At 45.0% G+C, this 288,358-nt stretch overlaps 2 protein-coding genes and 1 long non-coding RNA gene across 4 annotated transcripts; 2 read left to right on the top strand and 1 right to left on the bottom strand.

Moving 5' to 3' along the window:
• Positions 1-62,193: 62,193 nt before the first annotated feature.
• LOC143987095 (uncharacterized) lies at positions 62,194-74,671 on the bottom strand. 2 transcript variants are annotated; one of them, XR_013276596.1, is made up of 2 exons: positions 74,372-74,671; positions 62,194-62,562 (listed from the first exon to the last, which is right to left on the bottom strand). It is a non-coding gene; the product is annotated as an uncharacterized LOC143987095 (long non-coding RNA). The 2 variants fall into 2 exon arrangements; XR_013276597.1 differs by having other exon boundaries at positions 74,463-74,671.
• Positions 72,363-87,394, top strand: EPCAM (epithelial cell adhesion molecule). The gene is made up of 9 exons (XM_077485624.1): positions 72,363-72,749; positions 79,603-79,704; positions 80,298-80,541; positions 81,929-81,991; positions 82,083-82,146; positions 83,576-83,677; positions 83,936-84,124; positions 85,306-85,347; positions 87,104-87,394. Exons 1-9 carry the CDS (start codon positions 72,674-72,676, stop codon positions 87,143-87,145), a joined length of 924 nt encoding a protein of 307 aa, XP_077341750.1. The 5' UTR covers positions 72,363-72,673; the 3' UTR covers positions 87,146-87,394.
• A 6,399-nt stretch (positions 87,395-93,793) lies between these two features.
• MSH2 (mutS homolog 2) lies at positions 93,794-279,124 on the top strand. The gene is made up of 16 exons (XM_077485623.1): positions 93,794-94,050; positions 98,468-98,616; positions 106,677-106,955; positions 107,860-108,006; positions 109,108-109,257; positions 123,681-123,814; positions 161,121-161,320; positions 175,823-175,932; positions 202,471-202,594; positions 208,126-208,276; positions 223,614-223,711; positions 234,060-234,305; positions 242,771-242,975; positions 255,062-255,309; positions 270,841-271,013; positions 278,816-279,124. Exons 1-16 carry the CDS (start codon positions 93,843-93,845, stop codon positions 278,984-278,986), a joined length of 2,793 nt encoding a protein of 930 aa, XP_077341749.1. The 5' UTR covers positions 93,794-93,842; the 3' UTR covers positions 278,987-279,124.
• The last annotated feature ends 9,234 nt before the right edge of the window (positions 279,125-288,358 follow it).

Below are 288,358 nucleotides of genomic sequence, written 5' to 3'. Positions count from 1 at the left end.
AAGTGATGGAGAAACACTGAGGGAGAAGAGAAACATTAGAATACTAGTCAGTACCACTGTGCAAAAATGTATTGGATTTGGAAGAATAAATCACCTCTAATGCCACGTACACACGATCGGAATTCTGGCCAGAAAAAGACCAATGAGAGCTTTTCATCGGAAAATGTGACCGTGTGTATGCTCCATCGGAATTTAGCTGTCCGAATTTCCACCAGCCAAAAATTGATATCATGTTCTCAATTTTCCAGATGGAAAAACGTTCTATCAGTAATTCCAATCGTGCGTATGCAATTCCGACATGCCAAAATCACGCATGCTCAAATTCAACTACAAGACAGAAGCTATTGGCTACTGGCTATTGAACTTCCTTTTTCTAGTCACGTCGTACGTGTTGTACGTAGGGTGCCCACGTGTCCCGGATTGCCCGGGATTGTCCCGCAATTCGCATTTGTGCCCCAGGCACCTTCATTCCGGGACAATACAGTGTCCCGGAATGAAATGAGGACAGATAGTCACCCTAATAGAAGATTGCTAAACTGGTCTCAGAGCAAGGCCGAGGGGAGCAAGACCTTTACCCAGTGCTGCCCTTACAAGGTGAGCAAATGGAACCTGATTGGAGCAGGTCAGATGACAAGTCAGGGCACTGGGGCTGGGGACAGTACAGTAATAAATGAGGCTGACAAAGTGGAGCCCTGCCCTGGGGGGGCCAATAAAAAATGAGGCTGACAAGTGGGGACAATAAAAAATGAAGCTGACAGGTGGGGGCAATAAAATGAGGCTGACAAGTGGGGGCAGTACAAAGTATATATGTAGAGAATGTATACCATCTGTCTAAACTGGTGACCACTGTTTGCTTTTGTCTTTCCAAAAATTGTCAAAAAAAAGGATCAAAAATCAGCTTTTTTTCGGCTGGCATGAGGACGGGTGCGCTGGGGGGGGGGGGGGGGGGCTGTCCCTGAATGGCAGTTTAGAAATGTGGTCACCCTAGTTGTACGTCACCGCATTATAAATGTTCGGAATTTGATGTGACCGTGTGTAGGCAAGACAGCTTGAGCCGAATTCCATCGGAATTCCGTCGGGAAAACCATCAGAGCTTTTTCTGATGAGAATTCCGATCATGTGTACGCGGCATAAGGCTGGGTTCACATGCATTTTTAGTGCTTTTTGCATTTTGCAGATTTGCACTACAGTCCATTTAACATGGTTTCCTATGGAACATGTTCTGTAGTGCAAATCTATAAAATGCAAAAAGCACTAAAAATGCACAGGTGTGAATCCAGCTTAAAGTGGTTGTAAACTCATTTTTTTAACTTTTACCCACAGGAAAGCCTATAATAAGGCTTACCTGTAGGTAAAAAAATATCTCCTAAACCTGTACGGATTAGGAGACATTCCCCTCGGTATGCGCCGCTGACTGCAGCGGCGCATGCGCACAAGGGGATTCTCGCCCTGAAAATCCGGCAGTGGCCGACCGCGCGCATGCGTGGGAGTGACGATATCGCGGCTCCGGCCACTCACAGCGCCGGAGCCGCGATACCCGGAAGAAACACAGAGGGAGCATGTCAGCTCCCTCGGCGTGGATCGGGCCAGATGTCGGGGCCTCGTTCTAAGGCAAGTATTTCATAATGAGCTAGTATGCGGTGCATACTAGCTCATTATGCCTTTTGCTTTACAGATGTTAAAAAAAAAAAAAATAGCGGGTTTACTACCGCTTTAACACTGGGTGTCCTACATGAATGGATGTTGATGTATTATGTGAATCTATTTTTACATTTTGGAATGGGGTGCCCAGAGACTGTCCATAATTTTAGAGGGTGTCTTGAGATTGTCCAAAATTTTAGAGGGAGCCTTGATTTAAAAAAAAGTTGAGAAACACAGGCTTATGGAGTATTTTATTAGTGAATAAAATGTCTGAGCAAAAAATGTGCACTGTATTGTAATAATCAAAATCAGCCACTAGAGGTCATAAGAGTAAAGAGAATGGATTGTAACTCACTGGCCTGCAAGTCAGCACAGGTTGTATAGCAAAAGTGTATCTTATAGAAACATAAATCAAGAGATAAAAGAATTGTTAGATGAAGATTTTAAAAGGTTTAATAATGGTGTCAATACAACAGCAATGATGACGGGCAAAGAGAAGTACCTTTCAGCAATGCAACGTGTAGCATTTTTTTGCAGCAACGCACCCTCATATGTAACAATACACAGGATCAGACAATTTACAGGCTTATGGAGACTTTTCCTGATTGCTTTTGTTATCCAATACAAACATCATTCTCCCTCCTATTAGGTGATCCTCCCCTCTCCTTCTATATTGACGTGTACCTAAACCCAAGACATAGATGTGATGGCTTCATTGGTTTTCTTTTCCCACGCTTTTTTCTTTATTTTAAGCTAACAATTCTGCCATTAATACACTCCCTGTTGTAGGGTGACAACATTTAGTTCAAGTAGTATTAACCACTTGACCTCTGGAAGATTTACCCCCCCCCCCTTCATGACCAGGCCATTTTTTGCAATACGGCACTGCGTTACTTTAACTGACAATTGCGCGGTCTTGCGATGCTGTACACAAGTAAAATTGATGTCCTTTTTTTCCCACAAATAGAGCTTTCTTTTTATTTTTTGCGCTATAAACCAAAAAAAAAAAACTGACAATTTTGAAAAAAAAAATTTTTTTAACTTTCTGCTATACAACACATCCAATAATTATTTTTTTTTTTGTTTAAATCAAATTTCTTCATAAATTTAAGCCAGTATGTATACTGCTACATATTTCTGGTTAAAAAAACAAAAAAAACAATAAAAATGGACTCTATGGGAAACCTCACTTTTGGTATAATATTCACTACTGTTATTTTACTTGAGCACACCTACAGATCCTTCCCCGGAAATGTTATATAGTCTTATAATCGAATGTGTGTATCTTCTCATATGGTATGTCATTACTCAGTTATAATGTATTATCTAAATGAATCTTTCACTTGTACATCTTCTACTACTGTCAAAATCTTGTATTATGACCTTACCCATAATAAAAAACGCTTGTAAATGGGAAAAAAAAACAATAAGCGTATTTTGATTGGTTTGTGTAAAAGTTATTGTGTCCAGAAACTATGGGATATTTTTATAGAATTTTAATTTACTTATTTATTTTTACTATTAATGGCGATTATCAGCGGCTTATGGCGGGACTGTAATATTGTGGCTGACAATCTGACATTAACTGACACTTTTGACACTTTTTTGGGAACCAATGACACTAATATGGTGATCAGTGCTAAAAATATACACTGTCACTGTACTAATGACACTGGCAGGGACGGGATCAACCACTTGCTTACTGGGCATTTTATTAAAATAAATTTGATAAAAATAAAAAAATAAAATAGATTTAAATAAAAAAAAATCCAATTTAAATTACAAAAAAATGTTTTTTTTTATTCTCTTTAAAAAGTGTGTGCTGCTTTTGAAAAGCAATTTGCTTTGCAGAAAAACAAAAAACAGCACTTTGCTGCTGTCAGAAGAGAGCCCTGTGTTTGTTTACACAGGGCTCTCTTTGGTGATCTCTGGAGCTGATCGATGATTGAATTGCAGCACAGCCAGGGCGGCGGTGATGCGCGGGCACATTCCCTAGCCCGGCACGCAGATCACGTACTAGGTACGTCATGCTGTGCAGGAGAGCCACCTTGCCGCCATGTATGTACTGTATATGGTCGGCAAGCAGTTAACCACTTATGGTCCACCCTATAGCAGTTTTACTGCTACAGGGCGGCAACTATGTGCCTGATCATGTATTATACACGTAATCCGACTCTTCTGAGTAGGGGGCGGGCATAAGTGTCGCTAGAAGCCCGCTTATACACAGCAGAAGGCAATTGGTGGGTGCACGGTACCTGATGTCCTCCAGCACCCACCGATCATTGGGTAGAGAGACAGGGCAGTGATTTATGTAAACAAGGCAGATCGCCGTTCTAACGGGAGGGAAGGTATGGAGTTTGTATTCCTACAAAGTAGGGAATACATTCTATCTCTTCTCCTAGTAGGGGTACTTTCACACTGAGGCGCTTCTAAACTGCCAGTAAAATACTGAGCATTTTTCGGGCACTTTTGAGGCATTTTCCATTCATTTTTTTAGCACTCCAAATATGCTTCAAAGATGCTGCTTGCAGGAGTTTTCTCACTGCCCCGCCAGCGCACCGCCCCAGTGTGAAAGCATTCATTGACTTTAATGAAAATAGGTTTTCGTGAGTTTTCCAGGTGTTTTTTTTTCTTAGCGCAAAAGTGTGTTATACGGCGGCAGGTCGGCTCTCCGGCGCAAATCGTCATAGCTGCAGACGTGATAGTACTGACATATACTCACACACATTATTATTATTATTATTATTATTATTCAGGATTTATATAGCGCCAGCAATTTACGCATAGGTTGGACTTGATGGACTTGTGTCTTCTTTCAACCTCACCTACTATGTAACTATGATAGCGGATGCCATGCGCTCAAGTCCGCTGCATGCTGCGTGAGCATGCCCACGGGTCGGGCAGACTCGATCTCTGCCGGCGGCCCCACGGTGGCCTACTACAGAGGCAGAACGGGGAACTGTCTTTGTGAACAAGGCGATTCCCCGTTCTGTAGGGGACATGTCAGACATCTACTGTTCCCCATGATCGGGAGCAGTGATCTGTGTCATGTCCCTGGTGGCCCCCCCCCCACAGTTAGAACACACCCAGGGAATACATTTACCCCTTGATCACTCCCTAGTGTTAACCCCTTCCCTGCTAGTGACACTTATACAGTAATCAGTGGCTATTTATAGCACTGATCTCTGTATAAATGTCATTGGTCCCAAAAAATTGTTGAAAGTGTCCGATCTGTCCACTGCAATGTCACGGTCCAGCTAAAAATTGCAGATCACCGTTATTACTAATAAAAAAATAAAAAAATAATAAAAGTGCCATAAATCTATCCTCTTTTTTTTGTAGACTGCGCAAACCAATCAATATACGCCTATTGCGATTTTTACCAAAAATATGTAGAAGAATATATATTGGCCTAAACTGATGAAGAAATTATTTTAAACATATATATATATATATATATATATTTGGGATATTTATTATAGCAAAAAGTAAAAAAAAAAATTCTAAATTGTCGCTCTTTTTTTTGTTTATAGTGCAAAAAATAGAAACCAAAGAGGTGATCAAATACCACCAAAAGAAAGCTCTATTTGTGGGAAAACAAGGACATCAGTTTTGTTTTGGGTACAACGTCCTGCAACCGCTCAATTGTGAGTTAAAGCGACTAAGTGCCATATTGCAAAAAATTGGCCTGTCATCAAGGGGACAAATCCTTCTGGGGCTGAAGTGGTTGAAGCATCTCACACAGTACACATATACACTGGTTAGGCACACAGTTAACCCCTTGCTCACCCCTCATGTTAACCCCTTCCCAGCCAGTGTCATTAGTACAGTGACAGTGTATATTTTTTTTAGCACTGATCATTGTATTGGTGTCATTGGTCCCCAAAAAGTGTAATTTAGTGTCACAATATCGCAGTCCCACTATAAGTCGCTGATCGCTATCATTACAAGAAAAAAGAAAGAAAGAAAAAGAGAGAAAAATATCCCATAGTTTGTAGATGAGATAACTTTTGCTCAAACCAATCAATATACACTTACTGGGATTTTTTTCTTTTACCAAAAAATATGTAGCAGAATACATATTGGCCTAAATTTATGTAGAAATTTTACTTTTCCATTTTTTTTTTGGATATGTTTTATAGCAGAAAGTAAAACGTATTGGGGTATATTTACTAAAGGCAAATTCACTTTGCACTACAAGTGCACTTGGAAGTGCAGTCGCTGTAGATCTGAGGGGAAGATCTGAAATGAGGGGAAGCTCTGCTGATTTTATCATACAATCATGTACAAGCAAATCTGCTGTTTTTATTTTCCTTGCATGTCCCCCTCAGATCTACAGCGACTGCACTTGCAGTGCAAAGTGGAGTTGCCTTTAGTAAATAAACCCTGTTGTTTTTTTTTTTTTCAAAACTGTTGCTTTTGATTTTTGTTGATAGCGCAAAAAGTAAACACCGTAGCGGTGATCAAATACCACTAAAAGAAAGCTCTATTTGTTGGCAAAAAAGGACGTCAATTTGATTTGAGTACAGCATCGCACGACCGCGCAATTGTCAGCTAAAGTAACGCAGTGCCGTATCGCAAAAAATGGCCTGGTCGTGAAGGGGGTAAAACCTTCCGGGTGGTTAATGTGGCTATTAGTTATTTATTTATTTGTGCTTTAAGAGCAGTCACATACAAGCAGACGTACTGTAATATACTATATGTATATAGAATACTAGATGGTCACATAGATTTTTTTCCCCACCTCTGCAACAACATGTAGCTGCCAAACATGTGCGTGAGCATGTGAAATATGTGTGCTTGTTGAAACAAATCCCTCCGATTTTCCTTGTTTTATCTCCCCTGATCTGAAATAGCCCTCCAGCATGTACAAACACATTGGAAATACAAAGCAGAGGGGTTGTCCTTTGAAGAGTGGATGTGTTCAGCGCTCATTCATGGGAACTTGAAGCAAAGCCAGCCTCAAACCAGCGACCATTGTTGGTGGTTCAGTCAACATGCAACAGTCACCGATAACAGGGTTGACAACCTTCCGCGGCATTTTTTACTGACAAAACATGGAAAATTTACTGGCGGAGCACATTTTTTACTGGCAACCTGAGAGATTACAGATTTCTATTGAAAACGAACACAGTAAATATTTAAACAGTATAAACATGATATGGAAACACTGACAATACCTATAACAAAGTCATTTGCTTTATTTACACTTAAAAAGTCAACACAGCAAGAAATGATCATCTCCTGATATTTACTGGTAGTTGTAAAAAAATCACAGATTTTTACAAACTGTCAGTAAATTTACTGGCGATTGGCAACCCTGACCGGTGACCGACCGTGCAGCTGTCCGCAGTCCCCGATTTCCAGGAACAGCCCCCCTGTTGTACGTTTTTTGTCCATTGACAGATTTTCTCCTTTGATCAATTCTGCAATAATATCACACAATCAGTGCCAGGACAGGGTTTTCTGGCACCCAAGGTGAGGATGCCCAACCGTGCCCCTCCCCTGAGATTGTTCATTTCGGCACTACAAAAAAAAGCAAAGGAATGGAATGAACGAGTGAATAAAAATGATAAAGCTTAAAGCGGAGCTCCACCCAAAAATGGAATGTCTGCTTTTTGGGAATCCTCTCCCAGCCTCCGGTGTCACATTTGACACCTTTCAGGGGGGAGGGGAGAGCAGATACCTGTATAATCCAGGCATTTGCTCCCACTTCCGGGCATAGATATCTGTGGATACTGCGGCGATCTATGCCATATCCGGCGCCTCCTCCGACCCCCCCCCCCCCCCACTGTCTTCTGGGAGACACACAGGTCACAGAAGACAGCAGGGACCAGTGGGATCGAAAATAGCAGTAAGGGAATCAGCTCGAGAGCCGAGGGACAAATCGGCTTCGGGTGACGACATCGCTGGCTCCCTGGACAGGTAAGTATCCGTATTTTAAAAGTCAGCAGCTGCAGTATTTGTAGCTGCTGACTTAAGAAAAAAAAAAATGGCGTAACTCAGCTTTAAAGTGTTACTAAACCCACAACAGTAAAATCAGTCTGTATATGCAATAAAGGATGCTTGTTATACTCACTGTGGAACCGAAGGGGTTAATCATCTGCATTGGGTAAAAAGGCTGTTTGATCCTGTCTTTTCTCATCCTCCCCTTTTTCCACAGTCCCCAATCCATCTGCTGATAGTACAGAGCATTGGGGGCACTCTGCACATGCTCAGTTTGGTGTGTATTGCTAGAGTTTTTTTCTTTTTTTTTCTTGGGAGAGTGCATGTGACCAGCACGGGACCAATCAGCACTTTCTAGACAGAGGGTCAGGGGGTTTCCGGCCTCATAGGACAATTAGAGGAGACTCAAAATTCCTCCTACAAACTTTAACCAGACACAGGTAGAAATCACAAGACTGCTATATACTGCTGATGAGAAATGGTATTTAGCAGTTTATATTTACTAAAATCAACTTTACTTCAGCAGGAACGCAGTTCTGGAACCTCCAGCACTGACTGTATGTGATGGCAAGGGGCGTTGGAGTGTGCTGCCTGCTGCAGGGTCTATTGATGATGGCTGCTGGAGGGATCTATTCTAGCTGGAGGGGATCTATACTAGCTGGAGGGGATCTATTTTTGCAGGAGGGTCTATTGTTGCTGAGGATGTCTATTGTTGCTGGGCCCAGTCCACGACCTCTGATATTGAGGAAGAGCATACCTCCCAACATTTTGAGATGGGAATGAGGGACACCTACTAGCAAATGTATGTAGGCATAGGACACGCCCCCTGCCACACCCCACTTAAAAGGAGAATTAACCCCAAAAAAAGGTTAATTAAATCCACAAGGATTTTTTTTTACCACTACTATTCCTTTATATTGGCTTTTAAAATGTACAAATGCAGCAATTTAGAAATAGAATGAAAGGTTTAGCACTGGGAAACACTTTCTGAGAGATAAAAAATGCATTTTATATACAACTATATAGATCATACCAAAATGAGGGACAAATGAGGAGCAATGAGTGACAGAGGGACATTGCTCCAAATTGGGAACAGTCCCTCAAAATCAGGGACAGTTGGGAGGTGTGGGAAGAGCATAACACCATTGACTTACTATGACTTCCGAAGCACCCCCGCCCCTTTGTTAAATGTAGCTGCAATGCAAGGGATCTCTCACCCACAGTTTATTGGGCTGGTGGGGATGCGATCATGTGCCAGTTTCCCATTGGATTCGGCAAACTTGGCTCATACCCAATATAGGTCCGAAACCAGCTCATCCATAGGACAGGAAGTGTTGCAGAACTACAGAACACCCTCCCCTCTGCTCATATTTATAACATGGGGTGGTTGCGTTCTGTAGTCTACATTGGAAACTCAGGGCTGATAGCCAACAATGCTGCACTAAAAGCTCAAACATTGCTAACTACAGGCATTCCCCACTTTTAAGTACACAATGGGGTTTATTTTCTAAAGCTGGAAAGTGCAAAATCAGGCTCACTTCTGCATAGAAACCAATGAGCTTCTGACCTCATCTTGTTCAATTAAGATTTGATAATAAAACCTAGAAGCTCATTGGTTTCTATGCAGAAATGAGCCTGATTTCGCACTTTCCAGCTTTAGTAAATAAACCCCATTGTGTACTGTGGGATATGCCTGTACAATAACTTTGGAGCTCACTGGATTTCTGTCAGGAGCAGCAGGTATTTTTTGCAACACCAAAACTCTTTTAATGGTATACACAACAGACAAAAAAAGGAGCAAATAAGAGAAGTTCACTGTCAGGTGAAACAAGGCTTGGTGCATTTATTTCTCATAAAGTGGGTAAGTATTGGCATAGATATAAGCCATAAATAATAATTAACCCATAAAGATATATTCAGTCAGCAAAAAGGAAACATTAAGTTTCACTCTGACAATCACAGTGACAGTTTTATTGTTTATTGCTTATTATTGTATAGGATTGCTATAACTACAAAACCAAGCGATAGGAATGGGACTGAAAGCTGAACTCTGAGATCAGCAAATACTGTCTAAATGCAAAAGTCGTGGGTATTCATGTATCTTGGTGTGATTTGTGTATTTATTCCCGATTTTTGCAGTAATCCAGTGTGAGACGTTCCCTCTTTGTAGGATCTTCCTGTAATAAAGACCGCTCACTGCTGCTCTCCCTCCTTGCGCAGGGAGACTGGTCTTGTCTCCGCCCCCCTCCTTTAGTTTCCTGCAGGCAGCCTGTAGTAGGTGGAGTCTGATAGGTCCCTCCCTGAGCTCTGATTCTTGTACAGGCCCTGTACAGCACAGTAATGAAAAGGGTAATATCTGGGTTATATGCTTTACGACTATTAAGATATACAATATATTTAAATAAAAGTTGTGCCCGGAGTTCTGCTGTGAAGCTAGGTTCATACAAATGGTAAAATGCAACATTTCTCTGTGCAGGTTAGTGTCAGGAATCAGCAGCAAAGATGGCCAGATCTGTGTGGCTACACTTAGAAACTGAGACCAGACCATATATGTGTTAAAGTAGATTTAGTAATAGAAATCCATCCAAACACCAGCAAACAGCTAACATAAAGAGTGGACAATTAACCAAATGCAGTGGCGGCTGTTGTTGTTTTTTGTGGGCGGGGGGGCAGCAAACAACCCCCCCCCAGTCAGTTTGCCGGTCAGTCCTGCACTTACCCCATCTAGCTGCGTAGCAAGCGGCGGGCAGCTTGCGGCTCCTCCTCTCCTCCTAGGCATTCAATAGGATCGCCTGTCCTTTCAGCCAATCAGGTGATGGGTATATAAAATTGCTTCCTAATTGGCCCGGGAGGAGGGTCAGTGTTATGTAGCGGCTCCCCCCTGAGGGCTGCTAATAGACTCTGTACCCCACTGATTACCTTGACTATGCAAATCCTCCATTACCTCTGACACCCTGGCTTCAGTCATCTTACCAACTGTTTTAATAATTAGAGACTCACACAGTATTAAAGAAACAGTTCAAATATGTTTACTGTATTAGTGAGAACACAAAAAATAGGTATATCTCAACACTTTAAGATGATAAAAAGGCACTCGTACAAATACTTTATCTATATTTATGAAAAAGGCAATATAGTGATACGAAGTTCCTTTAACTTTAAAGTCGTTGTAAACCCTTACAACACACTTTGACCTACAGGTAAGCCTAGATTAAGGCTTACCTGTAGGTCCAAGAAATATCTCCTAAACCTACACGGTTTAGGAGATATTTACCGAAAGACAGGCACCGCTGTCTACAGACGCACTGAGCGCGCCGCCATCAACGGCGATATGCACGGGAGCCGACACGCGCGGGAGTGACGTCATCGCGGCTTCGTCAAATGACAGCGGCGGAGCTGCAATACCCACCGAGAAGATGGAGGCTCCGGACTACAGAGGACAGCGGTGACTTCGCTGGCTCCTGTGTCAGGTAAGTGACACATAATGGACTACTATGCGATGCACAGTAGTCCATTATGCTTTGCCTTTGCAGGGAATGAAAGAGGAAGTAAACCCATCAGGGTTTACTTCCTCTTTAAATGAACACAGATATTAACCCAATCACAGACACCTATGTGAACAGGTCAGCAGGAGGGTAGATATCTGGCACTATATCTTCGGTGTCAGGCTCCTCCCTTCTGGCTCCTCAACCCATAGACCATTAAAACTTGCACAACATAAAGAAAACAATATTTCAAATTGGCTGGCTCCCTTTAGAGGAAGTCCAATGCAATTAAAGCAGATGATGGAAAAGGATAGCAAAAGGTAAAAGGGTCTTCCTTGAAATCCAGATGTCTTCAGCTAGCCTTGTTGTATTGTAACTAAGGTCATCCTTGATAATAGGGTATAGCAAATTTGGCAGAACTTTAAGGTATCCTTGTTGTATTGTAACTTCTTCCTCTGATATGATCCCAATGGTGTTATCCAGTATAGCTACAAGACTCAATAATGTGAACTGTGCACAGATGTCAGATTTCAGTGTTTGTTCTAAAATAAGAACTGACTTCCGGTGGAACTACAAGTACCACCAAGCTGAACTGTGTGAAGGATGTCTGAAAGCAGTGTCTTTAAGAACAAGATGGGCTATGCCCGCTCACCACTCTGGAACTCAGATACAGCTGGCAACGATGTAGGTAACGAAGAAGACTTTATCATGAACTCTCTCTGTATTCTGGCTCTGGGAAATGGCACCCGCCACGCCACTCTGCAGCCCACTTGGATATGAAGTGCAGGCATCTCTGCATGACCTGGAAAACCCTTCAGTCCGCTGCAGGGAAGAAGAAATACTGTCTGCAGAGGTCCCTCTGGGAATAGCTGAATGACTCCCCGCTGTGCAAGCCACAAATCAACAGCAGCTCACTGTCACACAGACCTCTTGCTGCCAAAGTCAAACAGTGTCCCAAGAGCCCGATCTAGGCCGCGCCAGCCCTTTTTATATCCTTTCCCAGCAGTCTGTTCTGTCCACTCAGCATTCTGTTAATTGTAATTGTAATTCAGATCAGTCCTTCTGGCATTCAAACTTCAGCATTCTGAACTACACATCCCACAATGCTTTGCTCTGAATCTTATCACAAGAAAAGAAAATGACACATAGAATCCAGCAAACACTAGATGGAGCAAACCCCACATTAATAACAGCAAAGATGTCTTTGGGTTGCAGGCATAATGACCAGCTCCTGGCTACAGTTACAATAGCAAATATTCATTAGTTGTTGAAACACACCTAGGTGGGCTCCGAGGGCATTCTCTGCCCCCGAGCCCATCCTATTTTGAAACCTATTAGAGCCTCTGGCTCTAATAAGGTGCTTAAAAAAAGCACCTATGTAATTCATGTGTCCGGCGTTCTGAAAGGGGTCAGATGCATGGATAGGGGAAGGTGGCGATGGATGGGGGGGGGGGGGGGGGGGGTGGCGCCTGTGTGCTCTTAATGGATGGATCGCCCCTGACCAAATGACAGAATACCTATCCACCTAACTATAATACAAGTGAATACTAGAGATGCAAGGGTGGGGAACCAGGACTGGCATCAGGAACGAGGGGAGCAGATATAAGGCAGCTGTTTGCAGGATAGGGTACAGGATGCTGGGCAAGAGCAAGATCAGGAGCAGGATAATGTTAAGCAGCATCTGACTTAGCACAGCTAAGCAAAACACTGAGGCAAAGTATAGTAGCAGAGGAGTGACTAAATCCCAGCAACCAGCATCAGGTGGAGACTGGAAACTGCTGACTGCTGGAGGACACCAAATGTTCTGCTTTGGGAAGCACAGTGCCACCAGGAGGTGACCCAGGTCCTGACAGTCAGTGTGGGCTCAGGCAGGAAACAGTCAAATAAATTTTTTTATTGTCACACATGTCACTGCACAGCAATTGTTTTCTATGTGTCTTATTGGTGACCTATCCAGCGGGAGAAATGCTGGAGACTGCACACAGTGTGAATGAGCCCTAAGGAAAGCTGCTGTGAAAACATGGTCATTTGATAACTTGTAGCTGAGATTAAGGCTTGCGATATTTTTAGGCTGCATTCACATTAAGGTACCATGTGAACACGCAAAATATTTGAGCTCATTTGTTCTATTTGCAAAGAGTAACAACACAGCAAAATGCACAAAAACATGCTACATAGTGTGAATGGGGGCTTATGAAGTAGGCTTTATTCATCATTTTCTCCACATTTACAAGAAGATCAAACTGTGCAGAAAATGTGACAGTGCAAGGGGATAGAATGAACTATAAGGGCTCATTCACATGTGTGGCTATACTGCCACCCCCTGAAAAGCAATTTGCAGTGGCGTTTTACAGGCGACGGGGTGGTGCCTGTTTTAACCGTCAAAAATGCTTACCCACTACATTGCATGCCAATGCAGTTTGGTTGCATTGTGGCCCCTTTCACTTGAATGGGGTGCTTTGGGCTGCAGCATTGCTTATATCAGACATGCTGCTTAAGTTTTCTTCTGTGGCCACGATGCTTTGCTTGTGGACAACCCTAAGTGGCTGCATGCCCTAGTTTAGGTGGATGGTCAGGGGGGGTGGTAAAACTGCTGCTCAACCACCTACTTATACCACCCCACCCCCCTTCCACCACGCTTGTCACTTTCTGTGCACATGGTTCAGATCTTTTCCTACAACTGCTCTAGCAGCCCTGGCAATGTCAATCATTGATATCAAGCAGATTACATGTATAGGATTATGTGGGTTTATAAATGCCGCTTTTACAGGCATTTGGAAGTCTGCTTTCTGCCTGCAAACTTCTATGTTAGCCTATGTTTCCGTACACACATAGGCATTTATAGGCATAGTAAAAGAGGAGTGTTTAACAGCTTCAGCCCCGGAAGATTTTACCTCCTTCCTGACCAGAGCACTTTTTGGGATTCTGACAATTGTGCGATGTGGCATTGACGTCCTTTTTTTCCCACAAATATAACTCTCTTTTGGTGGTATTTGATCACCCCTGCGGTTTTTATTTTTTGCGCTATAAACAAAAAAAGAGCATCAATTTGGAAAAAAACGCATTATGTTTTACATTTTGCTATAATAAATATCCCCCAAAAATATCTAAAAAAAACATTTTTTTCCTAAGTTTAGGCCGATACGTATTCTTCTACATATTTTTGGTAGAAAAAAAAATTGCAATAAGCGTTTATTGATTGGGTTGCGCAGTTATAGCGTTTACAAAATAGGGGATAGTTTTATGGCATTTTTATTAATATATATATATATATATATATATTTTTACTAGTAATGGCGGCGATCTGCAATTTTTATTGTGACTGCGACATTATAGCGGACACGTCGGACATTTTTGACACATTTTTGGGACAATTGTCATTTATACAGCAATCAGTGCTGTACAAATACACTGATTCCTGTGTAAATGACACTGGCAGTGAAGGAGTTAACCACTAGGGGGCATGGTAAGGGTTAAGTGTGTCCTGGGGCGTGTTTCTAACTGTGGGGGGCGTGGCTACATGTGACACGTCACTGATCTCTGTTCCCGATCACAGTGAGCAGAGATCATTGACACTGTCACTAGGCAGAACGGGGAGATGCTTGTTTACATTAGCATCTCCCCGTTCCTCCTCTCCGTGAGGTGATCGCGGGTATCACCGTGGCGATCACCGCGGCAATCGAGTCCACGGGACCCACAAGCCGACTGACGGAGGTCCCGGATTGCGCGCGCGATGGCATGGTGGCAACTTTAAAGGGACGTACCTGTACACCCATTTGCGTGTCCATGCCATTCTGCTGAAGTACATCGGCGTGCGCCGGTCGGGAACCGGTTGAAGGCAGAAAAAAAAATCACCAGTGCGATCAGGAGAGGAGCTTTCGGGCAGAAAAATGCTTGACGTGTCTAAATGCATCTAAACGCTACTAAACACTGGGCGCCTTTAGCGCATGAGCAGTCATTTATTCTACTGGCCAGACTAAACTCATATTCTGGCCAATAGCATACCCCCCCCCCCCCCCCCCCCCACCCAACCTTCTGAGATGAGGATGAGGGACACCTATTAGCAAAAGTATGCAGGCATAGGACACACACCCTGCCACGCCCCCTCAAAGGAGAATTGTACAAAAAAAAGGTAATTGGTTAAAACCATAATTGTTTTTTATCACTAGTATTCCTTTATATTGGATTTTGGAATTTACAAATGCTACAATCTAGAAATTGGATGAAAGATTTAGCACTGTGAAACACTATTTGGAGGATATAGATCAGACCAAAATGAGGGACAAATGAGGAGGAAAGAGGGACATTGCTCCAAATCAGGGACAGTCCCAGAAATCAGGGATAGTTGGGAGTTATGCAATAGAATCCATAAAGGCTCAAACGCCTGGCATGCTTAAACGAATGTGCAATAGGCAGTTTCAGGCGTGCCATGCAAACAGCTGCTTTTTCCTGCCAGGAGTAAAAGTCATTCAGAGGAGAAATACAAATGCCCGTTCTGCATGAGCCCCTAATAAAATGAAATGTATTGTAATATCTGAGCGCAATCTGCAAGGCAGTTTTTTAAAAAAAATTGCAGTTTTGCCATTTTTCAGGGAAATTGGGATTTGCAATGCCAAAGAAACTTGCTCTAATGCAACCTGTGAGCAAGCTGCCTGTCAGAGTTCTTCCACAAATTTTAATATTTGCTGAATATGCTGAATCAACATCAGAGATCTAATCAACTCTATTAAATACATCTTATTATATCATTTATTTTTTTTAAATGCAGTTATTTTTAGACACTTGCACCCCATTAATGAGGGATATTCAGGAACTCCCATTGCTAATCTCCTCCTAAAATTGCCGGTTACCTGGCTGTTATGCTGACACATCGGCTTTATTCCCTTCTGTGTCACCGACCCAGAGCCTGTATACAGATCACTTGAGTCAGAGGAAAGTCCTTATCTCCAGCCTTGTATTTTGTCAGTGACTCAATGTATGACCAGTCAAAGTATTGAAACACGAAGGTCAGCAGCAGGCACCTCGCCTATTGGGCAATTCATGTTAACAATGGCAGCCTCCATGTATCCATCATAACATGCTTCCTTATCAGTGGCAGCTGGTGCTCAGAATTTTGGGATTTTTGGGGGGGCACAAACAAACTGAAAAATACTGAACCCCCCTCCCCCATCAATTGCAGCCTCACTGTGCCAATCAAATGCAGCCACTGTGCCCATCAATTGAAGCCATTGTGACCATCAATTGAAGCCATTTTACCCATCAAACGCAGCCACTGTGCCCATCATATGCAGCCATTGTGCCCATAATATGCAGCCACTGTGCCCATCATATGCAGCCACTGGGCCCATCAAATACAGCCACTTGTGCCCATCATATGCAGCCACCTGTGCCCATCATATGCAGCCACTGTGCCCATCATATGAAGCCACTTGTGCCCATCATATGCAGCCACCTGTGCCCATCATATGCAGCCACTGAGTCAATCAAATGCAGTCACTGTGCCCACCGACACCTCTCCCCCCACTCATGGGGTTTGTGCCTCTGGCAGCATCCCCGCCACCCCCCCTCTACAAGGGGATCTCAGTTCTGACACCCCTTGTGCACAGCTCTGACAGAGCCGAGGGGACTTACCACATCACTGCAGCAGCTCCTCTAAGAGCGGCAGCGACCTTGTCTCCTCGCTCCTCTTCTTAGGCGCCAGGCATCCAATAGGGTGGCCTGGTGCTTTGGCCAATCAGGAAGCAGGTCTTACGTAATGCATTCTGATTGGCGGGGAGGAAGGTTAGTGTGAAAATAATGAAAATTAATTCACTATCGTCACACAATTGGGTGGGCTCAGGGAGCACACTCTGCGCCCTGAGCCCACCCTAATTTGAAGCCTATTAGAGTCTCTGGCTCTAATCAGGTACTTCTAAAAATACCCCCCCCTCCCACCCCCACCATAGGAATCCATGCGTCCGGTGTCCTGAAAGGGGCCGGGTGCATGGATGGGGGGGGTGGCACCTGTGCACCCACAGTGCATGGGTCGCCACTGTTCCTTATGGACTATAGTGTGAGTCCTGTGTGATTTTAGTCCCATAGACTTCTATGTTAACTTACAGATGTCACATCGGCATTAGTTAAGAAGCCATTTCTATGCAACTCAATCAAACCAGTTATTTCTTTTTTTTAAACTCACCTCCTAGGTCATCCTTGCTACCTAAACACTCTAGTCCCAAGCATATTCCATTCATACCCGAACGCAGCGGATATGTGCGTTTCTGCTCGAGTTTTTTTTTCAATCGAAAACATGCGTCACTCATAGGACAGTCCATTCACTTGAATGTGCTTCCCTACACACGACAAACACCCCAAAATAGCTCAAGCACATTTTCGGGCATAGATCGTTGTGCTCTTTTTTTAGCACGCGTTTTGGTATGATTGTAGCATATTTTGTAGCATGCCAAAACAAGCGTATGCTAACTGTATTGGCTGGAATTGTATTGCAGAGTATTGGCAGGTATTGCAGAGTATTGGCTGGTATTGCAGAGTATTGGCGGGTATTGGCAGAGTATTGGCTGGTATTGCATCATTTGACGGAGCGATCACGTGGTAAACGGCCGCAATAAGCGGCCGTTTACCATGATGCACCGGGTCCTGTGGACCCTGCGGTCACGGATGCTCTCGAGTGCGCGCCCAAGGGAGAGCGGAATTCTGGGAGGACGTCATATGACGGCTTCCCAGAGTTAAGAAACCGCCCTGTCATTCAGCTATGGGGCGGTTGTTAAAGTGGAAGTAAACTCCCCTATCGTTTTCAGCCAAGGAAGCTGCCATCTTTGCCTCTGTTTAATCTTCAACTGCTATGGTGCTGCACATGGGATTTGTTATGACACCAGCCATTGGATGGTTTGATAGTTTGGCTGAGAGCACAGCCAATGTGCAGTTAGCATTCCCGGCATGCCTCTTTTTTTTTTAACTGTTTAAATCCATGGATTTACTTCCACCTTAAGTGGTTAAAGGAAACAAAGTTCAAAGAAAATAACAGCAATGTCCCTTGCAGGGGGTTCCCATATTACTGTATAGTTCCAACCTTCAGCCTCCTGGCTTTTTCCTTTAGCACCGCTCCTTCAGACCTCACCCCTAGGCCTTTGGGTTGCTCCTTAGAGTTTATGCTCATGCTGCCAGCTGCAGCCTCCTTCTCCTAGGGAACATGGGTGTCCTCCTGACACTCATACACAGACGTCGTGTCTGTAGGGCTGAGTCCTCCTGACTCCTCGGCCAGACTTCCTGTCTGCCTGGGTGGAGCTGTCACCACGTGGGAGCCCTGATCTCTATCCCTGGGATGCATATGAACCCAGCCCATAGGTTTGTAATTAGCATTGCTTGCTTCTGTCACAATCAGGCGTATATTGGTGATCCACAGCGTGAACTGGGGTCGCCTCTCCACACAGTATACAGTGTAAAATTTACCAAATGCTCCGAATAACAAAACAAAATTTGTCCGCATTTCCGAAATTCAAATTGAAATTCGAATCCAATTTTACATCGAAACTCCAATTAAATTCTAACTGTAAACATATTTCTGAAATCAAAAACAGTGGGGGTTATTTACTAAAGGAAAATCCACTTTGCACTGCAAGTGCACTTGGAAGTAAAGTCACTGTAGATCCCTGAGGGGACATGCAAGGAAAATAAAAAACAGCATTTTAGCTTGCACATGATTGGATGATAAAATCAGCAGAGCTTCCCCTCATTTCAGATCTTCCCCTTAGATTTAGAGCGACTGCACTTCCAAGTGCACTTTCAGTGCAAAGTGGATTTGCCTTTCATAAATAACCCCCAGTTTGTGTTATTAAAGTACCATTTCAAAATAATGCTGTTTTTGTTAAAGGGTAACTCCACTTTCGTGGGGAAAAAAATAGCAAATAAAGAAAAAATAATATAGCACATATTATTGTGACACAAGTCAGATTGTAATTGAATGTTATTAAAAATTACCTTTGCTTTTCAATCTGCAGCCGCTATAATTTTCTGAGAATGCATTGCAGAGTGTGTACTGACCACTCCCCAGAAACATCATTTTCCGCTTGTGTGATTGGCTCACCAATTTTCCCAGAAGTCTGACTAAGATACAAGTCAGATTTCAGGCATCCCCTGCAACCAAAATGTCATTACTTTCAATAGGAGCAAGTCTAAAGGGATGCAGGCCCAGCAGATTTCCTCATTAGTGCCCTGCAGCTGCACACCTGACTGATAATTATGAAACCCCTCCCATTAGACCCACTCAGTACAGAGGCACAGACAAACACACAGGGATTTCTTCAGAATAACAAAAGGTAGGAATCTGCTACAAAGGTTGTTATAATCCTTGCAATGTACATAGATCACCCAAAGCGGATTTTTTTTTCTCAACAAAAGTGGAGTTACACTTTAAGCCAAAGGTGATTTAACCGCTTCCCAACCGGCTCCTGTATATATACGATGGCAGAATGGCTCTGCTGCATGAATCGCGGTATGTATACTGCTGCTGCTTTAAGAGCCGTAGCAGGCGCGCGCATGCGCTCAGTGCACGGCAGGGGACATGATGTGCGTGGCCGGCGGTTGCGATCGCCGCTAGCCACCTGCAATTGTGGGCACGAGAGCAGGAACGGGGATTTGTGTGTGTAAACACAAATCCCTGTCTTGTCAGGGAAGGAGAAACAGATTGTGTGTTCCTAATAAGTAGGAACAACATCTGTCTTCTCTCCCAGTCAGTCCAATCCCCTCACAGTTAGAACACACACAGAGAACACACACTTAACCCCTTGATTGCCCCCTAGTGTTAACTCCTTCCCTGCTAGTGACATTTATATAGTAATCAGTGGCTATTTTTAACTCTGGTCGCTGTATAAATGTTAGTGGTCTCAAAAGTGTTCGATTTGTCCTCCGCAATGTCGCAGTACCAATAAAAAAAAAAATCGCTGATCGCAGCCATTACTAGTAAAAAATAAATAATAAAAATGCCTAAAATCTATCCACTATTTTGCAGATGCTATTACTTTTGCGCAAGCCATTCAATATACACTTATTACATAGTTACATAGTAGGTGAGGTTGAAAAAAGACACAAGTCCATCAAGTCCAACCTATGTGTGTGATTATATGTCAGTATTACATTGTATATCCCTGTATGTTGCGGTCGTTCAGGTGTTTATCTAATAGTTTCTTGAAACTATCAATGCCCCTCGCTGAGACCACCGCCTGTGGAAGGGAATTCCACATCCTTGCCGCTCTTACAGTAAAGAACCCTCTACGTAGTTTAACGTTAACACTCTTTTCTTCTAATTGTAATGAGTGGCCATGAGTTTTGTTAAACTCACTTTTGCAAAAAAGTTTTATTGCGATTTTTTTTTTTAATCAAAAATATATAGAAAATTGTTTTGTTTTTTTACATTTGGGATAATTTGTAAAATATTGTGTTTTTTTCAAAATTGTTGCTCTTCTTTTGTTTATAGCACAAAAAATAAAGACCGCAGAGGTGATCAAATACCACCAAAAGAAAGCCAAATGACCTAAATTTTATTTGGGTACAGCGCCGCACAATTGTCAGTTAAAGCGGCGCAGTGCCGTATAGCAAAAAATGGCTTTGTCAGGAAGGGGGTAAATTCTTCCGGAGCTGAAGTGGTTAAAGAGTCATTGTAATCATTTGATATAGATTTTTTTTTGTTTGCTCACTTTGCCCCATTAGAATTAAAAAATAATCTAAAGTTTGATTAGACCGATGCAAAATATATTGATTCGAACGTATGGAATCGAAAAAAAACAAAATGGTAAATTCTAAGAAATCTCGAAAAAGACATAAAACAAATTCTGAAAACGAATTACGGATCTGAATTGAAGGAATCAACCGAATTTAACAAAACAAAATAACTAGATTAACAAATCTAAACGAAACAAAACGATTTTTTTGTCATGCACCTGTGGAGGGGGCGGGGAGCGGCCAGCACAGTCTCTCAGTGGCTCGCTGAGAGGCTGAGCCGGGTGCCAGTCCAGGCATGTGGGTGGATCCTGACTCCATTGTCACGATCTTGCCGCTACCTGGACTGACTCTGTGATGTCAGCCAAAGGGATCTGGGGGCCCCCTTCTTTAAGAGGAGCTTCCAGATTCCGATAAGCCCCCCCCCCTGCTAGGGTTGTCCAGAAGAGGCCCTTGTCCTCATCAACTTTCAGTGCGATTTCAAGTGCACTTTGCACTTGTAGTTTGCACTTGTAGTGCAAAGTGGATTTGCCTTTCGTAAATAACCCCCATTTTCTGTGCAGGTTGCTGCACCTTCAGAAATGTGCTTGTGAGAATGCAGCCTAATTGTTAATGAGATTCCAATTGCGGTAAGCATGCCATTACGGCGAAGTAAGCGCAATGCACATTTGCAATGTGTTCCGAAACGCATGACACAGTGTGCGTTTTCTGTGCAGGTTGCTGTGTGTGCGAAAATTTGCAGATGTGAATGCAGCCTAATCGTTAATGAGATTCCAGTCGTGGTTAGCATGCCATTACGGTGACCTAAGTGTGATACGTGTTTGTAACGTGTTGCTGAAACGCGTGGCAAAGCGCACATTTAGGGCAGGTTCACACTGCAGGCGATGCGAGGCGACACCGACTTGCCTCGCCGCGACCTGCCGCGACCTCAGCGGCAACTTGCAGATGACTTCTGTATAGAAGTCAATGCAAGTCGCCCCGAGGTCGCCCGAAAGTAGTACAGGAACCTTTTTTCTGAGTCGAAGCGACTCGAGTCGCTCCTCTCAGAACGGTTCCATTGTACAGAACGGGGGCGACTTGTCAGATCGAGGCGAGGCAAGTCGTGTCGCCTCGCATCGCCCGCAGTGTGAACCGGCTCTTACTGTGCAGGTGGCCGTGCATTCGGAAATGCACTACTACTCCTGCACTGTAAAGGGAGGACACTCACGCATTGCAGGGAAAAGGTGAGTTCCAGTTGTAGATAGAGGGAGGGATAAATTGAATAAAATGGTAACCTAGACATAAAACAGCATTTAACCCTTGCAGTGCATGGGGATCCCCCTACCAGGGAAGTTTTGAAGTTTCCTTAGAGTCCAGCTTTAACCATTTCAGCCCCGGAAGAATTTACCCCCTTCCTGACCAGAGCACTTTTTGCGATTCGGCACTGCGTCGCTTTAACTGACAATTGTGCGGCCGTGCGACGTGGCTCCCAAACAAAATTGACGTCCTTTTTTTCCTGTTTTCTTTTGGTGGTATTTGATCACCTCTGCGCTTTTTATTTTTTGCGCTATAGACAAAAAAAGAGCGTAAATTTTGAAAAAAAGCGCATTATTTTTACTTTTTGCTATAATAAATATCCCCCAAAAAATAAATAAAACAAAATTTTTTTCCCTCAGTTTAGGCCGATATGTATTCTTCTACATATTTTTGGTTAAAAAAAAAAAAACATTGAAAAAAGCATTTATTAATTGGTTTGCGCAAAAGTTATAGCGTCTACAAAATAGGGGATAGTTTTATGGCATTTTTATTAATCTTTTTTTTTTACTAGTAATGGTGGCGATCAGCGATTTTTATCGTGACTGCGACATTATGGCGGGCATATTGGACAATTTTTACACATTTTTGGGACCATTGGCATTAATACGGCGATCAATGCTATAAAATTGCATTGCTTACTGTAAAAATGTCACTGGCAGTGAAAGGGTTAACCACTGGGGGGCGATCAAGGGGTTAAATGTGTCCTAGGGGAGTGTTTCTAACTGTCTGGAGGATGGGCTGTGTGTGTCATGGACACTGATCGCTGCTCCCGATGACACGGAGCAGACAATCAGTGTCCTGTCATTAGGCAGAATGGGGAGATGCTGTTTACATCACCATCTCCCCGTTCTTCAGCGGGTATCCCCACGGCGATTGAGTCCATGGGTCCCGTGGGTCCCGCGGGCACGGAGCTCGTGGCAGACGCGCGCGCACACGGCGGGAAATTCAGATTAACGTATGCATTAAAAAGGGGATCAACTCCAGAGATAAAACAATAATTCTCCCGCTCTACAAGACTCTGGTCCGGCCGCACCTAGAGTATGCTGTCCAGTTCTGGGCTCTAGTCCTCAGGAAGGATGTACTGGAAATGGAGCGAGTACAAAGAAGGGCAACAAAGCTAATAAAAGGTCAGGAGGATATTAGTTATGAGGAAAGGTTTGGGAGCTCTGAACTTATTCTCTCTGGAGAAGAGACACTTGAGAGCGGATATGATTTCAATATACAAATACCATACTGGTGACCCCACAATAGGGATACAACTTTTTCGCAAAAGGGAATTTAACAAGACACGTGGGCACTCATTAAAATTAGAAGAAAAGAGGTTTAACCTTAAACTACGTAGAGGGTTCTTTACTGTAAGAGTGACAAGGATGTGGAATTCCCTTCCACAGGTGGTGGTCTCAGTGTGGAGCATCCATAGTTTCAAGAAACTATTAGATAAGCACCTGAATGACCACGACATACAGGGATATACAATGTAATACTAACATATAATCACACACATAGGTTGGACTTGATGGACTTGTGTCTTTTTTCAACCTCACCTGCTATGTAGCTATGTAACTATGTATGGGTACATTACTTTGCCCAGTCGTGCCATTCTGCTGACGTATATTTGCCGCCAAGTGGTTAAAGAGGAGCTCCAGTCTCCCCCCAAAAAACAAAGTCAGGAGCTACAAATACAATAGCTGCTAACTTTTAATATAAGGACACTTACCTGTCCACGAATCCAGCGATCTCCTCACCAGAACCGATTCTTCAATCTGCTTTGGTTGCAGGCACCGACATCTCTAGTAAGGGAAACAGGAAGTGAGGGCGGCTTCACAGCCGGTTCCCTTCTGCACCTGCGCCAGCCATACTGCGCCTTGTGAATGGTCCCCGTAGTCTTCTGGGACCTGTGATGTTTCTCAGAAGACTGTGAGGGGGGGGGGGGGGGTGGCTGCAGCGATCTGAGCCGGAAGTGGGAGTGGGCACCTGTCAAAACCAGGTACCTGCTCCCCCACCAAAAAGTGCCAAATGTGGCAGTGGAGGCAAGCAGCAGAACTTTCCCTTTTGGATAGAACTTTGCTTTAATAGGTGTTTTTAAAACTGTATATATGAGGCAAATGAATACAAAATATAGCAAAACAGCAAATAAAAACAAATGATGTCACAGCTCTGCACACTCCCCTTAGACTCGCTAGGAATAGTTCACATTTTTGTTACAACGCCCTATTATTTAGCCCCAGGCACTGGCTTGCACTAATTTTACCTGTGAATAGTTTTTGCAGTTGACTAATGTAGTTAGTCTTATATGCAGGAAGTTTACAGCGAGGTGAACTAAAGGGGCACATAGATGTTAGATGACTGTTCCAAATCAGACAGATTCGTCTGTCTAAAGCTGACAATATACACGTTTTTCTTGTTCAGTCAGTGTACTAATAAAGAAAATCTCAGATTCCTCCATCCACACTATACAGCATGGATGGATGGATCTCCAACTGTGACTATCGTATTCTGAGTTACGTTGGTACGCAAGCAGGGGCACAGCTTGTCAAGATGGCTGCCTGACCCGTGAGCTCCACACCCGTATCAGCAAAAATCCACTGACCACGATCATCCAAAGTGGATCCAGGGATGCCTCAAAGGTGGAGAGGGCACCTATTAATTGGGCAGCATTGACATATGTCAGAAGACATCGTGAGGCACACAGGATCATGGGCACCACTGCCCATATGGACCACTTCTGGGGTTTCTGACCCAGACACACAAAGACAGGAGGTAATGTACATGAATAATCTCTGTGAACACCAGTGGTGGATGGTGGTATATTTGGGAGGGGGGTGGCTTCCCCCCCATGCGGCTGGCGGTCGTCGGTCAGTTCTGCACACAGCCACCCACCCCCACCCCATGAGCCATTTGGATCAGGTAACCCCATGCCGGTTGGTCACTGAGCCCCGCACTTACCCGAGGCAATGCTTCCCGGCAGCTTCATCCCCTGCGTCTCCTCCGGAGGCCTCCACGTCAACCTCCCTCCTCCTCTCTCCTTGTCGTGGTCCAATAGGATTGCGTGTCGTTTTGGCCAATCAGGAAACAGGTCTCAGGACGCGCTTCCTAATTGACGGGGGGGGGGGGAGATTCAGTGTGATAGTAGCGAATAATCATTTGCTATGATCACACAACTGGGTGGGCCCAGAGCACAATGCTCTGCGCCCTGAGATCACCCTTTTTTGAGGCCTATTAGAGCCTCAGGCTCTAATCACTTGCTTCAAACCCCCCCCCCCCCCATTGGAATCAATGCATCTGGCACCCCGAATGTAAATTAGGGGGCCGGACACATGGATAGTGGGGCTGTGCCCCTAATGGACGGGCCACCCCTGGTGAACACACAGCCCCTTAGTAGAGTGCAGCAGAACTCTACAGAATATTGAAAAATCAATAAATAAAGAATTGTCTCGATCATTATGGTAACATAGCAGTGTTAATTTCATAGACAAAATTTTTTCGTCAGCTGCATGTTTTCAGTGATGAAAAATAAACAAAAATAAAATTGGAACGAGTTATATTGACAAAAACTATGACAAAAATCAATTCCAATTTGTTAAAGCCCCAGCCCCCATGACTCTATCGGCAAGCTGTATTGGCTGAGAGATGCAGGCTCCCATCAATCCCCCTTCCCCTTTCCTATGCAGTTCCGCACATTATGTTCATTCACCCTATCCCTTTGGCTCCCTCTGCTGGCAATACAATACAATACCGTCTCCAGCCTATAATAATAGCACATTAAAACGGGTGTATACCCTTTTAGGTTTACGGTTTAGGAAATATTCACTTTGCATGCAGCCCTCAGCGGCGCATGCGCTGTGAAGGCCTGGCTGAAGATCCGGCAGACGCTGCCGGACCTTGCCGGAAAAGATACTCCCGCGCACATGCGTGGGAGTGACGTTATTGAGGCTCTGGCCACTCACAGCACCGGAGCCATGAACCCGGAAGAAACGCCAAGGGCTAAATGTCCGCTCCCTCGGCGGGGACTGGGGCGCGATACGGGGACCTCGTTCTAAGGTGAGTATTTCATAATGAGCTAGTATACCGTGCATACTAGCTCATTAGGCCTTTGCCTTACAGGGTTTTTTTGTGTGTGTTTTTTATTTTTTACATGTGCGGGTATACAACCGCTTTAAAATTAAAACATGTATTGCACTGCCACATAAGAATAGGTAGGGGGCACCTACTAAGCTGCTGAAAGAAAAAAAATGAAGAAAAAGGCTGTTCTTATTTTTTTTTCTTAATATTCAATGTTGTTAATACATTGAAGGTAATATCTGCAATGGCATTATCGCCAATAGTTTACAGTTTTTTTTTTTTCGTTTTTTTTTTATATTTTAACGTTGCACTTCTGTTTGTCAAAAAGGAATATTTTTGTTTGTTTCTGAAATTTGGTTTTATTTATAAAGACATTATATATATATATATATATATCGCAAACGCTAAATCTGTGTCTGTAATGCATGTCTAAGCCTTCACACCAGAAATAAAAACATGTTATTAGATCTTTACTCCAGGAGTATATAATGAGTTTGGGAATTCTAAACAAAGGCTCCGTTTCCACTAGTGCGACTTGTCATGTGACTTTGGACACAAGTCACATGACAAGTCACAGCCCATTGATTTCAATGGCACCGGTTCCAATCTATTCAACTTAAAGTTGCAGCAACTTTGAAGAGGTGCCTACAGGGGCGGACTGACCATTCGGGCTCTCGGGCACTGCCCGAGGGCCCCATGCCACTAAGGCAGTGTTTCTCAATTCCAGTCCTCATGGCCCACTAACAGGTCATGTTTTCAGGCTTTCCATTATTTTGCACAGGTGATTTGATCAGTTTCACTGCCTTAGTAATTACCCCAGCTGTTTCATCTGAGGGAAATCCTGAAAACATGACCTGTTAGTGGGCCATGAGGACTGGAATTGAGAAACACTGCACTAAGCGGACCCATCAGGGTTGCCACCCTCAATAAAACCAGGGACAGTATGACAAAATCTGTGTTTTTAAAAAAAAATACCTAGATTACCAAACCAAAAAATCTGTGTTTTTAAAATAAATACCAAGATTATAGCTGCCCCGCCTCTCCAGTACCTTTTCAGTGTGTGTATGTGTATTTTGTGTATGTATATTGTGTGTCTGTGTGTGTATACTGTATGTGTGTGTGTGTGTGTATACTGTGTGGCTCCATAATCTATTGCCTGGGGGCCCCATAATCTCCTATTGCCTGGGGGCCCCATAATCTCCTATTGCCTGGGGGCCCCATAATCTCCTATTGCCCGGGGGCCCCATGAGTTGTCAGTCCGCCCCCGGGTGCCTACACTACTTTGATGTAAATTTTGATGCGCCTTTGATCCCGATAGTGTAAAGTTGGATCAAAGTTGCACTTGAAGTCACGTCAAAGTCGCACTCTAAATGGCAGGACTTTGGAGTCGCACTAGTGGAAACGGAGCTTAAATAATGCATTACTATTTAACTAAACCCATTTGACTTTAGTCAACTTAAGATAACTTTGGCATTGGGTTGCAGGAATTATTAGCTGAGTTTCATTGTGTTTCCTTGTATCCTTTTAACTACTTGCCGCCCTCCCACAGTAGTTTTACTGCAGACAAGCAGCATAGCCAGGCCTCATGACATACTGGTATGTCACCTGCCACATGCATAGTGGCGCGATCCTGTGACCTCTGTGTCCGGTGTTTTCCATTCATGACTACTTGCATTCTGTTGACGTGTTGTGATTGGCCCACAGCTATCACATGGTACCTGACACCCTGTACCATGTGATTAGCTGTAGTCAATCACAGCATGTTAACAGACAGCAAGTTGTCATGAATGGAGAGCCATGCATGACAGTTACAGTAACTTATTACTAGGGGTGCCCGACCTTTTGAAGAGTGAGGGCCACTTAAGCGACTTAGTAACCAGTCGCGGGCCACAATGAGTGGAGTGTATGTAACAGCATTGTAAAAAAAAAAAGTGTAAAACAAAATTGGAAAATGAAAGATTATTTATTTGCAAAAAACTTTTTTTTTTTTTAAATATTCAGTATATTTTAGTTTATATAGCGAAATAAATAAAACAGTGGTGATTAAATACTACCAAAATAAATGTCTATTTCTGTGAATAAAATAAAATAAATTTGATTTATGTACAATGTTGCATGACCGCACAATTACCAGTTAAAGTAGCACAGTTTTGAGTAGCAAATAATGCCCTGGTCTTAAAGAGGGAGTAAAACCTTCCGGAGGTCAAGTGGTGAACCTGGTGTGTCAAAGGGGCAGAGGCTGTTGAGGGGGTAAAGGCTAAGAACAGAGGGCCCATTTTGACCAGCGGCTAATTCAGAAGTAGTATACAGATGTAGTCTGTATACTATATATATTATGTATATATAGTCTTTACAAGAGTTTTTGTGCATTGAAAGTAACATAAATGATTGCTTGAACTGGTTATCAAATAATCCATCCGGTTTCTATAAGCACAGGAAATATTTACCATTAGAAAATGATCACAAAGACTGTTATCCCATTTACAGCAGCAATTAATAAAGATAAAAGAGTCTGACTTTCTGTTGACAAAGTTCACACATTTTTTCTTTCTTTGTTTCTTTGTTCATGGACTGGAATCAATTCATTGGGGTTCATTTACCAAAGGCAAATCGGCTGTTCACTGTGCAAGGGAAGTTTCCCCAGAGCTTACTGATTGTGGTGGAATTTCACTTAATAATACCCAATCACAGACGAGGACTATTAAAACAGCATTTTGCTTGCACATGATTGGACGAAGGAAGTCAGTAGAGCTTCACCTCATTCACTAAGCTATGGGGCAAATTTTCATGCAAAGTGCAGCTTCCCTTGCAAAATGAACAGCCTATTTGCCTTTAGTAAATCAACCCAATAAATGAATATTTGATTCCAAGGAGTGATCACTTTGTGGTATACAACAGCAGTCATGGGCCGTTTATTTAGGGGGCCCCCTGTTTTGGATGTGAGTAGTAGGCTCCATTTCTCACCCATCTGAGAACCAAGACAACCTATGGAGTAAGACTAAAGCCACGTACACGCAATCTGACTTTCCGACAACAAAACCGTGGATTTTTGTTCGACGGTTGTTGGCTCCAACTTGTCTTACATACACATGGTCACACAAATGTTGGCCTACAATTACAAACGTAGGAACGTGGTGACGTACAAGACGTATGTCAAGCCAATGAAAAGCAAGTTCAATAGTCATGTGATATCCAGGGGTGGACTGACAACTCATGGGGCCCCCGGACAATAGGAGATTATGGAGCCCCCAGGCAATCCGAGTTTATGGGGCCACACAGTATACACACACAGTATACAATCACACAGTATACACATACAGTGGTGTGAAAAAGTGTTTGCCCCCTTCCTCATTTCCTGTTCCTTTGCATGTTTGTCACACTTAAGTGTTTCGGAACATCAAACCAATTTAAACAATAGTCAAGGAAAACACAAGTAAACACAAAATGCAATTTGTAAATGAAGGTGTTTATTATTAAAGGTGAAAAAAAATCCAAACCATCATGGCCCTGTGTGAAAAAGTGATTGCCCCCTAAACCTAATAACTGGTTGGGCCACCCTTAGCAGAAACAACTGCAACCAAGCGTTTGCGATAACGTGCAATGAGGCTTTTACAGCGTCCTGGAGGAATTTTGGCCCACTCATCTTTGCAGAATTGTCCTAATTCAGTTACATTAGAGGGTTTTCGAGCATGAACGGCCTTTTTAAGGTCATACCACAACATCTCAATAGGATTCAGGTCAGGACTTTGGCTAGGCCACTCCAAAGTCTTCATTTTGTTTTTCTTCAGCCATTCGGTGGTGGACTTGCTGGTGTGTTTAGGATCATTGTCCTGCTGCAGAACCCAAGTTCGTTTCAGCTTGAGTACACGAACAGATGGTCGGACATTCTCCTTCAGGATCTCTTGGTAGACAGCAGAATTCATAGTTCCTTTTATCACGGCAAGTCTTCCAGGTCCTGAAGCAGCAAAACAGCCCCAGACCATCACACTACCACCACCATATTTTACTGTTGGTATAATGTTCTTTTTCTGAAATGCAGTGTTCCTTCTACGCCAGATATACTTGGACACACACCTTCCAAAGAGTTCCACTTTTGTCTCATCGGTCCACAGAATGTTGTCCCAAAAGTCTTGGGGATCATCAAGATGTGTTGTGGAGAAATTGAGACGAGCTTTGATGTTCTTTTTGCTCAGCAGTGGTTTTCTCCTTGGAACTCTGCCATGCAGGCCATTTTTGCCCAGTCTTTTCCTGATGGTGGAGGCATGAACGCTGACCTTAACTGAGGCAAGTGAGGCCTGCAGTTCCTTGGACGTTGTTGTGGGGTCTTTTGTGACCTCTTGGATGAGTCGTCGCTGTGCTCTTGGGGTAATTTTGGGCGGCCGGCCACTCCTGGGAAGGTTCACCACTGTTCCATGTCTTCGCCATTTGTGGATAATGGCTCTCACTGTGGTTCGCTGGATTCCCAAAGCTTTGGAAATGGCTTTATAACCCTTTCCAGACTGATAGATCTCAATTACTTTCTTTTTTATTTTTTTTTTTTTTTTTTTTTTTTTTTTTTTTTTTAAATATTTTTTTATTGTAAATAAGAACACAAATAACAGATTTACATACAGTCAAAGTCACGTATGTTGGAAACTGCATATGAAGAAGAAAAATAAAACAAAATCTCCACCTTAAAGCAAATAAGGTAAACGGAATGTATTAGCTTGTAAGCGTCCCATGTTATCTGTAACAGGAGTATTAGGATCCGTGTGTTATTGCATAGATAACCGTTTACATTACACAATATTCTTGTAACCAAGAGTTGAGCATGGAGGAGTGGTAAGGAAAAGTGGGGGGGACGGAAGGGAAGGGGAGTGTAAGAAGAGCAAGGAAAGGAGAGGATGGGAGAAGGAAAAAGGAGTGGATGGAGGGGGGGGGGAGGGTAGAGAGAGAAGTGGGAGGGAGGTGAGAGTGAAGTACTGGAAGCAGCTGAAGGAATCTTCAGTAGGAATCAATAAAATATAACATCTCAACTATCAAAAGATCAATTAAGAGTCTAAATACAGTGTGCAGGTCTTAGGGACAAAAGAACTGTAGGGGGGGGTTCAGCAAATCTTGCAATAATGACTACAAAAAGATCAGTAATACATTGCCTATACAGGTTATAATCAAATCTAGCAGGTTATAGGGTGACAGCAATAAAAAAAGAAACATACCACCAGTTTAACTACATTTGGGAAACCTAGAGACAATGTTAGCTATTAAGTTAAGGATTGATAAAAATAAGCTTAAAATCTGATGTGGTCTCGAATGCTTTCCAGCAAGCCCATTTCTGGGTGAATTTATGCGGGGTGTCATTCGAAATGTGTATAAGTTCCTCCATATCAGCTATTGCCTGGACTCTCAACGCCCATTCTTTGATGGACGGGCTAGTTTGGGACTTCCAGTGTCTGGGAATACAAAGTTTAGCAGCATTAATTAAATGAATAAGCAGGGATTTTCGGTAAGTTAAAGTGCCTAAATTAGTATGGTGTAACAAAAATTGTGCTGGGGAAAAGGGTATGGTGTAAGTGGTGACCTTCTGAATGATTTCATGAACCGATTTCCAAAAGGGCTGAATTCGGGGACATTCCCACCAAACGTGTAAAAATGAACCTTTCTCTTTCTGGCAACGCCAGCAGGTATCAGGAGTACTCGGGCTCCACTTGTGCAAGAGGTCCGGAGTTCTATACCAATGTGTGAAAAGTTTATAACCATTTTCTTGAGTACATACATTAAGCGAACCCTTGTGTATGTGGAGAAGTAAAGTTTCCCATTCCCCTGATGACAAAGTGATGTCTAATTCCTTCTCCCAATTTATACATGTTCTAAGGGATTTGGGTGTAATATTATGGAAGAGGAGAGAGTGAGTTTGAGAAATGAGATGTGATTGAGCTGTGGACGACGAACACAAAGATTCGAAGGGAGTCAGCCCTCTAGAGCAATCTTTCATTTTAGCGACAGAGCGTAAGTAATGCTTGATTTGCTGGAAAGTCCAACTTGGTATAGGAGGCATGTTATGTAACGTCGCTAATTGATCAGCTGTGAGTATTTGACCTTTGGAATAGAAATGTTGTAACAGGGTTAAATCGAAAGACCAATGTTCACGGAGAAAATGTCCATACATACCGGGAGGGAAGTCTGGATTAAGCTTCAGGGGAGTGAGTGGGCCCGGGACCGAAGAGATCAAATGTTTCTCGCAAATAGCACGGAAGCATCTCAGTGTAGGGGCGATGAGGGGGTGTGAATCTACGTCAGCTTTATAATGTGCATGATTTAGCCATGGTAAAGAGCGTATAGGGAGTTTCGTGGCAGAGGACTCTAGATATACCCAATCTTTTTTTTGTGCATGAATGTTCCAGTCTACTATTCTGGTCAGATGGGTTGCGGCATAATAGTTGTATACGTCAGGAAGACCGATCCCCCCCAAGTGTTTGGGGAGGGTGAGTTGTGTATAATTGACCCTAGGTCTGTGTGGGCCCCAAAGGAATTTAATGCATGCGGATTTATACGCCTTAAAGAAAGCTGGAGGAAGACCTATTGGGATGGCTTGAAACACATATAAAATGCGAGGTAGGACGTTCATCTTAATTATTGCAGCTCTTCCGAACCAGGAAACAGGTAGATTACTCCACTTCTTTAAATCATCGTTAATCTTTTTGAGAATAGCCGGATAATTATCATTATAGAGATTGGTTAGGTCGCTCGGGAGCTTACTCCCTAAATATGTAATATTGTTTGAATTCCACTGGAAGGGAAAGTTTGTTTTACACTGTGCTATCACATCCGATTTGAGGGAGACATTCAGAGCATATGATTTACCAAAATTGATTTTGAAGTTAGAAAATAGGGCAAATCTACGGAATTCTCCTAGGAGGATCGGGAGGGTAACATGTGGGTCAGAAAGAAATAGCAGTATATCGTCAGCATATGCGGCTAGCTTGCTAATTTTGTCTCCTGTATGTACACCCTTAATATCCGGATTTCGGTTAATGCTATTGAGTAAAGGTTCTAAGGTTAGTATAAATAAAATAGGGGATAATGGGCAGCCTTGTCTGGTCCCATTGCGGATGGAGAAGGCACTCGACAGGGTTCCGTTAACTCTGATTTTCGCAGTGGGATTTTCATAAAGAGATAGAATGAAATTGATCAGTCTTGGGCCCAGACCAACATGCTGAAGTACCGCGTGCATATAGTCCCAAGCCACCCTGTCGAATGCCTTCTCCGCATCCAGAGACAAAAAGAAACTTTGTTGTTTGGAGGTCCTAATTATATGATGGATATTAATGGCTTTAATAGTGTTGTCCCGGGCTTCCCTGCCCGGAACAAAACCAACTTGATCTAAGGAGATAATGTTAGGGACAATATTCAACAATCTGTTTGCTAGAATTTTGGAAAAGATTTTAATGTCCACATTAAGCAGCGAAATTGGCCTATAATTGGCAGTTTGTGTGGGGTCTTTATCTCCTTTGGGGATCACGACAATATGAGCTTCTAACATATCGGGGGTCATGTGTGTAGGGTTAGTCAGGGAGTTAAATGCTTTGATAAAAGGAGTTTTTAAAGTGTCCGAGAACGTTTTATAGTATGCTGCTGGGAGCCCATCCGGGCCTGGGGACTTTCCTACTTTGGTTTGTTTAAGGGCTGCATCCCACTCAAGCAGACTAATAGGTCCCTCTAAGCTGTCTCTAAGGTTTGTGTCGGCCAATTTTGGGCAATTTTGTTCGAGAAATTGCTGCATCAATCGTGTGCGTGTATCATGGGATTGAGACAATTCAGTGGATCCATGTATATTGTATAATTTGGAATAAAAGCTTTCGAATTCTGCCGCTATGTCTTTGTTGGAGGTCAGCTTGGTCCCCGTGGGGGAGTGCAAACAATGTACATTTATTTTGGATTTATGTGATTGTAGGGCCCTAGCCAGAAGACGACCGCTTTTATTACCAAATTCATAGAACTGTTTTTTTGTCAGGAGATATCTTCTTTTTGTACGTTTGTGTAATTCTGTCTGGATAGAGGACCGAACCTCTTGCAACTCTGTGAGGGTGCGAGAGGCCAATGTAAGTTTGTGGGACGATTCTAATTGTTTAAGTTTAGCATAAAGTCCTGAAAGGAATGCACTTTTGTCCTTTGCTATTTTTGCCGAAATGGAAATCAATTTACCCCTCACCACACATTTGTGTGCGGCCCATTGTGTCATGTGGGTAGTGTCAGGGGTCTCATTGAGTTGGAAGTATTCTGTGAGGCAACGCTGAACTTCAGTTGTATATAAAGAATTAGTCAGAATTTGGGAGTTCATGGACCATATCTGAGTACGTTCTTGCACATCTGGCATCGTCAGTGTGATAGAAACTGGGTGATGATCAGATAGGGTCATGGACTCAATTTTAGATGCAGATAAGAGGGGAAGGTCTGTTTGTGAGATAAAAATGTAATCTAGTCTGGAATAACGATTCCGAGGGAAGGAGAAAAACGTGAAGTCCTTCTCGGTGGGATTTATGGTGCGCCATGCATCATGCAACATAAGAGACTGTAAAGATAATCTTATCTGTCGTATGGCTCTGTACGGCAGATGAGAGGTACCAGTCGAGGTATCAAGAAGAGGTTCCAATGGAACATTGAAATCTCCGCCCAACAGTATCATACCTGATTGAAATGCAGCCAATTGGGCAGTTACCTCCCGGAAGAAAGTAACCTGACCGGAGTTCGGGCTGTAGATGTTGGCAAGGGTGATAGGTCTATCTTGCCAAGTGCCCTTTAGGAAAAGGAATCTGCCTTGTGTGTCAATCATTGAGTCAATGATTTTAATGGGGACATGTTTAGATAGTAGGATGGATACCCCTTTTGTTTTAGAGTCTGGTGATGTTGCATGATAACATGTCGGGTAGTAATGGTTTGAGAGTTTTGGTATAGCTTGTGATTTAAAATGGGTCTCCTGTAGGAAAATTACATCTGCTCGCATCCCCTTCAAATTGTGCAATATATTGGATCGCTTCTCAGGTATATTCAGACCTTTCGCGTTTAAAGAAATGAGTTTTAACTTACTGGGCGTAAGTGTGGCCTTGGGGGATGTCATTACGGCTAATTATCTATCGTCCCAGGAGAGGAATAGAAAAGAGATACCCCGATCTGGAGCTTTTTATGAAAGTGATGTGCGGAACTGAACTTCACTCGTTGAGGGGGGATAGGAGATGAGGAAAGAAGTGCGGGAGAGGGGAATAAGGCGGCAGGGAGGGTAGGGTAAGGTACGGGAGGGATAAGCGTGTTAGACGGTTATCGGTTTTATCTGCGGGGTACCCTCCGTGCAATAGGGAGGGTACTCCTGAGAGGGATGGGGAACAATTGGGGTCGGCGACGACTAATAAGTCTCACCGAGATTAATGACCCAATACGTGTCAGGAATACTCAGCCGAGATTCCTGTGTGTGGGGGTGATTGGCGAGCAAGGAAGAGAGGGTGTCTGTCTAGTAATGAGTTAAAGATCCCGTAAGGTCTTGGGAGCTAAAAATTTGGCTGGCTGTAAACAGTATTAAGCGGTATGTAAGAAGATGGGGCGATTGTACAAGCAGTGTAGCTCAGATTCGTCAGGAATCAACCGCATGCCTTGGATGTAAGCATATATGAGGGAGAGAGTCTGTACAAGCTAGAGATTTTAAGGAAAACAGTCTTAAACCTTTAGAACTACTCAAAATGAGAAACAAACTGTGCAATAGTGTAGCTCCTATAATGGTAAAGCTATAACAATAGAGCCTAGCTATCACAACAGTACTGATATCATTGTTACCGACCTTTATGCATTAAACACGGACAAAGCAAAATTGCAGAATAGCTATGTCTGACTGACTTAACTAGCTACCATGCAATTCTGGATAGCGACAAACAAAGGTCAGTTAGAGCTAATGGCCGTTGTAAACAACTCCCAATCCTGTTTGTGGTAAAACATGTTGAAACAATGGGGAACATGAATGACTCCCAGCAGGGATCTCATTGAACTTTGCAAAACAGATAGACCATTGAACCGGAGATGAGGTCCCAAAATGACAAAGCTATATTACTCCTGAGATGGCGATACACAGTGTCAAAGAAGTAGAACTAAATCTCTGTGTAGAGGAGCTCAGGCCAGCAATTGCCAAAAAGCAGGTAGTAGAGGTGAAACGTCAAGGCACTTCACATTTTCGTGCAGCCGGATGAGCCTGATCGAGTGGGAGGTGAAGGGGATAAAAAGTAGACATAGTTGGGCATGGATAACAGGCCAAAAATAAATCAGAGTCAGACTGTGGGAAAAGGGGGTACAGCAAAAACTGAGCATTAGGCCGGTTCATGTATCTGCGACGTAATCCTGAGGCATGTCAGAACCTGTATAATCGAACAGGAAGATGGAAGTAGATCTTGAAGAGATGTGCCACAAAACAAAAATTGGTGGTTAAGAACAGCAACCAACTAGGGCACTTCAAAAAACCTTTTGAAAACAGGGGTCATCAGGTTCCATTCTAAGAGCGTCTTTGTCTCCTGTGGACTGGGGATGCAGTGGGGCTCGAGTTTCTCGGCAGCCCCGGTGGTCTTTGCGGGGATGACGGTCGAGCCTGTCTACGGCGGCGACCCACACTATAGTTGCCCGCTTCAGCAATTCCCTCCATTGAATCCGACCTGTGCAGGGGGGATATACGAAAGTCACTGTACCAATCCGGTACTTCTACCACTGGGATGTGGAGGGAGCTACAGAAGTGTTCCAAATCTTCAGGAACTTTTAGATGATAGGTGTGCCCATTGGCCATAGCAGCTAGGCAGAATGGGAATTTCCAGCGATACGGAATCGCTCTGGCCCGCAGGACATCCAGCAGGGGCTTTAGCTCTCTCCTCCGTTGGAGCGTGATGGCAGAGAGATCTTGGAAGATTTTAACTTCTGAGCCGCGGTATGAAAGTCTCTCAGTATTTCTGGCCTTCCGCATTATTTCCTCCTTGAGGATAAAGTCAGAGAGGCAACATATAACGTCTCTGGGAGGGTCAGTCTCTCTGCCTCTGGGCCGCAGGGCCCGGTGGATGCGTTCCATTTGAATGACTGTATCAGGGGGACGGTCTAGCAAATCATTAAATATGGTAGTGACTTCTCTTGCAAGTTGTGGGGTATCTATGACTTCGGGGAGACCTCTCACTCTTAAATTACGCCTCCTTCCCCTGTTATCAAGGTCCTCTAAGTGGCGGTTCATGTCTCTGAGGTGGATGGCATGGGACTCAGATAGCTGCTGTACATGACACAGGGCCGCATCATGGCGGGCCTGTGTCTCCTCCACCTCCTCCACTCTAATGGCCATGCTGTGGAAATCCTCACGGAGCTCCGAGATGGCTGCCGACATAGCTGATTTAATGTCAGCAGCCACAGCACGCAAGTCAGCCAGACTTAGGGATTGTTGTGCTTCAGCAGCAGGCGGAGGGTGTTGAGGACTACGGCTCCGGGAGCGGGGCGCCGCTCTGCTCTGTGAAGAGGCCTCGTGGAGCGCGGCCTGCGCCTCCTGAGACATACCTCGGGTTCGGGAGCGGAAAATCTCCGGAATGTGTTGCGTCGGAGGTTGATCCACGTCCCGCTGAGATCCGGGTCGGATCGTCGAGCTCGACTGAGAAGCGCTGCTCATCTTCGGGTGTAGGAAAGCCGCCAGGCGGATGATAGCTAGACCGTTGGGATCGGGAGCTCTGGGTTAGGCGTCCATCTTCCCGCAGCCTACTTTCTTTCTCAATTGTTCCTGAATTTCTTTGGGTCTCGGCATGATGTGTAGCTTTTAGGCTGGGTTCACACTGCTGCGGGGGGGAGATCCGGATGTGATTCGCACCGCAAATCACATCCGATCTCCGTAGCGATGCGAGTTCAGCCATACAGATAGTATGGCTGAATTCGCATCGCTCCCGCAGCAAACTCGCACGGGACCCTTTTTTTGGTCCGCAACAGAATCGGATCACATGGGGGTTCACAGATCGCACTGCGATATGCGGACGGATCTGGGGGTGTCATTAACATATCATTGACACTCCCAGCCGTCCGCATAGGGCAGTGTGAACTGCCGGCGGGAGTAATGCGATGCGGGAAAACGCCGCGGATTCGCGGCATTCCCGCATCGCAGCGGTGTGAACCCGGCCTAAAGGATCTTCTGGTGGACCTTACTGTGTCAAGCAGCTCCTATTTAAGTGATGCCTTGATTGTGAACAGGTGTGGCAATAATCAGGCCTGGGTGTGGCTAGAGAAATTGAACTCAGGTGTGGACAACCACAGTTATAGTATGTTTTAACAAGGGGGGCAATCACTTTTTCACACAGGGCCATGATGGTTTGGATTTTTTTTCACCTTTAATAATAAACAGCTTCATTTACAAATTGCATTTTGTGTTTACTTGTGTTGTCCTTGACTATTGTTTAAATTGGTTTGATGTTCCGAAACACTTAAGTGTGACAAACATGCAAAGGAACAGGAAATGAGGAAGGGGGCAAACACTTTTTCACACCACTGTACATGTACACACAGTATACACAGACATGTTTCTATTGGCTGCGAAGGTACTGGCGAGGTGGGGCAGCTATAATCTTGGGATTTTTAGACCAAAAGGATGTTGGTAAGGGACATTTCAGGGACAGATGTAAAAAAAACACAGATTTTTACATACTGTCCCTGGTTTTACTGAGGCTGGCAACCCTGAAGGGGCCCCCTAGTGGCTCGGGCCCTTGGGCAGTGCCCGAGTGGCCCAATGGTCAGTCCGCCCCTGGTGATATCTCCATTACGAATGCTAGTAAATTGGAGAAAGATGAAAGATTTTCTATGTAAAACAGCATTTTGCTTGCACATGATTGGACAAAGGAAGTCAGTAGAGCTTCACCTCATTCACTAAGCTATGGGGCAAATGTTCATGCAAAGTGCAGCTTCCCTTGTAAAACGAAGGAAGTTCAATAGTCATGTGAGATCTCCATTACGAATGCTAGTAAATCGGAGAAAGATGTAAAAATTTTATTTTTCTTAATAAAAATTCTTTTTTCTCTTTTGAGGAAAAATCATATTTATTGTAATGCACATGTGAATCCTGAAACAGAGCATAACAATCAAAACATTGGCATGGGTTTCCATACAAAAATGTGTCCAGTCCATAATGGTAATGACCTTTTAAAGGATTTTTATGAATTTCCATACAAACGTTCAAATGAAATGCTACTGGTCTATGGCCAGCGCTACACTCCCTGAAACCTCATAGTACAATACAATGTAGCTGAGCAATACAGCCAGGACATGTACTGTATTGTGATTGGACAATAAAGGAGCAGAGGCATACTGATCAAATTGCCACTCTACTCCTATTAGGATTTTAGTATTAGAAGGAAAGCATTGAAGCCTGACTGGCTTCAGGCTGGGTTCACACTATTGCAAATTGGATGCGCTTTCCCCACATCCAATTCGCAATAGCAGGAGATTGAGACCGGCTCTCTATGGAGCCGGTTCACACATCTCCGGAGCGGCTCCGGTGCGAATTTGCATGTCTTTTGGTCCATTTCAGGTCCGAATTCAGCACAAAATTCTGGCTGAAAACAGACCTGAAGCAGTAAACGGGGACGCACCAGACCCCTGCTGTGAGCCGGTCCGCTGTGCAGTGTGAACCCCCTAAGAGGTTCGTCTTTCTCCCACACTTTTCTCTACAGAGCATTAGAGGAGACTATCAACAGGGATTCAGGCACTTTTGGCATTTGTATGTTCAAAATCATTTTTTCAATTTTTAAATCCTCTGCTTTTACATTGCTGGTAGTTTTCTCAATCCCTCCTTGACATCATTGAAGCCCCTCTTAAACATTTATTCCCACCATATCCAGGTAAGTAACCTCATATCTCCTGATTCCATATGTTAATCCTATATCTCCTTGCTTCCACTTTTCACCTAGTCATGTCTACCCTTTTCCTTTTGGGGAAGGGGGGGGGGGGCTTTGTCTATCTCAATGGCAGCTGAAGAGATCCACTGTGTCCCCATACCAAATCCAGCAAGCAATCTATACAAGCATGGCAGCCACCCCAATTTATAACTAGCTTTTGAAGTAAGATACTTGTGACAGGGAATTGCACAGTACAAACAAGCAGAAGGTTTCCCCGAACACTTACCAACTAGCCTGCAAAAACAAAAAGTATAAATAATTGGCACTGTCTTACAATTACAGTATAGTCTTCTAGAATTTGACCTTCTGGAAGGTTAGGACTTTTTCCAGGTAATCAAATTTACAGCGATCGATCTCTTTTAGCAGATAAGATATTTAAAGCATCAGCTGTGAATTAGTCTACATTATCAGAAAGCTACGCAAGGAATATTTTTCCATCCGTAGAGATGAATGATGAAACATTTAGCCACTTATCAGTTTAGAGGTAAATTCGTTTTTGCTAACTTGTCTTCCATTTGATTTAAAGCGACTGTAAACCTGTGTTTTTCTTGTTTTTGAAAAAAAAAACACGCCATTTGTACCTGCTCTGTGCAATAGTTTTGCACAGAGCAGCCCAAATCTTCCTCTTCTCAGATCCCCCGCTGGCACTCTTGGCTCCTGCAGGCTCAATCCCAAGCCACACTCTGTGTGTCCACAGACACATAGGGGTTGATTTACTAAAGGCAAATAGTCTGCGCACTTTGCAAAGTGCAGTTGCTTCAAAGCTCAGTAAACAAGTAGAAGCTCTCCTGACTTCCATCATCCAATCACGTGCAAGCAAAAATGCTGTTTTTTTTTTTTTTTTTTTCCTTGCATATGATTGAGTATTCTCTACAAAGTGAAGCTTACCTCATTTACTAAGCTCTGAAGCCACTTTGCAAAGTGCACTGCCTACTGTATTTGCCTTTAGTAAATCAACCTGTAGCGGCCACAACCCTTGCTGGGCGGCCTTGACTTATTGGGCTTACCAGTTACCTTCTCTTGGCCTGCTCTTCCACGTCTAGGGGTTCCCAGGGTAGATACCCAACGACTTGAACATTGACACAAATAAAGTCCTTTAACAAAGGTTTTATTTTGCAGTAGTAACATCCAGTAACACAGTCTCTTAGGGAACAGAGGGCACGGGTGAAGAACTCAGGCACCTTGAACTGCAGGTCTAGCAAAGTCTCTAATTCCACCCAGAGAGTAGCCACTCACAGCTGGGCACTTCAAGGTTGAACAGATCTCTAGCCAGAGATCATGGCAGTCAGCACATTGGCTCAAAACTTGAAGCAATCCTATGAACGTGTACAAGTTGAAACTAAAGGTGAACAGGAACCTTTTCCCTCAGTACCTGGAACATTTCCCGTCTCCTCAATGGTACTGGAAAAACGTGAATTCGTCAATGTCCTTCCCAACTCAGTAACCAGGCACTTCCCAGGATGCCACTTGCTGGCCCTTCTCTGAAGAGTCCTCCCCCGGTCACTTCCACAAGCTGCGGTGCCTCTCCAAGCCGAGAGCACACCCGGACACCTTGAATCCTCCCTCAGTTACTGTGCCTCAGGCCAGCAGGTTCCGAGACTCGGGAACAGACGGATCCCTACCCCAGACCACACAGGTCTATCAAGGGCCTCCAACAGGAACATGTTGCGGGGTGTCGAACACCCTGTGACCGGGACCCCTCACGGGGCTACTCTGGTCCTGGAACCAGAACAGACCACACCGTTCCCACAAACTCCTCTCCTGGAAAATGTGACCAACACCTCTTAAGTACCCCTTCCCAGACTCCCCAGCTGGCCTGGCACTCCCACTGATTGGCTCCGAGAAGGCCGATACCTATACATCCAACCAGGCCTGGTTCTGGCCTGTCATATGCACCTCACCATACACATGACCAGGCAGAACTTCCAAACATAGCCTGGCCAGACTGATGTTAAGACTAATGTTAAGGCCAACCTATGTAATCAACCCTCAGAACCCCTACTGTTCTGAGGCAAAAACTAAATTTACATTTGTCCAAAATGTCATCCGCTACAAACCCCATAGTGAGGGTGAATGCCTTAGTGTTGGCACACAGACAGCAATGGAACCCTAACAAGGATTTTAACACTTCCACACTCTATCCAAAAGTTTTGCTTTAGATAAGCTTTAACCACTTGCTGACCGCTACATGCCGATATATACGTCAACACAGGGCAAAAGGCGTACCTGTACGTCCCCTTTGAGAGGCGGGGATAGCACACGCTGCTGCGTACAGCGTGACCATGCCTGCAGGACCGGCGGACTTAGTTAGTAAGGTTGAATAAAGACCCCAGTCCATCCAGTTCAACCTGAGTGTGGGAGGAAACCGGAGTACCTGGGGAAAACCCACGCAGGCACAGGGAGAACATGCAAACTCCAGGCAGGTAGTGTCATGGTTGGGATTTGAACCAGCGACCCTTCTTACTGCTAGGTGAGAGTGCAAGGAATGTACACATCCCTTGTGATAGTAATAGGTGGTGACAGGCTCTTTTTATAGAGGGATCAGGGGGTCCAAATCCATCCTTTGCACTTAAAAGTATTCTGCGATTTTGAATACTGTCATTTTTTTTAAAATAAGCACCATTGGCAGCCGAGTAAACCGGAAGTGACGATGCTTCCATGTTTTTACATAGGAGATGGAACAAAGACATTTACGGCTTTGTTCCAGTCTCAGCCTAGCCGGCGGAAGTTTGGACGAGGAAAAAAGCCACGTGGCTTTTAGCTGCATCAGTTGTTATCACTAAAAAGCTGACCGCAGCTGCAGGCATCAACCCGGTATAACCCCTTCAAGGCTGCATATGCACGTATGGTCGACGCTAAGGGGTAAAGTGGTTGCAAACCCTCTCATATACCTAGTGAAATGACTGGTCTCAAGTGATACACAAAGATGAAACAAATCCTCCTACTTAAGTTGTACCTGTTTATCTGTACCCATATTTCCCCTACAGCCATTCAAAGTACAGAATTTACACAGGATCTCTCAGCTCTGAAAATCAGGGGGCGGAGAACTGAAGTTACACCAGTGAGGAGAGCTCTGAGAGTTTATTGGAGGGGAGGGACACCCTCACACCCCACCCTTTACACAGTGCACAGGAACAAAGCTGAGGCTGTCAATCAGCTGGAGATCCCTCCCCTGTCACCTTTTTTCTCTCTGTGTCAGGAAAACCTGATTAATGCTGTTAGCAGAGGAACGAAGCAGCAGACAGAAATTGGGATATGCTTTGTTCATATTTCATTTCTGAGGTTTACAATCAGAAACAAACAAAGAAAAAAAGAAATTAATATACAAAATACTTTCACTAAATGTATTGACCAGCTTGTTAATACCAAATAATTTAGTTCAGATACTGTAAGGGGGTTGATGAAGGGCCTGTTCACACAAAAATGTGCATTAAAATGCATGAAGATGCTCAAAAAAATGGATGTGCATTGACCAGCGTTTTTAACGCGCGTTGACATGCGCTTTTATGCACATTAACCACTTCGCAACCTGCGCACGCCGATGTACGTCGGCAGAATGGCACGGGCAGGCATATTGGCGTACAGGTACGTCCATTTCTATATGCCGCCCTGCTATCGCGTGCGTGCCGCCGCCGGCGTGCTCGCATGCCGGTCGGGATCCCCGTGAGTCTGGTCACGGGTCCCGCGAACTCGATCGCCGCGGGGATACCCGCGATTGTCTCACGGGGAGGCTGAACGAGGAAATGCTGTTGTAAACAGTATCTCCCCATTCTGCCTAGCAACAAGTGACACTGATCTCTGCTCCCTGTGATTGGAAATGCTCCTAATGTTGCTCTTGATGAGACAGCAACGTCGTCGCAAATTTTGTGAGAGGTCCAGAGTCAGAGCTCATCGATATTGGCCCCATCCGTTGATGGGACAGCGAATGTCCGTTGGATATTTCACAAACATGTATGTGCAGCTGCGTACCTACCCCGACAAGTTTTTTAATTTTACCTGGATGTCCATTGTCACATCTGATCTGCTCTTAGAAAAAGTACGACCTGGTCTGACATTCGTGGACACCAATATGAGAAACAGTGTGTCACCAGAGGAACGTCTGTTGGTAACGATCAGGTATGTGTATATATTTATAAAATATATTTATCTATAGATGTACAGATGAATTTTTTTCTCTGTTCTTTATTTTTTTTTTAAATAATGTCTATTTATAGCAAATTATCCAATTTTTTAAAATATCTAAAATTTTCTTGTGCCAATTTTTAACATGTTTTCATTATTTCTAATATAAAACAATATTAAAATAGTTAATTATTTATTTTTTAATCTTAATATATGTTTTTATTCATTTTTTCTAGTTTCAAATTGTTTTATTTAAAAGCAAATCTATGTTAATTAGATTTTTTATAATTGTTTTAAATTTATTTGGCCAATTTTTTAATATATTTTTATCGTGAAATATGTATTGATTAATATATTTTAATTCTTTGCTGCTGTATATGGTAGTATAATATTTTTTAATTCCTTATTAAAATATCCAGAATCCTAACCCTAACCATTCATCCTAACCCTAACACTAACCACTAACCCAAACCTCTAACACTAACCCTACCCCTAACAGCTAACCCTAAACAACCCTAACCCTAATCCAACCCTTAATCCTAAACAATAACCCTAACGGATAACCACTTACCATAACACCCAACCCTAATGACCAAATTACATTGCCGCAGATGGTCACAGTTGACTTTGAGGCCATGTATCTCTGATGCAGAAAAGTTCATGACATTTTGTGACCCGATTTTGGGGCCCCCTGTCTCGGGGTCACTTGGTGATAGGAACCCCAAATTTGGATATGTTGTAGTGCTAGATCCACAGTGCCTGCATACCGAATGTAGGGTTCTTGACAATAATTGGCACCAAGATATGCCCCCCAAAGTCGGGTCCCAAAATGTCATTCTCTGATGCAGAAAAGTGCATGACATTTTGTGACCCTAGTTTGGGTCCCCTATCTCCGGGTCACTTGGTGATAATAACCCCAAATATGGATATGTTGTAGTCCTATATCCACAGTGTCTGCATACCAAATTTGGGGTTACTGGCAATAAGTGGCCCCAAGATATGGGCCCCCAAAATTGGGTCACAAAATGTCATTCTCAGATCATATTTCTGAGTTTTCCGGTCCAAAAAATTGGGTTCCTTTAAAAACGCATATAAACGCAAACGCGGCTAAACGCGGGTGCTGCGTTTAGCCACGTTTTGCATCTGAAACGTGGAAATGTTTGCGTCTGAACCCATTTTTTTTGCTTCTGGAAAAACGAGGTTAAACGCAACTGCATAAAAACGGCAAAAAACAAGACTGTGTGCATGGACACATAGGATAACATTGAATGAGTTCAGGGGCAGTTGAAAAAAGTGTCCAACTGCATCTGAACACGCGTTTAACTGTGTCTCGTGTGCATGAGGCCTAAGGCATCGAAAATGTGCAGTTCTATTCAAAGGTGTGTAATACATAAACATAAAATATGCAGTTTTCCTAAAATACTATAATTTGTTTGCATTTAAAAAACACTTAAAAATCAAATTAAGGTATCAAGCATTATCCGATTAAACCACAAGATATCTAAGTGCACCCTTATAATGCCCTGTACACACGGTCGGACTTTCCGACGAAAAATGTGCGATCGGACTGTGTTGTCGGAAAATCCGATCGTGTGTGGGCTCCATCTGACTTTTTCCGTCGGAATTTCCGCCACACAAAGTTTGAGAGCAGGATCTAAAATTTTCCGACAACAAAATCCGATTGTTTAATTTCCGATCGAGTGTAGACAATTCCGATGGACGAAGTGCCACGCATGCTCAGAATAAATTACGAGAAGAAAGCTATTGGGTACTGGGCTGTTTATAGTCCCGTCGTATGCGTTCTACGTCACCGCGTTCTGAACGATTGGATTTTTCGACAACTTTGTGCGACCGTGTGTATGCAAGACAAGTTTCGTCCAAAATCAGTCGGAAAAAATCAGACAGATTTTGTCATCGGAATGTCCGACTGTGTGTACAGGGCATAAAAAAAAAAAATGTAAAGCACTATATAAAATGCCTGTAACAAACATAAAAATAATAAATCTATTCCATACATCAATTGATCTGTAGAAATGATCGTACAATCTCACAGAGTTGCATTAATGATGAAATACACAAGAAATATAGAGGAACATTTGTCAGAGTATATCAGACACACATCACAAAGGTCCGGTACTTCTGCAAGCTTTATCTGATGTGGTTGCTTGTGACAAACATCCTCTGATTTTCAATTATTGATGAGGCTCTGTGTGATCACATGATAAGGAATCTCCTAGCGCAGAGCTGACACACAAGTCTGAGGATTTATTACTGCTGCTGCCTCAAGAAAAGTTATTATATAGAACAATTGGTTAGTTTAGCGATAAACAGACCATACATTATACAATTCTCTTTCCTTCAACCACAGGTTGAATGAAAGAAAATGGCTTGATTTCTCCATCAACACAGTCAGTGTTGATAAGGTAATCCCTCCCGCAGCGCTATTAATGTGTTTGTTACCCCAACACTTCATATTGCTGATACGTGGCTGCTGTTTCATGTACTCGTATGAGAAAGTATCCCATTCTCTTTGTATTGCTTCATTTTTGTGAAATCCCTGGTGTTCCTGCCAGTCCCTCTGCTTTCCTATTCAAAACTGACCAAACTAAGCATGAGAGCACAGCATGGTCAGTTCTCTAGCTGTGCTGGGAACTCAGCCTGCTCTCTTCCAATGATCAGACTTGCCCTGACACCTCCCCCCCCCACCCCCGGCTCACAGAAATTCACTGGGATGCTCAGTGAACTGCACTTTCTCCTCCCCCAGCTTTTATGCAGCTGAGAAGAGAGGGAATGTGATCACTTGTAAAAAAAAAAAGAGAAAAAAAAAAGTATTTATCAGTGGCGGCTGGTGATATATGCACCCACAGGGTAGCTGTGAGTGTATTGTGTGCTGCCGCCCCCCCAAAAATATAACACCAGCTGCCACTGATAAATACTTTTTTTTTTTTTCCTCTTTTTTTTAAGTGACCCCAGTTGGTCACTAGCCCCGAACTTACCCCATCTAGGTCACGGGCAGGGCTTCTTCCTGGCAGCAGCTTCCCCTGTGTCTCCTCCTCCTCTGCATCACGGCAGCTTCCGTTGTGAGTCTCCTTCCCCCTCCTCCCCCTAGGTGCTTCGTCTCTTGGCCAATCAGGTGACGGGTCTCAGGACCCACTTCCTGATTGGTTGAGAGGAGAGTCAGAAAGAATATGGGGGTTATTTACTAAAGGAAAATCCACTTTTCACTGAAAGTGCACTTGAAAGTAACATCGCTGTAGATCCGAGGGGGACATGCAAGGAAAATAAAAACAACATTTTAGCTTGCAGATGATTGGATGATAAAATCAGCAGAGCTTCCACTCATTTCAGAACTTCCCCTTAGATTTAGAGTGACTGCACTTCCAAGTGCACTTGCAGTGCAAAGTGGATTTGCCTTTCGTAAATAACCTTCAATAGCAAATATTAATTTGCTATTGTCACACAACTGGGTGGGCTCAGGGTGCAGTACTCTGCTCACAGAACACCCTTGTTGAAGCCTATTAGAGCCTCTGGCTCTAATTACGTGCTTCAAAAAAAAATTCAATTGGAATCCATGTGTCCGGCGCCCTGTATGTAGATTAGGGGCCGCCACTGATATATGCAATGTCTATATATATATATATATATATATATATATATATATATATAAATGTTTTGCTTTTCATTTCTATTTTAAACTGAATGGGTTGTTTTAAAGGTGATCGTTTACAATCACTTTAAGTTCTGCCAGCAGGGAGCATGGGGCGCCTTCCCCACTGGCAGAATAACAATGATCTCTGCCGGCAGCTAAAGCCACTGGGTCAGATCGCATGAAAAAAAATCTGACAGACTGGTTGTACTGAGGTCAATCGACAACCGGCCTGCACATAGATGGATTGAAATTCAGCCATTTCCTGCTGAACCAGATGAATTTCGATCCGTTTATGGCTAGCTCTAAGACTGTAGCTCCTCATACACAAGTGCAATTTTGTTTGAACTTTTCAATGAAAATTACGAAAAGTCATTCATTTTGTAAGAGTATTCAATAGTACCATTATAATCTCAGAATTTTTTTTTTTTTTTATAAATACCCCAAAAAAATTCCTTTGTTTGCCATGCTAATATTTTGAATTCTACATAAATTTTGGGGATTCACATTATAATAAGCATACAGTAGATAATTAGAGCCCTTTCACAGAGTGCCACCCCAGGCGTCAGTGGTAAAGCAGCACTATTTTTAGCGCCGCTTTACTGATGCTATTCGGCCACTAGCAGGGCAGTTTTAACCCCTGCTAGCGGCCGAAAAGGGGTTACATCCGCCCGCAAAAGGCCGCCGCAGCGGTGTTTTACCGGCAGTATGACAGCGCTGCCCTATTAATTTCAATGGGAAGGAGCGGTGGAGGAGCGGTGAGTTCACCGCTCCAAAGAAGCTGCTAGCAGGACTTTTCCTGACGCCCTGCCAGCGCACCGCTCCAGTGTGAAATCTCTCGGGCTTTCACACTGGAGTGAATGGAGCAGCTGTTTTAGGTCGGGTTGCAGGCGCTATTTTTTAATGCTATAGCTCGTGCAAAACGCCCCCAATGTGAAAGGGGTCTTAGTCACCATTCACACCCGAGCATTTTAGAGCTCGAAAATGCTCAAATCCTGTGCACATCAATGGTCCCTCCTCACATTGTAGCTTAAAGTGGTTTGGTACCTGAAAATGAAACTTCATGTTATTAAAATCAACAGATAGCATACTTACCTAAACGAACCCTGAAAAAAAAAAATATTATTTACTTACCTTTTATTTCTGATGTTTCAGCTGACTTCCGGGTTGTCCTCCCGTGGGAGTAGGCGTGGCTATCGTCCTCGCAATGGTCCCTGGGAAATTTGTAAGCTATTTCCCAAGAATCCATGGGGGACAATGAAATTGCGAAATCTCGCGAGATTTCGTTAGGACGCCGGTCACGTGACGAGGGCGTGTACGGATTTGCCATTTTTAAAGTGGGCAGGCAGCTGTATCTGCCATTACCACTATTGCACACTGAGCATGTGCAAGATGGAGCGGAGCATGCTGGGAGCCAGACGTCATCATATACCAGGAAGTAAATGCCTGTGGGCTTCAGACGCCCACAGTTAAAATGGAAAACGCCAGAGCAGGTTTTTATAAGTCATCCTGAGGAAAAGATTTGTCGCGCCGGGGGTCAAATAAACGCCGGACGTGGATGCCAATCGAAGGTAGCACTCGCCCACCTGTGACACAGGTAAGAAAAAAAAAAAAAAAGAGCGGAATCCCGCTTTAAGTTGGACTTGTGTCCATTTCCACCTGGCTACATCTGATCTGATCTATCAAAAAACAAAAGGAAGGGGGGCCGTTCTCCTCCATCTGTTTGGATCAGATCAGAGGGCAGTTGGGTGTATTCGGAGTCGGACATCCAGTCCGTTTACATTGGACCGCCCATAGAGCAGAGCAGGCTGTGTCTGTGTCAGCTCTGCAGTAGCGGATTGTGCATCATCTGGCCGTTCTACTCAGCTCAGCGGGCAGACCCCCATCCGAGCAAAAACAGATCCAGCCCGTGTGAAAGGGGCCCTAGGCATAGGGTTAGGGATAGGGTTGGGCTTGATGTGCAGGGCATTAAAAGAGGCTAGTACAGAGAAAGATTGAGTTATTTAAACAAAAATTTAGGTTTTTAATGAATACATAACTGGACTAAATTTGAGACTTTTATATCTGCCTACACTTGTAGTTTAAAATGCAAATATCCCCTTATTGTTTTCTTATAATACCCATGTTGGCCTAATCACACTTATTATTATACAAGGACTGATTAACAACCAAGTGTCAAAGTTTATGGAAAATGAATAGTCTGACATTTCCCAATCCCTGGATATGTGCCTGAGACATTGCTCGATACCAAGGAGGAGGATGTATAATATTCTCTTCTCTTTTCCAAAAGCACATTGTAACAGTACTATTATATTGCCTTTGTGATCCAGCGCATGGATGCATGGATATTAGTATACTATATATAGACGACTGAAATAGAAGACTCAGCTTTACGCATTTAGGGTTGAATATATTTTTATTAATATTTTGATAAAGTAAAATAACATAACCTGAATGGGAAACAGGGAATCAGTACAGAACATATATAACATAGACAGGGGTCAAGTCCTGGAGAAAAAAGTGTGGGAACTCCCACCCAAGATCCCCTCCCCCACCAAAAAAATATGCACGAACACTTCAAAAGTGGTATTTTCCATCCAATTTTCGTATTGTGTGTATGAAGCTTAACTGTTAGTACATAAAAAAAAAAAACAATCCTCAATAAACATAAATACAGTAATTCTCTGAATAATCAGCATTCATTCAATTGTGCTTCCATGTAAATGTGAACATCATGCTCTGATCTTTATTGGGGAATGTTATTTTGTATATAGAGTGTTTATCTGGTGAGTTTACACTTTTCATTGAACAGAGTTTGGATAACACAGGGTTAAACGGAAAGGTCATAAATGAACTGCACATTATCTGGACAGAATGCTTGGGGAGATAGTGATGTGTTCCTGCTTAGGAGATGTATGTTAGCTTGGGGGGCTGCAAACTCTGCAGGGCTCCAACACACACTCACTGCTATTCCAACCCTTCACATATTTCCACATAAACTTCCCTCCTGGCATTAAACTTTGCCGGGTATTGTGCTCAGCTTACCATCCCAAACTGATGTTCCTCCCTCAGCTCACCTCTCTCCCTGCATGTCCTGTGAGCAGAATAGCTGTGCTCCTCCTCTGGGTTCTCTCATCATATGGCACTGAAGATAGAGGAGGGGGGGAAACAGCGGGACACACAGAGCAAGTATGCAGGAGACTGGGGGGGGGGGGGGTGAGATGAGCAGACAGAAAATCAGGAGGGGCCGGCGGGGAGGACCGCATCACGAAAGGTCTGACTAAATACAATCTCTTAGCAGCAGGGACCTGATCTACCCGTCAGCTAGCTGTGATTGACAGGTAGATCGAAGAGGAAGCTGTCATGGGGCCCCCTACTGGCAATGCCTGAATGGTCAGTCCACCCCTGGTGTGCGGCACTTACTATTGCGAGCTGTTTCGGCAGCTGCTGGTGTTGCACCTGCCACACAGCTCGCATACTTCAAAGTCTTGCAGGACACGGCTGCTAACGGGAACTGAGTTCCTCTTGTAAAAAAGGTACAGGAACTCCGTTCCCATGAGTTCCCGCAGGACTTGAGCCCTGAACATAGATCATATAGTAAATATGAGGCAGTAGTCTTTTCTAACGAAGAAACAGTTATGCCGCGTACACACGACTGGACTTTTCGAGGGACTAGGTCCGGCGGTCTTTCCGACTGAGTTTCGGCGGAGTTCCGACGGACTTTCCGAATGAACAGACTTGGCCACACACAATCACACCAAAGTCCGACGGATTCAAAGGTGATGGCGTACGACTGGACTAGAATAAGGAAGTTCATAGCCAGTAGCCAATAGCTGCCCTTGATGAAACAAACCCGCTTAGCGGGATTCAGGTAATAAGTCCGGGTTGGCTGTAAGGTGCCAACCTCGCTTTCAGGGAATCAGAGGTTGAGTAGTCGATCCAAATAAGCCAAAGGACCTTAAATTTGTCAAAAGTATCATTGTCTAGGGCTATCATCTCCTCCATGAGCATGATATCATTGACCATGGAGACCCAGAATTCCAGGGGTGAGGTGGTAGTAGTTTTCCAGAACAGGGGTATAAGTTGTCTGGCAGCTGATAGGAAAAAGCATAACAGGGAGCGCTTCTGAGAGGCTATTGATCCTGGGAGCATGGACAGTAAGGCCGCGTACACACGCGGGGACTGTTCGCCCAACTTTGTCCGCTGAACAGTGTTTCGGCAAACAGTCCGCTCGTGTGTGGGCTTTCAGCGGACAGTTTCAGCGAACAGTCCGCTGAACAAGGTTTTTCGGAAATTCCGAAAAACTGTCCGCTGAAACCTTGTTTCAGCGAACAGTCCCCTCGTGTGTAGGCTTGTTCGTCAAACTAAGTTCCGCGCATGCTCAGAAAGGATTTACACGCCGAAAGTTATAATGCAGTGTATAGGACGTCGTATTTTTCGTCCCATCGTACGTGCCGTTCACGTCATCGCGCACGGTTTCAGCAAACTGTTCGTCCGTCGTGTGTGGCCATGTCCGTCCATGCTAATTTTGAGCGGACTGTTTGCCGAAACTGTTTGACGGACAAAGTTGGGCGAACAGTCCCCGCGTGTGTACGCGGCCTTAGGCTATTTCTGGGGCGGGCGATAATATTCGATCATATAGGCTGTTGTATATGGCAAAAACCTGCGACCATAGGGGTTGTATTGCTGCACATTCCCACCAGATGTGTAGGTAACTACCCTCCACTACTCCACATCTCCAGCATGAGGGAGATACAGACGGGAATATTTTATGAAGAGATTGAGGATCTCTTTACCATCGGCAGAGGAGTTTAATTTTTTTTTCCTGGGTATAGCAGGATATAGAAGATTTATGCGTAAAGTGGAATGATTTTTGCCAGTCCAGCTTTACGCATTTAGGACTCATTCACAGGGCTGTGAATAAGGGTGTACTAACAGTCCCCCTGTATGGGGCCCAAGCCAGCAGGAGGGCCCAGGCACCAAAGTGAATTGGATGTGGACAGGGAGGGTGACCTAGCTAGTGTCAGGGCTGGGCTCAGCCCTTCCTTCTCTGAGCTGGCCGCTCAGCTGTCGGCTAATTTCCAGCTCCTATCTCTCCACAGTGACTCACCTGTTGATGATATCCTGCTCGTCAGTGCTGCCTACTTAAAGCGGAGGTCCACCCTAAAGTGGACCTCCGCTCATTGGAACCCTCCCCCCCTCCGGCGCCACAATTGGCACCTTTCAGGGGGGAGGGGGGTGCAGATACCTGTACAGTACAGGTATTCTGCACCCACTTCCGGGATAGCTCTCTGCGGAAAGGGGCGTAGATTACGCCCCTTTCCGCACGTGCCCGCCCCTTTCCGCAAGTGCCCCACTGCCTGCTGGGAAACACACAGATCCCAGAGGCAGCGAGACCATCCTTATTGCGCAGCGCGATTCGCGCATGCGCAGTAGGGAACCGGGAAATGAAGCCGAAAGGCTCCATTTCCTGATTCCCATACCCAAGATGGCGGCGGCAGCACCCGACAAGACGATCTAGAGATCGGCTTCGGGTGCCGACATCGCGGGCGCGCTGGACAGGTAAGTGTCACTATTTTAAAAGTCAGCAGCTGCAGTATTTGTAGCTGCTGGCTTTTAAAAAAAAAAAAAAAACACGGAGTCCCGGCGGACTCCCGCTTTAAAGTGGATGTAAACCTACTCTCATCCTTTCTAAACTACTGCAATATTGGCTATCTAGAAGGATATACATGCCTCCTGCATGTATAATCTGTCAAATGTCTCCCCTCTGTCTGAAATGAGACCCGAAAAACTGCAGATTCTGTGGGTGGGTCTGTTTTCCAGGGCTCAGTGGGTGGAGTCGTGATGTCAGTAGACTCCCCGCCCACCTCTACACTCCCCTTATCAACATGCATTTTCTTCTGTGTATTTCTTACACTGAACTTCTGCTATGATCACCAACATCCAGTCAAAACCCAGAAAAGTCCCCACATGACTTCAGCATGCCAAATCATGCTGAAGTGGGGAACAACCAATCCTTGCAGAGCAGCAGAAGAAAGGAGTGGGAGGGAATTATAAAAGAATACATGACTCTTAGGCTAGTGCACGAGATATGTAAATCTCCTGTCACTCACAGCAAGGGGGAGGATTTGACAAAGTTTTTCTCTGTTTGTCAAGATTTATCTCACTGAACAATAAAAGAGGATTGCTCAGAGCTGGATTAACTCTTTGTGGCAAGACTGAGCTCAAATGATAGGAAATCTTATACTCTACATTATGACATAAAAAAAAAAATCTTTGGGTTTACATCCACTCTAAGCTGTCCAGCCCAGATGATCTCTGCCTTCGCCTTGCTCACATCTCTAGAGACGCTCTCCTGTGTTCCTGTTAAAGACTTGCTTGGTTGACACTCCTTCGGGCTCCAGATCCTGCTTTCTGTTCTACTATGCTGATCTCTGGCTCCCTGACGTTTTGGCTTGTTTGACTATCCGTTCCGGTTTCTGAACTCTGGCTATGTTTTGACTACGTTTACTCTGTTTACCTTTTTATTATTAAACAAGTGTGGTTTAACTGTACTTCTGTCTTAGTCTGATTCATTGTTTTTGACAGCTGCCTACTTCTCCTCTCTATCCCGCCAGCTTTCAGCAGCTGCAGAAAGAGCCATAGAGGGGATTGGTTCCAGTAATTGCCTCCTCTGCTGCAATGATCACCCTCCCTGTGAACCATACATTTCCCCCTGCTGTTCAGGCCCCCTGTGTGCCCCCCAGCCCTGCAGTGCTGCTGGCTTCTCTCCTCTCCTTCCTGCCGGAGGCTGTAGGCACACAATAGGATCCTTCGGGGTTGAGAGTGGGGGAAGGGTCCCGTAAATACGTCATAGTTAGCAACCCCTTACTTTCCTAATTGAATACAATAAGTAATTGGTACCGATCATTACTGTATTCATTCATAACTGAAGCATGGTAAACCGTGTTTATGGAAGGGCCTGTCAGGTTGACTGTATGGGGCTCCATCAGGGCTGCTGTTAGAAATCATGGGGCCTCGTACAGCCTACCTGACAGGGCCCCCTCCTTTTTATATATTTTTTTATTTTTTAACAGCTCTGTTGATGGACCTTTTGTGAAATATCAGGGGCCTAAACAGATCTCTGATGCCTCACATTTGAGACAGAAAGGGAATGAGGAAATATTCCCCAGTCCCTTTCTTTGCAGCCTCAGCTGCACTTAGTGGGAAGTGCTCTGAGGTTTCCTGTTCATTGAGTAAACAATTTACTATGCATCAGTGATGAATGACCACAGTGAGTGATCGGTACCAATCAATTACTGTGTTCATTCAGGAAAGGAAGGGGCTGGCAAACAAGACATATTTAATGCCCCACCCAACCCCCCCTCCCCTCCGCTCTCCATTCTGAAACATCCCCCTGTGTGCAGCTACTGGCGGGAGAGGAGAGTAAGGCAGCCAGCAGCACTGCTGGTGAGGAGAGGGGCACGCAGGGGGGTTGGACAGCAGGGGAGTGGAGGCGCAGATACCAATCCCACTGCAGTACGGCCAGAGGAAGAAAAAGAAGGCAAAGGCGGCAGAGCTGTGGGGGGGGGGGGGGACAAAAGAGTTGGCAATAAGGTAGGGCAGTGCAGCCATCGCTCTTGCTCAGGAGGAATCTGGCTTCCCTTTTGAACTGATGGGGCCTGGGCCAGGTACAGGAGGGCTGGTTGTACTGCCTTAGCTTCAGCCCTGGGCCCCATGGTTTCCAACAACAGCACTGCTCATTTACACTAGGAGCATTGGGACTTGGCTGGGCAGCCTTACCCAGCATAGTCCCAATCCAAGACAAGGCAAAAAGTTTTGTCCCCATAAATTCAGTTAATACCACTTTGTTTTTACAGGACAGCTTGGTGTGATACAGTCCTCCACCTTACAGTGCCTTATCACCAACAGAACTGAATAAAATGTAATGTAGCAATTAACCTCCAAAGCAGCCAGCAATGCCACACCCCCTGACTGAAGGAGGATTTATTCAGGCTACACACCCAATTAGGCAAAACAAACAACAACAAAAAACAGCAACAGCAATAAAGAGTCAAACAGTAAAATAAATTCTTATAATACAGCAAAGACAACATGAGAATCAAGTATCCACTCCAACCATCACCTCTCACTCCTCACTGAGGTTTCTCAACCCCCTGGCTTCTCCTTCCTTTTCTTCCTCTCTGCAGCACACTGTCCGCCTAGGACTTGTAGTCCCATACAGTACTTTATTTATTGATGGAAGAATTTTCCAGAGGAGCAGGTATAATGTGACCCCAGACGTTAATGCCGTATCAGAATTGAATCAGTTTATTGGACAGAAAATTGTAAAGAAAAACATCATAAAATGTTTCAAACTTCCACCTTTCACCAAATAACTACGTTGTTATTGATTAAAAGAAAGAAGCACACACTGGGCCATGAACTCCTCTAAAGCGGTGTTCCACCCAAAAATGGAATTTCCACTTTAAGTGATGGTGACCCCCTGGCGTGTCATTTTTTTTACGTGGGGGAGTGGATACCCTCTTTTTAGAGACACCCAGCTCCCACTTCCTCCCGGGGCTCTGCGGCAACGGAAGGAAGTGGGAGTGGGATCGCCTCTCCCCCTTCCTTCCCCGCAATCTTCTGGCACATGTCGCAGGCCCCAGAAGACTGCTTGGGCATTCGCAGTGCGGCTCGCGTGTGCGCAGTGCGTGCCCGGCTATGAAGCCACAGCAGTAAGAATGCCGGCGCTGTGGAGAGGAGGGGGAGAGGAGCGGGGCTTCCTATGCCCTCATCACTGGACCACGGGGCAGGTGAGTGTCCGATTATTAAAAGTCAGCAGCTACACTTTTGTAGCTGCTGACTTTCATTTATTTATTCTTTCGGTGGAACTCCGCTTTAAGGAGTGGGAAATGTTTGTCCGCAACACAGATTGGGGCATCAGTCATGTATCCTGCTCGTTGAGCAATATAGGGAATATTACAAAGATTGTCATTGATACACTAATCTGTGTTGCGGAGCTCAGTGAAGCTGGCCCCCCTACAATCAGCACAAACTGTGTTTCTTTAGTGCTACATTTGTGCTGTTTTGTGCTCTAAAATTTTACATTTGTGCTGCTTTGTGCTGCTTTTATTTTTAAGATATTAGCAATTGTTTTTTTACAGACTATGACATCACCCAGCCCCCCTACAACAGCCAAATGGCATGAAACCAGGCTGGTTGGTGGCACGTTTGTGCTGGTTTGTGCTGTTTAATTTTCCGTTCTATCTTTTATCGTTTTTGCATTATTAATGATTTATTAAAGGTCACCAAAGGTCACTCAGCCCCCGTACAACACCCAAATGACACAAAACTAAGTTTTGCTGGTTTGTGCTGCTAATATTTTTATTTGTGCTATTATAGTTTTTAAGTTATAACTGTTTTGTTTTCAAACCCCACACACTTTGCCCCCCAACAATCATCACAAATAAAAATTAAAGCGTGTTTCTTTATTGCTACGTTTGTGCTGGTTTGTGCTGCTAAATCTTTTATTTGTACTGTTATGGTTTTTAAGTTATAACAGCTTGTTTTTATTTGATTACACCCCACCCACTTTGCACCCCATGTTATTAAATCTTAAAAACAGTTTGTGCTTTTTTGTGTCTCAAAAATTAAAATTTGTGCTGCTTTTATTTTTACAATTGTTTTTTCCAGACGATGACATCACCCCGCCCTCCTGTCACATACCTGGTTAGTGAGCTCCAGCTCAGGGGCCACTGATAGTGAGACAGCAGCCATGGGAGCACAGCGAGGTTTGAGTGCTTGTGATCAGTCCAGTAGACTGCATGGCAGATGAGCTAGCACAGACCATGGCTGGTGGCAGACTGTGGGTAAGTAGCTGGAAGCAGGAGACTGATGAGACCTTGCTGGACTGAAGAGCAGTAGCAGGGATGAGTAGGACGCAGGGTCAGGCAAGCCGGGTCGGCAGTGGTCGGGCAGATCAGGCATAGAGGGCAGACAACAGGATAGTCGGGTCACAAGCCAAGTCAGCAACGGGAGGTAAATCAAGCAAGGACAGAAGGCAAAAGCAGAATCCAGAGACAAGCCAATGTCAGGGCAAGTAGCAGTCAAACAGAGGTCCGGAGCAAGCTGGGTCAGGATCAGAGGTCAAACACAGGAATCGGGAAAAAACACACAGAAGCTGCACACCAAATTGCAGCCTGTTTACATAGTCTGTCTGACGCCAGCATTGGTGACACGCTCATCTGCCTGGCCAGTTGCCAGTCTGTGCATGCGCATATGTATGCACTGGGAGACATGATTTTGCTATAGGCAAGCCTTCCCTGACACCCCCTACAACAGCCAAAAGAAATTAAAACAGGCTGGTTGGTTAGTGCCACATTTGTGTTGGTTTGTGCCATTTTACTCCCCATTCTATCTCCTTTTGTTTTCAGTGTTTGTTGATTAAATAAAGGTGACCGAAGGTCACCCAGCCCCCCTACAAGAGACAAAAGACATGATACCAGGCTGGTTGGTTGCCTCCTTTGTGCTCGTTTGTGCTGTTTAAACCTTAGGCCTCACCTGTAAATCAAAACTGGTAACCTGTAGACATTTTTAAATGTCGCCTATGGAGATTTTTAAGGGTCAAAGTTTGTCGCCATTCCACGAGTGGGCGCAATTTTGAAGCGTGACATGTTGGATATCAACTTATTTGGCGTAACATTATCTTTCACAATATAAAAAAAATTGGGTTAACTTTACTTTTGTCTTACTTTTTAATTCAAAAAAGTGTATTTTTTCCAAACAAAGTGTGCTTGTAAGACTGCTGCAAAACTACGGTGTGATTGAAATACTGCAGCTGCTGACTTTTAAAATATGGACACTTACCTGTCCAGGGCACCCGCGATGTCCTCACATGAAGCCGATCTGTTCCTCCGCTCTCGGGTGGAGGCGCTGTCATCATGGGTAAGGGATCAGGAAGTGATGCCTTTGCGGCTTCATAGACTGGTTCCCTACTGCGCATGCGTTTCCTCACTGGTCCCTGCTGTCTTCTGGGACCTGTGTCTCTCCCAGAAGACAGCGGGGGGTTGGAGGAGGGGCCAGACATTGCGTAGATCACCGCGGAGCCTGCAGCGATCTATGCCCGAAAGTGGGAGCAAATATCTGGATTAGAGGTATCTTCCCCCCTACCCCCTAAAAGGTGCCAAATGTGACACCGGCAGGGGGGAGGAATCTGATCAATGGAAGTTCCATTCTTGAGTGGAACTCTGCTTTAGGTGGTTAATAAATCATTAATAACGCAAAAACGATAAAAGATAGAAAGGAAATTTAGATGGCACAAAATAGCACAAACGTAGCACTAAAGAAACACACTTGAATTTTTATTTGTGCTGATTGTAGGGGGGGGGGGGGGTTGAAAAAAACAAAACTGTTATAACTTAAAAACCATAACAGCACAAATAAAAATGTTAGCAGCACAAACGTAACACTAACCAACTAGACCAGTTTTGTGTCATTTGGCTGTTGTAGGAGGGAGAACCTTTGGTAACCTTTAATAAATCATTAATAAAGCAAAAATAATAAAAAATATAAAGGAAATTTGAACAGCACAAAACAGCACAAATGTAGCACTAAAGAAACACACTTGAGGTTTTTAGTTGTGCTGATTGTAGGGGGATAAAGTGAGTGGGGTTTGAAAAAAAAAAAACTGTTATGCCGCATACACACGGTCGGAATTTCGGCCAGCAAAAGACCGATGAGAGCTTTTAGTCGGAAAATGCGACCCTGTGTACGCTCCATCGGACTTTTGCTGGCCGAATTTCTGCCAGCAAAAGATTGAGAGCAGGTTCTCAATTTTTCAGACAGAAAAGTTTCTATCGGAAATTCCAATCGTGTGTGTATGCAATTCAGACGTGCAAAAACTCACGCATGCTCAGATTCAACTACGAGACGGAACCTATTGGCTACTGGCTATTGAGCTTCCTTTTTCTAGTCCCGTTGTACATGTTGTACATCACTGCGTTCTTGACGGTCAGAATTTGGTGTGACCGTGTGTATGCAAAACAGCTTGAGCGAAATCCTGTCGTAATTCCGTCGGGAAAACCATCAGAGCTTTTTCTGACCAAAATTCCGATCGTGTGTATGCGGCATTAGAACTTAAAAACCATAACAGCAGAAATAAAAATTTTAGCAGCACAAACGTAGCACTAACTAATGAGACCAGTTTTGTGTCATTTGGGTGTTGTAGGGGGGCTGAGTGACCTTTGGTGACCTTTAATAACTCATTAATAACGCAAAAATGATAAAAGATAGGAAATTTAAACAGCACAAATGCGACACTAACTAACCAGCCTGGTTTTGTGACATTTGACTGTTGTAGGGGGGCTGGGTGATGTCATAGTCTGGGAAAAACAATTTCTAATATCTTTAAAATAAAAGCAGCACAAATGTAAATTTTTACGCCACAAAACAGCACAAATGTAGCACTAAAGAAACACACTTGAGTTTTTATCTGTTCTAATTGTAGGGGGGCTTCGCTAAGCTGTGTTACAGACAGACATTTCTCACTCCTTAAAGTGGTTGTAAACCCTTACAAACCACTTTGACCTACAGGTAAGCCTAGATTAAAAGAGGAGGGCCGGTTTAAAAAAAATAAAAGTCAGCAGCTGCAAACACTGTAGCTGCTGACTTTTAATAAGCACACTTACCTGTCCAGGGCGCCCGCGATGTTGGCCGCCCGAGGCTGACCCGTCCCTTGCTCTCGGGTCCCGGCACCGCCATTTTGGCTAAGGGAAACAGGCAGTGGAGCCTTGCAGCTTCACTGCCCATTTCCTACTGCGCATGCGCGAGTCGCGCAGCGCTTTGTGAATGGGGCGCGCTGTGTTCTGGGACACACAGTTCCCAGAACACAGCGCGACCCATTACCCAGAAGACGCCGCATGGAGGAGAGAAGACAGAATATCTCCGCGGAGGAGGAAGAGGCAGATTAGGATGATGTGCCTAGCAAACAGGCATTTCTGGTAAGTAAAAAAAATATATATTTTTTATTTTTTTATTTTCAGATTTTTTTTCAAATTTTTTATGTATTTTTTTTTCAGGGTGACAGGTGGAGGTTTGATACATCTTATGATGTTTTTCTTTACAATGTTCTGTGTCCAATAAACTGATTAAATTTTGATACTGCATTAAAGGGTTACTAAACCCTCTTTTTTTTTTTTTTTTTTTTTAAATAACAAACATGATACACTTACCTGCTCAGTGTAGTTGGTTATGCACAGAGTGGCCCTGATCCTCCTCTTCTGGGGTCCCTCAGCGGCGCTCGTGGCTCCTCCTCTTCTCGAGTGCCCCGTCGAAGAAGCGCTCTCCTTTGGGACATCCATGTGGGCGCGCTCCTGTGTCCTGCTGCTGCGTCTCTTGACACAGACAGCAGGACTCGGCTCTGTCCCCCGGCACCCGTGTCATTGGATTTGATTGACAGCAGTGGGTGCAAATGGCTAGAGGACATGAGACACCGGCTAGAGCTGGTGCGCTCATCCTTGGAGAGAGAAAGACCGGGTTCAGGTAAGTAAAACGAGGGGCCTGGGGGGCTGCTGCATGACAGGAGGCTTTTCACCTTAATGCATAGGATGCATTATGGTGAAAAAACACAAGGGTTTACAACCCCTTTAGCGTCTGGGGTCTCTTTATACCTGTTCCTCTGGGAAATTTTCCCATCCCCGTCTGGAGGGGGAATGATGAATGCTTCATAAGTCCCAAGTGATTCCCCTCTATTAGGGCGAGTCCTCTCCTTTGCTGTTTAGCATATTGATTCATACAGTACTTTGCATAATAGAGGCTGTCTCATGGAGACTACATCCCTCATAGTTCCAGGTGGCTCCCAGCAGTTTTTCTCTTTCCCCAGGCTGCACTGCAGCCAATCACAGTGTCTCTGTATCCTGGGCTCTCCTCTGGCCATGGCTGTAACAGCAGCCTGCCGCAGGCTCTGGCCGTCTCTCTCTCTCTCCTCCCCACTTCCCGTGAAGCCACCCCACACAATCGTGGCAGGGAAGTTGGGTAGCTATGCAATCTGTCACAGGCCGAATCAGGCGGCTGTGGCTCAGGAGTGCCGCAGACTGGGGTTATCGTCACTTGTAACATTTCAACAAAGTTCTAACAAAAAAAAAAAGACATTTTGCAATGTTCTGGGATCAGAAAATTGTACAAAAAATACAGCTTTCGAAGCAATTGTACGGCAATCTGATCGTTAGTACACCTTTTGAGGCCTGATCACAGTTAATCCGATATTAACCAATGGGACAAGCAGGAAACATTTTCTCGTCCGAACCCCTATACGTTCAGCTCATCACGACCAAATAATTATAATGAATCTTTTTTTTTACCATTGTAACATTGAGGTGGCAGTCAGTTATCAGGTACAAGGGGTGGCAACCCGTTTTTATTAAAAGAAACAAAATAAAAGTTTTTACACAAGATCGCCTACAAGGGTTCTTCTCCAAAAAATGAAAAAATGCCAAGCCATCTGGCTCCTAGGCCTACTTTGCCTTGACTTGCAGTTCCTTGCTGAACCGGCCTACTCCTTGCCCTAACAGGATTCTCCAGCCCCCCTGGGTTTGCTCACTGGTCCCCAAGACTTCAGGAGTTCCTTCAGCCCCCTTGGACTTGCTAAGCAGCTTCGGCTCTTCCAGCCTCCCAGACCCTCTTCTGGTTTCCATATAGGCTCTTGTAGCCAGGGCCGTCTTAATAGCATCATGGGCCAAATAATGCTCTGGGGCCCCTACAATGGAGACAAAACAGGTAAACAGACATCAAGTAGGTAGGAGGGAGACAAGTGGAGCTTCCCCTTTTGGGTGGAGCTCCGCATTAACTACATGAACGATCATTCTGTACAGCAAAGAAACAGTGGGAAAATAGTACATACATAAAGTAACAAAGCTGTCCTCTGCATATAATATATCTGCTAGAATGATGCTCAGAACGGTTGTAACAAGTATAGGCATGGCCGCCAATAAAAATCATGAGGCATCATCCAGCCTGACAGGGCCTCAGAAACCCCCAACATTGTAACCCCTCTACATCTTATATACATCCAGCACTCCTAAAAGCTGATATATATACAGGTGTGTGTGTGGGGGGGGGGGGGCGCTGACATATATACAGGTGTGTGAGGGGGGGGTGACATATATACAGGTGTGTGGGGGGGGCGCTGACATATATACAGGATTGGGGGGGGGGGGGGCTGAGTGCATACAGGTGAGGTGGCTGGTGTGTGGATTCGGTGGGATGGCTCGTGAGCAAGTCCTGGGGAATGTTGGTGGTCAGGCTTTGGGGGGCCCAGGCCTAAAGCTGTGTAAGTGGCCCAAAGATTTCTGATAGCGTCCCTGATCATACGTAGTGTTATACAAAAGAGTATACACCAATCAGCCATAACATTGTGACCACCAACTATAACCTGTTGAGGCATGGATGCCACTAGACCTCTAAAGGTATGCTGTGGTATCTGGAACCAAACAGTCAGTGGCAGATCCTTTAAGTCCTATAGGCTGTGAGGTGGGGCCTCCGTAGATCAGACTTGTTTTTTTAGCACATCCTGGAAGGATTTGGTAGAGACCCTTTTTATAATCACCTGACTTTGTGCTCTAAATGTGACTTAAAGGAGAAGTCCAGCCTAGGCTTGTTGGGCTGGGCTTCTCCTAAGGGTCACAGGAGTGCAATTAGTTTTGCACTCCTGTGACCCATTTTCACCAGAGAGCGTCTGCTCTCTGCTGACGTCACCAAGATCAGTCCAGGCCATGCGTCATCCTGACTTTGGAAGTCTGGATCCGTGAGGTGCCTGGACTGATAGACGTCTCAGCCTCTCATCGAGCCACTAAGAGGCTGAGACAGCCGCTCCCCACCCCTCCAAAGCTCAGCGCTCTAGTGAGCATGTAGGAGCCTCACGCCGATATACGTCGGCAGAAGGGCACGTACAGGCAGAATCACGTACCTGTACATTGTCCTTTAAGAGGCGGCGGGGGTACGCTTGCGCGCCCGCAGGAAGCTCCGTGAGTCCGGTCGTGGGTCTTGCAGACTCGATCGACGCAGGGATACCCCCGATCGCCTCACAGAGAGGAAGAACGGGGAGATGCTAAAGTAAACAAGCATCTCCCTGTTCTGCCTAGCAACAGTGACACTGATCTCTGCTCCCTGTGATTGGAGCAGAGATCAGTGATCTGTAAAAACACAGCCACGCCCCCCCAAAGTTAGCAACACGCCCCTAGGACACACTTAACCCCTACACTGCCACCTAGTGGTTAACCCCTTCACTGCCAGTGTCATTTACACAGGAATCAGTGCATTTGTATAGCACTGATTGCTGTATAAATGACAATGGTCCCAAAAATGTGTCAAAAATGTCCGATGTGTCCACCATAATGTCGCAGTCACGATAAAAATCGCTGAATGCCTCCATTTAAAATATATATATATATATATATATATATATATATATATATATATATATATATATATATATATATATATATATAAATATAAATGCCAAAAACTATCCCCTATTTTGTAAACGCTATAAATTTTGCGCAACCAATCAATAAACGCTTATTGCAATTTTTTTTTTTAGCAAAAATATGTAGAAGAATACGTATCGGCCTAAACTGAGGAAAAAAATAGTTTTTTTATATATTTATTAGATTAGATTATTATTATAGCAAAAAGTTAAAAAAGATTGTGTTTTTTTCAAAATTGTCGCTCTTTTTTTGTTTATAGCACAAAAAATAAAAACCACAGAGGTGATCAAATACCACCAAAAGAAAGCTCTATTTGTGGGAAAAAAAGATGCCAATTTTGTTTGGGAGCCACGTCGCACGACCGCGCAATTGTCAGTTAAATCGACGCAGTGCCAAATCGCAAAAAGTGGTCTGGTCAGGAAGGGGGTAAATTCTTCCGGAGCTGAAATGGTAAACAGAGAAACCTTTTGCCATAGGTTTAATTAAAATATTAAGCAATAAATGTCTGTAAAGAAAAGAGGAAGTTGGGGTACTGAGCAGTAATGTGGCAAGATGACTAGACGCTGTGGTCCATCTGAAGTAACAAAAAGCTTGTGATATGTCTATCATTATGAGATATTTGAAGTATCAATGCCATACACAGATTGGCTGGTGTGTGTTTATAATTAGAGATAACAGATTGGGGGTGTATTGGGGGTGTATAAGATGGGTCCATGTAGATGGGTCTGTCCCCTATTTATGGTAAAATTATATGTGGACAATCTCTATTGGTTTAACATTGCCCGGTCATATCCTGTTTTTTTACACTGTATTTACTGTAATAATGTACCATACCAGAAAATAAACAAGTGGTGTATCAATCTGTGTCTTTGATTGACTCATTTACACTGCTCCCACAGGCCTAGTGTCTGTCTTGGCGCGGGGAACGGAAGGTGCCTATGTTCTGTCAAAATAGCCAATTCATCGAGATCTCCAATCATGTCACTTGTGGTTACTGTAAAGCATCAGTAATTGGAGATTTAGATGAGTTGCTGTTTTGGCACAACACCGGCAAGTATGTACACTCATGTACATGAAGAGTTTGCTGTTATGACAGAACAGCAACTGATGCCGCGTACACACGATCGGATTTTCCGTCAGAAAAAACGTGGATGGATATTCCAATAGAATTCCGCTCAAGCTTGGCTTGCATACACACGGTCACACAAAAGTTCTCTGAACTTCCGACACACAACACTACGACGAAGCAAGAAGATGACGTTCAATACTTCCGAGCATGCGTCAAATTGTTTCCGAGCATGCCTAGGAATTTTGCACGTAGGAATTGGTACAGATGATCAGAATTTCCGATCGTAACTTTTTCCGACCGAAAAATTGAGAACCTGCTTTCAATCTTTTGCTGGTGGGAATTCCGCCAGAAAAAGTCCGATGGAGCATACACACGGTTGGAATTTCCGACCACAAGCTCACATCGGACTTTTGCTGGTGGAATTTCAGATCATGTGTACGGGGCATCAGGAGGAAAAAGTTGTTGCCGCCTCGGAGGCAGCCATGTTTTTGGTTAGTATCGGGCGGACATATGCCGTGTACACACGGCCGGACTTTGTCGGACTGAACTCCGAAGGACTTTTCAACAGAGTTCCGTTGAAACGGACTTGTCTACACAATTTACTGTAACCACAAGTGACGTGATTGGAGATTTCTATGAATTGGCTACTTTGACAGAACACCTGCAAAGGTCAGTATTGTATAATGTAAGATGTAGAGGTATAAGTAGAAACAGTTGATTTCACATCCCACAGAGGCTTTATTGCAGTGGTCACCAATATGCAGCCAGATGCAGCCCTTTGCTTGTTTTTGTCCGGCCCTTGGGGCACTATTTTCATCCACTAATATCAACAATGAGGCATAGTTCCCCCCACTGACACCAATGAGGGGGCAGAATTCCTCCGAATGACACCAATGGGACCAATGACACAAATGGGACCAATGGCACCAATGATAGGGCACAATTCCTCCCAGTGACACCAACGATGGGGCACAATTCCTCCCATTGACACTAAGTATGGGGCATTGTTTATTCTTACTGACATGAGGACCTCTTCTGCTACCAATGACCACAGTCTAGCCCCCTCTTAAGTCTGAAGGACAATAAACTGGCCCTTTGTTTAGAAAGTTTGGAAACCTCTGGGCTAGATGACTGGATCAGAGAAACTCCAAAAGTGTAGCTCTTGTGGGATGTTCCCAGTCTGTAGTGGTCAGGACCGACCAAAAGTGGTCCAAGGAAGCAAAACCAGAAAAGCAGCGACTGGGTCATGGGAGGCCAAGGCTCCCTGATGTACGTGGGGAACGAAGGTTGGCCTGTATAGTTCAATCCAATGCAAGAGCTACTGTAGCTCAGATTGCTAAAAAAGATAGTGTTGGTTCTGATAGAAAGGTGTCAGAATGCCTTTGTATAGCAGGCGCCTTATATTCTCCACTCCCCCAGGGTTACAACATTAAAGCAAAGACAAAAGCTACATAGTGCTGTAAACATTTAGAACGGGGTCTGCATACATTATAAACAAAGGGCCAGTTTACTGTCCTCCAGACTTCACAGGGGCCGGACTGTGGCCATTGGGAGTATAAATTATCCTGGTGTCAGTGGGATTAAACAATGCATCTTTGGTATTAGGGGAAGGAATAGTACCCTAGTGCTGGTGTCAGTAGGAGAAATAGTGCTCCATCAATGGTGTCAGTGAGAGGAATAGTACCCCATCATTGGTGTCAGTGAGAGGAATAGTACCCCATCATTGGTGTCAGAGAGGGGAATAGCGCCCCATCATTGGTGTCAGTGAGAGGAATTGTGCCCCATCATTGGTGTCAGTTGGAGGAATAGTGCTCCATCATTGGTATCAGGCAGTAGTGGGAGAAATAGCGCCCCATCATTGGTGTCAGTGAGAGGAATAGTGCCCCTTCATTGGTGTCAGTGGTAGAAATAGAGCCCCATCATTAGCGTCAGTGGGAGGAATAGTGGCCCATCATTTGTGTAAGTGAGAGGAATAGTGCCCCAACATTGGTGTCAGTGGTAGAAATAGAGCCCCATCATTAGCGTCAGTGGGAGTGCCCCATCATTGGTAAAAATAGTGCTCCATCATTGGTGTCAGTAAAAATCAAAAAAACAACAAGGTCTATATACATGTACATGTGTGTTCTTATTTATCATATTAGATCAGACTTTTGAATAACATAGACCTGCATAAACGATGGACCCCTGAGGAAGGAGAAAACTCCATAACGCGTAGGACATATCATATGCAGATTATTGATTCAGTTGGTTGTGCATATGTGATGATGTAACAGATATGCCATATATATACATTGAAAAGAATTTTCTTCTTTTTTGAAAAAGTTTGGTTGTATGTAACTAGGTTGCACACTAGAAAATATATTTGTGTATCTCTTTTATAATGTGTATACTTTTTGATAAATTGTCATAATAAAGTGATTGTATGATTTTATATGTACGTTGTAAGTTTCACAGTCTATGCCTGAAAAGTCCTGCCATTTTGAGGGGATTTGCTTTTTGGTAGTACCTCATTGGTGTCAGTGGGAGGAATAGTGCCCCATCATTGGTGTCAGTGGGAGAAATAGTGCCCCATCATTGGTGTCAGTCAGAGGAATAGTGCCCCATCTTGGTGTCAGTGGGAGGATTAGTGCCCAAACATTAGCGGCAGTGGGAGGAATATTTCCCCATTGTTGGTGTCAGGGGAGGAATAGTGCCCCATTGTTGGTGTCAGGGGACTAGTGCCCCATCATTGGTGTCAGTGGGAGGAATAGTGCCCCATCACTGGTATCAGTGGGAGGAATAGAGCCCCATCACTGGTATCAGTGGGAGGAATAGTGCTTCATCACTGGTATCAGTGGGAGGAATAGAGCCCCATCATTGATGTCAGTGGGAGGAATAGTGCTTCATCACTGGTGTCAGTGGGAGAAATAATGCCCCATCATTGGTGTCAGTGAGTGGAATAGTACCCCACCATTGGTGTTAGTGGGAGAAATAGTGCCCCATCATTAGCGTCAGTGGGAGGAATAGTGCCCCATCATTAGCGTCTATGGGAGGAATAGTGCCCCATCATTAGTGTCAGTGGGAGGAATAGTGCCCCATCGTTGGTGTCAGTGGGAGGAATAGTGCCCCCATAGTTAGTGTCAGTTTGAGGAATAGTGCCCCATCGTTGGCGTCAATTGGAGAAATAGTGCCCCATTGTTGATGTCAGTGGGACGAATAGTGTCTTGTACCAGTAGAAGGAAAAGTGCCCCAAGGGCTGGATAAAGGCAAGCAAAGGGTCGCATCTGGCCCCAGGCCGCAGTTTGGATTCCTTGTTTGGAGACCCCTCGAACTCTAGTCTTTACAATTTGACCCTTGTCAAAAGTCACTCAAATCCTTACGCTTGCCCATTTCTTCCCACTGCTTTGTTTGCCTCTGGGCTATGGTAACCCAGAAATGATGACCTGAAATCCCTTCCAGTTTCTCTGGATGTAAATGGCACCATTTTCAAAAATCAAAAGCATTTAAACACCAATCTTGGTGTGGTCAAATGCTATTAAAGGCAGAGGAGGGATTTGGGGTCTTATAGATCCCGGATCTTTCCATAAAGAGTACCCATCACTGCCTATTACTGTCACAAAGGATGTTTGATCCTTCTTACAGCAACAAAAGTGACCAAAAAGAAAAAAAATTCAAGCGTCAGTGTAAAAAGAAAAATTAATTACCGTATTTATCGGCGTATAACACGCGCCGGTGTATAACACGCACCCCAAGTTTAGGAGGGAAGTTTAAGGGAAAAAACTTTTAGGAGGCAAGTTTAAGGAAAAAACCTTACATTTTAAATGCCCATCAATGTAGCCTTCCACTGTCCCCCTGCAACCCTACACTGTTCTCCTGCAGCCTTCCACTGTCCCCCTGCAACCCTACACTGTTCTCCTGCAGCCTTCCACTGTCCCCCTGCAGCCTTCCACTGTCCCCCTGCAACCCTACACTGTTCTCCTGCAGCCTTCCACTGTCCCCCTGCAGCCTTCCACTGTCCCCCTGCAACCCTACACTGTTCTCCTGCAGCCTTCCACTGTCCCCCTGCAGCCTTCCACTGTCCCCCTGCAGCCTTCCACTGTCCCCCTGCAGCCTTCCACTGTCCCCCTGCAGCCTTCCACTGTCCCCCTGCAGCCCTACACTGTCCCCCTGCAGCCTTCCACTGTCCCCCTGCAGCCCTACACTGTCCCCCTGCAGCCCTACACTGTCCCCCTGCAGCCCTACACTGTCCCCCTGCAGCCCTCCACTGTCCCCCTGCAGCCCTACACTGTCCCCCTGCAGCCTTTCCCAAAATTGCAGCATGGTTAGTTTTAAATTTACCGCCGCCGCCGAGATCTTCGGCTTCTCCTGCCGCCGCCGTCGAGATCTTCGGCTCCTCCCGCCACTGCCGTCAATATCTTCGGCTCCTCCCGCCGCCGACATAGACCGAGCCGAGCCGAGGGTACTCAGCTACTCGGCTCTGCTCGCAGTAACGCCCCCGTCCCGCCCCTTGTCCTGGCTCCTGTGATGGACACAACACCGGGCCAATGGCAGGACGTAAAGGCTAGGAGGCGGGACTGGGCGTGACTGAGAGCGGAGATGAGTACACAGTACACTCGGCTCAGCTCGTTAAATGTCGGCGGCGCTCCACAGACAGCGCAGATCGGCGGGGGGATCGGCGTATAACACACATCCATGATTTCCCCCCGATTTTAAGGGGAAAAAAGTGCGTGTTATACGCCGATAAATACGGTAATGAAAATGCCCCCGTCGCCTGTGCTCGCACACAAAGGTGAATGTGTGTGCCGGTCTCACACGCATGCAAACACCAATCATCCCACACATGTGAGGTATCACCGTGAACGTCAGATCATTGTCAGTGATTCTAAAGCCCCATACACACATCAGATTTTCTGCTGATTTTTGTCTTCATATTTACCAAAACCATGTAGTAGAAGGGCCTGCCTGATTGCATACAAATTGAAACACCTAAGGTTAGACCTCATATTATATGATTTTGGTAAATCTGAAGGAAAAAAATCATCATAAAATCTAATAGTGTGTATGGGGCTTCACTGTACTAGTGACACTGGCTGGGAAGGGGGTAAACATCTAGGGCAAGGTTTCTCAACCAGGGTTCCTCCAGAGGTTGCTAGGGGTTCTTTGAGAAATGAGAATCTCTGCCTCTCAGATAAGTTTCCAGTGACACCAGTGATCTTTTTAGCTATCTGTAAGGGGGTAATTCTTCTCAGTGACCACAAGTGTAAGGGGCATGCTTACCATTGACCATCACATGAATGTATCTTGAGTTGTAGACTTAGTCATTTTTAGCAGGGGTTCCTTGAGACTGGAAAGTTATTTCAAGGGTTCCTCTGTGTTGAAAAGGTTGAGAAAGGCTGGTCTAGGGAAATCAAAGGGTTAAATGTGTGCCTAGCCAGTGTTTTGGTGTACTATGTGTGCTGTTTTTAATAACCGATGTGATGGATTTTATTCCCTGCTTTGCGGGGAAAGAAAATCCATGACTTCCCTGCTGACAGGACACAGCTCTGCCTTGTTTACATAGGCAGGGCTCTGTCCTGTGTAAATTCCAGACAATCAGCAGGTGCTGGCGATAATCCATTGGCTGGCACTTGCTGATCGACATCTGCTGTATCTAATGACAGCATGGCCGCGTCGCCAGCAGCACACTCACCCCCTTACCCGGAAGTGCCAGATCATGTACCTAGTGTACCTACTACCCAGTGGAGGCCTGTTTATACGGGGCGCAGGGGCGCCGCCCTCTAATCCATGCACCTGCCCGCCCCTTATTTACATGCAGGGCGTGGGACGCATGGATTCCAATGGGTATTTTTTTCCTTTTCCGAAGCATGTGATTAGAGTCTGAGGCTTCAAAAAGTGTGGACTTGGGGTGCAGAGCCCACCCACTTGTGTGACAATGGTGAATGAATATTCACTAGTGTCTTCCTGATTCTCCTCCCAGGCCAATCAGGAAGCAAGTCCTGAGACATGTTTAGCTGAGAGGAGAAGCACAGTCTTCCATTCTCCTTCCTCCCACGTCATTCAGATGGGCCTGGCTTCGGCTCGACTCCCCTGGTCCCTGGTCCCGCTTCCCGCAGGGGTAAGTGCGGGGCTGGTGGGGCAGACGGAAGAACGAACTAGCAAGCGATAGGGGAGAGGGGGTTTGGTGGGGGACTGACCGGGGTGAGGGGTGGGGTGGCAGGTGGATTGTGTTGCCCCCCCCACCAAAATGGAGCACCAGCCACCACTGCTAACATGTGTTCTGGCACAGAAGAGGTTTATCTGTTATTCAATCAGAAAGCAGTTAAAGTAGAACTATAAGCCAAATATTTTCTTCATTTTAGATAGAGTAAGGGAGGGTTGAAACCCCTGCCAGATATATTTTTTTGCCTTCTGTCGGATTGTGAAGATTTGCTGTCCCATAGCCAAACAGGAAGTGAGAGGAAATCCCTGCAAAGGAAGGGAATCTCTTGGGGTCCCCCAGGTCTCCAGATCAGTGGAAGATTTCTCCCTCTATTACTTTTCTGGGGACAACCCAAAATTTGGGATTTTCTTTTACTTACAAAGATAATGGTAAATAGGACAAATAGAAAGGATGAATCTTCCTAATGGGGTACCAGACAGCAATAAAAAACTGACAGGGGGTCTAATCCCTCTCCACTCTGTTGAAAACAAAAAAAAAAAAAGTTTTTCCTTTAGTTATACTATAATGTTTTCATTTTCCAAAAAATTGTGACACAGAAGAAGAGATTCTAGGAGATTTGTCATAGAGAGATCTAAGATTGGGACTTCCCATGACTTTGGATCTAGTTGTATAAATTGCAGAAACTGAGACTTCCTAATGAGTGACAGTCCTAGTTTCCCTCTCGGTGGGCGGGGCCATGACATCATCCAGCACAGGATCTCTATGACAAAGCCAGGTTAGTACCCGCCCCCCTGCCCCAGGTGTGTCACTAAGTTTCGCTGGGTAATAAGTGACGTCACTCCGCCCTTGTATATAACTAGTGGAGTAGAAGGAGGAGATCTTCATAGTTCACCTCCAGCCAAGGATCATTGAGGACATTGATCGGGAGTATCGGAGCGGCTGTGTGTGATTCGGGAGTCTTTATCTTCTGCTCGGTCTCCTGTGCACGGCGCTGGTTTCGGGGGGAGGGGGCTGTGCTCGGTATCCAGGTGTAACCAGAGATTCGTCCTTGTTTGTGAATAAGGCAAGGACCTGTCCGACCGGTCTGACCTGGTCTAGGGGGAGGAGGAATAGGAAGTGACTTGGGTGAGGACTGCTGAAAAGAGTAGGACATCAAGAAGTCCACCATCGCACCATGAAGACCTCCAGCATGCTGAGCCTGGCCGCTGCCCTGCTCTGCTTCACCCTCCTGGGACAAGCTCTGAGCCAAAGTAAGTGTCTCCAGACCTGGGAGGAGGACCTATGGGGGCTTCTCTTCATTGTACGGGGTCACTATTCATTCATGAGGCCACTGATCACCTACAGGTCATGGCTTTTCTTTGATAAGTTCAGGAAGACCCTCCCCCCCCCCCCCCCTTATTTTTGTTTTTGTCTCGTGAAACTACAACTCCCAGCGAGTCCACCCATATTAGAAGCTGAGGTCTCTTTACAGAGACTAGTTCATATTGACCGATCTGTCCACTTTAGGGCTTCCAGTAATCATAGGCTGTCTTGGGTTGTGCTTCCAAATGGAACCACAAGTGCCAGCATGCCCTGGTTACTCGATCTGTTAGAGGTAGAAGGGTGTCTGTAGGTGGCAGAGACCCGACCAGGCTCAAAACTATTGATCCATGGGTAGCTTGGGGGGGGGGGGGGGTTGGGTGGGTCTACAGACCATGACATGGATTTGTGGGTACGCTGGTCTTCAGAATATGCCATGGATTCATAGTTAGTTTGGGAGGTCTAAAGACCATGGCATTGATCCATTTTTAAGCTTGACTTTAAAGACCATGGGCGGCTTGGGGGGTCTACAGACCATGGCATTGGTAGCCTGGGCTTCAAAGCCTATGAAATGGATTCATGGGGGTGGTTTAAAGACATAGCTACATAGTGGGTGAGGTCGAAAAGGCTCAAGTCCAACCTATGTATGAAATGGCATAGTTCAATTGGTAGGCTGGGCTTTACAGACCTTGGGTCTATGGATCTTGCTATGGCACTGATCGATTTTTAGGCTGGACTTCAAAGACCATGGCATGGTTCCATGGGTGGCTTGGGTCTACAGACCAGACCCTGCCATGGATCAGTTTGAGAATACTTTATTAGTCTCAAAGGAAAAGAATCCATGTGTACTCCTGGGCTTCAGTGCATGGCATGGACCATGGGTGGCCTGGGGGTCTACAGACTGGTAATGTGGGTGGCCTGGGGGTCTACAGACTGGTAATGTGGGTGGCCTGGGGGTCTACAGACTGGTAATGTGGGTGGCCTGGGGGTCTACAGACTGGTAATGTGGAAGGATGTAAAGCCCAGTCCAGGAACTGTCTGGCACCGATAGGGCTCTTGGTAGGCAGACTGTTATGTGTTCTATGGCGGCTGTTTAGGATGTGATTGTTTCATTGTTTCTGTAATCAGAGATACGTTATCGGGCGATAAGGTGATTTATGTCGGTGTAGGTGCGGTGTCACAAGGCCAACAAACTCTCTGATAAGGACATTACCCGATGGAAGGTCAGGGCTGAATATTCCGTTATTGGAAGAGATTCAACGGGATCTGTAGAAGAGCTCTTCAGAGGGGTCCCCACTGGATGGGCACTTCTGATGGGGGGGGGGGGGGGGGGGGGTGCATCAGGACTTGAGTCATGAGATTGTTACCTGGTACAGGAGTCCTCCCCAATGTCCGATCACCATTGGCTCTCCTGCTGGGACTTGTAGTGCTGATAGAAGGGACACCTGGCGGTCTCAGGAGGAGGTCCGCTCTAGGGGGGCCTCTCCTCCACCGAGCAGATGTGGGGTGTAGCCTAGAGCTGTCTCTAAAACTTGGGGTTCACAATTTGTTATAAGCGGACTGTGTGACGTACCTGGTGACTGTTATCTCGGGATACATTGTATTTTATTGTAAAGTTTTTATCTCGGTGGATAAAATTGTAGCAGCTTCTTTTAGATGTGTACCTGTTTTCTCTCGGTGGGTACATTGTATCGGTGTGCGGGGAGTTGTATAATGGAGTTCTTCCCGCTCTCTATGGAGGGTGAGGCGCGGCTCTGACAAGATGGCGCCGGGGTGGGCTGTCCTCACCTGTCCCTCTACACACCTGAGTGACGTAACAGGGCGTGGCCGTGACACCGGGGAGCCGTTTTCCTCCGTCATTGCTTTTGTTTGCATGAGGGGCCACTTCTGGGAAAATGGAGGGCAGACCTGTAAAGGGAAGGGGCGTCAATGTGCTTCACATGAGGTAAAACCTGGACTGTAAAGGTGCTGGGGGGGGTATGTAGTGCCCTCGTGTGTGTGTGTGTGTGTGTGTGTGTGTGTGTGTGGACAGCCCCCAATGTAGTGTGTGGGTGCCCCCATATGTACTGTGTATGTGTGTGGGTAGCCCCCCAATGTAGTGCCCGTGTGTGGGTGCCCCCATATGTACTGTGTGTGTGGGTAGCCCCCCAATGTAGTGCCCTCGTGTGTGTGTGTGTGTGTGTGTGTGTGTGTGTGTGTGGACAGCCCCCCAATGTAGTGCCCTTTTGTGTGGCGGGGCCCCTGTAATGTATTACTATGGGGAGTCCCCCTTCTTGTATGGACATTTCTCAGGAAATGAAGAGGACCGCCCAGAGGATCTAACTCTTCCCTGTGTGAGTGTATATAGCAGTGATGGCGAACCTTGGCACCCCAGATGTTTTGGAACTATATTTCCCATGATGCTCGTGCACTCTGCCGTGTAGCTGAGCATCATGGGAAATGTAGTTCCAAAACATCTGGAGTGCCAAGGTTCCCCATCACTGGTATATAGGATTAGCTTGCATAGGGCTCTCATGACTCTTGTAGCCTTTGTTCCTGGACCAGGCATGTGGTGTCCATGGTTTGGGTTTTCAGCCCTCGCTGGCTGCATGCTTGTCCCAGGTCCTTGAGATGAATGGTATTGAATCGGAATGATGGGGAGGGGGTGGCTGGTAGTTTCCTTCACAAAGGGGACTGTGAGTTATTCTGGACAACCAAATTTTCAGTTCGGTAGAAGGGAGTTTCGTCTGATACAAGGGGGTGGATTTGGGGAGTTTCGTCTGATGCAAGGGGGTGGATTTTGAGATGTCAGGTCTGAGCTTTGTAGTGGTCACTTCTATCCATCTACACATCAGCCATGATGTGACCAGTGAAGTGAATAACCTTGACCACCTCACCAATGATATCTGAAAGTAGGTGGAATACATTGGGCAGCAAGTGAACGTGTCCCGGAAGCTGATGTGTTTGGAAAATTGGCAAGTGTAATGATTTGATCTCTTTGGCCAATGTGGAATGATTAGGTCAGAGCAACTCCAAAGCTGCGGCTCCTTGTGTGATATTTCCGGTCTGCAGTGACCAGCACCGACCAGTGGTTTAAAGAGGGGGAAAAAAATAGAAACTGGTCGTAACCGGTCAAGGCTCACTGATGCAGGTGGGCTTGTGCAGTCCAAACCAGTAGAGCTGCTGTACATCAATTTCTGAAAGGTAATGCTGGTTCTGATATAGGTGTCAGAACAAAGTGCATAGCAGTTTGTTGGGTATGGGGCTGCACAACCTTGGACCGGTCAGGGTGTCCATTCTGACCCGTGTCTACAGCTGACGACAATGGCCACGTGAGCAGAACTGGACCACAGCAATTTTTGTGGCTGGGTTTGTCTCTTACCTAATGGAAGAGATGGCACCAGGATGCAGTATGGGAAGAAGGCAAGCTGGATGAGGCTATAGTAAGATCTATGGAGTCTTGCTAAATCTTGGTATAGGATTGGGAAGGGGTAGATCCTCTGGTGGGCAGGTGGCTTAATTTTTCTGTATAACAGGTGTAAGTACAGCATGAGGGGGTCTCCTCATACAGACATGGAATGTGACATGGGCTATAAAGGTTTGTGCATGGGCCTTGTTATGGCAGAGAATCTACTTCTCGGGCCAGAGTGCCAGTCTTTTCCTCCAACAGATTCCTGTAATGGTTTCAGAATTTCCTAGTAACGCAGTTGCTTGACGTTGCACAATGTTCTGTCAGCTCATAGTGAATGAATCCCCTTGTGATCAAGGTTAAATAAAATCAGAAGGCTCAAGTGCAAATGGCTGTGACTTGCCACCATAGAACGTTGCCATGGGCATTCCAGGAATTAACATTCATCTCTTAGACTTTATATTTGGCATTAGAGGTTAAAGTGGGGTACCCCCTAAAAAAAAAAAAATTAAAAGTCAGCAGCTACAAATACTGCAGCTGCTGGCTTTTAATAATCGGACACTTACCTGTCCCGGGGTCCAGCGATGCGGGGGAACGAAGCTCCCCGCTCCGCTCGCGGCGCCGTCATGCATACTGTGGGCACCCGGCTGTGGCTTCACAGCCGGGCACCCACTGCGCATGCGCGAGCGGCGCAGGGCGCCGTGATACGCCGTACAGTCACCTGGGACACGTGACAGGTCCCAGGTGAATGTGCGGCGCGAGGGGAAGTGATGTCACCAGCCCGGGCAATGAAGAAGGCAGACTACGAGGGACCCCCTAGCAACCGGTATTTAGAGGTGAGTAAAAATTTTTTTTTTTGCCAATTATTTTTTTTTGATTTTTTTTTTTAAGAAGTTTTATTTTTTGGGGGGCAACTCCACTTTAAGTTAAAGCGGAGGTCCACCCTAAAGTGGACCTTCCGCTCATCGGAACCCTCCCCCCCCCTCCGGTGCCACAATCGGCACCTTTCAGGGGGAGGGGGGTGCAGTTACCTGGATAATCCAGGTAACTGCACCCACTTCCGGGATAGCTCTCTGCGGAAAGGGGCGTAACTTGCGCCCCTTTCCGCAAGTGCCCTGCTGCCTGCTGGGAAACACACAGATCCCAGAGGCAGCGGGGACCGTCCTCATTGCGCAGCGCGGCTCGCGCATGCGCAGTAGGGAACCGGGAAATGAAGCCGAAAGGCTCCATTTCCTGATTCCCATACCCAAGATAGCGGCGGCAGCACTCGAGTGTCGATCTAGAGATCGGCTTCGGGTGCCAACATCACGGGCGCGCTGGACAGGTAAGTGTCACTATTTTAAAAGTCAGCAGCTGCAGTATTTGTAGCTGCTGGCTTTTAAAAAAACACGGAGTCCCAGTGGACTCCCGCTTTAAGGTTAGGACCTCTGTCAGGTGTGAGTAGGGAGCAGCTTGATCAACTCAAACATCCAGTGTTCACTGAATAATATGCAGTGTTCATGGGAAATTTGAGTGCAGCGGAACGCCCTATAATGCACTGCCAGATTGCAGTGCATTGCAGGATGATTGGCCAGTGTGCACCTGAACGGCATGCTTTAGCCAATCACAGCATGCGCTGCTGAGAGCCACAGTTGGCCAACGGCACCCTGCCTATCATGACTAAGTGCATGCCCCCACACTATATAAGGCTGCTCGCATGGCGTGTGTGGATAGTTTGAGCTAGATGTGGCTGTGTGTAATACTCTGTAGACTATATATTCAGGCAGTGCATTGAAGTTGCTAAGGGGAACCCTGCACCAAGAGTAAAGGCGTGGGGGGTCCCCCAAAATCCATGCCAGACCCTTAGCTGATTATGTAACCTGGCAGGAAGTGGGATGAGAATGGGCCCCCCTCCTGAATTGTATTGGGCCACATGCCATCAACATGGGGAGGGTGCTTTGGGTTCCCCCAAAGCGCCTTGTCCCCATGTTGATGTGGGGGTGGGAAGGGGCCATTCCCACAACCCTTGCCCAGTTGGGTGTGGGTCTGCAGGGGGGGGGGGAATCCCTGCCCCATATGTGAATGTGTATCGGGTACACTGTATTCCTACCTAGTCACCAAAAAGTGTCAAAGTAAAAAGGCAGGTTTTTGCAATTCCTTGGTGTGCCATGAAGTAAATCCATCTTCAGTCATGGTGCTGACGGTCCTGAGGGGAAAACAAACTCTGCCTCCATGGGTGGCATCCCACCAACTGCAGTGGAGGGTCTTTTTTTTTTTTTTTTTTTTTTCTCCTCTGGGACTGTCAGTGCCATGACTTTATGGACAATTTTTTACTCAGTTTTTTTTGAAATGGGTAGAAGTACAATGTACCCCTACCCATTTGCATAGCAGGAGGGGGTGGGATCTGGGGGGGCACCTTGTTAAAGGGAGCTTCCAGATTCTAATAAGCCCCCCTGCCCAGACCCCCCACAACCACTGAGCAAGCTTTGTAGGGGTACCACAAAGAATCCTCCCCATGTTGAGGGCATGTGTTCAGGAAGTACGGTAGGGCTCTTGTCTCCCTTTTTCCTGCTGCCTGCCAGGTTGCATGCTCAGATAAGAGTCTGGTATGAATTTGGGGGGGGGGGGGGGACTCCACTTTTTTTGTTCATATCCATACCATAATGGACTGGGCGACGACCCACACTGTTCCTTCAATTTATTTTTTTTAATGTATATTACGGGCTTCAGCAATGCATTTAAATTACAGCCGCAAGCAATTTTATGACTTTCCTTTAGAAATTCAGCTCATCCCTAATCATTGGCTTGTTCACTTAATGTTTGACAATAAAACCTGGAAGCTGATTTGTTTCTATGTAGTTACAACAGATTTTGCACTCCAGCTTCAGTAAATAACCACCATGGTGTCTGGATGAATGAACTTCCATGTGCAAATAGTGTTCAGGTCTGCTGTAGGCCTCATGCAAGCAGGTGCCTGGGGCTGTATGATGTACAAATTTGGGTACACTTCCCTACTCTGTCCCAGGTGCTATACACAGCCACCCACAGAAATCAGTGGCTGCATGTTGTCTAAATGTGCAAATGCATAGAAGTGCAGACATAATGTATGCCCTTGGATGCTGATTGTTTACCCCTGTACAGCCATTGGCAGCTTTTATGGAGCACCTGTGGCTCCTAGGAGGGGAATATTACCCCCCCCCCTCCCCCAACTTTAAATTTGATGGCCCCTTTAGGCCTAAATAATGTTGGCCTTGATCTTGCACCTACCAAGTCAGTTTGGCAATGGCAGTTATATTACTCCACTGTCAACACCTAAAGGCTTGTCATCACTAGATACTACATGACTTTAAGCCCTACCTACACTTGTATGGTAGGTGCTCATAACTAAGTTGTGTTCTGTCATCTTGTATGTTAATTTTGCATTTATTTTCTCCTAGGTTGCAACTGTAAGACCCTTGTAAATGCAAAGTGTGACGCGGATGGTACTGGACCAAACATTCAGTTAGGTACAGACTTGAAGCCGGTGGACTGTAATAAATGTAAGTACCAAAACTTTTTTTTTTTTTTTTTTTTTGACCAATAGCTTTGTAAAAGTACACCAGGCTGTTTGCTTTGCTTTTGTGAAGTGATAGAAGCTAGATTTTCTTTAACGGCTTCCCCAGTATAGAAGTGAAATGGCTGACGGCTCTAGAATTTAATTTTTATTTTGGCACCTCCCTGCTTTTAGTGACTGCAGCTGGGGACGAATTTTAACTTTTTAGAACCAAAGCAGTCTTAAGTCTTCTTTCAAAATAGTTTAAAACAAAATGCACAGTGCTGCTAATTGGAATGGAACATACACTCCTACTGGAGTCCCCTATAATTTTATTTATTTTTTTTGCGGAGTTTCCAATCAGTTGATTCAGTTTTGACACATCTACATGTATTGGTTTGAAATGGCTTCTGAGCTTCTCAGAATAAAGCATACAATGCTTGTATACCACTGCTTGTCCTATTGCCTTTTTGTATCCCTTACCTCCCATTTTAGCATGTATGGTGCTGTATTCTGTAATTTTGGTCACACCCCCCCCCCCTTTCAGCTTTCAGTTAATGTCTGACTTGTGTGTTCTGACACTTTACTTGCATTTTCCAGTGGTACCCAAATGCTGGCTAATGAAGAGAGAGAGCATTCCAACAAAGTCTGGAAAAAGACAGAGACCTGCAAGTGCTCTAGTTGACAATGATGGGCTGTACAATCCAGACTGTGAGGATAATGGCACATTTAAAGCAAGGCAGTGCAACAACACAGACACATGCTGGTGTGTTAACTCAGCTGGAGTTAGAAGAACCGACAAAGGAGACAAAAACTGGAAGTGTTCTGAGCTGGTTAGAACTTTGTAAGTAATGGGTCTTTGGAGCTGGTGGGGGTACATATCCTACAATTGACATTTACCCTGGGTTCACACTTGTGTGGCAGACACTGCATGTGATCTGTAAAAGAATCGCACTGTTAAAATCGCATTCAATGTCTGTGCAGCACAATTTGAGCCATTCAGTTTGTTGCCCAAATCACACAGCATCTGCACCAAAATGGTGCAGATGCTATTTAATTTTCCACAACTGAATCTGGTCGCATGGGTCTCCACTCATACAATCAGTTTCTGGTAATTGCACAGCACTCTGAGAACTTTCAGGGTGGTGTTGAAACCTGCAACAGATCACATAAACAGGGCGCACTTCTCAATGTGCTGTGGGATTTGCCTTTTTCCCACATTGCATCAGTGTGACCCTAGGCTTAATTTAAACTGGTGGTCTTGAAAACATCTGAGTTCAAAGTTTGGAAGCCTCCATTGCCCTCTTGTATGCAAAGGTGCAGGCTTTGGTGGTTCTTCCCCTTTCTCCGTCATGGACTCTGTAGTCTGAAGTTGCCATTTGTGATCTGTATTCATGTCAGGGATTTTATAGCAGAGCTACACTGCATCTGAGCACCAGAAACAAAGGTTCTAAAGCCGTACAGTTTCCCTACCTCAATGCTTTCTCTGCATTAAGGTAAAAGAACCTATGTCCAGGATTTCCCCCAGTCCCACAACCCTACACTTGAGCCAAACTGATCCAGCGCTGTGCACAAGAAGTTGCTCTCCCCTCATGGGGAAGATTGATGGCAGTGGTAAGTGGCCATCTTGGGTAAGAACAGAAAATTCATGTAGCATTTACTTCCTGGAATTATCCTGTAGCCTCATGCACATAGGCAGAAAGGCGTGGTTAGCTGAGAACCCCTTATGGAGACTCCTGGGATGTAGGACCTTTACCAATGCCTAGAACATAACTGATGAAATATTAAGTGTCAATGTAACCTACCTTCCTATACAAATGCTAACGGCATAAGGATTAGAAATCGGTCAATATTAAGGCATTCTGCTTTAAACACCAAAGCAAGAGGTCACAAATTTAGTGGGAGGCCATGTTGTAGGAAGGTGTTGGTTCTTGGCATTCACAAGGAAAATATTTTGGGGTCTACCCTAAGTTTTAGAATACTTGTAATACTTAAAGGTAGCATATGTAATTGGTATAGGGTGACTTTGAAGCAGCCTGTTCCTGGCCTGTTAAGTTGGGTTCATTTTTTGCAATATCGGGTAACTGCTCCTAAAATTTGTATAATGGTGTTCTGGGTATGTCATTTGTGCTCTTGTCTAAATCCAGCCCTTACTGGGCATTTCCATGCTAAATTGGTTTTACGTGTGTGTGTGTACTTCCATTTTGTAACACTTAATCTCCTCTTTACAGCTGGGTGATGGTTGAGATGAAACGCAATGACACTGATAAAGTGGCAGATGGTGCTATTAAAGGGTAAGTGCTGCAGTCATGTGTGTTTGTGTGGGCGTTTTATGAAAAAGTGACACTTGTAAAACTTTTTTTTTTCCTCTTTTCTCCCCCACAGGGCCCTAGAAAGCCTGATTACTTCCAGATATAACCTGCCTGCAAAATACATTGATGGCATTGAGGTAAGCTGCTATTCATACTTTGACTGACCTTAATCCTACAACTGTACCTTGTGACTGTTATCCTCATTTCAACCATAACTTTTCGATCACTTTTATAGAAAACATTCTGGCTTGCTTTTATTTTTTTTTTATTTGCTTCTGGAACCATGTGAGTGGCTGTCAACAGTTTTTTGCTTCAAGATTTATTTTAAAATGTAAGTTAACCTTGAAGGCCCATTCACATTGCTTTGGAGTAATGCATGCTACAGGCATTTGTCATTGCTGAGGGTAGGACACACCAGTGCACCTTGATGTGTTGCCCTGCAGCATGCTGCCAGAAACCGTACACGAACCATGCTTGGTGCATTAGGAAGCCTATGAGCTGCCTTAACCCTAGTACACAGTAGTGTGAATGGGCTGAAAATGTACTGTTTAGTGCTATGCTGCAGTTACATTGGTGCAAAGCCATTTATTCTGAAGGGTGCTCTACAGCATGACATATAGCATGTTAGGGGAAAGCTATGCTGCACAAATGCTTTCAAGGAATGGGGCTGCCTTAACTTGTGGCCTAACCTGCATGAACCCAGTTGGGCAGGGTGAAACTAGGCTAAATTACAAAATGCAAGTCTGATTATTGGAGAGCAGCTGAAGTTCCCAGTATAGCTAGAGAACTGACCACTATGTTCTCTGTAGTGTGGTCAATTTTTACCAGGAAAGTGGAGGGACTGGCAGGAACCCCAGGGATTTCACACAAAGGAAACAATACCTAAACATGATGGCTTCTCATTGCATGCCTACATATATCCTCCCCATCCTATAGTGCATGTATTTATATAGCACTGTCCATTCACACAGCACTATAAATATCTTGAACATTCACATCAGTCCCTGCCCTCAAGGAGTTTACAATCAGAAGGTCCTTAACATGCATTTATACATACAGGGCCAATTGACATAACTGCATATCTTTGGAGTGTGGGAGAAAACTGGAGAACCCAGACAGAAAATGTAGACTCTGTGCAGGTAGCACTGCAGTCAGGATTCAAACCAACAACCCTAGTGTTGGTATGCAGAAATGATAACCACTTGGCCACACTGCAATCTAGATTTTAATTTATTCTAAACCCTAATTTCCTTAAACACAGGCAAACTGACCCAATTAGGAGGCCCATTGCTCTTTTCCAACCTAATCAACTTTGAGCACAAAGCTTTACTTTGCAGGTCCCAAAATCCACTGGTCCATATGATCCAATGAGTCCACCTTAAGCAAAATGCCTCATGTCTATTGTTGGCCATGCTAACAAATTGAGAATTTGTACAGGGATTGAGTGGTACCATCTTGTGTCTTCTAAATGACTTGCTTAACCCACCCATCTGTTTACATGTTAATGTTCACATATTTAGATGGCTTGAGCTAGTATCATTCTAATGCTTCCAATTCTTTCTGTAGGTTGAAGAAAACTTTATCTACATTGATCTAAAGCAGAATTCTTCAGTGAAACAAGCTAATGATGTGGACATTGCTGATGTTGGCTACTACATGGAGAAAGATGTAAGTATAGACCTAGGGTAGGCAATTTCCACAATGGTGACATGCCACAACAGTTAAACCCAAGTTTGAACAGTCCCAATGGACAACTCTAGAACTGCAATGCTGTCAAGCTGAATATACACTGCTGTTTTCTGATTGAGCAACCGTTGCTTTGTTTAAATCAATCTTGATTTGCATGTCAGATTTAAAAATGTTATTTCTCTAGTTTCACACTAAACTATAGGCCAATGCTGAATTTTTTTTTCTCCCATTATACAGATCAAAGGAGATCCCATCATTACGTCAGATGTGCCATTTCAACTTGTGGTCAATGGCAAGAGCTTTGGTGTAAAAGAGCCTGTCATCTATTACATTGATGAGAAGCCCCATGAAATCAGCATGAAGCATCTGACCCCGGGTGTGATTGCAGTCATTGTGGTGGTGATTGTGGCAATTATTGCTGGAATAGTAAGTCTTGGTGAGTTTAAAAGTTGTTTGAAACTGGATAAATCACGCTAGTCTTTAACTTTTTAGAGAAGTATATAGTTTATTCTTCCAGTTGGGACAAACTTTTTTTTTTATGTAAATATTCCAGCTATAGTAGGATTTCTAATGTATCTTCCAGCTTAGCCATTGAAATTGTCCAACTGTATTTAGATTCTGGTCATGTAAATTTGGGTTTTGTCCTAATCTTGCAATTGTTGGTACAGAAAATTCTGGCCTGTTGTATCAAACCTAGAAAAAGCCCAACTCTAGCTATAAATGCTTCAGGACTGGGAGCCAGTTGGACTATGCAGCATGCACATGTGCTGATGGTTGCCTGAATGACATGCTGCTCCTCCACTGTTGGTTAGCAATGATTTAGGGTCTAAGATGCGACAGTGCTGTCTAGCAAGGATAAAGCATGCAATGTAGCCTAAACTGGTTAAGAATGGGTTGCCTTTGTTTCAAAATGTTGTTGCTTGGCTGCCATTGCTGACTCCGGCTTCATCCTGACTTTCCTGACCCATGTAGCCAAATTGAAGTGCTAATATTTACCAAGAGGGTTTTTTTTTTTTTTTTTTTCACTGGCCATGCATCATTTTGTGTTTCTCCCCCCCCCCCCCCCCATTCCACAATGTGTTCTTTTCATGCAGATGGTCAGCAAGGTCTCACCCCCCCCCCCCCCCCCCCCCCCCCCCCCCCCCCACAATGCAAATCTGCCTATGAAGCACTTGCACTTTGTTCTCATACTGGTTGCCAACTTTATCTACATGGAACACTTGAGCAATGATAATGGTTCCCACATCTTAACTTTACAATCCCTTTCAAGAATTCCCAGCACTGTCCACGAGCCTGACCTGTAATTTAAAAAAAAAAAACAAAAAACTTGCTTGTACAAGGAATGGCAAGTGCTGCTTTTAAGCCATCTACAATGTTCAGCTTGTCTATCCCTTTATTGGTGCTAATGTCATGTACATCACAGCATGTCCTGTGAAATATGGACTGCTATTTTACAGGTAATCAAGCCAAACTAAATCATAGTACCACAGGTCTTTAGGTAAAGCTTTACCAGCCTGACTACAACTTTCTGGGTAACCCATGTTGATTCTCCACTCGATGTACTGAAATAGGTTTACAAAGCTTAAATTTATTTTTATATTTTCCAGGTTCTGACCAGGAGGAAGAGGGGACGCTATGAAAAGGCTGAAGTAAGTACAATTTTTACTATGTTGGAAAATCTAAAGTTTTTTTTTTTTTTTGTCTATGGATGGTAAAAACCGTCAAATCCACATGGAACAAAGGGGTACAGTTTGAATATAAATGGGGAGTTGACATGCATTGCTGGACTGTTTAATAAAAAAAAACTAGCTTTTAACACATTGGCATCTTCACACCTCACCGGCATATGATTTGAGTTAAAGTGGTTACAAACCCTTACAACCAACTTTGACCTACAGGTCAGCCTAGATTAAGGCTGACCTGTAGGTCCAAGAAATATCTCCTTAACCTACATGGTTTAGGAGATTTGCCAAAAGACAAATGCCGCTGTCTACGGAGCATGCACTGTAGACAGCAGCGCACTGAGCGTGCCGCTGTCAACAGCGATATGTTGCGAGTGGCGGCTCCAGTGCGCAGGAGTGACGTCATCGCAGCTTCTCCAAATGACAGCGGTGGAGCAGCGAGACCCACCGAGATGGATGCTCCAGACTACAGGGGCAAGCGGTGACATTGCTGGCACTTGTGTCAGGTAAGTGACACATAATGGACTACTATGCAATGCATAGTAGTCCATTATGTTTTACCTTTGCAGGGAGACAAAAGGAAGTAACTCATCAGGGTTTACTTCCTCTTTAAAAGCAGAGCTCCAGACTTTCAGAAAGGTTGGAAACTGCAAATACTGTAGCTGCTGACTTTTTTTAATATTGGGGCACTTGCCTATCCAGGTATCCAGCAGTGTCCTAATCCAAGGGTGATTGGGTGCTACTGCCACCATCTTGTCTAAGGGAAACTAGTAGTGACTCTTTATGGCTTCACAGCCAGCTCCCTGCTACCCCCCCCCCCCCCCCCGTGCCAAATATAACAGTGGGGGGAGGCAGAGGTGTGTGTGTGTGTGTGTGTGTGTGTGTGTGTGTGTGTGTGTGTGTGTGTGTGTTGCTTGTCGGTTGAGATGAGGGCAGGGGATCTGAAGTTACTCTGCAGAGCTCAGTGAGTAGAGCTGATTGGAGGGTAGGTACCCCCTTTCTCACAGCCAGCCAGGGCTGTCAATCAGCTGGAGATCCCTCCCTTGACAACATTTTTCTCAGTGTCAAGAAAATTCGTCAGAAGTGACTTGTGCAAATGGCAGGGGGCAGCAGACAAAAATTGCACTCGGTGCTCTAAATTGAGAATGAGTATACTATAGAGCAGGAATATGCAATTAGTGGACCTCCAGCTGTTACAAAACTACAAGTTTCATCATGCCTCTGGGTGTCATGCTTGTGTCAGTCTTGCTATGGCCTCATGGACTTGTCAACAACTTGAGGTCTGATAATTGCATATTCCTGCTATAGAAGTAGGTTTCCTACCCCCCCTTGTCTGAGGTTTACAACCACTATAAGTGATTGCTTCAGATTTGTTTAAAACTACTCTACGCCAATTTACATCTACTGATGGCAAATGTCTATATGCAGTTTGGATCAAATGGCTCCATATATTGTATAATTCTGGATGCCTTGTTGGCCAGGGGCAAAACTAAGGATTTGTAGGATTCTACTCACTAATCTAACATCAGAAACCTCAACAATAAAGTTTACTCCATAAGTTGGACACCGCTATCTTCTATAGACAGTTCTACTGTGTGTGTGTGTGTGTGTGTGTGTGTAATTGTATATTTCCTATACACTATAACGCATATGGATTTAATTTGCATAAATTCTAGTTAACATGTACATGCTGGTAGTCCTAACATCCAATTTCTTTTTTCAGATGAAGGAGATGAATGAAATGCAAAAAGAACTCAACTCGTAGATCTGAAAGTTCAGCTAAATCAAATCTTTCAGGGACCCATGTGACTGGTGTGATGAACACTTGCATACTAGGTTCATCATGAAATCGTGCAAGCTGTGTAACTGGAATTAAAAACTGAATGTATAGAGCTTTGGAGAATATTTATACCAGGAGACTTCATCTTGCACCTGCATATGTTGACTGTTTTTTGTTCTCGTTTCTTGTAGTATGTGAGCCTGTGAAGTATGAGTTTGTTTTTTTTTTTTTTTTTTAAATAGAAAGTTAAAGGACTGAGTCCTTTTCCACCAGTTCTATTTTGTCAGATCAAGATTCATCTCTTCAAGCAAATGGCTGAAGATTTTCCAAAGGGCTTTTGTAAAAGGGTGGGGGGGGGAAATGTTTAAGATGCAACTTTTTTAAAGACTTGTAAATATTCTGTATTGAGTGGATTTTTTTTTTAAATGTAACATTGAATTCAATAAAAAACTTTTTAAACATGGACGTTGGAGTGAGAACCATTTTAAAGCGGTAGTAAACCCGCATTTTTTTATTTATTTATTTTTTTTTTTTTTTTTTTTTAAACCTGCAAAGCAAAAGGCATAATGAGCTAGTATGCACCGCATACTAGCTCATTATGAAATACTTACCTTAGAACGAGGCCCCGACATCTCGCCCGATCCACGGCCGAGGAAGCCGACATGCTCCCTCGGCGTCTATTCCGGGTATCGCGGCTCCGGCGCTGTGAGTGGCCGGAGCCGCGATATCGTCACTCCCGCGCATGCGCGCGGGGAGATTTAAATCCGGCCGGACGAGCGCTGCCGGATTTTCGCGGAGAGAACCCCCTGTGCGCATGCGCGCTGCAGTCAGCGGCGCATACCCGAGGGGAATATCTCCTAAACCGTACAGGTTTAGGAGATATTTTTTTTACCTACAGGTAAGCCTTATTATAGGCTTTCTGTAGGTAAAAGTTAAAAAAGTGGTTTACTTCCACTTTAACTCAGACTACACCATTCGGCTAATGGAGAGGGGTATAATACAGCTGATCATAAACCCAAATGTGAGTTCATAATTGGGCTGCCACACACTGCAGTGGGACAGATTCAGTTTCTCCCATGAATAGGTAAGGCTGGCCATACATGTTCAATTTTCTTGTACGATTTTGTTTTTCCTTTCTAGATTTACCAAGAACATAATTTTTAAAGGAAACAACTTCCAATTGGGTAAAGGAAAAGTGAACATGTATGGCCAGCCTAATGCTCGGCACATGGAGCCAAGCATTTTTAAAAGAATTTGGAACACCTGTCTGATTTATGCTTAGATTATCCTGCTATATAAAGTGCTCAGTTAAAATTCATCTAACAAAAAGCCTGGAGCTAAACAAGTGTAACAGGGTTGGAATGGTGCTAGACCACAGTTTGAGGCCTGATTGGAGCCAAATCTCAAGGGGAGGCTACCAAGGACATTTTTGAAGGACACTGGTTTGAAAGTGGCACCCACCCCCCCTTTGGCTCTCCATAAAGCATCTGAAGACTCTCTCCAGCAGACATCATGGAGAGCCATAGAGGTGCTTGCAATTGTACACCCCCTCCAACAAGGCTGGAGTACCTGCACTAACCCATACACCAGGCTGACACCTTGCAGCGTTCAACATATTGTGGGCTGCCTTCCAGCCACCTAGGTACCAGAAAAAGAGGCTACTATCAAGCGAAAAATGTCCAGACCTATCTGGTCTTCACACCACCCCCCCCCCCCCCCCCCTTGCAGTAACCTGACCATTTGCAAAAGTGCACCTACTGAAGGATAGTCCTATTTGTAATGCTGATAAAGATGGCTGTCAAGAGTCAACCAGGGCAGCAGCCTGACGCCTAAGGAGGCCTCTGGAACATGGCTTACTCCTCAAACCCCTGCCCCCTGTATGGTGGCTGCTGTACAGCTCCACCTCTACATGCAGACCACACTGCACCTACTTACACCTGCACCTACTTACAATGTTTCCAGGCACACACTATAGAAATTTTTCTGATTACACAGTGGTACAAACAAAACTAAAAGACCACATCCTGAAGTACTGAGATACAGTATTAGTTTGCTAAATGGTAGGCGTTTACATGTCCCTTCCAGCACAGAACCCAAAATGAAGCTCAGTCCTTGCTCATGGATAAGCGGTTATAGCCATGTGATGCATTCCTGTTTGCCCCTTTTATCCATCTGTGCTCCAGAACTACTGGTGTATAGCACTGACATGCCCATTTTACAGAGCCCTCAATTGCTCAAGTATGGCTTCACTAGCTCTATGGAGTAGGGCTTGCATGTCCAGGATAACCATTAGCTTCTATACCCTGCTTTGTGATTTTTAGCTATAGGGCTGGTGCAAGAATAGGCTGCATATGATGGGCACAGGTGGCTGTGTTTGATACAATGAGGCTGCAATTGATGGGGGGGGGGGGGGGTGGTGTGTGTGTGTGGTTCAGTATTTTTCAGTTTGTATGTGCCCCTCAAACATTTGAGCACCAGCTGCCACTGATTCACATCCTTTCTTCAATGCTTTGACGTGGCCTTTGGCACCAATTATAGCCTCAAGTCTTTTTGAACATGATGCTACAAGCTTGGCGCACCAATTTTGGGCAGTTTCTCCCATTCTTCGTGGTACCTCTCAAGTGCATCCAGGTTGGATGGGGAGTGTTGGTATGCAGCCATTTTTAGGATCTCTCCAGAGATGTTCAATCGGGTTCATGGCTGGGCCACTCAAGGATATTCATAGTTGTCCTTTAGCCACTCTTGACTGTGTGCTTAGGGTTGTTCGGCTGTCAAAAGTACCATACTAACTATTCTGAAAATTCGGGCAGACCGTTGGACCAAATTTTACTTCCGATTTTCGTATTGTGTGTGTGCGGGCCTTTAGACTTCATTCACACTTGTACGACTCCAAAGTTTCTCTGACTTTGGAGTGCAACTTTGGTGGTGCAACTTGGACACGACGTGGGCTTTGACCAGTGATTATGGACAACTGTTGGTGAAGTTTTAGGATGCAGGGGGTGCCAGACCCCAAAAATAGGTGTGGTTTCAGTGAAATAGTGGGTGTGGCTCTAAGGTTTGTGGTTAGCATCTGAGATGAACGAGGGATTGGAGACAGCAGGCCCAGATCCTACACAATAGAAATATGTGTATTCCAGAAAGTTTAACAATCAGCAGATAAAGATGCGCCTCAATCATCCCGGCACAATGGTTGTTATGGTGTCAGGATGGGCCACCCTGGGTTGCACTGTATACATTTAGGTACGAGTTCCTGCAACTTTTGAGGGGTTAACATTGAAGTCTATGGCCCTCAAGTTGCATGAAACTTAGGCCAAAGTAGTACATGAACTACTTTACAGTTGCTGCAACTTTAAGTTGCGCATATATGAATGGTTATCATTGGGAACAACTTGTCATGTAACTGTGGACATCAACCTTGCATCACAAGTCGCACGAGTGTGAATGGCGCCTAACTGAATATTCAGCCATAGATGAGTTTATGGATAAATGCTTCTAAACACCATATACATGTAATTGCATATAAATGTACCTAAACACAAAAAAAAAAACGAGATTAGAATCATTTTTTTCTGTTAACATTAATTCATATGCCTGTGTGCATGAGCCCATACCTGCATAGCAGTTTTTGATAAAGGTACACTTTGACTTTTAAGGCTGGTTTCACACCGCTGCAGGGGGAGATCCGGATGTGATTCGCACAGCAAATCACATCCGATCTCCGTAGCGATGCGAGTTCAGCCATACAGATAGTATGGCTGAATTCGCAGCGCTCCCGCAGCAAACTCGCACGGGACCCTTTTTTGGGTCCGCAACAGAATCGGATCGCATGGGGGTTCACACCATGCGATCCGATTCCTGTGCGAATCGGCAGATCGCACTGCGATATGCCGATGGATCTGGGGGTGTCATTAACATAACATTGACACTCCCAGCCGTCCGCATAGGACAGTGTGAACTGCCGGCGGGAGTAATGCGTGCGGGAAAACGCCGCGGATTCGTGGCGTTCCCGCATCGCTATAGTGTGAACCTGGCCTAAAGGGGAAGTGAACTCAAAAACTTTTCTAATGCTAAATCTGCTCACAGCCACATCTTAACCCCTTAGGCCCGCGCTATAGCCAAATGACGGCTACAGCGCGGACCCCTTTGCCGGGACTACGTCTATTGATGTCGTCCCGTGCATGAGCGGCCTGCGCGCCCCCTGAGGGGCGCGCTCTGTGATCGGTGAGTCTATTAGACTCGACTGATCACGGATCCGAGCAAGGGGTCAATCCCGATCCCTTACCACGTGATCAGCTGTCAGCTGATCATGTGATACAACGGAGCCGGTAATCGGTAAAAAAAAGAGCCCATCACCGGCGGCCGTGATCGGGACATCAGTCCCGATCACGGCCAGCTTTCCAGTGCCCACCTGCCCCCCTCAGGAATAAATAAGTGCCACCCAGCAATGCCCACAGTGCCACCCACAATCTGCCTCAACAACGGTGCTGCACCCCAGTGCCACATATCCGTGCCCATCAATGTCATCTACCAGTGGCCATCAGTGCCCATCAGTCCCATCTATCAGTGGTACCTATCAGTGCCCCTTAGTGCCACCCATCCGTGCCATCTTATCTGTGCCCATCAGTGCCGCCTTATCTGTGCCCATCAGTACTGCCTTATCTGTGCCTATTAGTGCCGCCTTAACTATGCCTATCAGTGCGCCTCATCCACGCACTTCAATGAAGGAGAGAAATGACATGTTTGCAAAATTTTATAACAAACTATTAAACATGATTTTTTTTTTTTTGCATCTTTTTTTGTTTGTTTAGCAAAAAATAAAACTCCCAGCTGTAATTAAATACCACCAAAAGAAAGCTCTATTTGTGGGAAAAAAAATGATAAAAATTTCATTTGGGTACAGTGTTGTATAACCGCGCAATTGTCATTCAAAGTGCATCAGCGCTGAAAGCTGAAAATTGGTCTGGGCAGGAGGGGGGTTTAAGTGCCCAGTAAGCAAGTGGTTAAACTATAACCTATCTAATCATGTAACAAAGAAATCGCTATACATACCTTTTCTGAAGTCGATCCGGTCCGGTCTCCAGCGGCGGATGGTGTGTGCAAGAGACAGTTGACAACGGCTGGGAAGTGATGTCACCCATAGAATTACTATGGGGCTTCTATTGTCAGCTGTCTCTCCTGCACACTCCTACATAGAGCAGCCGCCGTTGACAACACAGCGTGGGACCAGACCGGAGCGGCTGCAGAACAGGTAAGTACAGTGATTTCCTCTTTACACAGCTAGATAGGTTAATCTTAATTTGTGGCTGCAAGTAGATTTATAGTTATGTTTTGGCTGAACTTCCCGTTTAAAGCGCAGGTCCACCCAAAAGCGGAACTTCCACTTTAACTACTCCTCACCCCCTTACACGCCACATTTGGCATGTCATTTTTTTTGGGGGGGGGGGAATTGGGTACCTAGTTTTGACAGGTAGCCAGCCCCCACTTCCGCTCGGGCTGCTAGGCAACTCAGCGGAAGTACTCTTCTCTCCCCCCCCCCCTCCCTTCCTGCAATCTTCTGGGACACGTCACAGGTCCCAGAAGATTGCCCGGCCATTGAGGAGGTGCAGCTTGACTCGTGCATAAGCACCCGGCTGTGAAGCCGCAAGCTGTCACAGCTGGGTGCCCACACTTGAGATATTGGTGGCGGGGGAGAGAGCCAAAGCTTCGGGTGGCCGCATCCTGGGACGGGTGACTGTGTGTTTATTAAAAGTAAGGAGCTACACTATGCCTTAAGACCCCTTTCACACCAAGCGTCAGCGGTAAAGTGCCACTATTTTTAGCACTGCTTTACCATAGTTTTAGCGGCGCTAGCAGGGCGGTTTTAACTCCTTGCTAGCAGCCAAAAAGGGGTTAAATCTACCCACAATACGCACCCGGTATTGCAACGCTGCCCCATTGATTTCAATGGGGGAGCAGCAGTGAGTTCACTGTTCCAAAGAAGCTGCTGGCAGGACTTTTTCTGACGCCCTGCCAGCGCATCGCTCCAGTGTGAAAGCCCTCGGGCATTCACACTGGAGTGAATGGAGCAGCTGTTTTGGGGCAGTTTACAGGCGCTACTTTTAAAGCTATAGCGCCTGCAAAATGCTACAGTGTGAAAGGGGTCTAAGAAAAAAATGATACTCGGCTGCACAATGTCAGTGGTTGCCAAGATGCAAGTGCTCTAGGCTGCCAGCATCCTAGCAACCAATGAAACTTGAGGGCACAGAGTCCTTAAGACCTGATGTTAGGTGTAAGGGGGTGCAGACACGACTCTTTATGAATTCCAAGGATGGCATGTCTCATATAATTTACATTTTTAAACTCATGATGCCAAGTTTTAGTTTAAAATCGAATTAATTTATTATAACAGGTATGCTTTTTAACATGCTGTCAAATATTTGACTTTAACACAAAAACCGGCCAACTTTCATTGATATTTGAAACCTTTCCAGGGGCACATCTTTAAAACTCAGGTCTGGTCATAGAAATAAAGTGTGTTTTTTTTTTTTGTGAGGCGCCACCTGCGCTGCCCTTACACAGCATGTCGCCCTAGCATCCTCACCTCACACGCTGCCCTTCTCCTGCGTGCTGACGCCGTCACGCAGCCGCGGCGTGCTGTCATCCTGTGTTGTGGCTGCTCGCACTGTTGGCGGGAGATTCCAGCATGGCCGTCCAACCGAAGGAGAAGCTGTCTATGGACAGCGGGGCGGAGAACGGCTTCCTCAGCTTCTACTTCTCCATGCCGGACAAGCCGGAGACCACCGTGCGGGTGTTCGACAGGAGCGACTACTACACGGTGCACGGCAGCGATGCCACCTTCGCCGCCAAGGAGGTCTTCAAGACTAATGGGGTCATCAAGTACCTGGGATCAGGTGCGGGCCTCGCTCCTGTCTGTCTATAGAACACTAGACCGCGTGTGAGACTACAATTCCCAGCATGCCCCGCACAGAACAAGCCAGGGGGGATGCTGGGACTTGTAGTTCTGTCATAGAGATGCAGCCTGTGCTGTGTGTGTTTATATGGCTGAGATGAGGATTTCTCCATCATACACAGTCATTCCTCTTATTGGTGGGCTCTACACATCTGGGAACATTATTATTACAAGTGTGACCTTCACTCCATACAAGGCGTCATCGTAACCCACCCCACCACCAATCTAAAATGGCTAGAAAAGGTTTTGTTTACTTTTAAGTCATTGGATTTGATTGACAACGGCGGGAGCCAATGGGACGTGCTGCTATCTATCCATTTAAGAACTGAGACAGCAGCTGGAGCCATGCTCACCCCCCCCCCCCCCCCCCCCGTTGGAACGTTCGGGTTCAGGTAAGTACAAAGGGCTCAAATCGCATTGCAAAGAATCTGATGTGATTTAAGCAGGAATGCAGCGCGATTCCTACCAAAATTGCATGCGGTTCAACTCCACTGCTCATGTGTGAACCCAGGCTGAAGTCGCAATGACGAGCCTGGGCACTCGCAAGAGCCATGCGGTAAACTGCGTGTGATTCGGACAGAAATCACAATGCATTCCTGTTTAAATCAGATTCTGTGCAGTGCGATTTGAGCCCATTCATTTCGATTGGGCTAGACTCACACTGCGAAGATATCGGTAATTGGTATCGGTGAGTACTTGCTCTTAAGGATGCACCGATACCTGTTTATTTTTTGAGTGAGTACTCGCCGATACTGTGCGTTGCAATTTGAGCTCATACAAAATAAATGGGCTCAAATTGCACTGCAAAGAATCGCATTTAATTTGAACAAGAATAGTGCGATTCCTGTCCGAATGCACATGTGGTTTGCCGCACAGCTCCTGTGTGGACTCAGGCTTGACGCAGTGACTTCAGCCTGGGTTTACACAGGAGACGGCGTGTGATTCGGACAGGAATCGCAGGAGACGGCGTGTGATTCGGACAGGAATCGCAGGAGACGGCCTGTGATTCGGACAGGAATCGCAGGAGACGGCGTGTGATTCGGACAGGAGTCGCACCGCTTCCTGTTCAAATCACATACGATTCTTTGCAGTACGATTTAAGCCCATTCATTTTGTATGGGCTCAAATCGCACCACACGGTATCGATAAGCGATATCGGCAAATACTTGAGCTGGGGCTGGGGAAAAAAATCGATTTAAATCTTGAATCGAGTTGAGAGGTCAAATTGATTAAAAATTTCAGCAAATCGTTTTTTTTTTTTTGGTTCCTTTTTTTTTTTTCACCAGGATCGGTGCTGACACCGGGCCGGTCCTGAGGAGCTGTGGGCAGGAGTTTTTAGGCGGGGCTGCGGCTTCGCCTAGTCCGCGAGGCCTGGCGCCGCAGACTAGGCCGAAGCCGCAGCTAAAAATTCCTGCCCGCAGCTCCTCAGGCGCGGTGTACATCAAAAAAACAAACAAAAAACTCTTCGAATAGTGAATCAATTTTTTTTTTTAAACCGCTGATTTATTTATTTTTTTGGAGAGAATCGTCCAGCTCTAACTTGAGCACAAGTATCGGTACTAATACTCTTAAACAGGTATTGATGCATCCCTATGTGTAACCTTGCAGGATGGGGGGGCTCGTATTTTGCTCGGAGTAGGGCTTTAATGTTCATTTAGCATTTTGATTGTTTGATCCATACACTGTTTCCACTTTATTTGAGTGTCGCTCTCTCATCATGGAAATGTAATGGGTTTAGCTTTGTGTTTATTGCTCCATTATGCAGCTGTTTATCCCCAAGCCACTTAAGTGTCTTGTGATCTTCCCTTTTATCCTACCTTTTAGGTGTATTTATAAGCTGTACACTGCAAGGTATAATGCTAATATCTCCATACACTAGATGGAATAAGCACAGACTCTTTACATATTATGATGGTATGATTTGTATAATGTACTGCAATGCACATTGTTTATTTGTAATGTGACAGAGCGAGGCTCTGTCCCTATGAAATTAGAGGTAAAGGAGACACAGAGTTTGCATATCTGCGGACTGCAGGACTACAGAGTGTAGAGTTTAAATGGAGAAAACTGCTCTGTCAGTTTTCTCCAGGTTTTGCTAGCTCCAGATGGGATTCTGTCGTTTGGAGATCCCTGAGAGTTATGGGTGGGACGGGATCTCCAACCCTGTGTCCGGGTCTTGAGGCTAGCGAGCAGGGTGTGTGCCCAGCTGCACACAGCCCATATAACGAGGGGATTTGTGTAGGATGGTGGTGTGTGAGCAGCTTGCTGCTTGAAGCTGTGCATGTCCAAAGCTGTGTGAAGGACTTGAAGCTGTGTGCGTCCAAGGAGCCGTGTGCTGTGTGTTGAAGGGTTGGAAGCTGTGTGCGTCCAAGCAGTTTGTTGGACGGGGCAAGTACCTATAGCAGCAGTACTGCTGAAGAGTAGCCAGGTGGGCTAGCATTTTCGTTCTGATTTTGCTGTATTTCATTTAAGCTTGGACCCCTGCGTGGGATTACTGGATGGACTAATATTTTGTTTTCTTCTAATAAACGTGGGCTACCAGGCCCTTAACCATACACGCCTGACTGATGTGGACTAAAAAAATGCATCTACCAATTGAGCTCATCACCCCAATGTCACAGTAAGGAGACTTGTGTGCAGCATAGGACAGCATTTCTCCCATCCTTAAAGTGGAGTTCCAACCATTTCTGTGTTTAAGTCGGCTTCAAAAAGTTTAGCTGCTGAGTTTAAATGAGCGCACATTCACCTGTCCCACAATCTGCCCTTCTCTCTATGGCACCGGCTGTGACAGCTTGCGGGTTCACAGCCAGGCGCGCACTATGTGTGCGCAAGTTGCATTACACGTTCTGACTGGCCAGGAAATCTGGGACCTGTGACGTGTCCCAGAAGATTGCGGGGAGGGTGGGGAGGAGAAATTTCGCTCTGAGCCACGGCACCATAAACAGAAGTTGGAGCTGGGTGCCTGTCAAAACTAGGTACCCACTCTCCCTCCCTCCCCCCACAAACAAAAATTACATGCCGAATGTGGCATGTAAGCGAGTTAGGAGGGCTTAAAGCGAAAGTGTCACATTTGGGTGGAACTCCGCCTTTAACAGCAGCAGCGTTTCACAACCCCGCCCCCCCCCTGCCTTCCCCATCATGGATTCCTTTCATCAAATATGAACCTTCACCCTTACCATGAGGTCATGTCACAAAGTGGGAGGCAGACCTATCCATCCTCTCTTGAATGCTGGGGGCCGCCCTGCATGCCATCTGCCTTGGATGAGCAATGTGCAATTCAAAGGTGCAGGCAGGACACCGTGAGGTTGATTTATTAAGGCTCCGTTCACATCTTGGCATTCCAAATCATGGCAAATCGCGGGACGCCCTTGCGATCCCAGTCGCTTCCAATGATGAATTGTGCAAACGCAGTCGAGATTCTGTTTGCGCAATTTTACTGAGATTCATCGGCAACAATCGGGGGGAAAAAACGCGCCGCAATCAGGGTGCCAATTAAAGTGATGGAGATCGTAAGGGTGCATCCACAATTTGCCTTGATCAGGGATGCCTAGATGTGAACACAGCCTAAAACTGGAAACTGCAAAATCTGGTGCAGCTGTGCATGGTAGCCAATTGGCTTCTAACTTCAGCTTGTTCAATTAAGCTTTGACAAAAATAAACCTGGAAGCTGATTGGCTACCATGCACAGCTGCACCATATTTTGCACTCTCCAGTTTTAGTGAGGACCAGTTCACACCACATGCAGTCCAGTGCGTGTGTTTTTTTTGTTTTTTTTTTTTTTTGTTTTCTGCATCAGAGGCATGGAACGTAGGTTAAATGCTTTCCAATGCCATAGTTCACACCAGTGCGGTCAGTTTCGGGATGTTTCAGTTCAAGGGGGGAAAAAGTAGAACATGCTGCATTTTTCCTGTACTGAAACATGGTAAAGCGCATAAACAACTCACAACTAGAGTGCATCAAAAACACACCACACCCCAGTACTGTGAAAAAAAGCATCCGGAAACACATAAACACATCAGAACATGTGCGTTTGACACGCAGAAACGCGTCTGTAACGGATCTAGAGTGCGTTTTTGTGGCATGAACTAGCCCTAAATTAACCCCAGTGTGCCTTGGCCTAGAGCATTAGTTATTGGTCTGGTGGCCTGCCTGTGTCATGGTAGCGCATGATGGTGCTCAGGGCAACCTGTTTGAGAGATGCTGGTATAGGAAATGTTTGTTTTGCCCATAACAACTATTGGAATTCACTTGTAGTTTATCTGCATCTTAGAAATCAAAAGGAAGGAATGATTCATGTCTCTTTACCTTTTTTATCTAGTATTTTTATTTATCGTGAATTTGCTGTTTTGTTTTTCCAGGGAACAAGAAATTGGAGAGCGTGGTACTCAGTAAAATGAACTTTGAGTCTGTTGTGAGAGATCTGCTGCTTGTTCGTCAGTATCGGGTGGAAGTTTACAAAAATAAGTCTTCGAGCAAATCCTCCAATGACTGGAACCTGGCATTTAAGGTAAAGGTTATTTTTCCCTGGAGATGTGTGAAAGATACCAGTTCATATAGGAGGACTATCAGTGTTGGGAGAAGGGCATCCTATGCCCAGGGCAAAGATGCCAATCTGTGCCCCCCCCCTCAGAACATAGCAGTACATACTTTGCCAAAACATATGTATTGGTTGCGGCATGAAATGAAGGGTCAATTGAGGTGCACTGTCCTGCAGTAGGGCCAACGGGGAGGGAGGAAGAAATGCCCCAGCATCAGTGTGAGCGAAAAAATGAGCAACACAGATTATTGGAAGTAGAAAATTAGTGTTGTGGAAGGAAAGAAGCACCCCTGAGTCATTAGTGTCATGTGAAGGAAAAAATGCTGCTGCATCAGTGTCGGTGAGAAACCAAGGATGACTGCTTTGGCTTCTGTATCTCACTAGGATGAGGGACAGAATGAAAGTTAATCTGCCTGGTGGTTTTCTCGAGTGTGGCTCGGGGTTAAATTTCAGCACAATTAGCGGTAACCCAGAGCCACACTCCTGCTGTCGGTCCTGGCTCCTCCTTCCTGCCGAGTGTCCCCAATAGCAAACCTCTTGCTATGGGGGCACTTGAGTAGGCTTGTTCCTGAGTCGTGCTTCTGTTAATGGACATTGTCCATTCACTCACACAGCATGGCTCGGGCCCCCTCACTCCCTCCTCGTTGGCCTACTGGCTGTGACAGCAGCAGGAGCCAGTGGCCAATGAATGAGTGGGAAGAGGGAGACCCGGGAGGGCTGCTGCTTTCATGTACATAGCTGGATTGGGCTCAGGTAAGGGTAAGGAGGGCTTGGGAGAGGAGCTGCACCCAGAAGTTTTTTTTTTTTTTTGTCTTAACGCATAGAATGCATTAAGTAAAAACCTTCTGCCTTTAGAATGTGTTATATGTACTTGCGCTGTGTAATGGTTTTGCACAGCAGTCCAGATCCTTCTCCTCTGGTGCTCCTGCCTTCTGAGTGTCCCCCTCATGTGGGCTAGATCCAGAGCCACGCTGTTTCCTGTTGACACAAACATAGTGGCACTCAGAGCGCCCTGCCCTTCACCACTTACCGTATATACTCGAGTATAGGCCGACCCGAGTATAAGCCGAGGCCCCCAATTTACCCCCAAAAAACTGGGAAACCTATTGACTCGTGTATAAGCCGAGGGTGAGATATGCCTGTCCATCCCTGTGTGTGTGTCCATCCATCCATCCATCCATCCCTGTGTGTGTGTCCATCCATCCATCCATCCATCCCTGTGTGTGTCCATCCATCCATCCATCCCTGTGTGTGTGTCCGTCCATCCATCCATCCATCCCTGTGTGTGTGTCCGTCCATCCATCCATCCATCCATCCCTGTGTGTGTGTCCATCCCTGTGTGTGTGTGTGTGTGTGTGTGTGTGTGTGTGTGTGTGTGTGAGGCCTTGTGTGTCCAGCCTACCTGTGTCCCCAGCCTCCGTCCGGTCCCGAGCCTCCGTCCGGTCCCGTCCCGTCCCGAGCCGAGCCTCCGTCCGGTCCGGTCCCGTCCCGTCCCGAGACTCCGTCTGGTCCCGTCCCGAGCCGAGCCGAGCCGAGCCTCCGTCCGGTCCCGTCCCAGGATCACCGCTCTTCGTCGGCGCCCATTTTCCTGTTCAAATGCCGCGCCTCCCTGTCTGTGATAGGCGGAACACAATTTCCCAGCAGTCTGTGTTCCGCCTATCACGGCCATCCTTTCATCCTCGTCCGTAGTACGAGGATGAGCGGATGTCCGTGATAGGCGGAACACAGGCTGCTGGGAAATTCAGTGTTCCGCCTATCACAGGCGAAGGCGGAGCCGGAGGCGCGGCTTTTGAATTAGAATAGAATGGCCGCTGTCTGTCTGCTCGACACGCTGATCGAGCAGGCAGACAGCGATGACTCGAGTATAAGCCGAGGGGGGCACTTTCAGCCTCAAAAAAGAGGCTGAAAATCTCGGCTTATACTCGAGTATATACGGTAGTTACTGGATTTGATTGACAGAAGCAGGGGCCAATGCAGTAACAACGGGAGGGGGGGGGGGGAGAGAGCAGTGCTAGATCAAGGTTGGGTCCACGTAAATATAAGGGGGCAGAAGGTGAGCTGCACCTAAAAGTGGGTGTAAGGGCTAAAAACACACCTTTAACCTATGTGGCCCTAGGGAAGGGGAGGAGAGCTGAAGGGCTCTGAGTGAGGTAAGACAGCTATGAGATTATTTTTTTTGCAAATATAAGTTTTATTCAGAATTTTCACACATATAGGGTAGAGTCCCCAAACAAAGTACAACATAGACAGTGAAGGACGCAGCCTCCCGAGTGTGCATCACAGTAACAGAAAGTACAATTGCCAACCTTGCAGTACATTGTAAATAGCGAGTGGATCCCACAGGTATCACTCCCTCCACCGATTTCGGTGGAAGGGCCAAAGACATACCAAGGCCGATCAAACATCTCCAGGTCCGGGCCCGCTGACAGAGGTCAAGGCTATTGTAAGCAGGCAATAGGTAGCAACCAGAAGAAGAGGAATAAAGTGAGTGCACAAACAGAAGAAAGAGGGGGGGACAAGAGACGTGGGAAGGGGAGTGGGATTGGGTGGGGAAGCAGTGAGGGGAGAGGAGGGGGGGTTTGAGGAAAGAGGGGAGTAAGGAAAGGAGAGACAGGGAATTGATTAGGAAAGAGGAATGGAGGCGATTCAGAGTTCCCCCCCATTGACGCCTGTCGACCGGCACCTCTCCACTCAACGCTCCAAAAGGTTTCTGCCTTCTGTCGAGTACACAAACGCATTCCAAAGAGACCAGGTCTTTCTGTAAACTTCCTGCCTATCTTGGGCTGTCATGATCAAATCCTCCATTTTGTTAATATCTTCCACCCTCCGTAGCCACATTGCCACGGAGGGGGGAGTTTGTTGCTTCCAGAGCAGAGGGATACAAGATTTGGCTGCATTGGTGAGACGGCGCAATATGGACCGTGCATATATCTTAGGGGGTAGATCCGATACGTGTAAGAGGAAGAACGCCGGGTCATTCAGGATCTGCCACTCTGTGAATTTTTGGGCTATGTTACGGACAGCCGTCCAAAAGTCAGAGAGCTTGGGGCAGGACCAAAAGACATGCAGGATCGTACCTCCTGCCTCCCCACAGCGCCAGCAACATGCAGACACGTCCGGGAAGATAAGGTGGAGGCGGCTGGGAGTCAGGTACCATCTCGTGAGGATTTTATAATTCAGCTCCTGTGTTTTGGTGCATATTGAGGATTTCAGGGTGAACCTTAGAACCCGTGCAATTTGCGCGGGTGTGAAGGTGCGATCCAGATCCCCCTCCCATTTCGTGAGACTAGAGATACGGTGCGTTTGAGGTGGGGTATTCAATAATACATACATTTTAGAGAGAAGTCGGGAGATGGGTTCCGTGCCAGATATGTATTCCTCAAACACGGTCAGCGGTCTGGAATAAGCCGTAGGATTCGGGATGGACTGTAGAAAGTGATGTAGACGCACGGCGTTCCAAAAATCCAGACCATAAAGACCCCTGTGATCCATAAGGTCACCAATAGAGACCCAGCCGTCACGTGTTACAAACTGAGGGGCCCTAGTAAGGTTGGAGTCCCGTAGCCGCCTAAACTGCGTGGTCGGTAGACCCGGCAGGAAGCCAGGGTTACCAAGGATCGGTGTCAGTGGCGACTCCGCGGTCCTCAGGGAGTACCGCAACACCACCTTCCCACTCTGGTAGAGAGTATTGCCTATAAGGGGGTGAGCTTTCACTGCTCTCGGCAACGTGGCCCTGCACCAGAGAGCAGACTGCAATGGAGCCGGACATTGATGTTGCTCAATTTGGACCCACAATTTGGTGGTGAGGTTGCGACCCCAATCAATCACTCTACTCAAATGGGAGGCGCTGTAATACTGCCCGACGTCCGGTAACGCTACACCCCCGCATCGTTTCGGGAGGGACAGTTGAGAACGCGGTATCCGAGGCTGCTTCTGTGCCCAGACAAAACGGGTAAACAGGGCCTGCACCTGTCTAAAATATGCAGGGGGGGATTTTGATCGGTAAAGCCTGAAACAGATATAAAAATTTAGACAAAATGCACATTTTCAGTAAATTACATCTACCGAACCAGGAATGTGTCCCCTTTTGCCAAGAGTCCAAAAGCAGCCGCGTCTTAGTAAGTAAGGGGGGGGAAATTGCATACGTACAGATCCGAAAGGTCTGGAGGAATGCTAGTGCCTAGGTAAGTCAGGGCGGTCGTCGTCCACTTGAAATGAAAGCTGGAGCGCAAAGTGGGAAGTAATCGTGGCGGCACCAGTATCCCCATGGCTTCCGATTTGGTGAAGTTTATCTTTAGGTTAGATAACGTTCCGTACACCTCAAACTCCTTGAGCAGGTTCGGTAAGGAGATGCTGGGGTTAGTCAATGTGAAAAGCATATCGTCAGCATAAGCTGAAAGTTTATATTGCGCGTCACCCACAACAACCCCCTGTATGTCTGGGTTCAGTCTCACCGTGGCTAGAAAGGGTTCTAAAGATAGTGGGCAGCCTTGGCGCGTTCCATTGGTTATCAGTAAGGGAGTTGACAGTGTCCCATTGATTTTAACTTGCGCTGTCGGCCTGGAATAAACCCCCGATATACGTGCTATCATCCGGTCCCCCAGTCCCACGTGTCGAAGCACAGCAAACAAGAATGGCCAACTCACACGGTCAAAGGCCTTTTCAGCATCTGTGTTCAACAGGACACACGGTGATCCCGCCGTTCTCACCACATGAATCAGATTAAGCACCTTTGTGGTACTGTCTCGGGCCTCTCGGGAGGGAATGAAGCCGACCTGATCTAAATGGACCAATTGCTGGAGATGGCTTGCCAGCCTAGTGGCCAAGATCTTGGTGTAAATTTTTAGATCCACATTTAGGAGAGAAATCGGTCGGTAACTACCGCAGGATGCCGGGTCCTTCCCTTCTTTATGAATCACTGAGATGTGAGCAGCTAAAGAATCTCTAGTGAACTCCCCTCCCATCCCTATGGCGTTGTAAAAGCGCAAGCATGGGCTGCCCCAGTATGTCTAGTAGTCGTTTATAGTATTGCAGCGTATAGCCGTCCGGTCCCGGAGCCTTCCCCGGCTTCATCGTCCCTATAGCGTTATGGATTTCCGTCATGGTAATGGGGGAATTCAGTTCCTCCCTCACTGCTGGTGACAAAGAGGGCATTTGGGACCTCTCTAGATAGTCGGTCAAGGCCGTCAGAGGTGGGGGGTGTGTCTTTAGATTATACAGGTCCGAGTAAAAATTCCTGAACTCCCGGGTAATATGCATGGGTAAGTGGATCTTCCGGCCCCCCGGCGCCACGACATGGGGAATATAAGTCAAAGTCTGCGCTCCCTGACCATTCTCGCCAGTAGCTTCCCACACTTGTCGCCTGCCTCGTAAGTCATCTTGCGGCAAGATTGTAGGGCAGCTTTAGCCCTATAATAAAGTATATCTGTAATCTGCTTCCTGGTGGTTAGTAGGTCATTTTCAGAGGATTGTGAGGGGGCATGTTTGTGTCTGGCCTCTATGACGTGTAGCTGTGCTAAAAGCTGGTCCAACTGTTTGGTGCATTCTCGTTTTATCCGTGCCCCATGTTTTATGAGGACCCCGCGCGCTACTGTTTTGTGGGCCTCCCACAAAACACCCGGAGCACAGTCTGGGAGGTAATTTTCCTGAAAATAACAACGCAATGTTTTGGTGACATCTTTCAAAACTTCCGGGGTTTGTAAGAGGCTTTCGTTCAAGCGCCAAAATCTATTCGTCAAGAAGGAAGCGTCAGACAGTCTGTAAGTAAGGAAAACCGGCGCATGGTCCGACCATGTCCTGTCACCTATGGAAGAGCTTTCAACCGCATGCAGTTGGGAGTGGGGGATCAGGAAGTAATCAATTCTGGTATAGAGCTTGTGCATGGGGGAGTAAAACGTGTAATCTCGCTCACCCGAATGTTGGAGTCTCCAGATATCTATGAGTTGTGAGTTATGTAGCGTCCTTGCAATGCATTTAAGCTGTGCAACCGGCATGGAGGTCTGACCAGATGAAGTGTCCACAGACGGGACCAGCGGGGCATTAAAGTCACCCCCTAGCAATAACTGCCCAACTTTAAATTCCTGCAATTTTTCCATGGTCCTCTCTAGAAAAGTGGCTTGGAGTTCGTTAGGGGCGTATACAGCTGCCAAAGTTACCTGCACGTGGCCAAGAAGCCCCTTAAGGAATACATATCGGCCTGAGGGGTCTAACAGGGACCCCTGGCACCGCCACGGGAGTTTACCAGAGAGGAGTATGGAGACCCCTTTGGATTTAGCTAGCGGGTTGGTCGAATGATACGTCCACGGGTAGTGTCTATTGCGTAGGTATGGTAGTGCAGTCGGTTTAAAATGTGTCTCTTGGATAAAGGCAATATCTGCATGTAACCTTCTTAGATCAGCTAAAAGAATGCAACGCTTTTCGGGCGTATTAAGGCCCTTCGCGTTGAGGGAGAGAACTTTCACATGTGACACCGACATGGTCAAATTGGGGGGAACCACCAAATCGGAGAGAAAGGGGGGGGGAACACCGGGGTGGGCAGACGGGGTTAATAGGAAGGGAGGGAGGGTTCAGGGGGATCAGAGCGGGGTGAGGGTGGGGATGGGGGAGGGGCAGGGAGGGGGGGGGGGAAGGAAAGGATCAGAAGAAGGGATGGGATGAGAATGAGCAGAGAGAAAGGAAGGAGAGATGGAGACCAGAAAGTCCGAAGACAGATGCTGGTAGAGAGAGAGAGAGAGGAAAAAGGGGAGAATTGAGTGGAGGAGAGAGAAAGAAGAACAGAGAAACCGTAACACGGGAGTGGGCCTAGTGCCCCTGACTCCCTTAAATAGAAATAAGAGCATATAGTCTCCCCGGGGGAACAAACCGTACCCCCCGGTGAAATATGCCAGCCTAATGGTGGGGACGAGACTGACAGGGAACCAGGCAGCCAGCTCCACAGGCCTGCCTCCCACCTCTGGTAGATCACAAAGGCACCATGCAGAACACCTCAAAAGTATAAGACAGAAATATAAAAAATAATTAACCAAACCAAAAATCAACAGTGCGGATTAATCTTACAGAGCCGAAGGACAGAATACAGAGCAGCAACCCAGGGAAGGCGGTCAACAGGTCATACCGCAGCCGGGTAGGGCAACCAGAGGCCCACCCGGGCACATACAACCCGCCGCCCCCCCCCCCCCCAGTCCCCCAACCCCTCCATCCCCGGACACCCCCCACCCAGCATGAACAGCGTGTGCCGCCCGCCGTGGTACCGGACCCGATGCATCCTCCCCAAGCCATAAAGAGTTGCCAAAAAACAACCCACCTCCTTCCTCCTGGAGAACATTGCAAGCAGGTCCCATAGTCAGTCAGCAGATATAAGGGCTAGCGTACATCCGATCGTCTGAGCTCCAAGTACCGGTCGTGCAAAGACAGGTCCCGTCCGATCGGGTCACACGGTCTATGAGATTATTTTGTGCTTTGAAGAGGAGAGGGAAGCTCTGGGGTTCATTTTCTCCCTCCACCCATTTACAACTGACTTTTCAGATATTCTTCTCCTAGCATCTGCCTTGGAATGAAAGCAATCCCAGTGGAAGCATGTACTTAGGTTTCCTCTGAGCATGCCCCTTCCCTCCCTATTTTGCTCTCTTCTGCCCACTGTAGGCTGCTATTGGAGAGAAGAGAGCACACAATCCTCCCTCCAGGAGCTATATGGCCCTCTGCTTTGGCTGACAGGAGTGGCACTGCCATTAGGCAGCTGGGGAACAGCACACTTTTGTATAGAATAGGGTTCCTGCAGAGGTTGTAATGGGTTCCTTGACCAATGAGCGAAACAAGTTCCCTTTGATCTTTAGCTATCTGTAAGGGGGTAATTCTTCCCACTGACCATCACACTAATGTATCATGAATGGTATAGATTTAGTTTTTAGCCAGGGTTCCCTGAGACCAAAATTGTTATTTCTAGCGTTTTTCTGTGTTGGGGAAGACTGGTAATGAATGATATCATTGTGCTTTCTGTACAAAGTGTGTGTATATTTAAATTTTTGTTCCAGGCCTCTCCAGGAAACCTGACTCAGTTTGAAGAGATCTTGTTTGGCAATAATGACATGTCCTCTGCGGTTGGAGTTGTTGGTGTCCGTCTGGTCAGCTCTGAAGGCCAGAGAGTGGTCGGTGTGGGTTATGTGGATTCCACTCTGAGGCGGCTGGGAGTATGTGAATTCTCAGATAACGATCAGTTCTCCAATCTGGAAGCCTTGCTGGTTCAGATCGGGCCTAAAGAGTGTGTGATGCCCGGAGGAGATAGTACCGGAGACATGGCAAAATTGAGACAGGTAAATGTATATCGGGGCAACAAAAACTTTGACAGACATGGGCAATGGGAATACTTTGTGGGTTTGTAATGGTTTGTGTGGTCTTGTACTTGCCAAGGGTAAACTATCAGTTTTGTGTTTAATTACTGCTAAAGATAAGCGATACACTGCTCAGTTTTTCTCTTATTCAGCCTGCGGGCTCAAATAGAGAAGATCATTTGATTTCCCCATCCACGCTAAACGGCAAAAATAGAGGAATGCCCACTGCTGGCTATTGTATTGATGCACCTGTGGCTGCCTGAATACAGTGGCACTGGTGAACAGTGACTGCATCTGATAGGCCAAGGGTTGTTATCCTTGGCTCACCCACTGTGTTGCTGATCTGCAACAAGCATGTGAAATCCAAATCCCCTGGCACTTGCTGTGGGTGTGATCAGGTTGGAGGGATCTGAGGGGTGTGATCAGAGTTAGAGATGGGCTTGGGCATGTTTGGGATCCTAGTCTTAACCCACCTGCCCGATCCAGCCAGGAAGCAGACACTGCACACCGCTAATCATAGGCAGTGAGACATTTCCCAGTCTGCAGCTGCACAGACCTGGAAATGTCACTGCCTGTGATTAGAGGTGTGCAGTGTCAGTTCCCTGGCGGGATCGGGCAGGTGGGTTGATGTTAGGATCCCGACACGCCCACCTCGGAGTGGAGGAAGCTGGTTGGGGTTATGGGGGTGTGGTCAGAGTGGAAGAAAGGGGGATCTGGGGGTGTGGTCAGAGTGGAGGGAATCTGGTCTGGGGTGGTGGGGATATTTAAAAGCCCACAGGTTAGGGGGCACAAATTACTTGACTTGCTCCCGGGTGCTGACAACCCACGTTATGCCACGATCAGTTGTTTAGGATTGTCCCGGTAACTGTTGTATTGCATTGTACAGATTGTCCAGAGAGGTGGGATTCTGATCACAGACAGGAAGAAGGCAGAGTTCACTACAAAGGACAGCGTCCAGGATCTTAACCGTTTGTTGAAAGCCAAGAAAGGAGAACAAGTCAATAGTGCTGCATTACCAGAGATGGAGAAGCAGGTATGACCTATATTTACTGTTTCGGAACATCTGCAGAAGCGTTTCCCCCACATGGCATTGCTTGGGCTTGGTGAGAGAACACTTAAGCACCAAGCGTTACATTTGGCTAGCCCTTTTCTTATAACCAGTATTCCGTTTTTGAAGGAAGTTCTGGTGGTTCCCTGTGGAGCCAGACTGCTAGTCTCATGTAAACCCTTTATGGTACCTTCTATCTATTTCCACACTTGGTTTATATAGTTGTATTGACATTTACACAGTAAAGTGTGCTGTCCCAAGGCAGATTTCTGCTTTCAGCAGGTTTATCAAGTCAGATCATTGAGAGTCCATTCATATTTGTGCATTGTGACTTTGCAGGCTTTCAAAATGCATGGCAATGTACCTGCTCTATCTGCAGTGCATTGTAGTGAGAGAGAGGTGGAGATATCTAGATATATCTATATATTTTATATATAGATATATAATCTGTATCTCTATTTTGCCTATTATAATTTTTTTATTTTTTTTTACGGTAAAACATAATGCACCACAGCACATATCATGAACTGCCAAAAGGGGTCGTGTTTTTTCACTCATGGTGCGTTGAGTTTTTAAAGTATTGCACCAGTGATCACCAGATGGTGGGTGTAATGCCACGCTCCTGCAGAATGTCTGTGTAGCTCTCTACCCCTACCTCTGATATTGGCAGGCAGTTACCGAATGACAAGCTTAGTGAGCAACCTAGAGCTCCCATCAGCGCTCTGGTAGGTCATTGAGAACTACAAGCCGACAGCTGCAAAGGCTGACGGTACTTGCATTTAATTGATTCGCATAGATCTGTGAATCGGACTGCTATGTGGGCTGAGCCCCACTCGGCCATGCTCTTTGAATCGTGATGGCGAGTATGGGGAGAAGATCCGCAGCTCGCTTTCACAAGCAGGTTGGGGGCGGGGGGGAGAGAGGTCAGATGCTGAACGTGTTCTACTCTATATAGGGTTATAACATGTTCAGAAAGGTGAACTTCTCCTTTTCGGCACCACACTTCTTACTCTCTCTCAATTTATTTTTATTGTTTCTCTTTCAATATATATAATTGTTGACACTGATCTCCTCCTGTGATTCTAGGTTGCAATGTCTTCTCTCTCAGCCGTTTCGAAGTATCTAGAGCTGTTGTCAGATGAATCCAATTTTGGCCAGTTTGTAATGACCAGCTTTGACCTGAGCCAGTACATGAAGCTGGATAACGCAGCAGTTGGTGCTTTAAACCTTTTCTCGGTGAGTGTTTACTAAATACACAAAGCACTAGGGTCTTGTTGGCTCACATTCCATCCACGACACCATCTGGCTGGATGTTCTTCCTGTGCCTGCTTGGTTTTCTTTTGGGTACTCCAGTTTCCTCCCACACTCCAGACATGCTGGTAGGTTAATTGGCTCATGTCTAAATTGGCCCTAGTGTATGGATGTTTTTCAGGCTATAGGGGGCCCAGAGTGGCCAGTTGAAATAGAAAATGCGCCCAGCGTCAGTTGGAGTCAGAAAGTAACGTTGTGCCTGTAATTGGTAGGGGGAGCAATAGTGCCCCGTCATTGCCATTAGTGGGATGAATAATGCCCCATTGCTGGTGTCAGTGGGAGGAATTGTGTCCCTTTGTTGGTGTCATTGGGAGGAATAGTGTCCGAGGACCAGATAAAGGCAAGCAAATGGACGCATTTGGCCCATGGCTGCATTTTGGAGACCCCTGCCTTAAAGTGTAGGTTTCATGAGGGCAGCGACAGATATATATACTATATGTAAAGTGTTGTGTAAAATTGTCAGAGCTGTACGAGTAACTGAAATTATTATTTTTCTAGCGCTGACTATTCCCCCACCTTTATTTACATGTCTAATTCAGATTTAGTGATCTTGGGGCAGGGCTTAGGTATGGATGTGGACATTGACTATACTATTGAATGAAGAAACAAACCGGTCACCGGTTGGAGTCCCTGGCGCGATGTTATGGCATCACGTCCGGGTCGGTGGAAGTAAACAAAGCTGAGGCTGCAGCTGGAAAAGCCAATTGTGTGTGTGTGTGTGTGTGTGTGTGTTTTTTTTTTTTTTTTTTTTTTTTTTTTTTTTATCTCAGCCTTTCCAGCCTGTAGGAGAGATGTGAGGTCTTATTTAAGTAATAAAAATAAGTGATCAAATTTTTTATTTATTTTTTTAAAGAAAAAAAAAAGTGTAAAAATAAAGAATAAAAAATCATTTTTAAAGTGCTCGTGCACAGAAGCGAGCACATACATAAGTTGCGCGCCCACATATGTAACCTGCATTCAAATCACACATGTGAGGTATCGCTGCATGCGTTTGAGCAAAAGCAACAATTCTAGCCCAAGACCTCCTCTGTAACTCTAAACATATTTTTAATAGCGTTGCCTCTGTAGATTAAGTACCAGAGTTTGGCGCCATTCCACAAGTGTGCACAATTTTAAAGTATGACATGTTGTGTATCTATTTACTCGGCATAGCATCATCTTTCAAAAGCGTTTGAAAAATCGCTGCGCAAATACTGTGTGAAATAAAAAGTTGCAACTAACGTCATTTTATTCCCTAGGGTCTGGCAAAAAACCCATATATATAATGTTTGGGGGTTCTCTAATTTTCTAGAAATAAAATTATGATTTTTAAATGTAGGAGTGAAGTGCCATAATTGGCCTGGGTGAGAAGTGGTTAAATTGTAAGATTGGGGGGGGGGGGGAGAGAGAGAGGAGAGGAGGTCAATATACTGTAACAAATGCACAATTTCCTAATGTATATCCCCTCATAAATGCCACTGAAAGAAAAATACCTTGGATCTGTCAGAAATCCAGTGTGCTTCTAACTTCCTGTTTGAGCTGACAGCACAGTACCTCTGCTGCACTGACATCCCAAGCAGTGTTGTCAGCAGTATTGCTGCTGTGCTCACCATTTTAAAATGGGAGAAGCCGCCTCTACTAGTGCTATTCCCAGCCTGGGTTCTTGCAGGGCTCCTATGATGCCTAGTGCCGCGTACATACAGATGGATTTTCCAACGGCAAATGTTTGATGGTGGGTTTTTGTGGGAAATTCTGACCATGTGTAGGCCCCATAAGACATTTCCCATCAGAAATTTCCAACACACGAAATTTGAGATCTGGATCTCAAATTTTCCGACAACAAAATCCATTGTCGGAAATTCCGATCGTGTGTACACAATTCCGACGCACAAAGTTCCACGCATACTCGGAATCAAGTAGAAGAGCCGCACTGGCGGTTGAATCTTCAATGTTCTCAGCTCATCATACGTCACCGCGTTCTTGACCTTCGGAATTTCCGAAATTTGTGTAACCGTGTGTATGCAAGACAAGTTTGAGCCAACATCCGTCAGAAAAAATCCCATGGATTTTGTTGTCGGAATGTCCGATCGTGTGTACGGGGCATAAGACTTTCACCTGCTGACACAGTTGTCCTATATATGGACCCAACAGTACAGGACTTCCTGTGTTCCTCATTCAGTTTCAAGGAAATGATTTTATAGGAGGAACAAAAACCCTATTTTTAATTTTTCTGACATTGCGAAACGCTGATCTACATCTCTCCGTGCCCCGGGAATTTGTCACTGTTGAGCCTTGTTTTCTGTATTGAGCAGCCATACAATATAAGAATTCTTTGAAATTAGTCTTGTTCATGTGTAGACACAGTTCTCAGTACAAGTTTCATCAGGTCTGTGTATTCACAAGGGGATTCAACCGTGATTATGTTCTGGAATGTATGCAGCTCCTCTTCCTATTCTACAATGTATACGCCCAAAAACGCAAAGTACTATACTGAAGTTTCACTTTACTTTCAATATGTTTTTATTTATAATTCAAGGTGAGGCAGTAAGAAAACATCACAAATAATACGGTCAGTGAACAAGTAAAATCTGGACAATATGACCCTCGTCCCATACAGCAATCGGGTCAATCAACAGTAAAACATGAAAGCGTAAAACCATAAGTCAAATAGGTTAAACGGAATCAGTATAATGGTAGACTATACATTACAGAGTAGCCCAAAAAAAGTATGGTGTTCCACCAATCAAAACTACAGACCCGTCCCACCCTCTGTAAGACCCAATTGGATCTTGCACATAAAATCTTTGATATCTATATTGTCAAGAATAATAACAGAATAAAAACGGAGCAAAGCAGTGGGAAGAAGAGACAAAGAAAGAAAGACAATAGGGAGGGGGGGAGAACGCTCCTACACCCCTCTTCCACTAGGAACGACCGCACAGAGTGGTGCCCGACCTCTTGTTGTTTTTCAAAGTATATAAAAGTATCTTATTAGACAATAGATATAGAGAAGAAAGAAAGAGAGAAGAAAAGAAAAGAAAAAGAAAGAAGAAAAGAGAGAGAGAGAGAGGGTCAACCAGCGGCAAATCACAGTGGGGAAATATAGTTGATCCATGGATCCCAAATTACATTAAATTTCTTGGAGTTATTACGAAGGGTCCAGGTGAGTCTATCATTAACCATAATCCAGTTAAGCTTAAGTTTTACAGAATCAAGAGGAACCATCGACTGCTTCCAATATCTAGCTATAGTTATCCTAGCAGCTAGGATTATATATGTGATCAGCTTAAAAGATTTCCTAGGAACCCCATCAGGGAGCTTCTGAAAAAGCGCTACCTCCGGGGCTCTACGAATATTAACCCCAGTAACCGTGTATATAAGGTTAAATATACGAATCCAAAATCTGGCTACAATCGGGCACTGCCACCAAATGTGGTACATTGAACCCAGCTGACCACACCGTCTGAAACACATGGGGGAAGTAGACGGATGCATCTTAGCTATCCTGGTTGGTACTAGATACCATCGCAGTAGAGTTTTATAATTTGCCTCAATCAATGCAGTATTAACAGATATTTTAGATAAAGCATAGGCTATATCCTGCCAATCAGACAGATCAAAAGTAAGATTCAAGTCCCGTTCCCAATGGATCATATAGGGAAGTTTAGTAATTGGGTCCGTAATGGTAGCATAAATGGTAGATATACGCCCCCGTATTTGGTCCTGTGATTGGCAGGATAATTCAAAATTCGTAAGAGTAAACGGTCTCTCTATCCTACAAAATTTAGAACGTATAAATGATACAATCTGATTATACCGAAACAGCTCACTAGGGGGCATCTGTAACGTCTCTACAAAGTACTGCAAGGAGTGAGGTCGGCCCCCAGGTAAATAGTCACCTATCCGTAGGAGGCCCTTATTGAGCCACCACTGGAATACCTGTGGGGTCAAGCCAGGTGGAAACTCTGGGTTACAAAACACCGGAGCCAAGGGAGTATGTGAAGACACCAATGGTTTACGATGGCGTACTCTGTCCCAAACCTCAAGGGAGTGGGACAGGGTAGGGCATAAGATAGGAGGGCGAAGGCGACTTGGTAGCCACATCAGGGAGCCAATAGCAAGAGGATGGCACGAAAGGGCTTCAATAGATACCCAAAGGGGCTGAGGCCCCCTGGCCGTGGTATATGAAAGTTGTGTTATCTGAGCCGCCTGATAATAAGCTTGTAGATTAGGGAGGCCAAGCCCACCGCGTAATTTTGAGGTATATAGCGTTGATTTATTCATGCGGGGTTTCCCATTACCCCAAATAAAACGGAGAACATCTCCTTGTAACTGTTGTAATTCCCTCCTCGGGACTGCGATGGGTAGGGTCCTAAAATAATAAAGTAGTCTGGGGAGAAAGGTCATTTTGATGGAATTGATCCTACCAAACCAAGATAAAGAATAATCCCCCCAACATCGAAGATCCTCACGTAAACGGCGAAAAAGTGGGGGATAATTGGCTTTGTATAAGGTGCCAATCGAGGATGTCAATTGAATACCTAAATAGGGAATAGAAGTTGAGGTCCATTGGAAATGAAAATCGCGTCGCAACTGTTGTTCTATTAAGGGGGACAGAGAAACGTTAAGGGCCATCGTTTTTTGGGTGTTTAAAGTAAGACCTGAAAGTTGGGAAAATCGACGAAATAGGGATAACAAGTTAGGTAGAGTAATTGTAGGGTTGGTAACATACATAAGAACATCGTCGGCAAACAAAGAACATTTATGTTCCTGCTGCCCACAACATATTCCATAAATTCGGGGATGAGAACGAATCGCTACCGCTAAAGGCTCTATTGCCAACGCAAAAAGTAATGGGGAAAGCGGGCAGCCCTGCCTCGTGCCACGGCCAATGAAAAAAGAAGATGATCTATAACCCCGGATAGCAACCTGGGCCGACGGTTTGCTATAAAGTTTTTGTAATAAGGAAATAAAAACAGGACCAAAACCAAATGCCCCAAGAGTAGTAAATAAATAGTCCCAATTAAGGCTATCAAAGGCCTTGTGAAGGTCCAATGAGAGCAATAGCAATTCCCGAGATCCAGGAGCGTCCCATTGGGAGCGAACCGCAGAAATCAAAGCTATGGATCGGCGAATTTGGTCTAAAGTTTGGCGTTGATGTATAAAACCTGATTGGTCTTTATGTATATATTGTGGTAAAAAGGCACCCAATCGTAGTGCTAATAATTTCGTAAGGATTTTGAGATCACAATTAATCAATGATATAGGGCGGTAATTAAGGATATCAGTAGTATCTTTGTTTGGTTTAGGTATAACACTAATGTAAGCTCTATTTTCATCTAAAGGTACTTCGCCACCGTCCCGTAAGGAATTAAAATAGAGAGCCATATGAGGGACCAAGTGTTCAGCAAATTTTTTATAATAGCTATTAGGGAGTCCATCAGGACCAGGCGATTTATGCAGAGATAGTAATTTAATGGTATGGTGTAACTCTTCACAAGTGATAGGTTGGTCCATAATTGCTCTATGAGAGTCCGTAAGAGACGGTAGCGATAAGGTGCTTAAGAAATTGTTGATAGAAACAGACGCGTTGTCGTGGGTTGGGGCATAAAGTGTAGTATAAAAATTCTGAAATTCGTTAAGGACATTCTGGGGATTTTGAGAAAGATTACCCCCTGAAAGTCTAATTTTAGGGAGAGCCACATGCGTGTGTTTAGGGGTAAGTTTGTGCGCCAGCAATGAACCTGGACGATCACGCCATGTAAAGAACCTGTGGTTGGTCCAGCGAAGACATTTTTCGGCTTTCGTAGTAAGGCAGATATTAAGTTCAGTACGGGCCTGTTCAAGTTTAATCAATAAGTCTGGATGAGGGAGTCGTTTATGTTGGGCAGCTAGGGTTTCATATTCCTTAGTTTTGGTCAGGATCAAGGCAGTATTAGCCTTATGAAGTCTGGACATCAATTGAATTAGAGAGCCCCGAATGGAGGCCTTATGAGCCGCCCAATTAATAGCAGGGTTGGTATCCTCTGCTTTGTTAACCGCAAAATATGCCTTCAGGTGGGTTATAATCTCCGTACAGTGAGATTCATTACCAAGGATAGACTCATTCAGCCTCCAGTGGGGCTTCGCCAATTTAAACATTAGATTCGAAAACAGTACCACTACTGGGTCATGATCTGACCAAGGTGTAGATACAATTTTAGCTGTAGTCAGTTTAGGCAGCAGTCCCGAGGCAAGAAGCACATGGTCAATACGTGAATAGCGGTTGTGGGCCCTTGAAAAATGAGAATAGTCGCGGGCGGTAGGGTTGGTCTCCCTCCAAGCATCAACTAAATCATAGCGATGTAATAACTGAGCAAAACTGCGGCTACATTTGGGAGGGGATCGAAGACAAGATAAATGTGATTTATCCAAACTATGATCTAATGCTAAATTAGAATCTCCGGCTAGGATCACATCACCCTCAAATTCCGACTCTAAGGACCGGAGCAAGGCTTTAAAAAATGCTACCTGATTCGTGTTGGGGGCATAATAAACCAGAATAGTCACCAAGTTGTTCCCCAAATGACCTTTAACCAATAGAAACCTCCCCTCTGGATCCCGCAGTACTTTAGTCTCTGTAAATGAAAGTCGCCGTGACAAACAGAGTGCCACTCCTCGTTTTTTCTCTGTGGCATTGGCAAAGTAACACACAGGGAAATCTCTATGGATATAGCGGGGGGTAAAAGAAGAGGGAAAATGAGTTTCCTGAAGAGCTACAATATCTACATGCAGAGATTTATAATAGTTAAATATCTGGATTCGTTTAGATGGGGAGCCCAATCCTTGAACATTATGAGATAGCAGTCGGATGGTTCCAGTCGAGTCAGTTAACCGGGACATGGTAAAAAGCATAAATGTGCATGATAGACAGACTCGCCCAACGAAGGCAACACATGGACCTCTTTGATGAACCAGAATGCCGCTGGCCGACCCTCAAGGAGAAAAAAAAAAGAATTAGTAATGAAGCCTGGAAGGAAAGCAAAGAGAGAGAGAAGAAGAGAAAAAAAAAACGATACACAGGTGCAACAACACCCAGTATCAAGGGAAATAAAAAACATTAAGCAACAAAAAAGCAAACAAAATATAGTAACGTAGACCAGAATCCAAGTCTGGAAGTGTGGGAGTCTCCACCAAAGAAAATCAATGGGGAGAGTCCTATCGACAGGGAGAGCACATAGCCACCTCCCGGCACAATAAGAAACAACAAATGTTATGCCCATAGATCCATACCTGAAAACTCTAAATAGCATAAGAAAAAAAAAAGTATACAATAATCTGATCAGGTGACCAAAAAATTATGCAAACGGTAGCTAATGTCCTATATAAGGACCACAGAGAAGCTACCGTACGAAAAAACATCCCCAGACCCCAGGAAGAAGGGAAAAAACAACAAAAAACAAAAATCTACAACTCTATATGTTATCCCTTTCCCCCCAGAGTCCGGTGTACCAGTAGGATCAAAAAATCAGAAAAAAATATAATAAAAAGAAAAAATAGAGTCCTTCAGGTTTCTTCGAAGTCGGGGAAGACCAAAGCGGCAAAAGCGGGGGGGGGGGGATCAGCAGCTGTGGGCGGACCAGAAGAAACTGGAGCCTGGGAAATGAATCCCAATTTCAGTAAGATTCTTTCTCCATCAGCGAATGTAGAAAAGGCATAGGATCGATTGTCAAAAGTAAATTGCAAGCGGAAAGGATAATTCCAGCGATAGCGAATATTGCGCTGAATCAAAGGGGACAACAGCGGTTTAAATGCCCTCCTCTTTTGGATGGTAGCTTGCGATATATCCGCGAAAATTTGAATACGATGACCTTCAACCTCTAGATCAGGGCGATCCCGGGCATACCGCATGATGGCTTCTTTAATCCCAAAGAAATGAGGCTTCACAATCACATCACGGGGTGGTCCATCAGGCTTCAGGGGAACCAAGGCTCTATGAATGCGATCAATTTCCAGATGAATATCATCAATCTCTGGGACCGCTAAATGCATCAAAGAAGACGTAAAGGAGGTGATATCTTTAACCGATTCCGGTAAACCGCGAATACGGAAATTATAACGTCTGGCGCGGTTTTCCAAGTCGTCAATTCTATTATAGGCTTCCTCTAAACGATCATGGAGGTCGGTAATCATGTCAGAATTCTGCGACACTCTATGGACAGTCTCATCAACTTTAGATTCAATACTATCCAACCGACAGCCCAAATTCTGGAAATCCTGCCTCAGATCAGAGGTTAATTTAGATGTAGCTTTCTCTAGCTCCTTCCTCAGCATGTCTGCAAAACGAGCAAGCAGAATAGTATCAGGGGAATATGGCAATGGTGCAGGCAAAGGATCAGAAGATCCCTCGGGACTCTCAGGACCCATATCATGGCTGCTGGCCTGGCTAAGAAATATGTCTGATAAGTCTTTTTCCAGGGCAGAGGAATCTTGAGAAGCAGGGCTCGGGGATGGAGCAGAGGCCTGAGAGAGGGATCTAGCAGGGCTGGATGCAGGGCAGGGGTGATCCATCCGCTCACCTGAAGGTGGAGAAGCTGTGAGGGAGCCTTCATCAAAAGTTTTGCAGTCAGGGAAACGTCTCCTGTCCCGCTGCAGTTGTGGTGGTTGCTCCGGTCCGGGCCCTGTGTATTTGCCGGCCGCCATCTTGGATTTGCGGCCGGATCCACGAGGCTGTTGAAAATTGCCTCCGTGCGCCTTCCCCGACGACCTAGTAGGCATGGGGAGCGATCCGCGAGTGCTGTGCCCGCTGTCCCGTAGATATATGGGGACAAGCGGGGCCGGTGGGCAGCGTATGATAGCTAAATGTGCCGGGAGAGTGCGGAGCAGCCTAGCTTTGCATCCGCTCCGGCCGCCCGCGCATGCGCACTCCTTTGAAGTTTCACTTTAAATAGAAGAAAAAAATCAATTTTTTTTTCTCTATCCATCTATTAAATCTTCTGCCCTTTTTTTTTAGTTTTAACTTTTGGATAGTAAAACTTTTTTTTTTCCTGCCAGTAAATACCTTATACAGCGCACTTCCTGTTTCTTGTCTGGTAAAAAGCCTAGGCTTATGACATGCACAGCTCACTCTCATGAGTTTGCCAGGAAGGGAGCGGGGATGAGTCATAAGAGGGCCAATGAAAGCTGCAGCACTGGAGGTGTGTGTGTATATCCAGGAAGTGAACAGGCAACAGCTTCAGCTGCCCAGTTAAAATTATTGCAGCCAAACTCAGTGGAAGGAGATTTCTGCAGTATATTTTGGAAAGTACAGAATTACAGTAAATATAAAATATGCAAAGTGGTTGGAGGGAAGCTTCAGAATGGCAAAGATGTTTTTATTACACATTATGTGCGCAGACTGCAGTTCCTCTTTAAAGGGTAACTCTACTTTCGTGGGTGAAAAAAAAAGGCAAAAAAAACTATTATATAATTGCAACACATGTCCTATTGTAATTGAATGTTAAAAATTACATTTATTTTCTTGCATCAGGGGACACAGAGCCATAGTAATAACTATGTGTGTTATATCGGACCATCAGGTGCTGAACTTCCCCCATATAACCCCTCTCACTACTGGGAGTCCTCAGTTTTTTTTCGCCAGTGTCTAAGGTGTTGGGCACATGTAAGGATGTGTGTACTGAGCTCCACGGGCAGTAATCCTTTGAGAGCCAGCCATCCTGACGGCATCCGTTCTGATGTCTCCGTAATGGACTAAATTAATGGTACCCGGGCCTCGTCATCCGAGGTTTTGCTTGCAAATGCTTTTAAGCTGGGCCCTGGGATCCAGTACTTTTTGGTAGTAAGGCCAATAAAAGTTTAATTGCAGGGTCTTCTCGCAGGTCCAGGATTGCGGGATAACCTGAGTGTTCCCCGGTTCCTGAAGGTTTCCTTTAAGGTCTCGAAGCCTACCGTGAAGGGCGAAGATTGTGTTGTGTGTTTTTGTTTTTTGTTTTTTTATCTCTGATAAACCCTGCTGTGAGGATAAGTTAGGGGATATTTTCTCAGGAATCTCTCCTTCTATGTATTGTGTTGTCATGTCTGTGTCACCACTGGGGGCTGTATTGAGCACTCACCATTCTGGCGCTGGAAACAGCAGAAGCTCCACTCTCCCCTCCGTTCTAGCCAGCTCAGACCCTCAGGTATGAAGGGGGTCTGATCACTTCTTGGGCCCCCAGATTGGTGATTTTTGTCTGATTTGAATGCCAGCCAACTGCCTTTTTATTTTATTTTTTGGACAAGCCGCGAGCACTCGCTGAGCGGAGGATTTACACCCCAACATCTTCCTAGCAATATGTCAGATGGGGTACTCCGGACATGGACCTATTCGCATCCAGTTTCCTTAATAAGGTCGACAACTTTATGTCAAACAAGGGGTCCGCTAGCAGGCGGAACAGACGCATTAGTCTTCCCATAGGATCAGTTTTCATTGATCTAAGCATTTCCTCCAGCTCTGCTACTGCTGCGCCTTCTCCGCAGGATTAAGCAGGAACAGGAGGAGCTGATTCTGGTGGCACCAGCCGGGTCCCAGAAGATCTTAATTTAATGAGATCATAACGGTGGCAGGAGTCCTTTGGACTCTGCCATTATAGCCAGACCTTCTTGCATAAGGTCCGGTATTTCATCCTACTTTACAGACAAGGAGTTTAACAGGGTTGACTGTTGAATCCCACTCTGTAAAAGATCGTGGGTGATCTCTTTTGGTAATGTCTGCGTTGACTAATGCCAGGAAGCCAGCTTCCAGAATCACTTACTGTAGAATCTGGAAGGCATAGGTTTCTTGGCATGGATCCAGGGGTTAGCACCCAGGAAGTATGTCAATAGGCAGGATTCCTACATATGGGATCTGAAATGAAGCTGGCCTTGACTTTTATCAATAGCCAGATCCAGGTCGTGTCGATGTCGTTTTTTTCCTACGGCCTCTTGCTCCCCACTCTTGGTGTGTAGCTTATTCAGGGGGTAACACTGTTTATTCCCCTATCAAGGCACCTCTAAATCCTTAGGATTTAAAATTTGTCTTATCGGCTTTGTTAAATCAGCCATTTGAACCTTACAAGATTCCATTGGTTCACAAGAAAGATAATCTGTTCTGCTGGCCATTTCTGCTACTAGAAGAATATCGGAACTAACGGCTCTGTCTTTGTAAGAGCCATATTTCATCATGCGTAAGGATGAGGTGGTTTGATGTCCTCATCCTGAATTATCACCAAAAGTGGTAACTGGTTTTCATTTAAACCAAGATATTAGTCTTCCTTCTTTCTCCCCAGAAGCCTTAATCTGGGGAAGAGAAATCACTACAGTCTCTGATGTAGTAGGAGCGATCAGAATCTATTTAAAGGCGACTGCTCAGATTTGCAAAACACAGGTTTTGTTTGTACTGCCAGAGGGTCCAAGATATGGACAGGCAGCATCAAGATCCATTATTTTCCAAATGGGTTTGTCAAATGATTGATCAAGCTTCAGCTTGAAGAAGAAAATTCTTCCTTCTCATATTAAGAGCACATTCATCCAGGGCAATTAGTACCTCTTGGGTGGTGTATCATTGGGCCTCTATGGCTCAGATCTGTAAGACTGCAACTTGGTCTTCAGTTCAGACATTTATCCGATTTTTATTAAATCGATATTAAAGGTCATGAGAATATTGCCTTTGGGCACAGCTTTATACTGCAGTATGAGTTCTCTGGCCTCCTGTTTCTTTGATTCTGTCTCCCCCCCCCTTCAGTTGCCATTGCTATGGGACATCCCACATAGTTATTACTATGACTCTGTGTCCCCTGATGTAAGAAAAGAAAATAGGATTTTTATAACAGCTTTCCTGTAAAATCCTTTTCTTTGGTGTACATCAGGGGACACAGAGGTCCCTCCCTTCTTCTTATACACTTTGCTTGGCTACAAAACTGAGGACTCCCAGTAGTGGGAGGGGTTATATGGGGGAAGTTCACGCCTTAAGGGGTGTGCCAGTGTCCAGCACCTGATGGTCCAATATAACCCACATAGTTATTACTATGGCTCTGTGTCCCCTGATGTACATCAAATAAAAGAATTTTACAGGTAAGCTGTTCTAAAAATCCTATTCCGTGCTGTAAATTTCTGCAAAAATATGGCAACGTGGAGGTGTTCTGTACACAATCTTTGTACATAACCCCCCCCCCCCCCCCACAGAAATGTAATATCCTGCTTGTGATTGGCTCACCGACTTTCCCAAAAGTCTGCACTTAAGATGCAAATCAGAATTTAGGCATCCCCTGCAAAAATTTCATTTTGGTCAGATATTCCCAAAGGGAAATCACATCTATAGGGATGCCAACTCTGCAACTTATTAGGTCCCTGCAAGTGCAGCAGCTGATTCATAATTATAAAGTTACTGTCATTCCCTTTGCACATGAACACAAACTGATATTTCTTCAGAATAAGGTAGGAAACCGCAAAGAAGTTTGTAAAAACTTCCAATGCACAAAGATCACCCAGAGGGGAATGCTTTTTGTTCTTTAACATGGAGTTACATTATAATTTGTATTTTTGTAGTGCTTTTCTCCTTGGGGACACTTAGACCCCTTTCACACTGGGGCACTTTGCAGACGACAGCGCTAAAAATAGTGCCTGCAAAGCGCCCTGAAAGAGCCGCTGCTGCACTGGCAGGATGGTAAAAGTCCTGCTAGCCGCATCTTTGGAGCGGTGTATACACCGCTCCTTCGCTGCTCCTGCCCATTGAAATCAATGGGACAGCGCGGCTATTTTTGCGCACGCGATTTTGCTGTGATTTGCGTTTTTTTTCATATTTTTTGGCCAATTTGTTGGGCAGATTAAAAAACACAAATTTCTGCAAAAACGCATTACATGCTTTTCTACAGCTTCTCCATTGAAGTATATTGAACCAAAATATACAGCGGCTGAAAAAAAGCATAAAGAAGCATAGATGGGAACGTGTCCCAGAGGAAACCATGTACATGAACTGTAAAAACCTTGTGCCTTTTTACATCCGCTTTTAATTCTATCACCGAGCGACTATGTCAAGAATGTACAAAGAGCTGTGCAGCTTGGTGTACATTCTAAAGAAGAATGTGAGTCGACAGGTAAGTGTTTTGTTTTGTTTTGTTGCAGAACAGACCTATATTGTCTCTTCCCAATATATTATTATAGAGAACACAGCCTACCTGCTCAGAGCTTCAATCTGATGTAGAAACACTTACTAACAAATCTACTTGCCTGCTAATTGCCTGATGTTGACAAACGTTAGAGCTAGTCCAGGCTCGGGAAAGATCCCGACCACATTTGGGATCCATCCCGATGCCTGGACTGGCACCTGGCTGAGCATCTCGGCGATCCACTGAAAGCCTGAGCCACCCGCTTCCTTCACAGCCCAGCGCTCCAGTAAGTGGCGAGAGATGGTGACAGCCAGTGACTGACAGTCTTAGCTCTCTGCTCAGAGCGAGGGGGAGAACTGAGCAGTCAGCAGTGTTTAATTACTCAATTCTCACTGCAGAGACAGCGAGGGACAGATACTGCATCCACCTCCCCAAGTTTAAATATTTTTTAAATGAAAAAAACAAACATGTTGCCTGCACTGTGCAGTGGTTTTTGCACAGAGCAGCCCGATCCTATTTTCTGGCCCCTCCCTCTTGTCTAGTGCCCCCACAGCAAGCAGCTTGCTGTAATGACACGTGAGCCGAACCGCCGCTCTGATTGTCCGTTTAGGCACAGAGCCGCGGTTTGGCCCTGCGCCCTCTTTCTCAATGGTCAAGTATTAATATGTTACAAATATATAGTGTGTATGTATGTATGTATGTGTTGTGTTAATCTGAAACAACTAATCGATTACTATTTTTCATAATCGATTAATTGTCCAGTAACAAAATGGGGTTAAAGTTAATGAGTCTGATATTTACTAGATTGACCCTTTAATAGTATATACACTATATCATTCCTCAAATAGAATATACAGTATATCTCTCCTCTAATAGTTTATACAGTATATCCCCTCTAATAGTATATACTAGTATATACAGTATATCTCTTCTGTCTGTTCTCAGAGTGGATTAGATATTTTGCTCCCTAACCATATAGTTGGTTATTTATATTTACCACTGAATAGAGAGATTTAATAAATTGCCTTTTTTTTTTTTAAACTTTACATATTAACTAAATTTTATATATATATATATATATATATATATATATATATATATATATATATATATATATATATATATATATATATATATAAATTAAATTTTGTGTGTTGTATTAGAGAAATATGCTAAACTTTTTATCATACTAATACAGATGTTTGGTGTCTAAAATTATATACATTTTGCATTATTTTATTTTTCACTTCTCTTTTGCGTTTCCCAAAGGGGATGGCTGAAGACACAAGTGGCACACAGTCTCTAGCTGGCCTATTAAACAAATGCAAAACTCCCCAAGGCCAAAGATTGGTCAATCAGTGGATCAAGCAGCCCCTTATGGACAAGAACCGAATTGAAGAGAGGTAAGGATCTTTTTAACCTAACCTGTAAATGAGAACTGGCTAGAAAAGTGGGTACTTCCCAACCTTTTGTCACTGTGAACTTCCCTAAAAAAACAAAAAAATACTAATGTTGGCGTGTATAACCAAAGAGGGTGTGGTTTGGGCATCCTGCAGTAACAATTGACTATGGGTAGCTTGTTTACTTGAGCGGTAAGCAAGCTCTTGTACATGTTTGCTCTTGTCAAGTGTAAATTTTGTGAGGCTTTTCCAGTTTATTATTGAAAAGCAGGAGGTCAAAGTCTGCCATGGTGTTGACTTGAGGCCTTGTAAACGCCAATCAAGTTTGAAGCAGGGCCGGGGTTTCCGTCTAAGGCGCTCTTTGGTTTTATTACACTTGGCTTGCACTCTCTCCTGTATAGTGTCACACCCAGTTACAAGCAGAGGTGTGAAGGAATTACACATCTGAAAAGTAGGTTGTAACGATGCCTGACTGTTTCTTCAAGGGGCTTTGAACTTCTGCTGCTGCCGTCATAAGATAATTCTGAGATCACCTCGAATTCATTGACAGGCGCATTTGACTGGCCTGTATTTGGCTGCTTCAAGTTGGTTTTGCATTTCTATAGATATGTATGGGAATGCAAAACTGTCTTGAAGCGTAGAAAAGCTGAGGTCCTTAATCTGTTGGATTATAACGCTATTTAGAATAACCTGTAATAAGGCTGCAGTCTGGGCTGCTTCTATTTATAGTGAATGTAAGCTTCCTTTTAGATTGTAAGCTCCATCAAGCAGGGCCCTCTGATTCCCCATTTATTATATGGTAACTTTACTGTCTGCCCTCATGTTGTAAAGCACTGTGCAAGCTGTTGGCACTCTATAAATCCTGTATAATATTAAAGGGTTCCTTTTTAAAAAAAAGGTTATACTTGCAGTATCTGCAAACAGGGGTCCCTTACTACTATGGTAGTCTTTCTCAGCTGCTTCTTTCTCTAAGTACCCCCATAGCAAGGCATGTGCTGAGGGTGCCCACCTGAACAAGGCTGTGTGTAGCAATAGGTGCACACAGCGCTGTTCGCCCAAACTCCCTTCTCCCAGGACTTGACTGTATCAAGAGCCTATGGCTCCCGCTACTGCTTATCTCTCCCAGACAAGTGGTACTGCAGATAGGATAGCATTGGATGGGGTAGAGGAGTCAGGTAAGTGTTTATGGATAAGGGGAGAAAAGCTGCCATTTGGCGTTTAGTTTCTGAAGATAGTAGTTTGTCTGTCATGCTGATCCAATGACTTTAAAGTGACATTAAAGAGTAAGTAAACCCTGATGGGTTTACTTCCTCTTTCATTCCCTGCAAAGGTAAAGCATAATGGTCTACTGTGCATCGCATAGTAGTCCATTATGTGTCACTTACCTGACACAGGAGCCAGCGAAGTCACCACTGTCCCCTGTAGTTCCAAGCGTCCATTTTCTTGGTGGGTCTCGCTGCTCAGGTGCTGTGATTCACCAGAGCAGCAATGACGTCACTCCCGCGCATGTGCACGTGAGACGACACTCGCGGCATATCGCCGCAATCTGCGGCTTACCCAGTGCGCAGGGGGGGGGGCGCAGCAGATGGACCTGACCATTGATGCTACCTTGCCATCTTTAGACTGAACCATTAATCATATTATGAGCAGCTCTCAATACACATATACCATGACAGAGATGTGGGCAGAGAGACTATATAAAATCGCACACCCCAAACAAGTGTAAAAATATATATACATACTCCATGAAAAAAATAAATAAATAAAAAAAGTAATGGATATATATATCTCTATCCATTTACTTTTTTTCATTTTTTCACGGAGCATATATAAATAATATTACTGGTGTGGGATTTTATTCAGATCCGTTTAAGGAAGCGTGTATTTTTATTGGCCAGAAAGGGTATTTTTGTACTAGTTAAACGTAGCACATCCTCCTGCCTTTATATGGTAATAAAACTGTTTGACTTCCGCTGTCTGAACATATAAAACTTATACATAAAGCCAATTGATGTCTCCCTCTAGTGGAGCTCAAGTGGAAGGGCAGAAAGCTCTGGAATTACACTATTAGCTGAAAGCTTTGCCAAAAGGCTGGCTGATTAGGTTGTGTGTACACAGGCTTTGTATGCGACTGAATGATTTGTATAGCACTGCAAATGCGAACTGAATCGCCTCAAGGCGTTGTATCTGTCCTGTCTAGCTTCTATGACTTGTGCTGCCTGTAATGATCAGTTATGTGAGGGCTCATTCACACCGTGTCAGTTTAGCGGGGTTGTTTTGCATTGCCGAACGCGTGCTCAACACAAGGGCACATGGAAAACAATTGTGTTTTTTTTTTTTTTCCCTTCTGTCCTCCCCCTACTCTGCATTGAGGTGGGTTGTGTTGTGCTACGTAAACATGCAGACACATTGCATCTTTATGTACTGCATGTCACTGCAGTGCAACACTCCACAGTGCGTAGATTCAAAGGAATTTTCATGTTGCTTAAAAAAAACAAATGACAGACAAAACCAAAAAAAGTGCGTTGCGACCTCACATTGCACTGGCCCTACACAATGTACTCCAGCACTCAGGCGTTTTAGCTTGCAGGCTGGTGTGAGGAGCCCTAACTCTTCAGGTAGTCTATACTGAACTTGTGCAAGGTAGAAAAAGAAAATTAGAAGTAATGCTCCCATACAAAACGGAGTGGGCTGTGACATAAACCAATAATTGTTTGACAAGGTCATTAAAAGTTCATGCGTAAAATGTGCCAGAACACATTGCACCAAGCTTCCTCTATGTATACCTCTGTTATAGCTCCTTTCATGAGATCTTGGGTAATCCCCAACCCTCTGTCTTCTCCCCTGAAGCTGTGTATTATCCAGGCAGGGTAAATCCTAGTCCCTCTAATGCAAACCTCCCCAGAAGCCAATTGGTTTTCTTTCTTTTGCTCCCCCACCAACATAAGTGACAAGGAAAGCTTTGGGTAAGATGGCAGGTCATGCGTACAGCAGAGGGGTGGTTGTGGACATCGGGCACAATACAGTGGAGGGGATTTAGAAGTGTGTGTGACTTGTCATAGCAAAACTGCCTTTTCATTGAAATATTGCATGACCATTCACGCTTTTCTCTATTGGGTGGTTGGATGCAGTCCGGGCAGTCAACTGTCATTTGATTTCCCAGATGGCTGGGGAACAGATCCCCCCCCCCACCCCTATTTCTGTTTTTAGCAGACAGGATTGACATCCGTCGCTCCATAGCGAGCAATGAGTGGTTCGATCAGGTCTCCCTTAAAAACTGACGGGGACATGATCGGTCTGTCGTTCTGAATGGAGCCTTTGTCTTTGGCAATTAGCATAATAGAGCGTGACACACATTTTATTGAACTTGTAAAACCTCCTCTGAAGTTGCAGCCAAGTCGCAAAGAAACTGCTTCCTTGCGACTTTAACATTGCCGTCTGTGGCACTCATGTTGCAAGGAAGATGCAAAAAAGTATTGCAGGAACGACTTATTTTGGCTGCGAGTTGCAAAAATGAAGACTGCATCCATTGAAATTAATGCATTTTTGACTTGTCGTATCACTTGACACAGCACTGTGAACCAGGGCTTAAAGTGCATCTAAAGACAAAGTTTTAGAATGTATGAACGTAAAAAAAAACTGCAGCCCCCCAATACCTGAGCCCCTTGTTGATCCAGTGATATGCATGAAAGCATCTGCTCACCGGAGTCCCTGCCTTTTCATTGGCTGAGATGGCAGCGGGGGGCATTCAATCATAGCCAGTTGGAGAGAGTGGGGTCTGGGCTGAGCCTTGCTCTGTGTCTGAATGGAGCGACAGAGCAGTGGCTTGAAAGCCAACCTGCTCGGGTGCCTACAAAGCAAGCTGCTTGCTGTGGGGGTGGAGGGCGACTGGAGTGCCGGTAAGGGACCCAAGAAGAGGAGGATCTGGGCTGCTCTGCAAAACCACTACACAGAGCAGTTGAGTATAACGTATACAGGCATACCCCACTTTTAAGTACACAATGGGACCAGTGCATGTATGTAAAATTTAAAATGTACTTAAAGTGAAGCAATGCCTTTTTTCCACTTCTTAGTGCATTTACATGCATTATCTATATGGGAAGTCTTGGTCAGCTTGACATGACACTGCTCCCGAACCATAGGTGACAGGGACACCAAACTTGGAGCATGTAAAGGGGATCCACGACTACAACATGGTAGACGGAACGCTGGCCAGCCCCAAAATCCTATCGTTATAGTCCTGGGTACCCCTCACGGGGCGCCCCAAGTTTGGTGTCCCTGTCACTTATGGTCGGGAGCAGTGCCACATCAAGCTGGCCAAAATTTAACATAGACGCCATTGGTAAAAACCGAGAACCGAGCCGTGCCAAGCTGACCATGATTTACCATGGAGGCCAATGTGTCCATTCTTGTGAGTCGCTTTACGTTCACCCGTGGGTATATCTGTACTCACAAATGTATATAAAGTGAGTGTATGTAAAGAGGGGTATACCTGTATTTGTTAGAGAAAAAAATGGGCCTTTTAATATTAAAGTGTAATTAGTAGAGTAAGCTCTCGGCTAATAAAGGCAGATTACTCGTTGGAATCCACTCGTTTGCTGACCTCTGTCCTTGGTTACTGGTTGCCCATGTAAACTAGTAAGGAGCTGCCCGGGTTGAAATAAATATCGACCTTGTGTATGCCAGACCGCTGATTTCCTAGTATTCATCACGGAGTATTTAAAGCTGAGCAAATCGGCTAGTAAATTAAACCAAGCTGAAAAAAAAAAGCACCCCAACAAAAATGATCTAAATTGTCCCTATTCCGGTGTCTTGTCTCCATAGCTGGGACCTCGGATGCACCGTGTAGTGCCTCGGGTGTGATGGGTGCCGAGAACTGCGGGTGTGAGGACACTTGTATCTAACAGAAGTTCTGTAGAAAAATCTTGTAGGTACAGGCCCTTACCTGCAAGGAGGATGTGCCGGTAAACCTATAATTAAAAAAAACACAAAAAAAGAAGCGATTGGAAAACGATTTCATAATTCAATTTTATAATTGGAGGTTTAGTCTCTTCCCGGGATGAAGGTGGGAATGGTGACACCGCTGAGTGTGCAGAAACATAAACAGACCTGAGGTTGTGTGTTTGTCAGGCTGACCTGTGGAGAAGTTGTCTGGTGTAGACATTTCTAGGAGCGAGTATCAGTGTCTCTCCCCCTCCAGGCTGGTTTCTGGTTTCACAAGTTGTCATGACTAACATGGGCGCGGCAGTTTCATTTATGTAGATTTGTATTCAGTGACACGCTTAAACCGCTCAATAGGCTCTGTGTGTTGGATGTATGATCACGTGACGCTCCTATGTACTGCGGGTATACTCTGGTCTTGGTTCTTGTTCCTTATGTTGTAATGGAAGAATCTCTAACTATATACTTTTTCTCCTGTTTTGGTCTGTTAGGCTGGGTTCACACTGGTGCGATGCCAGAAATCGCATGCCTGTGTTGTGTACATCACATGCAATGTCTCTGCGATGTAAATTCATCAATACAGTTTGTAGGGCTAAATATCGCATTGCATTCGCACCGCTCTGGAATCGGATCACATGGGAGTTCGCACTGTGTTCTGTAAACCAATTTATTTTACTTTTATTGACACCCGCAGTGGTTCACAGAGCAGTGTGAACTGTCTGGGATTCAGATGCAGAGCAGGAACCTGTACAGGAATCGTTGTGGTTCCTGCATCACAACAGTGTGAACCGAGCCGCACAGCTACAATGTAGGTATGGCAGTTTTACATCTACTTTACAGTTGCGGCTAGTCCAGCTAAACGTGGCCACTTTGCTGCACTGAAATCCCAAGCAGTTTTACCAGTGCTTTGTGAGCTACAGAACACTTCTCTCTCTTCTTATCCCCATAACATTGGGGTGGGGGGATTTAGCTCCTTGAAAGACGGGGAAGAATTTTTTTTTGGGAAGTATTCGCCTATAGCAGTGGTCTCCAAGCTTTGGTCTGGGGACCAGATGTGGTCCTTTGCCTTTATCTGGACCTTGGGGCACTACTCCTCCAACTGACAACAACGATAGGACACCATTCCTCAGACTGCACCAATGGGGCACTATTCCTCCCATTAAAACCAAAGATGGGGCCCTATTCTTCCGACTGATGCCAATGAGGGGGGCCCTATTCTTCCGACTGATGCCAATGAGGGGGGCACTATTGCTCTGATGCCAATGAGGGGGGGGCACTATTGCTCTGACTGATGCCAATGAGGGGGGGGGGCACTATTGCTCTGACTGATGCCAATGAGGGGGGGGCACTATTGCTCTGACTGATGCCAATGAGGGGGGGGCACTATTGCTCTGACTGATGACATTGAGGGGGGGCACTATTGCTCTGACTGATGCCATTGTGGGGGGGCACTATTGCTCCGACTGATGCCAATGAGGGGGGGCACTATTGCTCCGACTGATGCCAATGAAAGGGGGGGGGGCACTGTTGCTCCGACTGATGCCAATGAGGGGGGGGGCACTGTTGCTTTGACTGATGCCAATGAGGGGGGGGGGCACTGTTGCTCCGACTGGTGCCAATGGGGGGGGGGGGGCGGCACTGTTGCTCCGACTGGTGCCAATGGGGGGGGGGGCACTGTTGCTCCGACTGGTGCCAATGGGGGGGGGCGGCACTGTTGCTCCGACTGGTGCCAATGGGGGGGGGGCGGCACTGTTGCTCCGACTGGTGCCAATGGGGGGGGGCGGCACTGTTGCTCCGACTGGTGCCAATGGGGGGGGGGCGGCACTGTTGCTCCGACTGGTGCCAATGGGGGGGGCACTGTTGCTCCGACTGGTGCCAATGGGGGGGGGCACTGTTGCTCCGACTGGTGCCAATGGGGGGGGGCACTGTTGCTCCGACTGGTGCCAATGGGGGGGGGCACTGTTGCTCCGACTGGTGCCAATGGGGGGGGGGGCACTGTTGCTCCGACTGGTGCCAATGGGGGGGGGGCATTGTTGCTCCGACTGGTGCCAATGAGGGGGGGGCACTGTTGCTCCGACTGGTGCCAATGAGGGGGGGGGGCACTGTTGCTCCGACTGGTGCCAATGAGGGGGGGGGGGCACTGTTGCTCCGACTGGTGCCAATGAGGGGGGGGGGCACTGTTGCTCCGACTGGTGCCAATGAGGGGGGGGGGCACTGTTGCTCCGACTGGTGCCAATGAGGGGGGGGGCACTGTTGCTCCGACTGGTGCCAATGAGGGGGGGGGCACTGTTGCTCCGACTGGTGCCAATGAGGGGGGGGGCACTGTTGCTCCGACTGGTGCCAATGGGGGGCGGGGGGGGCGGCACTGTTGCTCCGACTGGTGCCAATGAGGGGGGGGGGGCACTGTTGCTCCGACTGGTGAAAATGAGGGTGGGGCACTGTTGCTCCGACTGGTGAAAATGAGGGGGGGGGGCACTGTTGCTCCGACTGGTGAAAATGAGGGGGGGGGCACTGTTGCTCCGACTGGTGAAAATGAGGGGGGGGGGGCACTGTTGCTCCGATTGTGCAAATGAGGGGGGGGGGCACTGTTGCTCCGACTGGTGCAAATGAGGGTGGGGGGCACTGTTGCTCCGACTGGTGCAAATGAGGGGGGGGCACTGTTGCTCCGACTGGTGCAAATGAGGGGGGGACACTGTTGCTCCGACTGGTGCAAATGAGGGGGGGGGCACTGTTGCTCCGACTGGTGCAAATGAGGGGGGGGGGGGCACTGTTGCTCCGACTGGTGCAAATGAGGGGGGGCACTGTTGCTCCGACTGGTGCAAATGAGGGGGGGGGCACTGTTGCTCCGACTGGTACAAATGAGGGGGGGGGCACTGTTGCTCCGACTGGTGCAAATGAGGGTGGGGGGCACTGTTGCTCCGACTGGTGCAAATGAGGGTGGGGGGCACTGTTGCTCCGACTGGTGCAAATGAGGGGGGCACTGTTGCTCCGACTGGTGCAAATGAGGGGGGGACACTGTTGCTCCGACTGGTGCAAATGAGGGTGGGGGCACTGTTGCTCCGACTGGTGCAAATGAGGGGGGGGCACTGTTGCTCCGACTGGTGCAAATGAGGGGGGGGCACTGTTGCTCCGACTGGTGCAAATGAGGGGGGACACTGTTGCTCCGACTGGTGCAAATGAGGGGGGGGGCACTGTTGCTCCGACTGGTGCAAATGAGGGGGGGGGGCACTGTTGCTCCGACTGGTGCAAATGAGGGGGGGGGGGCACTGTTGCTCCGACTGGTGCAAATGAGGGGGGGGGGGCACTGTTGCTCCGACTGGTGCAAATGAGGGGGGGCACTGTTGCTCCGACTGGTGCAAATGAGGGGGGGGGGCACTGTTGCTCCGACTGGTGCAAATGAGGGGGGGTACTGTTGCTCCGACTGGTGCAAATGAGGGGGGGGCACTGTTGCTCCGACTGGTACAAATGAGGGGGGGGGCACTGTTGCTCCGACTGGTACAAATGAGGGGGGGGGGCACTGTTGCTCCGACTGGTGCCAATGGGGGGGGGCACTGTTGCTCCGACTGGTGCCAATGGGGGGGGGCACTGTTGCTCCGACTGGTGCCAATGGGGGGGGGCACTGTTGCTCCGACTGGTGCCAATGGGGGGGGCACTGTTGCTCCGACTGGTGCCAATGGGGGGGGCACTGTTGCTCCGACTGGTGCCAATGGGGGGGGGCACTGTTGCTCCGACTGGTGCCAATGGGGGGGGCACTGTTGCTCCGACTGGTGCCAATGGGGGGGGGCACTGTTGCTCCGACTGGTGCCAATGGGGGGGGGCACTGTTGCTCCGACTGGTGCCAATGAGGGGGGGGGCACTGTTGCTCCGACTGGTGCCAATGAGGGGGGGGGGCACTGTTGCTCCGACTGGTGCCAATGAGGGGGGGGGGCACTGTTGCTCCGACTGGTGCCAATGAGGGGGGGGGGGCACTGTTGCTCCGACTGGTGCCAATGAGGGGGGGGGCACTGTTGCTCCGACTGGTGCCAATGAGGGGGGGGGCACTGTTGCTCCGACTGGTGCCAATGAGGGGGGGGGCACTGTTGCTCCGACTGGTGCCAATGAGGGGGGGGGCACTGTTGCTCCGACTGGTGCCAAAGAGGGGGGGGCACTGTTGCTCCGACTGGTGCCAATGGGGGGGGGGCACTGTTGCTCCGACTGGTGCCAATGGGGGGGGGGGCACTGTTGCTCCGACTGGTGCCAATGGGGGGGGGGCACTGTTGCTCCGACTGGTGCCAATGGGGGGGGGGCACTGTTGCTCCGACTGGTGCCAATGGGGGGGGGCACTGTTGCTCCGACCGGTGCCAATGAGGGGGGGGGGGGCACTGTTGCTCCGACCGGTGCCAATGAGGGGGGGGCACTGTTGCTCCGACCGGTGCCAATGAGGGGGGGGGCACTGTTGCGTGCCAATGTGGGGGGGGCACTGTTGCTCCGACTGGTGCCAATGTGGGGGGGGGCACTGTTGCTCCGACTGGTGCCAATGTGGGGGGGGGGCACTGTTGCTCCGACTGGTGCCAATGTGGGGGGGCACTGTTGCTCCGACTGGTGCCAATGTGGGGGGGCACTGTTGCTCCGACTGGTGCCAATGTGGGGGGGCACTGTTGCTCCGACTGGTGCCAATGTGGGGGACTGTTGCTCCGACTGGTGCCAATGTGGGGGGGGGCACTGTTGCTCCGACTGGTGCCAATGTGGGGGGGGGGCACTGTTGCTCCGACTGGTGCCAATGTGGGGGGGGGGCACTGTTGCTCCGACTGGTGCCAATGTGGGGGGGGGGCACTGTTGCTCCGACTGGTGCCAATGTGGGGGGGGGCACTGTTGCTCCGACTGGTGCCAATGTGGGGGGGGGCACTGTTGCTCCGACTGGTGCCAATGTGGGGGGGGCACTGTTGCTCCGACTGGTGCCAATGTGGGGGGGGGCACTGTTGCTCCGACTGGTGCCAATGTGGGGGGGGGCACTGTTGCTCCGACTGGTGCCAATGTGGGGGGGGCACTGTTGCTCCGACTGGTGCCAATGTGGGGGGGGGCACTGTTGCTCCGACTGGTGCCAATGTGGGGGGGGGGCACTGTTGCTCCGACTGGTGCCAATGTGGGGGGGGGGCACTGTTGCTCCGACTGGTGCCAATGAGGAGGGAAGGGGGGGGCGGGGTCGGTTACTGAACTTGCACAAATTCAACACTTGCCCAAAAGATTTTTCTTCTGGAAGAATATATTTTAAAGATTCTTCTCTCCGTGCAGAACTTCAGGTAGCTCCTGCAGACCTCCCTTCATCAGATCATGCAGTTATTGGGCTTAATGACTGCAGCCATTCCTGGGGGTACCATGGGCCCAATTGCATTACAGGCCCCTTCAGGTGTTTGTTCTGTATCATTGGGATCGCAGTAAAAGCTCTTTGAGAAAATCCTCTTGGCAGCTGTATGAGACGATTCAATGTGTCCTGGTGGGAGCAGCTTGGAACATCTGCAGGGACGGAAGGACTGGGCACAGAATTCCCCATTGAAAATTGCTACAGATGCCAGTCTGTGGGGCTGGGGAGCTCACTCAGGACTGGCAGGCCCAGGGAGCCTGGCTACCAGAGGAGGCATCCCACTCATTGAATTTCAGAGGATTGTTCGCAGTAGGGAAGGCTTTAGTTGCAATGAAGGAGAGGGTCAATTTAAAGGACCTGTTGATTTTTTTTCAGACAATGGCACGACCGTGGCATACCTAAACAAGCACTCGCTTGGATACTCTTCTATTGTTAACCCAGCAGATCCTGTCCTGGGCAGAGAACAATATCTCTTCAATCAGGGAGGTGCACATCAGTGGGACAGCAAATGTGCTGGTGGACTTTCTGAGCAGAATTAACATTGGTGCCAGCAGTTGGGAACTGAACCAAGACATGTTCCAGGAGATCATGTTAAAGTGGGGTGTACCAGAGTGGATCATTTTGCATTCCATCTCAAGAAACTACCAGTTTTCTTCTCAATGGAAAGAGAGACAGTCCTTAGGAACAGTTGCGCTCTCCTTCCTGTGGAAATTCACTTGCCCTATTCACCTTCCCTCCATTTGCTCTCTTACCGGTGGTAGTGTGGAAGATTGTTCAAGATGAAGCAGAAATTATCCTGATTGCCCCTTGGTGGCCCAGGAGGAGTTCCTCCACTGAGAGCTCTCTCAATATAACCCCCCTGGGACCTGCCGTGGGATCTTCTCGGTCAGGGGCCGGTGCTCCATCCAAACCCTCAGACCTTCCATTTGACGGCCTGGAGGCTGAGCGGCACATCCTACAGCTAAAGGGGTGTCCAGAGAGGCTTATTTATCCTGGACAGCCGTAAATTAGTCACAAGAAAGATCTATGGAAAAGTTTGGAAAACTTTTGTTTCCTGGCAGTAGATGGGAATAGATTATTTTCCTACTTCCTATGTAATCGATTTTTTACAGAGGGGAGTGAAGAAAGGACTTTCTGTCAGCACCCTTAGGGTTCAGGTTGCTGCCCTGTCTGCTTGCAGAAAAGACTAGCTGAGACCCGTTGGTCAGGTGGTTCCTTTCAGCCAGAACTAGGCGTTACACTTAGGGCTGTTAAACAGATTTCTCCCTGGTATCTGTCGTTGGTGTTAAATGCTCTGACTAGAGCGCTTTTTGAGCCATTGCATGAGGCCTCTCTGAAATAGATTTCCTTAAAATTACCTTTCTTTTGCCTGTAACATCAAGGAGAAGGATTTCTGATCTAGAGCCCCTTTACTTTCCTGAGGATTTTAGAGAACAGGGTAGTGATTAGGCCCAATCCTTTGTACTTACCCAAAGTTTCTTCTCGCTTTAACAGGTCCCAGGAGGTAGTTCTTCCTAGTTTTTGTTCCTCCCCCAAGAATTCGATGGAGGAAAGATTTAGTTTTTTTGGACGTAAAAATATGCCTTCTGCTTTATCTAGAAAGGTCTAGTGAGTTTAGGAGATCCTCGCTACTTTTCGTGGTGTTCAGTGGCCCCAAGAAGGGGACCAAAGCATCTAAAAGTTCAATTTCCAGATGGATTAGGGAAGAAATTTGTGAAGCTTACAGAGTATCGGGTCACATCCCTCCTTCCAGAGTTGGTGCTCGTTCAACGAGATCTTTGGCCGCGTTATGGGTAGAAAGAGCGGGAGCATCATGGGAAGAAATTTTCTAAAGCTGCCATCTGGTCCTCCTCCGTTCATCACACATTATAGAGTGCAGATTCTCTCCAGCCAGGACCTCTTTGGTAGGAAAGTGCTTCAGGTGGTCGTCCCTCCCTAAGTTATAATATCTTGCTTATCCTCTCAAGTAGCTATCCTGGAAGACTTACCGGTAATGGTATTTCCATGAATCTTCCAGGACAGCGTCTATAATCCCACCCTATTCTGTATTCATTGGTCTCCTTCTGTTTACCTTGTGGTGTTTTAATGCGTTTGTTATACCTCTGCCGAGTACACTTCTGGTGGAGGTTTAAATCGGGAGTGAGGTGGTGACACTGGGGCAGGTGATCTTTGAATTCTCTCAAGTTGTTCAGGTAGATCTCTACCTCTAAGGTTGCCTACCCCTGCTCTATGTTTTGCTCTGTGACAATCTGCTTGCTACCAGTTTTATCATGGTATGGCTTAAAAACAATCAACGTACATTTCCAAGAGGAGAGGATTAATCTAAAACAAAGATTTATTTAGCTTAAAGGAGATGGCTGCCCGGCAGCGATAAAAATAAAATCAACTTCCAGACCTCCTTGTTTATATGGTGGGTTTGAACAGCCAGATTACCGAGTGTTCTCCCAAGCCAGGTGGAAAGTACATGAACGTTTTGCACTAGGGCCTTAAGCAATGCCCTGCAGCTATGTTCCTGATTAAAAATTACCTAAGTCAAAGACAATGGCTCCCCCCCACGCTCAGTTACTTATCCCAAGTACATGATATACAAAGGCTCTGTAACTGCACAGCAAACTGCATCTTTAAGCCGGGTACATTCGTTTTTTTTCGTGCAAACCTCAAAATAAACTGACAGCTCTGGTCAGGAGCCATTGTTCTAACCATGCAAGGTTAGTCCAGCTATCTCCCCTGCTGACGGAGGGATTCCCCCCCCCCACCACAAGACAGAACTCTCCGATCAGCGCTCTCTGCCATTGGCTGAGAGCACTGATCGGGAGTCAGTTGGCTGCTGGTTTTCTAGCATGCTAATCCAACATACACGTGGGCCGAATGTCAGCCGGTATTCTTTGTACCGGTAAATGTCTCTACATTCTTTCCATGTGTACGGGACTTAAGCCTGGTAAGCGCTGAGGTTTTTTTTCCATTTAACCTGGTGGGTTAAATTAAAAAAAAAAAAAATAAAATAAAAAAAACCTGTCAGAACTGCTTTACTAAAATCTGATCTCCCCCGACTGAGCTATAGTGTTCTGACATGGGGACAGCCCCCCCCTGCCAGAACGCTCCGGTCAGCTGCTGGTGTTCCAGCATGTTCGTCTGACAAAAGCCGGCCAGCTTCTGTTTGGATAGGGTGGCGTACACATGGGCTGAATGTCAGATGTGGTTTTTTATTTTCTTTTTTATTTTATTTTTTGAACCAGCTGTTTCCCAACTGGCCATACATGGTTTGATTGTCAGCCAGTTCAGCAGGAACCATCCGAAATTAAAACCATTAATGGGCAGGTTGGTTGATGAATCTTGGGTACAAACCAGCCTGCCAGATTTGCTTCCAATTATCGCAAGTGGCTACATCAACACAGTGAATCCCTCCTGCCGGGACATTGTCTTCTCCCGAGGGTGATGGCTTCCTCTACCGGCCCCACCCCCCTAGCCTGAAGAAGACAATGTCCCGGCATGAGGGATTCCCCTGTCAGCACGGTCTGATGGGTGAATCCTGTGAATTTCTTTCCTGCAATCTGTGGCTGCAGGAAAGAAATGGTCACGGTCTATGGGCTGCCTTACAGTAAATGGCACAAACTTGGCAATGCTAATGTCATATCAATGTATTTAAGCTATTTTTCACTTGGCTGTAGAGTAACGTCTGAAATGCTGATGGAATCTAACCACTTGAACAATTGATCGTAAATTGGGTCACCCAGTAAAATGTGGCCCTGGCAACTATTCAGCCACAGGCTGAAAATGTCAACTATGTGAACAATTGGTTACAGATGGCGTTTCTCTGTTTTCTTTTTTTTTTCACCAAGTGCACATAATACTAGAAGTATGCAAGCAGACCTCATTTACAAAAGAAATTGTAGATAACAGTATGCCTGTGCTCAAATCCAAGAAGCTTGTATAGTCTTAACACATAAGGAGCTATAGGGGTGTGACCACATGGTGATACTGAAGTGTTTTTTTAAAATCGCTCAATGCACACAGCTATACACCCTTACCTATTTCAGGCTAACTTTTGCATCTAAACAGGGATTCTCGGTTCGCTTGTTGCAGGCATGCTCAAGCCGTGGCCCACAGAGCTGTCCGATGGGGCTGCATTACCGCAACCCTATGACTTCTTCAGGTACACGTCCCTCTACTGAATGATTGTTAGTCCCCCATGATCCTGGTAGCTGTCGCACACAAGCCGCTATTGTGGGCGGCTTCCCGCTCTTCCTTTTCTTTACTAACTATACAGACATCGGTAGAGGAGGAGCCTTTAGCCAAGTCGATTACTTCTGGTGGCACCTACCTGAGTTCTGGAGGTGGATTCTCAATTGTGTGAGGAGCCTTGGTGTCATTCCAGGAGCATGAGTGCATTATGTGTCATTTTATCTTTAACCAGTTCACAACCGCCCACTGCAATTGTACTGCGACAGGGGGGCCCTGCTGCGCCCGATCTCATACATGTAAGCGATTTTAGTATTTCCGGTTGGGCACACGCACCCACCGCCCCGGCTGTGCTGTGATTCTCTCCAGCATAAGCCTAATAGTGGGTCCTGGCCAATGATTTATGGTCAGCTGAGCAAATGACAGAAGAGGGCCCTGTGTTGGTGAACAACACGGGGCTCTCTGCAGACAGCAACGACGTGTCCAGTGTGTGTCTTTTATTTTATTTTTTTTTCTTCCCCGCAAAGCAGGAAGTAAAAACAAGCGCAGCACACAGAAAATCTTGTACGGCACGCAGGTAACAGTTTTATCTCCCCTAAATGTTAACCCCTTCCCAGCCAGTGTCCGTACAATGACAGTATATAGTATTAGCACTGATCACTGTATTGGCGTCACTGGTGATGTCAGTTCCCGGAAAGTGTCAGTGCAGCTGGTAATCGGCACGATCAGCTCCACTTTAACCACTTCAGCTCTGGAAGGTTTACCCCCTTCATGACCAGACCATTTTTTGCGATACGGCATTGCATAACTTTAACTGACAATTGCGCGGTCGTGCGCTGTGCCCAAATAAAATTGGTGTGGTGTTTTTTTTTTTTTTTTTCCCCCACAACTAGCTTTGTTTTTGCGATTATTTATTTGATCATCTCGTGTGGGTGTGTGTGTGTGTGTGTGTGTGGTTGGTTGTTTTTATTTTTATTTTTTTTTCACCATAAGCAAAACCAATTTTGAAGGGGAAATTTTTTTTTTTTTTATTTCTGCTATAAAACCCATCCAATAAAAAAAGGTAAATCGCATTTCTTAAATTTAGACCAATAAATATTCTGCTACATAAAATTTTGGCATAAAAAAAAAAAACCTAATAACATATATACTGATTGGTTTGCCTAAAAGTTATCGAATGTAAAAACTATGGAATATTTATTTTACTAGTAATGGCGGCAGGCAAAAATTCAAAATGCGAACCACAACATACAAAGCTATCCACAACCTCACCCCCAAGCTATATCACCCAAATGTTTTCTAGCTCTCTTGTTACCTCCTCCCATGCTCACCTTTAGGACTTCTCCAGAGCCTCTCCCATCCTCTGGAACTCCCTGCCCCGGTATGTCCGCTCAGCCCCTACCCTGGACACCTTTTAAGAGATCCCTGAAAACTCATTTATTCAGGGAAGCCTATCCCACACCAACGCAGCTATTACCTTTTGTACCACCACCCCCTCCCTTTAGAATGTAAGCTCTATGAGCAGGGCCCTCCTGTCCCTTCCTTCTGTATTGTACTGTAATTGTACTGTAATTGTACTGTAATTGTACTGTAATTGCGCTAAAAGCGCTGCGTAAACTGTTGGCGCTATATAAATAGTATATTATAATAATCAGCAACTTATAGTGGGGCTGCAATATTGTGGTGGACAAATCGGACACAAAGTGACACTTTTTGGGGATCAATGACTATAAAGTGATCAGTGCTAAAAAAAAATTCACTGTACTAATGACACTGGCTGGGAAGGGGCGATTGAAGGTTTTAATGTGTGCCCAAAATGTGCTTGCTTACACTGTGAGAGGTGCTTTTACTATGGGAATGCTTTTATTATGGGAGATCTGTGTCCCTGCGGAAGCCGGTCGCTGGCGGTTTGTGCATGTGCCCCAGACTCAGAAGCTCAGGATCACGTGTTGGGTTGATCCTGTGCAGTATATGGTCAGCAGCTGATAACCGTCATTATGAGTATAAATATAAATTCCAGTATATAACCCATAGTTTGTAGATGCTATACCAGGGATAGGCAACTAGCGGACCTCCAGCTGCTGCAAAACTACAAGTCCCATCATGCCTCTGGGTGTCATGCTTGTGGCTGTCAGTCTTGCTATGCCTCATGGGACTTGTAGTTCTGCAACAGCTGGAGGTCCGCTAATTGCATATCCCTGCGCTATACCTTTCACACAAACCAACCAATATACAATTTTTTTTTTTTTTTTTACACCAAGTTCTTGGGGAAAGTAAACCAAGAAGACTACAGTGGAGGAAAGGTAGGTCTCTGGGCTTGCTGGTTTTTGTGGCATAGCTGTGTAAATCTCAGAACCGAATGGACAAACGCACAATCCTTTGGCAGATGCAAAACGGCTTATATCTGTAAATTTACCTGTTTGCTTGTCCTTTATAACTTTAAGCATTGCCCGCCAGACCTGACTATTGGATCTGGAGGTTATTGATCTAGAATAGCTCTGTTATATTGCATGGAGCTGCAGGATTTGAATGGTTGTCGGCATAGAGTGACAGAGGGGTGTGGATAGGCGTTGACACTCATTTCAGCTCTACATTCATCTGTTTACTGGAGTTCGGCTTTACAACTGCATCGTAGTTGAGCACTAGATGTCAGCATAAGCTCGGTGTTCCCGGACTGCAGATGACTAAACTCATTATTTTCTTCTTTTTTTTTTTTTTTTCTTTTTATATAACATAGTTTTAGTATCCTCTGCTGTTCCAGAGTCTGTAATTAAATCCCCCCTCTTTTTTAATGTATTAACTTATCTTAAAAATGTTTAGTAAATTTGTTTCTATTGGTTTGTTTTCAATGTAATCCAGTTGTATCATTTGCAAGACAAAACAGTTCTTGTATATTGCATAACCCTCCTAGGCATGTAAATGTATCCAAAAACAGTTTTATATGTACTCTTTGCAATCAGAAATGTAATTTGCATTTTATTAGTGCGGGTTGCTCATGGAATGGACTCCATGTACGTGTCGTCATAAAATAAGCACTAGCATACCGAGCTTGTAAATTTTATACCATAGATGGTAAAAAAACTGGCCTTTAGAACTACTTTACCTTAAAGAGGAACTGCAGCCTCTGCTCACATAAACACATTCTGAAGCTTCCCTCCATCCACTTTGCATATTTTATATATACTGTGATTCTGTACTTGCCAAATATGCTGCAGAAATCTCCCTCCACTGAGTCTGGCTGCAGCCATTTTAACTGTGGGCAGCTGAAGCTGCTGCCTGTTTACTTCCTGGATTTATACACAGATGCACACCTCCACCTCTGCAGCTCTCATTGGTCCCTCTTATGACTCACCCCCCCCCCCCCCCCTCCCTTCCTGGCAAACTCTCACCAGAATGAGAGAGAGCTGTGCAGATTGCCATAAGCCTAAGGTATTTACTGGCAGAAAAAAAATGTTTTACTATCCAAAGTTAAAACAAGAAGGGCAGAAGATTTAATAGATGGAAAGATGAAAAAATGACTGAAGGTCTGCTTTAATGCATTTTATGCCTTAAAGTAAAAAACCTTTTGCATGCAGCCCCCTTTATACTTGAGCCAAATCTCGATCCAGTGCTGTGCCCAAGAGCAGCAGCTCTCTTCTCTCACTGGACAGCAGTGGGAGCCATTGTCTCCTGCTGTCAATTACAGCCAGTGAGCATGGCTGAGCTGTGCTTTGAGTGCAACACCGGATCTCTTTTATAGCAAGTGGCTTCCTATGGGGGCAGGGGGGGCCCCAAGAAGAGGATCGGGACTGTTCTGTCCAAATCCATTGTACAGAGGAGGTAAGTATAACATGTTTTTGTTTGTAAACCTAATTTTTTTTTTTTTTTTATTTAAATCAATTTAACAATCTGCTGACTGCTCACAGTAAATATACTGTGGGCGGTAGGTACAGGCATGCGCACATGTATGAGACTGGCCGCCTCCTGGGTTGGCGCCCACTGTGGGCCTGTTCTGTGACTGGATACAGCACGAGTTTGGCAGCAAATTTCAGCCAATTATATTGGCTGCAACATGCTAATAGCCCGTGTCCAATCCCACACAAAGTTGTTTACAAATGCACAGATCTCTGTGTACGTAGGAACAGTGATCTGGCTGGCTGTTCTCCTCCCTGAAAAGCAGGGAGAAAAAAAAGCCAGATCAGTAAGTAAAAGCAGCACACTACACATTGTTAGATGTTAACACCTTACCAGCCAGTGTCAGTGTACAATATCACTGTTGTAGTGTCACTAACTACGGCAGTGTCTGTTAGCGCCAGATTGCCTACCACACTATCACAGTCCTACTATAAGCTGTTGATCACGCCATTAGGCTCAGTTCACACAGGGGGGCGATGCGAGGCGACACGACTTGCCTCGCCGCGACCTCAGCGGCGACTTGCAAATGACTTCTGTATAGAAGTCAATGCAAGTCGCCCCGAGGTCGCTCAAAAGTAGAACAGGAACCTTTTTTCTAAGTCGGAGCGACTCGAGTCGCTCCTCTTAGAACGGTTCCGTAGTACAGAACAGGGGCGACTTGTCAGGTCGTGTCGCCTCGTGTCGCCCCCTGTGTGAACGGAGCCTTACAGTATAGCATCTATAGCTGTGTAAATTCCAGTATATATACACACACCGTAGTTTGTAGGTGCTATGCAGTGTTGAAAATATCTGCCTGCATATTTTCTACGTTTGCCCACTTAAGGTTTTTTTTAAATGATAGAGACAGAATATCAACCAAAAATCCAGAATAAACACATGATACAAATGTTATAAATTGAGTTGCAGTTCAGTTAGTAAAATAAGTATTTGATCCCCAAGCAAAGCATAACTTAGTACTTGGTGGAGAAACCCTTGTTGGCAAGCACAGAGGTCAGACGTTTCTTGTGGTTGGTGACCAGGTTTACACACATCTCAGGTCCTCTCTTCTTTACAGATCTTCTCTAAATCCTTAAGGTCTCTTGGCTGTTGCTTGGCAACTCAAAGTTTCAGCTCCCTCCATATATTTTCTATGGGATGGAGGTCTGGTGACTGGCTAGGCCACAGTAGCTACTGACCACTTTCACACAGCCAGCCACGCGGTGCCCCTTCCCGCCGGGGGCCCACACCCCCCTCCTCGCTCCTTGGTTCCCGGGCTGTCCTGCACTCTCTCCAGAGCCCGGAACACATCCGCCGGCTGGGGGAGAGATAGTGAGATCAAGGCATGGATTTACCTCGGTCTCACTGCGGCAGACAAATCGGACACTGACACTTCTTTTTTTTTTTTGGGGAGGGACCAATAACACCAATACCGTGATCGGTGCTAAAAAAAAATGCACTGTCGCTGTACTAATAACCCCTTCCCTGCCAGTGTCAACAGGGGCAAGCAAAGGGTTAAATGCCTTCCCCAGGAGTGGTTGCTAACTTTTTGGGGGAGGTGCTTTGGGCGAAGACAGCTGTGTTCCTGCCTATCAGAAATGCAGGATCTCCATCTTCCCCTCTCAGAGAGCGGTGATCTGCCTTGTTTTTATAGGCAGACTCTCTGCCTCTCTCAGGAATGATCGTCTGGTGCCAGTGAACATCCGGTCCGCCAGACCCACTGATTGGCTCTTGCTGTGTCCAATCATATTGGAAGCTGGTTGCCGGAAGCATGCGTGTGCGCCCCAGACCCGAAAAAAAAGTGTTGAACTATTCGATATCATGTCGATGTCTCAGACATTAAAAACAAAAACATTTTTTTTTAATAGATAAATAAACATATAAAATTACCAATATAAAATAGAGATGAAATCAAAACGTAAAATAAGACCAAGCAGCTGTTTAAATATAAATAAAGTATTACAGTAGTATAACCAGAGCTAAAGTCCTCCTTCCATCAGATAAATACTAAAACGAAAATAAAAAATGTATGGTAATGGAACTATAGGCCAATGGCAAACACCACGGCTAACAGTCTTTATGTAGCAGATGGATATGTGGACAGTTCAGAAAATTCAGTCACTTTTCTCTTAGCGTGCACCTTCCACCAGAGTTGCAATTATCCACCCCGTGAAGCCACACACCCCTCTGGGGTACAAACTCACCAGACGCCGCTAGAAATAGAGCCTTGTATCTGTGTCCAAACACCGCTCTGTGCCGACACCCCACTTATCCAGAAGGTCCACTGGTATAGGTACTCCGATTGCATTATAAAACAGTCGGAGTACCTATACCAGTGGCCCTTCTGGATAAGTGGGGTGTCAGCAGGTGCAGGAACTTAACCCCTTCCCCAGGTCATGCTTGTCTCTGCCCCATTTTGATGCCCGCAAGTTGCAGGTACAGTGGGCTACCACCATCCTTTAGCAATCAATGCCAGGCTGAAATACACAGAAGCTGTATGCATGTATACATGCATCCTAGTAGTAGTTGCATACAGGGACGGATGTATACAGACTTCTGAGCATATGTCCCTGTACCTACAGTGGCTGATGCACATCCCTGCTTATTTCAGTGTCCTACTGGCAGCAGCACCAATAGATTGCTCCCCATACAGCAGCACCAATTCGATGGCTCCACCCCCCCTCCAGCAGCACCAATAGATGGCTCCACCCCCCCCCCCCTACAGCGGCACCAATAGATGGCTCCACCCCCCCCCTACAGCGGCACCAATAGATGGCTCCACCCCCCTACAGCGGCACCAATAGATGGCTCCACCCCCCCCACAGCGGCACCAATAGATGGCTCCACCCCCTACAGCGGCACCAATAGATGGCTCCACCCCCCCTACAGCGGCACCAATAGATGGCTCCACCCCCCCTACAGCGGCACCAATAGATGGCTCCACCCCCCCTACAGCGGCACCAATAGATGGCTCCACCCCCCCTACAGCAGCACCAATAGATGGCTCCACCCCCCCTACAGCAGCACCAATAGATGGCTCCACCCCCCCTACAGCAGCACCAATAGATGGCTCCACCCCCCCTGCAGCAGCACCAATTGGATGGCTCCACCCCCCTACAGCAGCACCAATTGGATGGCTCCACCCCCCTACAGCAGCACCAATTGGATGGCTCCACCCCCCACAGCAGCACCAATTGGATGGCTCCACCCCCCTACAGCGGCACCTGTAGATGGCTCCACCCCCCTACAGCGGCACCTGTAGATGGCTCCACCCCCCTACAGCGGCACCTGTAGATGGCTCCACCCCCCTACAGCGGCACCTGTAGATGGCTCCACCCCCCTACAGCGGCACCTGTAGATGGCTCCACCCCCCCCCTACAGCGGCACCTGTAGATGGCTCCACCCCCCCCTACAGCGGCACCTGTAGATGGCTCCACCCCCCCTACAGCGGCACCTGTAGATGGCTCCACCCCCCTACAGCGGCACCTGTAGATGGCTCCACCCCCCCTACAGCGGCACCTGTAGATGGCTCCACCCCCCCCCTACAGCGGCACCTGTAGATGGCTCCACCCCCCCCTACAGCGGCACCTGTAGATGGCTCCACCCCCCCCTACAGCAGCACCTGTAGAGATGGCTCCACCCCCCCCCCCACAGCAGCACCTGTAGATGGCTCCACCCCCCTACAGCAGCACCTGTAGATGGCTCCACCCCCCCCCCTACAGCAGCACCTGTAGATGGCTCCACCCCCCCCTACAGCAGCACCTGTAGATGGCTCCACCCCCCCCCTACAGCAGCACCTGTAGATGGCTCCACCCCCCCCCCCTACAGCAGCACCTGTAGATGGCTCCACCCCCCCCCCCTACAGCAGCACCTGTAGATGGCTCCACCCCCCCCCCTACAGCAGCACCTGTAGATGGCTCCACCCCCCCCCCCCTACAGCAGCACCTGTAGATGGCTCCACCCCCCCCTACAGCAGCACCTGTAGATGGCTCCACCCCCCCTACAGCAGCACCTGTAGATGGCTCCACCCCCCCCTACAGCAGCACCTGTAGATGGCTCCACCCCCCCCTACAGCAGCACCTGTAGATGGCTCCACCCCCCCCTACAGCAGCACCTGTAGATGGCTCCACCCCCCCCTACAGCAGCACCTGTAGATGGCTGCAGCACCTGTAGATGGCTCCACCCCCCCCTACAGCAGCACCTGTAGATGGCTCCACCCCCCCCCTACAGCAGCACCTGTAGATGGCTGCAGCACCTGTAGATGGCTCCACCCCCCCTACAGCAGCACCTGTAGATGGCTCCCCTCCCTTACAGCAGCACCTGTAGATGGCTCCACCCCCCCCCCTACAGCAGCACCTGTAGATGGCTCCACCCCCCCCTACAGCAGCACCTGTAGATGGCTCCACCCCCCCCCTACAGCAGCACCTGTAGATGGCTCCACCCCCACCCCCCCCTACAGCAGCACCTGTAGATGGCTCCACCCCCACCCCCCCCCCTACAGCAGCACCTGTAGATGGCTCCACCCCCCCCCTACAGCAGCACCTGTAGAGATGGCTCCACCCCCCCCCCTACAGCAGCACCTGTAGATGGCTCCACCCCCCCCCTACAGCAGCACCTGTAGAGATGGCTCCACCCCCCCCCCCCACAGCAGCACCTGTAGATGGCTCCACCCCCCTACAGCAGCACCTGTAGATGGCTCCACCCCCCCCCCCCTACAGCAGCACCTGTAGATGGCTCCACCCCCCCTACAGCAGCACCTGTAGATGGCTCCACCCCCCCCCTACAGCAGCACCTGTAGATGGCTCCACCCCCCCCCTACAGCAGCACCTGTAGATGGCTCCACCCCCCCTACAGCAGCACCTGTAGATGGCTCCACCCCCCCCTACAGCAGCACCTGTAGATGGCTCCACCCCCCCCTACAGCAGCACCTGTAGATGGCTCCACCCCCCCCCTACAGCAGCACCTGTAGATGGCTCCACCCCCCCCTACAGCAGCACCTGTAGATGGCTCCACCCCCCCCTACAGCAGCACCTGTAGATGGCTGCAGCACCTGTAGATGGCTCCACCCCCCCCTACAGCAGCACCTGTAGATGGCTCCACCCCCCCCCCCCCTACAGCAGCACCTGTAGATGGCTCCACCCCCCCTACAGCAGCACCTGTAGATGGCTCCCCTCCCTTACAGCAGCACCTGTAGATGGCTCCACCCCCCCCCCCCTACAGCAGCACCTGTAGATGGCTCCACCCCCCCCTACAGCAGCACCTGTAGATGGCTCCACCCCCCCCTACAGCAGCACCTGTAGATGGCTCCACCCCCACCCCCCCCTACAGCAGCACCTGTAGATGGCTCCACCCCCACCCCCCCCCCTACAGCAGCACCTGTAGATGGCTCCACCCCCACCCCCCCCTACAGCAGCACCTGTAGATGGCTCCACCCCCACCCCCCCCCTACAGCAGCACCTGTAGATGGCTCCACCCCCACCCCCCCCCTACAGCAGCACCTGTAGATGGCTCCACCCCCACCCCCCCCCTACAGCAGCACCTGTAGATGGCTCCACCCCCACCCCCCCCCCCCTACAGCAGCACCTGTAGATGGCTCCACCCCCACCCCCCCTCTACAGCAGCACCTGTAGATGGCTCCACCCCCACCCCCCCCCTACAGCAGCACCTGTAGATGGCTCCACCCCCACCCCCCCCTACAGCAGCACCTGTAGATGGCTCCACCCCCCCCCACAGCAGCACCTGTAGATGGCTCCACCCCCCCCCCCACAGCAGCACCAGTAGATGGCTCCACCTCCCCCCCCCCCCCCCCCACAGCAGCAACAGTAGATGGGCCCACCCACTACAGCAGCAGGGGACTGACCATGCTTTGTGCTCATGCCTAGCATGATCCGTTTTTAATAGGAAAGCAGAGGGAATTGCTAGGAAGATCAGGAATTTCACACAATACAAAGAGAACTGGATACTTTCATGCAGGTACATATCAGGAATATGAAATGTTAGGGTAACATATTCTTTAAAAAAAAGTGTGCTATTACTGAATAATACTCTCCGACACCTACACTCATGTATAAAGCTGATAGCTGTGTGCTTTCTCCAGGGCTTAGCTGTGGTTGGCGCTCGTGGGCTCTATGAAGGGTGACGGCCCAGGCAGGTCTATCCAATCTGTGCTCTGCCTCAAATAGATTTTGTTCTTTATCCATTCCTGAGCTAAAACACACTTTTGCAGCAACTTGAAAGCTATGGACCGAAACGCATTGGTGACCAGCGACTCGACCTTTTATCTGCGGCCATAATAAGTCTACCAGAGGCCGTCACTGCAGAACTGCGAAGGGAAGCGTAATAATTATGTGCTGCTTGGTGTCAGTGAGAGAAGTACTGCACTAGATTATTATTGTATGGAAGAAGTTTAAAGAGCAAAAAGATTTGAAAAATGCATACAAGTGTCTTATACAAATGGTTGTATATAATTCACATTAACACAAAGATTAGAGGGAATAAAGTACCAGCAAATGAGCAAAGTGATTAATTGGAAGCAAGATTCCATTCACTAGCATAGCAGAAGGGAAGATTCATGTAATCGAGTTGAAGGCATGATTATGTATGTTAGAAAACTCATCCATCTTTAGATTGCAGCCGATTCTCAACCACAGAATAGACCTTCTAATAATAATAGTAATAGACCTTCTAAAGGTTGATTAATGGCAATTGGAGTTGTACACAAATACTGTATATGCAAATGATTGTAAGGGTGGAACACATGCTGGCAGACCCAATTCATCTAATGGCTGAAAGAAATAAGGACTTGAAGTTTCGGGGTAATGAATGTCGCACGTGTCTTGTTATATTGTGGTGGGGAGGATTTAAAGGGATTGTAAAGCATCACCATGTAAAACCACTAGGGTTACACAGATACCGGTATCTGTGCCGATACAGAGTATTTTCACAAGTATCGGTACGCGGACAAATGCACCGATACCTGAAACCGATACTTTTAAGCTCCGTTCTTTGAGCTGTCACTGGGTCTCCTCTGACGGCTCAAGTGTTAACCACATCAATACCGGGAACTTTCACCCCCCCCCTTCCTCCCCAGACCAATTTCAGCGCTCTCACACTTTTTGAATGACAATTGCGCGGTCATGTAACACTACACTCAAATGAAATTTGTATACTCCTTTTTTTTTTCTCCTTTTTTTTTTATTTTTTATTTTTTTTTTACACAAATAGACTTTTTTTTGGTGGTATTTAATCAGCGCTGGGGTTTTTATTTTTTTACGCTACAAATAAAAAAAAAAATAATGAAAATATAAAAAAAAATGCATTTTTTTTTTCTTTGCAAAATTTTATAAACAAACTAATTTCTCTTGATACATTTTTACCAAAAATGATGCTGCTACATGTCTTTGGTAAAAATAACCCAAATCAGCGATGGGGCACTGACAGATGTTTTATTAGGACAATAAATGTGTATAGGGACAGGGGAATATCAGTGGTGCTTGGTGTACTTTCCTATGGTGATCTGTGAACAGCTCTCTGTATGAAATCATCCTCACACACAGAGCTGTCGCAGATCTGCAGATTGCCCCTCTTCCCCTAGTCACAGATGCGTCACTGTTTACATTGTGGCGGCTGTGATTGGACACAGCCGTCAGGTGATCGGGAGGGCCAATCACAGCGCCTATATCCCTATTTCTGCTCAGCTGGATCCTGAACGTCCACTCAGAACGAGGAAAGGACCACCCAGCCAATTCTGTGCAGTGGCCAGGTGGGAAGTAGTTAAAGAAGTCCGGTAATTGGAGCTGTCAAAAAACAAAACAAAAAAAAAACCTGGCAATGTTTATTAACAACATTGCTCAGCCCAAAGACTATAAAATAAGTTTTATTTTTGTATCTTTTTGTTTCTTCATCTGCAGATCAAAGGGATGAGCAAATGTTCCTCTGCTTAACCCCTTATTAACCCTTCATTTACTCGAATCAGCCTTTAACTCCCTACTTCCCTCCATTTTAATTATTTTCCTGCTTTTTTTTTTTTATATAAACGATAAACAATTAACTTTTTTTTTTTTTTTTTGTTTGCTTTGTTAGTAAATATTTTTACACATATATGTTTACATTTAAAAAAAAAAAGCACAAAAGAAAAAAAAATCTATTTATAAATAACTTTTCAATGCTTTGTACCATTGCTGACAGCTGAAGTGAAAAGGAAAGTTGTGGTAGGTATCGGTAATTGGTATTGGCGAATACAAAAAAAAAAAAAAAAGTATTAGTGCATCCCTAAAAACCACCCATTCAGTTTAGAATGGAAATAAGACAAAACGTGTGTGTGGTTTATTTTTTATTTTTTTTATTTAATATATATATTTTGTAAGTGATCACATGCCCTCTGTTCTCAGCTGCCTAAGGGCTGGGGGGGGGGGGGGGGGGGAGCCAGAAATGTGTTCTTACAAATAATGCTTAAAAACAAAAGTTGATGGCAGAGCCAATTGCTGTGAAATGTGAGAGCACTATTAAAAACGCATGCCACCAAACTCCATGGTGCTGTGGTACCATGTGGTTTGGTGCCCCCAAAAGCTTTGCGATGCAATCTGCGTTTGATATGCCGTTAACAATTGGCACCCACATGCAGATTGCAAGGACAGTGTAGGAAATGCACACCACGCATTTTCCCACGCCACGTTCTGCTGTGAACCAGCGATGAGGCAGAGAGAGGCAAATGGAGTGAAGATGGATAAATCCCCTAACATCCCTGCATCTTACTATGTGATATTTTGTCCATTCTTCCTAATTTTTAGTGAGTCTACTGACTGGAAAGGTACCAGCTGATTGGATAAAAGCCAATGTAGCACCAATATTTAAAAAGGGCCCAAAATACATCCCTGGGAATTACAGACCAGTTAGCCTAACATCAATAGTATGTAAACTCTTGGAGGGGATGAGGTATCCGCAGTAATCAGCATGGATTCCTAAAGAATCGTTCTTGGCAAACCAATCTATTAATCTTCTATGAGGCGGTGAGTTGCCATCTAGATAAAGGAAGGCCCGTAGAGGTGGTGTATCTGAGTTTCAAAAGTATTTGACACAATTCCCCATAAACCTTTACTGTACAAAATAAGGTCCGTACTCGTAATGGTCAGGGGTGGGTAGTGGGGTCCCCCAGGGTTCTATGTTGGGACCAATCCTATTTGATTTGTTCATAAACGTCCTGGAGGATGAGGTAAACAGTTTAATCTCTGTATTTTTGGATATTACTAAGCAGGGCAATAACTTCTCCGCAGGATGTGGAAACCTTGGGGTGGGCAACTACATGGCAAATGAGGTTTAATGTAGAAAAATGTAAAATGCAGTTGGGTGGCAAAAATATGAATGCAATCTATACACTGGGGGGAGAACCTCTGGGGGAATCTAGGATGGAAAAGGACCTTGGGGTCCTAGTAGATGATAGGCTCAGCCATGGCATGCAATGCCAAGCTGTTGCTAACAAAGCAAACAGAATATTGACATTAAAAAGGGGATCAACTCCAGAGATAAAACGATAATTCTCCCGCTCTACAAGACTCTGGTCCAGCTGCACCTGGAGTATGCTGTCCAGTTCTGGGCACCAGTCCTCAGGAAGGATATACTGGAAATGGAGCGAGTACAAAGAAGGGCAACAAAGCTGATAAAGGGCCTGGAGGAGGATATTGGACATGAAGAAAGGTTGCAAGCACTGAACTTGTTCTCTCTGGAGAAGAGACGCTTGAGAGGGGATATGATTTCAAAATACAAATACCGTACTGGTTACCCCACAATGGGGATAAAGCTTTTTCACAGAAAAATCTGAAGAAAAGAGGTGTACCCTTAAACTACATAGAGGGTTCTTTTACTGTAAGAGCGGCAATGATGTGGAATTCCCTTCCACAGGCGGTGATCTCAGCGGGGGGAGGGGGGCATTGATGGTTTCAAGAGACTATAAGATAAGCACCTGAACGCCCGCAGCATACAGGGATATACAATGTAATACTGACATATAATCACACACATAGTTTGGACTTGTCTTTTTTTCAACCTCGCCTACTATGTAGGTGTATGAAGAAATTGGAACCTTTTTACAACTTTACCAGAATGCCAGTGTGTACACAATTAACCGCTTACTAACTAGTGTTAGGCCACGCCTGCAAAGAATGAATACCAACATTTGAGGAAGAAAAAGGGGGGGGGGGGGAAGTGTAATTTTCCGCTCACTGCTCCATTCCAAAAAGGCATATGTTTTTGCTGCGTCTCTGCAGCATTGTTGCTGCTGTATGTTGTGTTTTTTTTTTTTTTTTTTGCAGAGTTTGCATTGTGTTTTTCCCCTGGACTTGTGACAGGACAAAGCCCTTTCCATAGGAGCGTTGTGTTTTTAATGTGTTTTTGCCGCAGTTTTCACTCTTCAATGGAGGTGTGCGTTTTTTGGCTTTGAAAAAAAAACTAAAAAAATTGCACCGTAAATGCAGCACGCAGGACTTTTAAATGTGCAACTGAAACGCAAAGGACACAGCTGATGACTGATCACTGTATCGGCATGTGATCACTGTGACCAATCACAGCAGATCACATGGCAATTGTAAATAATGGATGGCTTCTTTTCATGCCATCCATTGTATACAGTTGTGTTGCTAGCTGTGATTGGTCACAATGATCACATGGTACAGATAGACCGATCACAGCCTATCTGTACCATGTCATTTGCATTGACTAATCGCAACAAAAGTCACTGAACCAGTTTTATGCCGTAAAAATGGTTGCTTATACCAATTAAATTCATTGATATAAGCAATACTAATGTGTGAAAAAAAATGCTTATCACTTCCCCAGAGTAGTTACTGTATCGCTCTGGTCACAGTGTGTTAGAAATTCTTCTTCTTATTATTATTTATTATTTTTTTAACTACTGTGACTCAACAGTCCGTGTCCCTGATCATCCCTGCACCAGTTATAACGCTGTACTGCGCTGGTGAAAGAATTTTTTTTTTTTAAATTTTTGTTTAATTCCTTACTTTTCCAAATGTGATGAATAATTTAGATTTGGGGATAATTGTACTGTCCTGCCATTTTCAGGGCACAAGAACATAGGCTGTCTGTATATCAGGATTCATCGATTTTTCCGAGATGTATACCATAATTTGTGGACTCCAACTTTCCTACAGGCTAAATAATATACTCTGATGTGGATTATTTTCACCAAAAATAGTAGCAGAATACATTTTGACCTAAAGAGTATTTTTATTTGCAAAACTTTATAATGAATAAAAAAAGTGTTTTTATTTTTTTTTTGTTTTTTTTTCCGTCTTTCATTTATTTAGCAAAAAAATAAAAAAATGCCACCAAAAGAAAGCTCCATTTTGTGTGAGTCATATGGGTAAAGTGTTGCATGACCGCGCAATTGTCATTCAAAGTGTGACAGTACTGAAAGCTGAAAATTGTTCTGGGCAGGAAGGGGGGGGGGGGGGGGTGAAAGGGCCTGGTATTGAAGTGGTTAAAGGGATGCGTTTTTCTACCTTTTTTTTGTTTTCAGTAAAGACTAGTGTGAAAGGTCCCAAACACCATGCTTGCTTAGCTGCAGATAGTCGCTCCTGGGCACAGCGTTTTTCCTTTTCCCAAACGCAGTTAAACTACCGGCAACTAAATATCGCTTATCGTTATGTTTAAATTATATGATTACTTTGCTTTTTGAGAGTCCAGCTGCTTTTAGAAAAGTCTCTTCTGAAATATGGACACCCGTGTGAATGCAGCCCTAAGCCGCGTGGATCGGAGCGCAGTGTTTTGTTACACCTGTGCGCAAAAGCCCAAATAGTAAGGGTTCATGCACAGAGGACATTTTTAAAAACGGCTGCGCTAAAAATCACCAGTTAACATTTTAGGCACATTTTTAAATTGACGTTCCGTGTTTTTGCTTGTTTTTTGGCATCTTTTGGGTGTTCACTCCCTATCATATAAAAACCTCAAACACAGCTAAACGCGGCTTGACAAGTTTAAATGCATTTTTTGCAGTTTTTCGTTTACAGCTCTTTTTTTATTTTTTTTTATTTTTTTTACTGCTGCTGTTGTATAATTATATATTTTTTTTTTTTTCTGCCCTCAAGGCCTCTGCATTTTTGGTCAATCTATGCCTTATGCATGCACTTGTCCATTGACATTGTCATGTGAGAACAAGCTACCACGCATGTGTGGAAATGTGCGTGAATTTGTGCTAATGCATATGCGCAAAAAAAAGTACACGTTCAAACAGGAGTATACTCTTGTTTGAGCATCTATATTTTTTTTTTTTCAGCCTTTTTATTTATTTTTTTTTATTTTTTTTGGCACAAATTCATGCACGTTTCCGCACACGCGTGGTAGCTTGTTCCCGCACTGACAAGCGTGTGCATAAGGTGTAAATTGACCAAAAATGCAGATTTTTGTTTTTTTTTTCCTGAAGAATACGCGGTGCTTGTTTGCTTGCCAGTGTGTGTCAGCGCGTTACAGATGGGCTGTATTTTAGCTCATTATAAAAAATAGCTTGTAGTGAGCTTTTTCAAGCTGCAGTGTGCAAGAGGCCTTATGCTTTGTCTCCGAACGTCTGACCGTTTGTGTGCATGAACACATGGGTAACATGGAGGGGCTTTTGGAGGCAGTTAAAAAAAAAAATTAAAAAAAATCAAACACCCCTAAGGCCCCTTTCACACTGCGGTTTTCAGGCGCTACAGCCCTAAAAATGGCCCTTCTCACTCCAGTGTGAAAGCTGGAGGGCTTTCACACTGGAGCGGTGCGCTAGCAGGATGGTGAAAAAAGTCCTGCTAGCCGCATCTTTGGAGCGGTGAAGGAGAGGTGTATTCACCGCTCCTACCCATTGAAATCAATGGGGCAGCGCAGCTGTACCGACGCTGCAGCGCCGCTTTGCGGGCGCTTTTAACCCTTTTTCGGCCGCTAGCGGGGGTTAAAACTGCCCCACTAGTTGCTGCATACCACCACTAAAACGACGGTAAAGCACTGATAAAAAATAGCGGTGCTTTACCGCCAACGCCTGCACTGCCCCAGTGTGAAAGGGGCCTAACAACAACAGCTGTAAAAACGTCCTGTGTGCATGAGCCCTAAAGAATGACCATAGATAGTTGAAGGGGAAAAGTTCAATTTATTTTCACAGCAGAGATTCCGGTCACCTCTAAGCTCCCTCCTTCTCCTCAACGTCCTCCTTCAAGATCCTCCATAAAGAGGGAAGATAAGTGTGACGTCGGCTCCTCTTCAGTATAAAGTAGGATTGAGCAGATTGTGTTGATCTTGATTGTTTTCTTTGTGGAAGTGTCAGTGACGGTTCGCTCCTCCAGCCCGACTCCTTTACTACAAATCCATTCTGTGTTGTGACTGCAGCAATCTCCCCTCCGCTATCTCTGCATTGCAGTGTGTTTAGGATGTAAAGATAAATGACATTGCTGGCTGTTTCCACGCTCCGTATTATGTTGGTGTCTTACCGACTCGCACACCTTGGGATGGTCCTATTTATAATCATGAACTCGGGGTAGGAACAAAGCCTTGTTTACCTTTTTTTGCCTGGAAAGCCCTCGTAGAAAGAACAGAATGTTTTGTAGATTGGATTTGAGGCTTTTAGCCGGCTAACATTTCACAGCAGCAATTGCTGTTCACAAAATAACCTAAAGCGTGAATGATTCTCCAGACTTATGGGGGCTCTCGTGTCCGAATCGGTTTCCTTGGCTGCCTGACACTCATTGTAGAACACGGAGGAGACCATCTGTGTGTGTTTTTTTTTTTTTTTTTTTTTTTTTTTTACGGGATACGAGCTGTGATTTTAGTTTGCCAACAGGGCCACCTGCTGGTGAAAGCTAGCATAGCGGTGTGATTGTTCACGACTAGAACTGGCCACTAGGGGTGCAACAGATCAAAAAACACACGGATCAGATCATTCCTTGGATCATAGTCACGGATTGGATCATTTTTCGGATCAGCAAAAAAACAAGACAAATTTTGTTACATCCACTGGAGTTTTAGATTTCAGTTATTTTCAACACAAAACTGAGCTTGTATGCTTAAATACAGTATTTGTAAATCCGATGGACTGTTTAGATGTTAAATTTTAAAAGCAGTAGCAAACCTGACCTTACATGGTTGCTAATGTGACAGAAAACCTCTGATTTTCACATTTAGTTAAACAGTCGGTCGAATTTACAAATACTGTATATACGCTCAGTTTTTTGTGTTGAAAATAACTGCGACATCTAAAACTCCGGTGGGTGTAACAAGATGTCCGCTTGCCCCCTTCTCACTCTATCATTACTGTGCAGGAGTGTTGGGTGTAGCAAGATGGTGGCAACTAAACGTCACTTCCTGATGGCCACCGGGTGTACCAAGATGGCCGCCGCTCCGGAGCTAGCCCAAAGCCACGCGATAAGCAGAGCATGTGGTGTGCCGATCCGTGCAGGTTGACCCGTTTGGATCACAGAATGGTGACGATACGCTGCACCCCTACTGGTCACCCATTCAAGCATTTTCACGTGGTAATTTGTATTCTGTCTGGTTTACATTGCGTCCTTAGGCCTCTTGTGCACTGCAGCTTGATAAAACTCAGTACAGCTTTTTATTTTTTATTTTTTTGAGCTAAAGCACAGCTCATTAATTGTAATGCACTTATGCACACAGGTGCATAAACAAGCGCCGTGCATTCTTCAGTAAAAAATGAAAGGGGAAAAAAAAAACAGCTTTTCTGGTCGGTAATTACGCCTCATGCGGGCAAATGCTCATTTACATATTGTGCAGACAGAACGTGAGAATGCATGTAAATGCATCCAAATGCAAAAAAAAAAGTGTGAAAAAGTTGAGGCAAGTATCATGTGCAAGAGGCTTTGTGTTAGGGATTGCTGCGAGTCACTTTAGAGGTGACATTTATCTGCATCAACAATAAAGATAAACTCTACACCAGTGTCTCTTATTGAACAATAAAGGCACCTGATTTGTGCCTGTAATGTAACATAAAAGTGGTATTAAACCAAAAACCCCAAATTTCTTTTTTCCATATGATCAGCATTGTCTAATCACAGCTGATTGTGTTGTAAACGCAAGTCGATAATAGGCTTGGGTTGAAGTGGATGTAAACCCCATTCATGAAATCTGACCTGGGCACATATATCTGTAGTGTTTACTTTCTCTCTCTCTCTCTCTCTCTCTCTCCAAAGCCCTAAGCCAAGGGCCTGCTGCTCTGTTCCTCTGTTATCGGCATGATAACTTCTGACAAGATCTCTGAGATGGGAGATGAAAGCAGCTGGGAATGGGGAGGGTGGGGTGCTATAAATAGATTGGCAGAGAGCTGGTCTATTCACAGTGCAGCTCCAAGTTTCTTTCTTCCTCGGCCTATGTGGGGGGGGGGGGGGGGGGAGATATGTGCCTCTCCTCCAAACAGACTTGGGGAGGGGGGGGGGGGCACATCCTAAAAATGAGTTTTACATTCAAGATGGTGCTGCTATGAGACCGTAAACAGAACAAAATAGATTACAGCGTACATACAAAAATTGCATTTAAATCCTGCAAGGCCATTTAAAAACACCTGAGCATATTCAAAAATATGGGGATTTGGTCGCACCATATGGTCGTATAGTGCTAAGCCCACTTACTGCGTACTTTAAGACAAAGTCTATGCCCAGACTCCACACCCACTGCTGAAAGAAAAAATTCTAACACGATGTTCTTTAGAATTAAAGTTGAAGACAGCAGATATAAAAGTAAAACTTTTATATATGGAGAGGTTTCATCTCTGTATCACCTGAGGCCGTTCACTTCACTGGGTATAGGAGAGGGTTTACATCCACTTTTAACTACTTTCCACCCAGACACGGCACATATACGGCCGGGTGGGTGCTTCCTCCTTCTGAGTGGACGTTCAGGACGGGGATCGCACATGCCCACATCACCCGGACACGGCACATCTCTGATCGTCAGGAGTGCTCTGTGATTGGCCCTCCTGATCACATGACGGTTGTGTCTAGTCACAGCCGTCATGTGATATAAATAGAGAGCGGATTGCTAGACGATCGACTCTCCTCACACAGAAGTTGTCAGTGAGCGGGGGAGAGCGGATTGCTGCAGCCAGTCGGTGAATAGTGAGTATGAGCTGTGTTTTTTTTTTTTTTTTTTTTTTTTTTTTTTTTTTATTCAGCATTTTACACACTGACCATCGGCCCAGTGTCCCCACACAATGTAAACACACAAGTCCCCAAAACACGTCCCCACACAGTAAAAACACCTGTCCTGCATATGTAACTGTAAAATCACATACTCCAATCCATCTGTACATGATTATCTGTGTACATATGTCCGGGATCACAAGAACCATTTATTATACACGTAACAGGATTTTTTTTTTACCAAACACATAGAGCAGAATACATTTTGGCTTCAATTTATTACAAAATTAGATTTTATTGGATTTCTTTTAAAATAGAAAAAAGATTTTTTTTCCAAACTTAGTTTTTTTTTGTTTTTTTTATATTGCAAAAAAATAAAAAACGGAGTTGTGAGTAAATACCACCAAAAGAAAGCTCCATTTGTGGGGACAAAATCATAAAAATTTAATTTGGGTATAGCTTAGCATAACCGCGCAATTGTCATTGAAAGTGTGAGAGCGCTGAAAATTGGTCTGGGAAGGAAGGGGGTGAAAGTGGCCAGTATTGAAGTGGTTAAAGGGACATCTACACTGATCAGAGCATTGATTATCCGTGTCCTGATTATCAGTGCAGCCTCGTCGTGTAACTATGAAAATCGAATTTTCTTTTTCGTTTTTCAAAATGTTTGGTCTTTTTTCGTTTAGCAAAATATAAAAAATCCAGCGGTGATTAAATATCACCAAAGGAAAGCTCTTTGTGTGGGGAAAAAAAAGATAATTTCATATGGGTAGAGTGTTGCATGACTGCGCAGTTGTCAAAGTGTGAGAGCGCTGAAAATTGGCCTGGGCAGGAAGGGGGTGAAAGTGCCCTGTATTGAGAAAAGCGTACGATTTTTGTATAGTGTGTGTACACAACTTTCAGCAGCTGCTTCTGAATTTTTGCACAAAACTCCTAAAGGGACAAATGCCAAAATGTTTCTCCATAGGGAACAGAACGAACAATTTTTCGTTTAATGTGTACCATTTTTGTATAAGAAAAATCGAGAAAAAAATCCTTTGTCGGACAAGTGTACCGCAAATTAACACTAATTCATCCGCTGCTCAGTCCAACCTTTTTATTATCAAATATACGGCACTATAGCTTCCAGGTAGCGCCATTTTGGAGGTGCAGCTACCCCTAGACTTCCTATTCTTGGACCTAAGCCCTGATGACACATGACGCTGAAGTCAGAATCCTGGTGTGAGTAGCTTGTAATTGGAAATGCTATGTTTGGTTTTAATTGATAAGGTTCCAATAATGGCATGTTGCGTCCTGTTGACTTCAATGCGACGCGGGGTTCCATAGACGTCGGTGCGACGCGGCGTCCCGTAGACATTGGTGCAAAAAAGCGCCATCCACATTAACGTAAAAATGTTTTAAAATGACTGTCCGTTTCGGTTTCTGGACAAGTGCATCCAGAATTTCTGGTTTCGGCACTGGAATTTTCTTTTCGATGCACCACTAGTTAATGTGTCATGTGAAACTGTGCAAATGAATCCCTGTTGGATGACCAGACTTTGGATTCTAAGACCCCTTTCACACCAGGGCGCTATAGCGTTAGAAATAACGCCTGCAAAACGCCCCAAAGAAGCTGCACCATTGTGCGTAGTGTGAAAGCCCAAGGGCTTTCACACTACAGCGGTGCGCTGGCAGGACGTCAGGAAAAAGTCCTGCCAGCAGCTTCTTTGGAGCGGTGAAGGAGTGGTGTGTTTACCGCTCCTCCACCGCTGCTCCCCATTGAAATCAATGGAGCAGCGCTGTAATACCGCCGGCAAAACGCCGCTATTGCGGTGTATTGCCGGCGGTTTTAACCCTTTCGCGGCCGTTAGCGGGGGGTAAAAGTGCCCCGCTAGCGGCCGAAATGCGCCGCAATTCCAGCGGTAAAACGCCGCTAAAAATAGCGTTTTACCGCCCACGCTATCGCGATGTGGTGTGAAAGGGGTCTAAGTGTAGGTCCTTATGGTTACAGTTTATTTTGTACTGGCTGAATGCAGTAGTTTATCTACTTGAAGAATGACAATTGACTTGCAGCAAACATTCCACCATTTAATATAGCAGAGTACAACCACCAGAGCTCGCACATCACCCCATCTGTGCTCATGTTCTCTTAACCCCCCCCCCCCCCCCCCCGTGCTCCCGGGTATAGTATAGACAAAGATTTGGGGGGGGCACACCCTAAAAGATGCATTAAAGATGGTGCAGCCATAAGACCATATAAAACAGAACAAAATATTGTAAATGTAATGTTTTATATGGTCTTATGGCTGCACCATCTTTAATGCATCTTTTAGTGTGTGCCCCCCAAATCTTTGGATTCTGACCAAATCCTTTTGGATTAGACAACCCCACTCCCCCATCATTGCCTCTTATTAGTGTCCACCTGTATTTATAGGAGTCCTTTTAGTTCTCCCATATAATGTATTTCCCCCATGGTTTAGAGATGCAGGATCTTCCATTCTATGGATAGCGTCGGACTCATTGATAATGGGGTACTTTAACGCAGCAAGTGGGCTTAAGCCCCATATAGCCATATGGTGTGACTAAATCCCCATATGTTTTGAAAATGTTTAGGTGTTTTAAATAGTCTTGCAGGAAGTAAATGTTCCCTATCTTGACCTTTTTATTATAGCACAGCATAAAAAACACGATCCATTGCACCGCTCTGTGGCCAATAGAACTGAATAGTCCCTCTGTGACATTTCAATAAAGTTCTAGCAAAAAAAAAAAAAAAAAAAAGTTGGCACATCGGTAGTCGTGCGGTAGAGCACGCTGTAGGTGTGAAGGATTTTCCTATGTCCTTGCCCGCAATGCACTAATAGAAGTTGCTGTTCTTCAGGCTGAACTTGGTGGAGGCGTTTGTGACCGATGTGGAGCTCAGGCAGAGTCTTCAGGAAGATCTTCTACGTCGTTTTCCAGATTTTAACCGGCTGGCAAAGAAATTCCAGAGGCAGAATGCAAACCTGCAAGATTGCTACAGGTTGTACCAGGCGGTGAACCAGCTGCCCAATGTGGTGCAGACCCTGGAGAAATATGAAGGTTAGTGTCACTACTTGCAATGACTGCGTTTGATTTGTATTGCTGGTGATTGCAGTGTACCAGATTAGAACAATGGGGAGGGGGGGGGGGGGTTTAAGGGTAGGTAGTCTGCACACTTTAACACCTGTTAAGTATAAGTTATCATGGCAAAGGTCGTCCTGCAATATTCTACAACATCTTCAGCTGATCAGTTGGTTTTATAGTGGTTTTAAAGCCTCAAGGTTTTTCACCTTAATGCCTCCTATGAAGAGTAGGGGCTTGGAGTGCCGGCAGGGGACCTCAGAAGAGGATCAGTGCTGGTCTGTGCAAATCCTCTGCACAGAGCAGGTAGGTAACATGTTTGTTATCGGGGTGGATAAAAATCAACGATTTAAAAAAATAAATAAAATCTGATTTTATTTTAATAAAATGCTTTTGGAGTAAAAATCTAAAGATTGTAGGGTTTTTGCTGATACGAATAATTTTTTTTTAATGTCGTGACTGTTTTTTTTTTTTAAAGCACAATTTTGTAAATGAGTAATTTTTTTCTCCTTCACTGATGTGCGCTGCTGAGGCTGCACTGAGAGGGCACTGATATACTGCACTGATGGGTGGCGCTAATCTACTGCACTGATGGGCAAATGCAGGCATAATGAGATGAGAGAGTCAATAAAAATTCAAACGACTTGGAAAAGAAGGATTTTGCAATGTTCGTAGTAGTAGCCTTTTACAAATGCTGTGACCCCCCATCTTGGTACACCCTGCAATCGGCCACAGTAAGCTTAAAGTCAGAAGGCAGCAGCGGACATCTTGTTACACCCAGCCCATTAGTGAACTGTATGGGCTGGGTGTAACCAGATGTCCACTGCAGGCTTACTGTGGCTGAGTGCAGTGTGTTCCAAGACGAGCGTTGCAGTGTTTAGCCTCTGATGGAGACATGGAACGCCACTTCCCCTACCTAATGCGAAGACCCGGTTCGCTGATTCTGACAGAACACGTGGCTGCGCCCCGCACCCTTGCCCCCCCCGGCCAGCTTACTGTACACTGCTGTCAACCTGATGTAGGGCTGCAACTAACGATTATTTCCATAATCGATTAGTTGGCCGATTGTTTCGATTAATCGGTTAATAACCCCTAAAAAAATTAAAAAAAAAAGTGGGTCAGATTGACATTCATTTTCAATCAAAATGACGGGAAAATTTGGAAATAATAGAAAACTGCTTGGTCAAAGGAATTTTCACAGTGTATGTGGTTTTCATTCAGAAATTATATTAATTTTAAAAACAAGTGAAAATTTCAAACAATTCTTTCATTCAACGAATGTACAAAAGATTTTTTTGTCTGAATATTCTCATCTGACAATTGATCCATAAGGCTCGGTGCACACCCATGCAGTTTGCTTTTGATCTGTGTCTGCAGTGCTGTTTGCTGATGTGATTTTACTGCAGTTTGCATTTTTTTTTGGGCAGATTAAAAAACACAAATTGCTTCAAAAAAACGCATTACATGCTTTTCTGCAGCTTTTCCATTGAAGTATATTGAACCAAAGAAGCACCGTTTTGCGTTTAAAAGTCCCTGACACTTTACAAAATACGCAGCGGATGAAAAAAAGCACAGATATGAACGTGTCCCATAGGAAACCATGTAAATGAACTGTAGTGCTGTTCTGCAAAAAGCACCAATAAACACATAGATGTGAACCAGGTCTAAGGCATTTAGTAACATAATGGGGTTAAAAAGACTAATATTAGCCCTTTATAGTAAAAAAAAAAGCAGATAATCACTACTTTTCATTTTTTTACTGTAGAACTGTGAAAGTAATATTTACAGTAGCTATTTACTCTTTTTGTACTATAAAGGGCTCATTTTAGTTTTTTTTTTAACCCCATTATGTTACTGACCGATTAATCGATTTATGAAAATAGTAATCGATTAATTTCATAATCGATTAGTTGTCGATTAATCGATTAGTTGTTTCAGCCCTAGCCTGATGAGGACTCGCTCTCCGCTGCACCCTCTCTGCCCACTGACTTCCAGGCATGCCTCTTTACTTCCAGGTACCGGATCAAGTATCTGGAGCATTTGCACGAGTACAAGTACTCGTGCAAATGCTCGGTATTGATAACGATACTAGTATTGGCATCGGCGCAACATTAAGAGATTAGTTTTCTAATTAAGATACAGTAATATAGTTTATCCAGCATGAAAATAAAGCTTGGTTATGTAGCATGAGGCTGTATATTCTGCAATATTTACGGTTTTGGTAAACTCATTCAATGAATCCAAGCTGAGATAACATGCACTGCATTAATGCATTCACACGATTTCACAGTAACCATGAGATAAAAGTTGATGCATATTCCTTCATCCCATTGTTTTGCAAATTTATGTACACAACAAACTGTATAAATCGGTGATATCGCTGTTTTACTAACCTGACAGCTTATTCTAAATAGGAAACCTTTGTTTTGTTTGCCAATAATTAAAGATTCTAACTACCTGCAAGAATGAGTCCTTAGATTTAAAGAGCACCTGTCATTTCATATCCATCATGGCAGTGCCTGTTAGCGGGCATCCATTCACCTGCTGCCTCCACGACCCTCATCTTGTATCACTGCCGCATCACCAGCCGCCCCATTAAATAGGACTTTTGGTGAGTCAACAGCAGGTCAGAGGAGAAGCCATTGCAGGACAGAAATGACAGTTGCGCTTTTAAAAAATGTTTTAAATCAAATCCACCCAGTTTGTTTTTATAAAAAAATAAATAAAAACGAGGGTTTACATATGGAGGAATGGATTACAATTCTTGTACATTCTGGTGATTAGTATGAGTACAGGTTATTCTTTGGTTGCTAGAAAGGAAGTGCTTTTTTTTTATATATTTAGTGGTCAAGGAATTTGGCAGTATAAACAGGGCATGATATGTTCACATCCGCACTGAAAAATATTATCTGCAATAACAGATGGCCAACACAAGTAGGTATATACGGTATATAATATAACCAGCAGTGTAAAATACTCAGCTCTAAGGAGAGAAGGGGGTCACGGCACTAAACATCAGGCAGCGTAGTATGTCAGCAAATTATTGATCGCATTGGATGTTGAATGCCAAGGTGCTATATTTAGAATGCCTTATAAGAGAGCTGGTGTGGTTCCTTTTGGTGGCAGCAGGGGAATGTCCCTGCTGGGTTTGTATTGGGTTGAGGTCACTTGACCAGCAAGCATCATTGATTAGTTGGAGGGGGGCTATGATAGGAGTTTCTTTATGCTGCTTTCATGCCGATGCATTTTTGCTGCATTTTTACCGTGCTAAAAGTGCAACTCCACTCTGTCCCTTTAAATCCTATGGGGACTACTGTGTTGCGGGTGCGTTGCCTTTTGGAAAGGTCCCCGTTGGAATGAATAGAAAAGGCATCAAAAACTCACCTTCATTGCATTTTTGGGTGCATTTCACATGCCCAAATTTTATAAGTGCATGCTGGGTAATAGGTAGGGATGGGCCGAACACCCACCCGGTTCGGTTTGCACCAGAACATGCCAAACAGACAAAAAATTCATCAGAACACATGAACACCATTAAAGTCTATGGGACACGAACATGAATACTCAAAATGCTCTTTTTTTTATTTATTTTTACCATTTCAAATGGGGGGCTGGGATTTGGGGGTCCCCTTGTTAGATGGCTTCCAGATTCCGATAAGCCCCCCACCCACAGACCCCCGCAACCACCGGGTAAGGGTTGTGGGGAAGAGGGCCTTGTACCCATCAACATGGGTACAAGGTGCTTTGGGGGGCTACCCCATGTTGAGGGCCTGGGATGTTTCAGGAGGGGGGTGGCCCTTAATATCCATACCAGACCTGAAGGGACCACTTTACAGGCATAGTATAGTTGCCCCCCAGGTACGAAAATGTAAAGTAATATTTAAATTTTATTGTTTCACTTTAAGCATTATTAAAATCACTGCTCCCGAAAAAAAAACTGGGGCAGGACCCGGGTCCCCAAACACTTTTTTTATGGCAATAACTCGCATGTAAGACTTTAAAATGAACACTTATGATTTTTCATGTTAATGTCCCATGGACTTTAATGGTGTTTCGGCGGCTTTCGAATTTGCCGCAAACACCGCATATTGTTCAGTGTTCTGCAGAACATCCGAACAACCAAAGTTTGGCTCGAACTTAATCTCGGGCTGAACCGTTCGCCCATCCTTAGTAATAGGCACCCAGAAAACACAATAGAAGTGCATCAAAAACACATGCGTTTTTACCAGCTTTTTGCAATGTGGAATCTATATTTACTTTCCTCACACTCCTATGCCTCCGCGACCCTAAAAATTAAGCCAGGTATTCATTTTTTATATATTTTTTTTTTTTTTTTAAATCTTCCCAGTGTTGGAGCCTGTTGATTGGCTGCTCAGACCCTGAGCACTGCACTTTGAGGACCAGGGAGGGGCCTCTAGAAGGAGCCGAATGCTCCGAGTGCGTCGCCTACCATACTACACTTAGCCCACGTACACACGGTCGGAGATTTTGGCAACCAAATCCGTCGGATTTTGTCCGACGGATTGTGTCTGAAACTGTTGCATACACACGGTCGGGCCAAGTTGTCTGATTTAGCGGTTGCCAAGAACGCGGTGACGTAATTTCGTTACGATGGGACTACATTCAGGCTAGTAGCCAATAGCTTTGATGTAGGAATTTGATCTGAGCATGCGTGGCACTTGGTCCAATCAAAATTCGCTACACATGATCGGATTAGGTCCGACCGGCCCAGTTGGTCGGGAAATATTTCCAACATGTTGGAAAATTGGGTCGGACGGAGATTCGGACGGAATCAGTCCGATGCAGACCACACACAGTCGGATTATCTGATGACAGGGTCCAATAAGACTCATTCCGACAGATTCTCCGACCGTGTGTACAAGGGCTTAGATGGTGCGTCCTTCACTCTCTCCTATGCTTCCTTTATCCTTGTATATCTGCCAGGTGTTCCGCTTAAATTTGATCATGCAATGCAAGTATCAGTGAAATGGCTATATTGATTCTGATGCAGTGTTAAGTAAAACAATTTGGAATGATAACGACTGTATTGATTACCATTTAAATAAATCTACAAAGCTTTTTCTTGTTTGCTCTTCATTCTTGTGATTAGTTGACATTGTTTCCAATGTTACGAATGTTGAAAGCAGCATGTTCCCCATTAAGAAGACTTGCATCATTGTAAGCCAGAGTGCTGGTCGTTCATCAATCCCGGAGTGACGCGGAGTGGCCTGGTGTGCGGTCTTCTGTGCCATTACTAATAAATTGACTTTTAAGAGCGGGCACACGGCCAAGCACAATGTAATTTTTATTTTCTGTTTTTGCCCTTGACCCATCTCAGACTTCTAATTTCCTTTTTGCAGAAATAATTTTCCACTTGCCGTGTTGTGTGCAACCTTGAGAATCATTTGTTTAAGTTTTTTATTTTATTTTTTTTTTTTTTTTGATTGCGCAAATCCCTTGAAGCGGCTCAAAATCAGACAAGTGTTAATATTGGCATTCCAGGTGGATGGGATGGTTCATTTCCTACATGTGAGCTGAATTTAGTTCTAGTTACCTTTTCATTGTCCAAGTTATTAATGGTGGCGGTGGTGACCTCCGGGTTCCTGCACGCCTCTACAGTTCGGCTCCTTATTTTTTCATGGAAGAGATGATTTCAGTTTATGGACAGTCGAGTGGGTTGCCAATAGGAACCGATTTTCCTTCCTTTCTGGGAGTCTTCTAGTGCAGGTTACAAATGCAAAACGTTAAAGCTTATTGGTTTTATTTTTTATTTTTGTATTCTCCAACATTTAAAAATGAAGGAGCGGTTACAGACAATGTAAAAGCAAACCGTGTGCTATTGATACTGCCGGCCAATACCGCCACTGTGCTAAATCAATAAATTCACTTCACCTTACAACTATGCTCTAAGTGCAGACAGTTTATAGGTTCACCCCGCCCCCACCCCCTCCAGGGAGGGTCTCTGCATGCGCTGCGGTCCACCTTCACCCCCTCTGCTTGGCTTTCCACCTGAGGACTTCCACCTGGACTCCTCCACACAGCAGCGGGCCCTGGAGGTCCACACCACGGACATCCAGTGCTGATGGACTCCCCTTCCTTTCGAGCTTATTTTACTTTGCTCCATGTGAGTTGCCCCTAATAAACCTGTAAACTGTCTGCACTTAGAGGCATCTTTTCTTCTCTCTCCTGCCTGTCATTTAGAGCCTGCTTCTGCTCCTGGGAATAAGCCTGCCCTAGTGCTTGGACGCCATGTTTCAGGATCCACCCCATTCTTGTTGGATCACTTCCTCCTGTCCTATGAACTTTGTACTTGTATGGACTTATGTACCATTTATACAGAGACTGCCTCTTTCACACAGGGTCTGGTTACCTGTTGGCACCTTCTATTCTTGTTGTGTTAGAACTATACATGCTTCTGCTCTTGCCAGTGAGCTCCTTCACCTTCTCTGGCAACTTTCTGGGTACATCAGATTTTGCCATCTTTGGCCATGTTGATTAGCCATATTGGGATGATGTAACTGCATGTGTGCATGAGTTAGTGTCATTAAACCAAGATTATTACGCTATCAGTGAATATTGTATTACATGCCGTTCATACGCACTCAGTGTTCTTTGTCTCCCCCTTCTGTCCATGACCCCTATTGCAGTTGGGAATTTTACTGAGCAGTATTGGCAGTTGGTGCACATTCTCAGTATTTAGTAAGTTTTTTTACCCTGAGCATTTCCTCCCCATCACATCTGAGCAGCCCATGTGACTATAAAGTCACACACGTGAGTATATACACAGTAGTAAATGACAGCCCACTCCCTCCACCCTCCTCCATGCCCACTAACCAGCTAAACACAATGGGGAGGGAATATTGCATCTTGATTGATGGAGGTTTCACCTCCCTGTTCTCACACGGGCTGGAGTGGTATGACACAGCCCAAAACTGCCAGAAATCTACCCACTCTATGTAATTGCCTAAAAAATAATAGATTTAAAATATTTGCATGACAATTTTTAAGAGTTTGATATTAACTTATTTTTACTGCATTACAAAGAGCTGGGTCAGGTGACAGCTGTATATCAATTAGGAAATAAGGTACTTAGATGTGTGTTTTTCCTTTTAATAAAAATAAATAAATTACAGTGCCATCATCCACATACATAAAAAGAAGGGATAATGTAATTAGTGTGTTTAGTATCACTTTTTATTTTACCTGGCATATGCTGAAATTTGTTCACTGTGCTGGCCATTCATGTAAGGCTCCTTAATTGCAGAAGAGACATAGTGTATCTCCTACCCGTCCATAATAAATTTCCCTGTTCACAGGGTGACAGTGTTGCAGCAACTACATTGCAGAAAGGAAGTGGCATACCCAGCAGATCTACTGGCAGGATCAGCAGGTAATGAAACTGCTGATCTTACCAATAAATCAGTCTGTATATGCAGGAAAGCGTGCTGCTTATTATAACTGTGGAACCGAAGGGGTTATTCCTCTACATTGTGTCAAATAGATGTTTGATCCCGTCTTCTCTGATTTTCCCCTTTTTCCACTGTCCCCAATGTATCTGCTGATAGAACATAGTTTTGGGGACAAGCTGCACATGCTCAGTTTGGTGTGTATGGCTAGAGTTTGTGTGTTTTGGAGTTGAATGTGATCAGCACAGAGCCAATCCACACTGACCAGATAGAGGGTCAGGGGTCCTGCAGCCTCATTTGACAGTCAGAGGAGAATGAAAACTCCTACAAGCTTTAACCAGATACTGATAATCACAAGACTGCTATATACTGCTGATGAGAAAGGGTATTTAGCAGTTTATATTCACCAAAAGCATTTCCGTGTACTGTGGGAGACCAGATACAGTGAATGCAGGCTCCTGGGTTTTGTAACTTTAAGGGCAGAGTCAGAAAAACTGCTGTTATGCCCCGTACACACTAGCGGAATTTCCATCGGAAAAATCTTGGATGGTTTTTCCAACGGAATTCCACTTAAGCTTGGCTTGCATACACAAGTTCTCTGAACGTTCGACCGTTAACACGGTGATGTACAACGAGCTGAGAAAATTAAGTTCAATGCTTCCGAGCATGCGTAGGAATTTTGCAAGTCGGAATTGCTACAGACGATTGGAATTTCCGATCTGAACTTTTTCCGACCGAAAAATTGAGGACCTGCTCTCGATCTTTTTTTTAGACCAAAATTCGGCCAGCAAAAGTCCGATGGAGCATACACACGGTCGCATTTTCCAAGCAAAAGCTCACATCGGACTTTTGCTGGCGTAATTCGTGTGTATGGGGCATAAGAGCTCATTCACACTTTGCAACTCTTTTGCATTGCGTTTTACATGCCCTGTGCAGTTTGAATGGGCTGCCAATGCACAAGAACCCACCAGTGCAGTGCACTACAATATGATTGTGTGTCACTGTGCACTGCATTGCATGTACTGTACCATGGAGCTGTGTTGACTTTGTACATTGAAGTGGCTTTCGAGATGAATGGCACCACAATGAACAAACTCCTGTAACGAGTTGCAATAGCGAGGTTACATGAGAGATCGATCTAAGATTGAATATTGTTTTTGCATAAGCCCAGTCCTAATTGTTCCTCCTTAGGATAGCATTTGAATTGAAATCTGCTTTAGCACATCTTAGTAAAATAATTGTAAATCAAATCTGACATGGGGGGTGTATGTAGGGTGGGTTGTGCGGTGTTGTCCCTCTAGCACAGAGTTTACTCCCCAAGCGAAGTACCTGATACAAATGTTCAGCGTCGTTTACACGCCACACTCCAGAAATGCTTTCCTTTGCTAAATTGGCTGCTGAGTTTGTAATCGTTTATAAAGCATTTCCTCTTCTAAACCACCTTCCCCCGCAGTGCAGACGGATGGCTGCGGGATGTTGGCGCAGCAAATTATAGATGAGCTTGATTGGGTCAGTACAGCTTCTTATTGGACACCTTTATGTTGGCGTAATAGATCTACCCTGTTGTGATTTTTATTTTTTTCCCCCTGAAATGGGCATAATTTGTCTTATTTATTTTCAAACAGCATTTGTGTTACTCATTTAATTTAATACCGCAGTGATATATAACCTGGGCAGGTTTTAAAGCAGCCAGCTGTTTACCATGTTGCCTTTTTTAATTTAAAGGTACATTACAGTTAAACAGAAATTTTGCTTGTCAGCCAATGTACAGAGAACACAGACTCTGCAGACTTATATTCACCCTGACATTCATCTTATGGCACCTGACTGTCCCAATAGATAATCCTTGGATTTATTTTGTTTGGCCACGATCCTGAGCCTGTGGGGTAGAAAAAATAATGGCCGTTTCTTTCCGGGTTCCAGTGCACTTCTAAGGGAGGAACCAGAAGTCTCTCTGCGGCTAGAGAGGTAGAGCGGATCCTGGTCTGGGCAGAATTTCACATTGCAGCCTTATCGGCCATGTACATTTCAGGTGTAGACAGTTGGGGCGTAGATAAAGCAACTCAAAAAATTGCGCTATTGGGGAAATAGCTAAGACAGAACAAAATTACGTGCCACAGACCGAATGAATGCAAAATAAGTCCAAAGTGAACAAATATCTCAAATGTCAAAATCACAAACAATCCGATAGCTGTAAAGCTGAAAAAATAAACAATATTGTATTCTCTATTGGCCAGCGCCCGCTGATCAGCTTCTGCTGTGACTAATCGCAGCAGAAGCAGCATAGCAGCATGCCCCCTACCCACAAGTGCAGAATTGTGTGTGTGTGTGTGTGTAATATAATTAGGGCTGGGAAAATGAAAGATTAATTCCTCGATTAATCGTTAATTTTTTTGATCAATTAAAATTCTTTTGATTGGTACTCACCTCTCCGCCGGCTTCAGGGAGTTCCGTCGGAGATCCGGTGACGTCATGGTTATGACCTCACCGGACAGCCTGGACAGTGATGGTAAATATGGATGTGGTTAACTGGGATCATTCAGTGAGCTAAGTGTAGGCAAATTTGATAACCTGTTTTTAAAATTGTTGTAAAAAAAAAAACCCAAATGTAAACACTCTGGTATGTCTGTGACTAGCTAAAGTGATGCCTACTATAAACTGACTGACAGTCAATATACTAGATAAGCTTTATAATTAAAGTTAAACTAACTTTCTACGTTTTTTTTCTTAAAGTTTAATAAAAAATGACTTGCGTCAGTGCTACAGTTTAAATTTAAATCGCATTTGTGTTAACTGTGAAGTTAAGTCATGGATTGTGGAAACAAACTAGTGTCGGGTGATTGTATATAGCGTATACCACATTTACCACTGACTAATGCAGAGTTGCAATGCAAGGAGATCAGCTAAAAGTAGTTGGATCTGTGTGTGCGTTATAAATAAATCGATTAAAATTTTCGTGTTCGATTAATCTTTTATTTATTTTTTTGAATCAGTAACCACCCTAATATATGTGTATGTGAGATATATATATATATAGATATATAGATATATAGATATATAATTATAGTGTGTATTAAATTAACCCCCGAGAAGCCAGCATGTAGAATATTTTATTACAGGCACCTATAGTGCTGTCAATTTACTCAGCACATACACATTTAATATAATATATATAATGTGTGTGTATATACATATTCAAAGTTTGTGTGTATATATTTTATTTAGTGTGTATATAAATATTTAAAGTGTGTGTATTAAAATGTGTATATATAATTATATTGTGAATTCTGCAGAGCGGCCGTTCTATAGCAGTTTTGCACTGCTGTTTAACGCTCCACAAACAAGGAGGGGGGCAAAGGTTACCTGGGAGTGATGTGGATGCTCTATATAGATTGATATTTATTCTATCCTGGGCCTAGATCTGGCATACACGGACTGATTTGAAGACCGGTGTAGCCGTATACTTTTTCAGTGTGTTTACACACATTATTGGGCTTGACAGGTTCATTTTAATGCTGTTGCTGCCTGTGGAATAATCCATTTAAACACTGGTGCGATTCTGCAGTATCATTCAGACAGGGCTGTTGTATACAGCAGCTTCTTGTCAGGCTTCCTTGTGTATTCTTTCATACTCGGATATCTTTTATTCAAGTACCTTGTACCTTTTCTTCCGGAGAGCATTGTGACACTGATGGTTTCATTCACGCTCTTTGCTTTACAGGCTGCTTTTTTGCAGCTGCTTTGTGAAGTAGTGAGGAACCGAATCTCTACATCCCGTGTATAAATATTTAATACAGTCATTTTCCAGGATTGCGTCTATAAAACAAAAGGAGACTCGCAGGCACAATTCAAGCCTCGGTCCTTGTGCAGTTCTGAGCATCGCATGCATGTCATTAGTCATCCTGGTGTGTTTAGAAGCAGACATCTGCATGGGAGGGACACTGACCGGGTCTTTATTTTTTTTCTCTGCTGTCTTTTTGTGTTAAAAATTTAAAAGGAATCTATTCTGTTTTATTCTTTTCCCACCTACATGAAGGCTAATAGCACGCTTTCAAATACACCATTGAAGCTCCTACACCGATCGGTCATAAAATTATGACCACCCACCATAACCCATTAAGGCATGGACTCCACTAGACCTCTGAAGGTATGCTGTGGTATCTGGCACCAAGCCATCAGTAGCAGATCGATCCTTCAAAGCCAAACTCCTCCCAAAATGGAAAGTTCCCCTTTAAGGCTGGATTCACACCTATGCATTTTTAGTTTTTGCAGATTTTCACTGCAGTCCATTTTAACATGGTTTCCTATGGAACATGTTCTGTAGTGCAAATCTGCAAAATGCAAAAAGCACTAAAAATGCATAGGTGTGAATCCAGCCTTAAATGATAAAGTTCACCTTTTCCCGAAAAAAATAATAAATTCACATTTTTATTGAACCTTAGCCCCCGGTAACTTTGCCTGGAGCTCATGGTAAGCTTCCCGATCTTTACTATGGTAGCTTTCTGATCATGTCATCACTGTGAGTGCCAATCATGTTGGTCACATGTTCAGAAGCCATGCCCTCCCAGCATCAGAAACCTCTTAAAGGGCAGGGAGGCACCGGTGTTAATCCTTAAGCACCTCCTACTGGTCATGGCACGCTATGCTCTCCTCCCTTATTCTTCTCTGGTGGCTGCCTGCAGGTCTGTAGAAGGGGTTGGAGAGGCCTGTCGGGTAGGTTGTATGTGGCCCCATGTTTTCTAGTAACTGCTCTGATCCGAAGTATATGTCTGAGGTTCTCAATGTCAGTCCTCAAGTACCCCCAACAGGCCATTTTTGCAGGTTTTCCTTAACCTCCCTGGCGATATTCCTGAGTCTGGCTTGGGGTAAGATTTAAATACCATAAGCGGTATTCCTGAGGCAGACTCGGAACCGCATTGCTGGATCCATGGAGGGGGTTACTTACCTTGTCCCCTGGATCCAGCAATGTCCCCCCCCCCCCCCCCCGCTGTGATCTGCGAGCCGCCGTGTCTCGCTCGATCTGTCAGTGCCGAGCTCCGTTCCCTGTGAGCGTTGTGACGCACAGGGTCAGAGTTCGGCACCAAATTCAAAAAGTAAAATACACAGTATAGATACAGTACTGTAATCTTTCAGATTACAGTACTGTATCAAATAATTACACATCCCCTTTGTCCCTAGTGGTTTGTCCCTAGTGGTTTGTCCAGTGTCCTGCATACAGTTTTATATTATAAATACTGTTCTTTATGCCAGGAAACTGGAGATTGTCCATAGCAACCAAAAAATGTCCATTCACATCAAAAGTGGCTATAGAACAGCTAGAAAACAGCGATAATAAATTAGAATCACTCGCAGAATTGAGCGATAGTAATTTGTGGGGAAATTCATCATCAAACATTAAAAGTAATGACGGCGACAATCCTGCAACTCATTGTTTTTGATTTGATTACATTATTGAATAATTTTTTATTATTATATTATTATTATTTATTTTATTATATATAAATTTATGATTTCATATTTCAAATTTTATCATACCCAGGATGTCTATTAGACTCTGGTTTGGACAGATTTAAAGCGGGATTCCACCCTAAAGTAGAACCTCCGCTGATCGGATCCCTCCCCCCCTCCGGTGTCACAATTGACACCTTTCAGGGGGGAGGGGGGTGGAGATACCTGTCAAAGACAGGTATTTTCACCCACTTCCGCGCATAGACTCCCGTGGGAGTCTATGCCATTTCCTGTCCTGCCGCGCTGTCTGCTGGGACACACACGGGTTCCAGTGACAGCGCAAAGATTTCCTATTGCGCGGCGCAAGTCGCGCATGCGCAGTAGGGAACCGGGAAGTGAAGCCGATTTGCTTCACTTCCTGATTCCCTCACCTTAGAATGGTGACGGCAGCAGCCGAGGGCCGAGTGATCGATCGGCCTCGGCTGCCGGCATCACTGGAACCCGGGACAGGTGAGTGTCCATTTATTAAGTCAGCAGCTGTAGTATTTATAGCTGCTGGCTTTTAATATTTTTTTTTTTTTAGGTGGAATCCCTCTTTAAGTGAATTATTTCTAAGAATTACAGGCCTACAATATAAAACGCCAAATTTCCATGCAAAATAATTGTATCGCTTTCAGCACCTAAAATCCGAAATAATTGTACCGCCAGGGAGGTTAATCTTGCACAGGTGCTTTAAAGTGGTTGTAAACCCATTAAAAAACAAAACAAAAAAAAATTAACACCTGTAAGACAAAGGAATAGTGAGTATTAGATAATTATGTAATACTCACCTGAGATTAAAGCCCTCTCTGCAGGCCCGTACACCGCACCGGCCGGTAACATCACTTCTGGGGGTTATTTCCAGGTATAGCGGCTCCGGCGCTGTGATTGGCCGGAGCTGTGATGTCACTCCCGCACATTTGCACGGTAACGGCACACTTACTGAAGCATCGGCACATATGTGCCATTGCTTCAGTTTGTGTCTGCCTACGTCATCTGCACATGCACACTAATACAGGGGATATCTCCTAAACCGTGTAGGTTTAGGAGATATCCTGGGTAGCTACAGGTAAGCCTTATTACAGGCTTACCTGTAGGGAAAAGTAGTCTGTAAGCGTTTACAACCACTTTAAATCAGAATCAATGGCTTGGTTTTTGGACAGCTATTTTATCGAAGAGATATTCCCAAAACATGGGCTGCTGGGGGTACTTGAGGACCACTGACCTAAAGGAATCACAGTGTACTCCCAATACAATACTACCAGGTTAATGGTAATTTTTGGACAGTCACATAATCCCATAAATATATATTGTGCTGCTATGCCTTAGCTGTTTCTTTTTTGAAATTTTTTTTATTTATTTTTTTCAGATTTTTTTTTTTTATCAAAATAGAAAAACAAAAACGTTAAAATAAGATTACCAGCAGCAAAGTGACTAGCAGTGGGTGGCCTGTTGTCTATTTCTGCTTTTATCTATCCTTATCTGTTTCTCTTTATGTATATTTTTTTTGGGCTTTATTTACGATCTTCACAGTGCCTTCAATTCCCAGAACAATGAACTAAAAAATGTTTCTTTTTTTTCCTTCAAGGGTCTCGCCAGATGCTCCTGCTGGCCGTTTTTGTTACTCCACTCACTGATCTTTCTAGTGACTTCTACAAATTTCAGGAAATGATTGAAACCACTATGGACATGGAGCAGGTATGTCGTCTGTACTAAATATTTCTATGGGGCTCTGGAGCGCCTTGCATTCCCAGATGAAAAGGTGATGAATAGAGTGCATCAGGGAAGTATGCACAGCGCTTCACAGTGAAAGAATTTTGTTTGAAATCTTTGTAAATGTATTAAAAAAAAAAAAAAAAAAAAAAAAATTCCAAGTACATAAGTATTCACAGCGTTTGCTCAATACTTTAACCACTTAAGGCCCGCCGCAGTTTTACGGCGGTTTGAAGGAGGATATCATTGTTATGGCAGCAGCTAGCTGCCATAACCCCGGTATCCTCTTCTTCAGCGAGCTGCTACAAGATAAAAGTAGACTCTGCGGCGGATTCACCGCAAGATCACTTTTATCGGTGGCGATTGCATCCTGCTGCTGGCTCAGTATGGAGACGAGTGAGGGGAAGATGGCCCCCACCCGTCTCCATGCAATTGCTGGGCGGAAGCCTCATCAAAACGTCACTTCCGCCCATAGTTCTTAAAGGGCCAATTTTTTTCTTAATTTTTTATTTTTTTTTAAATTACAATTTTTATTTATTTTTATTATTATTGCATTTTAGTCTAAATATGAGATCTGGGGACTTTTTGATCCTAGATCTCATTTAAAAGGACCTGCCATGTGTTTTTCTGTTAGAAGGGATGTTTACATTCCTTGTAATGGGAATAAAAGTGACAATTTTTTTTTTTTTTAAACGGTGTAAGAATAAAAAATAAAAGGTAAAATAAATAATACATTTTTTTTAACGCGCTCCCCAACCCGCCGAGCTCTCGCACAGAATGTGAGCAGCGCCCGCATATGAAAACTGTGTTCAAACCACACATTTGAGGTATCGCCACGATTGGTAGAGCAAGAGCAATAATTCTAGCTCCAAACCTCCCCTGTAACGCAAAACATGCAACCTATAGAATTTTTTTAAACGTCGCCTATGGAGATTTTTAAGGGTAAACTTTTGTCGCCATTCCACAAGCGGGCGCAATTTTGAAGCGTGACATGTTTGGTATCAAACTACAATTTTACTTGGGCTAATTTTATTGGTGTCTTTATATTTTTTTTTATTCAAAAAAGTGCATTTTTTTCCCCAAAAAAAATTGCGCTTGTGAGACCGCTGCGCAAATACGGTGTGAATAGGGTGATATGTGTGTGTGTGTGTGTATATATGTATGTATATATGTGTATATATGTGTATGTATATATATGTGTATATATATATATATATATATATATATATAATTTTGTATGTGTTTGGGGGTTCTAAGTAATTTTCTAGCAGAATTTTTCTTTTTTAAACATGTAAACACCAAAATCTCAAAACGAGGCTGGTCCTTAAGTGGTTAAAGTACCTTTGGCACCAATTAAAGCCTCTAGTCTTTTTGAGTATGATGCAGGATTTATATAGCGGCAACCGTTTTATGCAGCGCTTTACAACATGAGGGCAGACAGTACACTTAAAATACAAATCAATACAGGAGGGGTCAGAGGGCCCTGCTCGTTAGAGCTTACAATCTAGAAGGGAGGGTGAAGTGGAAACAAAAGTTAATCACTGTGGGAGGGAGGGGGGGGGGGAGAGCTGTAGATGTAGAAAATGAAAAAAACAGTTGTTAGGTGTGGGCGGGATAGGCTTCCCTGAAGAGATGTGTTTTCAGGGATTGTCTAAAAGCTAATCGAGTAGGAGATAAGCGGACAGATTGGGGTAGGGCATTCCATAGGATTGGAGAGGCTTTGGAAAAGTCCTGGAGGCGAGCATGGCAGGAGGGGATGAGGGAGCTAGAGAGCAGGAGGTCTTGAGGGGAACAAATAGAAAGAGTAGGTTGGTATTTAGAAACTAGGCTATTGATGTAGCTGGGGGCTAACTTGTGGATGGCTTTGTACATAGTTGGGCAGTTTTGTTCTATTCTTTGCAGGACCTCCTCAAACTCCATCAGGTTGGATGGGGAGCATCGGTGCACAGCCATTTTCAGATCTCGCCAGAGATGTTCAATCGGGTTCAAGTCTGGGCTCTGGCTGGGCCACTCGAAGACTTTCACGGAGTTGTCCCATAGCCACTCTTTTTATGTTGGCTGCGTCCTTTTCCTGTTTTGAAAATAAACCTTTGCCCCAGTCTGAGGTCCAGAGCACTCTGGAGCAGGTTTTCATCAAGGATGTCTCTGTACATTGCTGCATTCATTTTTTCCCTCAATCCTGACAAGTCTTCCAGGTCCTGCCGCTGAAAAACATTCTCACAGCAAGATGCTGCCACCACTATACTTCACTGTAGGGATGGTATTGGCAAAGTGATGAGCCGGTGCCTTGTTTACTACAGACATGACGCTTGCCATTCAGGTTCAATCTTTGTTTCATCAGAACAGAGAATTTTGTTTCTCATGGTCCGAGAGTCCTTCAGGTGCCTTTTGGCAAACTCCAGGCAGGTTGGCATGTGCCCTTTACTGAGTAGTGTCTTCTGTCTGGCTACTCTACAATACAGACCTGATTGGTGGAGTGCTGCAAAGATGGTTGTTTTTCTGGAAGGTTCTCCTCTCTCCATGGAGAAACGCTGAAGCTCTGTCAGTGACCAATCGGGTTCTTGGTCACCTCCCTGACTAAGGCCCTTCTCCCCAGAACGCTCAGTTTGGCTGGGTGGCCCGCTCTAGGAAGAGTCCAGATGATGGAGGCCACTGTGCTCATTGGGACCTTCAATGCTGCAGACATTTTTCTGTGCCTCCATACAATCCTGTCTTGGAGGTCTACAGTCAATTCCTTGGACTTCATGGCTTGGGGTTTTGCCCTGACATGTACTATTAACTGTGGGATCTTTTATATAGACAGGTGTGTGTGTGCCTTTCCAAATCACATCCAATCAAGTTGTAGAAACATCTCAAGGATGATCAGTGGAAACGGGATGGACCTGAGCTCAATTTTGTCTGTCAAACAAAAGGCTGTTAATACTTATCTATAGGGCTGAAACAACTAATCGATAACTAATCGATTATGAAATTAATCGATTTACTATTTTCATAATCGATTAATCGGCCAGTAACATAATGGGGTTCAAAAAAACTAAAATGAGACCTTTATAGTACAAAAAGAGCAAATAATCGCTACTGTAAATATTACTTTCACTGATCTACAAAAAAATGAATCCCTTACAGTAGTGATTATCTGCTTTTTTTTGTACTATAAAGGGCTAATTTTAGTTTTTTTAACCCCATTATGTTACTAAACTTCTTAGACCTGGTTCACATCTATGTTTTTATTGGTGCTTTTTGCAGAAATGCACTACAGTTCATTTACATGGTTTCCTATGGGACACGGTCACATCTGAAAGTGTCAGGGACTTTTAACATTAAAAATGATCCCATCACTGTGGTTGAAAATGAACGTCAATTTGACCCACTTTTTTTTTTTTTTTTAAAGGTTATTAACCGATTTAATCGAAACAATAATTGGCCAAGTAATCGATTTGAAAATAATCGTTACAGCCCTACTTATGTATACGTGAGATTTTTTATTTTAATACGTTTGCACAGATTTCAAACCAACTTCTTTCATGTTGCCGTTATGGGGTATTGTTTGTAGAATTTTGAGGAAAATTATGAATTCGATCTATTTTGGAATAAGGATGTAACATAAAATGTGGAAAAAGTGAAGCGCTGTGAATACTTTCCAGATGCACTGCATCTGTGGAGTGTTATAGGCATGATAACCACAGCCTGTAACTATCAGTGTTGAATAATCTTCAGCCAATTAAATCAAATTATTCAACTTATCAGAATAATACCAATATGAAAAATAGGAAAATCGTAAAAAAATTAAATAAAATGTGAACTGTTCATAAGTCCATCCGTGCATAGTGTCATAATAAATGCTTCTGGTCACACACAGCCTCTTACCAAAATCCAAGACCCCATATCATAGATGGTCTAAACGAGCTCAGAGCTGTGCAAGTCCATAAAGACATGGATGAGTGAGTTTGGGGTGGGAGAACTTGACTGTATATATTATTATTATTATTATTAATAATAATCATATATATATATATATATATATATATATATATAATACATTTATTAATATATATATATATATATATATTAATAAATGTATTATATATATATATATTATTATTATTATTATTATTATTATATATTTTTTTTTTCTTTTTTTTTTTTTTTTTTCTACATTTCTAAAGAATCTTAGGAACAGGGGGGTAGAAGTCCTTTATTGCAGAAGAGACAATATGAGGTTGATTTACTAAAGCTGGAGAGTGCAAAATCTGGTTCAGCTCTGCATAGAAACCAATGAGCTTCCAGGTTTTAATTTCAAAGCTTAATTGAACAAGCTGAAGTTAGAATCTGATTGGTTTCTATGCAGAGCTGAACCAGATTTTGCACTCTCCAGTTTAAGTAAATCAACCCTACAGTGTCTGCAATAAAAGAAAAACCTTTCTGCAAATTATTATTATTATTTTATTTTTATTTTTTTAGCCAAAGTTCTGCTTTAGGGACAGGAAGATGGCAGTAGGATGTTACTGCAGTCTTAGATATGGTTTTGAACATCACACAACTCTGACTGCCGTGGAGATGGACTGATCTCTTATACGACCTTTGCATTTTATAGAGCTGGCTTTGTGCACAGGGTCATGTCAGAACAGAGCAGGCCCTTCCTCAGACTGGGAACACCTGAGCTCCTATGGTGCACACGGGGGAAGTGATCATACTTTGTTATACTCGGGTGCGGTGGAAGAACTTCTTTGGTGTCTGAATCACATTACAAGAGCAGATTATCCTCTCTGCAGGGAGAGCTTTTATCAATACATCATTGTGTGAGTGATTGTCTTTCTGTTGCGAAAGAACATACAGTATGTATTACCTCTACATAAATTTTAAACTAGCATCATCTGGGTCATTGGGACTGTATTGGGAAGTATATTTCTTCTGTTCTCAGCATTTCAATTAGTTCTGGCTGTTCTCAGTTTGCTGTCCTGTCAAGGGCAGCCTTGCTGTTCATCATGACAGCCAAAGCACGGCCATATTGCTTTGTGTATTCCCTGCTTTATACTTCATAGGGTCGGTGGCATCCGGTGGTCACCCTTAATCAACCTGTTCTTGTGCTTAGGTTGTCAGACAAAATATGACACGGAAGCACAGACAAAATGCCTACTTGCAGCAGGACACTTACATGGTACAGTGTTTGTTTTAAAGGTATAACCTCTTCAATTTCATGTAATGCTTTTATTTAAGAGTAGCAGTGGCAGCTGGTGCTCCATCACTGATGGGCTGCACTGATGAGGCGGCAATAAGGTTGGAACTGATGGGCATTGACATGCTCTCTGCAGCGCCGCGATGTGTGAAACTGTATGGATGGAGAGGAGCTGACAAATTCAGCGTAATGTCTCAGGTAGGAGGGACCTGGGGTGGGCGGGCCCAGGAGCTATCTAGCCAACGATTGGGCTGTTTAAGGGGCGGGGTCATGTACAAGTAGTGGCCCGCCCAGATCCCATCCTTTTGGCTGGTGTTGGATAGCTGGGTCCCGCCCACCCCCTACATCCAACCTCAATTTTGACAGCTCCTCTCTCCTTACAGTTGCACACCGCAGCACTGCTCTGCCAACAGTCTGGAGAAGGGAGGAGGAACCTCTCACCATGTCAGCGGCTGCGCCACTCTTTCTGATTCATCCCCACTACCATAGCTAATCGTGTTACCAGACAGTGCTCTGTGTCTGGAGGGCCACGAGGCCCGCGAGGCGCCTCCACTTTCCCGACCAAGACCCCACAGCCTGCCCTGTAGCAGAGGCACCTGCCGCTGACAAAAGCCCAGGTGCCAGGGCACAATTCCTAGTCGCAATGGCGACCTGGAACCTGGGATTTGTCGAGCCCTGTGGGTGTGTGTTATACATGTCATACTTACCTGCTCTGTGCAATGGTTTTGCACAGAGCAGTCCCGATCCTTCTCCTCCTATTGGATCCTCTGCCGGTGTTCTATCGATTTGTACCCTCTGTCAAAAAGTGCCCGTGCATGCTCAGAATGGAAGGGCACTCCAGCTGATTGACCATATCGCATGCGCAGATGTCAGGTTGTGCCTCGCTGTCAACCCATGGCACAACAGCGAGGCACAAAATCACAAATACGGTGTCTCTCTGCTGTTTACACAGCATTAAATTGTACCTCCCATCGATAAAAAGCTCCTACGATGTGCTATGGTATCGACAGAACACAATCTTGGCTCCTCCCTTTATCAAAGTGCCCCCACTTTAAGCTGTTGACTGTCCATTAGACACCTAGAATAGGGCTTGGCCCCCACCCCCTGCTCTCTCATTGGCTGTGAACTCTGATTAACAGCAGAAGGAGCTAATGACTCCTGCTGCTGTGTTTCGGCCAATCAGAAGGCAGATACCCGGGAGAGGAGCCGCTCTCATGCACATCAATGGAGTGTGATCGATGCATAGAATGCACAGAGGTAAAAATCTTTCATGCTTTAGGACCACTTGAACCTCTTGGCGCCGGCTGCATGCAAATATGTGGCCCCTTGGCCCTGAGCAGCCACATATTTGCGTGCATTCGTGCAAATACAGCTCTGTCAAGCACACGCTTCCTGTGCCCTCCTGGCACAGTTGGACGGCGGTTAACGGAAATCTTGCGATCGCTGCTTGCAATTAGGAGCTTTCCGATCATGTGAGAGCCAATCACGGGGGTCACTTGATCATAAGCCTCATCCTGCCTCCTGGCATCCTAAACCCCTTTAGGGTACTGAGAGGTGCCAGCTCTAAGGGATTATTGTTGATCCACCCAGATTCCTGACTGGTAGCTGGCTCAGCCTCTCGGCGCGCTGCTGAGCGGCTGAGCCAGAAACTCCTGCTCCCTCCACAGCCCAACGCTTCAGAGAGCTCTGAAGACAGAACTCAGAGATCCGCAGTCTTGGATCACTAATTTCTCAGTGTAAATGCAGCAGGGGACAAATGCAGCATTGGATTGGTGCCACACGTTTGTATCTCTGCAGTGCGAGATATAAGGCGCTGCTGCTGACCCAAGATGATTTGGCGATGTCACTGAGATTACTGTTGTGCTTGCTGGAGTCACGGACTTGAGGAAGCAAACCTGTGTCTCTACCAAGTTGGCCGCCTCCACAGAGATGATGTAGCGCAAGGCCCTCTGCCTGCGTTTTTTTCAGAACAACTTCCAGGGTTCAATTCTAAAATAATTTGATATCACAAATGTTGTGATAAACACCAAAGAAAACTTTTTTTTTTTTTATTGCAGATTACCTATTAGACGTGACAGCTATATTCGTTTTTCTTTTTAAAGCTTTCTTTCCTTTCACCTGATGCAGCCAGCAAGTGAGTTGTTCAACAGAACAAGCTGTCCTGCAGATGTATCAGTTGCAGGGCTGAGACAAACTATTTACCAATGACAGGGGTACTTACAATGATCCGCTTTTATTTATGTAAAACCTTTATCCCAAAAAGAAAAAAAAAAATAGCTTTAACTGCTTATAAAGTATTAGCAGGAGTTCAGCTTTAGTTTGTTGGTGTATCTGAATCTGCTGGTGCAACTAATGCTGTGTACACACGACCAGAGAAGGTCCGATGGTCTTCCCGACGGAGTTCCATCCGAACAGACTTGCCCACACGAATGGACCAAAGTCCGTTAGTTTTGAACGCGATGACGTACGACGGGACAAGAAAAGAAAGTTCAGTAGCCAATAGCTGCCCTTGTGCCGTATTTGGTCTGTCAAACCAGCACACAGACTAATGGTTTTCCCGAGGGGCATTGAGTCCGACAGATTTGAAACGTGTTCTATTTCTAGGTCCGTCCGATTTTTTTTTTTTTTTTAGAAAAAAGTCAGATGAAGCCCACACACAATCGTAATATCTGACGGAATGATTCCGTCTGACCTTTTCTGCCGGAACATCCGGTCGTGTGTACACAGCATTACACCCCCCTCCCCGAGATTAACAATGCTGCTTTCCAAAGGTGCCTCCTGTGCGCCTTCATCCAGAAGGGAGGTGCTTGCATACAGGAGCTGTCACTGGTCAAATCACCAGCTGAAATTAAAGAGAGAAAAAAAAAAAGCAGCCCTCACATCTAATGACTGGTAAGCTGCAATATGTTATACATTTTTAGTCTTCGGCTTAATACTACTATAACATTCCCTTTAATGTGATTGTAAAGGCTTGTTTCTTTATTTAAAAAAAATTCTATATATTTACCTGCTTTTTCACAGGAGACCCTCGATTCTCTTCTTGGGCCTCTCTTCTGCTCTCCTGGCCCCTCCCTCTGGTGTGTGCCCCCTTAGCCAGCAGCTTGCTATGGGGGCACCCGAGCCAAGTCAGCAAGTCAGAGCTACCTGTATCCATTCAGATACTGAGCCCAGACCCCCCCCCCCTCTCTCCCCTGATTGGCTGACTGATTTTGATTGACAGCCGCGGGAGCCTATGGCACCGCTGATGTGTGTGAGCCAATCGGGAGGAGTGTCTGGTACAACCTTGTTTTGTGATCATGCAATAAACTACCCGTTTGGAGGCTACTTTGTGTCGATCCATGGTGTGCTGGCAAATATCTACATCGTGACTTGAACCAGTATCCAGCTGGTTGTTGCTGCGGCACCCAAACTTTGAGAGCTTATACCAGGAACGTGTGCGATGGGATTATGAAGTATTATCTGGGACAGCTAAGACACTTGTGGACATCACTGCAGGGAGAAGGGACTCGGGTAATTAGGGGGTGCTGGGGACACTGCTACAGTTTTTTTATCTTAATGCATAGAACGCATTAAGATAAAAAACATTCTGCCTTTACATCTCCTTTTTAAGGCGATGTTTTCATAGGAAGACCATGCTGCTTGTTTACCGTGTACTGTACATTAGCTAATTACTTTCTAGCCTTTGCAATGATCCCTAGTTGGCTTTTTGCAATTTGTATGATGTATTGTTCCATAATGAAACCAATTCTCTTTTGTCATTTCTAGTATTTTATCCGGGGAAATTTGAATTCGATCTTTTAGGTTTGGTGCTTTTAAAAGAGAAGTATTGGTTTGGTGGTTACTATAGAATCATGCTTACCTAGGTGGATGCAGCATCTGTCCCCCGCCGCCTCTTCACGGAGAACCGAGCGATCGAACACTGCCGATGGCCTTGGTTCACTCAACTCTCCGGGTAGAGAGCTGCTGACTGTCAATCAGCAGCTCTCCTCCTCCATGCTCATTGGAGCGCTGAGCTGTGGAGGGGCGGGGAGCGGCCGTCAGTCCAGGCACTGGCAAATCCAGACTTCCAGAGTCGGGATGACACGGTGCCTGGAACTGATGTGTGACATCAGAGGGGAGCGGATTTCAGAACGCTCTCTGCTGAAAATGGGTCACAGGAGTGCAAAACTTATTCCACTCCTGTGACCCAGAGGAGAAGCCCAGCCAAACAAGCTCCGGCTGGACTTCTCATTTATGCATTCGGCATGATGCAGGGATAATGTGTTTTCATTTTAAAGAGGAAGTAAACCCTCAGCAAAAAAAGGAAAAAACAAAAAAACCTCCAAGACATAGGCATAATGCTATGCATACTAGCTAATTATGTATTACCTCAGATCGAAGCCCCCGCATCGGTCCACGTCTCCCCCTCCGACATGTTTTCCCGGAGTGACTTCCGGGTATCGTGGCTACAGCGCTGCGATTAGCCGGAGCTGCGATGACGTCACTCCGCACCTGCGCGTGGGAACGGCACAGTACAACCGAAGCAACGGCATATAGCGCCACTGCTTCAGTTATCTTAAGTGCGCATGTGCCGAATGACGCCGGCACATGCAAATACAGGGATATCTATTAAACTGTGCAGGTTTAGGAAATATCCTTGTTAGCTACAGGGAAGCCTTAATATAGGCTTACCTGTAACATAAAGTTGTAAACAAGGGTTTACAACCACTTTAACAATCTGTTCTGTTTTCTGCCAGGTGAGGGGATACAACATGAGACTGTTTTGCAGCCCAGCCACATAAAGGGGCTCAAAAATTTAAGGAGAACCTCAAGCCCCCCTGCCAAAAAAGCGCAGGAACTTTTTTTGAACTAGTGCCGCGGTGCAAAGTAGGCATCGCACTGCCAACAATAGGGTGCAACCTGTCTTGTGATTTGGACCTGTCAAATCGCATGACAAGTCGCACCGGTGTGAAAAGAGGGTAGGTTTTCTAAAGGACATAAGTTACTCCTCTGATTTCCTTGATTAACGATCACGTTTTTCACTAAGGGGTACTGCACTACCCATGCTTTCCACCTCACTGGGATGTACCACACTGCCGGTGCTGGAACTGGAGAGAGTCCAGAGAAGGGAAACAAAGCTAATAAAGGGGGCTGGAGGATCTCCACTATGGGGAAAGACTACAAGCATTGAACTTTATACTCTCTGGAGAGGGGATATGATGGCGATGTTCAAACACCGTACTGAGGACCCTAGCATAGGGAAAAAAACTTTTCAGTGAAAGGGAATGTAGACACACGGACATTCACTAACATTGGAAGAGAAGCGGTTTAACCTTAAACTGCTTTGCCATAGAGGGTTCTTTACTGTCAGAGTGGTAGGGTATAGAATTCTCTTTCACAAGCAGTGGTATCGGCAGGGAGCGTCCATAGTTTAAAAAAAAAAAAATTAGATGGGCACCTTAACGATCACAACATAAAGGGTTATATGATGTACTATTGACTTAAACACACGTATCATAGGTTGAATAGTGTCCCTTTTTTTTTTTTTTCAGCCCCACAAACTATGTAACTACAATTTTAGTAGGATGTAAGGTGCTTGGTGACCCTAGTATACCCGACTCTTAGAAGAGATCCCTTTATCCTCTGAATCAGTGATGGCTGTTAATGAACCTCTGAATTCCACAGGTCCATACTCTGAATCTGACTGTGAGGTCTCCCAGCTGCTCTCGTCGGTGGTTCTTTTTTATTTTTTTTGGGAGTGGCTATACTGGTAACTGATGACAATGGTACTGGTGTTGGTGAAAAAAACACCAGCTCCGGCTAACAGTGGTACTAAATGACACTACTGGTGTGGCTGGCAAAGCCGACACTGTTGCAGGCTTCACTGGCACTGGTGATCGGGAATATGGTTTCTGGCTGCACTGGTCTGGCAACACGCACTTGCGTGGCTACAATCAGGAACACTTCCTGGCTTACACCAGCTCTGGTAACACTGGAACTGATGCGGCTAGTGATCAGGAAGTCTTCTGCTGAATTGACTGGTTTGGTGGCACTGGTGTGGCTAGTGATTTGGAACACTGTGGCTGTACTGGTCTGGTGACACTGTAACTGGTGTGGCTAACAACCGGGGATACTGTGACTCACTGCACTGGTCTGCTGACAATGTGATTGGTGTGGCTAGCGGCCAAGGGCAATGTGCCCGGCTCTGGTGCATTGTAGAAAGTTCTGCGGCCGATCACTGTAGGGAACCCTGTTTCCTCCACAGCTGGTCAGCGTGCCGGCTGCAGAATGCAGACTTTGTTGTGGTGTTGGTCACTGCAATCACAGGGTACGGGGCAAAATCATTGGTTCTGTACCCTCATTTTGTGATCTGCTGTGTCCAAATTACACAGCGATCACAGTTCGTGCCCTTTAGTGCATGCATGATCACCACAAAGGGGAAGCCCTTTTATGTGGGCTCTCGTCCTCAAAATGCACGAGTGAAGCTGTCTGAGGAGTTAAATTTACCATAATTCACCCTGTCTAAGGCTGGATTCACACCTATGCATTTTTAGTGCTTTTTGCATATTTGCATTACAGAACGTGTTCCATAAGAAACCATGTTAAATGGACTGTAGTGCAAATCTGCAAAATGCAAAAAAGCACTAAAATGCACAGGTGTGAATCCAGCCTAAACTGAGCTGCATTGAGTTGGGTTCGTGTTCGGTTTTCAAACCTAATTCCCAGTTTTTGGCTGCAGTTCTACTTTAATCTTTCCAGATAGCGGTGATTGGCCGTAAACCTTTTTGATTCACCGGCGTTAACAAGCTTCTTTCTAAAAATCCGTAACGGATGTCTTGGTTGTTAAACGTTCATTGACTTGAAGAATAGACCATATTTCTAATCCAGATTGCGGTTCCCTGCTTTTATCTTTGGAATATGGGCAACATGAGCCATAGCTGGGCTTGTTCTGCAGCATCAGGCTGATTACTTGGCGTTACGTGTGTGTGTGTGTGTGTGTGTGTGTGCGCAGTAACTCAAGCAGACGACATCCCTTTTTTAATGAGATTTTTGTGCACTGAGCTATCAAGATGGGTCATTTTTAGACATATATTTGGCAAATATGCATGATCTGCAGGTTAGGGGTGGAAGTGAGGTTAAAGATGTTCACTTTCTGGAAGGCAATTTTGTCTAAGTTCAGTGTTTCATAGATTTTTTTTTTTTTTTTTTTTTACTAAATAGAGTTCAGATTATAATGCACACAGTCCGTTCCGCTTAAAGCTGACCTCCCTGACTAGTATATGGTACGCGGACACCATGCTCCCCCACACACACACACACACACACACACACACACACTGCCTTGGTGCGCAGCCCCTCCGCCCTGTATATGGCGCGCAGCCCCTCCGCCCCGGAATATGGCACTTAGCCGTGCCCCCCTCCTGCCCTGCCTTGTATATGGCGTGTGGCCCCCAGAAGGGGACAGTGTTGTGGTGTTGGGGTTTTTTTTTCGCTTTGTTTTTTACAGAGAAACTGAAAAAGGGTGGTCATGGCAGGAATACCAGGTCATGCCTGGCTTTTTTATTAAAGTTCCAATTCAGTTTTATGAAATCCAGTGTTGCCAGTTTTCTTATGATTTTGTATTATGTAACCTCCTTCTCTTCATTGTTTGGAGTGAGGCTGATGCCAGTATGGAACACCATGTCCTGCTATAGGTTGTATCTTCTCTGAAGTCCCCATACAAAGAAATAGAGGTGCCGCTTCAGGCTCTGGTAGGTCTTTATATGCTGACAAACCACTGGGAGTGCAGGCAGGGCAAGAGCTCGTCTCGGCTCCATAGAAGTCAGTGAAGAAGGAAAAGAATTCCCAGAGGCCGCACATCGCACAAAACCCTTGTATAAAGAGTGGAAGCAGCCACACACTCTGACATATTTCGGCCCCTCCACAGAGCTTATGCATGGGAAACCCATGACCAAGTCCCGTTGGCGGGCTGAAATATGTTGGGGGGTGTGGCCTGGATGGAGTCTTGGCTGAGGATCCATGCTCCGATCACTGTGTGACAGGTGGTGAAGAGGTGATATGTTGTCACCTCACTCTCTGTTTTAATACCCTAAATGCTGCACTGGCACGCTACAATCATGTGCATTGCTCGCAGGTACAGCGCAGCTCCATTCTCTTGCAGGATGGTAGTGCACTCCAAACACAACAGTGGGATACAATGCCTGTTGCCGCCAAGTAAAGCATTGCAGCTGAGACATGTACATTCCCAGGTGATGCAGCTAAGGGGGGTAAAAAAAAAATCAACTTAATCACAAGTGTGTAAAGGGTTGCACACTGATGAGACCACTTCCTTTTACATAAGCCAGTGGTCTCCAAACTGTGGCCTGAAAGCGGCCCTTTGCTTGTCTTTATGCAGCTCTTGGGGCACTGCTCTTAACACTCATGCATGGCACTTCCTCCCACAGACATGAGATGGGGCTCATTCCTGACACCAATGATGGAGCATTTTTTTTTCTCCCGCTGACACCAGTGAATGGAGTTCCGTTCCTCCTACAGACACAAATAAGGGGGCGCCGCTGCTCCCGCGGGCGCCAGTGATGGGGTGCCACTCCTCCCACAGACATGCTATATAATTTTGTACTCCCTGTGACCCCCCCAAGCCTGAGACCTTGTTTACTCCCACTGACACTGGGCATGTTCTACTCCAACTGGCCACAGTCTGGCCCTCCTAAAGTCTCATGGACAGTAAACTTGCCCTTTTGTTTAGAAAGTTTGGATTTAAACCAGTGTGCTGCAAGTCCCCACCTGTGAACTGCTCCTTGTTTATTTTTTGTTTTTTGTTTTTTTTACACGTTTTACCCTTATGGGGTTAGTTGTAGAGATGGACTCTAGGATAAGCTCCTATGGCCAGCAACTGGGGTACCTGTAGCTGAAAGGAATGTTCAAAGTGGTATTTAACCCTAAACCGAAAATGAAATATATTGCAGCTTACCAATCATTAGATGTGATGGCTGCAACAGTTTTCTTTTTTAGGCTTTTTTTTTTTTTTTTACCTGTTTTCACCTGGTGATCTGGCCTGTGACACACCTCCTGTATTGGAGCGCCCCCCACTCTGGATGAAGGAGCACATTTGGACAGCAGCATTGTCTGTCTGAGGGGAGGGGGTTGCATGTACTCAGATTTAAAAAGACTAACAAATTAAAGCCAAACTCCAGCTAATACTTTTTTTTTTTTTTAGAGCAATTACAATTTTTTTTCTTTTGGGATAAAGGTTTTACATGAAAGCTGATCATTATAAGCACCCCTGCCAGTGGTAAATGGTTTGTCCATGTAGTCTGTAAGAGAGCTTGTTCTGTTGAAAATCCGACTTGTTGGCTGGAATCACCAAGTGAATATAAAAGAAAAGGGAGCCTAAAAAAGTAAACAAATGCAGCCAACACTTCTAAGAATTGGTAAGATACAGTGTAATGTTTGGTTTGGGGTTTAATACCGCTTTAGGTTTTGGAGTGGTTGTTCCTTTCTGTATTTTATTTTTTTATTTTTTAAGCATTTTCTTTCTATAGGAAGTATTTGCCATTTTTATGTATTTTTAGAAGCCTGATTTAGCGCAGTGTAGAAATGTCTTATTTGGCTGTTATTCTGTGCGAGAGTTTTTATTGCTCCTCGTTTGTTGGAAGTACCTTCCCATAGGTCGATTAATTTTTCATGCCATTCTGCTCTGTCCACAAAACTGCGGCTACGTATTAACTATCCCAGCGAGCTGCAGCCCCGGGTCATGTAGAGTATAGTGTACAGTACCATCTTCTTATCAATCATTTATCAAGTGACAGCACAATGGTGCAGTAGTTGCTTCCCAATGGTGCCACTGGGCTTTGTAGTAAATCAACAGCCATTCCACACTTAAGCTCCTGTCTTATAGGGTTCCCCCCCCCCCCATAAGTATGGATACTGCAACAAACAGGAGTGAAAAGTACAGAGAACTCAAGTATATCCATTAGGAGATATAGAAATAGGAAAATGTTCTAAAAGGTTTTTTTTTTTTTTTTTTGTTTTGCTTCCAAGGCTAAGTATATGGAAATTTTCTATTTTTTAATTATTTATTTTATTAATGTACAAGTACTGATACTTTTGGTCCAATACTCGCCGATACCAGGCACTGATACCTTTTGGTGCGATTTTCGCCAATACAAAAAAAATTGGCGCAATTTGAACAGGAATGCAGTGCAATTCCTGTCTGAATTGCATGCGATTTCCCCCCCCACTGCTCCCGTGTGTGTGTATAGAAAGATAAAAGCGCCATCTAGTGGGCCATTCATATAAAATGTTAAAACTCGCCGTACATATCTGGCCAAAATGCAAAATCTGCATAGGTGTCCCAGTCCTGCCGATGATAGCAAATCACGGCGGCTTGAGGAGATGTAGAGGCAGAGCGCCACAAAGCTGTTATCACTTTCGCCCTATACCCACGGGGGTCCCGCAACTTTTCCTCCAGTGGTCGTTATTTGCTATCAACAGCGGGACCAGGACGCCTATGCACATTTTACATTTGACCCGATGGAACTCACAGAAAATATCCACCCCCATCAAATCATTCTCTGCAGCTATTGCCTTTTGTACCACCACCCCCTCCCTTTAGAATGTAAGCTCTACAAGCCGGGCCCTCCTGTACCTTTTTGTATTGAACTGTAATTGTGTTGTTGTCCTATACATTGTAAAGTGCTGCATAAACTGTGTTGGCGCTATATAAATCATGTATAATAATAATTTTCTGCAGATTTTTGTCTTCCGCGTTACCAAAACCATATAATATGAGGTAAAATCTTAGGTAATTATCTTTTTCAATGTGTATGCAATCAGGCCAGGCCCTTGCACTACATGGTTTTGGTAAATCTGAAGACCAAAATCTGCAGAAAATCTAATAGTGTGTATGGGGTGTTAGTCTGGGTTCACACCTATGCAGGCTGCGTTTGATGCATTTTCCTGGTGTGTGTTGCATTTTTTGTTGACTGGGATGTATTTTCCATTTTTGGGAGGTGTCCTCATGCAAGAGAGAGCAGTGGAAACGCATCAAAAACACAAGCACTGCATTTGTATTGTTTCTGCTGCGTTTACATTGAAGTCTATGGAACCAAAAATGGGTTGCCATTAGGGCTGAAACAACTAATTGATCGACAGCTACCGTATATACTCGAGTATAAGCCGAGATTTTCAGCCTCTTTTTTGAGGCTGAAAGTGCCCCCCTCGGCTTATACTCGAGTCATCGCTGTCTGCCCGCTCGATCAGCGTGTCGAGCAGACAGACAGCGGCCATTCTGATTCAAAAGCCGCGCCTCCGGCTCCGCCTTCGCCTGTGATAGGCGGAACACTGAATTTCCCAGCAGCCTGTGTTCCGCCTATCACGGACGTCGTATCATCCTCGTACTACGGACGAGGATGATACGACGTCTGTGATAGGCGGAACACAGGCTGCTGGGAAATTCAGTGTTCCGCCTATCACAGGCGAAGGAGGAGGCGCGGCTTTTGAATTTTACAATGGCCGCCGACGAAGAGGGCACGGGACGGAGGCAAGGCAAGGCAAGGCACGGGACGGGACGAAGGCAAGGCACGGCACGACACGGGACGGAGGCTCGGGACAAAGGCTCGGGACACAGGTAGGCTGGACACACACACACACACACACACACACACACACACACACACACACACACACACACACACACAGGGATGGATGGATGGATGGATGGAGACACACACACACAGGGATGGATGGATGGAGACACACACACACAGGGATGGATGGATGGATGGAGACACACACACACAGGGATGGATGGATGGAGACACACACACACAGGGATGGATGGATGGATGGACACACACAGGGATGGATGGACGGACACACAGGGATGGACGGACACACAGGGATGGACGGACACACAGGGATGGACGGACACACAGGGACGGACGGACACACAGGGACGGACGGACACACAGGGACGGACGGACACACAGGGACGGACGGACACACAGGGACGGACGGACACACAGGGATGGACGGACACACACACAGGGATGGACAGGCATGTCTCACCCTCGGCTTATACACGAGTCAATAAGTTTGCCAGTTTTTTTGGGGGTAAATTGGGGGCCTCGGCTTATATTCGGGTCGGCCTATACTCGAGTATATACGGTAATTGATTATGAAATTAATCGATTACTATTTTCATAATCCATTAATCGGCCAGTAACATAATGGGGTTAAAAAAAAAAACTAAAATGAGCCTTTTATAGTACAAAAATCTAATCACTACTGTAAATATTAAATGAACCCCTTCCAATAGTTAACTGCTTTTTTTTTTTTTCTACTATAAAGGGCTATTTTTAGTCTGTTTAACCCCATTATATTACTAAACGTCTTAGACCTGGTTCACATCTCTATGTTTATTGATGCTTTTTGCAGAAACGCATTACAGTTCATTTACATGGTTTCCTATGGGACACGTTCATAGCTGTGATTTTTTTCAGCCGCTGCATATTTGGAAAGGGTCGGGGACTTTTAACTCAAAACTGTGCTTTTTTTGGTTCAATATACTTCAATGGAGAAGCTGCAGAAAACAATGTAATGCGTTTTTGCAGCAATTTGTGCAAATTGCAGTAAAATCACGTGCGCAAAAGTAAAAAACGCACAGCAAAAAGCACTGCAGGAACAGATCAAAAGCAAAAACTGCATAGGTGTGTACCGAGCCTTATGCTGGCCTCACAGATCAATTTTCAGATGAGAATATTCAGATGAAAAATCTTTCTACATTCGCTGAATGAAAGAATTTTGTTTTAACATTTCTGAACAAAAACCACCTACACTGTCTGCAAATTCCTTTGACCGAGAAGTTGTCTATTTCCAAATTTTCCTGTCACTGTGGTTGAAAATGAACATCAATTTGACCCGCTTTTTATTTATTTTTTTAAGGTTATTAACCGATTAATCGTTTAATCAAAATAATAATCGGCCAACTAATCGATTATGAAAATAATCGTTAGTTGCAGCCCTAGTTGCCATGCCTTCTGGAACGCAGGGAAAAGGCCTCTGCGGCATTTTTTAACTCGTAGGCCATGTGGGTGTGATTTCTAGTGTGAGCCACAAGAGCTAATGACCTTCCGTGATGAAAGGTCTATGTGACCTGGTAAGTGAGCTCTCTGAATGGTGGTGGTGGTGCTTTAATCGATTTCACGTTCCGGATGATGGATGGTGGCGATTTTGATGCGCTGACGAGAATTTTCTCACCTCTGAAATTAATTTGCCATTCTGGACTTTATGATTTCTAAATGTCACTTATTGTTATGTATGGGTTAAATGCTCAGCGTGTCTGTAGATGTTTTTAAATTTCTAACCGTGACATTTGTTCTCTAATCTAAATCTGGATCTAAAATCCAATGTTAAAAACAACAAATATTTAATTTATCAATATCACCGCGCACGCAAGAATGAGAGCAAAAATTCTCGCACCAGACCTCCCTAATGCTAAACTCATGACCTATAAGGGGCTTTTAAAGCATTGTCTATAGTAAATATCGGGTAGGGAAGTTTGTCACCTTTTCCGACACACCTAAATTTAACCTCCCTGGCGATATTCCCGAGTCTGGCTCAGGATAAGATTTAAATACCATAAGTGGTATTCCCGAGCCAGACTCTGGATCACATCGCTGGATCCATGGAGAGATTTACTTACCTTGTCCCCTGGATCCTGCAATGTCTCCCCGCTGTGATCTGCGAGCCGTCCTCCGCTCGATCTGTCACAGTACCGGGCTCCGTTTCCTGTGAGCATTTGCGACGAACGGGGACAGAGTTCGGCGCCAAATTCAAAAAGTAAAATACACAGTATAGATACAGTATACTGTAATCTTACAGATTACAGTACTGTATCAAATAATTACACATCCCCTTTGTCCCTAGGGGTTTGTCCAGTGTCCTGCATACAGTTTATATTATAAATACTGTTCTTTATGCCAGGAAACTGGAGATTGTCCATAGCAACCAAAAAATGTCCGTTTACATCAAAAGTGGTTATAGACCAGCTAGAAAACAGCGATAATAAATTAGAATTGAGCGATAGTGATTTGTGGGGAAATTCGTCATCACACACTAAAAGTAATGACAGCGACAATTTTGCAACTCGACATATTTCAGTGGTTTTGATTACATTATTGAATAATTTTTATTATATTATTTGTTATAATTATTGTTATTTCTTTTAAAATATATATATGTGTGTGTGTGTGTGTGTGTGTGTGTGTGTGTGTGTGTGTGTGTGTGTGTGTGTGTGTGTGTGTGTGTGTGTGTGTGTGTATATATATATATATATATATATATATATATATATATATATATATATATATATATATAAATATGTGTGTGTTATAATTTATGATTTCAAATTTTAAAAGTCTATTAGACTTTTGGACAGATTTAAGTGAATTATTTCTAAGAATTACAGGCCTACAATATAAAACGCCAAATTTCCATACAAAATAATTCCGCACCTAAAATTTGAAAAAAATCATACCACCAGGGAGGTTAAAGGGGTTGTATATGTTTGATTATATATATATATATATATATATATATATATATTGTGGGGGGTTAACTCAGTAGCGGGTGTGTGTGACCCCCTGGATGGGTTCACAACACAAAGTCAGGCACAGCAGACAGCGGTGTAGGTTCAAAAAACAAAAGATCCGGTTTATTTCTGCTACATGCAGTGATACATAAACAGCCAAACAAAATAAAACAAGAAAATAAATCCTGGTCAGCTTGACCTCTAACTACACACGTAGACTCCCTGTCTAACAACTGGGTGCAGCCTTGTGCTGCCCCAGTCCCTGTCGCTATTGTAGGGGTTTGCCACACAGGCGTTAACTCACCGCACAGAACAGATCTCAGACTCCCCAGTCTATACACACAAAACTGGTTCCAGGATGGATCATCTCCCTATGCATGCTGGGGTTTTTTGTAGAGGCCTTAATGAGCCCACTTACTACAGCTGGGCTCATTAACTCTTCCCCTCTAATTGTAAAAGTCTGCATAAAGCCTGAATCTAGGACACACACATTTCCCATCCTGAATACAACCAGGTGATTTTACCTGCGTGCTGCCACATACCCCCCCCCTCTTGTTTCAACCTTGGGGTTGTAACACAAGCAGCCAGACACGCATGTATCCGAGACAAAGCATCCACATTCCCCATTTTAACACCAGGGCGATGCTTAACTGTAAAGTTAAATTCCTGTAGGGCCAGGAACCACCTATTTACCCTTCTATTGGTCTCCTTGTTTTGAGCCATCCACTTTAAAGGAGCGTGATCAGTCACCAGGTCAAAGTGCCTACCTAGCAGATAGTACCGAAGGGAATCTAGAGCCCACTTCACTGCTAAACATTCCTTCTCAATCGTGGAGTAATTTACCTCATGGGACTTCAACTTCCTGCTGAGGTAAATGACTGGGTGCTCTTCCCCGTTCCAGACCTGGGATAACACTGCTCCTAACCCAACGTCTGATGCATCAGTTTGTACAACAAAGTCCTTAGAGAAGTCTGGTGAGTACAACACTGGCTGGCTACATAAGGCTGTTTTTAAGGACTGAAATGCTTCCTCAGCCTCTGGGGACCATTTAACCATAACCGACTCTTTCCCTTTTGTCAGGTTGGTGAGGGGCACAGCCTGAGAAGCAAAATGGGGAATGAATCGTCGATAATAGCCAGCGATTCCCAGAAAGGCTCGTACCTGTTTCTTGCTGTTGGGACGTGGCCAACTCTGTATGGCCTCGACTTTATTGACTTGGGGTTTTATCACCCCCCTCCCAATAGTGTACCCAAGATATTTGGCCTCCTCCTGTCCAATGGTACACTTCTTTGGATTGGCCGTAAACCCAGCTTCCCAGATAGAGTCTAGGACTGCTTGTACTTTTGGCAAATGTGAGACCCAGTCTGTGCTATGGATAATCACATCATCCAGGTAAGCTGCAGCATATTTCTGGTGGGGCCTCAGAATCTTATCCATTTTCCGCTGGAATGTTGCCGGTGCATTCTGTAACCCAAACGGCATTCTCTTATATTGGAATGCCCCATCTGGGGTTACAAACGCAGTTTTCTCCTTGGCCGACTCGGCCAGGGCAATTTGCCAATACCCTTTGGTGAGATCAAGAGTTGTCATATATCGGGCTGTTCCCAGCCGGTCGATCAACTCATCTATACGTGGCATGGGGTAGGTGTCAAATTTTGTAACTTTATTTAATTGTCTAAAATCGTTACAAAACCGCCAGCTCCCATCAGGTTTGGGCACTAGTACGATAGGACTGGACCAGTCACTCTGGGACTCCTCTATCGCACCCAATTCCAGCATCCTTTGAACCTCCCCACGTATTGCCTCCCGTCGGGCCTCTGGTATTCTATAAGGTTTTAGTTTTACCCTTTCTCCTGGCGGGGTGATAATGTCATGCTCTACGCCAGAGGTTTGTCCCGGAAGCTCAGAGAAAATCTCTTTGTTACGAAGTACAAACTCTTTAACCTCCTGTTGTTGGGGTTTCGATAAGGTGTCTGCTATTCCAACCTCAGGAACTAAGCAATCAGGCTGTACTTGTGACAAAGTCTCTGCGACTAGGGATTCCCTATCCCTCCAGGCTTTCAGCAGATTGACGTGATAGATCTGCTCCGGCTTTCGCCTTCCTGGCTGTCTAACCCTGTAGTTCACCTCACTAATTTTTTCAATTACTTCATATGGACCTTGCCATTTGGCCAGAAATTTGCTTTCAACCGTAGGGACTAGCACCAAGAGCCTATCCCCCGGGGAAAAAGTACGGGTCTTGGCCCCACGGTTGTACACTCTCTGCTGTGCTAACTGCGCTTGGGTTAAATGTTCCTTTACAATTGGCATTACCTGTGCAATTCTATCTTGCATCAGGGCGACATGCTCAATCACACTCCTGTGAGGAGAACTCTCATTTTCCCAAGTTTCCTTGGCGATATCCAGCAGCCCTCTTGGGTGTCTCCCATAGAGCAACTCGAAGGGTGAGAAACCCGTAGAGGATTGGGGTACCTCCCTAATGGCAAACATCAGATAGGGTATTAGACAATCCCAATTCTTTCCATCTCTATCCACCACCTTCTTTAACATTTGTTTTAGGGTTTTGTTGAATCTTTCAACCAACCCATCTGTTTGGGGGTGATACACAGATGTACGCAATTGCTTCACTTTGTACAACTTGCATAATTCTTTCATAACCTGGGACATAAAGGGTGTACCTTGGTCCGTAAGCAGTTCCTTGACCCCAGGCCAATAGAATCTCTGCAGTACCCTCTCTCTGTTTTTTTCGGTCCCCAGATGACCTCCCAGAATGTGCCCATGGGCCAATTCTAACACCAACTTCCTGTAAGGTTTGGGCACCACAAGTTGCTCAATGGTTTCTTCTGTCCTTTGAGCCACTCGATACAGCAGGTCCCTTTCCACAGTGAAGTACGGGTAAGTGCAAGTCTTATCTGGGTTCACTAACTCGCCATCTATTTTCACCACATTTTCCCGTGCCTTTATTAGGGTGGGGTCTTTTAACTGTTCTGTGGCAAAATTTTCCCTGTGAACCTCAAGATCCGAAAACTCCACAGACGGCATGTTTTCAACTGAGGATGTTGGCTCCTCCCCAGTTTCTCGAGTTTCCCCCGCCAATACCGACAAGGGAAATTCAGGAGAGTCCTCACCACTCCCAGAGGAATTCTGGTCATCTTCCTGGTCTATAGGGGCACCAGTGGGGGGCTCAGGACAATCCCAGAGTTCCCAAAATTTTGGAAAATCCCTTCCCACAATAGCATCATGTGGTAAGTGAGACACTAACCCCACCTGATGAGAGAGGTTACCTTTGGGGGTCTCAAAAAACACTGAAGTTACAGGATACTCTCGGGTGTCCCCATGCACACAAATAACAGCCACCCTGTTCTTCCCAGAGACCTCTGTAGTAACGAATTCAGCTTTTATCAATGTTACCAGGCTACCTGAATCTAGCAACACATCAACATGTCTACCATTAATACACATTTTACATAAATGTTTCTCAGGTCCCCGAATGGCAGTGCATGCAACTGTCGCAAACAGCGACTGGCGTCTCTCCCTTATAAAGTCACATTGCATAGGCTCATCCACAACTGGGCAATTGGCTGCAATATGTCCCTCTTGCCGGCAGCGGTAGCAAATAATCTTTTTCGCTGCCTCTTGCAGCATGGGCTTCCTGGGCTGCTCCCGCCAGACCTTAGGTAGAACTCCCACCCTCTCACTCTCTCCACCCTCACCCCTTGGAGTCATCTTACCCGCCACTGGGGATGATCTGGTCTTAGGGGGGGAAAGTCCGTGAGTCCCTGGAAGAGGTGGTCAAGTTCTCTGTAGCCAAGTACCTCTCAACCAGATCCACAAGTTTGTCTGCATTTTCTGGGTCTCCATGGCTTACCCATTTTTGGATGGCAGTAGGAAGAGCTCTCAGGAAACGATCCATAACCACACGTTCCACAATGTTTGGTGCGGTCAAAGTCTCTGGCTGCAGCCACTTCCTGCTCAGGTGAATGAGATCATACATTTGAGACCTGGGAGGTTTTCCAACCTGAAAAGTCCAGTTACACACACGCTGAGCCCGGACTGCCAGGGTGACACCCAGCCGTGCCAATATTTCTGCTTTTAGCACCACATAGTCTTTTGCTTGGTCAGGCTCTAGGTCATAATAAGCTTTCTGCGATTCCCCAGTTAACAGAGGGGCCACCAGTCCAGCCCATTGCTCCTTAGGCCACTTTTCCCTTTCAGCAGTCCTTTCAAATGTGGTCAAAAACACCTCCGGATCATCCTCTCCAGTCATTTTTGTCAGTAAACGGCTCACACCAAAGGATGCGGTATTATTGTACCCACTTGCTTCATTGGTCTGCGGACGTTGCTGTATCAATGTCTCTATTTGCTGTTGAAAATTCTGCTCTTGCTTCTGCAACAGGTCTATGAAGCGGGCTTCAGATCGCTGCTGGGCTTGTTGCTGAGCTTCCAAACTCTGCTGCAAAGTTGCATTTGTCTGCTGCTGGGCTTGTTGCTGAGCTTCCAAACTCTGCTGCAAAGTTGCATTTGTCTGCTGCTGATTTGCATTTGTCTGCTGCTGGGCTTGTTGCTGAGCTTCCATACTCTGCTGTAAAGTTGCATTTGTCTGTTGTTGAGCTGCAAGGCTCCTTTGTAAACCCGCATTTGTTTGCTGCTGATTTGCATTGGCTAGAGCCAGCTGTCTCAGTATCTCCTCCATGCTGGCCTTAAAAAAAAAAAAAAACTGCCAAAATTCTCCACCAACTGTGGGGGGTTAACTCGGTAGCGGGTGTGTGTGACCCCCTGGATGGGTTCACAACACAAAGTCAGGCACAGCAGACAGCGGTGTAGGTTCAAAAAACAAAAGATCCGGTTTATTTCTGCTACATGCAGTGATACATAAACAGCCAAACAAAATAAAACAAGAAAATAAATCCTGGTCAGCTTGACCTCTAACTACACACGTAGACTCCCTGTCTAACAACTGGGTGCAGCCTTGTGCTGCCCCAGTCCCTGTCGCTATTGTAGGGGTTTGCCACACAGGCGTTAACTCACCGCACAGAACAGATCTCAGACTCCCCAGTCTATACACACAAAACTGGTTCCAGGATGGAGCATCTCCCTATGCATGCTGGGGTTTTTTGTAGAGGCCTTAATGAGCCCACTTACTACAGCTGGGCTCATTAACTCTTCCCCTCTAATTGTAAAAGTCTGCATAAAGCCTGAATCTAGGACACACATTTCCCATCCTGAATACAACCAGGTGATTTTACCTGCGTGCTGCCACAATATATATATATATATATATATATATATATATATATATATATATATAATTTTTATAATATGTTCTACTTACCGCCACTGTGCAGTTAGTTTTGCTCAGAGTGGCCCCGATCCTGCTGTTCTGGGGTCCCACGGCGGCTGTCTCGGCTTCTCCCCACTGAAGCGAACCCCCTCTGGGAAGCTCTTTCCTGAAGGGGTTAGCTTGCGGGAGCACTCCCGTGTCATACACTTGGCGTCCGTAGATGTTGACATGTGTGAGTATCTATTTACTGATTATACTGCTTGTATATTTTACACAAAAAAAGGGTAATTTTGTGTTTAGGGCTCATTTACACTTCAGCAAGGCTTTGTACAGGCTTTGTTAAAGCTCTCTGAATGCCAGTCAATGTTACCATCACTAAATAAAATAGTTAGCTTACAGTCCTGTTTACACCTTGCGTTTGCTTTGCTTCAAAAATAATACTCCATATAGCTTCAATGGTGCTTCAAAGCGCCTTCAAAGCCTCCCTAGAAGCCTATGGCAAAGCTCGATTGAATCCCCACTGAATTGTAGATTCTGCACTTTTTCTATGGGGTCCTTTCCTATATCCACCATACAGTGGAGGATCATGTGATGGGGGGTCCTTTCCTATATCCACCATACAGTGGAGGATCATGTGATGGGGGGTCCTTTCCTATATCCACCATACAGTGGAGGATCATGTGATGGGGGCCCTTTCCTATATCCACCATACAGTGGAGGATCATGTGATGGGGGCCCTTTCCTATATCCACCATACAGTGGAGGATCATGTGATGGGGGCCCTTTCCTATATCCACCATACAGTGGAGGATCATGTGATGGGGGCCCTTTCCTATATCCACCATACAGTGGAGGATCATGTGATCGATGTGACAAAGACAGAGTGGAATGTAATACCGGATACCTGGATGGGAAGAATTCAGGTGAAGATTTAAGAAGTCTTTATCTGTCCAGCTTTCATTATCACAGCATATTGCTGCTATACTGGGATAGTACTCAACCCTTGTGTGTTTTGTACCTCCTGAAATTAACTTTAAAGTGTTTTTATTTATATTTTTTTATTGAAATTTTGTTTTTCCTAGACCTTTGCGGTAATATCGCGTGACATAAAAAAATTATTTAGAACGACCACTATTTTATTCTCTATGGTGTCTGCTTTCAAAAAATATATGTTTTGGGTGGGTGTTTTATGTTAATTCTTAGGCCTAAAATTTTTTTTTTTAAACCTGTACAAAAAAATAGAAAAAACTGCTCTGGCAGTGCAAGGGTAAAATAATAAGTTCAGCTTAGGGAACATGTTACATTTTCCACCCAATAAGCTTTGTTGGTTTAAACAAAACAAAAAAGGGGCTCCTAACTGTAATCTGGCTCCTAGATTCAAAGCACATTTGTCAAGCCTTGTACGAACGTATGGCCAGCTTTGTAGTGATGAGTTCTATTTCACGTACAGATATTTCTGAGTTTTTATGATGAGATATATTCCTCTCTCTTCAGGTAGAAAACCATGAATTTTTGGTAAAGCCGTCCTTTGATCCAAACTTGACGGAACTGAGAGAGAAGATGGATGAACTGGAGAAGAGCATGCAGGGGTCCCTTAACAGTGCGGCCAGGGAGTTGGGTAAGTGTCACCTCCGTGTATGAGGCATCTGCAGTTTATCTCCCTTCTGTGGTCGTTAGATTGCCCGTGTCATAGGATAGATGTGAAGTACATCGTCCTTTGCGGATTCACATCCGTTAAACACTCCAGAGATTGCCAGACTGTTCATTACTAAAGTAAATCTTGTCCCCCCCCCCCCCCCCCCCAGTTCCTTCAGCCATATTTATTACAAGGATTTTTGGTAAGCTTTGTTGTTGTTTCTGCTCTGTAGTAAAGCTGTACGATTAATCACCAAGAATCATATCGCGATTATTTTTTTTAAATTTTTTTTCCCCGTTGCGATCTTGAAAAGTGTTTCATGATTCTTTCTATGCAAAGAATTCTCTGGTCTTCTGAAGCCACAGCCATCAAAGAAAGGAAGGAAAAGAACTGGGCAGCATCACAACTTTCTTTAGTAGTGGAACGTCGGACGGCTTTCACACCGAGCCGCTGGAGTCGTTGGCGGTAAAGCGGCGCTTTTATCAGCGGTATTCTGCCGCTAGCGGGGGTTTTTTAACACCCTCCCCCCCCCCCGCTAGCGCTGGAAAGGGCTTAAATCCACCCGCAAAACGCTGCCGGCCAGCTGTATCGCAGTGCTGCCCCATTGATTTCAATGGGGAGCAGCGGTGGAGGATCGGTGAGTTCACCGCTCGAAAGAAGCTGCTGGCAGGACTTTTTGGGACGCCCTGCCATCGCACCCTTACAGTGTGAAAGACCTCGGGCTTCACACTGGAGTGAAAGAAGCCAATTCCAGCCAGACTCCATGATGATGAGATCGGGACCAAAGACGCGTAGGACTTCTGTGCAAATTCGCACCAGAGCTGCATCAGAGATGTGAATCGGCTCCATAAACAGCTGGTCACATTTTCCTACTATTGTGAATTGGATGAGGAGATCTGCATCCAATTCGCAATAGTGTGGACCTGGCCTAAAAGCCAAACCTTTACTACCACTTTCAGGTCCATTGTCTGCACTACTGGTGTACTTAGAGGGGTATGAAGGTGACATTTTTTTTTCAGTACCTTTTAACTGCCAGACAGGCAGGAGTGTATTTATTTATTTCAGTTACTTATATAGCGCCATCAATTTACGCAGCGCTTTACATATACATTGTACATTCACATCAGTCCCTACCCTCAAGGAGCTTACAATCTAAGGTCCCTAACTCACATTAGACTCCCTAACACTCATCATACACACTCATCATACACACACACACACACACACACACACACACACACACACACCACCAACAAGTGGGACACAATTGTGAAGTGGAACGAAATCTATTGGATATTTTAAACTTTTTTTTAGCAAATAAAAAACTGAAAAGTGGTGCGTGCAAAATTATTCGGCCCCTTTTACTTTCAGTGCAGCAAACTCACTCCAGAAGTTCAGCGAGGATCTCTGAATGATCCAATGTTGTCCTAAATGACTGATGGTGATAAATAGAATCCACCTGTGTGTAATCAAGTCTCTGTATAAATGCACCTGCTCTGTGATAGTCTCAGGGTTCTGTTGAAAGCGCAGAGAGCATCATGAAGACCAAGGAACACACCAGGCAGGTCCGCAATACTGTTGTGGAGAAGTTTAAATCCGGATTTGGATACAAAAAGATTTCCCAAGCTTTAAACATCCCAAGGAGCACTGTGCAAGCGATCATTTTGAAATGGAAGGAGTATCAGACCACTGCAAATCTATCAAGACCTGGCCGTCCCTCCAAACTTTCAGCTCAGACAAGGAGAAGACTGATCAGAGATGCAGCCAAGAGGCCCATGATCACTCTGGATGAACTGCAGAGAACTACAGCTGAGGTGGGAGAGTCTGTCCATAGGACAACAATCAGTCGTACACTGCACAAATCTGGCCTTTATGGAAGAGTGGCAAGAAGAAAGCCATTTCTCAAAGATATCCATAAAAAGTCTCGTCTAAAGTTTGCCACAAGCCACCTGGGAGACACACCAAACATGTGGAAGAAGGTGCTCTGGTCAGATGAAACCAAAATCCAACTTTTTGCCCACAATGCAAAACGATATGTTTGGCGTAAAAGCTCATCACCCTCAACACACCATCCCCACTGTCAAACATGGTGGTGGCAGCATCATGGTTTGGGCCTGCTTTTCTTCAGCAGGGACAGGGAAGATGGTTAAAATTGAGGGGAAGATGGATGCAGCCAAATACAGGACCATTCTGGATGAAAACCTGTTGGAGTCTGCAAAAGACCTGAAACTGGGACGGAGATTTATCTTCCAACAAGACAATGATCCCAAACATACAGCAAAATCTACAAAGGAATGGTTCACAAATAAACGTATCCAGGTGTTAGAATGGCCAAGTCAAAGTCCAGACCTGAATCCAATCGAGAATCTGTGGAAAGAGCTGAAAACTGCTGTTCACAAACGCTCTCCATCCAACCTCACTGAGCTCGAGCTGTTTTGCAAGGAAGAATGGGCAAGAATTTCAGTCTCTCTATGTGCAAAACTGATAGAGACATACCCCAAGCGACTTGCAGCTGTAATCGCAGCAAAAGGTGGCTCTACAAAGTATTAACGCAAGGGGGCCGAATAATTTTGCACGCCCCACTTTTCATTTTTTTATTAGTTAAAAAAGTTTCAAAAATCCAATAGATTTCGTTCCACTTCACAATTGTGTCCCACTTGTTGGTGATTCTTCACAAAAAATGTAAATTTTATATCTTTATGTTTGAAGCCTGAAATGTGGCAAAAGGTTGAAAAGTTCAAGGGGGCCGAAGGGGGCCGAATACTTTCGCAAGGCACTATATATATATATATATATATATATATATATATATATATATATATATTCATATATATTCATTCTCTCTCTGAGACCCTAGGGAATAAAATGGCAATTGCTGCAATATTTTATGTCACACTGTATTTGCTCAGCGGTCTTTCAAATGCAATTTTCAGGGGAAAAAATACACTTCGATAAAAAAAAAAGGAAAATTAGCACAATTTTTTTTGTTTTTAATGTGAAAGATGATACGCCGAGAGAATCGTGATCTTCTAAGCAAAAAAATTGTGATTCTCATTGTAGCGTGTGTGTGTGTGTGTGTGTGTGTATATATGTGTGTGTGTATGTGTGTATGTATGTGTGTGTGTGTATATATATATATATATGTGTATGTGCTGCGTAAATTGACAGCATCATAGGGGTGCCTGTAATACAATATTCTTCATCCTGGCTTCTGGGGGGTTCATTTTTATTGTCACTAAAGTAATAGATTTTTTTCTGTATCATTATCCATAAGTAACACTGGGCTGTCAGCGTACATGGGCACTTCCAATACTCTTTGCTGTTACTATAGCTCCTTGTACTGTCATCTGCCATTCCCGTGAGACGTGTTCTGTGTAGCATTAGGGCTGTCAGATGATGCTTTGTTTATGTTGTGGGAATATCATTGCTTAGACCTTTAAATGTAAGGTGACAAGAATCGGTCAAAATACAGTTCATCTTGTATAGAAATAATTACAGGTGACAGGCATGTGTGTAATGCAGGTCCGCTATGTAAAGAAAAACAAATTCTTGTTTAATTTTAAAAGATAAAATTCCAAAGAAATGTATAAATAGTATCAGTTACTATGGGGCAGATTTATTAAAACCTGGAGAGTGCAAAATGTGGTTCAGCTGTATGTGGTAGCCAATCAGATTTTAACTTCAGCTTGTTCAATTAAGCTTTGACAAAATAACCTGGAAGCTGATTGGTTTCTTTGCAGAGCTGCACCAGATTTTTGACTCCAGTTTTAGTAAATGAACCCCCCTGTGCATCTGATCAAAACTTTTGGTAGACCAACTAGGAGATGCAAATCTATTAGATGGTTTTCCTGTGTCTCAGTAGAATTGTATTTACTGCAACATTTTAAAGTGTTTTTAAACCCCAAAAAATGGCTATCAGTAAAATCAGCAATCGGTAATAATCCGCCCCGTGATGATCCGCTCGCTCAGTGGGGATCGCTCCGTTGTCCCCGCTGAGCCGGCGGCGGACAGGGCGGCCTCCGCACACTGTGCAGGGACCGCCCTGTCGGCTCTCCGCTCTCCTTTATGGGGATCGGATTGGCACGGACCGTCTGTCCGTGTTCATCCGCTCTGCAGACTGATAGAAAAATAGGATTTTCCTCCATCTGCAGAATCGGACAATTGCGGAGGTGGACAATAGCGGGTGTCTGCGGATGTTCATCCACAGACACCCGCTATCCCATAGGGATGCATGTATGTCCGTATTTCATCCGCAAACGGATGGATGAAATACGGACATATCATCCGCATGTGTGAAAGGGGCCTTACATTAGTGTGTTGTTTTTTTTTTTCTTATATTCATTAATACACTATATTGTTAAAAGTATTGGGACACATGCCTTTACACGCACATGAACTTTAATGGCATCCCAGTCTTAGTCTGTAGGGTTCAATATTGAATTGGCCCACCCTTTTCAGACATAACTTCAACTCTTCTGGGAAGGCTGTCTACAAGGTTTATGAGTGTGTCTATGGGAGTGTTTGACCATTCTTCCAGAAGTGCATTTGTGAGGTCAGGCACTGATGTTGGACCAGAAGGCCTGGCTCCCAGTCTCCGCTCTAATTCATCCCAAAGGTGTTCTATTAGATTTAGATCAGGACTCTGTGCAGGTCAGTCAAGTTCCTCCACCCCAAACTCACTCATCCATGTCTTTATGGACCTTTCTTTGTGTACTGCTCCAAATCATTTGGTGGAAGGGGGATTATGGTGTGGGGTTGTCTTTCAGGGGTTGAGCTTGGCCCCTTAGTTCCAGTGAAGGGAATTCTCTTAAGGTGTCGGCATACCAACACATTTTGGATGATTTCATGCTCCCAACATTTGGGGACGGCCCCTTCATGTTCCAACATGACTTTACACTAAGCAAGGTCCATAAAGACATGGATGAGAGAGTTTGCGGTGGAGGAACATGACTGGCCTGCACAGAGTCCTGTCCTAAACCCTGAGAGAACACTTTTGGGATGAATTAGAGCTGAGACTGCGAGCCAGGCCCCCTCTCTATCATCAGTGCCTGACATCACAAATGTACTTCTGGAAGAATGGTCAAACATTCCCATAGACTCCTAAACCTTGTGGACAGCCTTCCCAGAAGAGTTGAAGCTGTTATAGCTGCAAAGGGTGGGCCAACTCAATATTGAACCCTACGGACTAAGACTGGGGTGCCATTAAAGTTTGTGTGTGTAAAGGAAGGGGCACCCCAATACTTTTATACCCTAACCCCAAATACAGTTTTTCCTGCAGTATTCTATCCAGTCCGGTGATGTCTCTGGTGGTGGGTGGGGGTTCTTCCTGAATTGAGTGATGCTCCCATAATAACTGGTCTGTGTGATGACGTGCCCCATACGGGGTGGTGTAAATGGCATGCTGGGCTCACACACAGGAAACTGGCAGAATGACATTAAATCACTTTATAGGTTTTATTTAGAGAGAGCTTCTACCTCGATTGAATTTTTCTCTTTTTATGCTGTTTTCTTAGGGTTGGATGCTGGAAAAAGTATTAAACTAGAGTCCAATGCTCAACTTGGTCACTATTTCCGTGTGACCTGCAAGGAAGAAAAGGCTCTGAGGAACAATAAGAAGTTCTCCACCATTGACATCCAAAAAAATGGAGTGAGATTCACCAACAGGTAACAATGTAGTCTGAGTTATGATGACAGCAGTTTACAAAACACTTGTCACAGCCAGTTTTGCCTATGAGCAGATGAGAGGATGTCTGCAATTAAATAATGGGTCATTCTTTTGCCTTAAAGTGGTTGTAAACCCCTACATATCCCCAGTGATGTGACAGGCCTGAGGCGATACACAGAGATGAAATTAATCTCCCTACATAATTTTACATGTTTATCTGCAGTCTTTATAAAGCTTGTCTGAGCTGTCAGAAAAAGGGGATAGAGCTGAAGTTACTCTGCAAAGCTCAGTGAGGAAAGTTCTGAACACGGACTTACGGAAAGTAACACCCCCTTCATACAGCACACAGGGTCAGAGCTGAGGCTGTGTGCTGGAGATCTCTCCCTTGTCACCTTTTATCTCTTGGTGTCATTAAAAATTTGTCAGAATTGATTCACGCTGATAGCAGAGAAACAGGGCAACATACAGAAATTAGACTTGGTGCCCTTAAAGCGGGAGTTCCGCCGTTTTTTTTTTTTTTTAAATGCCACCAGCTACAAATACTGCGATGTAGTCACTCCCGCGCATGCGCGCAGGAGACTTCTTTCTGGCAAGGTCTGGCAGAGTCTGTCGGACCTTCACAGCGCATGCGCTGCTGACGTCAGCAGCTGCATGCAAAGTGAATATCTCCTAAACCGTACAGGTTTAGGGGATATTCGTTTTAAAAAAAAATACCTTTTAACATCACTTTAATACAAAAAATAAAAGAAAAAATGGCTTTCCAGAGTGAAATCTTTTTCTTGCAGTTTGTCTTCTTTCTTTCAAATCTTTGGCCACCTCAAACTGCTGCTTAGGTTTAGTGGCCTCCTGCATGAGTTCATTTAACGGTCCAATCTGCTCTGTGCTGAGTAAATCCAGCTTCTCTTCTGATAGGCTGGCTCCAAATGTTATCTTCTATGTGTCTGGATTATGGAGACGGGATTTGGCTTGTTCCCACATTATTGCAGCATAATCCTCCCACTCCGTCATAAATAGTTTCCTTCCGCTGGGCTGACATCTTTGTGCCTTCTGAATTCCTCCTCCATGTATTGGTCGCCCAGAGCTTTCAGGTGGAGGGGCAGTGTGCGGTGCAGGAGAAGGATCTTCCTGTAGAGGGACCTCACCCGGGAGGGACACATGAGAAGACATTCCTGCTGGGGGCCAGAAAACGCGATTTCCCTCTGCTGAAGTTTGGACCCAGGAGATATTCATTTTACCTACAAATAAAAATACTAAACAAGTAAAAATAAAAATAAAATAAAAAAAGTAAAAATAAAAGGTAAAAATACTAAACAAGGTATACGACCGCTTTAATTGAGACAAGTACACACTATAGAGGGATATGCTTTGTTCATATTTCATGTCTGAGGTTTACAACCACTTTAAAGTGATCCTGTCAATTGGTTGGAGAGTTTTACAGCAGCAGCTTTTTGTAAAAGAGGAAGAATACTCGCCCCTTTGAGCATCACTCTTTTTTTTATTATTATTATACACAGGGGTTGACAAATTTGCTTGGAATCTAGGAGCCAGCTAAAAAAGTTAGGAGCCAGGTCCGTGACGGCGATCTGGACCTGTCCCTGGCCTGACATGGAGACGAGTGAGGGGAAGATAGCCCCCAGCCCCCCACCTGTCTCCAAGTCATTGCCCATAGCTCTTAGAGGGACATTTTTAAATTGCATTTTAGTGTAAATATGAGATGTGAGGTCTCTCTGACCCACGGAGACGGGATACCCCCAGCTATGCTGCCCCAGGCGCAAGGTCGCTGATTCTAGTCGCCAATGCGACCTGGCGGCCGGGTTTTGTCGAGCACTGATTATACACTATTTATATAGCGCCAACAGTTTACGCAGCACTTTACAATGTATAGGGGGGGGGACAAAATTATTACAGTACAGTTCAATACAGAAGTGACAGGAGGGCCTTGCTCGTAGAGCTTACATTCTAAAGGGAGGGGGTGGTGGTACAAAAGGTAATGGCTGCAGAGAATGATTTGATGTGGGCACTCTTGAAGTGTTCTGGGAGCCGCTGTTGCTCAGGTCATCTTGGTATATTGGATGGCGTGTCTTTTGCTGGGCACTTTAGCTCTTCTGTAGACTTTTACATTACTACAATATACATGAAATGTTTGTCACAGGTGTGAATGAAACGGGTAATGTTCCTTAACCGGTTCCCGACCAGCGCACGCCGATGTACGTCGGCAGAATGGCATGGGCAGGCATATTGGCGTACAGGTACGTCCAATCTTTAATGCTGCCCTGCCATCGCGAGCGCTTGCATGCTGGTTGGGACCCCTTGTGAGTCCGGTCGTGGGTCACGCGGACACGATCGCCGTGGGCATACCCGCGATCGTCTCACGGGGCGGCTGAACAGAGAGATGCTGTTGTAAAGAGCATCTCCCTGTTCTGCCTACCAACAAGTGACGCTGATCTCTGCTCCATGTGATTGGAGCAGAGATCAGTGTTCACTAAATGAAAGCCCAGCCCCCAACAGTTAGTAACACGCCCCTAGGAACACTTAACCCCTACACTGCCACTCACTGGTTAACCCTTTCACTGCCAGTGTCATTTACACAGGAATCCCTGCATTTATATAGCAGTGATTACTGTATAAATGACAATGGTCCCAAAAATGTGTCAAAAATGTCCGATGTGTCCGCATAATGTCGCAGTAACAATAAAAATTACTAGTAAAAAATTATTAATAAAAATGGCATAAAACTATCCCCTATTTTGTAAACGCTATAACTTTTGGGCAAACCAATCAACAATTGCTTATTGCGATTATTTTTTTTTTTATTTTTTTTTTTTTACCAAAAATATGTAGAATAATACGTATCGGCCTAAACTGAGGGGGGAAAAAAAAAAAAAAAAAAAAAAAATATATATATATATATATATATATATATATATATATATATATATATATATATATATATATATATATATATATATATATATATATATATATATATATATATATATATATATATATATAATTTTTTTTTTTTGGGGGGGGGGGGATATTTATTACAACAAAAAGTAAAAAATAATGCATTTTTTTTTTTAATTCAAAATTGTTGCTCTATTTTTGTTTATAGCACAAAAAATAAAAACCGCAGAGGTGATCAAATACCACCAAAAGAAAGCTCTATTTGTGGGGAAAAAAAGGACGTCAATTTTGTTTGGGAGCCACGTCGCACAACCGCGCAATTGTCAGTTAAAGCGACGCAGTGCCGAATCGCAAAAAGTGGTCTGGTCTTTGACCAGCAAAATGGTCCGAGGCTGAAGTGGTTAATGGATAAGTTCACCTTTTTAGAAAAAATAATAAATACACATTTTTGCAGGAAAAGATATTTTTTTTTTTTTTTTTTCCTGCAGAAGCCTGAAAAGCATCGTACCCGTGATCAGGGACGCAAAGTCAGAATTCTGCGAGCATGCCCCACAGCTTTCAGCCCATACCTCCATATGGGCTGTCAGTTTGAAAGCTGCGGGGTTAATAATGGACAACAAGGGTGCTCATCTGTTCATTCAAAACTACAGGCCGTCTGCCGCAGTGGCCAACAGTACTTGTAGTTTATTCATTCACAGGAAACTGAATGATGCTACTTTGTGGGTGAAGCCCTTGTCAGCTGTCACAATGAGGTGGGGGAGAGGCAGCAGGGCCGGGAACGTGTTGCATATTCCACCCCAGGGCTCCACTAGCCGCTTTTTAGGAGCCTTTGATGTTTTTTTGCCAAAGCTCCTAAACTCAATTCCGTAAAAGCCTATGTGTCCAAGTACACCCGGCCGGTGGTCAAAGTAGTTCAAGTGTACATGAAGCCTAAATGGGGGGTGGAAAGTGTTGGTTTCCAGAAGATGAACTTATCATTTTAATATCACAACCTCCATCAGATGCTTTCAGTTTGGGAATTAGTTGCAAAAACAGAAGTTTTTTTTTTTTTCTTAATGCATTCTATGCATAAGTATAAAAAAAACCTCTGAGCAGCACTCCTAATACTTACCTGAGCGCTCTCTCTATCCAGCGATGTCCACGAGTCCCTCGGCCGTCCGGGACGCTCCCTCCTGATTGGCTGAGACACAGCAGCGGCGCCATTAGCTCCCACTGTTGACATTAAAACTCAGCCAATCAGGAGAGAGAGGGGGCGGAGCAGAACCACAGCTCGGTGTTTGAATGAATATATGGAGCTGCAGCTTGGCTCGGGTGCCCCATAGCAAGCTGCTTGCTACACAGTGATGGTGCATTTTTTTTACAGCGCCGGACCCTGCCGGGAAGAAATCTCCCACGCGCATGCGCGGGAGTGACGGCGCTGTGAGTGGCCGGAGCCGCGATACCCGGAAGACACGCCAAGGGAACATGTCAGGTCCCTCGGCGTGGATCGGGCCAGATGTCGGGGCCTCGTTCTAAGGTAAGTATTTCATATTCAGCTAGTATGCGGTGCATACTAGCTCATTATGCTTTTCCTTTGCAGGTGGGAAAAAAAAAACACAGCGGGTTTACAACCGCTTTAAGCTGTAATCGCTGTATTGGTGTCACTGGTACACATAAAAGTGTCAGATTTGTCCGCCAAAATACAGTAAAAAAATAAATAAAAAAATCGCTGATTGCTGCCATTACTAGTAAGAACAAAAAAAAGTCTATACATCTATCCCATAGTTTGTAGATGCTATAACTTTTGCACAAACCAATCAATATACGCTTATTGGGATATTTTTTACCGAAAACATGAAGCAGAATACATTGTGGCCTACTGATGAAGAATTTATTTTTTGGATATGTATTATAGCAGAAGTAAAAAATAGGTTGTGTTTTTCTTTCAAAATTGTCACTTTTTTTGTTTATAGCATAACAAATGCAGAGGTGATCAAATACCACCAAAAGAAAGCTCTATTTGTGGGGGGGGGGGGGGGGGGAAGACAGTGTCGCATGGCCACGCAATTGTCAATCACAGTGCCGTATCGCAAAAAAAGGCTTGGTCAGGAAGGGGGTAGAACCTTCTGGGGCTGAAGTAGTTAAAGTAAGGCCATGTTCACATATGCGAATTGGATGCATTTTTAATGGCATCCAATTTACATTAGATGTGAATGTGATCGGCTCTCAATAGTACTGGTTTGCACATGTCCAGGGCAGCCACGGTATGGTTTTGAAAAGGGTCCTGTGCGTTTTAGGGTCAGATTCAGGGGCCAATTCCGTCAAAAAAAGTATCTGAACCGGTGAACAGAAACACTGAACTGCAAACCTGCAGCCGGACCATGTGTGAACACAGCCTAAAGAGAGGCCGTTTTATTTTAATCACAGAGGTTACAAATGCTTCATTCCTTTCCAAGTTATGACCGAAAAATCCCCTTTTCACACTTTGAACACAGGAAACTGACATTCATTCTAACATTTTACATGTTACAGACTGACCATTTATGAATATGCAGGACACTCCACAGAGCTCTAGACTGTTATTTCTTTGAAATTGGTAACCTGAAAACTAGGTTTTATCTATTATGGGCTTCAAAGGTCCACTTAAAATTTAAAGAAGATGTATATTCAAAACAAGATATCACTACTTCTAAAGATAATCAGTCGTTGGTTCATCCAATAATCAAGACTTTTTTTTTTGGATGTGCCATATTTGTGGCCTGATCCGGTCTTGTATACCTCCCTAGATTTTTGCCTTTTGGCAGGACACCAGAACTAGCAAATTAACCTGTACACTTGAGAGGATGTTTATTGGCTCAGTTGTCACTGAGGAACATCGGTGTAAGTTGGAACGATTTTTCTTCTCTTGTACAAAGAGAGGTAGAATATAATAGGAAGCAGTATTTAATTGGCAGGGTAGCGCTTCCAGGAAACCTGCCATCAAAGACTCCACTCCAGAAGTTTAAAACAACATAGCTTCCCTCGCCAACAGTTGCAATTATATCGAAAGCTGTGATTGATGCAGCATTGTTTTGGAATAAAACAACCCTTTCTGTGATGCTCCTTTCCCCTGTGGTGCCTGGGCCATGGCGAAACCCTATTTTACGAAAGTCTCAATGGTTCCAAGCATGCTGCACTTGTCATTGATCACTCTTTATTGGAACAGGATTTGCTTATGTTTTTTTAATCTATAAACCATGGTAGCCTACGTCTGTTTCACATTGGCTTTAGTCAATGGTGTTTTTATTACATCAGTGAACTAAATCTGCCCCAATAGACAAGGATCTCAGTAGGTGTGGTCCCTTTACACTAATGGTGCCCAACCGCCGACCCGTGGGCCACATATGGCACGTGGCCTGCGACCACACCTGCTTTGGGATGGTCTTACGTCAACCCCAGCCATCTTTTTGGTTTGAAATTATGTTCAATACATGCCTGTTCATATATTATCTTAATGTTCTTAGCTGTCCTGATTATCCCATTGGGGTTTTGTTGGCTGATTTGGGGTTTGCATGATTCATACCTTCTTTGGCTTTCCATTGCACATATAAAATCGGCTGAGTTAACCTTGATGCATATTGCCAATTATATGTATCATGTCAGTCTCCTGAGGAAGTGGTCTATGCAGTCCATGAAACGCGTTGAGAAGGAATCGCTCATCCCTCACTGCTAATCTGGAAAATTAAAGAAAATAAGTATGCCAGTTGCTGATATAAATGATTTTGCTGATTTATTGCAGCTTTCAGACTTTCACAGACCAACTAACCTGCATCTATACTTTCATGTTGGCCACACTGCAGGTGAATCTGCAAATCACAAATATTTTTATCTCCAAATTTCCGGGTTTAAAGAGGAGGTAAACCTTCATGTATTCTTTGTACCTATAGGTAAGTCTAGAATAGGGCTTACCTGTAGGTACTGTAAATATCTCCTAAACGTGCACCTTTTAGGAGATATTTACTGTATACTGCATACTGCACCTGTGCCGTTTCTTCGGAAGCATGTTCCCTGACCAGCTGCTCCGACACGCAAGCGTGGGAGTGATGTCACGTGGCTCTGGCCAGTCACTCATCCAGAGAGTTTGACCCTGGAAGTAAGACGGGCGAAGATGAATGTGGCCTCCAGCTGGGACGACGATGGCTTCCTTTGCAGATACATTTTAACATACGAAAGGGTGAAAAAAAATCCCCAACGTTTACTTCCTCTTTAAGCTGCGTATGTTCTGCAGTCCTCATGAATTTTTGCTCATGTGCCCTATCATCTGAAGTAGGTCAAGCAGAAATCTTTATTATGGGGCTAGATCATATAATTACATTGCCACAAAATTAATCCTATACAATATAGTACTGCATATTAGTGCTTTTATGGGTATTAAAACAGTCTTGTCAGTAACTCTGCCATGTCACATTATACAATAGCAGTATGATCTGTCATAAAATGTACCTTTTAGTTATTAAATAGCTGCCTGTGGATTCTAGTAAGTGACTTTGCCTTGAGTAGGGTGGTGTCACCAGTCTGCAGCAGGTAGCATTTCCCCAGTCTCCTATCCAGTAGTGTATTTAGGTTTTGTGCTGCCCTGGGCCTGACTAAACTCGTGCACTCCCTAAATTAAAAATGACCCACCCCTGCCTGTCAAGGCCACACCCCTTGCTATTTAAGACCTGCACTGAAATTTTCGAGTGGGGACACTAGATTGGGGGGGGGGGGGGCAATGGATTACCTTAATTACCATATATCTCCTCTCACTTCCTGTTTGGCTATGGGGCGGGAAGTGAAGGGAAATCTTATCTAAAGGGAAAGACTAGGTTTTGCCTCTCACCTCAGTCCACCCCATTCCACCCCATAAGACTGACGTTACACTAACAATGTAGAGCAAGCCGGCGGGAACTCTTTCCGTGCTGCCCCCTTGCAAAGTGCCCCTCTAGGCCTGGGCCTTGCCGGCCTAGGCCAGGATATAGCATTGCTCCTATCCCCCAATGATCTGACTGCAATATTGTAACTTGTAGCAAATGACTTAGTGAGAGGCGGCAGGTGAAGGCTCATCTGTGTCAGGCTGATGACAGCTGAAAATGCCAGCTGATTGTGCACACAATCGATCACCTTTCACAGTAGCAGTCTTATAGGGTCCGCCTGTTCGTTTTTCAGGGACTCGTGTCCATTTACACCTGCCTACATCCAATCCGATCTGCTAGAATAAACGGAAGGGAATCTGTTCATCTCTGTCTGGTCAGATCAGAGGGCAGTTGGATTGTAAATAGACAGCCGGTCCATTTACATCCGACCGCCCATAGAGCACAGTGGATATGGACCTGTTACCTGGCCCTCTGCTCAGCGGAGCGATCTCACACTGAGCAAGTGAGTGAATTCCACCCCACGTGAAAGAGGCCTCATATACAATCAGAAAGCAGATCCTCTGCGAATTTGAGCTGAACGGGAGCAATGTCAGATTTTTTACATCTGTTCCTGTTCAGTTTGTGGTGGATACAGGCAGACCCATGATAGCTTTATGGATGGCTTGACGTACACTGACTTGTGTTTTTGTTTAGATCAGGCTCCAATCTCCAATGCGTCATGTTTAGGTAAATTTTTTTTTTTTTTTCCAGACCTGGATGGGACATGGAGGTAGATGGGTGTAAATGGACATAAGTGTAAATCAGCCTGCTCATAGACTCACATGGCACTTCCAAACATGTCCACCTGAAAAACCAACAGTTGGAATCTGCCCTAAGTCATTCAGAATTGGCTGAGGTCTGTGCATGCACCCGTGCCACATGAGGCTCATTCAGGAGGAGCTGTAAGCATCATTAGTGTGTAAACAGTGGCAATGTGGCACTGGTTAAACATTTTACATGTCAGCCCTGAGCAGCGGCAGCCAGTAAGTTCCATGTAAGCTGTTAGGTATGTAAATGCTAGTGTAGCACCCGCTAGTGCAGCCATTCTCAACCAGGGTTCTGTGGAACCCTAGGATTCCTCCAGAGGTGGCTAGGGTTTCCTTGAGCTGTGGCTGATTTACCTCCTGTTTGATGGTGCCTACATAATTCTTAGCCAATGCCACTTGGAGGGGCCAGTGGTATGACACCAATGATCGTTATAGTTCTCTGTAAGGGGGTTATTCTTACACTGACTACCAAAGTAAAGGGCATTGTTTCCACTGACCCCCAATGAATGGGTTTTTATCAGGGGTTCTCCAAGACCTGAAAATAATTTAAGGGTTCCCCTGAGGTAAAAAGGTTGAGAAAGGCTGCTCTAGTGTGGGCTACTAGTAGTGAGAGTAGGCAAACTCTAGTCTGGCACAGGAATAAACCTGAGTCACTGAATCTGGGTCAGGATTATTAGAGGCCAGAGCTGGATGGCTCATCCTGGCAGCTCTCTGGTGCCTTCCCCCTTTTTCTAGAATGTTGAAGAATATTCTAGAACAGTGATGGCGGATCTTGGCACCCCAGATGTTTTGGAACTACATTTCCTATGATGCTCATGCACTCTGCAGTGTAGGTGAGCATAACGGGAAATGTATTTCCAAAACATCTGGGGTGCCAAGGTTCGCCATCACTGTTCTAGAAGATAGTGGGTGGAAGCTAGGAGGAGTTGAATATTTAGGGGCCCTTAGCCAATATCCAGGGAGTGGGCCTGACAGGGAACAAAGGAGCCCTTAAAGAGACATAAGCCATTCCAGCAGGGGAGTCAGGTGGAAGATGAAGAAGCAGTGCTGAGAAGAGGCTGTTGGTGGTCCTTGAGGGACCCCTGACAGGGAGGGAGGGGTTTTACCTTTGGTCTGGAGCTCGGGAAACTGGCCTGGAAGGATCCCACCACAGGAGGCAGTTGGAGGGACCCTAACCGGAGAGGCAGCGGGAGCAAGGAGAGACAGAGTAGATCTGCATAGTGCAGGGACAGAGAAGGGAAGAGACTGCCAACTATAGCAAGTCTCTCTTGAAGACAGCATTGTGCCAAGTCTTTATCCAACCTTGGCCTGGGGAATCTCCTTGTGCATGTCGGTCAGGAGAACTGAGAAGACAAAGCAGCCAGGTGGGCTAGAATTTCTGCAAGCAGTAGAGCGGAGTTAGCCTTCTACAGGGGAGCAGAAGGTGGTGCAAGATGCAGTTCACTCCACATGTGCTACTTCACTGAGGGCCTGCGGTTCCTAGCCAGTAATGGGCTGTTGCTGAGCTAGTTGGAGACTGTTAGTTCTCAAAGGAGTGAACCCAGCAGAAGATGATGTGCAAAGGAGCCAAGGAAGAGAAGGAATCTGTAAATGGGGAGGAAGTTGTCCCTGGTTCTGTTTTAATAGACGTTTTGCAAGTTGCGCATCCCATAATCTCTTACCCCATCCAAGTTATCCCCTAATATAAAAAAAACTACAAAAACAAGCCAAAGGTCTGATTTGTAAACAAAAACAATGCAAGGTGCTGGTGCTTTAAGACCATAAATGCCTAATTAGACCAGTCTGATAACAAGAGTTCATTCAAAGATATAAAAATGTAAAAGTACTTTAAATAGTATGATAAATCCAGAGGGAATCGCTTACCGTATATACTCGAGTATAAGCCGAGATTTTCAGCCTCTTTTTTGAGGCTGAAAGTGCCCCCCTCGGCTTATACTCGAGTCATCGCTGTCTGTCTGCCCGATCAGCGTGTCGAGCAGACAGACAGCGGCCATTCTAGGATTCAAAGGCCGCGCCTCCGTCTCCGCCTTCGCCTGTGATAGGCGGAACACTGAATTTCCCAGCAGTCTGTGTTCCGCCTATCACGGACGTCCTCTCATCCTCGTCCGTAGTATGAGGATGAGCGGACGTCCATGATAGGCGGACCACTGACTGCTGGGAAATTGAGTGTTCCGCCTATCACGGACATCCGATAGGCGGAACACTCAATTTCCCAGCAGTCAGTGGGAAATTGAGTGTTCCGCCTATCACCGACGGAGGCGCGGCTTTTGAATCCTAGAATGGCCACCGACGAAGAGCTGCGGGACGGGCCGGGACGCAGGCCGGGACGCAGGCCGGGACGGGACGCAGGCCGGGACGGGACGCAGGCCGGGACGGGACGCAGGCCGGGACGGGACGCAGGCCGGGACGGACACAGGCTGGACGGACACAGGCTGGACGGACACAGGCTGGACGGACACAGGCAGGCTGGACACAGGTAGGCTGCACGGACACACACACACACACACACACACACACACACACACACACACACACACACACACACACACACGGATGCATGCACACACAGGGATGGATGGACACACACGGATGCATGGACACACACACACACACACACACACGGATGCATGCACACACACAGGGATGGATGGACACACACACACACGGATGCATGGACACACACACACACACGGATGCATGGACACACACACACACACACACACGGATGCATGGACACACACACACACGGATGCATGGACACACACAGGGATGGACGACACACAGGGATGGACAGGCATGTCTCACCCTCGGCTTATACACGAGTCAATAATTTTTTCCAGTTTTTTGGGGGTAAATTGGGGACCTCGGCTTATATTCGGGTCGGCCTATACTCGAGTATATACGGTATTTGTTGTAGCAAATGGAAAACCCATAGTCTCTGCAATATTACTGGCGGCAGCTCTTCTTGGAGTGAAGTCGGCTCATATGCAGAAAGAAAAACATAGAGGAGCGCCAAGTCAGTGTAAAGCATTTATTTATTAAACAGATAAAAGTCTCACTTACATAAGAATTGAGAGCTGTGCGGGTATACCGTCCGCTTTTAGTCCCATTGACAGGCAGAGCTGTACGTGGAGATGTCAGCAATATCAGCGGTGAAGCACTGGGAACAAAATCAGCTGTGTTTAGCGATCTGTAGAGACACAATTCAGCCAGTCGAGACAGCTTGTGGGGACGCAGCAGCGCGTGACGTCAGAGGCAGACACCGAGGACACAACGCGTTTCTGAGCATGCGCCAAGTCTCAAACAGACCTGCGCGCTCCTTTGTCAAGTGTTGGGTGTACAGGGAAGTGCTCAGCCGGGGCGTCCCATTCCTCCCCCGGGGCTTTGTTAGTATGGAGAAGAGCCCATATGTCAACACAGTGCTCGCCCCTCCTCCGCTTCCCTCCACTGATGTCACTGGCTCGCCAGAGTGATGTCACTGGCCGCTAGTAGGGAAGGTCTGATTTGTGTCTGATGCAAGAAGGAAATGCTGTGCGACTGGCTGCTGATGTCAGGGTTCCCCACTGCTACACAACTCCTATGGGGGTAGCGCTACACTAGCACTAACGTTACATGCATAAAGCATAGGCCAGCTTTAATTTGGGATCTTGCTACCAGCCAGACCCTTCATCTGTGTGCATTATAGTAATGGGTATCGCGGCATATTCAGTGCGAAGGGCCTTTAGCAGGCCCCCTTTCCTTGTCTAGGCTAAAGCTCTGAAATTTCTCAATAGCAGCGTAAAACCTAGCCATTCATGTATCAGACTTCTTTATTGCACTGTAACAAAATGATGTGCGCTTTCTGCAGCAAATGACTTTTCTGAAAGATTTCTTTGTGAAAGGCGTTGACTTGTATAGACAGCTGGCAGTTCCTCCCCATTGACTGCAAGTGTAGCATCGAGCGACTCTATTGTGGGGATATTGGCATTAGACACAGCGAATGATGATTTACTGATAAGACTAAATATCCAGGTCTGCTGACGGGTAAAGCAGCAGCGAGAGTCGTACAATGTGGAAACGGCTGATTAGTATATCTTTCAGGACGTTATTTCTGCCCAAATGAGCGTGAACCCCGGCTAGTGTTATTATTCCCAGGAGACACTTGGCCACCTGCTCGGAGCATAGCCGCTTTGTTCAGCTGCCAGGTGCTCTGTGTGCAGGCGAAACCTTCTAGTGTTATCTTGATCGTTATTTACACAATATGTCCATGGAACATAACGAGATGGTGTTCTAGCAACTGCACAATAGAACGGAGTGATGACAGCACTCTGTGAATTATTAAAATGAAACAAATGCCCGCTTCCCCGAGGAAAATCTGACTAAATGCGTTTTCCCCAGCTGCTGTTCAGGTTGGCGAGATTCTTTTTGTCGCACACAGAAGAGATCACCGGCTTCCCGTGTCTGCGAGAAAGAAAGCGCTCTTGGTTCTGTTATTGTATCAGATTTAAAGCTGAACTCTAAGCCCAATAACTATCTTTTAAAGATCTTCCCGTATAGGCCACAAAGGATATTCAGTATCTCACAAAAGTGAGTACACCCCTCACATTTTTATAAAGATTTTATTATACATTTTCATGCAACACCGAAGAAATGACACTTTACATTGTAGCAAAGTAGTGAGTGTACAGCTTGTAATAACAGTGTAAATTTGCTGCCCCCGCAAAATAACTCAACACGCAGCCATTAATATCTAAACTGCTGACAACAAAAGTGAGTACACCCCTAAGTGAAAATGTCCAAATTGGGCCAAATTAGCCATTTTCCCTCCCCGGTGTCATGTGACTTGTTAGCGTTACAAGGTCTCAAGTGTGAATGGGGAGCAGGTGTGTTACATTTGGTGTTCTCGCTCTGACTCTCTCATACTGGCCGCTGGAAGTTCAAGATGACACCTCCATGGCAAAGAACTCTGAGGATCTGGGAAAAAAAAAATTGTTCTACATAAAGATAGCCTAGGCTATAAGAAGATTGCCAAGACCCTGAAACTGAGCTGCAACACAGTGGCCAATACCATACAGCGGTTTAACAGGACAGGTTCCACTCAGAACAGGCCTCGCCATGGTCGAACTAAAAAGTTGAGTGCATGTGCTCAGCGTCATATCCAGAGGTTGTCTTTGGGAAATGGATGTATGAGTGCTGCCAGCATAGGCAGCTTACTGCAGAGGTTGAAGTGGTGGGGGGTTTCAGCCTGTCGGTGCTCAAACCATACGCCACACACTACATCAAATTAGTCTGCATGGCTGTCATCCCAGAAGGAAGCCTCTTCAAAAGATAATGCACAAGAAAGCCTGCAAACAGTTTGCTCAAGACAAGCAGACTAAGGACATGGATTACTGGAACCATGTCCTGTGGTCTGATGAGACCAAGATAAACAATTGGTTCAGATGGTGCCAAGCACGTGTGGTGGCAACCAGGTGAGAAGTACAAAGACAAGTGTGTTCTGCCTACAGTCAAGCATGGTGGTGGGAGTGTCATGATCTGGGGCTGCATAAGTGCTGCCGGCACTGGGGAGCTACAGATCATTGAGGGAACCATGAATGCCAACATGTACTGTGACATACTGAATCAGAGCATGATCCCCTCTCTTTGGAGACTGGACCTAAACCCTATTGAGCATCTGTGGGAAATCCTCAAATGGAAGGTGGAGGAGCGCAAGGTCTCTAACATCCACCAGCTCTGTGACGTTATCGTGGAGGAGGGGAAGAGGACACCAGGGGCAACCTGTGAAGCTCTGGTGAACTCCGTGCCCAAGAGGATTAAGGCAGTGCTGGAAAATAATGGTGGCCAAACAAAATATTGACACTTTGGGCCAAATTTGGACATTTTCACTTAAGGGTGTACTCACTTTTGTTGCCAGCGATTTACACATAAATGACTCTGAGTTATTTTGAGGGGACACCAAATTTACACTGATATACAAGCTGTAGACTCACTACTTTACATTGTAGCAAAGTGTCCTTTCTTCAGTGTTGTCACATGAAAAGATAGAATAAAATATTTACAAAAATGTGAGGGGTGTACTCACTTTTGTGAGATACTGTATACACACACACACACACCACACCTGTACTGACCCAAGATTGTGATCCAGTTTGTTCAATGGATTATAAATTATATGATAGTAAATGTTAACAGTGATTGTATGGTTCTATATGATCGAGTTCTGTCCTATGTAGCCGCTAACCTCTGTGAACATGTCAGTTAGATGAATGCCCACCTATGCAGTTGTTTCCCCCCATGAATACAAAGGTGTGCACTCTCACAATGTATGTGTGTATTCAACAGAAATTGTTATTGTGCATATCTCTATGAACACTCGAGTCTGTGCCACTGCTTATTCATGTGTACGTTACACTGCCTAACAAGCACTGATCCGTCTTGGGGCATTAAAGTGTAATGACCCGCTACTGGGATGGCATTGCAAACACTTCAAGGTGCTTCCGCATTGCGTATGTTATTCTCTAAATCGCCTTAGAAACCATTTCAGTTTTAGTAACCCTTTTAATCCTCAGTGTGTGTGTGTGTGTGTGTGTGTGTGTATATATATATATAATGTGTGTGTGTGTGTGTGTGTGTGTGTGTGTGTGTGTATGTATATATATATATATATATATATATATATAGTGTGTATATATAATTTATAATTTTTTTTTATATATTTTTTTTATCTGATACTGTGAAGTAATGGGGTTTATTTCTTCTTTTTTTTTTTTCAGCAAGCTGAGCTCATATAGTGAGGAATACATGAGGTACAGAGAGGAGTATGAAGAGGCTCAGAACGCCATTGTGAAAGAAATCATCAACATCTCTGCTGGTGAGTACACGGGGCAGCTGTGAAGGTCACATACACTGAAGAGACCTCCTACAGAAAGCTGGCCTCGGGGCCTAGATTTAATTAAAAATTTAGGAGTCTGTCTGACTGTTCTCGTAGCTAGGAAATCTAGTTATCCACTGACAATAGAAAAGGTCTCGGAAAAGCACCAGTTTGAAGAAGTTGTTGTCCAGCCTTAAAGTGGAATTAAATGCAAAACTTATTTTTGTTTGTGTTTTTTTTTTTTTTATTATTATTTTGTATCGAAAAAGGGAGGGTTAGAACCCCTATCAGGATTTTTGTCATTTGGGGAGCTTTTCTTTCACTACTTGTCCCATACCCACAACAGGAAATCCCTCCAAAGTGAGGCAATCCCTGGTTGTCACCAGAAATTGTATCCCCATTGGAAGTTTTGCTTGGAATCTGCTAGATTGAGTTGGTTCAGCTTGCAGAAATCTGTGTATGGCTAGGTTTAGGTTGGCAATATATAGACCTATTTCCCCCCCAAGAACAGTATGTATTCAGATACGAAGTAGGTTAGGTGTTTTGGCAGTAGATTTTCATTTATAGACCTTAATCATAAAAAAATGGAACACGCGCTGGCATATTCAAAGGAGGTTGTTGGCAGAGACATCGGACACACTCAACAAAATAAACACAATTCTGCCACGCTAATAGTAATACAAACCACATTTCTTTATTGTACATCATAGGACACAGAGCTGGTTATATTCACAAATATTTGGTTTATACGCCACCTATAGGTGAGTGTGGACACTGGTAGATCAAACAGGAAGCCCTCCCCCATATAACCCCTCCTATGCAGGAAGTACATTGCTTTTTGTGTCTGTAAGGTGGTGGTCACTGATGTGCTTTTGGAGCATATTTTGAGGTCTGGAACGGTTCTACTGAGAATCAAGGACTTCAATCGGATCCATTCTAAAAAGTTGTCAGCCAAAATGGATGGTGCCTGAGCCTCATTGGATAGGAGAGAAGATTCCTTGAGGTTTGCCTGTAATGGAGCCTTACAGCGCTAGACCCTGCATAATGGAACCCCATGCATTGTTCTGACCAGGGTGCTTTCCTGCAGGGTGCTATACACATCCAGGGGAGTGGACTTCAGATTAAGGGGGATCCAGCCCCTGAAGGTATTTTATGACAGAGCCTGCCATGCTGGGTTAAGTTTTGACTCATGTTATGACTGGGTCCTGCAGCAGGAATGTCTGTCTGTATTTTACAGTTTCTCTTTAAAAGAAAAAAAAAATCCGACTGTCTGGTCTTCTAGTGGCCTCTGGGGGTAGTGGGGCAGGTGCAGCACAGTGTACCTGCTTGAAAACTGGTTGCATGAATGCATATTGCATAAACACATGCATACTTGTATCTATGCAAGTATGCATGTTGCATAAATACATGTTGGCATAAACTCATGTTTGCATAGACCCGTGTTTGCATACCAAGGTCCATAGAGACATGGATGAGCGAGTTTAGGGTGGAGGAACTTGACTGGCCTGTACAGAGTCTTGACCTCAATTCGATAGAACACCTTTGGGATGAATTTGAGAGGAGACTGTGAGCCAGGCCTTCTCATCTAACATCAGTGCCTGACCTCACAAATGCGCTTCTGGAAGAATGGTCAAACATTCCCATAGAGACACTCCTAAACCTTGTGGACAGCCTTCCCAGAGGAGTTGACACTTATAGACTAGGATACCATTAAAGTTCAAGTGTGTGTAAAGGCAGGCGTCCCAATACTTTTGGTAGTATAGTGTATATTCACCACGTGGGCCATCACCAATAGTTAGAAGGACTCTTACCAGAATCTTTGGACTGTCAGATAGGCCTGCAAACTATACCCCAGTATTTAGTACTGAGACCCAGGTGGTTACATCTGATCCTCCTGCCTCCAGTTCCTCAGGATTATAGTGTGTGTGTGTGTGTGTGTATCTCTATCTCTCAAACAGAAGTGTAACTCCACAGTCCCTTAGTATATGTTGATGCTCTTTTAGTGGTTTCTCCTCTCTGACTGGTTAGGATGTCCCTCATTCTACGCTAACACTGCCATGGAACCTGACAGTGGGAGAGCCAGGGCTAGCCTAGAATGAGGGACATCCCTAACCCGCCAGTGAGGGGAAACCACAAAAAGAGAGCATGAACATACACTAATGCCCCATACGTACGATCAGAAATTCCATCAGAAAAAACTTGGATAGTTTTTCCGACAGAATTCTGCTCATGCTTGCCTTGCCTACACACGGTCACACAAGTTCTCTGAACTTTCGACCGCCAAGAACGCGGTGACGTACAGCACTACGACGAGCCGAGAAAATGAAATTCAATTCTTCCGAGCATGCGTCAAATTGTTTCCAAGCATGCGTGATTTTTTTATTTTTTTTTTTGCGTCCGAATTGCATAAAGACTAACGCGTTTTCGGATAGGAACTTTTTCCGAAAGAAAAATAGAGAACCTGCTCTCAATCTTTGGCTGGATGGAATTCTGCCAGCAAAAGTCCGATGGAGCATACACACACTGTCGGAATTTCTGACCAAAAGCTCTCATCTGTCTTTTGCTGGCAGAATTTCTGATCGTGTGTACGGGGCATAGGCCGCCGTGTCCAGCTCTCAGGTGCATGTACTTCAATTAGGTTTTTTTGGAGGCATTTTTAGCATGCTCAATGTCTTCAACTGGTGCATTTGTCTTAATAAAGTTTATTTAAAACTAGCTGTCTATTTAGGATTACTATATCCACAGGGTGACAGCATTGCTGTGTGATTTTACTGCAGCAGAACAAACGGCATTGTCACCGAATTAAAGGAAGTGGGAAAAAAAGAACAGATCTACTAGCAGTATAAAAAAGTTAACAGTTAAAAGGTTCTCCAAAAGGTTTCTCCTAATATAGCAAATCAGCTGTGGTTTCCTAGATCAAGATTGGCAACCTGGGCAAGGAGATCGCTCTCATCAGTAGTTTTTTTTTTTTTTTTTTTTTTTTCCTTTGTATGAGATAGGCAATCCACTCCAGACTTAAGATGTGCAGTCTAGGACCCTATAAACGTATATTACAAAAAATTCTCTGTTATCACTAATACTATTGTATTCATAAGAAACCATAATGTTATAAGGTGAAAGTGAACATTTCATGTACTGTACCAATTTGTTACTTAAATGTGGGTATAATCTTGGTTGATGTGAATTTCTATCCCTGTATGGGTTGAAAACTAATAAAAAATCTTCAAAGTTAAAAAATAAAAAAAAGTCTCCGAAAATCAGCAATGGTTGTGTAAATGCTTATAGCAGACTGCATCATATATGGAGTTTTTACATCTGCCCATAATATTTTATAACTCTTGTCTCGTGTCAAGACATGACAGGAAGTGAGAGGAAATCTCCCCATCGGGAACATGGAGTGAAACCCGACAGAGTTCTTTATCCAAAACTAAAAAAATAAGTTTTGGTGGTTCTGCTCTCTTGGCTCTCATACACACTGTGCTAAGGGCAGGAAATGCTGAACTCCTGATATGAATTCTCTTCTAGTATTTCTGCCATTGTAAAGTGTACAATTTATGTTCACAGGGGTGATTTTTCTGTAATTAAACTTATTGTACCCCTCAGCCTGTTAGTATGTGTACATTTGATTTTCCTCGTCTCTTTCCTGCTATTGTGATGTTTTGTACCAAATTTCCCAGACATCCGACAGGGTTTTTGGAGAGCTCTGCATGCCGTGATTCAAAAATATCCATGATAGGTCGATTTTAAAGAGTTTTCTAACTTTTTAAAGGCCAATTTCATCTTTTACAAACAAAATGAGTGCAGATGTTTTTGCAGGTAAAGTGTATTTTTTTCACTCCTCAGCCTTTAAGGCATTGCACCTGCGATCAGCAGATCATGGGTCCAATGCCTGAATCCTGCAGACTGTCAGTACACTGTCTGCCCATACCTTACAGTTACTGAATGACAGGAGGGATCAATGGACTACAAGAGCACTCACTAGCTCCTTTGCAGTGTATTGCGAACAAGAAGCCATTGGCTGCACAGGCTGTCATAGTTCATTAATTTACAGTACTTGGTTTTACTAGACCCAGGAGCCTGCATTCACTATATCTGAGCGTTCACAGAACATGGAAATGCAATTATTTTAGTAAATATAAACTGCTAAATACCTTTACTCATTAGCAGTCTTGTGACTTCTATCAGTGTATGGTTAAAGCTTGTAGGAGGAGTTTTCATTCTCCTCTGACTGTCTGAGGCTGCTGGACCCCTGACCCTCTGTCTGGACAGTGCTAATTGGCACCTTCAAGGGGGAGGGGGAAGAAGGTGCCAAAAGTGGCATCGATACCCACGGGTGGCTCAGCTATCTATGCCCTGAAGTGGGAGCAAAATACCTGTGTTAGACTGAGGAGCCAAATGTCACACGGGGGATTCCGAAAAGCGGAAGTTCCATTTTTGGGTGGAACTCTGCTTTAACCCCCCCCTTTATATATATATATATATATATATATATATATATATATATATATATATATATATATATATATATATACACACCTCCAGAAGCTGTTAGCCGTAAAGTGCTAGTATGGATAGCATTTTCGTACATTATGGCAGACTTACCTGTAAAAACGATCCCCTCTAGAGCTGTGCTGATGGCGGCCACATCACGGCAGAGTGGTCTGTAAAAATGTATGCTTAGCTCGGCTGCGCCTTCGTGGCTCAGTGTATGTTACTGCTGATTGGCAGAAAGATATAGTTATGTCAGAAAGGACCAATAGGGTCTCTTCTGTCCTAAAAACCCTACCTGTCAGCTGGTTTTATTTTTTAGGTTAATTTCTGCTTTAACGCTGCCATGTGGGTGATTTATCCTGCGTTTAAGTAATGATAGAAATTTCAGCAGGTGTTAAATTGGGTTAAATTACAACTAGCTTTGTGTCTCCAATGTCTTTATCCGCGCCAGAAATTGCCGAATATCTGTTTGTGTTTTCTCTGCTGGAAACTGGCTGAATGATTGAGTTGTGGGTTCTTTTTCACTAATGATCTCCTTCCAGCTGTGTATTATGATGTCAGTGTAGACCTGGGGGCTCCGTCTCCCAAGAGTGCCGCTCTACTAGACCTTCAGGAGAACAAACCTAATGAATAGTTTGGTGTTTTAATTCATTAATGGATGTTATGCACATTGAAATGTGTGGGGTGGGTGATCAGGCAGTGTGTAGAGCGTTGTAAAGATGAGATTTTCTGTCAATCATACTTATTATTCATTCACACTTGCATGCTAGAAATGATTTTGGCAACAACATATGATCATCATTATGTTAGTGGGTAGCAGAGGACACCTTGAATGATTGTTCTTTGGAAATGCCCTATTAGCCAGGGTAGATCCAACTGCTTCTGTTTACGTTGACGTAAAGATGGTTTAAAAGGTGTGGAATGATACTACTGTGTGTGTGTCGGACTGACATTTAACCCCCCTAGCGGTAATCCCGAGTCTGGCTCGGGTTAGGAATTTACTGATAGGAGCGGTAACCCCGAGCCAGACTCGGGATCGCATCGCTGGATGCAGGGAGGATATGGGGAGAGTTACTTACCTTGTACCCTGGATCCAGCGATGTCTTCCGTGCTGTGTGATCGAGTTGTCCTCCACTCGATTCACAGTGCCGAATGCCGCCGAGCTCCATTCCCTGCGGCGTTACGGCGCACAGGAGCGGAGAACGGCGGCAAATTTAAAAAGGTAAAAAGACACAAAACACACACAGCACTGCAATCTTACAGATTACAGTGCTGTATTACAAAATACACACCCCCTTTGTCCCTAGTGGTCTGTGCAGTGCCCTGCATGCACTTTTATATTATAAATACTGTTTTTTTTTTCTGCCTGGAATTTGGAGATTGTCCATAGCAACCAAAATGTGTCCCCTTTTCAGAGTTTTAGGATTTAATTACATTATTGAATAATTTTTATTATTCTTTATTATATTATAAACTTTATCATACCCGGGATGTCTGCTAGACTCTGGTTTGAAGAGATTTAAGAGCGTTATTCCTAAGAATTACAAGACTACAAAATAAGATGCCAGATTTCCATGCAAAATAATTGTACCGCTTTCAGCACCTAATTTCAGACTGAATCATACCGCCAGGGAGGTTAACCAAACAAGATGGATGATGCCGAGCACAGAATGTATTTCTTAAAGCACTTTAGATCCATTAAGTATGTTGGCGGGGCCTACTCACCCTGCACCGGGGGGGTACCTTTTGCTCATCAATGATCGGGACTAGCTGGAGACTTTCGTTTATGTGAAAAATCTAACCTTAAAGTGGTTGTAAACCCTTACAAACCACTTTGACCTACAGGTAAGCCTAGACTGAGCACGCCGCTGTCAACGGCGATATGCCGCAAGTGGCGGCTCCCGTGCGCATGCAAGGGAGTGACATCATTGCGGCTTCGTCGAATGACAGCGGCAGAGCAGCGAGACCCACCGAGAACATGGGCGCTCCGGACTACAGGGGACAGCGGTGACTTCGCTGGCTCCTGTGTCAGGTAAGTGACACATAATGGACTACTATGCGATGCATAGTAGTCCATTATGCTTTACCTTTGCAGGGAATCAAAGAGGAAGTAAACTCATCAGGGTTTACTTCCTCTTTAAAGTACAGCCAAAGCTTGATTCACTGTACTTCTCCTGTGGATCACCAGAGTGCAGTTCATTCGCTCGGCTGACATAGAGCAGTTCCAGGCTGAGGCAAGATCGCGACAATGCAGTTGTGATTCGCCCACGAGCCGGGACCGGCACTCGGCTCAGCCTCTCAGCAAGTCGCTCACAGGCTTGATCTCAGTGGCTCTACATTCATTAATTGCTGCCAAAACTGCTGGTTTGCATTTTTGGGAATATATTTTAGTGGAAAAGGTGGTGTGCTGGCATGGTGGTGGGGGGGGAGCATATGAGTAAGGATGAGCTCCGGCATGTTCACACACCCCACATGCGGAGCCCGCCAGGAAGCCGATGCTGCTCTAATCACAGGCAGTCAGACATTGTCCCGATGTGCGGCTGCAGAGATCGGGAAATGTCTCGCTGCCTGTGATTAGCGCAGCACTGTGCCGACTTCCTGGCGGGCTCGGTACGGGGGGTGTGCGAACACGCCGGAGCTCATCCTTGCATATGAGAACAAGGAATCTGCTTTAAGGACTTGGTCATGGTAACTGGAGTTATCTGACTGCATACCACGATGACCATCCAAGGTTTTCCAATCCTGCAAGATTGCCTGGCCTACCCAGGTCTGAACAGCATTTACAGACTGTAATTCCACCTTTCTCTGCCATATTATGCTAGTCCCTGTATTCCTAACCTTACGCCTGTGTAAGGCATTTTCATACAAATGAGTTTCTCTACTTTGTGAATTTTAAGTATAATTGGACCCTGCTCTTGTTACAGTGACTTGAAAAAGTATTCACACCCCTTGAAACTTTCCACATTTTGTCAAGTTACATCCAAAAAGTAGATGTATTTTATTGTGATTTTATGTGATAGACCAACACAAAGTGACACATAATTGTGAAGTGGAAGGAAAATTATAAATGGTTTTCAAATTATTATTATTTTTTTTAAATATGTGAAAAGTTTGGCATGCTTTTGTATTCAGCCCCCCTGATTCATTACCTCGTAGAATCACCCTTCTCTGCAATTACAGCTGCAAGTCTTTTTTGGGTGTCTCTTTACCAGCTTTGCACATCTAGAGAGTGAAATGTTTGCCTATTCGTCTTTGCAAAAATATCTCAAGCTCTGTCAGATTGGATGGAGAGTCTGAACAGCAATTTTAAAGTCTTGCCACAGATTCCCAATTGGATTTAGGTCTGGATTTTGACCTCGTTCATTCTAACACATGAATATACTTTGATCTAAACCCATTCCATTGTAGCTCTGGCTGTATGTTTAGGGTCAGTGTTCTGCTGGAAGGTGAACCTCCACCCCAGTCTCAAGACTTTTGCAGATCCAAACAGGTTTTCTTGCCCTGTATTTGGCTCCATCCATCTTCCCATCAACTCTGATCAACTTCCCTGTCCTTGCTGAAAGAAAGCATCCCCACAACATACCACCACCATGTTTCACAGTAGGTATGCTATGTTCAGGGGAATGTGCAATATTTTCAGACACACATAGCATTTGGCTTTTAGGCCAAAAAGTTAAATTTTGGTCTCATCTGACCAGAGCACCTTCTTCCACATGTTTGCTGTGTCCCCCACATGGCTTCTCGCAAACTGCAAATGGGACTTCTTATGGCTTTCTTTCAACAATGGCTTTCTTCTTGCCACTCTTCTATAAATGCCAGATTTGTGGAGTGCACAACTAATAGTTGTCCTGTGGACAGATTTTCCCACCGGAGCTGTGGATCTCTGCAGCTCCTCCAGAGTTACCATGGGCCTCTTGGCTGCTTCTCTGATGTTCTCCTTGCCCGGCCTGTCAGTTTAGAACGAAGTGTAACGTATTAAGGTTTTTTTTATTGATTAAAAGAGAGAGAGACTCACACCTTTTTATCACAAGGTGTGGTGACAGGAACTGGGATTATTACAACAACAATCTCTTGCCATTCAACCCAGATTGTGAACAGGCTCACAGCTTTTATACTCCTTGCATGTCAAAGGACTTTTTTTTACATGTTGATCTGAATGTTGATTAATTAGCGCTGCTAATGTTTGCATTTGCCTTTTGGAAGTTCACGCACATGTGTAATGATTATACTGCTAGGCATGTGCGGGCCGCACCCCAGTGACACCCGTGGGTAGTGGCACTGCCTGCTGCACTGTGTATTGTGTCCCTCAGCGGAGCGGAACTAAGCCGCCACCACCTCCTCTCTATTTCCATCCACAGAGGAGGAGCTGAGCTCGAGGGACACACACCGCTGTATGTGTATGATTACTGCTGTTCTGAGGTCTGTAAGGGGGGGGGGGGGTGTCTGCACAGGGGGTGGGTGTACTGATAGAGGGGGCTGTCTGCACTGAGGTGGGGCTGTCTGCACTGAGGTGGGGCTGTCTGCACTGAGGTGGGGCTGTCTGCACTGAGGTGGGGCTGTCTGCACTGAGGTGGGGCTGTCTGCACTGAGGTGGGGCTGTCTGCACTGAGGTGGGGCGGTCTGCACTGAGGTGGGGCGGTCTGCACTGAGGTGGGGCGGTCTGCACTGAGGTGGGGCGGTCTGCACTGAGGTGGGGCGGTCTGCACTGAGGTGGGGCGGTCTGCACTGAGGTAGGTTTATATTGAGGGAGGAGGATCTATACTGTGGGAGAAGGGTCTGTAGTTAGTGGCCCATGGCATCTTCATGTGATACATTTTCTGAAATTTGGGTACAAAGCAGCTCATCATTGACCACACTGCAGCAGCAACACTGACATGTGAACAGCCCGGTTCTCAAGTGTGGGTAGGTGTTTAAATGCACATCCAGCATGGAAGAATACATCAGTGGAAACCAAGCCTTTAAGTGTACCAGGTCATCACACTCAACAACTCAACCTCCTCATGGTGACTTGATACAAAGGCTATGAAGCATAAAGGGGTAAACTTTGTAGGGAGGTAGAGCTTAATATCTAGTCTAATAAAATAAATTAAACCTATCTAGTTTGGAAAAGAGGGGAGATGGCGCCCATCCTTCTTGACTTCCCCTTTGCAGTGTATTTCCTCTAATATTAAGCAAAGGGCCATGGAAAATACCAATGTGCCCAGAGTCTTTTAAACAGAAGGTTTTGTAAGATCAACCCCTTAGCTACGGCTGTAGCCCTTACATTGTTCCATCAAAGCCCACAATAAAAACCTGGTCCTTCTGGGTATGGGTGAGCAATGTGACCTTTTCCCACAATACAGTGCTCAGGCTTCAGTAGCCAATTTCCAGGGTTGAGCGGTGTCACATGAGAAGGAAGATGTTGCTATTAAATCTGTGTAAGCTTTGACCTAATGAGATGTGAGGGTTGCTTACAGTAGGAAAGAGCATCAAGTAGCAGCTTGTTACAAGAGAATCTTTCACTTTAATGACCAAAGCCGCGTAGTCTCTTTAAATTAACTTTTCCTAAGGGAAATGTGAGAGCCGCCATTGCTGACCCGAACATTCTAGTTTCCTGGCTGTCATGCTGACATACTTTCTTCAATACTTTGAAACATGGGAGCAAGTATGCATGTCAGAAAAAATTGATTAAAGTTAGTCTTTCAATACTTGTTCAGGGTTGGGCAGTCAAAATATTGAAACCATGTGGCCAATTTCAGAGCCACGAAGCTAGGATTTGCCATTTGAAGCCCCCATGTTTTCTAGAGACAGGTTTCCTCGCTGCTTGCTTATAAAAAAAAAATGCACTTTAATGAAACATTTTTCTTTGTTTTTATAGGTTATGTGGATCCAATTCAAACACTGAATGATGTAATAGCCCAGCTAGATGCCATTGTCAGCTTTGCCTTTGTTTCTAATGGAGCGCCAGTACCATATGTTCGTCCTATCATCCTGGAGAAGGGACAGGGACGTATAGTGCTGAAATCTGCCAGACACCCGTGCATCGAAGTGCAGGATGATGTGGCGTTCATTCCCAATGATATAACATTCGAGAAGGAGAAACAGATGTTCCATATTATCACTGGTAAGCCATCAGATTCTCACCGATTTCTATTCTACAGCCTTCCAATTGGCAGTAAGCGTCAGCTCAATATAACCTTGCCAAAACATTGTCCTGCATTTATTGTCAGTTTTAAAGTGGAGCAAAGTGAATTTAAACGTGTTCCCCCCTCATGTCCCAGAGCTGCATTTGACAATTTTTAAGAGGAGTGGATATATCGGCTTTCCGGTGGAACTTTTTATTTTTAAATGTTTCAAATTTTGGACACCACAAGTGTTGTACGATTATATAAGACTTCTTTCTCTTTACCAGGGAATTGACTTCAAGTAGAACTATAGGCAAAACTTTTTTTCATTCCATATTTTATAGGGCTATAACCCATGTTCCTTTTTTGCCATCTCTGCACCATTGGGGAGATTTCAATTTGCTTCCCTCCCTATATCCAAGACAGGAAGTAAGAAGACATCCTTCCAAAGTGAGGGAGTCTTGGTTGTCACTAGAATTAATGTCCCTATTTAAAGGGGTTGAAAACTCTCATGGTTTTTCACCTTAATGCATTCTATGCATTAAGGTGAAAAAACTTCTGTCAGTGACCGTCCTGTATTCCCCCACCAGAGACGCGTTCTTCCTCTCTGCTTGGGGCTCTCGACTCTTGATTGGCTGCGCTGCCATCAATCTATCCAATGGCTCCTGCTGCTGTCAATCAAATCCAATGACGCGGTGGGCAGGGCCGAGTTCTACATTTGAAGTCTATGGACACCGAATGCTGGCCGCAAGGTAACCCCCCGGGAGACTGCTTCTCCTAGGGGGTTATACGATGCGAGGAGGAGCTACCAGTGCCGCCGGAGGACCCCAGAAGTCGATGATTGGGGTAACTCTGTGTAAAACGAACTGCACTGTGGAGGTAAGTATGACATGTATATTTTTAAAAAAAATTTAAGGAGTCTGCTTCTATAAACTTGAGGCCTGCTCAGTGGCAGCTAGTGAAGTTTTAGGATGGGGGGTGCGCCAGACCCCACTCTTCCTTTTTGCCCCCTCCCACTTCTCATAAGCCCCATTTGCTTCCACCCATAGTGTCAGGACTCATATACAGCTCAACATGAACGGACAGAGCGTGCGGCCCCCAGAATGACAGGACAGAGCGTGCGGCCCCCAGAATGACAGGACAGAGCGTGCGGCCCCCAGAATGGCAGGACAGAGCGTGCGCCCCCCCCAGAATGGCAGGACAGAGCGTGCGCCCCCCCCAGAATGGCAGGACAGAGCGTGCGCCCCCCCCAGAATGGCAGGACAGAGCGTGCGCCCCCCCTAGAATGGCAGGACAGAGCGTGCGCCCCCCCCAGAATGGCAGGACAGAGCGTGCGCCCCCCCCAGAATGGCAGGACAGAGCGTGCGCCCCCCCCAGAATGGCAGGACAGAGCGTGCGCCCCCCCAGAATGGCAGGACAGAGCGTGCGCCCCCCCAGAATGGCAGGACAGAGCCTAATAAGGGGGCCCCCGGATACCGGCCCCCCCACCTTATGTGAATGAGTATGGGGTACAATGTACCCCTACACATTCACTCGTGAAAAAAATGTAAATAAAACAACACAAGGGTTAAAAATAATTTATTGCACAGCTCCAGGGGTCGTCTTCCGTCTTGGGGGGGGGGGGTCTTCTCGCCGGACTCCTCCACTATCTTCTGCTAGCTCTTTTACTAGCGGAGGAGCCCGGCTTTCTTCTTTGCCGCCACCCGGGGGGGGTCTTCTTCCGACTTCGGGGGTCTTGTCCCCCTCTTCAGTTCTTCTTGCCGGGCCTCCGCTCCTTCTTCCAGCTCTTTAACTGGCGGTGGCCCGGTCTTCAAGCGGCGACAGAAAAATGCACTTTGCTATAAAAATGCACGGATTATTGTGGAAGTGACACTCTCAGGGAAGGTGTTTAGCACTAGAGGACAATCAAGGGGTTAAGTGTGTCCTAGGGAGGGATTCTAACTGGGGGGGGGGGGGGCTACTGCTCCCGATGACAGGGAGCAGTAGATCCCTGTCATGTCACTATGCAGAACGGGGAAATGCCTCGTTTACAAAGGCATTTCTCCATTCTTCCGCTCTGTGACACAATCGAGGGCACCCGGTGTACATGTCACAGAGCACGTGGCACATGCCCACAATGCCGCTTCTTAAAGGGGATGTACCTGTACGCCCATTTGCCGAGCCGTGTCATTGTACCGACGTATATCGTCATGTGCTAGTGGGCATGTGGTTAAAATTTCATGAATTTTTGGTATATTTGGAAATAAGAATAAGGTTCCAGTAGTTTTCAGGTCTACTAGTTGGGGGTAGCCTTACACAATGGAGTTGATTTACTAAAACAAAGAGTTAAAAATCTGGTGCAGCTATGCATGGTAGCCAATCTGCTTCTAACGTTAGCTTGTTCAATTGAGCTTGGACAAAAAGAACCCTGGAAGCTAGTTGGTTTCTATGCAGACTTGCACCAGATTTTTCACTCTCCAGCTTTAGTAAATCAACCCCGGTGTGTTTTTATCTAGCTGTGATGCATCCATTTAACTTCAGCCCCAAATCCAATCGCTGTGTAAACCTTGCAGAGTTCACCTCCATAACCTCGCCAAAATACACCCCTACTAAGCAACTCATTCACTCCCTTGTTATCTCTCGCCTTGACTATTGTAACTCCCTCCTCATTGGCCCACCTCTCCGCAAGCTATTCCCTCTTCAGTCTATCATAAATGCTACTGCCAGACTCATCCACCTTACCAACCCGCCAGTGTCTGCCACCCCTCTGCCAATCCCTCCACTGGCTTCCCATTGACCAGCAAATAAAATTCATAACAATAACATATAAAGCCATTTACATCTGCTCCAAGCTACATCACCAAGCTTATCTCCAGATATTGCCCAAACCGTCCTTTTCCGCTCCTCCCGCGATCTCCTGCTCTCAGGCTCCCTTGTCTCCTCCTCCCATGCTCGTCTCCTGGACTTTTCCTGAGCCTCTCCCATCCTCTGGATCTCTCTACCCCAATCTGTCCGATTTATCTCCTACTCTGTCCACATTTAGGAGATCTCTGAAAACTCATCTCTTCAGGGAGGCCTATCCTGTCTTCAGCTAACAACCGAATCTTCTACTTCCCTCATCAGTTCATCCCTCAGTTACTACCGCTTAACCAGCCCCTCTCTTAGATTGTAAGCTTGTAGGAACATTGAGTTTGCTTCATTGAATTGTTGCTGCATTGTCCATGTATATTGTAAATGTATATTATATTGTAAAGCGCGGCGCAATATATAAATCTTGTAGAATATTAATAATCCATTAGCAGGAAGGATCCTACTTTCAGATCAGAAAGCCATTTTGGAAATTGCTGTCAGTTTAGACCCTGCAGCTCGCTATAAAAAAAGACCACATAACCCGATGATAGTAATGCATGGCTTCAAGTTTTTATCATGACTGGAATTTTCCTTCAGTAAGCCAAAGAACCCCCTAGAGGTACCCAGCTAATAAAACTCTGAGCATTTACTTCTGTCTGTCAGATACATCGTTTAAAACACATTTGCTGTAGTTTGTATAAAAAATTTCCTGTACCCACATCTGCATTAAGGGAAGAAATTGTTTTCGTATTTTCATTTGATCCTTCGTTTGAACGCTGTAAATAATGAGCAATTGCAAATAGGCCTCCACGTTTTTAGATGACATATGACTTTAGGAATAGCGGGTGTGATTGATGCATTAGAAGCATTACAATAATGAGCGAGAGATGATGCCCCCTCTTCCTGGTGTTTCTGATTTCATCAAACGGAAATTTTGTTTCAAGTTATTCTGACAACCGGTCCCTGTTGTGTCTGGGAAGCGGATTTTAATCCACATTGCATTTGGCTTCCAGTCAGACTAAGGATTTGTGTCAGTCGGAGATATATGCTGAGTTCTAAACGTTTTTCTAATTTCCTAATATCAGAAACTTAAAAGTATGTCTGAAGCCAAAACCAATTTTAGTTTTGGGTAGCGTGGGCAATAATTAAAACATCTGTCGGGTTGGGTTTTAATCTGGGCACACGCTGTGCTGGTGACCGTGGTGGGAACCTAAAATGTTATCGAAACAGGAGGTGCGGAGAAAAAGTGTCCAATTTTTCATATTTTTCACACGCATAAAAATCTATAAAATTAACCCCCAAACATTATATATTTTCTGCAAGCTGAGGCCCTGTGAGATAAAGTTGTAGCCGTTGCAATTTTTTTTTCTCGCCTGATATTTATGCAGCCATTTATCAGATGCAGCATTTCAGGATTTTTAGTGCACACAAACCATTTAATACTCCAAGTTTTTGGTAAAATCATAAAAGATGATGTTGCATAAAGATGCCAAATGTGTCAAGATTTTAAATTGCACATGCATGTGAAATGGCAATAAAATTGTCCATAGTTGAAGCTTTAAAAAACTTTTTACAGGTTATCGGTTTAGAGTTAAATGATGGCCCTAGAATTATTGCATTCACTCCTGATGTTCCTCGTGTGTGGTGCAATCACGGTTTACATGTGTGTCGGACCTACATGCATGTTTGCATTTTTGTTTATGTGCAGGTAGGCAGTGGTATTTTATTTTTAATTTTTTTCCATTTAAAACTTTTTTTTTTCAAATTCTTTAACTGTATCAATCAATAACAGCGCTGCAAGGCACCTTTCGCAATTCTGGAAAAAGTGACATGGCCAGTACAGGTTGTTACAATATTTATAATTCTTTTTTTATTTAACTTTTTTGCATATCAGAAGGGGGCTAACAACCCATCCATCCCCACACACACACCTTGTGATCACTTTGTGTAGTGACAGGTCCTCTTTATGGTGACATTAGGGGTCTATTAGAGCCCAAATGTCTCCCCTGGCCTTCAAAGCAGCTAACCAATGGTGTTATTTGTTTCACCAGATTTAATCATTACATATTTAACCACTTCAATACCAGGCACTTAAACACCTTCCTGCCCAGACCAATTTTGAGCTTTCAGCGCTGTCACACTTTGAATGACAATTGCGCAGTCATGCTACACTGTACCCAAATGACATTTTTATAATTTTTTTCCCACAAATAGAGCTTTCTTTTGATGGTATTTGATCACCTCTACGGTTTTTATTTTTTGCTAAACAAAAATTTTTTGAAAAGAAATGTGTTTTTTGTTTTTGTTTTTTGTTTGTTTTTAAAACTTTGTAAATAAGTAAGTTTTCTCCTTCACTGATGAGGCTGCACTGACGGGCACTGATGGGCACCGATGAGGTGGCATCAATGAAGTGGCACTGATGAGGTGGCATTGATGGACACTGATATGTGACACTGATGGGCACTAATAGGTGGCACTGATGGACGCTGCGGCACGGATGGGCAAGGATAGGCACGGATGGGAACTGATAGGCGGCATTGTATTGCATTATACTGTACTGTTGGATGCCAATCAGTGCCAAACAATAATGCATGCCAGTCAGTGATGCCCATTGTGGGCACAGACTGGTATTCCTGGTGGTCTAGGATGGCATACCAGTTGCTGGGCAACCCTGGTGGTCTGGTGGTGTCCTTGGTGGTCTGGTGGTGTCCTTGGTGGTCCATTGTCGGCATCCTCGGGGGGGGGGGGGGGGGCTGCGCTGATCATCGATCAGCACAGACCACCACCCCCCCTGTTAGAGGAGTAGCTGATCGGCTCTCCTCTACTCGCATCTGACAGACGCTAGTGAGGAAAAGCCGATCACTGGCTCTTCCTATTTACACTGTGATCAGCCGTGATTGGAGATCGTAGTTGCAGGGTGTCAGACTGACACCTCGTAACAACTATCTCCGCGATGCGCGCCCCCGGGGCATGCGGCAGCTCAAAATCCTGATCACGTCATATGACGTCCAGTCAGAATTTTGAAACCACTTTGCCGCCGTGTTTCTGCTATAGGGCGGGCGGAAAGTGGTTAAAGGGCTAGCATAGCATTTTGGTTTAATGTTTGGCTATCTCATGTTTGGATATTTTGTGTGTAGTTTCTCTATATGATTGGAAAATGTTTTTGTTTAGTACAGCGCAATACTAAGCGCAGAGTTAATACATTTTAAACTGTGAAGCATGGTGGAGGTTACTTGCAGGTTTGGAGTTGCATTTCTGCATGTGGAGTTGGACATCTGGACAAAATTAATGGTGTCCTCATTGCTAGAAGTACTAGCAGATACTTATACATCATGAAATACCATCCGATCTAGCCCATATTTTTTCTGCCGCAGGACAAAAGAAACAGGCCAAAATCATAAAGAACTATCTTCTCAATGTTGAGTCCTATGAAGGAAAAAAAGTTAGAGGCAACCTAAATCTATAGCAGAACTGTTATTACGATATTAAAGCCCTTGTTTGTTAAAAAAAAAAAAAAAAAGTTAGGCCGCGTACACACGGGCGGACTGTATGGCCTACTTAGTCCGTCATACAATCCGACGGACAGTCCGTCATACTTTCGAATGAACGGACTTGACCACACACGGATAGCCAAACAGTCCGACGAAAGCTATTCGATGACGTGTACAGCACGTACGACGGGACTAGAAATAAGAAGTCCAATACACAGCAATGCAACCTTCCGCCGTGTAAATCCTTTCTGAGCATGCGCCATTCTTAGTCCGTCGAACTAGCCTACTCACGAGCGGATTGTCCGCTGAAACCAAAGTATGACGGACAGAATTACGGAAATTCCGAAATACTTAGTACGCCAGACTGCACGCTGAAAAAGTCCGCTGAAGCCCACACACGAGCGGACTGTCCGCTGAAATGTGTTTCGACGGACTAAGTAGGCCATACAGTCCGCCCGTGTGTATGCGGCCTTATACTTACCTGCTCTGTTGCAGTGGTTTTGCACAGAGCAGCCCGGGTCCCATGCTGGTGCTCCTGGCTCCTCCCTCCTGCCGGGTGCCCCCACAGCAAGCTTGTGGGGTCATCCAAGCAGGCGCGCTCGCAACCTGCGGCTCTGAGTCCATACACGGAGCCACGCCATAGAATGTATGAAGGTAAAAAAAAAAAAACCTTGTGCCTTTACAAACACTTTAATTAGTTCTAGATGTTTAAAACACCCTGCCTGCTGAGATCCTTTAACCGCTTGCTTACTGGGCACCTAAACCCCCCTCATGCCCAGACAAATTTTCAGCTTTCAGCGCTGATGCACTTTGAATGACAATTGCGCGGGCATACAACACTGTACCCAAATAGAGCTTTCTTTTGGTGGTATTTAATTACAGCTGGGAGTTTTATTTTTTGCTAAAAAAAGATGCAAAAAAAAAAAATCATGTTTAATAGTTTATTATAAAATTTTGCAAACAGGTCATTTTTCTCCTTCATTGAAGTGCGCTGATGAGGCGGCACTGATAGGCTGCACTGGTGGGCACTGATAGGCTGCACTGGTGGGCAAAGATGGGCACAAATAAGATGGCACGGATGGGTGGCACTAAGGGGGACTGATGGGCACTGGTAGATGACACTGATGGGCACGGATATGTGGCACTGGGGTGCAGCACCTTTGTTGAGGCAGATTGTGGGCACTGCTGGGTGGCACTGTGGGCACTGCTGGGTGGCACTGTGGGCACTGCTGGGTGGCACTTATATTTTATTGAGGTGGCACTGGCAGGGGACAGGTGGGCACTGGCAGGGCTGGCCGTGATCGGGACTGATGTCCCGATCACGGCCTGCCAGCGCGAGGAGGAATAATAGCCGATTACCAGCTCCGTTGTATCACATAATCAGCTGTCATTGGCTGACAGCTGATCACGTGATAAGGGGTCGGGTTCGACCCCTTGCTCGGATCGGTGATCAGGCGAGTCTCATAGACTCGCCGATCGGAGCACGTCACGCACGCCCCTCAGGGGGAGCGCAGGCCGTTCGTGCACGGGACGACGTCAATAGACGTAGTCCCGGCAACGGAGGTCCACGCTGTAGCCGTCATTCGGCTATAGCGTGGGTCTCAAGTGGTTAAGAAAGTGTGCAAGTGTACGTAGGAGAATTGATGATGCTGTTTTTAAGGCAAGGGTAGACGCACCAAATATTTTTTATTTTTATTTTTCTGTTTAAACCTTTTGTACTCTGATGAAACTATTGCTGCATTTTTGAAAGAATCCTTGCCTTACAGCACTTCTTTTTATTTTTTTATTACATATTTTCTTATTGTGAAGGCTTAAAAAAAAAAATCCAAATTATGATGAATTTCGGTCAGGTGAGTATACGATGTTGCATAGAAAAAAGTATACTTTTATCCAACCAGTAGGTGGACCTCTGAGCTCCGCCTGTTATTTACAGAGCTTGAATAGCTTATAGTAAACTATGCCAAGTGTGTGTGCGGGGTCATTCGTCCTTTATCAAATGGGTCTCTTCCAGGTTTCTGTAAGAGTTTGTTCTTGAAAGTTAGCAACATTTGCTGTGCTGTCTCTTTTTAATATGAATAATCAGATAAATTATTTTAAGTTTTATTTAAAAAAAAATAAGCCTTTCCACTATGTTTCACTCTTAGGTCCTAATATGGGTGGAAAATCCACCTATATTCGCCAGACTGGAGTAATAGTCCTCATGGCTCAGATTGGCTGTTTTGTACCATGTGACTATGCGGAGGTGAGCATTGTGGATTGCATTCTCGCTCGAGTCGGAGCTGGGGACAGTCAGCTCAAAGGAGTGTCAACCTTCATGGCTGAGATGTTGGAGACGGCTTCAATCCTCAGGTATTGTCTTTCGGTGTCTAATCAGTGTAATGGCATCTCAGACATTTGTTAGCCTGTATGTTTCATCCTTGCTAATACATTAGGAAAGCGGTGAGTTCCCCAGTATAATGGACCTGGAGAGTAAACCACACAACCACATATGGAGAAAAATCCACAACATACTGTTTAAGAAAAAGGTTTGTTAAAATTTCTAATCTAATGTTTAGATGACTGTTTTGTCATCATATTATAGACTTTAATAAGGAAAACAACAAAGGGCAGTAGCCCCCCTGTTTCATTTTTTTCCTGGCTCCCAGAAAATGAATTGGTCACAACATGTAATTGACCTTCATTGCACCTTGTATTAGGAGCATCAGGTCTGGACATCATTTAAAGCGGAGGTCCACCCTAAAGTGGAGCTTCCACTCATTGGGAACCCCCCCGGTGCCACAATTGGCACCTTTCAGGGGGGAGGGGGTGCAGGTACCTGTACAGTACAGGTATCTGCACCCACTTCCGGCATAGATATCTGCAGAAGCTACGCCCCTTTCCGCAGAATCTACGCCCCTTTCCGAAGGTCCCCCGCTGTCTGCTGGGAAACACACGGATCCCAGAGACAGCGGGGACCATCCTTATTGCGCAGCGCGACTCGCGCATGCGCAGTAGGGAACCGGGAAATGAAGCCGCAATGCTCCACTTCCTGATTCCCATACCCAAGATGGCGGCGGCAGCACCCGAGAGACTATCGAGAGATCGGCTTCGGGTGCCGACATCGCGGGCGCTCTGGGCGGGTAAGTGTCATTATGCAGTATTTGTAGCTGCTGGCTTTTTAAAAAAACGGTGGACTCCCGCTTTAAACAACAAGGAAAAGTGTGAATGCTACATCATGAGAGCTAAGGCACTGTACCCCTGATTTCTAGTGTCTGAGATAAGGTAATGTCACTACTGAGCTGCTTGCTGGAGAGGAATCTGCACTGCATGCATCTCTCTGCATTCTGCTTCATTTGAAACTTTATGAACCTCACCTAATTTTTGATATGATCTTCCCCTATCAACTAATCAAACCTCAAGTTAACAGAGGGCAGCACTGACATAAGGAAGCAAAGCCCTGCCTCTACCAAGATGGCCACCTCCTCATAGAGACAGTGTAGAACAAGGCATGGTAAGGTGGCTGTCAGTAAAATATCAGCTGCAAGGGAGACCACATGCCTACACTAGGGACAAGTCCTTAGCCCTCTGCTACACCTTTTTGGAGATCAGATCCTTATTAATATTAGTGACAGAGACTGCATTTGATGGTTTTTCTTTACATTGCCCATAGTTCCACTTTAAGATCTCTTGCACACTGCAGCTTGAAAAAGCTCAGTACAGCTTATTTTTTTGCTGAGCTTAAATGCAACCCGTTAATTGTAATATGTCTATGCGCACAGGCACGTAAACAAGAGCTGTGTATTTTTTAGTAAAAAAAACAAAAAATAGAAAAATCTGCATTTTTGGTCAGTTATTTACGCCTCGTGCTCGCAAATGCACACGCACATTTGCGTGCTATTGCACACATTTGTGCACAAATGTCCATTAACCTATTGTGAACGCAAGAAGTATGTGCACATAAATATGCACAAATACATGCAAAAAAAGTCTGAGAAAATAGATGCTCAAACAGGAGTATCGTGTGCAAGAGGCCTAAGAAGTAAATGTCACCTATCTGGTTGAATAGCGTGGAAAAAGTGTGTAAATCACAAGGTTGGCTGTACAGAATTACAAGAAAATGTCAGATGAAGTGGTGATCACATATGCATTTCAGATGTGCATTAAAGCTTATCTCCTTAAAGTTGATGTAAACCAGGGGTGCCCAACCTTTTGAAGAGCAAGGGCCACTTAAGCGACTTGGTGACCGGTCGTGGGCCACAATGAGCGGAGCAGGTGGATGATATGTCCGTGTCCACTCTGCATTTGACACGGATGCAGCCCACGATACTTTTTAGAGGATCGTATTGGAGGTAGAACACATAAGTCGGTTTATGTCTACCACTACTTTAGAGGTGAATGGAGAGTCCAGTTGGTCGGACTGTCGGAACTGACCGCTTGAAAGGGGTCCAAGGCCTCTTTCACACTGATGCGCTGCGGTTTACCCGCACCACGTGTGCAACGCAATGTACCTTTGACTTTCCTGCAGTTTGCAATAGACTTCTATTATATTCTGCAGGTTTGGTGCACTTTCAGAAAGCTCACCAAACTCGCCGGTAATAATAGAAGTCTATGGCTTAGTGCAGGTAATTGCTCTGCACCTGCGGATCAGTTTGAAAGCAGCCCAGTAACCACTGCTAAAAAGATATGCTACACTATGATTTTAGTAATAAACTGACCTTTAATAACATTATTCTTTCTATTCTATCCCAGGGCAGGAGGCCCGCGGGCCACATCAGAGGGCTCTGCGGGCCACATGTGGCCCCCGTGCCACTGGTTGGACACCCCTGATGTAAACACTCACATATACCCAGTGAAGTGACTGGCCTGAGATGATACACAGAGGTGAAACAAATCCTCCTACATAAGTTTTACTTGTATATCTGCTGGCTTCCCCTTTCTACACCCTTTCAAAAGTGAAATTCATGTTAAAAAAAAAAAAAAATAACTTTCTTCATTTTTCAGCAGTACTTAGGGAAGGGTGGAGAGACTGCTGTGAGAGCTGATTCGAGGAAAGGGACTCACCCCCCTCCCCATAGGCAGAGGAATGAAGGAACATGCAGAGCTGTATTCTGAGTAGACAAGCTCCTTGCTGATCTACCTACCCGACACAAATTTTTAGCTCGAGAACTTATCAGAAGTGACTCATGCTAATAACAGAGGAACGAAGTTCCAGAGAGAAATGACACATAGAGTATTGGGGAGAGAGACAAGTAAACACTACAGATGCACTGTATTGTCAAAAGTATTGGGACACCTGCCTTTACACACATTTAATGGCATCCCTGTCTTAGTCCGTAGGTTTCAATATTGAGTTAACCCACCCTTTGCAGCTATAACAGCTTCAACTCTTCTGGGAAGGCTGTCCCAAAGATGTTTTAACAATAAATGTGAAGTTAGGCTTTTAAGCAGTTGCCTGGAATTTCACTGTAGGATATTGGATCTTTTATAACCTTTTTTAAGGGACTTCTGGGACAAACAGTAAAGTTCTCATATAAACTAGAAATCAATAAGAAGATGCAGTTCACCATTGTGCATTGCTAGACAGACTATTCTGGTCTCCACACATTTGTATAAATGAAGAAAGCTGTCATTGGGACTTACATGGAGGGCATTAAATAGGTGCTACTTACCTCTCGTATAAACAATCCCATATTACAACTATAATTAGTGCAATGATAGTGTGAACATGTGCATTGATGTAAAATAAATGAAATCTATAACAGTAAAACTGAGCATCTGATGGTGGCTTCAGTGGCCGAGTCACGAATTTATCACTTCTAGGTGGATAGGCCTTTTAATGACTTGCGAAAAGAATTTGGAACGTTCCATTCTGTTTTGTCTGTCATTACTGTGTGTACTTCCTGTACTTCAAGTAGATTGCACCTACTGTTATTAAATAAAACCCATCTCATTATGAAATAACAGTAGCAGATGTTTTGCCTTATGGCCCGTAGTTTTGTGATTTACAGATGACTAATACATTAATACCAGTAGACAGGTACATGCAGAGGAAGACGTTCACTAACAATCCACCTCTGATTAAACAAAATACTCAGATGATTTTTGTGCCATTTTAAAGAAAAACTAAACCCTCCTAACCTTTACAGCCAAGGAAGCTGCCATCTTAGCCTCTGATTTGATTTTGCAGTTTACATGTGATCAGTTATTACACCAGAGATTCAATGGCTTGACCGTTCGATTGAGAGCGCAAACACGTCAGTCATCATTGACAGCATGCCTTGAATTAAACTGTGTTGGGAAACCATTACGCAAATTAAAAATCTCTGACAGACCGGGGCAGGGGCTTTTGGAGAGGACTGAATACTATTCTCTTGCCAAATTCACTGAGCTCTGCCCAGCACCAACAGCCGCATCTGCGGAGTTACAAGGAACTTCCCCAGCTGAAGCGCTGGCCATCGGACAGAGGGTTCAAGACCTCTGCCCCCACATCTGTGGCAGTTCCGGAGGCTCAGGGTAAGAAGGTGGCTGTCATTTCCTAGTAGTTAGATGAGGGTAAGGGAGATGGAGCAGACGGCACCACAGCATGATGCCACCAACCCAGCAGAATGTTACCAACCTCTGCCCAGCACTGACAACTGCGGTGTTCAGGGAGTCGGGGCAGTCGGCCCCTCCCCAGTGACAAGCTGATGTAGTGAAGCTTCTACTCCCAGCTGAAGCACTGCCAACAGGGCAGAGCGCCGCTGGCCTGTGCTTGGCACCTACAGTGCCTCCACAGCTTCAGGAAGCTGGGGCAGTCGGCCGTTCTACCCAGCAGCAGATTGAACCCCGGAATGTTAAAAACTACCCAGCTGAAGCGCTGGCAGCCAGCCAGTCAATGACCTAGAACAGTGATGGCGAACCTGTGCACCCCAGAGGTTTTGAAACTACATTTCCCATAATGCTCATGCACTCTTGTGTGGTTAAGCATCATGGGAAATGTAGTTCCAAAACATCTGGGGTGCCAAGGTTCACCATCACTGACCTAGAATGTGCACTTTGTAAATTCAGTTACTCCAGTGCTTTAAAGAGATTGTAAAGAGAATTTTTTTTTTTTTTTAAATAACAAACATGTTATACTTGCCTCCACTGTGCAGCTCGTTTTGCACAGAGTGGCCCCGAACCTGCTCTTCTGGGGTCCCTCGGCGTCTGTCTCAGCTTCCTCCCTCAGATGCTTCTCACGTTCATGAGAGCTCCCTCGCATGGTGAGAAGCATCTGCGGGTGCGCTCCCGTGATACAGCCGGTGGCTATAGCCGCTCGCTGTATCACACGGCCCCGCCCCCGGCGCTCCGCGTCAGTGGATGTGATTGACAGCAGCGCGAGCCAATGGCTGCGCTGCTTTCCATCCATCCACTCCAGCCAATCAGCGGCCAGGCTGAACGGTGGAAAGGACGTCAGGGGACGAGCGCGGGACTTTCGAGGGGTGAGGTAAGTAAAAATGGGGGGCTGGGGGCGCAGGCACTGTCAGATGTTTTTTCACCTTAATGGATAGAATGCATTAAGGTGAAAAAACATTTACCTTTACAACCCCTTTAATAAATGAGATGAAGCTTCACCTTGCAAAAAATAGCCATTCACATGCAAGGAATATACTTTTTTTTTTTTTTTTTTGATGGGGGTCAGCAGAGCTTTCCCTCATTTGCTAAGCTCTGGGGAAACTGCACTTGCAGAACGCACAGTCTTTTATACCTTTAGTAAATCTACCCCGTAATCATGCATGCAGTCCTGCTGGGTGGGACGCGCAATTAGACTAAACAGTCCAAGACCCACAACATTTTTATGCATATGTAAGCAGAGTTGAGTCGATTAAGATAAAAAATTAAATAAAAATGAAGCCTCAGAGAATGGGAGTCTTTGTAAATATCCATATTGCACAGGGGACGTGGTCAGAACCGACGACGAGCCAAGTACAGGCTATAATGGCTGATGGACAGCTATATTTTCTGTTCAAAATATCTCCTTCTATAAACCTGCTTGTTCAATCCCCACAAACCTCTCGGAGCTGTGGAGTATCCCTTGCAGTGTCCATCAGATTTTCAAGGTTAAAGCTTCAACCTAATTAGAGAGTGGTAGGGGAATAGTGGGGAGAATACTGTCACAGAAGACACTCACTGCTGAAGCAAAATGTTAAACATCTTTGAATAAGAGGAGATCTTACAGTGCAGTCACTCTGCTGACACCGCTGAGAATATATACAGCATTAGAATTTTATAATGATGTGTTTGGCTTTGCCATGTCTTACTTCCTTACTGTCAGCTCCTGTCTGCAGCTGTCTGTCAATCAAATGTATAAATGCTGCCAAGAGATTCTCTTCAATTAGGACTAACGACTCAAGAATACTGAACACGCCCAACTCAGCCCCACTCCATTCTATAGGTATCACAGAGCCAAAGGGTCTAAAAGATGGTAGCTAATCAAGGGTGATGTGAGGCCAAGCGGCAGAGACCATTACATTTACTTTTCTACAGAATGGAGAGAAGGCACGAGGGCTCTACCGAAAGTAATGCAAAAGTGGACACGGCAGTGGTTCTCATCTCCTGTCCTCAGGGCCCACTAACAGGCCAGGTTTGCAAGATAACTGAAATACATCACAGGTGGTATAATTTGCTGCTCAGTGATTGCAGTATTCTAGTCTGCATCTCCCCAAGGTAATAAAATCTGGCCTTTTAGTGGGTCCTGAGGACAGGAGTTGAGAACCACTGCTCTATAGTAAATCCTCTTCTTTCCCATTGCAGGTACAGGGGGTCCCCGACTTACGAACGCCCGGCTTACGAACCACTCCTACTTATGAACAGGGCGCTGCGCGGACCCTCTGCCATTCTGCGGCCAGAGGGAGCCTCGGAAATGTCTGTAATTGGCTACGCATGCGCAGAACTGCATTCGACGGAACATCGCAAATGTCCGTAATTGGCATTCTGCACATGCGCGGCCGGCTTACGAATATTTCCGGATTACAAATGGGAGGAAAGTCCCTAACGGGTAAATGGATTCCAAGCAGAAGCAATGTGCCATCAATGAGTACTTCATGAAGGAGGGGTGCAGGCTGTTTGATATCCACAGGAGGCTACAGAATGTTTATGCAGATGAGACACTGACCAGAACAATATACACAGATAAATGACATTTTTAAAGACGGGAGGACCAGCACCGAAGACAACCCACCATTGGACAGCCTGCACCCTCCTTCATCCAGAACTCAATTATGTCACTTTGCTTTAGCTCGGAATCCATTATTTACCTGCAATGAAAAAGAGGAGTTACTATGCAGGAAGAGTTACTCTACCAACATGTGAAATGTAATCACACCCCGCCCGGCTTACAGCAAAATGATGGGCGGTGGTTTAATTGTTCTGACCTGATTTCCAATGACGTCCTTCGTGACATGCTGCTCGTGTGCGACCCCAGGGGCGCGCAGTGCAGCAATCGGTGGTGCGGCCGGTCGCTCGGACAAACTGCATCTCCGATCACGGAAAAAAAGAGCCTATGACGTTGGCTCTTTACCATGTGATCAGCTGTGTCCAATCACTGCTGATCACAGTGTAATTAGAAAGTTCCGGTTACCGGCATTCCTATACTCATACTGACTGGGCGTGTGTAGAGGAGGGACAATCTGCTTTCCTGATAGGGATCTGCGCTGATGATCTCTGCAGTGATTGTCCGTGCAGCCCCACCAGTGATGCTCACCAGAGCCTATTAGTGCCGCCTCATTGGTTCCCGTCTGTGCATCCTTATCAGCGCACATTATCGAAAGAATTTCTTTTTTACAAAATTTTATAACGGACTTTATTTTTTTGCTAAATTTTCAGTCTTGTTTAGTTGTTTTTTTTTTATTATTATTTTTATTAATTTTTTTTTTTTTTAATAAAAAAAAACTCAGTGGTGATTAAAGACCACCAAAAGAAATCTGTCTCAAACCCAAGAAAAAAAAAAAACTCATTACATCTTCTTCTTTTTTTTTTTTTTTTTTTTTTTTTCATTTTATTTGTATTTTTCTTCACCTCTGTTTTTCACTTGGTGATCCGACTAGTAATGCAATTTCTGCCCTAGGGTCATTGCAGAAACTCATTGTATTTTTTTCACATTTATCGAACAGAATGATTTAAAATCTATCCTTAGAAAACCAACACAGAACAAATAAGTTGACTTTGTTGTTTGAGTTTACATACAATTTGCCCAGCTTGGATCAATGTAACTATGCCTTTACCTTACCTGTGGGTCCCCTCTGGCAGCTGAAAATCACTGTAGTACACACTTAGGCTCGGTTCACACCAGACCTGACAAGTCTCCCCCGTTCTGTACTACAGAACCGTTCTAAGAGGAGCGACTCAAGTCGCTCCGACTTAGAAAAAAGGTTCCTGTACTACTTTTGGCATGACTTCGGGCGACTTGCATTGACTTCTATACAGAAGTCATTTTGCAAGTCGCCGCTGAGGTCTCGGCAGGTCGCGGCGCTGCAAGTCGTGCCGCGTCGTGCCGCCTCCTGTGTGAACCGAGGCTAACTCCAGTGATCTCCACTAGCTTCCAGTTCTGTGCCCGGTGGCTGCCCTGTTGCATTTTGAAAGCATGTCAGCCGCTCGCCTTCATTTTCTCAGCGAATGTAAAGCTTTCTCTGATTGGATGAGGTGGAAAGTGTGGCATCACCCCTCTGCCTCTCCATTTCATCCAATCGGAGAACATTTTGGATTCATTAAGAAAATACACAGCCATGTTCTGTGTTGGTATTCTAAGGATAGATTTTAAATCATGCTGTTCGATAAATGTGAAAAAAATACAATGCGTTTCTGCAATGACTCTACGGCAGAAATTGCATTGCTAGTCGGATCACCAAGTGAAAAACAGAGGTGAATACAAATAAAATGAAGGAAAAAAAAGCCGGAAAGAAACTGATGTAGCCACCAAGCAATGGCAAAATGTAATGAGTTTTTTTTTCCTTGGGTGTGAGACAGATTTCTTTTGGTGGTCTTTAATCACCACTGAGTTTTTTTATTTAAAAAAATAAAATAAAAACTGAATTTTGAATGGCGCCAACTGTGTTCAGAATGCAGCAGGGCAGCCGCTCAGCACAGGACCCAGAAGCTAGTGGAGACCACTGGAGTAGTGGTGACTACTACAGTGATTGGCAGCTTATAGAGGGATCCCACAGGTATGGTAAATGTTGGTTATGCTGGACCTATGCAAAAACTACTATAAAGAAAATAGGAGCTGCGGTCTTTATCTTTGGTTTGGTGTGTGTTTCACTTTGAGTTGCAGCTTTTCATATTTGTTTACTAGCACAGTTTTTTTCTTTTACATAAAAACTACTATACCTGGAATTATTCTTTAAAACGGGGTTCCACCCTAAAGTGGAACCTCCACTGATCGGATCCCTCCCCCCCCTCCGGTGTCACAATTGACACCTTTCAGGGGGGAGGGGGGTGCAGATACCTGTCAAAGACAGGTATTTACACCCACTTCCGGGCATAGACTACCGTGGGAGTCTACGCCATTTCCTGCCCTGCCGGGCTGTCTGCTGGGACACACACAGGTCCCAGTGACAGCGCGGAGATTTCCTATTGCGCTGCGCGACTCGCGCATGCGCAGTAGGGAACCGGGAAGTGAAGCCGTTTCGCTTCACTTCCTGATTCCCTCACCTAGAATGGTGGCGGCAGCAGCCAAGCGATCGATCGGCCTCGGCTGCCGGCATCGCTGGAACCCGGGACAGGTGAGTGTCCATTTATTAAAAGTCAGCAGCTGTAGTATTTATAGCTGCTGGCTTTTAATATTTTTTTTTTTTGGTGGAATCCCTCTTTAACCACTTGCTGAATCTGGAAGTCGGGCAGCACGCTCTGTGATCAGTGTCCACTGCTGATCACAGATTGAGGTAAAGAGCCAATCAGCGCCTTTTTACCATGTGATCAGCTGAGTCCAATCACAGCTGATCACGGATGTAAATAGAAGCCGGTTATCGACACTCCTTTCCTCATACTGGCAGCATGAGAAGAGTCCATAATCGGCTTCACTAAAAGCGGCATGTACACTGATTATCAGTGCAGTGCCAATCTGTGCCCACCAGTGCTGCCAATTAATGGCAATTATCAGCCCCACTTGTGGGTGAATGTAATGGCTGTTCATTCATGACACCACGTTAGATATAAAGAGGAACTGCAGTGTGGTCACAGAATCTGTAATAAAACATTTGTGCCATTCTGAAGCTTCCCTCCAACCACTTCGCATATTTTATATATACTGTGATTCTGTACTTGCCAAATATGCTGCAGAAATCTCCCTCCACTGAGTCTGGCTGCACCCATTATAACTGTGGGCAGCTGAAACTGCTCCCTGTTCGCTTCCTGGATTTACACAAACGCACACACCTCCAGCTCTGCAGCTCTTTGGCCCTCTTATGATTCCCCCTCCCTTCCTGGCAAACTCTCACAAAAGTGATAGAGCTGTGCATGATGTCATAAGCCTAGGCTTTTTACCAGACAAGAAATAGGAAGTGGGCTGTATAAGGTATTTACTGCCAGAAAAAATGTTGTACTATCCAAAGTTAAAACAAGGGCAGAAGATTTAATGGATGGGAAGTTGAAAAAATTACGGAATCGCTGCTTTTTAAGTAATTTATAGGTGAGACCAATAAAAAGAAAAATGTTCTTTGTTTTATATACAAGTATTTAAACCTCCTGTGTAGTATCCTAAGAAAGCTGACCTGCTCTTACACCAAATGGAAAAAAAATCAAGGTCACTCTTAAGGGGTTGTAAAGGTTTAGGTTTTATTCATTTTTTTAAAACCTGTTCTATTTACCTTCGCTTTGCAGTTGGTTATGCACAGAGTGGCCCTGATCCTCCTCTTCTGGGGTCCCTCCGTGGCGCTCCTGGCTCCTCCTCCTTCTCGAGTGTCCCGTCAGAGAAGCGCTCTCCTACAGGACACCCATGCGGGAGCGCTCCTGTGTCCTGCTGCTGCATTGGTTGACACAGACAGCAGGACTCGGTTCTACCCCCGATGCCTGCGTCATTGGATTTGATTGACAGCAGTGGGAGCCAATGACTGGACTGCTATCGATCTATCCAATCAGTATACGAGACACTGGCTGGAGCTGGTGTGCTCGTTCCCATCGTGGGAATTATGGGGCTCGGGTAAGTAAAAGTGGGGCTCGGGGGCGCTGCTGACTGACGGAAGGCTTTTCACCTGGAATGCATAGAATGCATTATGGTGAAAAACGATGATGGTTTACAACCACTTTAAGACCCCTTTCACACCGCTGATAGCGTCGGCGGTAAAACGGCGCTATTTTTAGCTGCATTTTACCGGCGGATTTGCGGGGCGCTTTTACCCCCGCTAGCGGCCGCGAAAGGGTTAAAACCGCCGGCAATACGCCGCAATAGCGGCGTTTTGGCAGCGGCATTATAGCGCTGCCCCATTGATTTCAATGGGGAGCAGTGGTGGAGGAGTGGTAAACACACCGCTCCTTCACCGCTCCAAGAAGCTGCTGGCAGGACTTTTTTCTGACGTCCTGCCAGCGCACCGCTGTAGTGTGAAAGCCCTCGGGGCTTTCACACTACACACAATGGTGCAGCTTCTTTAGGGCGGATTGCAGGCGCTATTTCTAACGCTATAGCGACTGCAAAACGCCCTGGTGTGAAAGGGGTCTTAAACACAAAAGAAAAATAAGATATATTTAGGATGCCTATCTAGGATGGAAAAGGACCTGGGGGTCCTAGTAGATGATGGGCTCATCAATGGCGTGCAATGCCAAGCTGCTGCTAACAAAGCAAACAGAATATTGGCATTAAAAAGGGGATTAACTCCAGAGATAAAACGATAATTCTCCTGCTCTACAAGACTCTGGTCCAGCTGCACCTGGAGTATGCTGTCCAGTTCTGGGCACCAGTCCTCAGGAAGGATGTACTGGAAATGGAGCGAGTACAAAGAAGGGCAACAAAGCTAATAAAGGGTCTGGAGGATATTGGTTATGAGGAAAGGTTGCGAGCACTGAACTTATTCTCTCTGGAGAAGAGAGGCTTGAGAGGGGATATGATTTCAATGTATATAAATACAGTACTGGTGACCTCACAATAGGGATAACACTTTCACAAAAGAGAGTTTAACAAGACTTGTGGCCACTCATTAAAATGAGAAGAAAAGAGGTTTAACCTTAAACTATGTACCGGGTTCTTTACTGTAAGAGCGGCAAGGATGTGGAATTCCCTTCCACAGGCGGTGGTCTCAGCAAGGAGCATCGATCGTTTCAAGAAATTATTGGAAAAGCACCTGAATGACCACAAAACACAGGGATATACAATGTAATACTGACATATAATCACACACATAGGTTGGACTTGTGTCTTTATCAACCTTACCTACTATGCAACTATGTTCTTATTCGCCTCCTTTCTGTACAGAGACGCTGAGAGCTGTCTTTATAATTTTATCTTACAGATCAGCAACCGAGAACTCTCTGATCATCATCGATGAGCTGGGCAGAGGCACCTCCACCTATGACGGTTTTGGCCTGGCCTGGGCAATCTCTGAGTACATTTCTACTAAAATCCAGGCCTTTTGTTTGTTTGCCACTCACTTCCATGAACTGACCGCACTGGCTGATCAGGTGCCAAGTGTGAACAATTTACATGTCACGGCGCTTACAACAGATGAGACCCTGACCATGCTCTACCGTGTCAAGAAAGGTGAGGAAGAAATAATCCATGAAATCCAAATACACATTAAAAATCTGAGTTTTGTCACAAAGATGCGACACAACCAACATACTCCAATGTTGAAGGTTTCTTTTTTTTTTGCTCCACTTAGCAACAATATGGAGGTTTTTCTTTATAAATTTGCTGCAGCTATAGCCAAATCCTCTAAAACTATTACAACAGCTACGTGAAGTTGTCAGAAACCACAATGTAAATGTCAGACGGGTTTCATGAATTTGATGCATAGCTCCTGACTACATCCACACTGCCAGGAATGTGTCATAAATGCCTCATCTAATCACCCCCAACGTCAGGTGTTCTTGCTGCTGCTGCTTCCTACATTGTTTTTCTATATTTAAGGATCATTCATTGTAAAAATACACAACCTTCATTTAGAAGTGACATAAAAGATAGTCGCAGTGGAAAACTTATTGCTTAATGTGTTCAAAGCAACTTATTCACTCCTTGATTATTTCTGACCTTGACTACTGCAACTCTCTCCTTAATGGCCTACCCTTAAGCTGGCTATCCCCCCTTCAGTCTATTATGAATTCTGCTGCTAGACTAATACACCTCACTTACCGATCTGTGACTGCTGCCCGTCTCTGTCAATCCCTTCACTGGCTTCCTCTACCCCATCGTTATAAAATTCAAAATGTTGACCATAATATACAAAGCCATTCACAACATCGCCCCCCATCTACATCACCAACCTCATCTGCAGATATCGCCCAAATCGTCCCCTCCACTCCTCCCAGGACCGCCTGCTCTCTAGCTCCCTTGTTATCTCCTCTCATGCTCGCCTTCAGGACTTCTCCAGAGCCTCTCCCATCCTCTGAAACTCCCTTCCCCAGTCTGTGCGATCAGCCCCTACCCTGTCCACCTTTTAGGAGATTCCTGAAAACTCATTTATTCAGGGAAGCCTATCCCACACCCACCTAACAACTGTCGCCGAGCCACCCCCATCAGATCATCCCCCGCATCCATTACCTTTTGTACCACCACCCCCTCCCTTTAGAATGTAAGCTCTACGAGCAGGGCCCTCCTGTACCTTCTGTCTTGTACTGTAATTGTTGTCCCCCTATACATTGTAAAGTGCTGCGTAAACTGTTGGCGCTATATAAATCATGAATAATAATAATTCAAAGCAGCTCTTCACTGCATCTGAGCACCAAAAACCTATAACACTATTTAATTCATTTTTAACTTTCAAAGCAAAATCCCCCATCCATGTCTGCTTTATTTTGTTATGAAATCATTTTGAAAAACACCCCCTTGCATTTCTGGCTGGTGGCCATCTTGAGTAAGGGTAGATGATTCATGTAACACTTCCTAGAATCAATCTGCCCTTAGCTCAAGCATGCATGCAGGGGAGTGTGTTTAGCTGAGAAAACCCCTCCTCCTCTTCTCCTTTCCTGAAGACTCCTCGGATGAATGACGACATTTGCTTAGGCAAGAAACCAGAAAGCAAGTGAAGAAATGTAAAAAAAAAAAAAGTTTAAAACCAGTAAATATGCTATACAATCCTATCTACTAATGCTAGCTGCATGAGGATTAAAAATGTTGATTGGGAGAGTGAAGTTCCACTGAGGCCCCCTTTTCACACTTGTGCGACTTGGGACTGAAAAGTCGCATGACAAGTTGTACCCCATGTTTTCCAATGAGTACCATTTATACCTGTACTACTTTGGGCTGACTTGGTCCATAGACCTCAAGTTTCCACAGGCATTCCCTGGAATCACAGCAAAATTGCGCAACTTAAGTTGCGTCAGTGTGAAAGGGGCCTAAGGAGAAGTTTAAAAAAAAAACATACCCCCCCTCCATGCTGCAGGAGGCAGGTGGCCACAGGAGAGCAAAAGTAAGTGCACTCCTGTGACCCAGAAGAGCAGTATGGTATGGTGCCGAAACAACTAATCGATTAATATATTATGAAATTAATCAATTACTATTTTGATAATCGATTAATTGGCCACTAACATATTGGAGTTAAACAACAAAAACTAAAATTAGATCATCATAGTACAAAAAGAGAAAATCGCTACTGTAAATATTGGATAGTAAATAAAATGAACCCCTTATAGTAGTGATTATCTGCTTTTTTGTTTTTTGTTTTTTTGTACTATAAAGGGCTCATTTTATTTTTCTAACCCCATTATGTTACTAAATGTCTTAGGCCTGGTTCACATCTATGTATTTTTTGGTGCTTTTTGCAGAGAAACGCACTACAGTTCATTTACATCAGGCATGTCCAAAGTCCGGCCCGCGGGCCAATCGCGGCCCGCGTTCCGGTTTCGGACGGCCCGTCTGGTCATGTTCACATATCTATCTTTTGTGGCCCCCAACGAATCCCCGATCGCCGGGGGCCACAAAAGATAGATATGCTGGCTCAGCTGCCATGGAGGGGGCAGGACGAGTGCCGTGGACTGGATACAGGACAGCGTCCTGTGTAAAAGGAAGTCCCGTCCTGTGCTGCCATTGGACAACCGTTTTGTCCATCACAGGAGGCGGGACTTTCAATTAAAGAGGCCGTCATAGAAACAGGAGTTTCTCCTGTATGTCTGTCGGTGCTCGTCCCGCCCCCCTCCCTGTCTCCTCCAACGCTGCAGAGGGACATGAATCAGGCTGCACTGATGGCAATGGTGAGTCTGCATTCATGGAAATGTGTGGGCTGCATTCATGGAAATGTGTGGGCTGCATTCATGGCAATATGGGGGGCTGCATTCATGGAAATGTGTGGGCTGCATTCATGGCAATATGGGGGCTGCATTCATGGCAATATGGGGGCTGCATTCATGGCAATATGGGGGCTGCATTCATGGCAATGTGTGGGCTGCATTCATGGCAATGTGTGGGCTGCATTCATGGCAATGTGGGGGCTGCATTCCTGGCAATGTGGGGGCTGCATTCATGGCAATGTGTGGGCTGCATTCATGGCAATGTGTGGGCTGCATTCATGGCAATGTGTGGGCTGCATTCATGGCAATGTGTGGGCTGCATTCATGGCAATGTGTGGGCTGCATTCATGGCAATGTGTGGGCTGCATTCATGGCAATACGCTGGGGGCTGCATTCATGGCAATACGCTGGGGGCTGCATTCATGGCAATACGCTGGGGGCTGCATTCATGGCAATACGCTGGGGGCTGCATTTATGGCAATACGCTGGGGGCTGCATTCATGGCAATACGCTGGGGGCTGCACTCATGGCAATACGCTGGGGGCTGCACTCATGGCAATACGCTGGGGGCTGCACTCATGGCAATACGCTGGGGGCTGCACTCATGGCAATACGCTGGGGGCTGCACTCATGGCAATACGCTGGGGGCTGCACTCATGGCAATACGCTGGGGGCTGCACTCATGGCAATACGCTGGGGGCTGCACTCATGGCAATACGCTGGGGGCTGCACTCATGGCAATACGCTGGGGGCTGCACTCATGGCAATACGCTGGGGGCTGCACTCATGGCAATACGCTGGGGGCTGCACTCATGGCAATACGCTGGGGGCTGAATTCATGGCAATACACTGGGGGCTGCAGATGGGCACTGACCCTTATTTTGCTTCACATGTCTTTATTTAAAATGTAAGGTTTTTTATTTTTTTTTCCTGAGACTTCCTTTTTAAAGTTAAGGTGTGTGGTATAAGCCGATTAAATACAGTATATCCAAATAACACACCCAAGCTCATCTATTCACCACACACAGCACAAAGGCAAGAGAATTCTTGTTGGGCCGTGTATTAGTGCTCGGATGAACACACTTAGACTGAATTTTAATGGTTTAAAGAATGTCAAGCAAAATGGTCGGCCCTCGAGCATGTTCACTTCATCAAATCTGGCCCTCTTTGAAAAAAGTTTGGACACCCCTGATTTACATGGTTTTCTATGGGACACGTTCACATCATCAATGCTTTTTTTTTCAGCTGCTTTGTATTTGGAAAGGGTCAGGAACTTTTTTTTTTTTTTTTTTTTTTTTTTAACACAAAACTGCTTTTTTTGGTTCAATATACTTCAATGGAGAAGCTGCAGAAAAGCACGTAATGCGGTTTTGCAGCAATTTGTGTTTTTTAATCTGCCCAACAAATTGACCAAAAAAAAAATGCAAATACGCAAATCACAGCAAAATCACGTGCGCAAAAATCAAAACGCACAGCATAAAGCACGGCAGAAACGGATCAAAAGCAAACTGCATAGGAGTGTACCGAGCCGTATGCTGGCCACACGTTCAATTTTCAGACGAAAATATTCAGATGAAAAATCTTTGTTCGCTGAATGAAAGAATCTTGTTTGAAATTATAACTTGTTTTTAACATTCTGTTTTTAAAATGAATGTTATTTCTGAAGGAAAACGACATATACTGTCTGAAAATTCCTTTGACCAAGAAGTTTTCTATTTCTAAATTTTCCCATCGCTGTGGTTGAAGGTCGATTTGACCCCCACTAACAATTAGAAGAAAATCGAACGAACGTTCTTAGAATTTACTTTTTTTTGAAGGAAGACATTGTTGTTTTTGTATGGCCAGCATGTAATATATTACAGTTCTGTCTGAAAATCGGCAAAACAGTCTAACTTTTTTTTCTTTTAAATTAAAAAAAAAATGTGATCTCTGATATTTGCCAGATTCACCCTCTAATAGTATATACCATATATCCCCTCTTATAGTGTATATACAGTATATCCCCTCTAATAGAGTATATGTACCGTAGCGTATTTTCTGGCGTATAAGACTACCTTTTACAGTAAAAAAAATGGGCAAAAAGTGGGGGTCGTCTTATACGCTGGGTATAAAGCTGGGGTTATATGCCAGCTGCCCGCTGGATGTTAAGCCCTCCGGATACTCGCCGAGTGTGCAGTAACATACAATATACACCGCTGAACCAATCCCAGCAAGCGATGTATTCTATTAATGAATACAGCGCCTGCTCGGATTGGAGTAACAACCTCTGCCAATCCAAGCAGGCTACTGTTTGTAGCCTGCTCGGATTGGCTGTGAGAGTCAGAGGTGCGGGCTGATGATGTTACAGCCTCTGCCAATCCGAGCAGGCATTGTATGCCAAAAAATAGAATGCATAGCTTGACGTGATTGGCTCAGGGCGGTATACTATATGTATACTGTGAGACAGCATGTTACCCAGCGCCAACTTAGTTTCTGAACATACGGTATTACCGCACAAGGAGGTCGTCTTATACAGTGAGTACAGCACAAAACCAACTTTTTAAATTGAAAAGTAGGTTGTCATCTTATATGCCCAGCTGCCTTATACGCCGGTAAATACGGTATATCCCCTCTAATAGTGTATATATACAGGATATCCCCTCTAATGGTGTATATATACAGTATATATCTTCTGTCTGTTATTCTTAGAGTGGATTAAAGATTTTGCTGGTTATTTACCACTGCATAGAGATATTTAAGAATAAATTGCCTTTTTTTTTTTAAACTTTACATTTGAACTAAATTGCATACCACACTTTTTTTTAAAGGTCATTGACCGATTAACCGATTAATCGAAACAATCGGCCAACTAATTGATTATGAAAATAATAGTTGCAGCCATACTTTTAATGCTTTCTTCATAACTTTTTTGCAAGGGCGTTTGCACAAATTGTAATTATTTCAGCTCGGTCCTCAAATAACTCTTAACAAACCTGAAGTTATAAAAAAAAAAAAGGCTTAAGGTACTTTTTTGTCAATTCACTGCAACGCACCGAGCAATACTGTATGTGATGCATTGTGGTGCTGATCTGTTTTGCCATGCATACTGGATGTTCATTGGGATACTATTCGGAATGAATGGCAGCACTGATATACAGTGCAGCCTTGCGAAGTCAAAGTTGTTGAGCCTGCACTATTCCAGGGCATAGCAAACTCCAAAAAAATGGATTTATTTCGGAATGTAGACACATTACACTACTGCCATGTCTTCTATACCAAAATGTTTGGTCACTTTTTTTTTTTTTTTTAAATCTTGAATCTACTAGTTTTATATTTTACTAAAAGGAGCTCTGGAGTCAAACTGCAAAGTGACAAGTTGTTTTAATAGGTCATCCGCCCACACATTTTTACCTCCTTTTTATCTCTGACAAGGGCTTAAATGCATTCTATGTATTAAGGTGATAAACCTTTTGTGATGCAGCACCCCCCTAGAGCCCCCCTTTTACTTACCTGAACCCGACCGTTTCAGTGACAAGCACAGCTACTCTATCCACTGTCTCGGGTCCTCATTGGATAAATTGATAGCAGCAGTAACCATTGGCTCCCACTGCTGTCAATCAAATCCAGTTACACGGGTGTTGATGGACGCAGCAGCAGTACTTGGGAACATGCCCACACGCGTGCCCCCAGAAAGAGCGGCTGTCCGTTGGGGAACTCGAAGAAGAGAAATCAGGAGTGCTGCAGGGGGACCCCAGAAAAGGAGGATCCCTGCACAGAAGAGGAAAGTATGGGCATGTTTATAAAAAAAGAACCTTTACAATCATTTTAAGCTGGATACACACTACAGTTTTTTGGGTTTTTTTGCACTAAAAAAAACTGACCGCTGTGGTCGGGAGTCTCTGTACTAACCAGCAAGAGCTGAGCTGTTATGTTCTGACAGAGGGATGGCCCCCCTGACAGAATATCGGCTGTTTTGCCGTTTGAAAAAAAAAAAAAAAAACCCTGACATTCTGCCATGTGTATGTTGGTCTGTCAGACATGCATGCAGGAAAACCAGCAGCTGACCGACTTCCCATCAGAGCTGTCCACCGATGGTGGTGAGTGCTGATTGGAATGTTCTGGTGGGTGGGGTGGCATCCCTCTGTCAGAACACAGCAGCTCAGTGGGGGAGATCACTGCACTAACCTCGCATGGTCAGTTTTGTTTTGTTTTTTTGTGCAAAAAAAAAAAAAAACACCAAACTTTAGTATCTGGCTTAAAGTGATTGTAAAGGTTCGTTATTTGTTTAACGGCAAATGTTTGCCGACATTCTTCCCATGTGTACACGGGGCTTAAGAGTGTCGAAGCTTACACTGGACTAATGACCTTCTGTGACATTGTTCTGTCCAAAAAATTGGCTGCCTTGAATGGGCAAAGTGACAGATTCTCTTTATTGTCCATATTTGTTTTTTAATTCTTCATAATCTGGTTGACCGGAGGTGTTGTAGAAGGGTGTCGCTCTTCTAAACTGTTTGCGCTAGTGGGTGTTCACTCCACTAATCCACCCAAAGTCCAGGGAGGGATGTTTTTATGTTGTAGACATATTTTGAGCTGCCATTGAATTTGTAGCCATAATACTGAACTTGTTCCATGATCTGTTTAAAGCGGAGGTCCACACAAAAATGGAATTTCCACTTTTCGGAACCCCCCCCCCCCCTCTGGTTTCACATTTGGCACCGTTCAGTAGGGGGGGAGGGGGGGCGCGGCGCAGATACCTGTATAATACAGGTTTTTGCACCCACTTCCGGGCATAGATCATTGCCTTGACCTACGCCACCACCCACCCCACCCCCTCTGGGACACACATGGGTCCCAGAGACAGTAGGAACCAATCGGATTGTGCAGCGCCACTCTCGCATGAGCAGTAGGGAACGGCTTCACTTCCTGATTCCCTTACCGGCGATGGCAGCAGCATCCGAGGGAAGGTAAGGCCTCGGGTGGCGACATCGCGGGCACCCTGGACAGGTAAGTGTCCTTATTTTAAAAATCGGCAGCTGCAGTATTTGTAGCTGCTGACTTAAAAAAAAATAAGTAAATAAATAAATTCAGCGGACCTCCGCTTTAAGACCTGCTGATCGAGTTTTCTCAGGACTGCAGTATTTGACAAACTTGTATGCAAGGTTTGTGCTAGGACTCCAGTATAAATAGGAACGGTTACACCCAAGCTTATGCAGGAATTTTTTGGTTTAAATGATTTCTTCTACTTTATAAAAAGATTTTTCTACTTTTTATGTAGCTTTACTTTTTCTAAACCTGACAATTTAGCTTGAGTGTCGGAGGATGTGAAGATGATCTGAATGCATTCCAGCCAGTGTCCATTGTTTTCCGAGATGGCAGACACTTGATAACATCACCTGATGTTAACCTGTGTTTGTATACCTATTGTTCTGGCCTATTGTTCAGTGACTGGATCACTTATGTATGGCCAGCTACATTCCACAGTCTGTATATAGCCAAATAAACCTTATAAATACCTGCAATAAAATAGTTTGCCCATAAACACGCATATCTGCTCTCCCTCGTCATGCAAAGCCTTGATAGAACTGAAGAGTAGAGAGAGGTTGGAGGGAGATGTGAAAGGAAGCAGAGTAGAAGCTTCAAGCTGTGACTTTGCACGGGAGTAGCAATAGAGATCAGTACAGGATTTCTTGCGCTCTTTCCTATACAATAAGACTAGCAGTCCTGTCACAGACCTATCTAAAATTGATGAACCAGGTGAATGTCATCTGCTGCTTTGTGGATACCGTTACGTTCCAACACAAGATCTAAGAAATTTATACCTTCAGGCTACATTCACATTTATATAGGTTGTAGTGCTGAATGATAAAATCTTGCTGCATCAATCGTGCTGTTTTCAGCAATGCATTTCCTTCATATGGATAACCCATGTTAGTGTTACTAAACCCAGGACCCTGCATTCACTATATCTGGTCTCCCACAAAACATGAAAGTGCAATTATTGTAGTAAATATAAACTGCTAAATACCTTTTCTCATCAGCAGTATATAGCAGTCTTGTGACTTCTATCGGTGTCTGGTTAAAGCTTGTAATGGGCTTTTCATTCTCCCATGATTGTCCTATGAGAATGCAGGACCCCTGACCTTCTGTCTGGGCAGTGCTGATTGGCCCTGTGCTGATCACATGCACTCTCCCAAGAAAAGAAAAACAACTCTCTAGCAATACACACCAAATTGAGCAATGTGCAGCCTGCCCCCGGGTCTGTAAATATCAGTTTGTTTTTTTGAGACTGTGGAAGAAGGGGAGGATCAGAGAAGACCGAATCGAACATCCTTTTTACACAATGCAGAGGATTAACCTCTTAGGTTCCACAGTGAGTATAACGAGCATGATTTACTGCATATACAGACTGATTTTACGGTTGTGGGTTTAGTAACACTTTAAATGCATCTAAAGCACACCTAACCGCAGAGAGGTGAATCTAGCCTTATTGTGATTGCTATGCCCCCAAAACCTCAGAATTTCTCATTAATTCGTTATTAATCACAGCACGTGGTGGGCAGGAAGAGATTCTTAAAATTCAAATTTCATGGAAAAATAGCTCTAAGCATTGGCCAACGAGCACCGATCGTGTTGGGGATTATGCAAAATCCTAACTTTTTGGCCTTTTTATTATGTTTATCTTCCTCATCCTATAAAGAGACACAACGTATTAAACCTTCAGGCTATGTTTCTATCTACAGGAGGATTGGACACTGGCAAAAAAAAAAAAGAAGCCTGGCCATACAGTATACAATTGTCTCGCACACTTTTCCTTTAGATTTACCAAAACCATACAATGAGGTCACACCTAAACACTGGCAAATTGTATGCAGTCGGGCAGGCCCTTGTAGTTGAAGGTAGTTGAAGGTAAATGTAAAGGAAATTTAAGAAGAAAATTGTATAATGTAGGGATGCACCAATGCCACTTTTTTGAGTACGAGTACCGATACTTGACATGTACTCACTGATACCTATTACCGATACCTATCGCCTACGAAGAGGGGTGGTTGTTTGGGAGCCAGGTGATGGCAGGGTGGGAGGGGAGGGGTAAGTGAGGGCAAGGTAGTTGAGGGTGGCGTGAAATGGGGATTGTGTGGTGGGAGTGTTTAGATGGAAAAGGCTGTGATCACTGGGGGGGAGGGAGGATGGGGATAGGAGGGTTATTGGGAGACATGGGAGCATAGGTGACAGTTGGTAGAGGGGATGAGGAGACAACGGGCAGAAGTGACTGCAGGCATGGTACAGGAGACAGTCAGAGACTGCAGGCACAGTACAGTCGGGGACTAAAGGCATGGTACAGGGAGAGAGCCCCGCTGCTTGGTACAACAGGCTACGGCCCATACAGTGTCTTCATACAGAGCCCCCCTGTTCTCTGCCTCAGAATCCAGCCAGGGAGAGCCTAGGTCCAGTGCTCTGTGTGGTGGGAAGTCAGAGCTGGAGGAGGGAGGTGTGCAGCAAGGAAACAACACTTGTGGGCTGTTAGGATGGGCGGGCCTGCACCTGGCGATGCCAATGGGAGGAGGTGGAGGGGAGGAGAAGGCTGTCCGCTCCCAAGCGACGTCACTTCCAGTATCGGTTTCCGGTTTCGGAGCATTTTCGCGAGTACCGATACTCGTGAAAATGGCTGGCATCAGTGCATGCCTAGTATAATGTATGGCCAGCCTTAGTTCTATACTTGTGTCCTAGGAGAATGGGCATGTTGTAAAGACTAACCTATTGTTTTACGAATACTTTTTTGGTCGAGATAGGGTTAAGGACTGCTGCACAGAGACGTGTTTTTTTTTTTCTTACCTTCGTGCATAGAACGCCTTGAGCCTTTAGAACCACTTTAACCTACCAGCATATCTTTGGAGGGTGGGAGGAAACCCGCACAGGGAGAACATCCAGAACTCCACGCAGGTGATGCCGTGGTTCGGATTCAAACGGATTCCATTCTGGATTCTGGCTTTTTTCCACCATTTCTACCTGGCTAAGACAGACAAGCACATCTTAGGCTGGCCATACATGGGTCAAATTCAGAAAATAATTTTCTTTCGAAATTCTTATCTATGAATTTTCCTTTGAATTTCACACCCACCATTAGTGGGCAACCGCCTATTTTGGTGCAACCTTTGAATTTCAGTGATTGGGCATGTTGGAAATTTTTTGAAAAACTAACAATTTTCTAATCAATGATGGGAGAATCGTGTGAGAAATGTATTCGAAAAAGAAATCCGCATAGGAAAAAATTCCCAGAAAGAGAAAAGAAAAAAAATCCCGGAAAAAAAAGATTTCCAGTCATGACAATTATTTTCTGTAGCAACATGAGATGAAATTGAAGTCTCGGTTGGTCGAATTTCGAAGTCAATGGTGGCACCATAGAATCACAAAACACATGAAAATTTTAAAAGTTAACTAATTTGGAATTCGAACCATGTATGGCCCGCATAAGGATTTTGTTTTAGGCATTTGTTTCCCAGATTTGTCAGGCTGCCACCTGGTCTTTTGTTAGCATGATTTCTAATTTTTACTGGTTGGAAGTTTCAACCTCATCTGATGCCAGTTTGAAGCATATGTTTCCTCACACAGCTCTCCTGTTGACAGGTCTTTTTTTAATTTTTTTTTATTTTATTTTTTTGCTCTTTTGCTCACCCCTCGGACTGCTTTTGGGTGTCCTGATGATTTAAGATTTCCTGTGCCTACTCCATGGACGTAAAAGAAAATAGTTTTTTTTTTTCTTAGATTTTATGGCAAATGCAAAAAAAAGTTTAAGACTTCCCATGTCCCTTAAGCCAAGTAAAGTATTTTACAGTAGGTACAAAAATCCTTTTTTTGTCATAAATGACTTGTTTTCTAGTTAAATGCAGTTCCTTGACATCTTGACATGGCCAGCACTTGGTGAGGACCAACACTGTTCAGTTTCTCCTAGAACTTGCCACAGGGACACATTTTGGTAGATCAAAGCAGAATAACTGCTTTGCTGCAGGCAATGTATACACAAATGAACCTATAGTCTTGAAGAAGAGAATGGGATCCTAGCAGATACTTAGTTGAAATAATGCTTTTATGAGGATAGGTCTCGGGTCTGCTGTAATTCTGGAGATTTTGATAATTTAGTGTTCTACGGCTGCTTAGTTGGCCGTGTAATTAAATGTCACTGGATTGTAGCCTATGGCGCATGGTATAATCGGGTGTAGATTGGTTTTATAGAGTCGTCTTTATAGCAGTCTCGACCTCAGGAGAGACATAAAGTACACCTATATTAGTTTGTGCTTTTCAACTAATTTTGTCTCTGCAGAAATACTTACTAAAGAACACATGCCCTAAACATTTAGGTGGTTGCCTATTAACCTTTAAATAAACCTGTCATGGGAGGATGATAGAAATGTTCTTTGCCTGGCCATTATGCTGTTTGGCTTCAGTGCTTTAAAAGTTACTGACTCGTAAGAAGTATACAGATGTGTGTCCGAGAAAATGTAGAAGTCTTTATATGAATACAAGAAAGTATGAAATACAAGGGCCATTATGACTAGGAAAGGCCACTTCTTTGTTTTTCTTATGACGGGTTCCTTTTATGAGGATACACAGATCAAAAGCTATAGTAGTATGCCAAAAATAATGCCAATGTTACCTGGAAAAATCTCAGTGTGGCAATTTGATTTGTCTAATACTTTAAACCTAAACTTTTACATTGAAAACTACTGATCCGGCTTTGAGGAGCAGCAGAAAGCTTGCTGCATGTTTCCTCCATAAGTACCAACAAATTGCTAAGGCCGGCCATACACGGTTCGAATTGTTGATGGGCAGGCTTGAATGTGTCTTTAAAGCAAGCTTAAATGTGCCAAGTTGATCAATCAACTTGGGTACAACCAGCTTACCGGATTCTCTCTAGCGACAATCTTGGAGGGGGTGGTTTGCCCCCGCCTGGAGAAAACAATTGCTGCTAGTGATAAATCGCAAGAGAATCTGGTAGACTGGTTTGTACCAGAGTTGACTGGCACATTCAAGCCTGCTCCTCAACAATTCTGCTCCTCAACAATTCGAACCGTGTATTGCATGAAAGAAATTTGTTCCGTGTATGGCTGGCCTAAGATGAGTGGTGGGGAACACTGGATTGGAGGTGCGAATCTGATGGATACGGATGGGCTCATCTCATAACTTCTACATTAGGTTACACTTACCTGCTAGTGTGTTCTCCTTCAACAATGGCAGGTCAATGTCTGCAATCAGCTCCACCCTCTGGCGTCCTCTTCTCTGCTTCTTCCCAGTCCGGTATTGCTCCTTTTTAGCAATTGGGCTGTCAGTGATGCGCATGTGGACAGGAATTACAACTTCCTTTGTTTCCAGGAGTATGTGTTGAAACAATTTGTATGTCTCTTCTACCAGCAAAAACTCCTACTCATAGCAATTCTTACATTTATGGGTTTAATTCCACTTTAACAATCTGCTTAAAGTCTCTCTTGCAACGTGAACCTGTCATTTGGCCCAGTATGGTCGAAGTAAACGTTCACTTTGGACCAGCCACAGGTGTGACTATACACTTACTGGCCACTTTATTAGGTACACCTTGCTAGTGCCGGGTTGGACCCCCTTTTGCCTTCAGAACTGCCTTCTTTCTTCGTGGCATAGATTCAACATGGTGTTGGAAACATTCCTCAGAGATTTTGTTCCATAGTGACATGATGGTCTCACACAGTTGCTGCAGATTTGTCGGCGGCACATCCATAATGCGAATCTCCTATTCCACGACATCCCAAAGGTGCTCTATTGGATGATATCTGGTGACTGTGGAGGCCATTGGAGTACAGGGACCTCATTGTCCAGTGGTGAGATGATTGGCGCTTTGTGACATGGTGCATTATCCTGCTGGAAGGAGCCATCGGAAGATGGGGACACTGTAGTCCTAAAGGGATGGACATGGTCAGCAACAATACTCAGGTAGGCCGTGGCTTTTAAACAATGCTCAATTGGTACTAAAGGGTCCAAAGTGTGCGAAGAAAATATCCCCCAAATCATTACACCACCGCCAGCCTGAACCATTGATACAAGGCGGGATGGATCCATGATTTCATGTTTACTCCAAATTCTGAATCTGCCATTTGAATGTCGCAGCTGAAATCGAAAGGCAGCATTTTTCCAATATTCTATTGTCTAATTTCAGTGAGCCTGTGCGAATTGTAGCCTCAGTTTCCTGTTCTTAGCTGACAGGAGTGGCACCCGGTGTGGTCGTCTGCTGCTGGAGCCCATTTTTACAAGGTTTTTGTGCATGAAAATGCCAACAGTTTTTGAAATGCTCAGACCAGCCCGTCTGGCACCAACATCATACAACGTTCAAAGTCACTTTAAATCCCTTTTCTTCCTCATTCTGATGCTCAGTTTGAACTTCAGCAAGTTGTCTTCACCACGTCTAGAGTTGCTGCCATTTGGCTGATTAGCATTTTGTATTTCCAAGCAATTGAACAGGTGTACCCAATAAAGTGGCCAGTGTGTGTATACATTGCAGTCTCCAAAATAGAACTGACACTTATACTTAATGTTAAATGATATTACAACCGGCTCTCTCCCCCCTCCCCCCCTCTTCTTTTTTTTTATCACAACATATTGGAAGATATTGTGCTTGGGAATGGATCACTGCAAAGCACATCTTAAACAATATTAAAATTGGAATGCGATGTTCAGGCAGTCCTTCTGATTTCTCTGTGTAGCTGAAGTCACTTCATTGTAGAGGTAATTGTACTCTGCGGAGTCCACGGGTCAGTGCACATCTTTTTTGATTGTATTGAGCATAGAATCGCAATGCCTTAACTGTTAAGGTTTAAAGAGAATTTATGGGAGTTTTGTGCATAATTTCTTTTCTTTTGATCAGAAGTAAAAAAAAAGTTTAAATTGAATAAATGTGACTATTGTATATTGGGGCTTGTTTACCCATGTGTACCCACTGTACGATCCATGGCGGACTGCTCTTCAGAGGGCATTTGACAGGTGGGGGAAGAGGCGTTACAAGGTGGTGAAAAGGTATTCTGTTGTGGTGTGTCCCCGTTCAGGTGAAAGGGTCGGCCTTGGCAGGTGGTACTGCCCGCTGAGCGTGATTGTGGGACAATTTTGCTATGGCAGGTACAACCCCCTGCCTTTGAAACATAAAAGTGGGCTCACTGTGACCTAAACTAAATTTGGAAGTCTCCACCAGGTCCTCTTATGTAGCAACCAGCTGCTTGTAGTGCAGACAAGGAAGGAGCTTGTCCTAGCTCTAGACATCTAAGGGAAAAGTCCTGGAAGTCGGACATCGGCCATAAGGTGTATGTCAGCCTGGGCTCCAACCAGGCCATGTGCCTAACGCCTTTCACTCTGCCCATGGAGCCCAGTCATGTGGTTGGGGGCGCTTCTCAGCCATTTGTTTTTTCCGCACCCCCCGAATCGCAGAGGGTACGGCTTTCCATAATTTATACAATTTTCCAAATTTACCGAAAACCATTTAGTATGAGGTCAAACCTAAATTTAATTTGTATGAAATCAGGCAGGCACTTGTACTACATAATTAAAGGTAAATCTAAAGAAAATTGTATAATGTATGGCCAGCTTAAACGAGGCCTTCATAATATATACATAATTCATAAAGAAGCCTGTTTAGAGAAAGCTGAGTAACCACAACGTTGACTTCTCCCTTATCAGACAGCCAAGTCCAATGTTTTATCAAAGAGCTGCTCTGCTAAGCTGTGTTTGTCTCTTTTATATATCCCATAATGCCCAGAGAAACCCTTTTGTATTAAAATTTAAGTTGTAAAAAATAAACCTAAATATAAAACAGTTGCCTGCACTGTATAAAGTATATTCCCTATTCCTTATCTTGCAGGTGTCTGCGATCAGAGCTTTGGAATACATGTAGCGGAGCTGGCTAACTTTCCGAAGCACGTAATCGAAAATGCCAAAGCAAAAGCATTAGAGTTGGAGGAATTCCAGTTCATTGGGGCTTCAGCAGACTCTGAGGATGAACCAGCCTGCAAGAGGCGCTACCTAGAAAAAGAGGTTTGCCATTGTTTTTATTTGCATATTGTAGAACTGCACGATTAATTAAGAAGCGAGATCGCAATCCCCCCAGCCCAACCCCCCCCCCCCCCCCACGCGATCTTAAAGCAATTTCCTGACTCTTTCTATGCAGAGCAGCCGAAGTAAAAAAAAAAACAGGCACTCTGCCAAGTATTGCAACATTCCTCAGCCACTGAGTTAACTATAAACATTGTAACATTTTGTTCTTTAGATCAAAAGAATGAACTTGGGTCTGCAAATGAGGGAAGTTTAACCACTTGAACTAAACCTTTTCCTGACACTTGTTTGTTGGTTAAAATAATTACTTTTTGCTAGAAAAATACTTAGAACCCCAAACAATTTTTTAGCAGAGACCCTAGAGCAGGGATATGCAATTAGCGGACCTCCAGCTGTTGCAGAACTACAAATGCCCATGAGGCATTGCAAAACTCTGGCATTGCAAAACTCTGACAGCCACAAGCATGACACCCAAAGGCAGATGCATGATGGGACTTGTAGTTTTGCAACAGCTGGAGGTCCACTAATTGCAGATCCCTGCCCTAGAGAATAAAACTGTGGTTATTGCAATATTTTGTCACTGTATTTGTGCAGCTGACTTTCAAATGCATTTTTTTTTTTTTTTTTTTTTAGAAAAAAACACTTTAATGAGTTAAAGACTATACAATAAAAATGGGAAATTTTTAGTGTTTAATGTGAATGATACGCTGCGAGAATCGTGATCAATCTTCTAAGCAAAAAAAAATTGTGATTCTCATTTTGTCCAGAATTGTGCAGCTCTAACCTATTGTATATCTGTTGAGTTGACTCCTGTGAGGGTGTTAGAGGCTGGCCTCTTTTCTGTGAAAAAGGGGACTACTTTTTCAAATCTATCCATGATTACGGGTGTATATGTGCACACACACACCTACCGCATTCATACTTATACCATTTCAGACCTATTTAACTTACAATATTCAAATGGTTCTCCTAGATCAGGCATATGCCGGTACAATTTAGGATTGGGTCTTCTGAGCGGACTTCATCAGACCAATACTGCAAACCTCAAAATATATATATACATACACACACACACAAAAAAACTCAACCCCTAACCTAGCAAGCCATTAATAGATTTATATAGCAGAACAAGATCTCCAGATACGGCAAATGGCTCACCCATAGGCCCTTATCACAGAGCGTTTGGGATTACCTAATATATGGCTCTATTTAGCAGCTAGATTGGCTCAAACAAAATATATATATATATATATATATATATATATATATATATATATATATATATATATATATATATATATATATATATATATATATAAATATTCTATATATGTACCAGGGCAGCTGTCGCTTTTTTTTTGTATATAGCGCAAAAAATAAAAAATGCAGAGATGATCTAATACCACCAGCTGTGAAAGCTCTGTGGGAAAAAAGAATATCAATTTTGTTTGGGTACAGCTTCGCACGGTTTGCGCAATTGGCAGTTAAAGACGCAGTACCGAATCGCAAAAAATGGCCTGGTCATTCAACAGCCAAATCTTCCGGGGCTGAAGTGATTAATGCTACACCCTAATACTCTCTTTGTGGGTAATTAAAAAAGAGTAGCGGGACTAATACTACAGGGAAGGGCACACCTATGTAGTCAGTTCCTGACAAATCTAGTTGTATCCCCTGAAAGATCAGATGCTCCTGGGCAATCTGAGCTGCTGCGCCTATCTGGTATTTTGCTTACAGTCAATGCTGCTGCTTCACCCTTTATTACAAAGGATGAACTGTCCTCAGCCCTAGCAGGTTAGAGCACAGGATTGCTGGCATGATTGCCTCCATCCTGCAGGGGGGCAATAAGTGTGACAGATCCCCCCTCCCCGGAGCCTCCTAGTTTAGCAGGAATGGGTTGAGAATGGGGAAGAGCTTAAAGCTCAGGATTCTGTGGAGGGCCTGGCGGATGAGTCCGCGTCCGAGCAATCTGGACAAATGGATATCCAGTTGAAGTCTGCCTCTCAGTCAGAGGCTTTCATCCGAACTCTGACCGAAATGGTCTGTTCTGCCTTTAAGTTGCCTCCTAAAAAAGCAGAGGTGACTGAGCCCCCCTGGTCCTCTTGGGATCTTTTCAGGCCCCACAGGCTTTCTCCCCTGCACCCCCTGCTAGAACAGGCAGTGTATGCTGATTGGGAACATCCTGAGAGGATTTTGTTCCTCTTAAGTTTTTCCTTTTATATCCCATGGATGAAAAGTTTGTTTAAAAAAAAAAAATGGAGCATGCCAGCTATATATGTGGCAGTCTCTTCCTTAAACAAAAACTTAACTTGTCTAGTAGATAATGCACAGGGCTTGAAAGACCCTGTTGACAAGTTGGAGTCATTATTAAAGGCTTCCTTTTCTTTAGCCAGTTCAGCTATTCAGCCAGCTGTTGCAGCAATTGGTATCTGCCAGTCCGTAAAGGATCAGGTCAGACAGCCTGATGGTCCTAACCAGGAGGATGATCTGCCTGAAAGTAAGGAGGATATTCCACGAGCGCTGTTTTGCTGTTGAAAGGTTTCAATACAGCAGGTTTTTAATTTGGCTCTCTTGTCTGTACATATGTGCAGACTTTTGCGGCTTAAGAACTGGTCAGGGTTCCTTTTTCTTGGGGAACGTTTATTTGGTGATCACTTGGACAAATATATCCAAAAGATTTCTGGAGGTAAGAGTTCTCTACTTCCTGTGAAGAAAAGCACCAGACGTCCCTCGTTTAAAACCTCAGGGACTACTTCCTCAAATGTATCAGCATCAAGACCGTTTTGCAATAGAGGAACGTCATTTTCAGTTTGTGGCTCTACCGTTTAGGCTTGCTACAGCTCCCCGGGTGTTCACATAGGTCCTAGCACCAGTACTGGGTCTTTTAAGGGCCCAGGGGATCCTGGTGCTCGAGTATCTGGATGACCTTCTGCTCAGAGATCACTCATTACAGGCTTTAGAACAGAGCATAATATACACAATGCAGTATTTGAAAAGCTTAGGCTGGTTCATAAATACCAAAAACTCTGCCTTTAAACCAGCTCAAGGTCTAAAGTATTTAGGTCTGATCCTAGACACAGTCCAAGCAAGAGTATTCTTGCCACCTTTAAGGATCTGTGCCCTGAAGGTTCATGTGCGTCGGACAACCCTCCATACAGCTCTATATGAGTCTTCTAGGGAGGATGGTATCCTCTTTTGAGGCAATGCCCTATGCCCATTTCCATTCCAGGCCTTTACAACAAGACATCTTGTTGGCTTCAAACAGAAAAGAACAAGCCCTGGATTATCCAATGCACTTTTTTCCTCAGGCACGCTTAAGCTTAAACTGGTGGTTGCAGGATCAGGGAAAATCCTGTCTCCCGGTAACTTGGAGTACTGACTACATATGCCAGTCTCTCAGGCTGGGGAGTGACCCTAGAAGGGCTCACAGCTCAGGGGAAATGGTCAGGGACAGAAAAGATCCTGCCCATCAATGTCCTGGAATTACGGTCAATACGTCTGGCCCTAAGGTCCTGGACGGTGGAGCTTCAGGACTGCCCTATCAGGGTTCAGTCTGACAATGCCACTGCAGGGGCCTATATAAACCACCAAGGCGGTACCAGGAGTCATTCAGCTCTGAAGTTGAACCACATACTAGCCTGAGCAGAGGGACATGTGCCGATTTTTATATCGGCAGTCCATTTCCCATGAGTAGAGAACTGGAAGGCAGATTATCTCAGCCGCCAGCAGATCTGCCTCAGGGAATGATCCCTACACCCAGAGGTGTTCCAGGAAATTTGCCAACATTGGGGATGGCCAGAGGTTGACCTACTGACATCCAGGTTCAACAACAAACTCCTTTGGCAATTGGAGGAGATGCTCCGATAGTTCCATGGAGCCAGTACTCCCTGGTTTATGGTTTCCTTCTCTGATCCCTCTCCTTCCACATTTGCTGCGCAGGATTCGGAGTAAGGGGGGGTTCCAGTCATTCTGGTTTCTGTCCTTTTTGCCAAAAGTGGTTTGTCTTTCATTTAAATTAGGGCATTATTTTTGCCTTTTTTCTCTCCGCCTCATTTGATGGAAGAGAGATGACTGCATTCCTTGGACGTTGTCCAGGCGGTCAAGGTTTATTTGTCTTCCATTGCTAATTTGGTCTCTCAGTTTATCATTCAGGCCTACGGTTTGAAACACAAAGCTCCTCCCTTTAGGTTGAGAGCTCATTCTACCAGGGGTGTAGGAACTTCCTGGGCTTTTCGCCATCAGGTATCTGTGGCTCAGATTTGTAAGGCTGCTACCTGGTTTTCAGTGCATACGATCATAAAATATTATCAAGTGGATGTTCGAGCAGCCAAGGATTCGGCTTTAGGCCGCAGTGTACTGCAGGCTGCCTTATAAGTTCTGATGGCTATTGTTTGGCAGGTTGCCCCCCCCCTCCCCTCAAGGTCATTTCTCTGTGATGTCCCAGCAGGTAATAAATATTAGCCTGACTTTGTGTCCCATGATGTACTCAAAGAAAAGTATTTTACAGGCAAGTATGCCAAAAAAATCCTACTTTTCAGCTTGATGGAGTACCTTGCCATAAGGCAAAATTGATAACTAAGTGGCTTGGGGAACAAAACATCAAAATTTTGGGTCCATGGCCATGAAACTACCCAGACCTTAATTCCATTGTCAAGTCACCTGATACCAGGTGACAGATGCACTCCATAGGAATCGGAAGTGCACCGCTAAGATAGTGGACCCTAGCACTGACTGCTGCGGATTGTACCCAGGGAAATTCAGGAGGCAGGTCTACTGGATCATTAACACAGATCCCAGTTGGAGCTAGAGCATAGATTCCCCAGGGTGCGGAGTCTAAGAGCCAGCAGGTGTTTACCAGAGCCTCTAGTGGTAAAGATGGACTGCGGTGCAGTCTGGCTCCAGGTCACAGCCCCTAGGGTCACACAGCTTACAGTAGACTACAGGAGAAGGTAACAGCAGGCTGGAACAACAAGGATAGTAAAGGGATAAGGCAGAGGTCAGGGCAACTAGCAGACAGGAACAACAGAGTACACGCCAAAGGCTTAGAGTCACAGGCAGACAGGGATAGTCGGGACATGCCAAAAGGTCGGGGTCACGAGCAAATGGGATTAGACGAACACACTAAGGTCGGTAACAGAGACAAACGTAGAGCACACGGCAAGCAGGAAGCCAAACACACAGTGAATACACAATGGTTGATCAGCACCGCTGGCTTGCAGTGCACAGGTTAATATAGGGTTCCCTGAATAGGGCCTGGGGTGGAGCCATGCTTAGAGGAGAGGTTTTAAAAACCACCAGGTGGAAGTGGCTGGCCTCTTAGTCTGAACACATGAGAAGAGTTAAGCAGACAGAGGAAGATTACTGCATAACCATGACACCCATTGAGAAGTTGTGGTCCACCCTCAAGAGGCGGGTGACCAAAAAACCCCCACAAACGCCAAGCATTGATAATGCAAGAATGAGCTGCCATCAGTAAACGTGTGGCCCAGAAGTTGATTGACAGCATTGCAGAGGTCTTTGCAAATATTGACACAATATTGAATATTTAATGCATAAACCTAATGCAATTGTCAAAAGCCTTTGCACTTATGAAATGCTTGTAATTATACTTCAGTATACCATAGTAACAGCTGACAAAAGATCTAAAAACACTGAGGCGGCAGACTTTCTGAAAATTAATATTTTGTCATTCTCAACTTTTGACCACCGCCATAGTCTAAGACTGGATCCAAAGTCTATTTCCTGAAGCATATGCCCTATCTCAAGCAACATCTTGATGTTTGCAGTCTGACCATCTTCTGTAGTATTGCAGTTCCTGACCATCTTCTGTAGTATTGCAGTTCCTGACCATCTTCTGTAGTATTGCAGTTCCTGACCATCTTCTGTAGTATTGCAGTTCCTGACCATCTTCTGTAGTATTGCAGTTCCTGACCATCTTCTGTAGTATTGCAGTTCCTGACCATCTTTTCTAACATGCCCATAGTCTTTGCCTATCTCCTGTTGCATGTCTGCAAGCTTTCTGCAGCAATACATTCAATAAATATTTTGTATGGCTCTATGGTGATGTCGGGCCACACTTGAGGCTCTCTAAATTAAGAAAGTTGTCCACCACTACTCTCCATGTGTTTTTTTTTTTTTTTTTTCTGCTGACTCACAATTTGCAAAAGTTTTGAAAACTGACCTCTGGGCATTTCTATTTCAGCATAAAGTGTAAGGGTGACCACAGATGGTCAGACGCTTCCCTGAGAACCACATGTGGAGAGATCTTTCCATTCTAATCCAGTTGGGCAGTAGCACCAATGCAATGCTGTCACATCTCATGCTCACTGTAGAAGTTCAAAGAAAGGCTGGACTGCTGCGGGCTCTGTGCACAGTTCTCAGATCCTTAAGCAGTCCAAAGATGTGTTTTTTTTTTTTTTCATTCAGCCAGTGGGTTGAACGAAAAAAACTGACTTGATTTCCCTATCCACATGTTTGATGTGCATGGTGGAATACTCCCTTGTATTTGTATTCTGACATTGGGGAGGCTTCCACGCTGTTTAGAATACATTGATCAGCTTTGCAGGCAACCAGACAGGGTGGTTGTACAGAAGTCAGTCCCTGCCCATACATGGATTGAAATTTGGCCTGTTCCTGCTGAACCGGACAAATTTTGATCCATGTATGGCCAGCTTTTGCTGTAGCAGGTGATAGGTTCTAGGAGCACATCCCACTTGGCATAGATATCAAGGCAGAAAATGAAGCCGTACTCTGTAGGCATCACACCATAATGTATTCAATTATTCAATGTAACAGGCTTCATTCTGGATCCTTCTAAGGTCTGATCCACAGTGTGTGGGCGCAGCAGCCCATTCATTTGAAATGTAGAGAACAGGGGCCTGCTCCATTTTTTTTTTTTTTTTTTTTTTGTAATTCCTTTATTTAATGCCAGAGAAAAAAAAATAACAGGCGCATGGACAACTTCAGTAAAACATACAGAATTCCAAAACATAAACCTTTCGGTAGCACTCGGATGGGCGATATAGAGACCACCCCCAACATTAAGCTGAAACTAAACATAGAAGCATACCCGGACAGGGGGCTATAATTCCCCTCTAAGACCTCTGAGATCGAATGAGCAATCTGACCCCACCCAGGTGAGCGGTAATCATCTCATGGCCATGCCTGCTCCATTTTTTAAATTGCAGCCGGAATAGGAACCACAAGTGTAATGCTGGTTTCCAGTGCATGCAACATGCCATTAGGATTAATGGCATCTGCAAACATCTCCTGCGTTATTCTGTGAGAACAGGTGCGGTTCCGCCGCAGCAATTTCCTGTACAGATGTGAACCAAGCCTAACAGAGTTAACATGATGGCTTGTTAACACAACAGTTTGTTTACAATGTTCTTTGTTTTGTATTGCTTTTAATTAATTCAGTGGGTTTAAATGTAATTTAATCCCAGCCATCCCTACCTCTATGAATAAGCTTAATTGGGGTGAAACATGTCACAGGGCAGTGACTTAGGGCAGGGACCATACTTTTTCCACCACTTCGTATTTTAGATGGAGATTTTCATATCCATGCCTGCTCCAAGTGGGATGTGTGTCCAGGTCCTTGCTGTCCAATGAGAGCAAGACTTTCCAGTATAAAGGAGCAATACTGTCTTAGTCTGTCAATGAGCAACCCGAATTCCGTATAATTTATATTTCCAGCATTGGTCCTGCAGTTTTCGCTAACATTTTTACCAAGTGTAACAAAGAGTAGGACTGTTTGTTAAATGAACCTTTTTCTTGTTTCCTTTCAGGAAGGAGAGAAGATAATTCAGGATTTTCTCGCCAAAGTGAAAGCTCTTCCACTTACTGAAATGTCTGAGCAGGAAATAAAAACCAGACTGAATCAGCTGAAGGCTGATGTTCTGGCCAGGAATAATGGCTTCGTCAATGAAGTTATCTGCCGCACAAAAGCTGCATGCTGAGCTCTGGGAGGAGCAGTGTGTGTCTGGGGAGGTGATCTCTGTATCTGGCTGTTCTTACAGCTCTCTGCAATACTGTAGAAAATAAACGACTCGCAGCTAAACTGTAAAAATCCAATAAAACAGTGTTCTTTTTTTGTACTCGTGTGATCCAGTGTTTATTTTTAGAAATATTGCAAAATTTTATAACTGCTAAAACTCATCTTCTTTTTTTTTTATTTATTATTATTAAATTGAAATATTGCATCCTTAAATGACACAGGCTTGATTCACGTGGACGTAGTTGAGCATACACCTGCATCTGTCCGTATGGGGATGCAAAGGTGTCCTGTGAATCCCTATGCAGGCAGTCTCATTTATGTCACTTGGGACACAGCTGCTGCCCCCAATTTGACAGCCGTGCAGTGGTCCCTCACCAAATGCAGACAGTGTGCATCCAGGAGCCACGCACCCATGTGGCTGTCAGATTGGTAGTAGTAGCTGTGTCCTTACAGCCATTGCATCCCAATTAACCTGAAAGGGACTGCCTGCAAAGGGATACACGAACCCCTGTGCTCCCAGTTCAGGCAGACATGGCCCTCACATGGGTGTACACTCCTGTGAGTGGGGCCATAGATGAAATGGGTCACTTAGGCCTCTTTCACACTTGTGCGACTTGGGACTGCAAATGCGCATGACAAGTCGTACGCCGTTATTTTCAATGAGTACCATTCATATCTGTGCAACTTCGAAGTAGTCCCTGCACTAATTTGGTCTGACTTTGAGGCGACTCGAGGTCCCTAGACTTCAACATTACACAGGCATTGCTTCAAGTCGTGGCAAAATTGTGCAACTTTCAGGTCGCACAAGTGTGAAAGGGGCCTTAGCCACCTCTAACCAGTTGTTTGTGTGGCAAGTGAAAGAATATAAAACAAAAAACTGGCGCTGGAGTGATCAATAAATGGTGATATATAAAATGTTGCAGCTGCTGCAAAAAAGTGCTATAACTTTAAATACAATAAACATATAAAAGCAGCACTAGCAAGTAAAAGGTGAAACGTACATTATTAAATGGACGTACATCCAAATACAATTGGTGAAATTTTCAAAATTATAGGTGCAAATTCAAAATTCATAAAGTGCACAGCAGATATATATACAAAAAACATGTATCGCCCTTAAGAAACCCCGCTCAATTACTAAAATTTCCAAAGTTCATAACCAAAAATCATTGGTACAAGTCCAAAAGTTCACAAAATGCAAAAAAAAAAAAGTGTGTGTGTATATATATATATATGTATGTGTGTGTGTGTGTGTAAAAAAATGTTTCCCCCTTAGGAGACCACACTCGCTAAAGAGAAATCCTCAATTTTTAAATCCAAGGATCAGCTCCACAGATGATGATAGGCAAGTTCCAAACCCATTCAATGGATGTTTGATAGAAAAAAATGCCACGCTCCATCGGTAAAAAAGAGGAAAAACCTATATGGTGAAGCACCGTCAAACTGTATACTATATTGCGAACGACGGCGCTACTTACAGGAGCAGAGAATGCAAGCAAACATTCAGAAACACTTCCGCAATCGCCGCTGGTTCAGCGTGCGCTTCACGGAGACAGAAAATGGCGTCACTGGTTAGTGTTGGCCGGAAATTACGTTGACGCGTTTCGCCCCTCCAGGACGTTATCAAAGACATCCCAGCTATTCACTGGGAAAATTAGTGTGCTTCGGTTTCTCCTCCCCCCAGCTTTCTAAGCTCCTCATGCAGCTGGGAGCAGAGGGTGTACGATCACTTTAAAAAAAGAAAAATGTATGTTATTATATATATATATATATATGTGTGTGTGTGTGTGTGTGTGTGTGTGTATATGTATGTATGTATGTGTGTGTGTGTGTGTGTGTGGGTGTATATGTGTGTGTGTATATATATATATATATATATATATATTATTAGTATGTCGGGTTGATTAGTGCATGCAGTTTCAGGAACACGTGTCAGTCCAGACTTTATTTTAAAGGCTTGACAGCCCACTTATTTCATAGAAAATAACAGCAGTTTCTCTTGCAGGAGGTTCCGCCATTACTGTATAGTTCAATCCTTCGGCCTCTTGGCTTACTCACTTGCAGCACCGCTGCTTTAGACCTCACCCCTAGGCCTTTGCATTGCTCCACAGCGAGTTTATGCTGATGCTGCCAGCTGCAGCCTCCTTCTCCTAGGGAACATGGGTGTCCTCCTGACACTCATACACAGACGTCGTGTCTGTAGGGCTGAGTCCTCCTGACTCCTCGGCCAGACTTCCTGTCTGCCTGGGAGGAGCTGTCGCAAAGTGGGAGCCCTGATCTCTAATCCTGAGAAGAATATAAACACAGGTGTGCAATCAGCGTGCCTGCCTTTGCAAAAACCAGGCTGAAGGTGCCAATACGCACGTTCCTATAGAGCACAATACGACTCGCCTTCACCCGTCCTGCCGCCTTCTGGCCCACGTGGGCCCCTTACAGTTGTATCGGCTGTACCCCCCTGATGGTGGACCCTATATATATTATCCACTTCAGCTCCGGACCAATAAACACCTTAAAGCGGAGGTCCACCCTAAAATGGACCTCCGCTCATCGGAATCCCCCCCCCCCCCCTCCGGCGCCACAATCGGCACCTTTCAGGGGGGAGGGGGGTGCAGTTACCTGGATAATCCAGGTAACTGCACCCACTTCCGGGCTAGCTCTCTGCGGAAAGGGGCGTACGTTACGCCCCTTTCCGCAAGCGCCCGCCCCCTTCAGCAAGTGCCCCGCTGCCTGCTGGGAAACACACAGCTCCCAGAGGCAGCGGGGACCGTCCGGATTGCGCCGCGCGGCTCGCGCATGCGCAGTAGGGAACCGGGAAATGAAGCCGAAAGGCTCCATTTCCTGATTCCCATACCCAAGATGGCGGCGGCACGAGCGAGCGATCGGCTTCGGGTGCCGACATCGCGGGCGCGCGGGACAGGTAAGTGTCACTATTTAAAAGTCAGCAGCTGCAGTATTTGTAGCTGCTGGCTTTTAAAAAAAAAAAAAACGCGGAGTCCCGGTGGACTCCCGCTTTAAGGACCAGAGGTCTTTTTGCAATTTCGCACTGCGCTGCTTTAACTGGTAATTGCGCGGTCATGCAATATTGCACCCAAACGAAATTTGCGTCCTTTTTCTTCCCACAAATAGAGCTTTCTTTTGATGGTATTTGATTGCCTCTGCGATTTTTTTTTTTTTGCGATATAAATGGAAAAAGAGCGAAAATTTTGAAAAAAAAAGATATTTTCTTCTTTTTGTTATAAGAAAAATCGAATAAACTAAATTTTAGTCATACATTGAGGGCAAAATTTATTCAGCCACATGTCTTTAGTAAAAAAAATGTCAATAAGCGTATATTTTTTGGTTTGCGCAAAAGTTATAGCGTCTACAAACTAGAGTACATTTTCTGGAATTTACACAGCTTTTAATTTATGACTGCCGATCTCATTTCTTGAGGTGCTAAAATGGCAGGGCAGTACAAATCCCCCCCAAATGACCCCATTTTGGAAAGTAGACACCCCAAGGAAATTGCTGATGGGTATGTTGAGCCCATTGAATATTTATTTTTTTTGTCCTAAGGGATTGAATAATGACAAAAAAAAAATAAAAATTTTTTTACAAAAAGTTGTCACTAAATGATATATTGCTCACACATGCCATGGTTATATGTGGAATTGCACCCCAAAATATATTCCGCTACTTCTCCCGAGTATGGGGATACCACATGTGTGGGACTTTTTGGGAGTCTAGTCGCGCACGGCACCCCGAAAACCAATCACCACCTTCAGGATTTCTAAGGGTGCAAATTTTTGATTTAACTCCTCACTACCTATCACAGTTTCGAAGGCCATAAAATGCCAAAATAGCACAAAACCCCCCAAAATGACCCCATTTTGGAAAGTAGACACCCCAAGCTATTTACTGAGAGGCATGTTGAGTCCATGGAATATTTTATATTTTGCCACAAGTTGCGGGAATATTACAAACTTTTTTTTTTTTGCACCAAGTTGTCACTAAATGATATATTGCTCACACATGCTATGGGCATATGTGAAATGACACCCCAAAATACATTCTGCTGCTTCTCCTGAGTACGGGGATGCCACATGTGTGGGACTTTTTGGGAGTCTAGTCGCGCACGGCACCCCGAAAACCAATCACCACCTTCAGGATTTCTAAGGGTGCAAATTTTTGATTTAACTCCTCACTACCTATCACAGTTTCGAAGGCCATAAAATGCCAAAATAGCACAAAACCCCCCCAAATGACCCCATTTTGGAAAGTAGACACCCCAAGCTATTTACTGAGAGGCATGTTGAGTCCATGGAATATTTTATATTTTGCCAAAAGTTGCGGGAATATTACAAACTTTTTTTTTTTTTTGCACAAAGTTGTCACTAAATGATATATTGCTCACACATGCTATGGGCAGAAGTCAAATTACACCCCAAAATAAATTCTGCTGCTTCTCCCGAGTACGGGGATACCACATGTGGGGGACTTTTTGGGAGCCTAGCCACGTACGGGACCCCGAAAACCAAGCGCTGCCTTCCGGATTTGAATATAAAATGCTACCAAAAAACCTGTTAGCGATGGCAGGGATCAGGCCTGACTCTGCGATCGCTGCAGTTATGTGTTTAGTGTTTTGTAAGTGACAGTGATCGATCGATACTGCACTTGGGTGGGCTGGGCAGAGGGGCAAAACACAGGTGCTAGCAGGTATTTGGGCTGATCCCGCTAAAAAATGTGTTTTTTTGGAACCCTAAACTGCTGGGGACGCTAGTATAGATCTGATCAGATCAGATATTGATCTGTTCAGATTCTATACCACTACGGGAGGTGTATGCTTTGCGTGTGGGTGTTAGCGGTACTGGCACTAACCTAGCGCTGCCTGGGGCGACGCAGACCCTGACCCTAAAACCTAATTGATATCACCCGCCGGGTGATCAGGGGGTTAAACCTTTATTGGGTAATAAATGGTGGGTGCCCTGATGCTATAAAAAACAAACTAACCAGAGTCACCCGTAACACTTATACGGTGATCAGTGGTGAAAGGGTTAACTAGGGGCAATCAGGGGGTTCAAATTTTTATTAGGTAGTATATGGGGGTCCCTGGCGCTATATAAAAACCTGACGGGGAACCTAAATAACTAACTGGCTAACCAGCGTCACCAGTGACACTTATACTGTGATCGCTGGTGAAAGGGGGTGAAAGGGTTAACTAGCAGCAATCAGGGGGTTAAAACCATTATTGGGTAGTATATCGGGGTACCTAGCGCTATAAAAACCTGGCGGTGAACCTAAAAAAATAACTAGCTACCTAGCGACACTGATGCAGCGTTCAGAAAAATTATCGCTTAGTGACACTGGCAAAAGGGGGTGAAAGGGTTAACTAGCGGAAATCAGGGGGTTAAAACCATTATTGGGTAGTATATCGGGGTACCTAGCGCTATAAAAACCTGGCGGTGAACCTAAAAAAATAACTAGCTACCTAGCGACTGTAGCGACACTAATGCAGCGATCAGAAAAACGATCGCTTAGTGACACTGGCAAAAGGGGGTGAAAGGGTTAACTAGCGGCAATCAGGGGGTTAAAACCATTATTGGGTAGTATATCGGGGTACCTAGCGATATAAAAACCTGGCGGTGAACCTAAAAAAATAACTAGCTACCTAGCGACACATGCAGCGATCAGAAAAATGATCGCTTAGTGACACTGGCAAAAGGGGGTGAAAGGGTTAACTCTAGGGGCAATCAGGGGGTTAAATCTTTATTGGGGGGTGATAGGGGGCTACCCTGGACCTAACACTAACTGTCCTGACAGTTTTTACTGTCACAACTGACACTGAATGCATTGATCAGTAAAGAAATGATCAATGCAATCAGTGACACTGTGACTGGGGGGGGAGGGGGATCGGGGGGCGATCGGGGGGGGGTTTGTGTGCCTGTGTGTACCTACATGTCAGTGTAGTGTTGGTGCACACTTACTATTAGTCTTCTCCTCGTAGTCCGGTCAAAAAGACCGCCTCGAGGAGAATGACATCACTTCCTCCTTCCTGTGTAAACAATACACAGTGGGAGGAAGCTTCTCATTGGCCAGGAGCGATCCAGAGGGGGTGGCCGAAAACCAACGGCCATCCCCTCATCACGGAGCGCTCCTGGAGCGAACCGGACCGCCGTAACCAGCGGGAGGGGGTCCGATCGGACCCCCCACCCACTGGAAGGCAATCACGTAGATCTACGTGATTGTGCCTGCCTGTGCCATTGTGTTGACGTACATTGGCAATACGGCGGTCCTGAAGTGGTTATACAAGTGTTTTTCCTTTAATTTATATTTTTAATTGAATGGCTTGTTTTACAAGGTGATGGTTTACATATACTTATCAAATCCATTTGCTGCAAATACTTGGTAGCGTTCTCAAAGCAGGGTTGCAGCTGAGCTAAATATACAGCACATGGATGGTTTACATTTAGAAATCGATGCCTGTATATAAATTAATTTCATTCTTTAGTGAATGGTTTTTGTGTTTTTTGTTTTTTAAATGCTGAAACTGCCCTGTGGGTTATGACTCGGTTGCCTTGAACCTGCAGGATGATGTTATTTGAAACTGGCTTCTAGTGAATGTTTTTCCCTACCATTATATGTATAATTCCATTTAGCTACCATTAGTAATTCATTACTATTCAGTATTAGAACTGTACATTTACATGTATCCTTTATTTGGCTGCAGTTTGCTCGTTGGACCTTGTCTGAGTATCATCACGCTACCCATTACCCTGTAGCATCTGCAAGTTACCCATGTATGGCTTCTTGTGCTGCTATTGCAGCCTGTGATCTCTCTGCAGGTCTACACATTTCCTATTCCTTGCACAGGTTATGAGACCTGTATTAAGAGAGCACACAGATATTCGGCAGAGCTGAGGAAAGACATCAAGAATTGTGAGTATCCGTAAAGCAGCTTCATATAAATCAAAAAAGACTAGACGCACAGAAAAAAATTGATTTAGCAACAACAGTGGCCATTAAAAGTACCCTTTAAAACAGAGGCCTTAAACTGGCCGCCCTCCAGCTGTTGCGAAACTACAAATCACATGAGGCATTGCAGGGCTGACCACTACAAGCATGACTCCCACAGGTAGAGGCCTGAAGGGACTTGTAGTTTTGCCACAGCTGGAGGGCCGCCATTTTGAGACCCCTGCATTAAAGGGTGGCTTGACGTGCAAAAATCTGACTCGTAAGCTTGCACGCACTGACTGCCTGATCATGTGCCCAGTACACGTTTCTGTAAAAGAGCAGGAATGAAAGTGCGTAACCTTTCAGCCCCAATACTGCCTTGTAAGGCTTGCCCTGAAATGCAAACTGTTGGTGCTGACAAAATATACAGTACTCAACGGCTAGAAGTGCATTTATACAGCTACAATCAACCTCTGTACATGTCTGGGGAAAACCATTTTGATCAGACAAGATTTTTAAACAGTCAATTGTTTTTGGCCATGTGTGTGCAATGGCATGCCTGTGATCACTTTAAAGATGTTTAAGTTGATTTTGAATGTTCTATGGAACTTTCTGGGTAAGAGCAGGGCTTGAGTCCTGCAGGAACACATGGGACCGGCATTACTGTACTTTGTCCACAGCAGGCCCGCCATTCCCGTTAGTAGCCGTGTCCTGCAGGACTGCCCTTTTGAAGTGTGCCAGCTGTGTTGCAGGTGCTACAGCAGCAGCTGCAGACACAGCTTTCAACATTCCGTTACGGGCGGCGGCACCCATAAAAAACGTATGGCTGCGGGCCGACAGCGCAACCGTACATGCGCCATTTCGAAGCCTGCAAAGCCCTACATGATCACCCATTTATGGCCAGGCGGGAGCATGCGCAGTGGTGTAATGACGCCTCGCCACAGCGCAGAGCAGGAGGACTGTAGCAGAACATTGATGTGAGTGTCTCGGTGGTGACGCCGCACCTTAGCAGAAAAGACGACACTGTAGTGACGGGGGCAGAGGAGGACATTACTGGGGTGGTGAAGGGGACAGAGGATGACATTACTGTGGGGGGGGGGTTGAAGGGGATAGAGGATAACATTACTGTAAGGGGGGGGTGGTTTGAAGGGGACAGAGGACATTACTGTGGGGGGTGAAGGGGCAAAAAACATTGCTGGGGGGGTGTCCAGAGGAAATTGCTTGGGGGTGTGTGTGAAGGGGGCAGAGGTGGACATTGGTGGGGGGTGAAGGGGCAGAGGACATTGCTTGCGGGGGGGGGGTGAAGGGGGCAGAGGACATTTCTGGGGGGGGTTGAAGGGGGCAGAGGACATTGCTGGGGGGGTTGAAGGGGGCAGAGGACATTCCTGGGGGGGTTGAAGGGGGCAGAGGACATTGCTGGGGGGGTTGAAGGGGGCAGAGGACATTTCTGGGAGGGTTGAAGGGGGCAGAGGACATTGCTGTGGGGGTTGAAGGGGCAGAGGACATTGCTTGGGGGGGTGGTCAAGGGGGCAGAGGTGGACATTGCTGGAGGGGGTGGTGAAGGGGGCATATAAGGGCATTACTGTGGGGGGGTGAAGGGGGCAGAGTACATATGGGGGGGATCTTGGGTGTGTTCCCCCACTTTTTTTTCCCCAGGACTTTACCCCTGGGTAAGAGTGAGTGGAATCCATCAGCATGACATAAGTTATCATCTTGTGACTATAGAGGCAATCTGCAAAGCCTTATGGGAATGGTTCAAGAATAAGCAGATGGCTCTTCACCACATCTGAGGTATTTGTCCTCGTGTAAGAATTTTTTTTTTTGAGAATCCACAACATATAAAACAGGCGCTGAGCTCACCATACACCATCTAAAACCAAAAATATTGCTTTTTGTCCAACTGACTCTTTATTTTATCTTTGTGAGATCCCTGAAAGACTTTAACATTGGTTATTTGGTCTTTAGTCTCGGTATACCTCCAGAAATGTATGCCTCTTTACTAGTAAGTCAGAACCAGGGAAAGAATAGGTAGGGGGGTATTTGCATATACTAATAAGACACAGTGCCTTGAAAAATACCCCTTGAAAATTTCCACATTTTGTCATGTTACAACCAAAAGCATGTATTTTTGGGGGATTTTATGTGATAGACCAACACAAAGTAGAACATAATTGTGAAGTGGAAGGAAAATGATAAATGGTTCTCAATTTTGTTTTACAAATATGTGAAAAGTGTGACGTGCATTTGTTTTCAGTGCCCCTGAGGTGGTAGGACCACCTTTCAAAGCAATTAAAGCTGAAAGTCTTTTTGGGGATGTCTCTACCAGCTTTGCACATTTAGAAAGTGACAGTTTTGCCCATTCTTCTTTGCACAATAGCTCAAGCTCTATCAGATTGGATGGAGA

The sequence above is a fragment of the Lithobates pipiens genome, unplaced genomic scaffold (genome assembly GCF_037356315.1).
Source record: "Lithobates pipiens isolate NorthernLeopardFrog02 unplaced genomic scaffold, aLitPip1_a1.2 Scaffold_18, whole genome shotgun sequence".
NCBI lineage: Eukaryota > Metazoa > Chordata > Amphibia > Anura > Ranidae > Lithobates > Lithobates pipiens.
This window is presented reverse-complemented; position numbering and strand designations above follow the sequence as displayed.

Excerpts from the sequence above, each read along its gene's own strand:
- MSH2 (XM_077485623.1), top strand. The coding sequence starts at position 93,843 with ATGGCCGTCCAACCGAAGGAGAAGCTGTCTATGGACAGCGGGGCGGAG. Across the intron at positions 98,617-106,676 it reads ACTGGAACCTGGCATTTAAG|GCCTCTCCAGGAAACCTGAC; the intron begins GTAAAGGTTATT and ends TTTTTGTTCCAG. Across the intron at positions 202,595-208,125 it reads CAGTGCGGCCAGGGAGTTGG|GGTTGGATGCTGGAAAAAGT; the intron begins GTAAGTGTCACC and ends CTGTTTTCTTAG.
- EPCAM (XM_077485624.1), top strand. The coding sequence starts at position 72,674 with ATGAAGACCTCCAGCATGCTGAGCCTGGCCGCTGCCCTGCTCTGCTTC. Across the intron at positions 80,542-81,928 it reads TCTGAGCTGGTTAGAACTTT|CTGGGTGATGGTTGAGATGA; the intron begins GTAAGTAATGGG and ends TCCTCTTTACAG. Across the intron at positions 82,147-83,575 it reads AATACATTGATGGCATTGAG|GTTGAAGAAAACTTTATCTA; the intron begins GTAAGCTGCTAT and ends TTCTTTCTGTAG.